Source organism: Thunnus thynnus, chromosome 16 (genome assembly GCF_963924715.1).
Source record: "Thunnus thynnus chromosome 16, fThuThy2.1, whole genome shotgun sequence".
NCBI lineage: Eukaryota > Metazoa > Chordata > Actinopteri > Scombriformes > Scombridae > Thunnus > Thunnus thynnus.
In genome coordinates, this window is record NC_089532.1 from 10,639,192 (window position 1) to 10,860,885 (window position 221,694).

The 221,694-nt window shown below is 40.3% G+C and overlaps 13 protein-coding genes and 1 gene segment (V, D, J or C); 6 read left to right on the forward strand and 8 right to left on the reverse strand.

The window, feature by feature from the left end:
• Positions 1 to 15,479: 15,479 nt before the first annotated feature.
• Positions 15,480 to 21,144, forward strand: nceh1a (neutral cholesterol ester hydrolase 1a). Its single transcript, XM_067614463.1, has 5 exons — positions 15,480 to 15,701; positions 18,160 to 18,415; positions 18,715 to 18,784; positions 18,891 to 19,062; positions 19,168 to 21,144. The coding sequence occupies exons 1-5, from the start codon at positions 15,561 to 15,563 to the stop codon at positions 19,786 to 19,788; spliced, it is 1,260 nt and encodes a 419-aa protein (XP_067470564.1). The 5' UTR covers positions 15,480 to 15,560; the 3' UTR covers positions 19,789 to 21,144.
• A 4,349-nt stretch (positions 21,145 to 25,493) lies between these two features.
• On the forward strand, positions 25,494 to 32,315 carry LOC137199458 (tumor necrosis factor ligand superfamily member 10-like). Its single transcript, XM_067613777.1, has 6 exons — positions 25,494 to 25,806; positions 26,959 to 27,102; positions 27,803 to 27,848; positions 27,962 to 28,078; positions 29,486 to 29,739; positions 30,771 to 32,315. The coding sequence occupies exons 1-6, from the start codon at positions 25,693 to 25,695 to the stop codon at positions 30,978 to 30,980; spliced, it is 885 nt and encodes a 294-aa protein (XP_067469878.1). The 5' UTR covers positions 25,494 to 25,692; the 3' UTR covers positions 30,981 to 32,315.
• Positions 32,316 to 32,339: 24 nt separating this feature from the next.
• msl2a (MSL complex subunit 2a) lies at positions 32,340 to 38,953 on the reverse strand. The gene is made up of 3 exons (XM_067613776.1): positions 37,916 to 38,953; positions 35,385 to 36,796; positions 32,340 to 34,402 (listed from the first exon to the last, which is right to left on the reverse strand). Exons 1-3 carry the CDS (start codon positions 38,055 to 38,057, stop codon positions 34,100 to 34,102), a joined length of 1,857 nt encoding a protein of 618 aa, XP_067469877.1. The 5' UTR covers positions 38,058 to 38,953; the 3' UTR covers positions 32,340 to 34,099.
• Positions 38,954 to 41,566: 2,613 nt separating this feature from the next.
• pccb (propionyl-CoA carboxylase subunit beta) lies at positions 41,567 to 48,354 on the forward strand. Its single transcript, XM_067615056.1, has 15 exons — positions 41,567 to 41,836; positions 43,369 to 43,488; positions 43,571 to 43,639; positions 43,726 to 43,782; positions 44,023 to 44,136; positions 44,399 to 44,509; positions 44,770 to 44,878; positions 45,216 to 45,336; positions 45,422 to 45,503; positions 45,601 to 45,724; positions 45,879 to 45,986; positions 46,471 to 46,571; positions 47,057 to 47,155; positions 47,248 to 47,347; positions 47,440 to 48,354. The coding sequence occupies exons 1-15, from the start codon at positions 41,600 to 41,602 to the stop codon at positions 47,559 to 47,561; spliced, it is 1,674 nt and encodes a 557-aa protein (XP_067471157.1). The 5' UTR covers positions 41,567 to 41,599; the 3' UTR covers positions 47,562 to 48,354.
• Positions 48,355 to 49,059: 705 nt separating this feature from the next.
• Positions 49,060 to 96,951, reverse strand: stag1a (STAG1 cohesin complex component a). Its single transcript, XM_067615055.1, has 32 exons — positions 96,773 to 96,951; positions 65,661 to 65,874; positions 65,156 to 65,276; positions 64,265 to 64,420; positions 63,981 to 64,077; positions 63,808 to 63,884; positions 62,291 to 62,495; positions 61,977 to 62,128; positions 61,739 to 61,812; positions 61,366 to 61,489; positions 61,058 to 61,156; positions 60,838 to 60,917; positions 60,316 to 60,423; positions 60,045 to 60,159; positions 59,455 to 59,572; positions 59,145 to 59,248; positions 58,663 to 58,755; positions 58,005 to 58,298; positions 57,234 to 57,304; positions 56,907 to 57,075; positions 55,805 to 55,897; positions 54,978 to 55,152; positions 54,709 to 54,848; positions 54,020 to 54,121; positions 53,726 to 53,874; positions 52,618 to 52,746; positions 52,291 to 52,493; positions 52,022 to 52,190; positions 51,762 to 51,878; positions 51,560 to 51,674; positions 51,357 to 51,437; positions 49,060 to 50,772 (listed from the first exon to the last, which is right to left on the reverse strand). The coding sequence occupies exons 2-32, from the start codon at positions 65,687 to 65,689 to the stop codon at positions 50,749 to 50,751; spliced, it is 3,783 nt and encodes a 1,260-aa protein (XP_067471156.1). The 5' UTR covers positions 65,690 to 65,874; positions 96,773 to 96,951; the 3' UTR covers positions 49,060 to 50,748.
• Positions 96,952 to 108,030: 11,079 nt separating this feature from the next.
• On the forward strand, positions 108,031 to 113,756 carry slc35g2a (solute carrier family 35 member G2a). Its single transcript, XM_067614839.1, has 2 exons — positions 108,031 to 108,615; positions 112,157 to 113,756. The coding sequence occupies exon 2, from the start codon at positions 112,183 to 112,185 to the stop codon at positions 113,542 to 113,544; it is 1,362 nt and encodes a 453-aa protein (XP_067470940.1). The 5' UTR covers positions 108,031 to 108,615; positions 112,157 to 112,182; the 3' UTR covers positions 113,545 to 113,756.
• Positions 113,757 to 115,354: 1,598 nt separating this feature from the next.
• LOC137199523 (pentraxin-related protein PTX3-like) lies at positions 115,355 to 117,304 on the reverse strand. Its single transcript, XM_067613863.1, has 2 exons — positions 116,948 to 117,304; positions 115,355 to 116,184 (listed from the first exon to the last, which is right to left on the reverse strand). Exons 1-2 carry the CDS (start codon positions 117,081 to 117,083, stop codon positions 115,538 to 115,540), a joined length of 783 nt encoding a protein of 260 aa, XP_067469964.1. The 5' UTR covers positions 117,084 to 117,304; the 3' UTR covers positions 115,355 to 115,537.
• Positions 117,305 to 122,603: 5,299 nt separating this feature from the next.
• Positions 122,604 to 129,982, reverse strand: LOC137199301 (endophilin-B1-like). Its single transcript, XM_067613499.1, has 10 exons — positions 129,063 to 129,982; positions 128,749 to 128,890; positions 127,621 to 127,749; positions 127,280 to 127,413; positions 127,057 to 127,149; positions 126,848 to 126,931; positions 126,725 to 126,748; positions 126,380 to 126,469; positions 125,959 to 126,059; positions 122,604 to 124,511 (listed from the first exon to the last, which is right to left on the reverse strand). Exons 1-10 carry the CDS (start codon positions 129,117 to 129,119, stop codon positions 123,860 to 123,862), a joined length of 1,506 nt encoding a protein of 501 aa, XP_067469600.1. The 5' UTR covers positions 129,120 to 129,982; the 3' UTR covers positions 122,604 to 123,859.
• A 498-nt stretch (positions 129,983 to 130,480) lies between these two features.
• atr (ATR serine/threonine kinase) lies at positions 130,481 to 150,822 on the reverse strand. The gene is made up of 48 exons (XM_067613498.1): positions 150,581 to 150,822; positions 150,354 to 150,445; positions 149,223 to 149,375; positions 148,175 to 149,076; positions 147,904 to 148,046; positions 147,577 to 147,753; positions 147,249 to 147,412; positions 146,899 to 147,048; positions 146,560 to 146,758; positions 146,131 to 146,387; positions 145,754 to 145,950; positions 145,450 to 145,550; positions 145,150 to 145,321; positions 144,507 to 144,662; positions 144,164 to 144,358; positions 143,672 to 143,767; positions 143,421 to 143,510; positions 142,973 to 143,068; positions 142,642 to 142,772; positions 142,295 to 142,438; positions 141,894 to 141,987; positions 141,638 to 141,763; positions 141,176 to 141,382; positions 140,788 to 140,901; positions 140,554 to 140,669; positions 140,259 to 140,379; positions 139,770 to 139,907; positions 139,521 to 139,692; positions 138,541 to 138,707; positions 138,042 to 138,206; positions 137,438 to 137,529; positions 136,999 to 137,090; positions 136,630 to 136,807; positions 136,344 to 136,529; positions 135,988 to 136,147; positions 135,520 to 135,699; positions 135,192 to 135,334; positions 134,964 to 135,061; positions 134,556 to 134,785; positions 133,996 to 134,130; positions 133,366 to 133,566; positions 132,992 to 133,135; positions 132,387 to 132,537; positions 132,144 to 132,297; positions 131,862 to 132,015; positions 131,538 to 131,689; positions 131,113 to 131,218; positions 130,481 to 130,909 (listed from the first exon to the last, which is right to left on the reverse strand). Exons 1-48 carry the CDS (start codon positions 150,631 to 150,633, stop codon positions 130,736 to 130,738), a joined length of 7,818 nt encoding a protein of 2,605 aa, XP_067469599.1. The 5' UTR covers positions 150,634 to 150,822; the 3' UTR covers positions 130,481 to 130,735.
• Positions 150,823 to 151,905: 1,083 nt separating this feature from the next.
• On the reverse strand, positions 151,906 to 162,618 carry LOC137199943 (plastin-1-like). Its single transcript, XM_067614590.1, has 16 exons — positions 162,443 to 162,618; positions 161,928 to 162,015; positions 160,432 to 160,592; positions 160,206 to 160,335; positions 158,925 to 159,057; positions 158,383 to 158,464; positions 156,776 to 156,941; positions 154,943 to 155,085; positions 154,746 to 154,835; positions 154,291 to 154,489; positions 153,863 to 153,941; positions 153,450 to 153,564; positions 153,215 to 153,348; positions 152,866 to 152,989; positions 152,638 to 152,771; positions 151,906 to 152,513 (listed from the first exon to the last, which is right to left on the reverse strand). Exons 1-16 carry the CDS (start codon positions 162,446 to 162,448, stop codon positions 152,369 to 152,371), a joined length of 1,929 nt encoding a protein of 642 aa, XP_067470691.1. The 5' UTR covers positions 162,449 to 162,618; the 3' UTR covers positions 151,906 to 152,368.
• A 4,285-nt stretch (positions 162,619 to 166,903) lies between these two features.
• On the forward strand, positions 166,904 to 179,418 carry LOC137200488 (glycogenin-1-like). Of its 2 annotated transcripts, XR_010931961.1 has the most exons (8): positions 166,904 to 167,064; positions 171,775 to 171,910; positions 172,040 to 172,214; positions 172,568 to 172,730; positions 174,099 to 174,225; positions 175,212 to 175,449; positions 176,859 to 178,095; positions 178,145 to 179,418. XR_010931961.1 is itself a non-coding variant. In XM_067615378.1 (7 exons), the coding sequence occupies exons 1-7, from the start codon at positions 166,935 to 166,937 to the stop codon at positions 177,030 to 177,032; spliced, it is 1,143 nt and encodes a 380-aa protein (XP_067471479.1). In that variant the 5' UTR covers positions 166,904 to 166,934; the 3' UTR covers positions 177,033 to 179,418. The 2 variants fall into 2 exon arrangements, 1 of the variants encoding a protein (XP_067471479.1); XM_067615378.1 differs by having other exon boundaries at positions 176,859 to 179,418.
• Positions 179,419 to 179,925: 507 nt separating this feature from the next.
• Positions 179,926 to 192,745, reverse strand: hltf (helicase-like transcription factor). 2 transcript variants are annotated; one of them, XM_067615377.1, is made up of 25 exons: positions 192,629 to 192,745; positions 190,514 to 190,716; positions 190,254 to 190,420; positions 189,934 to 190,076; positions 189,705 to 189,793; positions 189,356 to 189,427; positions 188,637 to 188,828; positions 188,355 to 188,429; positions 187,953 to 188,007; positions 187,788 to 187,836; positions 187,612 to 187,664; positions 187,423 to 187,470; positions 187,174 to 187,284; positions 186,967 to 187,058; positions 186,132 to 186,275; positions 185,763 to 185,895; positions 185,444 to 185,579; positions 184,708 to 184,887; positions 184,413 to 184,528; positions 183,268 to 183,449; positions 183,024 to 183,146; positions 182,812 to 182,924; positions 182,051 to 182,231; positions 180,847 to 180,927; positions 179,926 to 180,543 (listed from the first exon to the last, which is right to left on the reverse strand). In XM_067615377.1, exons 2-25 carry the CDS (start codon positions 190,709 to 190,711, stop codon positions 180,400 to 180,402), a joined length of 2,877 nt encoding a protein of 958 aa, XP_067471478.1. In that variant the 5' UTR covers positions 190,712 to 190,716; positions 192,629 to 192,745; the 3' UTR covers positions 179,926 to 180,399. The 2 variants fall into 2 exon arrangements, with proteins under 2 accessions (XP_067471478.1, XP_067471477.1); XM_067615376.1 differs by having other exon boundaries at positions 187,597 to 187,664.
• Positions 192,746 to 193,670: 925 nt separating this feature from the next.
• On the forward strand, positions 193,671 to 208,771 carry LOC137199446 (serine/threonine-protein kinase PAK 2-like). 4 transcript variants are annotated; one of them, XM_067613754.1, is made up of 15 exons: positions 193,671 to 193,815; positions 200,195 to 200,385; positions 200,506 to 200,612; positions 202,362 to 202,509; positions 202,608 to 202,624; positions 202,734 to 202,847; positions 203,149 to 203,272; positions 203,401 to 203,464; positions 203,678 to 203,726; positions 203,995 to 204,107; positions 204,220 to 204,337; positions 204,833 to 204,932; positions 205,089 to 205,285; positions 205,503 to 205,640; positions 206,653 to 208,771. In XM_067613754.1, the coding sequence occupies exons 2-15, from the start codon at positions 200,211 to 200,213 to the stop codon at positions 206,737 to 206,739; spliced, it is 1,551 nt and encodes a 516-aa protein (XP_067469855.1). In that variant the 5' UTR covers positions 193,671 to 193,815; positions 200,195 to 200,210; the 3' UTR covers positions 206,740 to 208,771. The 4 variants fall into 4 exon arrangements, with proteins under 4 accessions (XP_067469855.1, XP_067469854.1, XP_067469857.1 ...); XM_067613753.1 differs by having other exon boundaries at positions 193,699 to 193,981; XM_067613756.1 differs by lacking the exon at positions 193,671 to 193,815 and adding an exon at positions 197,866 to 198,065.
• A 4,408-nt stretch (positions 208,772 to 213,179) lies between these two features.
• On the reverse strand, positions 213,180 to 214,375 carry LOC137200130 (immunoglobulin lambda constant 6-like). The segment is given in 2 exon segments: positions 213,180 to 213,502; positions 214,348 to 214,375. Coding segments are annotated over 2 exon segments (351 nt in total).
• Between the last annotated feature and the right edge of the window lie 7,319 nt (positions 214,376 to 221,694).

Genomic DNA, 221,694 nt, shown 5'->3' on the forward strand with positions numbered 1-221,694 from the left:
AATGAAATGTCAGAGAATAGCAAAAAATGCCAAAGATGATGTTTTCAAATTGTTTGTTTAGTCTGATTAACAGTCCAACAGTCCAAACCCCAAAAATAATCAATTAACTATCAGACCAAGAAAGTCAGCAAATACTCACCTTTGAGATGCTGAAGGGATAATTTTGCTTTATAAATTACTTAAACATATCAAAATTGTTGCGCAATATGTTTTTGTCTTAATTGATCAACCGACTAATTGTTTCAGCTCTACTATAAATTAAATGGCACAACAGTAAGACTTGGTATTGTTTCAAAAGTTGCGATACTGGAGCTGATAACACCTGAATTTAGGTCATTTTTCATTATCCCATTTTAAACATATGAAAATATTTTTCCTTGAAACCTTTTATTTTTGCTATTTAAGTCAAACTTCCCAAATGCACCAGTGTATAGCAGCCTTACATGAACTTTGCCGGAATTAAATAAAATTAGAAAAAAATATTATTTAAATCAGAACTTATCAAAGAATCCATAAACAGGACACTTAAAATTAGAGCAACCATCTGACGCCAGTTGTCAGTGCTGGACGGTTTTCAACAGACCACGAGATGTGGCTGAAAAGTTGGGAAAATTTTGATTAAGAGGACCTTGTGCTAAGAATTTTAGCAGATGACCCATTTTTTTGTCAGACAATTAGGGTCATTTTAATTTTGGTAAGCTACTTAAGTACATATTTTGCTGATAATTAAGGAATTAAAACTTGTTTCAGCTCTACTATAAACTACAGAAAGGAGAGAATAATGTTGCACTTTTACATTGTGCATTTATTGCTCATCCAGAGCTCCTACAGTAGGCTAAACAACCACTGGCTGTGACCACAGATGTAGCTGCTCTGCCTGGCTGTTGGTTGAACCACGGTTGAAGCTGTGGCACGTGGACATGACTGTACCGTGGCTACTCTTTACTGCTTCTATTAACATTAGGCAGGAACAACTTCAGCTCGGGCAGCACAGCTCATCACTTCAGTACAAACACACAGTCCTTGCATGTAGTTATGTGGTTACACCCATTAAAAACAAATGTGTCACAGCCTTGCTCATCATTACAATCAATGCCACAGCCATGGCTACAGCCATAATCACAGCAACATCAGCGATCAAAGCTGTAACCACCCCATGGCTTTAGTCATAATCCCAGTTTTAGCCTGCCAAAATCACAGCTATGGCAGTAGCCGGTCATACTGTGTAACAATTACTAGAACTAGTTGTCTTAACATTAGTTACAGTGACACACACTTTCAGCTGAATCAGCCACAGCTGGGGGTGCGCCCACTCGCACTGCAGTCACAACCAGCAGCTGTAACTGATACATATACATAATTTATGTCATAATACAGCATCAGCCTTCCTCTTTGGATCAAAGGGAATGCAAAATGTATTGCGAGGAGGTAACACAAAACTTATAGTAAGAAAACTCAAAAGTAGTTCCGAAAAAATCCCAGAGAACTTTCAGGGACTCCATAGTATATTTCTTCCATTGTTTGCATTGTTAAACAGCACCTGCATAAGATAAGCTAATTATTCATGTGCAAGTAAAAAGGTTTTTTTTTTGGTGTTTGTTCACCAGGTGTCCCCAAATCCAAATGAACAAATTTAAAACACAGGAAGTGAACGGAACATTTCAAATATATTTTTGCCAAATCTAGTAGATACTGTAAAATATTTTTTATTCATTTTAATTTTTAAAATAAGATAAATTGTGGTTATATACGGCACTGAATAATGATGAACAATGAAAGCTGTATAGGACATACAGAACAAGTTGTTCTCTCAGTGGAGTGGGCTCCAGGGACCTTTATGGGGTCTTTTAGAGGGTGACTGTGACCTTTATGAAGTAAGGAGTATTTTATTTTACTATCTCTAGAAATGAGATATCGTGTAAGGATGACTACTTTATTCAGAGGTCTCAATATCACTTTCACATTGTTGTTGCACGGTGTGGACATTTATCTAGTTTTATCCTAAATCAACAACCAAACATTGTCTCAGTTTAAGGGCCTGAACTCTAATGTGTAGCTTTTAGGGTCCATGACATTAATAGTTTTGGTAAGCCATGGTTTTTCTTTCATCCCTGAAGGTTATAATAAGTGCACTGTTCCCATCAGGCAGCAGATAGAGTTTAAGCACACAACTAATTCTGCAGATCATTACACAGTTTGAGTTTATAAATGTAGAAAATAGGCATTTTTTTGTTGGACGCGTAGCTCCTGAAGTCATCACCCACACACTGACTTCAGGTAGCGAGCACTACCCACGGCCTCTTATATTTGTTGTTGAAAGTGATGGAAATCTGTTCAGTAGAGACATGACTGCTCCCCTGCTGCACATGTATGACCTCTGCTATTACATCCACATGGTTGGCAACTGAATGTCAAGCAAAATAAGAAATATTTTTTACTGGTTATATACTCCAGTTATCAGACAAAATCAGGCATACTTGCAAGTAATGCTAGCTATCAGCTTAGTCAACTAATTTTGACTAGCATAGGTAAGCTAATGGCAAGCGTTTAGTAGGTTCTGGGCATGTTGTAAAATGTTGAATGGTCAAATTTTATTCACCTCCATGTTATTGGATCTAGTGCCTGCAAAAAGACAGATATCTCAAAACCAAAATCTGTGTGGCTAGATAATACAGGGGCTTGTTGAGATTTTTTTTTCTGTAATCTGGATAAATCAACCTTTTAAGTCCTTTTTTTCTCACCAGACACGTGTTTCATCGAGAGAAAGTGCAAGACTTCTCTGCTCAAAATCTGTGTTTCTATGGAGACCAGGTAGTCGACTACAGCACGGCCTGCAGATCATGATACAGTTCGAGTTTATAAATGTAGACGATGGGAATTTTTTAGTTAGACAGGTGGCTGACAGTATCACCCACACAATGACTTCAGGTGGAGAGCACTACCCACAGCCTCCTTTTTTTGTCATTCCTCCATGTTATTGAAAGTGATGGAAATCTGTTCAGTAGAGACGTGATTGCTCCCCTGCTGCACATGTATGACCTCTGTTATTAGATCCACATGGTTAAAGGGGTTGATGGGACTCCTGTGCCCTCTATCAATGTTATAAGAGCCGGTGAGGACACCGGCGCCGTTTAATCGTGGACTTGAAACCGCAGTTTTAGCAGATGACCCAGGAGGGGGGAAAAACCAGCTAAAAGGGGATATGGTCTGTGGTCGCGTCGCTGGTGGTGTGAAGTTACCATGCCGATGAGTGAGAGTAAGACCTGCTGATGGACGATGTGTGGTGGATTCGATTTAAAGCACCCTGGCTTTTTGCGCGCGCACACACACACACACACACACACACACACTCCAAGATACACACACACACACACTCACACCTAAGGTCCCTCTCAAAATCCTGCTGGAATGTGTCTCCTATAACAACATCAACTATCACAAGGCGCACATCACATGACAAGAAGGGCCTGTTTGTGTGTGTGCGTGTCTGTGTGTATGTGTCTATATATCTCCGAGAGAGAGAGAGAGAAAGAGAGAGAGAGAGAGAGAGTGTGTGTGTGTGCTCATGCTGGACGGTACCTTGGCCTGCCCAGAAGGTAAAAATAACGCTCAATTAGGGGAGGAGTCAGTCCGGCGTTACAGGAAGGGGACCTGAGAGCAGCGAGGGAAAACAAGAAGTTGTCTAAACACTTTAGACCACTTACATAACGAGTCCCTGATGGCAGCAGAGTGCAGAATACAATTTTACCCTGCATCTAATTTTGTTTGCCATGCCTGGGAACTCTGCCGAGATATCTAACCACATATATTGCCCTCTGTATAGAGAACAGCAATAACAAGTCAGTTCACCCAAATCACAAAAAATACTTTTTTTTCCTCTTATCTCTGGAAGCATTTATCTATGTAAACAGATTGCTTTCAGTTGTGCAGTTTTGAAGATATCCATCTTTAAGATGCTGCCACTGCAGTAAAATGGATATTAATTGAATTATAGTTTGTTTGTGGTGCTCACAGTAGTATAGAGAAGAGAGACTACTACTATCTACCAAACACACAGGGAGGTCTGTCAGTGTCAGAGGATTTTAAAAATGCTGTTAGTGGTTCTAACCTCAATGTAATTTAACCACATCTTTTGATCTCAACAGTGACGCAAATAGTAACTTAGCTAACTTTTAACTTGGGAAATTGTGGCAAATTTTACTGGTTATATATTCCAGTTATCACAAACATACTTGCGAGTGATGCTAGCTTTTGGCTTAGTCAACTAATTTTGACTAGCATAGGTAAGCTTATGGCATGCATTTAGTAGGTTCAGGGCATGTTTAAAATGTTACCTGCTCAAATTTTACTTACCTCTATGATATTAGATTTAGTGGCGGCAAGAATCTCAGAGACAGATATCTCAAAAAAATACTGTAAAACCAAAATCTGTGTGGCTAGATACTATAGGGTCCTTTTTTTCTCACCAGATACTTGTTTCATTGAGAGAAAGATGTACCTTTTAACTTAACATAATAATCCAAAGACTTAAAAGTTTTAAATCGGTTGTTTTTCATAAAATGAATAGTTAACATTGCTCATTAAATCCAACATGCAGCTGGAAGCTAGCTTTTGTTTCCTAATGAGTACTGCTACTGTATCTCTGCTGACAAAGCCTTTGTGAGGGAAACCTGAGGAAAAGAGTAGCACCTTCATCCCAGAGAGAAACAAGCACCTTGACTAATATTCAAAGAGGACCATGCCAGCCTGAAATGGTGGGAGTTGCAACATAGAGGTGAAAAAGAGATGGAGGAGAAAAGGCTGGAGGGATAAAAAGAAAAAGAGATAAGGGTGCTGACACATACTGACAAAATGGAACAGGGAGTGTCACTCAGCACCTCACACACATAGGCTACACACACACACACACACATACATGCATGCATTGCATGAGAGGTGCTTGCCTTAAGGACAAGGCACCTGGATCTGGGCTTCTGCTGAAAGCAACAGATGCCAGAAATACAGCATCACATATAGAGCCAAGGACAACAAGGTCACACAATCACACACACACACACACACACACACACACACACACACACACACATACACACACACATAGTTCAACTATCTAGGACTGATTCCAGTAGACAGTGGTGAGCTTATTACTAAGTCAAAGTTAATAAAACCCCTGACTGCACATGCATTTTTATAAGGCCTGCACATGTGTGTGTGTGTGCTGACTTTCAGTAGACTTTTCAAACTGTGCGTCTTCGTGTGTCTTTGTGACTTTGGGTTTTGTCTCCACAGGGAAATGTTAGTAAAAGGGGAAGAGTTCTATTAGAGCGTTACATGATACCAGCTGTCTAAACCGGTTCCCTTCTCTAGACCAAGATGCTCTCTTCCTGTCTTCCAGCCTTGCTCTTCAGCTAGTGTGCAGATGCCGTTTCTCTGTTGCTGACAACATCTCAAGGTTCTCCGCTGCAGCTCCTTCCCTTCAGTTTCAGTCCAAATATCCTCATCCTTGCATCAATGAGGCACTCAAGCTACAAATTTGCTAAAAGAAATCCCACAAGCCACAACCACACAGGCATGGCTCACAAATTTATTATGTGGATGTGCATTCTGGAGGTGACCCTCACCATATGTCTGGGTATCTGCCTATTTATCTATGTATCCTCTCTGGTTGCTGCCTGCTGCATCACTCACACCCTCTCACCACCGCAACAGCTGCCTCTTGTCAACGTCGCTCTGCAGCAGCTGAGGACAAGGGGAGGAGTGCGAAACCGCGTTTAACAGCCTCGATTCTGGCCAAAGGCAACGCTGGGCGGGGGGTGGGGGTTTGGTTAACAGCACATCAGGATCCCATTTAGACCAGAGGGAGAGAGGCTCATGGGAGTGGGATGGGGCGTCGGCTGAGTTGGCCGGGGGAGGAAGTGAGAGGTCATGTGTGTGTGTGTGTGCATGTTCATCTGCATGTTTTCTAATACGTGTTTAATCATAGCTTCTATGTTAATCCCTGCTGTCTTATGTGCTCTGCTCTGTATTGTCTTTAATGTGGCTGTTTTATGTGCCTCTGTTTCTATTGAAGAGTTACTGCTGAGGTCGGCTGTGAGTGTGTAAGTGTGGTAAAAAGGCCGCATTCCTCCTCAGTAGAACAGTGCAGCACTGTCCCCATGTACCTCCAGGTTAAAGGTCAGGGTTTAGGCATGCGGCTGTGCACATCAGCCCCTATCTGACACTTGACCTTTGACCTTTATCTGCCCAGGCTGGCTGCCAGCCTGCTGCTTTTTCCAAACTGTGGGATGCCACAAACTGAGGAAACTGATGTGCTGTCTGCTATATTGGCTACAGTCAATGGACTGTACCACCCGTCCAGAATGCCCAGGAGACCAGTGGAAAACTTGAGTCTAACAGTAACTAGATATGATCTGGCTCTGAGTTGGTGGTGGAAAGATTTGGTGGGGAATGGAGGGGAGGAGTTGGAAATTGTCAAACTGGTGATGAAGAGCGTATGAAACCTTTTCCCACCTCTACAACATAATTAATTTGTTCTTATATCTTTCTGGCAGTAAAAAGATCAGTATTGAAGAGAATATATCAGACTATGTTGGTTTTATATCTCATCTACTCATTTACAGTAAAGCAAAACTTTAATTAATTCCTGAAGATACCGTTACTCAGAGCCAGCTTTTGCTACTGGCTATTTTGTGTGGGCATTCGATATAGTAAATGAGATTCAGAAAATCTCCCTAACACATTGTTGTTAGCTGACTGGTGCCCTGTGACTCACAATAGATTTCAGCAGAATAAACTTGAAATAAGACAGCTTTATTTCCTTATTTATGATTTATGAAGTATATCCAAAGTATGACACAAAAGTAAAAACAGAAGTAAGATGTACAGCATGTGTTCTGGATAAGAAAAAGTTTTCCGTGACAAATATAAATAGAAAAGAAACAGATAAAATCTCTCGATCCTTGCAATTGTCCTGCCAAAGAGATTGTTATTATCCACTAGGGTGTAGCTAAGTATCTTCTTCTTAAAAAATATCACAGTTCTCACTTGCTACATCCACAATAAAAAACACATTACACACATGTTAATACTTGTTAATAGCACAGAGGGTGGATTCAGCCAATGAAATGTTTGATTTCATCGTTATCGGTTCTGCTATTCCAAATCCTCACTTCCTTGCATGGGGAACAAAACCTCCTCTTGTGTTGAAAGACTGATTGCAACAGTTTTGGGGCCAGTTCAATTAAAGTGTTACGAATAATACACACGTCACAGAACAATCAGTATATCAGTTCGCAGACACTCTCATTTCTCTTTTTTTTATGTTGCATGCAACCAAATCCTCACTGAGCCTTCGGACGAATTACGATTATGTAAACCATCTATTCACAAGTGTTTAAACCATGTTGAAACATATTAACAACATCACACCATAGCGCTGTATTTAGCTGGAATCTTAGAGTACAGAAGATAAAGCCAAGTGTTGTGTAAGACCATAAAAAGAAAAGTGCAATAGAGAAGAAGAATTAGATTTGAAAGGATTCCACCCTGCTAAGATGATGACTGTTTCTTCAACAGCAGAGCATTGCCTTCAGCCAATTAAGAACATTGTGTACTTGAACGCCTCGCACCACCAACAGCATGCCATTCAGCACAAAACTGTGCCTGCTTCTGTTCTCGTTCTTTCAGACGTGACACCTTGCTTGCAGAGGGCAGAATAACAACAGGTTGTTGTCTGTCATTTCAGAAATAGAGTCTGTGTTGCAGCTGAAGCATACCAACTGGCCTGCTGTCCATGACATTCCTGAATACCACAATACATTATTGTCACTGTGTGTAAGTGTGTGTGTGTGTATATGTCTAGTCACACAATGCATGTGTCCTTATGTGGGATGTGTTAAAATCGTTTCAATGAATGATGAGAGTAAAAATTTAAATGAGGAAATTTCTTATTTAATTTATCACACCTGAAACACCAAATAAGAACTGGTTTAGTGTTTCCTGTCACATGGATTCTGCCCTCTGTCATGACTCAATAGACATTTCTGCTTTGCAATGCACAGAAAATTGCAACTATGTCCTCATTCAAGAAGGATGAGCCTTTTCAAGGGTTGCTTTCTATAAAAGAGCAGCAGCATTACTAACCTTCGACCACTTTTCTTCAAGTTATACAATGATAACATAGTGAAGCATGAGATGTTCCTGGTTCCTAACCTATGAATCATTGTCAGGATCTCCAATTTCAGTGATTCATATCAAAAAAATCCGAACAAAATCCAGATTATAAGGCTATAGATTATGTTCTGTACCATTGGCAGTTGTCATCACCAGTGCTGCTTCATGTTAATTGAGAATCAGAAATCTTCCCAGTTGTAGACTCCCCCCAAAATCAACCCCCCCCAACACTGGTGGCAGGATACCTAAATTCAGAACTTGCAGTACCATCAAAGTACAAGGAATCCTGCCTGGAAATTGTCCAATAGACCCTTTTTCACAGCATACGTTTTGACTTGTAATAAAGGGGAAAGCACAGGTGTTACTAATAACGATGACTGTTCTATTCAAGTGTCCCAGTAAGCCATGACAGTGTGACAATGAGCCAGCATTCCCAACGGAGACAGCTAAATGGAATTTAGCCATCATCAATTTAATCATTTACACCTGTACTTTTCCTGCTGTGACATGTCAAAATGTCTTCTGTCACAAAAAAGGCCTATTAGCTCATATATAGCTCCAAATTCAATATGAAAAGATGTCTAATTGGACAGAATAACTGAAAACAGATGTGTGGGTCTGCTGGACGTTTATTGAATGAAAATACTTGTATATAAAACTGAACTTAAGACATTTTACCTGGACCCAGTTGGGATAATGTTGAGGTGCATTCTTATCTTTCCACTGTGAATCTCTGATGTACACCAACAGAGACACGGGCCTAAGCCAATATGTGCTGGCATGCATTCATCCCTCAGTCGGCATAGTCATCCAGACCCCCATCAGTGTCTCTCCCTCTCAGACATATTCAGGAACAAACATTCCTGATTTTACATGCACATTAGCTACATCAAGATAATGTAAATTATCTTTGCAGAAGAGATTTAGTCTCTGTTCAGATTAATGGAGCTAACTGTGCTTGTGACTGACCCAAATGACAAAAATAGATCGTCAGTGCCACATAGCTCATATTTTTTGATTTCTCATTTGTTATTTCAACAGGTTGATGCAGAACATCTTCTGTATATTTTCAGCCTCATCCGTTTAAAGTGTTTAATCAGTTTAAAGTGCAGGACCTTGAAAATCAGAACTAAACACCGAGACAGGACTGCCTGAAATTGAAAACCTCCATTTCTGCCTCATGCGTTTAGTCATGTTAAATGGCCATAAGTGTAATTCCAGTCAGCAACACAAGAGAGGGCCTCTCTCTGCCCTCCATACCACAGACTGGAGGGAGACGCCAGACCAACATACAGGAGGAAGGGAGGCGGCGGGGGGGGGGGGGCACAGAAAGAGGGGATTTTAATGTATACTCACCACACACACACGTACGCAGATGACATATATCACATTAACGTTTACGTGTCGAGCATTCTGCTGACGCTGTCATTTGGAGGGATTTTTGGGAAGTGAGCGAGTATGGCATCTGACTGGTGTCTCGCTTAAAGTGATCTTTTGAGTGTGAAACACTTACCCCCTGTTGGATTTAGGATTTCAAGATGACTGAAAAAAGGGGGTTGTAGTTACATGAGTCATGAGAAACAGCAGCTGTGGTCAGACTGAAGTGTGTTGGTTGCAATGGTGACGAGTTTTCACAGTAGGAAATGTATTAAAACTTCTCAAACCACTTCTGCAGCATTATCCAACTATCTGCTGTTCATACTGACAGTCTTAAACAGTCATTGTTTCACCAAAATATGGCTAAATACACAGTACTTAAATCACATCATCTATACATTTTCATCCATTTTTATATGGTTACACTGTAAGGAACACCGCGGTAAAGATACAAAATATTTGGATTAATTTGGGTACCCAGTACTGAGTCAATATGGCACCGACCCAGTAACCAGACCCACTGGGTCACCAGTCACACCTAAATGTTAGTAGTAGTTTATACATTACATTACTGTAAGCTAATATTAGGATTATTTTGACCCAGTAACATTATCATCTTTACATTTCTGTTGGGTCATAAATCAAACTAAAAGAGATACTTTCACCCAGTGCAATATTATTATATATCTTTAAATCGGGTCATCAATTAGCCCACCAGAAGAGTGTTTTATTGACCCAGTGTTAATGGTGGTTTATACATTACTGTTGGGTTATTCGTCCATAATACTGAAGGGTTATTTTGACCCAGTAACATTAACATCTTTACATTTCTGTTGGGTCATAAATCAAACCAAAAAGGTGGTTATTTTTATTCAGTGTTACATTATATATGCTAAATATGCTAAAGCCACTGTGAATACATTTAACCCTGGTGTTCTGGACATATTGGCTTTAATTCCTCAGTGGTTTGATCTCCCACAGACCCCGCTGCTGTAGAAATATTAATTAATGATAATAATTGCAAAGTCTTGTCTTCTGACTTAATTAAAACCCAAAAGGCGTTAACCCTTCCCTTTGCAACAACTGCACTTGCAAATTTGATGAAGGTAGCAAAAATGATTTCAACAAATGAGGAAATATTTCATATTGTTTAGTGTATGGATGAACAAATATATATTGATTTTGTTTGCCAAGAAGTCATTCACAGACAAAGGAATGTGCAGTAGGTTATCCTAAATAGTGACATTACTCATGTTTGGGGTCAAGTAGACCTCTTATGAATTTATATGGGGGTAGTACTACATAAAAACACATCTGGACCAATCACACATATAGAGCATATGGTTGTATGCTCTTTTGTATTTTACAATGTTTTACAACCATAACAGAAGTAATATATCGTTTTTTGTAGCAGACCTCAAACATTACAAGTTCAAAACCATGTTTATGAGAAATCCTCTTAAAATCAGAAAAGGACATGAAGTATCAAGGTAATAAAAGTATGTTTTTGAGCCGTTTAAGAGGACCAGCGTTCAAACATCAGGGTTAAGCTCCGCTGAGGATTATGAGACAAGAATGTAGAAGGAAAATGCCAGAAAGAGATCAAACGCAGCAGACAAAATGAATGTTTTAAGCCTCGACATCCATCTGGAGTTTATGTGTGATGTCACCATCAACCACAGAAACAACATACAGTAAAATTTTCAGTCACCTTTTCTATTCTTTATTTCTTGGCAAGTTTTTGAATTAAATATTACTTATCTTATTTTCAAAAGACATCACTAAGACCTTCTGCATCCACCTTACCATGTCTTCTCCTGGCTAAGAAGCTATAATCTGACACGGTCTGGTGGGCTAGCTGCTGTGTTTTGGAAAACCAGTGCAGTCCAGTGCAGGGGTCAGATCCTCATCAGCTCTGATGTTTGTTTACATTCTTACACAGGGCCACCAGGGACAGACAGTGGCCATTTAAAAATCAAACCATGGGAAGAAACCAGGCAATAAATAGCATGGGGACAGCGAGACGGTGACACTGAGATTCTCTACCCTGCTGTCTACACTGTCGGTCATGGCACTGTTGACTGTCTTGTGCTTCTTCGTGTCTATCTTTGACTGTGACACAGATTTAGACCAAACATGAGAATCAGTCATCAAGCCAGATCATATCGAACACTGACAATTTTTCTGGATGCTTGAACCTCAAAAGAAAAGACTTATCTTTTATCTAGAAACCGATGGCAAGACAAGAAAGTAAAGAAAGTGGAGGAATCAATAACCTGTGAACAGTGATGAGTCTGATCTCTTGCCAGAAACTTGCACCGCTAATGCATTCCAGTGAGACTTTAGTCCAGTGTTGATGTCTGCACATGAAAAGGCATCAATACTGACTGAAAAAAAAAACACTTCTGACTTTACCAGAATGTACAGGGCCAAGACTTCTCCTCTGATCTGTTTTTCCATCTTGATCAAAGCTTTGAAACAAATGCAGCTAAAGGTGTTAAATACTTGGTTATATTGCATTGTTGTAATTGGCCTTTACAGCATTAACAGAAATGATGGATTTTTTTTTTTACTATTCAGATTTAACAACTGAATTGATAAGTTATTAATAGTGAAAAGCTAACACACTTTTATCACCCATTTACATTCACCTTTACATACTGTTCATATTCTATCCCCTAAATAGTCTCTATACGATACTTTTGAACCACAAATCTATTTTTCATTCATAAATACCTCATCAGTCATTAATAAATGGCTTAATCCTTAATGAAGCTTTCAGGGAGCAGAGTGAGTGTATTCTTTAGGTTTTATTCTATTTGTTTATGGAGAAAAAAACATTCACAGTCACACTATATTATGGTCTTATGTTACCTAAAACAGCCATGATGATTTCAATGAATGTTATTGAATGTGAAAATGGTGATTTTTTTTTTATTTTTGAATAAATACGAGTCAAATTTAGCCAAGAACACCATCAACGTACAAAAAGGTGTATCAGCTGCACAAAAATAAGTTAAAATATTTCCATTTTTGTATATTCTGGGTCACTTTATGAAAAAGTCACGACATTTTGGGTTGAAAGAACGATGTTCAGGGAGCTTTTACTGCTCTGACCTGAACAGTACGTATGGGTTAAGTTATTAGCTAACATGCTGTGTTTGTAAAGATTTAATCATTTCTGGCATGCATGTTAGGTGTATTATTACATTATTAGGAGCATATCATCATTGTCTTAATGCATTGTTGCATTAATAGGAAACTAACAGTTATGACAATTGCCTTGTTCAGAAGCTGCTGTTACAGAAAAAGTGGAATTCTCATTTTCTTTTTCCTACTGACACATCACAAGTTTCCTAATTAAAAAGTTACCACTAACCTATTTTCACCAGACTGACTTTTTTCTTCCTGTAATATTAAAACTATTCTCTGCCGTGCACTTCAAGAAGTTAAGCTTTTAGAGGCTGACATCATTTCCTTTGTTTCCTTCACCAGACTCTACTCTCATCATGGGAAGATGTACAACAAGCTCCGGGTGGAGCTGTAATCTTAGTTTAATTACATTTGATAATAGTTGAGGAGCTCTAAATGGGCCCTTTTTCACAGTAGACATGACAACTTGTCATAGCAGGAAAAGCACAGTTGTTATTAAAAATGCCTCCAGTCTGAGCAGCTGAATGAATTTCAACCATCATTAATTTTCATACTTACACCTGCGCTTTTCCCACAAACGAATATTACATCACGCAAGATAAATCGATGTAGGTGTACACATTTTCATGAAGGACAAAATAATAATAAAAGGAATTTGAATGACACTAAATAGTAATTTAAAACAGTACATGAATAAAATAAGTAATAAATAAGTGATAAATAAGTATATTTACTCCAGTACTGTACTTAAGTACTTACTTGTATTTCCATTTGATGCTACTTTATACTTCCACTCCACTACATTTCAGAGGGAAATATTTTACTTTCTACTCCACTATATTTATTTGACAGCTTTAGTTACTCTTCAGATGAAGATTTGACACAATAGATAATATAACAAACGTTTAACATACAACACATTGTTAAAGATTCAACCAGTTGTTTCCAACCTTTTTGGCTTTTGATATCTTAAGAGCAGCGTGTAGTCGGGGTCACACTTCAGATGTCTATGAGTTGTTAACAGCTCCACCAAATAGTGATTTTTCCCTCTAAACTTCTCACATGGTTTCATTTAAATAAATGTTAAAATGATCTGACATTTCACCAAAAATCAAAGATTAGAGAAAAAGTCCTAAAACTGAAAACAGATTTGTGTATCACAGCTTTGTTTTTTCTTCTTTCCTCTCCCATTAATCATCTCACGACCCCTCAGCTTTATCTGGTGACCCTTTGGAAGGGCCCAACCCCTAGGTTGGGAACCACTGGACCAAACTAGCTAACTGTATATTAAGTAGTTCAAACTAGCTCCACCTCCAGCAGCTACAACAGTAACATGCTGCTTATACACTGATGCTTCAGTATTACTAATCTAATGACATCATATATAATAATATATCAAGCTGCTAACACTTATGTATTTTTACTTAAGTAGGATTTACCATGCTTGACTTTTACTTATTATGAAGTATTTTTACATTGCTGTAAAGGTACTTTTACTTCAGTAAAGGATCTGAGTACTTCTTCCACCACTGACAATAATACACGTATAAAACAAAGATTTCATATGCGGGGGTCTGTCTGCAGTCTGCAGCTCTATTGCGCCTCTCCGTGGTCACATATATGTAGTACAACTTCATACCAATCTACAGCTTTCACCAAAAACTCAATTTCCCAGATGTCCATTTGTTGTTCACTTCCTACATCCCACCAGGAACCTTGCCTTCAAAACAAAAGTGAGTGTTTGTAAAGAAATAAAAATAAAATGTTGGGTTGAACAAGAGGAAGGTGAAACTCAAGCTTTAAAATACAACAAATCTTTAAAAAAAAAAGATAGCAGCCTACCAACAGCAATTTAAATAGTTATAAAAGAGCGATTTTAATGAGTAAACGTGTTGCCATATTTAATATTTCATGACTAATTTCAAAATTAAAAGTGGCAACTGACCTACTTATTGACTGCAAATAATAATAATGATAATACCTTTCTTCATGTGGCACTTTTCCAAACAAAGTTATAAAGTCCTTAACAGTAAAAAGTAAAAAGACATCATGAGTAAACATGTTTTTTTTCTTCTTAAAACTAACCTGAATTCATTTGGTCCAAAATATCCAAAGCTTTGGTCCTAACGAATCGAACAATTAATTAACCTCAATCCTACCCCAGAGGTATTATACTCTTTGTCATATCTCAGGTGCTTTATTCAATCGTTCCAGTTTTTTATCACTTTGTCAATCAATTTGTTCCCAATGACTTCATATCATTGTTTTCTGTTTCTGTTTCAATTAGTGCTTTTTAAAAATACCAATGTATTGGGGTCCCAGGGGCACTCTGTCAGACATTTTGAAGGCTTTGTGGAAAGATTGTACTTGGAAAAAACTGCAATTTGTATTAAATAAAAGTCTATATTTTTGTCACAATATGGTCACAATATGAAAATTAACTGTAACTTTCCTAAAATAATAATAATAATAATCTGTTTTTTCCCCCAGATGATATTAATTAATATTGTTTTGAGAAGAAATAAATTTAATAACATTTTGTTATGATGGTTGTTTCTTAAAGTAGTTTATTCTTGGGGTTGTATGTTAAATACGTTGGAGGGATGAGGGTCAAACAAACAATTAATTAATCAAACAACCTTTCCACATCACAGGCCCATAATAAAGGGTTTATTTTGAAGATTTTCAACGGAAGTTTTTAATTCTTATCGGTCCTATAAAGTAATTGTCTTGGGTGCTAACTCTGGAGCCTGATTGGCCCTCCCAGTGCCACTCAGTGACAAATCAGACAGTATCAGCTACTCGGTCATCTTTGTGTCAGCTGATCAGTCAGAGACACTGGAGCTGTCAGAGACAAGATGAGGCTGCTACCGGTTGTTGTTACAGTGTCACTAACGGTGGCGGTTGCCTATTACGTTTACATCCCGCTACCTGATGCCATCCAGGAGCCTTGGAAGTTGATGCTGCTGGATGGTGGATTCCGAGCAGCGATGCACCTGGTAAGAGCTGGTTTTTTAGTGCGTTATATCTAAAACATAAGCAGATGTGCGTGGGATGCCTGCAGCAGGTGTGCAGCTGCAGCTATGTGGATCTATGCTACATAAAATCTTTTTTAAGCATCTCTGTGTTCATTATTTGTTCCTTAAATAACGTCAAATATGATTATTAGCAGTTAATTACAATAGTTTTTTGTTTTTTTGTTGTTGTTTTTTGCACGCACTGCATGTTTGCATATCTGCACAGTTAAGAAAAACTGATAGTGGCATTGATAAAAGACACACCTCTGAGCCTTCAACACAATAACATACCCAGTGCAAATATGTACTTTGACCCTACATACAAAAGCCATGTGTTGAATTATGTTAACCCAGAAAAGCCACATTTTAATATACTAGTGTCTTTATTGATGAGGCTCAGTAGTAATTTTAGATCAGATTATATGAAATGCTGAGTTGTAAAATCAAAACTCTAAAGCACATCATGTCCTGAAATGATTGAACATCATGTACAGTTATGGATTTAAATGATGTGTAGTTCACAGTACTTCTCTTTACCAGATAAAAGGGTATCTTTTCATACTTGATTAGGGCTCATTAGTGATGGCAGGGTGAAATGTGTAAACGTTGTGAAAGAGTCATTCAACAGTCTGATTTTGAAACTGTCAGGCTGTGTGTCTCAGTACTAAACTGGTGCAACGTAGCCGTCGGGGAGAGCTTTTTATTCTGGGCCTGTGTAAGGACAATGAACTGTTCACCTTCACCTTCGTTCTACATTTTGAAAGTGGCACTGTAGGCCAACAGCCATGGTATCGGTTACTTATAAATGGGGTAATGGTGGTAGCTGTGGTAATGGTGTCTTCACACGTCTTAGCAAAAAAACATCTTAGGTCTTTGCAAATAGGTATTAGCAAATACTAATGGTGTCTTCACAGGTCGTAGCAAAAAATCAATCAGACAGCTGCAGCTAATCCAGAACGCTGCTGCCAGAGACCTCAATAACACCAAGAGAATAGAGCACATTACACCGGTCTTTTAATCACCGCACTTGCTCCCTGTGTGTCAAAGGATAGATTTTAAAATCTTATTACTAGTCTGTGAAGCACTAAATGGTCTCAGGCCCAAATACATTTCTGATTTACTTGTATGTTAAAAAGCATCCAGACACCTCGGGTCATCTAGGACAGGTCTACTCAGTGTTCCCAGGATCAAAACCACACAAGGTGAAGCAGCTTTAATGCTCCCCACCTGTGCAACAAGCTTCCTGAATACCCGAAGTCTGCTGAAACTGTCAACTCATTTAAATCAGGGCTTAAAACATTATTGTTTACTGCAGCTTTCCAATAAATTAAACTTCTTTGTAATCTTTAATTATTTATTTGCTTTTACATGCAATTTTAACATCTTTTTGTCTTCTTGTTTTAATGTCTTTTAAATTCAACCTTAATGTTTTGTTAATGTCTTATCTCCAGTGTATTTCTATGCCCTTTGAACACACTTTGAATTGCCTTGTGTCTGAATGGTGCTGTGTAAATAAACTTGCCTCGCCTTGTCTTATTGTCACACTGGCTGAGGGAGGTTTCTGATTTATGTGCTACTTAAGATAACATTGTTGATACACATCATTTAATTTTTCACTGTGTCTTACTTTCACAAAAGCAAGTGGAAAAATCCACTGAGAGGAGATCATTTCACTTGTTTATGAAGCAGATCATTCAGTCTGCCACCTTTCTTTAAATATTTGACTTAATTGCATTGTCTTCCAACATTTCAAACTGTTCGCAGCGTCTAGTTTTAGCGTGATGTAGGGGAAGATGCTGAAATGTTTTTAAACTACACTGAGATAAATTGTTTTTTTGCTGCTGACATTACGCACAAGAATGTGTTTACATATGATGAAGTACTTTTAAAATCCTACTAGTGTAAAATATATTTTTGATAATGGAATACAACTTTATTCTCCACCAGAGTGTAAAATAATTTTTCGTTCACTAAAAGACAGCACAGGTAGAAGATCGGTACTCAGTCGAGCAGATACCTTGAGTTGAGGTTGAGAATTGGTATCAGGAGAGAAAAAGTTGGATCGGTACATCCCTAAATGGAATTCAGAACTCATATAATCTTGCCGCAGTGGTACAATTAACTTAATGAAATGATAATAAAACCTTTTTAAAAATCTTTCTGAAGGCCATCATGTCTCGGTTTAGTAGTTGGCTGGTTTTTCAGCCCTGCTGTGCCAGCTGCGTCCTCCGGCCTTGGCTGAACCTTAGTGTTGGGACACTCTAAGATGTTTCTGGGGAGAAGGGCAGACACACTCAGACACATCAGTAAGATACAGTGCAGGAGGACAGAGGTGACTGGGTGAGACAGTATTTTCTGTGTCTCAAGTCACTGCCATTAGATAAATGCATTCTCTCTTTCACTCTTTGCTTTAAAAAGTCTTGTGTCTTATTGTCCTCAGGCCTCTCTGAAGCATTGGCTGGGCTTTGACCATTACATCACATCAATCAGACAATCCACAGAGGGCTTCGAGGGCGTCATGAAGAGGTTTCTCGGCTCTGAGTCCGGCGGAGGGGTTATGCCCGGAGTGAAAGTCAGCGACATCGATTTCGCTGGCATCCCAGTGCGTGTTTACGAGCCCCCGGCTGGAGGGGAGGGCCACCTGAGGAGAGGGTTGATGTTTTTCCACGGAGGGGGCTGGGCTCTCGGCAGTGCCAGTGAGTACAGGTGTTACTGCAGATTTAAGAAGATACACTGAAAGTCAGGAAAAAATGTGAAGTAAATGGTTTGAGACCATAAACATCTTTTTTTTTCACACACACAGTGTCAGTTGCACAATATTACTATCATTTCTCATCAGTTCCGTTGTTATTTTTACCCTTACCCTTGTATTCAGTCGGAAAAAGGCTAATTTGTGAGCTTTTGTCTCTTAAAAATACAACAACAGAACATTAAGATATTAAGTCTTCCAAAATCTGTAGATTTTTTGCTCATTTAACTTTTTCACACTCCTCAGAGAAGGGGTCATATGATGCCATCAACCGGATGGTGTCTGACGAGCTCAACACCGTTGTGGTCTCTGTTGAGTAAGTCTAATCTTGCAACACTCATTCTCTGTTTCAACAAGTAAACAAGAAATTATGCCACACACTGTGAAGATTTCTAAACATCAGTTGCAACCTGTCTGTGTAGGTATCGTCTATATCCTGAGGTGCACTTTCCGGTGCCGTATTTAGACTGCCTCGCGGCTGCCAAGCACTTCTTATCTCCAGAGGTTCTGGCCAGATATACCATCGACCCTGAGCGTGTGGCCGTGTCTGGGGACAGTGCAGGGGGAAACCTGGCTGCAGCAGTTGCTCAGGAGGTAAACACATAAGCTAGGGATGTGTGTAACAATGTAAATATAGTAAATATACTGCAAAGCAAGACATGAAGATACAAGGCTTCATGTGTGTCTTTATTTTCCCAGGTTTCCATTGATGACAGTATGAGCGTGAAATTCAGTGTCCAGGCTTTGATCTATCCAGTGCTCCAGGCTCTGGACTTCAACACACCTTCTTATATTCAGAACCAAAACATACCCATCCTCTACCGGCCCCTCATGGTCCGGTTCTGGCTGCAGTACCTCAATGCTGACCTGTCCCTGCAGTCCCAGTTGCTGGTGAACAACCACAGCTCTTTACACCATTCAATCATCACCCCAGAGCTTAGGGCACGGCTAGATTGGTCTGTCCTCCTGGCCCCGAAATACAAGAAGAACTACAAGCCTCTCGTCGTGGAAAAGGAGTCACAGGGGGTTGTGAAGGAGGTCCCGGGGTTGCTGGATGTACGGGCGGCACCGCTGCTGGCGGGGCTGGAGGTTTTGGCTAAAGGCCCGCGAGCATACATCCTGACATGCGAGTACGACGTGTTGAGGGATGATGGCCTGATGTATGCACGGCGCTTACAGGATGCAGGAGTGACGGTTACCAGCGACCACTACGAGGACGGGTTCCACGGATGTTTCAGCTTTATACAGTGGCCGCTGGAATTTGATGTGGGGAAGAGGGCGCTCAGGGGTTACCTCAACTGGCTGCAGAACAACTTATAGAAGTGTGTATGTGTTTGTGTAAGTGTCTTAATGGGTGCACGCATGTGTGCCACTGATGCACTATCTCTTGCTTTGTGAATCATAGACTCGCTAAGGGCTTGTACATCTGCTCTTTATATAAACATGTAAGATCTAAGCTCAGGGCCCTCATGTTTCTGTAGATAAACAAAGTCCATATGGGTACGTTTCAAGTTTACATGATTATTAGAAGAATCTTTTAGTTCTGCTAGCAGTTATCTTTCTGCTGGCAGTGGAGAAGGGCAAATACCGTATGTTAACATAGCTAACACTGTGATCTGCTAACAAAAATACTTGATGCAAGTTTAATACAAGCAGCTTCAGGAGGCACCAAATCCACCGATTCCTCCCCGCACCACAAACACACGAGTAGTATACTGTATGTCACAAGGATTGTAATTGGTTTTATACGTAACTTTTAGAATAAAAGTATTATAAGTTATAAACTCATGAACTCATTAAACAGTTTGCAGCACAGTGATTTATAGACCCAACTAGTCATGTTTTTCTATAATACTCCACAAATAAACAATGCCTTACCATTGTTGAAGTGCTTAATTTATTTAACTAAAACTTAAGTTAAGTAAATTAAGTTAAAATAAGTTGTGATGCAATCTAGCAGTTTTAAGAGTGTACAGTATTCAGTGTTATTGAAAGGAAGAAGAGTGTTCGTGCTATATTTTTCTTTTGTGTACTCAGGCTGGATGTGTGCGTGTGTGTTCGTCATGGATGCCAGAGAGTTAAACACAGGAGCACGGAACAAGCAATCAAAACTCAATTTTTGTTTAAAAAACAACGGAGGAAGCACTTCTTGAATCTGACAGTAACACAAAGCTGATGCTCCTGTTGGACATGCAGAATAAATATTATAAATACTCTAACCAAAAAAAGAATAAATTTCCAAAAGAAATCATGGCACACTGCTTTGTTAAGATACAAACAAATTGATTCCTTTTCTTGTGGACAGTATTCAACTGTTTTTGTGTTCATTCAACATCTTGTGCTCCCTGTATTTAAAAAAAACATGAAACATGTCTTCCCTCACAAATGACTCTGGCATCTGACAATCAGTAATAAGAAGCATTATTCCCTTAAGGTTCATAACATTTATTATATACATTGTTGGTACTTCTAATATATCTGATTATGCCCATCTGGTTTTCTCAGATACAGAAAGTATAATTAATCATCTGCAGAGGTACAAATGATTTCACCTTTAGTTCTTTTGAACATTTCACACGGGATATAAATTTCCTGTGAGTCTCTGTTCTGCCCGATGTTGTGATTTATGAAGGAACGAATGGATGTCAATAAAAAACATGATGTCAAACTCATAAAGTGCAATTTGTTTTTTATAAGTTGCTCAACACAAAGGTGGTCCACCCACAGAGACTTTTAGTGTTGTACATCATCAGCCTATTCAAGAGATTCAAGAGCTTTTATTGTCACATGCACAGCAACACAGGATTATTATTTTTTTTAAAAAGGCAAGAGAAGAGAAAGATAAGAGAGAGATTCATTAAAATATATACAAATATGTGATCTATGGTCTTTGAAAAGTGCTAATTCTTATTTTGTCCTCAGGTGTTTTTTATTTGTTGTAGTTTTCAGCATCAATCTGTCTCTTTAGTGAAGTTCCTGTTTCCCAGAATGCCTTGTAACAACCTTCATAACAAAGGTGTGAAAGTTGTACCTTTAACTAGAAGTTGTGTGACTGAAGTGACATTTCTCATTTCATATTGTATGTCAAATATTCCTAATCACACTTATCACAGCACAGATACATTCATCAATAAGGAGAAAAAAAAAAGCTTTTCATTCTCTAATAAAACAGATATCTGAATGTACCTGAAAGGCATGAATGAAGGCTCTCATATGCAACAGATTTCAATCATTTTAAAGATCAGACATGCTTTTGTTTTGCACCAGAGAGAGGGAATGCATATCTGGGTCAAGAAACTCCTGTTGCACTAATTATCAATGCAACACTCCCCTCTAGTGGTTTGAGACAAGCACAAAACTTCTACGGTCTAAATCTAACACACACACTTATAAATCATGTAATGCAATATTTGTTAAGACCATGTGTTCTTTCCTAATACCTAAACCTGACTTTAAACTCAAGTCTAACCCCCAAAAGTGCATGCCTAACCTTAATCCTGACTCTATTTGTAGTCTAACCCTAATTTTCACCTTAAAGTAGAATTAAAATGAGCTCAAAAAAGAAACAAGGCCAAAATAACAGATGATAGAATTGATAGGGATTTGTCAGATAAATGCTAACCTGTGTGTATTGCATCATCCTGTTTCAGCGCTCCCACATTCAGATACAGTAGTTTCCGATCAGGGAAAACACCCTTCCACTGACACACTTAAGTCATTGGCAACTGTCTGCATGAATTGTGCTGCCGTAGCACCAGTCTTTGTTTTATAAGTAAGACAATGAACAGCTGTAGTGCTCAGACGGGAATTTAGGGAGATTCCATGACTTTACCAGGAGGAACGTTGGGAGGAGAAGCCTCAGGGGAGGGAGAAGAGGGAGTGGAGGAGAGAGAAGAAGGGAGAGAGGAGGGGGTGCATGGAGCGTGATCTGTCCTTTAAATCCATTACATGTCTTCTGGGTATCATTCAAGCTCTGTGCTTCGGGGGAAAACGGCTTTCATTTCCAGAGAGGCAGCAGCTCTCTTAATGCTTTCCTGTTTCCAATTGTTTTTGTAACTGATTTCAGATTTGGGGTTTGGAAAATACTTTGTTCTGAGTCACTGTGTCTAATAGTTTCACAGCGTTCCTTACGGAGAGACATACGTTTTCAATGATTTCGGTGTTAGCCGAGGGATTTAAAGGGATGTTAGGGAAATATGCTTATTGGATTTCTTGATGAGAGTTAGCTGAGAAGATTAATAGCACTTCCATATCTAGAAGCCAGTTAGCTTAGCTTAGCATAAAGACTGGAGGCAAGGGGGAAACAGTTAAAAGCACCTCTAAAGTTAACTAATTAATTATTCGTGGGACTATTTTCCTTGCTGGGAGCAGTGACTTCCTGGTGTCTTGTCACAGTGAGGTTGTCAAGCAACCAACAGAGACTTCAGGAAATCACTACTCCCACCTAACAAATAGTCCAATATATAATCCACCATAAAACCACAACCTGTAGTTTTTACTCTTTGGCAAGCTAGGGGTTTCCCCCTGTTCCCAGGTGCACCGCTGCAGGCGGTAGCCCCAGATTCTTCATATATGTGATCAATCTATGTATAACTTTTGTCATCCTGTTTGTCTATGCTGTATTTCTGTAATTTTGCTACCTGGTCTATTCTGTACACACATCTATTGCACATCTGTCAGTCCTGGAGGAGGGACTCCACCTCTGCTGCTTTTCCTGTGGTTTCTTTCTCACAATTTCTTCATTAAAGCTTTCCTCTGAATTTAGGGTCTAAGGACATGAGACATTTTACTGGCATATTATGCAATACAATGAAATTTTGTGTGGAAACCCACAGAAAACAGCAGAAGGATAGAGGATATTACACTGCTATACAGACTGGAAAGCCCCCAGAAGCAAATTTGTGATTTGTAATGTTGGGCTATAGAAATAAAAAATTACTTGATTTGACTTTAAGCAACAAAGCTTAAAAGTTTATTTCCTAAATTGTCTGTTCCTTCAAGCTTTGAAACAGCGGAGGATTAAAGCAAGTCTGCTGCATGTAGACGTGTCCAACAGAGGTCAAAGGTCACCGGCATGAGTGGAAAAAGGCAGAAGAAAATGTTAAAACATTCTTTAGTTAGTTGTCACTGCATTTACACACACACACACACACACACACACACAATTCCACAAACACTCTCTCTCTGTTTGCCATGGGACTGTAGACAGGCATGTCTCTCAGGGTGTTATCTTCCCTGCCCGAGGCCAGACAGTCTTCAGATATCACTCACCTTCTCCCCTCCTTCTCTCTGACAAGCCTGGGAATTAAATCACTTAAAGGAGCACAGGAACAACTTATCACTTTGTCTTCCGCATGTTTGGATTTTAATCAGTGAAGGAAACAAATTAAATACATATCTTCCTTTGCCATTGTACGCATTTACACTTCCAACGACATTTTCAGATTTATTTGGCTCTACTTCCGTACTATGAAATTTATGGTGCATGTGCATAACTGTGTGAACATCATCGCTACATGTGCGCCGGTGTGAATGTGGTATACATGGAGGTCCTGATTGTTAGGAGAGCCATGTAGCTTCAGGAGCCGTGAACTCCTTCAGCTCCACTCTCTCTTCCTCGCACTGACAATGGGAGCGGCGGTTTGAGGTGAAGGAATGAAAGCGCAGGAACCACTCAAGGTTAAACTCTGCAGATTGAATAACTCCCCTGTGACAATACTACTCGGGGCTACACCAAAGCCCTAACAATGGCGGGTCATTTGGCACTAATCGGCTAGCATTCTCTCAGATCACTGCACAATAGCAGGAAAGAGAAGGAAAAAAAAGGCCTTTTCTCATCTTACTTTAAAATGCTGATGATCCGTAATCATCATTGCACTGATACCCAAACATTCATGCAGTGATGCTGTTCATCTGCTCCACTCAATTTAATTTTGTTGACTCATCGCACATTCTTTTGGTGTTATATGACAACACATTCAGAGGTACTTTGATCTGCAATCCATGAATCAAGAGGAGAAAATGCACCTCAGGCGTACAGTAAAGTATTACACAGTGTTAGTTGTACATTAATTAAATTGATCTGCAGCTGCTGTTCATTAACCAGCAAGAGAACAATTTATAAGTTTTACAAAAATTGGTAAAACTATCGTTTTGAACAGATAAACAGCATCTCCCTTTACCACTGATTGTTTCCATCCGGGGCCTCCATGTTCTCTCTAAAAGCCTCATCTAACAAACTAATAAAGTGAAAGTCATAAAAAACAATTTGTAATGCATTGAAGTGCTTTTGGCTGGAGATAAAAACTAAATGGACCCAGTAATAAATTATGGCTGATGTTTGAACACTGATGATTCAAGTGCAACAAAGCTAAGGTGAGCTGCATCAGGGAGTAAACAATTTCAAATAAAAAAGACTTCTACATCTGCTGCACACAATTACACCGTCGTACTTAAAAAGAAGTTATAAATAAATGTTCAAGAAAGTTCTCAGTTCAGTCCTACTTTAAAGGATGGGAAACTAAAAGTTTGCTCAACATGTGAACTAGCAATTGTTTCAGTGTTTCGTTTTTTTCTTTTCTTCTTCTTATTATTTATCATAATCGAGTTTTGTTATATATGTATATGACATTTTAAATGCAAGATGAAATCTTCTATTCTACAAGAAATGTGTATTTATATTCCATATGTCCAATTGGTCCACTTAAACATGTTATCCCTTGGGGTAAGCTATTTTATGTCTGTAATCCATAAATAAATCATCATATATGATACCCTAGCCTATCATGTCCTGTTAAAGTTTCACAAAATACGTCACATCATATTGGCATCACCTTTTCATGCATTGTTGTCATCTAATGTCATATCTCTGCAACCCATGGGGCCAACACAACTCTTCTATTGGTCACTTGGTTTGTCGCTCAGCTCGCAGTTTCCACATTTCCGACCGGATTTGAAGGCGGCCTGAAAATGCATGTGCAGCAAAGAGTGACATCTTGAGGCTGTTGTAACCCTCGAAACTGTGCTCCACCTACCTGCAAACTGTTGCTCTCTCTCAAACTGTTGCTCTCTCTCTCTCTCTCTCTCTCTCTCTCTCTCTCTCTCTCTCTCTCTCTCTCACTTCAGTAGAAATGCAGCAGAGCTTGATCTGACTTGTCCAGCCTGCCGCTGAAAGTACCTTCTTGCTCTCCGGGACTTATTTGGGTGCTTTTCACACACTGCGATATGGCAATTTCTATGTCTCTCCAGGGTCTGGGGCTCATCATACTCGCAGCAGTCCTCCTCCAGACCATCGCAGTTGCCGTCAGTTTTATGTATTTCAACAAAGTCCTGAACACGGTAAGATAAACTTTTGTTTTCCCCTTTAATCAAACAGATCTAACACATAGTGGGTGCATCAAATTAGCTGGGGGAAGAGGAGCTATGACTCATATTGTCATGTTTACTTTACTTATAGTTCAGAGCTTTCTAATGATCCACCATTAATTTCAGAGGGATACCACACCAGTGACACAATTTTAAGAGTCTCCATAGGATTATAGGCATGAGACATGACAAATAGTACCGTCCTGAACTGAGAAATTACAACCATAGATAATAAGTAATATTAATAATAGTAATAAAACCTTATTTATGTGACACATTTCATACAAAAAAGTGTACTGTATTGTATGTAACTGTTGGAAGAGTGAAGAAAGATCTAGTAGCGCCATTTATCAGATAAAATATATCATGAAATAGCCAAACTTGTACTGCAATATACTCTCTTTTTCAACAGAGGATCATTTCTGGAGACATATTTTGAAATACTAAATATTTAATGACATGTGGTGTAAAAGTCCCACTTCACCATGCAGGAATTTTCTGCCCCTCTCTGGACAATGAGAGAGGTGAAAGTTGGGAAAGTAGATAACAGAAAACAATCGGAGGAAATGAGGCTGGTCAGGAGTCAGGGGGTTGTGACACCCAAAAACAACATATTTCAGACTTGAGCAGATATTATGACAAGGCCAGAAAAAAAGTTGCTAATACCTCTTCACAACGCTGATGGAGCTGCTCCTGACCTCTGATTGGCTGATGGTCTCAATTAAACGCCCAGCTGCTCACCTGTGACCATTTTAACTGCATATAAATGTGTTTATTGGCTCAAACTCTATTACTATATTTTGCTTACTGTAATAACCAAGAGACTATATTGTTTTGATAATGAATGTTTTGTGTGTACTTTTCAAATTTGTCCTGATTAATATATGTATTGAACATTTTGGTTTTGTTTTCATTATAATGATGATACATGATATGATATTGTTCTTTACAGTGAATATTGGTCCCACTGCTGTACTAAAATCATTAAAAAGCATGACCTATTGTTTCTTACTGAGCATATGTGTTGATATATCCATCGATTAATCGAGAAAATAATTAGCAGGTTAATTAATAATGAAAACAATCTTTAGTGTCAGTAGTTTTAACTTCTTTTTATATTGACAGATGCAGGAGAGCTTCTCTCGGAGCAGCGTGTCCTGTCTGATGAACGCAAATATGCGCTTCGAGTACGAAGATTCAACAGCCGAGGACAAGAAGAGTGACCCCTGCTGGCAAGTCACGCAACAGCTCCACTACCACATTGAAAAGGTTTTTGTTTTTGTTTTTTTTTTAAATATAACTTCAATTTGTGTATATACTATTAGGCTTTTTTCACAGTAGACATTTTGACTTTGTCATAGTCGGAAAACCACAGGTGTAGTAAGCAATGACAATGAGTGTGACAGCGAGTCCGCATTCACAATACCAGGAACCTAAAACTGAAGCACCTAAATAGAATTCAGCCATCATTCATTTTATTATTTACACCTGTGACATATCAAAATATCTTCTGTGTGAAAAGGCCCTTTGCAAAAACAAAGCAGTCTGATATTTGTTCTGACCATATTTCAGAAACCACTGCCAATTTTCAAGTCATTTTTTTTTCCTACAGTGTTGCAATATTTTTAGAAAAATGTGCTCATTATATACTTATTATTTGTTTATACATTACATACATTTGTTCAGGAGCCACTGGGGAAAAATGATGCATCTCACCATTCCTCTCACCATCAACTCTAAATAAAACAGGCCCACACAAAGGGGAATAGTGCAGTTATGGGTCAACAGTGGACATATTTATAGTCCCAGAGTGAGGATGACATGATTCCCCAGTGACCTATTAATATTGTTAATTTAAGATTTAAGATTCTTATAATTCCCTAAAAGGCACAAAAACAGAAGTGGAGAAGACACATCCTCTCTTTTCCTTATCTCTGTTTCTCTCTCTCTCGGGTGTTTTTTCGTTCAGACGATGACAGACAGATTCCAGAAGGAGATATCCACTGCTATGAGAAGTAAGAACAAAGCCCGCATTGACTATCAATTACTACTAATGGGCATAAGTATGACTTTTTCCACTAAAAATGTCTTGCTTGTGTTTCTTATCCATCTTTCTGTGTTGCCACAGATAAGCTGACAGGAGTGCTGCCTATCCTAAACCCTGGGGTCCCAGGAGTCCCTCTTCCCAAAGTCGCAGCCCACGTGACCGGTGTCGTCTCCTCCACAGAGCCTCCAGTAGCAGAGGGTGAAGATATTTTAATGTAGTTTAGAAGTAAATGTGACCGCAGGACACACATGAAGTTGTTTTTGTAAGCATAATTGATAGCCGTAACATAAGAATTGTGATTCTCTTGACACCTCATCACAACACTCATATAAGTAAGCAGCCACCTTTCCAGGGCCAGAGGTGAGGAATGTGCTTCGAGGCGTCCCAGGCTGCTATTAGATTCAGAAATGTCTTCATACCTACCTTTCTGTTGGGACCTGCAGATATGCAGCTGCTCTTTATTCTTCTCACAACCTGGAGGGTCCCACAGTTTCTGCCTGTCAGTGTCTCAGTTATGCTTATTCAGCAAATAAGCAGAAAAATACATATAGACGTTTCAGGCGTATGGCAGTCCATATATAATACAGTTTTCATGCAATAAGATTATTTTAACAGAATTTTTATTTGACAGTAGACAGTACAGAGAAGCAGGGGAAAAGAGGGGAGAGAGGGGCACTGGAAGTGGAAGACATGACAGCTATATTGTATTCATAACAGACCATACAACAATCAGGACGCTCCTAGTCCTAGTTCTCATATATTTTACTTGAAAGTCTATTCTATCACCAAATTTAAAGAAAATACACATCTGTAACAGTGAGGAAAAGGCATCTCAGTTCATGAAGTATTCAAGTATCAAGCAGGAACGTTTGTTTTTACTATATAAACTTGCTCAATCATTTTATTTCATTAGTTTTTGATGTATTTTGCTATATAAAAGTTTCCAACCAGCCAATCGTTATTTGATTTTACTCTCCTTGAAGCTACTATGTGACTTTATTGCTCTAATAAGTTTTTTTTTGTGGAAAAGTTAGATTCAAATTTGTACAGTCTATTGTACGTTGATGAAGGGGCTGAACCATTTATCTGTGTGTTGGATCTGTGAGGAACAATGGGGTCACAGTGTCTTTTTTTATACTAACACTGGGGGCGCCAAAGTCAACAAAATTCTCACTCTACTCATACTGTAGTAGCTTTAAGGATTTTGTTGTCCACAAGGAACATATTTTTAAATATCATAAATCTGGAAGGTTGATAGTTTCTTTCCACACACACACACCACTCTGGGTGGCTGGATCTCATCTTCTGGTGCTTTTTAACATGTGGTTGTAGTAACTCAACTTAAAAAAAAACATGGTAGAAATTAAAAATAGAGATTTTTTCTCAGCACCAGCACATATTGGAGAGGAACTTGTTGGTCTGTGAGCACATCTGTAAGCATTATTTACAGACCGTACATTTCTTTAACATTTGTTTTTTATTTGACAAGCAGTGACAGTTTAAACACATCTCTAGTGATTTATATTACATCATGGTGAAAGGCCTCAACTCTTGTGTGTCTGTGCTTATACGAGTGTATACATATGTGCATATGTGCTGTTGCAGGCTCGCGGAGCAGCAGGGGCTACCTGGGGGAGCGCATCCGAGCGTGGGAAGGCCAGAGAGGTCTGTCCTTCTTAGAAAATATGGAGCTGAAGGGAGGAGAGCTGCTGGTTCCCAGAGCAGGCCTCTATTACATCTATGCACAGACTTACTTCAGACTCTCTTCCGTGGGAGAGACAGAGGTGGAGGCAAAGGGTGAGGCGGGGGACATGAAAGAGGAGGAAGGAGCGCAGCTTCTTCAGTATATCTACAAAAAGGTTAGTCTTTGTGCATCTTATTATAGGACAGTACCTGGAATTATAATGTGCTTGAGAGAGATTTCTTAGATTTTGTTTGTTTTAATTACAGTTATGAATGAGCAAGGACTGTTTTAAAACTGTGTTCAAGGACACTTTTGCATCCCAGAAAGGCTGCAACGATCCAAGAAGTGACCATGGTTTTATAGTCCTTTTCGCAATTCCACACATAGCTGTGTCCCAATTTAATACCACATACAAATAGTATATAGTATGTACTATATTAAGTTAATAGCAGTTCTGCAATATGTATACAAGAATTAAATGTACTTTCCAATTTAGTAGGAAAAGAAAAGTGGATACAAGATGTGTAATTTATTTGAATGTTTTGCAACTGTAAGCTCCTCCATTCAACTTGTGCATTGTATTGTGGTACAATAGTGTCCATCAACAGCACACTCAATAATCAAGCAGATTTAGTATGCAAACTGGCATTTTTAAGTATACTTAATTTTGTCACTTTTCCACTAAATTCTTAAAACCTGCTCAGAACTAGCATGTAGTATGGAATATAGCACAGAACATTGTTTGCATATTGTGACAGCTCAGCTCATTAATGCAAACAAACACTCAAATCTCAGAGCGTCCTTGAGTGCACCGATATTCAGAAATGAAGATATTCATTTCAGATATTATCAGAAAAATATAATCTTTATAACATAATGTTATATGCTAATACAACATTCACAGGGCCAGATTAATGCTTTAACTCTCATTGTGCATCGTGTACATCTTACTTAGTAATTAGTTTGTGGTAACTTTATTAAGCACAGATTTATATAGGAATATGCCCCATGTAAGGGCAATATGAACTTAAACAATGAAGGTCTTACAACTAGATTTTAACTAACTGCCACATAGAGAACTTCAGTCCCCCTGAGGGTCCTGAGGCCCCAGGGCAGGTGTAATCCAGGTTTTGGTAATGCATCATGCCGTGTAACCTTCTGTTCATACAAGTTTTGATCTTGTTGTTTTTGTGTTGTTGTCCACAGATGAGTTCCTATACAGTTCCCATCCTGCTGATGAAATCATCCCGGAGCGCCTGCTGGCCTCGGGGTCAGGAGCCCGGCCTCTTCTCTCTGCATCAGGCCGGTACCGCGTTTCTACAGCCTGCCGACCGCCTTTTCATCACCGTTAGCAATGCCAGCGCCATGGAGATGGACGGGAGAGCCAGCTACTTCGGGGCCTTCCTGGTGGGCTAAAGGGAGAGAAGCTCACATAGAGGTGTCCTAGACTGGGCTGATTTGAAAAAGACATCGACAGAGGTGGACCCGAATGTCAGGGGTTTGCTTGATAATATGTCTGAGGGTACGGGACAGCAGAAGAACGGACTGTGAGGAGTGCAAAGGAACTTCTTCAGGGCCATGAAGCTGCAGGGTTATGATCAAACTGAGCTGCAGTGGCAGACTCTCAATCACCCAAAATGGCAAGGAGGTAGAGCCATTTGGTGTGAATTTACTCCAGAAGTGACAAAATAATTGGTCATAGTTAAACCTGACCCAGGATATTAATTCTGTTTTTAAGGCTGGCAAACAGAATACAGAGTAAGACGGAGCAACCCCGGATTAAGTGGTGCTTTCAGAGCACAGCTGTTGTGCTCTCGTGTTTGAATGACTTCTATTGAGTTCCAGAGTTGTTTTGCCTGCAGGTCAAACAGTCAACAGTTGAGTTTGCAGGAAATGACAGTGGTGTTGGACACATGACACTTTTATGAAAAAAATATGTATAAAAAATGCCACGAGACAAGATTTAAGATGTTATTATGAATGAAGCGTCTTTTATGTTTACAGTACATGTGGTTTAATGTCTTGAATGTGTGGTGTGATACAGATCTTTGATGTCCTGTGGCCTTTAAGAGAGGCACTGATCTGGTATTAATGTGAGTTTTTAGTGTTTTCTGACACATTTACACTTCAGATATTTTCTGATACTTATGATGTCAAATTAGTTCACACAGGGGACATTTCTAACTGTTCCCAGGCCCCGTTTTGAACTAATTTCGGTTGGACTTCAGTGTGATGCACATTTATATAGTCACGTTTTTCAGGGCTTAACAATATTTGTACCTTAAGTTTCAAAAGTTTGCTCTTGTTGATCTGCAAACGCGCAAGTAGTAGTACTTCTCAGTAGCGTTTCTGGAGATTTCGATCATATTCCACGATCCTCCTCTGCAGTTGGAGCGTACCCAGTCGCCCTGTGGTGAAACTGTTTTTGTCAACTACTGTTTCCAAGGTCAAGAATAAACTTTCAAACTTCACTTTTGAGCCGATGCGGATGAAAAGTCACATATATTTCTCGGCCAACTCCCATCTGCTGAGGAAGATTGTGCGATATGATTGAAAACTCAAGAACAACTAAGTTGACCTTGTGGTGAGAAAGTTTTAATATTTGTACCATATTCTTAAGGAACATGTTGTCTGTAAATTACAACTACAAATCTCCATCTACTGCTTTGCTAAGTATGTTTGCACAGTTGTGGTAAAAATGCCAAATAAATTAAATGTGAAGATTTTAAAGCAAACTTGAGTCAGGTTCCCCCTCTACACAAAAAGACACAAAACTGAAAAAGTAAAAAACTATCATTTAATTCATGTTGTATTACATGTTTCCATATTATGGCAGTGAATGTTTCAGCAATAATAAGAGTCACTCCTCAAACAAGAGTTTTTACATAAAAAAAAACAATACCAAAAACTAATCAGGGTTCAAGTAATGCCCAAAAGAAATACATTTTTTGAAACACACGCAGGAAGATAGATCATATTGTAATCCACCTGCTACTTCCTGGCCTATGAGTGGAGAACCAAGGTGTTTGTTTGGTCAGCCTGAGTCCTCTCGCTCTCTCTTCTTCAGTCTCTTTTTTTGGTCACCATGACTGGACTGACAAACATGTTGTAGTTACAGCTGAGACAGTAAACACAAAACACAGACAATACACAGCCTCTTGAGTTATAGGAGGGCTTCAAGGTGCTTTAACCAAAACACAAATGTAAAAAAAAAAAAAAAAAAAAAAAAAACAACAAACAAAAAAAAAACAGACAGTGGTACCAAATCTGAAAACTTGGTATCAAAAATAGTCTCTGAGTTGGTCTCTAATCAGTCGGGACACTACAACTTGGGGAGGAGAAAAATGCACACTGACAACCTATGGCTTCAGTTTATCTAAACACACACACACATACAGTCATGTACAACCCCATAATCAAAACATAACGGTGTAATATTTTTGAAGACAAGTCAGTTATAGTCTATAAATGGCAATACTGTAAACAACTGCGTGTGTGCACGAGAGCTGGGAGGCTCCTTGTTGGTGCTCCTATTGCTATGGTAACCAAGAATGGTTTCAGTTGTAATTTGGCCAATCAATCAGACTAAGTGCTTACAACCCACCATCCGCCTGCCCACTGACATTACGACAAATCTCAGCGGGCGCATACACTCCCTCTCACTCACTCACAGACAGACAGAGACACACACACACACACACACACACACACACACACACACACTTACATTGAAACCGTGGATCCAGCCAAGTGCTTTGACATTATCTTGCTGCCTGTACAATGCCTGCATCAGTCAAGTTCATTAAGACAAATTCATTAACAGCCAACAGTACTTCGATTGAGCGAGTCGAGATAGAAAAAGGCATACAGTCTTGTGTGAGACACAACTTCTCCACAGATTAGTCACGAGATTCGTTCACAATTAAGGTGTGAGAACATACGGGGTTAAGGATTAGTAAGGGTCGTCCTGACACCGATTAAGCATTTCTAAAACATACATGGAGTAATACTCAAACATGGAAAATGCTGTAACAGGTGACTGCGATATGATGTTTTTGCTGTCGTTATGCACCAAATATAGTCCAGAAATCACACATACATACATACATACACACACATACACTTGAATCTATAATTGTGCGCACACACTACCAAACACAAAACCTGGTATGGGTTCCTATTGCCTCTTACAGTATGACTGTGGTCTATGAACAAAAAAGCACCTCTGAAATACAGAACAACCTTGGAACCGGGTATAGGTGTTTAACTACAGACAGGCAACAACACACACTGGCACACAGGCACAATACAGGAGGCTTTGGCACACCCATGCTAGTCTTACTACTCAGCATTTTCCAACACAGAAGAAGAGCAGATTATAGGACAGGACAGACCCATAGCTGCCTTTAGAATGCCTCCCCTGTGAGGGGAAAGGTACAGGTTTGTCTGACAGAAACAATGATCAGCCGTCACATTCAATCAGCACCGAGCTGTCTGTTTTTGTTTTTGTTTTGTTTTTTTGGAGTCCCAGCCTCTCATCCGATCAGCAGCTCCAGGCTGTCCTCGTAGTTGGGCTCTTGCGGAGGGCTGGGAGACAGGAAGGCCGTGGTTACAGGGGTTCCCGTTGCTGTGGCGACGTTGAGGAGGGTGTTCGCGCGGATGCTGGTGGTCGCCGGGTTGCGGAGCGCCGCGGCTGCCGTGATGCTGGTGAGGTTGATGCCGAGTGTGAGCCGCGTCTGCTCCAAGGCTTTCTCTGGCACGGCAAAGGCCTCTAGCTTCTTCTCACCGTTGGCCATGTAGGAGTTCTGGCAACCTCGGCAGATACAATCCAAGCATGCCTGAAAAAGATGACGCAGAACGGGTGAGGAACATAAGTCTATTTGCATCACAACAATGTCACATAAAACCTGTAAAATGATTTCTGATCTCACCACAAGTACCTTAATGTTCGTGAAGACGTTTGTTCTTAAAAATTTTGCCTTCAGTAAGGAATTCCATTTGAACTTGTAAATACAGTGACAGACAGTTTCTAGATACCGTGAATCAAAGGTGGGAGTTTTTTGTTTACGGATTCAGGTGGTCTGACACTGCCTCTTCCGAGATTTACTGATTCCATTGCTTGCCACAAGAAACTGGTACATGTTAAAACTAGAGCTGCAATGACTTGTTGATTAGTCGATGGACAGATAATAAATCACCAACTATTTTGATAATTGATTAATCGCTTTCAGTCATTTTTTTAAGAAAAAATGTCCAAATTCACTAATTCCAGCCTCTCAAATGTGAATATTTTCTGGGGTTATTTAGCCCTTTATAATAGTAAACTGAATATCTTTGGGTTGTGGACTGTTGGTTGGGGCAAAAGAAGACATTTGTCATCTTGGGCTTTGGGAAACGGTGATCGACATTTTTCACCATTTTTGGACATTTTATAGACCTAACGACTACTCGTTTAAATCGAGAAAATAATCCACAGATTCATTGACAATGAAAATCATAAGTTGCAGCCCAAATTAAAATAACCATGACAATGCAGAAATCCTAACAAAGACAATAACAATGTAACAATAATCTACAGCCAATCACATCACATGATGCCATTACACTTGAAGTGCTGATTAAACAAACTTTTGCTTTCTGTCATTATAATGTGAATATTTCACCTGTGCAACCACTGTGTCACATCTTAAGCCATTATCAGTACTTTTGTAAAGGGGAATCAATTCATCTAATAACACTTATTTTTCTGCAATTATGATTGTGGGGGGAAAAAAAAAGCTGAATCCAAAAATGTCATTCATGCAATGGTCATAGTCTCACCTTGCGGTTTGAGTAACAGGGACACCGTTGCCCCCTGCAGGTCAGCACTGAGGGATTCTGGGTGGCCCTGCCACACTTGCAGCCTTTCTTCTCCACTGGCTTCTTATATGGAGGCCTGACAGGTGCTGGAGGCACCAGACAGCCTGACATCAATCGCTGGTCTTTGCTCCGGTCCTTGTTCTTGGAGCCTCCACTGCTGCGGGCCTTCGCATGGGGCTTCTTAGGGCCCGGATCGACGTGCTTCCTCGCACCTTTACTGTGGTTTGGTGCAGGGCGACTGGGCTTGGGAGGTGCTCCATTGGGAAGGGATGAGTATGTGTGTGCTGGTACAGTTAAGGAGGGTGTGGGCGGTTGAGTGTGCAGTGTATGAGAGGGGTTTGGAGTGTGTACATGAGAGGAGGAGCCCTGCAGGATGGAGGCGATAGGAAGAGGTTTCACCTTTTCCCTGTCACTCTCTGAACGAGATCGCTTGCGGTTAAGGCGGACTGGTGGGGGCTTGGAGCTTGGAGGAGGATCGAATGAAGATGTGTGTATGTGAGCACCAAGGCTTGCCACTGTGTTAGTCCTGTCTGTTTGAATCTGTGTGTAGTTGTGAGCTGCGTCCAGCTGTATGTACATTTGAGCGTGTGCTCTGTCTGTGGCTATGTGTGTGTGAGTGTGCGTCCTTTCTGGGTGTGTATGAGGGGAATCTCTACCGGGCTGAAGGGGATCCAAAGTCTGTAATACCTCCTCCACACTAAGGAGCAACACCTCCCCCTCCTCCAGCTCCCTGCTGCTAGATTCCCCATCCCTGAGTGAGCACACAGTGCCTGGAGTTGGGGCTAAAGGTCCAGTGGACAGACTCAGCTCCAGACCACCACAACCAGTATCGGATACAGAGAGGCCTGCCTGTGGCTGCTCCTCTACCAGCTCACATACTTCCAGCTCTGGAGAAGATGGATCCAGGTCCTCCAGTACATCTCCATTGCATTCCTGCGGTCCATTGGAACAGGGAGGATCAGAGGAGGAGCTCTGGGGTACAGCTGAGAGCTCTGCAGGAACAGGTGGCGCCTCTGTGGGGGTCAGGGACTCTGGGTCAGAGGGATTCACATCTTCCTGTGCTAGGCTTGGGTCCTCTGTCTCTGTCTCCTCTTCATGTGACATAAGCACCTCCTCTAGCAAGGCCATAACCTCTGGAGACCCTCCTGCATGGCTGCTGATTGACTTCAGCAAAGGCGAATGAGTGACATATAGGCAGAGCTTCCTGTAGCACTGCACCAGCAAGGAGAGCTGTTTGTTCTCCTGGAAGCAGGAATAGTCCTTACATCTGCGGCACGATGTCCTTATCTGCATCTTCTGGCCTTTACAGCCCAAGCAGACATAATGCTGACACTCTGGATGTGTAGGGGAAATGGGATTCTGGAGCAGTTTACCTGAGACAAAAACAAGAGGCAGCTGTTAATCCACTTTGTACTTGTGCACAGCAACTAAAGCACAATCAACTGGCAGGACTCATTAACATCTTCCAGCTTGTGCCCAGCTGTAATTACTATTAACGCTGCAACTAACAATCATTTTCATTATGGATTAATCTGCGGATTATTTTCTTGATTAACTGTAAACAATTAAAAACTGCCAATCACAATTTCCCAGAGCTCAAGGTCTTGTTTTGCTCAACCAATAGTCCAACAAAGATGTTCAGTTTACGATGATATAAAGCAGAGAAAAGCAGCAAATCCCCCTATTGAAGAACTGAGTGACAGAGGTTTTTGCTTGAATTTCAATTAATCGATTATAAAAACAGTTGCCAAATAATTATCTGTCAAATAACTAATATAGCATAGACGGGAAATCAATACATTTTTTATCAATATCACAATTTATGACAATGATATCATCTGAGATTTTAATTGATGCTCAATTGAACAATACCTCAAATCTTGGCATTTTCCATACTTTCTCTATTTTATTGAAATAAACCAAAGAATACTCCAACCGGCTGAACCATCATGTTCACATCACTGATTTTTCCTGCTTACATCACCCAATCCACAGTTCTGGTTAATTACTGCATGAGAGCACAGACAACCACACCAAAAACACAACTGCATAATAGGCAGAGATCAGAAATATCGTGATATATCATCCTGTCACTGGTGCCAAGCTCTAGATGCAAGCTGTGCCAGTGTTGATATTCCACTGGCTAAGCTGAGTGAGTAAATAAACCATGAATAGGAAACACATGGCTCTGCAGCAGGCACAACAACAGAGGAGTCATCTGTCTTGACAAGAGGACAGATGACTGGGGCTCAGCCTCGGTTGCTAAGGAGACCACGGTGGTGAGCACGACAAACCGTGTCAATTGCTGCGAGCACACGCACGCCCACGGACACTTCAGTCAATATGAATAGTAAGGTTATGAAACACTCAGTAAAGTTAAACCGACTGGCGGTTCGGAAACCTATGATGGTCTTGCAATGAAGTGACACAAAACAACATGACAATGATAGATATGTGTTATAAAGGTATACGAATGTTTTCATGATGCTTACCACAGACGAGGCATGCGAGAGACTGTCGAAAGAAGGGTAGTAGTGTGTACATATCTGCGAAGGTGTGAGGCTGCCGCGGGTCACACTGCAGTACAGCCCGGCTGGCGGACACGTACAAGGTGGTTGCATTAACTGGGTTCATAGCGGTGTACTCCGCAGCCTCAGGGAAGCACGGCCCGGGGGAAAAAAAAATCCAGACTCCCGCTGCGACGGAGCTACAGCTAGCCAAGTCTCAGGGTGGATGGAGGAAATATAAACTGTCCCGGTGGAACAACAATCAGTCACCCGAGTGTGTCAGTGCAGACATATGAATTAATAATAGACACAATAATAGACAACGACCATAGTGAAGCGGTTATCTCTAAACGCGCACAACGCTAGCTCGACAGGTGGCTAGCTAAAGTTAGCATCAGCGGTTTGTAGTCGTTACTGTTCAACGAGATCTTTCGGGTCACGATTAAAGTTTCTTTTAATACGGACCACTTAGAGCATTGTTTATAATCACCCACATTATCTCTAACGCTGCCCAACAGCTAACAGTGCAGTCAAATGATCAAACGATCCATAATCAAAAGGTTAGCATTATGTAGCTAGCGTTAGCTCACGACATCAGCCAAACGCTTTACACGAGAGATGGTCGGTGTTGGCCATAGGACCCATTCAGTATCCAACACCGTCTCCTCGTCGATGCCGAAGTGAGTGATGAACTGCTAGTAATATCACAAATCTGTTTAGTTAGCAATTAGCTAACAGATCCCAGGCGCGCACTTGATGTAAACAAAGCTAACCAGCTAGCATTAGCATAGCTAGCCAAATTAGCTATCGAAAATTCAACCGTAACCTCCTTATACCCCACGCGAAGGAGGGAAATGCAAACTGTAAATTGAAATCCTGCGATTGTGATACGCTTTACTGTAATACTTGGCGAGCGGCGACCGAAACATAGCTAACTAGCCGTTTTACAAATGCATCAATCATTCGATTTTCCACTTTTCCTCGCATCAACCCCTCTCGACCAGGCATTATAATCACGCGAGACTTCCCCTAGTTACCCTGGTTACCGTAGTGTACGAAAGGTTCACATTCAAATTCGTTCACGGCGCCTTCATTGTGTCTTCAGATGCATACTTAAGTAAAGGTACTAATACAACTATGTAAAAAATATTCCATTATAAGTAAAAGTCCTCCATAAAAAATCCTACTTTAGGATAAATACATAAGTATTAGCAGCAAAATGTAATTAAAATACTAAAGTAAAAGTAATGGTTCCGTCTGATATATTATTATATATGACATCATTATATATTAATACTTAGGCATCAGTGTATAAGCAGCATGTTACTGTTGTAGCTGCTGGAGGTGGAGCTACTTTGAACTATTTTATATACAGTTAGCTAGCGTCAGGATCTCCTCTAAAGGGTCACCAGATAAAGCTGAGGGGTCGTGAGATGATTAATGGCAGAGGAAAGAAGAAAAAACAAAGTTCTGATACACAAATCTGTTCTTGGTTTTAGGAGTTTTTCTCTGATCTTTGATTTTTGGTGAAAGGGTGGATTATTTGAATATTCATTGAAATGAAACCATGTGGGAAGTTTAGAGGGAAAAATCACTATTTAGTGGAGCTGTTAACAACTCAAAGACATCTGAAATGTGAGCCTGACTACACGCTGCTTTTTGTAAGACATCAAAGCCAAAAAGGTTGGAAACCACTGGTTTAATCTTTAACAATGTGTTGTATTTTAAAAGCTTGTTATATTATCTATTGTGTCAAATCTTCATCTGAAGAGTAACTAAAGCTGTCAAATAAATATAGTGGAATAGAAAGTACATTTTTTCCCTCTGAAATGTAGTGGAGTGGAAGTATAAGGTAGCATAAGATCTAAATACTCATGTAAAGTACAAGTACCTCAAAATTGTACTTAAGTACACTACTTGAGTAAGTGTATTTTCCAACACTGCCTCATTCACTTTCTTTGTGTTTAGTGTCATAATAACAACTAGTAGCCTAATCAAATATTGCAAATTAAAAACGCAATTGGAAAAGTGTCAAGCTTGGATAAAAGAATAAAAAATGGAATCGAAGAGACATATAGTCAATTGTGGTGCAGCTTTCATTACAATTTGCATTTATACACAAATCCTGCAAAGGATATTAAGCACTGAATCTTACTTTGGACAAAACTTTCCCTAATGCCTGACACTTGCAGGATATTGCATATCTGTTTACATATATTTCTACATTTAACGTCCTCTACTGTGTGTAAAGTCAGTGGTTGGGAGTGCAATAAGTATTTATTCTAAAACAAAACTGAATTGGCCAAATGTGTTAAGTGATCCAAAATATGCTTAGGGTGCATATTTTAGGGTGGCTTGTGATAGTGGTTTTTGCACCTGTTGAGTTACAAATGTGATGACTTCACACTCTGAATAAAACTGCAATTAGACTTTAATACTCATGATTCCTTTGACTTGAGATTGTTGAATTGCTTGACATGACACCCTCTGCAAGGCCAAAATGACAAAAGAAAATTGGCACCAGTAACACATACTCAGAGGCCAGTGTTCAAAGCAAAAGTCAAAGTATAAGATCAGTAGCACATGTTTTGATGAATGGATAGGGTCAGAAAACATGAGGCAATAGGATTACAGTTGGTTGGGAGATTGCATTAATACTCTCTGTATGAAAATATGACTTATTTAATGAAAATAAATTCTATTACACCAGTGTTTACGTTTTATAATAGATAATCAGTTGAAAAAACATACAATAAGTGTGACAAAATAATCTCAACGTTTCTGAACAAAAAAGCAAGTGGATGGACCTTGAGTTAGAATAAGAGGTCAATAATATACTTTTGCCCTCATATAAAGTTTATAGGACTGCAAACTCTAAGTTTCGCAAAAGACTCAAAGACATTGCGACTTGCAAAACAACAACCTTCCTCCTCTGAATCTCTTTGTGTTCTCCAACACAGTATGAATGCAGCCTCTGTTGTTAAATTATATTTTGCTTTTTTTTTTAACTGTGAAACTCAGTATCTAAGTGGGTTCTGTGAACTCCAGGGGTCCTGAGGAAGTTGTTCCCCAGAAAAAAAATTCCTGCATTCCATTATTTCACTGGCCTGCAGTTTATACAGAGTTTAACTCATAATTAAGTAAACAACTCTTATACTGGGTTCTATGGACAGTATTACTCCAATTAAACAGGACCTGTTGCCTAAAAGTAAATGAATACTTGGCATGAAAATACAGAATTTGATATACATGCTCGGGACCTAGTATATTGTGGATTATGCCCTGGGTAACGCCTGTCAGGCAGCCTTTATCAGCAGGCGTCCAACTAGATCGACCAATCATATTTTTGTATTTTGGTGTATGCTTTTCAGGGAAATGGCCCTGGATTGAGATAAGAACTGTCAATCAGTAATAAAAACCCTAAACTGAGGGGAAAATCTACCTGATAGGCCAAACTCAGGGCCAGAAGTCTCATAGCAACATGACATTCAGATTAAAGCACGATGAACTACAAGAAAACTTGACCCCTGGTAGACCACGCCCATCCCCCCTTGTCTGCGAATTCCTTGATTCTGATTGGCTATGAGAGATCGCCCCCCATTCGCTATTGGCTCAAATCTCTGCCTTTCATTCCCCGCCCGCCGCTGTCATCCGAGCACTCTCACAGCCATGATGGCGGCCTTCGGTGTGGCCCGTAGCAGCTACGGACTCGTAAACGGGTTGAGGGTATCTTTCAGGAGTTTGGCGCAAGTGAAACATGGCGCCATCATGCCGCAGACGAACCTCCGACGAGACTGCCGTTGGTACTCGGTCAGCCACCTGTCCGTTAAGGAGAGGATAGAGCAGAAACGGAAGGCGGCGCTAGTCGGGGGAGGTCAGACGAGAATTGATGCACAACATAAAAGGGTAAAGTCAGCAAACATTGACTTTCTTTCATTTTAAGTCAACATGCATTTACCTGAGCCTGTGTGCACCTTTTCAGTCTTATCTGCTTCAATTTAAACTGGCACCTGGAGTGGTTGAGGGGTGAAATGCCTGGCTCAAGGGTTCCAAGTCGCAGCGCTTAAAGTTCTCAGGCACCATGTCTGATTTCAGACATAGAGCAGTTATAAATTCATGTAATACTTAATTCCACACATGGTGCACATTTCCTCCTGTACAACTTTGCAGGCTCACATATCTTTTCTTGCTTTAATCCCTGAAGTCAATGGTTGTAGCCGGAGGGGAGAGTGTTTATACCTACACATGCACCAGAGCCGAGATACTTTCAGCAATATCCTATCTTGATAAACTCTCATCTTGTTGACTCCCAGTGCCCTTGAGCAAAGCAATAACGCTCTACCAACTTCAGGTAGAAGTTGCACTTTGAGTTTAAACAACAAAGTATTCCCCAATTTGTTTATGAAATACATGTGAGTGCCATTTAAAAATGACAATTCCGGTGTCTAATGTGACAAACATTCAACCCACTTGACACGTGATTTACCTACTGAGATACTGATATATTTACAGTACTGTGCAAAAAGTTTTAGGCACTAAAAGTAAAGTGAGGATACTTTCAAAAATAATGCCATGAATAGTTTTTTATTTATCAAGTAACTTCATACAAAGTGCAGTAAACAGAGGAAACCTAAAATAAATCAGTATTTTCTGGTTGCATGCTTTGCTTTTAAAACAGCAGCAGTTCTTCTCGGTGCACCGGCATACAGTTTTTCAAGGTACTTGGCAGGTCGGTTGTTCCAAGCATGTTGGAGAGTCTGCCACAGTTCGGCTGTCTCAGTCGCTTCTTTCTCTTCATACAATCCCAGACTGACTCCACGATGTTAAAATCAGGGCTCTCCCTCATGATATTGCATGATGGATAAGAATCCAAATACCCAAAGTTTCTAAAACTTTTGCACAGTACTGTAGATATTATGTAATATATGTAGATATCCTCAGAAAGTCCTCTGGTTATCGTCATATTTTTCCTATAATACCTTATCTGTCATAAGTGGCATGAGTAGAGCAATAAATCAGTCAGACCAATATATGGGCCAATGTTGTGTTTTTGCAGATATATCTGAATGAATATATGTTTAACAAGACATTTCTATACAGAAATACCAAAGATATGTTTGGGGTCATGTAAAGACAGTGTCACCCTTGTGTAGTTTATCCACCGGAGAGCACTGACAAGTTTGTTAACTGTAAAAAGTCTCACTGGGTTGATTCATATCATGGTCACAATCCTTAAAAATACCCCAAAAATCCTCATCATAAATGTTGATATTTTGTAAATGGCTACAGGGATAAATTAGTGTAAATAATGATTGGATGTTGCTCTGATTTGCTCAGATGTATCTCAGCATACAGTCAGTTTACCTGCATACTACCAGATCAAGTAGTACAGTATTCTTTAAGGTAACTGTGTAGTAACTTGGTGTTATGTGTTGCAGGGTAAGCTGACAGCCAGGGAGCGAGTGGAGCTTCTGCTGGACCCTGAGTCCTTCGTGGAGACGGACATGTTCGTGGAGCATCGCTGCTCTGACTTCGGCATGGAGCAGGACAGAAACAAGGTAATCGGTCACAGGAGCGTCATGCTTCTCTCCCTCCTCTTGGGTTTTCTTGTCCTCATATCTTTTTCTCTCTCTGTCTTAGTTCCCGGGTGACAGCGTCGTGACAGGCCGGGGCAGGATCAATGGCCGTCTGGTTTATGTGTTCAGTCAGGTACATTGTGTATTTATATTGTAGCGATCCCTGTATTCTGGTAATACACCGCAGTTGTCTAACTTTAACTCCGCTGTTTCTCTCAGGACTTCACAGTGTTTGGTGGCAGTCTGTCTGGAGCTCATGCACAGAAGATCTGTAAGGTAAATAATACTGTGAGACTGAGGTGCACATGTACTGTATGTGTCTATGAACTATGCACTTTAGTGGGACAATGTACAAAAAAATGCCTCAACAGCGGCATTAAATCATCAGTAAATGCTCCCTGTCAATTATGAGAATATTAATTAGAATGTCTGCCTGTGTATTTGTATTTTGTCAATGATTCCTCCTGTTTCAAACACAATTATGAGTATATAACCCTTAAATGTTTCTGTGCTCAGATCATGGACCAGGCCATGACGGTTGGAGCCCCAGTCATCGGGTTGAACGACTCAGGAGGAGCTCGAATCCAGGAAGGAGTGGAGTCTCTGGCTGGATATGCAGATATATTCCTGGTATGTTTTGTAAATAGTTAAAGCACATGACTGCTCACTAACTGACATCATAAATCCCCAAATCATATGTTGTTGCAGTTAGTTGTAGCATTACTTTCTGACTGAGTGCACCAAAGACTGCTTACATTTTGGTGGTTTGACATCTCCAGAGTAAACCTTTTGAAATGCACACTGTTGCACATATCACAATGTGTTTTTACTGTCACACTACTATAGTTTTTGCGACCCTTGTAAAAAAAATAAAACGTTCCCCCTTTTCCAGAGGAATGTGCTGGCTTCAGGAGTCGTCCCTCAGATCTCTCTCATCATGGGTCCCTGTGCAGGAGGAGCCGTCTACTCTCCCGCCCTGACAGATTTTACCTTCATGGTTAAGGTATGGAACTGCACAAAGGCAATAAAAATACAAATCTACACTCTGATTATAATTAGCATTAGAGAATGAGTCACGAATAAATACAATATAAAATCTTCTTTTCATCTAATACTAAATTAAATTGGTTTTCAGCTGCAGCAAACATCCAAAATTAACATTATTCTTTGCCAGGCAGCCCTGTTTCAAAGATTATTTACTTATTCACAATACTCTGACAAGTTTGTGCATATATGTGTGTGTGTGTGTGTGTGTGTGTGTAGGATACATCATACCTGTTCATCACAGGACCTGATGTTGTGAAGTCTGTCACCAACGAAGATGTGACTCAAGAGGAGCTGGGCGGAGCCAAGACACACACCACTGTGTCTGGTTAGTTTATGTCACTCACTTTGCACAGGAACATGACCTTTATTAAACATTTTTGCTTAGCGAGTTGACTTTCATCTTTTCTTCAGAAATCAGTCTCATTGTGCTGTTATATAGATGTTCACTGGCTTTTTTTTTTTTAATTTGTTTTTTAAAATCAGAATCTTGTCCTTTGCTCTCTCTCACGATTACGTCCCTGTGGTTATATTTATAAAACATTGGAGTCTATCAACACTGATGCAGGATTACTGGTCAAATTGATATGTCAACTTTGAAGTAACTCACCATAAAACACCATCTTCAGTGTCTAAAGACTATTTATCTCATGTCTTCTTCTCAGGTGTGGCTCACCGTGCGTTTGAGAATGACGTCGAAGCCCTGCTCAACCTGCGAGAGTTCTTCAACTTCCTTCCGCTCAGCAATCAGGACCAGCCCCCCATCAGGGAGTGCCACGACCCCAGGTAATCAACCACATTACCCTTCACTTTTCACATCTCTTTTTATTTCCACTCATGTCTGATAAGTTGTCCCTTTTTTTTTTTTTAGTGACCGTCCTGTACTTTCATTGGACACCATTGTCCCGTTCGAGTCAACTAAAGCCTATGACATGTTAGACATCATTCATGCAGTATGTCACACACACACTCACACATTCATAACTGCAGCCACATTTCTTTTAATTTCTGCCACTTGTAAATGTTTCCTCTCTTCATGCATCTGTCCAGATTGTGGATGAAAGGGACTTTTTTGAGATCATGCCAAACTACGCCAAAAACATTGTGGTGGGATTTGCCCGCATGAATGGACGCACTGTTGGCATCGTGGGTAACCAGCCCAAAGTGGCTTCTGGTGAGTAAAGGAATTTAGTTTTCATCTTTTTTTTCTGTCTTTTTATTTTAACAAACCAGAGCATGACAGGAGAAAATTAGTGTGGAACAACAGTTGTTTACTGATTTAATAATCTTTGGTGTTTATTCCATCATCTCTCTGCCTCGATCTTCAGGTTGTTTGGACATAAACTCCTCTGTGAAGGGAGCCCGATTTGTACGCTTCTGTGATGCTTTCAACATTCCCATCATCACCTTTGTGGATGTGCCAGGCTTCCTGCCAGGTATTCCTAAAAAAAAATCTCAGGGCATATACACTGGCTACACCAAACTCCAGTTAAAACAGCAGAATGTTTTTGTGTACCTGTGGTGTGTTGTCTACAGGTGGAACAGTCCACCAGCAATAAAGTAGGAAAAAGTTTACTTGCTGGTTCAGAGAAACAAAATGAGAAGTTCATTAGTAACAGTAAATGTGATTTGCCTTTTTCTGTGAACATCAGGATTTATGGAAGAGTTAGCAAAGGTGGCAAAAAGCTAATGGAACAAGATGTTTATATTCTGTCAGTAACCAGTTTCATTATGAGGGTAAGCCAGACTGCTTAACTGGGATACTCATAAATATTGGATAAACTGGGTATATTATGACCAAGACACACTTGAGCCCAAAAAATGGGGTAATTGACACACTGACTAAAATCCTCTTTGCATGAAAACTTGACTTCTGTGCTCATTCAAACTAATTGTAATTGCTGTGGTGGCTCTTAACAGGTACCGCTCAGGAGTACGGAGGCATCATCAGACACGGAGCCAAACTGCTGTATGCCTTTGCAGAGGCCACTGTCCCAAAAATAACCATCATCACCAGAAAGGTGTGTATGAACAAAACAAGGAGAGACTAGAGATTAAGAAAATCCTATAAAGTGAAAAGATTGTAGGATTCAGGTTAGAGTTGGAATGAGGTTTAGGTTGGGGTTAAAAATGGAGATAGAATTTTTCCTGGTTCAGCATCAGGCTCAGGTGGTATGAAAGTGTGGTTTGTCCAAACTACCAATAACCTCCAGTAGCTCTTCACTTGAAGAGAGCAGATGGAAAACTGATGTGCCAACCAAAACATAACTAAATTTTTGATCAGTAGCTGCTACACTTACTTAAAACCTGATGTTAGAAGCTAAACAAGCTAAGTGACCTTCTGCAGCTGCTTTACCAATACAAAACTATTGGGAGACATCTACCGTGAAGTGTTTACTTGGGTTTAGGAAATAATGTCAAGTAATAAATATAAAAAGTATGGATTTTAGGTCAGGAAAAGAGTGAGTATTGTAATACATAGTAATTTTGTATCTGTGTGTCCCAGGCTTATGGAGGAGCCTATGACGTGATGAGCTCCAAACACCTGAGAGGAGATGTGAACTATGCCTGGCCCACGGCTGAGGTTGCTGTTATGGGTGCCAAGGTACAAACACCCTCATTCTTTCTGTTTCTGTCTCTCTCTCTATCCTTCTCTTTGAGTTGACAGGGTGTATGAACTGTTTCTTTCCCTCTCAGGGTGCTGTTCAGATCATCTTCAGAGGGAAGGAGAACCAGGCGGAGGCAGAAGCTGAATACGTGGACAAGTTTGCCAACCCGTTCCCAGCTGCTGTCAGAGGTAAATGAGTTAAAACTGTCTCCTAAATTCTCGTCTTTGTGCGTAAATACATTGAATACATCTCTCTCTGACCGACACTACGTCTGTTTAAGGTTTTGTGGACGACATCATCGAGCCGTCAACCACCCGCCAGAAGATTTGCAACGATCTGGAGGTGTTGGCCAGCAAGAAGCAAGTCAACCCCTGGAAGAAACACGCCAACATTCCTCTGTGAAACACACATCCCCGGTTTCAGCAATAACACTATCTAAAGGCACTCGCTGTGGGATTTTCCTTATACTGACTCTACATTCAAATGATCTGCAGTGGTACCCCCTTTTATGATGACTTTGGCAGCAGTTTGTTGTTGGTTTAAAACTGTCATTTACCACTCCACTGAAAGCAGCACATAAAGATAAGTTGTTGATTTTGTTAGCACCCAATAGCAGCTGCAAATCTGTTAATTTCCACCCAGCTTACTGCTGATGTTCTAAACTGTCAGCTGTGCTAAAGCATCCCAAGCTGTGAAGAAATCTGGGAGAAATAATGTTGCCCTGTAAACAAAATCTGGAGGTCTGTCTTTACACTGATATGCAAGATGTTATTGGGAAAATCCTGACACATTGTACCTGGATGGAATAATACATTAATAATACACATTTCAAGATGATTGTCACATCAGTAGTGGCCATATTGGTCATTATTACTGCAGTCCTACAAGGTACAAGTACAAGGTGGTATCTGAATGGACAGATCATGTATCGCCGGGAAAAAAAACACAAGTGGCTGTCAACAGGATAGTTTTAGCGGAAAATGCAAACTTACTGTAGTTTGTTTTGTTTCCAAAGTGGTTTATGTACTGTATTTAGTTTTTGAGGTGTCGTGTGCGTGTACAGTAGTTTGCGCTTTCTGACGCACTCGTGTTTAACATCCTCCGTTAAGGTCAAGAAAATTTCTCACAACCTGGAACTGTGCCTTTTCTCTCCAGCAGGCTCATCTGCTGTTTGTAAAATAAATCATGGACTCAATACCATGTGTGTTTTATTTATCAATGCATCAATATCCATCAGAGGCTAATTTACAGTGTTTATTGATTTTACAAATATTATTGATGTAACCCCCTAAAGAATTGGTTTCGAGAATAGTGCTTTATCCGGTGTTTGTTTGTGTGTGTGTGTCTGTAGACCAACTTTAAAAAGAGTTGAAATATTCTAATATAATTATTATAAATGAAAAATATTGCTAAAGTCAATTTGATAATACTTGTAGTTGTAAAAGTTAATCAGGTGTCTGCATGTGTAATAAAATTTTATTTGCTTCAATTCCTTCATATCAAAACAGAAACAACAGGGTACAGATTAGAACCAGTGTACACAGATTCAGGAGGCAAAACAATCACAAACTCAACATCCACATACTCGCTTGTTTCTGGGCTTTCAAACACATCGCATGATTGAATTTGCAGATTGAGCTTGATCACTTCAAGGAAACATGGATGGGAGGTCTGGAGGTGTTGTTCAAGAATAACGTAAAGCCGAAAACATCTACATTTCCACGGCGACTGTCATTCATTTGAAAGCTCCAGAACAAGCGAGTTAAGTGGGCCTTGAGTTGAGATTGTTTTGTCAACTTCTGTTTCCAAGGTCAAAAATGAACGGTCAAGCTTTACACAGTTAAAGTCTACTATGAAAACAGTACAAAAGTTGGAAAAAAAACAAAGGCACACACAAACATCGGTCCATAAATTGATTACAGATTTTATTTTATTAAAAAGAATTTAGGTTCACAGAAAAAAAAACAGGCTTTTAGAGCATTTTAGGGCAACTGATGTCTACTGCACTGCAGAAAAGATCCAATTGTCTCTGATATTTACACGAGGACTGCCGAGCCAGCCAATGGGAGAAGTTGTAAATGATTGATTAACCAACAGTGGGTGAATAAAAGATGTATGGCTGGACACATAACCACATTCAAACGAATCTGTCAGACATAAAGATCCATCACTGCACTGGATATGAAAGATGAGAACAACAAATCTTTTAACTTCTTGGATCAGTTAACACTGTTTGCGAGTGTAAAAACTTGATTTGAGCGGTAAAATGAACAAACCCAACAAAGAATCTGCTGAAATACTGAACCATGAAAACGATTACAATCAGACCATACAGCGCTTAAAAGCTTGTATCCCACAGCAACAATCTGAGCTTAGTAACCATTAGATATGAGATACAGGTTGGGTGGGGAGGGGAGGGAGGGGGCGGGGGGTCTGGAATATAAGTATGTAGGCCACAATTTGGCAACGAACAAGATACATATTCAAGAAAAACCTGTACAAACATCAGACAAAAACAAAAACACACTTGATTTAAAACTTTAGTACTAAAGCTACAGAATTCAAAATATGTTTATTGTCTTTTTTTAAAACTTTTTTTTTTACTTCAAAAAGCTGTTATTTGGGTGTGTGTGTGTGTGTGTGTGTGTGTGTGTGTGTGCAGAACTGGGATCTGAAAGGGGCGGGGCTTTTGTCCGAGGTCGGGGAGGGGTGCGGCTTCACCGTCAAATGACAACGCTCGCTTCGCTTTTGACAGCACACACACACACAAGACAGTTACATCCTCCAAAGTCGGCCTACAATTGTTGACCTCTTGTGTGCATGTGTGACTACTGCACCATCATCACCAAACACTTTACACACACACACACATCACACACCAGCAGCACCACCACATACAAGGACTCAGATGGCAAACAGAGAGAGGAGAGAGAGAGAGAGAGAGAGGGGGGAGGGGGGGTTGGTGGGTTGTAATAAGAGCAAAGATATAGAACATTTAGTGTTGAGATCCTCTCTATGTTGGATTTAACCAGACGGATCGAAGTGCGACACCAAAAGTAGGGTGTGGGGGGGTGGGGAGGGGGGGGCTGTACAGAGTGTTACGCTGCTCTGTGCTGCTGATAGGGAGCGGAACCAAACAACTGTACATCTGTGTAACAGGGAACCGTAAAAACTGCAGGAAACTCGTCGGCCGGGCTGCAGGATTACTTAGCCAGAGCGCCATCAGAGCTAAACCAACAGGCTGAGGAGGAGGAGGAGAAGGAGGAGGAGGAGGAGGAAGAAGAAGAGGAGGAGCAGGATGAAGCTCTTGAATAATCTGGACTAGACTCTGGATCCTCCGGCCCACCTGAAAGAACAGGAGCGGATCCTCACTCGACACTTCCGGCCGATGCGGGATCCGTCAGCGGATCCACTTGACAAACATCCTTCCATCATGTCTTATAGAAAGAGAAAAGTACTTCGACAATGTTTTTTTTCTTCTTCTTAAGAGTGTGATTGGCAGGTGATCTGGGTTAGACGGCCCAAAACCTCTCTTCTGTTTAACTCCTGATTTGGATCCTGATCTTAGGATCGTTTGCCTCTTCTCAGATCAGAACATGGGCATGCTGAATCCCTGGAACAGCGGAGAGAGGAAGTAATTGTTAATAAAATCTCACAAAAGTGACCTCAGCGGCTGCAGTGTCTTTTTTCATAAAACTACTAGAGGGCCCCGAAGTCAAGTTGTCCAAATTCTACTCATAGTGGCTTTAAACATTCATTAACATACTGTATATAATTTGATATTAATGATTTACATACAAGGCTGCAACTAATGTTTTAATACTAATTTTCAATATTATTTCCCTTGTTTATTTATATTTTAAACCTATAGCAAACTAAATAAATAGAAGAACAGACTGCAGATTATTTTCGCAATAAAACACTTCAACAAAATGTCAGAAAATAGTTCCCAGAGGTCAAGGTAGCGTCTTCATCTTTCTTGTTTTGTCCAACCAACGGTTCAAAACCTGAAGATATTCAAGATTGCTATCATAAAGGGCTAAAGAACAGCAAATATGACCATTTTAGAGGCTGGAAGCAGATACGTTTTGCTTAAAAATTACAATCTGTTAATCAGTTATCAAAAAAGTTGCCGATAATTTATCGTTTCAACTCTACTTCCATAAATCAACTAAATGACTCAAACGTTTTACTTACCGACTCGTCCTCAATCATCGCTGCAGAGTCAAAGAAGTCTGGTCTTAATTCTGCTCTTTCACGTCTGTTCCTTGATGGCGGCTAGTGTGGCAAAAACCCCAAAGTAAAGACATTTAATAAAGAAGAAGAAGAAACTCAGACAAAAGAAACGGGGTCTGGAATTTCACAACTAAAGTTCAACAAGAGAAAGTGATGTTACTGACCAGGTCGATCACCATAGTGTCTTCAAACTCCTCGTTCATGTCCTCCAGCTGGCCCCGCGATGACATCATCACGTCTTCGAAGATCGGCTCTGCGTCATCCTCCATCAGCCCGCGCCTGGAGGTGAAGACAGATTTCATGTAATAACTTCTAAAGACTGACATCAGGTGATTTGCCAGAATCGAAGCTCAAACACACACTTACACAGTCTGCCGGACGCCCTGATTGCTGCGTGACTTGATGTAGTTCAAGGCCGTCCGGTCCTTCCTGCTCACCTCGTCCATCTTCTGCTGGCCGAGCCATGACATCTGCATCTGAGGACTGAAGACAAACAGGGCGGTCAACACACTCCGCTTTTATATTAATTCTATGTTCTTCCCTTTACATAAAAGGCTGATGTCCTACAATCAGTTCAGTATGTAAACGTGTATGTAGAGTGCTGTACTGTATGTGCGTGCACTGACTTGTGTACGAAATCGTTCTCTGATCCGGGTTCTGAGTCGGGGTCTGGCAAGTGTTCAGCTGGTCTGTTCTCTCGGAGGACTGTTGAGGTGAGCTGAGGGGTCTGCAGCGCCCCCGGTGTCTGTAAGGTGTCATTCCGCATCAGCCATGAGCCCTCCACACTACTCTCCTCTGAAAATGAAGACACAAAGAAAGTTCACAATGTCATTTTTCCTGTAACAGAATTAGCGCAGCTAAGCAAACCCAGACAAAAATCTCAGTGCGTGCTCACCCTCGATGCGTTTCTTGTGTAGTGGCGGTCGTCCCTTCTTGCTGCGGACTGAGCCGGTCTTGCTACTGGAGCCCGATGTGACAGACATGTGGTCCTCGTCTCCTCCCGTCAGCAGGCTGTTTCTGTAGGAGATCAGCGGCAGCCACACGTCCTCTCGACGCTCCGACATCGACTCTGACATGAACTTCTCCAGGTACGAATGGCTGAGGAGACGTGCAGCATTTTAGGATTTAATTAGAATTCGTTTAGCGTGAAATTACAAGATAAAAGTTTGAGGTGACAGATTGAGTTTTGCAAAAGGAAAAAAAGATAGAAGGGAGTACTTACACTGTCTTTTTGTCTTGGCGGATTAGTTTGGAGGAGAATTCACTCAAGACCTCTAGGAAAGCCAGGTTGATCGGAGGAAACTCTGGACCTCGAGGATTCTGGTACTTAAATGCAAACTCTATTCCATCCCTGACAAGAGAGAGAGAGAGAGAGAGAGAGCAAGACAGAGAGAGAGCAAGACAGAGAGAGAGAGAGAGAGAGAGAGAGAGAGCAAGACAGAGAGAGAGAGAGAGAGTGAGGAAACATCAAAGACATAGTGAGAAAAAGGGGAATGAAAAAGAATGACAGAGTGAGTGACAAAGACATCAAAAGTGACATGAAAAGATTTTTTCTGACTTGCTAGCAGAACATTTTTTATACATTAAAGAAAAACTCCTGGTTTGGATGATTTTAAAAAAAGATGAGAGAAAAAGAAAGAGAGAGAGAGCTGAGACCAACAGCAAGCAAGAGAGAGAGAGAGCAACTGTGGTCAAGTGAGCTAGAGAGTGAATAAAGAGACGGAGTGGTGGTAGCGAGAAAGCCGGTGAATCAGATCAGTAAAATGTTATATATTGTTTCACAGCGGTTATGTTCTAGAGCACAAATAAACACGCCCACACCCCTCCGCACAACCCTGCGGCAGTGTGCCGCAACACCTGATTTAGTCTGGATACGGCCTTACTGAGCAGATTCACACATAGATATAGATCATCATGTTCATTTTAAAGGAACTCTTCAGTTTTAAAGATAGAACAGTAAAACGTTTATTTCCTATTTTAGTCTCGATCTTGAATAGCAATTAGTTTTTTTTTTGTGGTCAGACTTGGTGTTTATCTGCTCCTTTTGGTACCAGAGTACAAGATAAGATAACAAGTTAGCCAAATAATTTTAAGAAGTGTTAAAAGACATTATCCTCAACATGCATGACTCAGTCTAATTCCAAATCTTAAGTTTTGTTTTTCAATTTTAAGTAAGCATTACCAAGAAGTTACATATTTTTCACGTTTATCCTTTCTAATCCCACTTGAACTTAAACATCAGCTGTGGTTTTGTTGGTTTCCTCCCTGTCTGATTACATCTGTGAACCTGATCTAGTGTCCCCTTCAGGCTAGAGTGCTCATAATCGTACTTGTGCAGCGTGGCGACAGCCTCTCTGGTTTTGATCTGATCCAGGCCAAAGGTGAGGGCGAAGCGCCGGGCCAACTCCTTAATGCCGCTCACATGAGATGATGTTCGGTCCAGGTTGGGACCTTGATCCTGCAGCAGCTCGTTGAACAGCTGCAAGACAACACACACACACACACACACACACACACACACACACACACACACACACAAGCCCGTTGACAAAGAGTTTGTGGATGTGCACATAAAGAATTACTTTGTGTATGTATCTTGTATACAGTCTGTGTCACTGGCTCACCTGCTGCAGACTGAGGATGAGTGTCTTGGCGCAGAGAATCTTGTCCGTCTGTCTGGTTTTACTCAGAGTCTCTTTGATGATGTCGCCGTAATCATTATAGTACTGAAGAAAAAAACAAAACAGTCAGTTTGTTGAATTCCTGATGTTCGATCTCTGAAATTTTCAGCCGACAATTTCACACAAAACCTAAACAGATGTAAATAAACATTAAAAATCTCAACTTTGGTTGTCACTACTTTGTTTTTTAGAGCAAAATTGACTTTTTTCCTCTAAATCTCCTTGTTTATTTTGCCTGTATATCACTGTATTATAATCAGCGTGGCCTTATTAGTTCACTTTTATACCTTAACTCTAAACTGAATATTATTGCCAAGATAAGTCAGATTCACCCTGGAGAACACAGTCTCATTTTCACATTTATTTAGGAAATCAAAGATATTGTTAAGGATACTGAAACTGCTGCAAAACAAGATTGTGACTGTTGATTAACCCACTTAAAGTTATCTTGGGAGTTCTCTCTGTTTTTCATTTTGTCCATTTTAATGACTGTTCTTCCTCATGTTCTTGTTTTGAACCCATTACCTTCCTGACTGTGTTCCCCAGTATTTATGTCCTTTTCATATTGCCTTATTATTATTATTATATGTTGATCATATCAAGGTTTATGTCGAGTACAGATGAACAGCCACCTTCATGTAGTGTTTGAAGATGTCGGCAGCAGCGGGCATGTCTACGATGTCGTAGATGATGAGTTTGCAGAAAGCAGCGAGCAGGTTTCTCCTCTTGTGGAGAGCCTCGATCTTGTTGGCCTCGTCTTCCTCGTCTCCCTCTATGAGCAGACAGATAGAGAAATGGAAAAACAGAGGAAAATATTGAATGAAAAGGGGCACTTTTCATTTCTTCTTTTGTTAATTTTTATTAGAGTGCTCAGGGCTTGTAAAAAAAATATCTCTCTTACCCATGCTCTGGCTCTCATCGTCCTGGTCGATGAAGACGTGGTCCAGGACGAAGTTGAGCAGCTCGTTCTGCAGGGTGCTGTCCGGGTTGAAGACCAGCGGCTGGAGGCCCTCCCTGCCGCCGGAGACGAGCTGGTGACTGAAGATCATCAACAGGTCGCAGAGAAGCATGAACGCCTGAGGAAAGTAAACAAGTGAAGAGTTATGGTTTGATGGAAAATGTTACCAAAAAACATCCTTGTTTTGTTGAGGTAATGGGATGATTTTTTTTGTGGGGAAGGAAAAAAAAAAGGCCACCCATGATCATCAATAGTGTTTTGGATAATCTAAATAAACTGATCTAGATGAGGAAAAAAGGCTGCACTTTTAAAACCTCCTCTTAAAACATACTCGCATACACATTGCAACTTAGGTTTTGAAGATTCTTATATGAAACACAAGGTTCCCGCACAGTTAGTGTTTCAGAAATCCTCTAGTGCTTCCAGAAGTTGGCTTCTGTTACTGTAAATATTAAGGGTTCTTGATTGTGCCTGGGCCACACGAGCAGACCATAATCAGTCTTAGACTTTGAAGCTTATTCTTCTAAACAACAGAAATCACAACATGGAAAAATGACAGAAACCATTTTTCTTCCCGCATTTTTGGACAATAACAAAACTTTTCAAGTCCTGAAAATGTTTTTTTTCAATTCAATTTATTTTCTTCACTCTATATTTTCTATAATATATCAAACAAATACCTTCGATCGAGCCGTCATCAACATACAGTATCAGACATTGTGACGGTTATGACGATGTACACAATCAGCAGAAGACACTGTTTTTCTTACCTGCTCTTTGACTGGCGTGTTGACGTTGGACAGGCACTGCTGGCACACAGCCAGGAAAGACTTCACTACTCTCCTGAGAGCCACCAGGTCATCCTGTACATACAGACACACACACACACACACACACACACACACGCCATTAGCCATGTGTCACAAATAATGAGCACTTGAATAGAAATCGATATTAAATAGCAGTATCACTCAGGCTAAATGTCTTGCCCCGGATAATTGCACTAATGAAGTCATCAAACTTTAATGATTTTTATCTATCATCAACTAATGTAATTGAGGCAGAGGAATCAATATGTGTTGTGTTCCTGCAGGTCGAGTCTGTCAAAGGGCGCAGAGAGAGCACAGCGGGACATGGCAGACTGATCGACTAATGGTTACGTTTTGTTTATTTTTTTGATTCTTGATGCGCTGTCTGCCCAGGCCGCTGTAAACTACCAATTATGTAGCTTTAGTTTTTCTATTTTAGGGTGCGTTTTTAACATCTGGCCAGGCACAACAAATGAAAATGTTCGTTCTTTGCTAACTCAGGCTCATTTACAATCAATAAACATGGCTCCTATCGAATAAACAGATTGAAAAACAAAAAGATCCAGTACATAGTGTACATCCTGCAAAAGAAAGCAGCAGAGACTCACTCTTGTCTAGTTTAAATAAGGTCATGTATAACCATTAAGGTTAAAAGAGGTATCGATTGTATTCTAAACAAAATGTGGCTGCTTGTTTCAAATGTGTGACTATCACTCACTCTGTAGGACTATGAGTTAAACTTTAAAAGTCTGTGTTAACGGTGAAAAATAGAGTGACATATAATGGATGCTTGGGTCAGCCTCGGGGCCTGATGCCTGTGTGGTGTTTAAGTGTTAAATGAAGTAGATAGAGGGTAAGCCCTTGAATCGGGGATCAGCATCTTGTCCAGTAGTGAGATGGATTTTTACACTTAAGCCGCTCCACTCTGCAGAAATACAGATAAGCTCCTGTCCCTGTGGGCCGCAGAGGCTCAGACTTAACTCCGAGAACCCCTGACTGAGTATCAACATGGTTTCTGAGTGTGAGGTATTAAAGCTCTGTCGGTGGGGGGTGTGTCCTGCACCTTGCTGGGAGCCCCTTCTGTGATCTTAACCAGCTGCCAGAGGATGGAGTAGTGGGAGCACTGCAGGGCCTGGACGGCTATCTGCTCCGGCATGGAGCCCTGCTCGATGCCCGCCTTCAGCAGCCGGTAGCAGTTCCCGAACAAGTCCCACCGCGTCAAGTCGTGAGCGCTGAGGCAGGAGACGAGAGGAAAATAGACTTCACAGATGTGCTTTCATTCAAATTTACTGTAACTCATAAGCCGACTGGCGCTGCAGAGTTTGTTACTGTTTGATATATAATAGATGATATAATAAATGAAAGGTCAAAAGTAAAGAAAGTGTCTTACTTGTGGAAGGCTGTGAGTCTCTTGAGAGTAGATAAAACGTTGTAGATATCGTCATCATCAGCCTCCTCAGCCTGCAATACAACAAACACCTGTTAGTACATAAGGACTAGACTTGATATATTTTATTTCTCCTTACTCGAGCCCCCCCCCCTCCCAAAAAATACAAACTCAGAGCAGACATTTAAACCTTTGAAGCGTTTCCACTTCCACTGCAGCTGAACAGGAAAACCCTGTCCGTTGAGACTCAGAGAGGGAAGACTGTAACTGTGGAAAACATCCACTTTATTTGACTAGCTCAGACAGCTGCAGCCTCATATTATCATCAGATAAACTTTTTAAAAGTGTTTTGCTCAAAACGAGGACAGTGGATTTTGTCCCCCATTACTTACACTGTAAACGTGTTATGAAGGGATTTTCTAATGTCCAGTGTGAACAGGAGGAATGATCACAACAAGCAAAACCTGTTTCAATGCTCATTTGGACTCCTGACTATTGTTTTAAGACAGACTTGAAAAATAGTGAACCTATTCTTTAAGCTCAAAGGTGGGACAAAGTCCTACACAGTCATAGAGTCATAGAGTTCACACGATCAGTGACAGACGTGGTTGTGTGACGTTCAAACCTTGCCTACGTCTACTCGTCTGCACCCTTCCCCTGCAGCTCGAGGCTGAATTTCAAAGACAAGCCTCCCTCGAAAACACCACAGATCACAATTACACCCTTTTTCACCAATCCCTTCCAAACTTGCAACCGCCGCCTTATACGTCGTACCTCCTGCAGCAACTCTTCGACAGAGTGCGTGAAGCGGTCGCTCATCTCGTCGATGAGCTGCGAGCGAGCGATGTCCACGCGGTTCATGATGGTGTATTCTTCGGAGCAGAGGATGCTGTAGGTCTTACTGCAGGCCTCGAGCACGTCTATCTCGATGTGCTTCTCCACCACCAGCCGGATCTGCTTCAGCAAGGCGTCCAGGTGCTTCTCCATGCGCCCGGCGCTGTACACGTCCAGGTCGAAGAACTGGGGGATCTGGAGCAGGTTGGCTACCTTCTCTGAGTCTACCTGGTACTGTAGTAGCAAGAAGATGGAGAGACAGGAAATAGATAAAGAAGTCAGGAGATGTAGCGTCCAGAAAAAGGTCACAAGCTGAAAATAAAAGAACAGAGTGGGAAAACAACCTAACAAATCAGCTCATCAATCTGCACCTGACATTTGGCTTCTGCTCCTCAAATGGTCATTTACATTTTAAGTATTTAGCCAGCACACTTGTCCAGAGTGACACTCATTCAATAACACGTCTCAAGACTACATAAGTAACACCTCGATCGATCGTTTCGACAAACAGATCGATCACCCGGCCCATTTGTTAATCAGTGGCTCTCTGTCGCTGGCCCTGTGCGAGCTGCAGGCTACAGCTCGTCAAAGGTCTTACCTTGGACAACAACATGGGCAGAGCCATGATGAAGTGCTCTGTCAGTTTGTTCTTATCATCTATCTGCGTCTTCCTCTCCTTTGCTGTCAGCACCTGGACACACACACAGACACAAAACTTAGGGTCAAGTGAATTAGGGGTGTAAAAAATATGCAGGAAAGGTGTTAAAAATTAAACAAAATGGAAAGTTCTGTCCTCTCAACACGACCAGAAAGGGTTTAATGATGATATGATGTGTTATTCAGGTGTAGGAAAATTCTGCTTTTGCAATCTGTGTCCCCACTTTGCTTCTTGATCACACACAGATATGAGAAAACTTAAAAAAAAGCATGAAAAAGGAAACACGTTTTCAAATCTTGCTCAAGTCTTCTGTTTGCAGGTATTTTCACTTGGCATCTCATCTTACCCGTCTCACCTTCTACTAACCTCTTATGCAACTCAGACTGAACACTGAAAGAGCGGCCGAGGTGTATGTGACCTACCCGTTTGCCGGTGCCTCTGCCAACAGGTGGGTGTGCCTCTGCTGCCTGCCGGATGGTGCAAACCATCAACTCTATCAGCGCACTCTCCTGTCTGTCTGACAACACTGCAGACAGACAGACAGACAGATGAGGAGGAGCAAAGAAGACAGACACACAGAAGGGAGAGTCAGATTGTCAGTAAAGGTCAGGAAGAGATTGAAAGACTAAAAGAGACCAAGAGGGAGTTTCAAGGAATGAAATATCATTGCATCATCTCTTTTTCATTTCATAGACTTAAAGACAGAATGAGAACAGTGTGTGTGTGTCTTACACTCCTCTCCCTGTACAGGCTCCTCCAGCAGAAGTTCAGCCATACACTCCCAGTCTTTCAGCAGCTCCTGAGAACTTTCCCATAATGAGTCCACCAGATAGGCTGCATGCTCGTGGAGCTACACACACAAACACCACAGAACCAAACTTAGTACACGTGTGCAGGTTTTGGGGGAACTGTGTGAAAACTTGTGGCTAAAAATCACTTTTGCTGAATCAATATCCTCAAACTACAGCAAAGGTGTCTCATCTCATCGTGACATTTCACATCTAGGAGAGCGAAAGGTCACTAACCAATCGAGTAACTCAAATATTAGATATTATTAACTTTAATGTGCCAATATAACAGGATACTAATTCCTTTATTGGCACCAGGAGTGGGCGCCCTGATCATAAATCTCTCTCAGTAGCCACATAGAGAGTCCCTCCAATGATGTACAAGTGCCAATTTCAGGGTTTAACACACTCGATACACATACAAATAATGATATATTATTTAAAAACATCAAACAGTTCAACTTTAAATATTAAGTACCTTTACAATTTGTGTTGCTTGTGTGTAGTGTCAGTGATGATGTGTGTGAGTGTTACCTCGCTCTCCAGAAAGAAGAGCACCAGCATGCGGATGAGATTTCCGTTGGGACTGCTTCTCCCTCTGCGCTTAGCCAGCGCTTCTTCTGCCTGGGGGTCATGACGACTGAACAGTCTGACAGACAGAGAAGGAGAAATCAGGAGGGAAATCAGGGGAGCAAGTGAGAAGTGTACACACCATGATTAGATGGCAAATACGATACGACTGAAACATTATTTCAGGTCAAAATCATTTTAAGATCATTTAGAAAAGACCTCAGGATGGACTCACTTCCTGTGCAGGAATTCTCCAGCAGCAACAGCGACTGGCCGGTGGGCAGAGTAAACCAGGTGGTAAACGTTCTCACAGTCCTCGTTAGACAAAGCGTCTTCACTGCCCCTGCAGCAAACAGTCAGAACGGGTTACACTCAACACATAGATTTCAAAGTCGCCCTTATTGGCTCCACAGTAAAAATTAATAAGGAGTAAGAGGATCGAAACAACAGTGTAGCTTTAAGTTTAGCTTTAAACTGTGTGTAAACTGTGATTAAGGATGGAAACTGTTGCTTTTTAATGGTGACACCGAATCAAATGAAGTATGAGTTCATCTGAAAAACTTAAAGTGGTACTAAATGTATTAAGCATGAAAGGATTCCCCTGAAAGAGTGATCTGAGTGCTCAGTTTCACAAAGAACTACCTGTCCAGGATATTTGTGGGTCTTGTCACAATTTTGACAAATGTTTGTTTTTGATAACTTGACATTTCTGTGATAATGAACAGAATGAATATCAAAGAATATCAAAGCTACTCACTGCAGGATGAGCGTGACCAGTCTGATGGCCTCCACAGCCACATCGTACTCCTTATCCAGTGTCATTGATACAATACGATCCTGTCAAAACAGATAAGATTAGTACAGGGGAAAGAACTGGGATCAATAAGACAATTCTCTTTAGTAGTCACATCTTTTTTTTTTTTTTTTTTTAAATTTTAAGTGAGTCGTGATTCCGTTTTCTTTCTCGCTGGCGTTACCTTGAAGCGGTTGGTGAAAAGCTCTAGCTTGGGGAACAATTCACGGTTTGTGTACAGATTCTGCAGAGCCTTCAGACACTTCAGACGCACCTCTCCTTGCTGAAAAAAAAAAAAACGGAGAGACAGTTCAAGCTGAGCGAACATCGCAAAGAAAAGCAGTTCCTGGTGGGCTGGAGGCTGAAGGTTTGCGTAAATATCATCAGATCCTTTAAATTCATTCAGTAGTGGCGCGCTAATATATCAATAAAACAAGGCAGTATGAGGAAAAATGTAAGAATTTTCACCTAAAACAAGTGTGTTTGACTCACCCTATCATGTAGTGTCCAACCGACATATTTCAGGTAACTATCATTAAGGAAAGCATCGCTGTACATCTTCATCCACACTCCAATCTCCTCAATACAGATGGCTCTGATCTCAGCGATTGCGTCTCTGTGAATCAAAAGGGACGATCATCACTTTCATTTTTATGACCACAACGGCTCTGAGCTGCTGAGACAGGCAACAACTGAGAAACTCTAGTTGTATTTGACTGTTATTGACATATTTCTGGTCACTATTATCATTACAACTGACAGTAGGCTGCTGTTAAGTATCATTACAACCAGCTGAAGCAACATTATCTTTGAACAGATTTTAAATAATGATGGCAGCATAGACGTCGACAGGCGGGAATCGTACCTGTAGCGATGAACGAAAATGCCTTTGAAGATGGAGTTCATCATATTCTCGATCTCATCTTGGTTTTCCTGAAGCTGCACAGACAAAAAAAAACACAGATACAGACAAGACTGCAATTTCAAAAGACATTTGACAAACACTGTGTGATACAGCGCAGTATAGCTACAAGCTTTACAGTGATCACAGCCGTTATTCCTCGTTATTATATAGTTGCAAAGTCACATAAACACTAGCTAACCTCCTTCCTTTTCTGTAGCAGCAGTTCCAGCTTCTCGTTGGCTCTTTTTCCAGCTATCTTGTTCCTCTCGGCCTCGTACTGTCTCTGGGTGTTGTCCTGGTGAATGCTCAGGTTCAGCGCCACGTTCACCAGCGCTGTCATGAGCTTCATCGCTACGAGGAGGCAAACACATGCACGCATAAGGCTCAGGGATAAATACAAAAGCCTCAGACTGCAGCTCATGGGAAGTAAAGTTTTTGCAAAGTGCTGTACAAATACACATCTTGTTGTAAATTGTAATAATAAAACGGACTCATCAAATCGGTGCCGTTTACCTGCTAATGTGGACGTGTGTCTGAAGGCTCGGACTTGAGAGTCAGACAGCCCCGTGAGGAGGGAGATCACAGTGTCCATCATGTACTCGTCGTAGATGATGCTGTACTGACACTGGCGGATCAAAACGCTGATGAACTCGCAGAAGTTGTAGCGGAACTTTTTCCACATCGGCCCTGGCATGGTGAGAGGATAATCACCGCTGTCCTGTTGAGAAAAACATAGAAGCAGTGATCAGAGAGATGGACCTTCAAAGGACCTTGGTGCTGGCAAGCAAACCCTCCCACTGAAGTGTTTTTGCACAAGACATTTGATGAATATTTTCTTGCAGATGGTAAATGTAAGAGACTATCCCATTGTGCACTTCAGTGTCACAGTTAATTCAAAGAAATACTGGTTTTCTTCTGCTCAGCCAGCAGACAAATCCTACAGGGTCAGAAATGAGGTTCCACTGTGAGGTTCCAACCTGAGATGTTTTTAATATGTTTTGTTTGTTTATTTCTTTTAATTAATTCAAGAATAAAATTGATTTATAAAACAGTTTTAGGTCGTATCTGAGGGCAGATGTAATTATTAGTAGTAAATGAGGGCTATATATTATTATATATTATATTATATTATTATTATATATATTATATTAACATTCATTTGGCAAAAAATTACTCATAAACATGAACATACATGAGACTAGATATGTAATTGAAAGCTTGTCCACGTGCAATAAACAGTTTCCTGCTTCATCTATGGTTGAAACAATGAATTTTTGCTGTTTTTAAGATGTTATACGGTCATATTTATTGGAATTTACATGAGCATTATGTTTACATTGTTATCTACTATGGATTTATAGAAAGACATGTAAAAAAAGGGAAAACTTAGCTTAAGCTCAGCTTTTGTTGGCCAAATATTTTTGTTGGGGGACCAGATTTGGTCCATGGGCCACTATTTGCCTACCACTGTCATATCTCTTTCAAATCTGACCTTCGAGTTGACTGTTCATATTATAATTTTGACCATCATATCAGGTCTTCTTCTTCAGGTTGTTGCATTATTTGCTGTTATTAAACCAGCGGCTGTCATAGCAGTTACACAGATGTTTATATGCTTAGGGACATGATTTTTATTAACACGGACACTTTTGCTAATTCTGGCTGCTTGTTATGATTTTCTGGTCATATTTGTTACCAGTGAAGGAGACCAGTCCTTTCATCTGCTCAACCACTGCCATTTGTTTGTTATTCTCTCCTCTGCTTGTTGTGCTGTGTGATGTCAAAAATGTGTCCTGTGGTTAGAAGTTGGTAAATAAAAAAAAAAAGTAAAAGAACTGAAAACTCGTGTGAAATGTGTGATGTGCACCCTGTTCAAACTTGAAAAATATCCAACTTACATTGGATGTGAAAATAAACTAATCTGAGCCGCCTGTTTTGAGCACTGAAGCATTATTTCTGCTATAATCAAAACCTGAGAAGAGCACACACAGCTTCAACTGAAAGGCCATATATTTGCAGCGCACGGTTACCTCATCAAACTCCTCGGTCATCTTGCGGATGATCTCGGCGTTCTGCATGTTCCTGAACATCTCAATCCTCACAGTGCCTGGTGAGGATTAAATAACAGTCAGATTCCTTATTTCAGTTGTCTGACACAAGCACACAGATCACGATATTTCAGTAAAGTTGCAATAGTCCTTACCTTTGCACCCTGAGCACTGGATGAAAAAATTGATGAGGTCCAGCAGAGCCAAATCTCTGTCCTGTTTATACGACTCGATCCACTCATCCACCACAGACTATACACACACACAAACACACAAGCACAAGTTTTAAAATATGTCCAACACATGTAAACTTGAAATTCACATATTCTAACAAAACACCCACATGTTTGATTCAATCAGACTGCTGCTCATATTTATTTTAAAGCTCTAGTAATTTAGGTTTTCAGTATGACACTATCTTGTGCCTATGTGTACCCACCTGCATGGCGCTCTTGCCCAGTTTGACCACTTCAAACAGGGTGACGGGGTCTCCGCCGTCTCCATTATGTTGAGCCACACCGTTGGCTTTCCCTCGCCCTCTGGCTACGCCGACAGTCTTGTCTGTCGGCGACTTCCGAGGCTTCTTATTGGACGTCTGGAGGGAGGGAGATGTATTGATTAGACAGAGAAGAACCCAAACACTCATGCTCAAAAAGCAACTCTTACTCAAATAGACAAACAGGTACGCAAACGAACACATACAGTCACAAACAAAAACTCAGGCTACATTCAGACTGCAGGCAAAAGTAGCTCAAATCAGATTTTTTTGCTCATATGTGACTCAGATCTGTTTTTGTTTCCTCAGTCTGAACAGTCATATCGGAATTCATGTGACTTTTACGTCACTCGCCTGAACTTGTGGAGAGGCACTGACACGTACTTAAAAGTAGCCTGAAATTTGAATGAAATCTGTTTCTGTGAAGCCGTTCAACGCCATGATCCCACCACTCCAGGCTTCGACTCTACATCCACACACACACACCTCCGTACAGAAGTAGCAGCCGTTGCTCCACAAAAAGCCATAATCAAAAATTTGGCTCTTTTTCTCCTCGTCCTCCTTATCATTTGCTCTCAAATTCACTGGCTTCCACTGAACGTCAATTTATAAATGAAACCGTAAACACAGACTTCATTGGCCCCCTTGTTTACTTCTGTATGACAGTGTGCTGCATGTGACGTCTTTGTTGATGTTCTTTTGCACAAGTGGGTCAGCTCAGGACTTTGAGCTGTTCACATTCGAATCCGCATCGAGCACTAAGGATTGCAGTGCGAATGTAGCCTGATTCCCTCTTTCTGAACCTGCACACAACACACACGTTGAGACTCATACCGGGGCTTGTTTTCCAGGCCTCCCTCTCTTCTTCTTGCCTTTCGCTTCTGGATCTTCTATCTCACCGATGCTCATACTTAAACCCACTGCATCTGTTGCCCCTGACTCATTGGATGAGTCCCTGAGAAAGCAAAACACAAGTTGAGACACAAATTAATCAGATACTTTACTCAACAAGAGCCATAAATTTTAAACTAAAAAAAAAAAGACAGATAAAATGTATGAATTGGCAGTGAAGTTACTGTCTTCTTTTAGTGAAATATAAACATTGACATGTTGTGTTTAGAAATCTTGTCCAAGGATCATGTTTTGGACTTCTGCTCACACACTGCAAATGTGAGTCACTCAAAAACTGAAGCAAAGGTTTAGGAAAATGTTTCCAAAAAAAAGGCCACAGCCCCGTTATAATTTTAATAACATCCACTTCTGAAATAACTTCCATCTGATGTACAAAAGTATGAAGAACAGTTTGCAGTTTGTGTACATTCGTTAGTGTTTCACTCACTGTAGGACAGGGAGCTCCGAGGTGATCATCCTGGTAAGTTGGGGGTGGCGGCGAGGTGTTTAAATGTGTATATGTGTGTCTTCAAGACTGAGTGTGTTTTTAGGTCCGAAGGCAAAGGTACGAGACAGCAGCACGGATGGGGGAAAGGTCTGGAGGGGCAGGGAAGAAAGGCTCCAGGACTGACTGCACTCTGGCACTTAACTCTCTTCAGCTCCTGGAAAAAAAAACACAGAGAAAAGAAAGAGAAAATGATTATTAAACACATAAATTAGCCAGAAACAACTGTGATACTAATGATATGGGTGGTTTGTTGGAGCTATGCTGAAGTATGTGCAATAGTTAAGAAGGTGCACATACAGACAAATCTCACTTAGACACTTTAGAGAAGCTGTCAAGTTACTGTTAATGATATATTTTTTTAATCAAACTGTGATGCTCTAAATGGCTTCAACACTTCATACATCTGACAGTTTACATCACATCTCAAGGTTCAGTCCCAGAAGTGTCACGATTGTAAAATGTCACTGAAAGCAGAGATGGAGACGGTCCAATCTTTCACTCTTGTGGAACAAGGTGTGGAGGTGGAAACGGGGAGAGGAGGACACCAACTGGTCGCTTTGAGAACTACGCCGGCAAAATATTGTGGGGCGTGTGGGGAGGATTTGCTCACAGGAGTGTTTGTTGTCAAACAGTTTCAGTGACAAATATCAGATTTAAAACTTTTTTTTTTTTTTTTTTTTTTTTTTTTAAATAATCACAGTCTATAAATTTAGGAAACAATTACTGAATTAAGAGTAAGACCAGTTCATAACGTCAAAGTGCAACATCATTTTAAACTTTGTGAAAGTAAAATGCTATTAAAAAAAAAAAAAGCAGACATGCCTTGCTCTCTGGTTTAAAAAAAAAAGAATAAGAGTGAAACAGTCTTTGTTTGAGAAAGGCTGGAGATAAATATGATAACCAGCTAAATATGGTCTGAATTGTGAAAATTCCCAGGTGACTCAAATGTTGCAAAAAAAAAATCCACAATGCCTTGCAGCCAGAGCTGACAGTGAGTGTAAAATTCTGACCAAGAAGTTAATTATAACATATGTTGTCTACCTGTTTATATGCTAATGGGAGCAAAGAGCAGAGGTGGTGCAATACCACACCTAACCACAAGAGGCAGTATGATCCACAAAGTCCTCTGTCTCAAAGTCTATCTCCAAACTGCCTAATTGGGTTTTAACGGGGGGAAAGTGGGCTTAGAAAAATCACCAAACACTCATCTAACTCACAGCTCACTTCCAGTTTTGTTCTGCTCACTTTTAAAATGTTTTAAGAGTGTATTTTCCCCAGAGTGTGTATGAGTGTATGCATGTGTGTTTGAAAGTAGGTCTGGGCAACAGTAGGGGGCAGGCTAAGAGAGTGTGTATTTAAATACTGTCTTCCACACAGTGTTTGTACTGAGGAACAGCACAGGCGGGAGAATCCTCTGTTTCAACACACTGAATTACACTCACGCACACATGCACACACTCACTCACACACACACACACACACATAGAGTCATCTCCGTCTGGCTCAGTGTTCTCACGCAGCGAGGCCGTCATCTGAACGAACTACAACACTGTGAGAAAAGAGACTCCAGGTGAACAGAGGACTTGGATCAGTACAAGGACAGTCGTCTTTCACAGTCTATATAACCCTTTGCTGTTTTGTCACTTTTCAAGAATATTTAATAAAATCAGAAGTCGGTCTTCTCTAAACTTCCACAACTTCAAAAGGCAGCGCCTGCAGGGGCCGAAGGTTTTTTTTTAATGGCTGGGATCTGACCTGCTTGCAACCACATGAGCTTCGTATCGATTTTCACACTTGATATTCCTGCTGCATAGACGTCAGACCTACATTAGCCTGAGTCTGCTGACATGGCTGCACATATAAACGTTGAGGCAAATCATCCTGTCCGTCGTGGAACAGAATTCAAAAACATGGATGGAAAAGGCAGAAATGATCACAATGAAATAAAAAAAAAAAAAAAAAAATCCTTTTATCTACCCTGGAGATGTTTTTCTGCACACATAAGCTGTGTCAGCAACGGCATTGAAGGTATATTCAATAAAGTGGGAGTGAAAGTGTAACGTTCAAAACCTGACGTCTAGAAAAAGAAACTCTCGAGCACACAACAAAGGAAAAAAAACCCCAGGCTAACATCACCCAAACTCCCCTTATTTCTATCGCTACGTGATGTAAACCTCTCATTTTCAGCAAAACTCATTTAGATACTGGACTGTGACCTGGTAAAATAACAATTCATTAAATTATGGGAGAGAAATAACATAACTTAACAGAGGCAATTAACTCTTTGTCACACATAAGGTGCCAAAATTAAGCAACATAGACTTAAACAGATTTAAGACTTTTTAAGATAGTAGGAATGAAAAACATGGTTAAATTTATCAGAGAGAAAATATAAATGAGAGCAAGAATAAACGTTCCATAAGATACTTTAAATGGCACTTTAACATCAACTGCTATACTCAGGTAATATATATTCAAAGTACACACACACAGTATATTCTCCTTGCACTCATGCACATACAAAAAGTAATGCAATGCAACCCACAGTAAACATATAGTGTTGGTATCCTAAGAGGAACTGACTTCCTTATCCTGGCTGTGCTGTACGGGACAAAATCTAACCACTAAACTCAGCACCACAGATATATAGTGCAACATAAACTGGAGTTGTTGAACTGGGACAGAAAACAAAGTGACAGTGAACACAGGGACACACGGGGGAATCCCCTCATGGTTAGAAAACAGCTACGGGGGGGGGCGGGGGGGGGGGGACAACTCCTTAAGGCTACAACTTGTTGTGAAGAAATGGGAAGTAAATGACAGAGCAATAATGTGCTGGTGTTAATACTATCATCACCTCATTTAGTCTCATCTAATCATCTTGAGGGATGTTAATATGCAGATTAAATCCCACTAAAACACATATTCTTCACAGTGCCTGCAGTAGTTGAAACTAATCAAGATGTTGACGCGAGACACCGCAGGGAGACCACACTGATTTATAACGAGGCAAAGTCAAGCAGCGTCAAATGACTGACAGGTGGGACTGTGTTTATTATGTAATTTCACTACTGTCCCGTCCACTAATTCTCCCCTCCACTGCTGGAGATGCACACCCCCCCCCCCCCCCCCCCCCACCACCTCCTCCACCCCTCTACCCTCCTTCTGTACTTCACAGATTGTTATATCTAAGCTGCTCTTATTTTTACCCCAACATACTTCTCCGCCCCTTCCATCATGAGGATTATCTTTCTCCGAAGGAAAAGAAGCCAACTTTATTTGAAACAATTCTTTTGTTGTGTTTTTTCTTAGTCCTGAACTTCAGAGAGAGGAACCGGAAAAGGGTGTGTATGCATCTGTGTGTGTGTGAGAGAGAGAGACAGAGAGAGAGAGAGAGAGAGAAAGCTCGGAGTCTTCCTGACCTGTTATCAACCGATACTCAACACACATCGGCTTTCCTCATTTTCTCAACACACTGGCACTCTCTCGCTTTCTCTCTCTCTCTCTCACACACACACACACACACACACACACTGTAGTAACTGCAACAGGAGGCTATGAATAATTTGCAGTGAGTCGTCTCCTCAGCTGTTCTTCAGTTTTGGTTTGGATTAAAGCTGCCAACTGCATTCACATTACACCTCTCTTTCCCATCATCAAGTTCAATTCAATTTAACCTCATGGCACAAATGTCAACTAACTATCCTTATAAAGAAATAGATCATTGTTTAAAAAAAACCCCACAGAAACCTGTCATTTCTGAAGCAGAACAATGAATAATACATATTAAGCTCTTTCTCTGTTTGCTCAGTATTGTGCAGTTTAACTGCGATGTGATGAGCTGGGACGACATACTGTACATTTCCACTGTAGGGGAAAACAGCACTGACCTGTCCCGTGATCTTATGACCAAACTGTGAGCATCTCTGCTCTGAACTGAGCTGTGTCGGCACTGTAAACTGATCGACATGAGGTCACGCAGGCCATGAGAGACAAAAGCGCTAATTTGTTATGGCTAGTCTTTAGTACTTCTGCATCTCATGTGTGATATCATCTTTGCTCGGGGTTTACTTTTGTCTAAGAGGTGGCAGTTACTGCACATATTTTCTGATCCACTACAGTAGAGTACATTTTCAAGCATTTTTGGAGCTAATTAGATCAGAGATTAATTAAGAGAGCTGGATACAGCGCCATCAATCAGTGTTGTTGCCAATTTGCCCCAGTGGCCAACAGCGGTACTGCAACAAAAACCTTCCCTGTAGCCCATTTTGGCCCACATTATTCCCCTTTTGTATTATTAATTTATTAAACCATGAAAGTTTAACATTTGTAAAGCCTTCCTATAAAGGAAGAAAAGGCAATTTTGAGTGTGATGCATCCCAATGTCAAGTCTACGGCAAAAAGGGGGGGCGAGCAGGCCGGGCCAGAGAGAGAAAAACTAATGTAAACAAGTCTGAATTAAACCAAGAAGCAAGAAAAGGTCTTTGAATGGGCGCCATCTCAGTATTCAGTTCTTATTACACATACAAGGCGGGATCCTGGGATTCCCAGAAGCCACTTATAGCTTGGGAGTGCGGTATAGTTAACGGATTCGCAAGGTAACGTATGCCTACAGCTCAGTGAAACTAAAATTGGGACAGAAACGGAGAAGATTTGCCACCGTGAGCAGAAATCCAGGAGGAAACACAGGCTGCTCAGGACACAGTGACGAAAGATGACTACAGGAAATGTTTTCAGGAGTGGGAGAAGCGCTTGGGACAAGTGTATCGCATCTCGAGGAGAGTACCTTGAAGGGGATTAGAAAGGTACTACTGAAAGATTTATAATGAAAGTTTTTTTTTTTAAACTATTCTGTGAATTTTTGGGTTCCCCTCCTAGTACACGGGTTAGATGCGGGTGAAAAATGCATGTTGCAGTTACTGTGAATCATGCACCACATTACCAAAGAATGCCATTTACCAAAGCATCCTGTCATATGGAAAAAAAAAACCCACACATGCACTGCCCCTAAAGTCACACTTTGTGATCACAGCTGCTCAAATTTACAGCGCAGCACGGGTGTAGGAAAATGAGCAGAGTGAATTAAGAGAAGTTACATTAAATAGTTAACCGAAGAAAGGATTAATGTACTGAACAAAATGTTCTCTCTCTCTCTCTCTCTCTCTCTCAGTAACATTCACAACAGTCACTTACAAAACAATTACACACCCAGCCAGTAGAGGAGCTTAATTCTGGCGATAGGAATGCAGACAGTTGTACAGCTGGTAGCTGGTTGGAGGGCAGCTTCTCTACTTCAAGCGTTTCAAAACATTTGCCCTCACATTCCAGGTGGTGTGACAGCATGTGTGTGTGTGTGTGTGTGTGTGTGTGTGTGTGTCTGTGTGTGTGTGTGTCTGTGTGTGTGTGTGTGTGTGCGTTTCTTCTCAGAGGGTGTCAAACAGAAAATGTTCATGAACTTTTCCTGGGCTTAGACTTAACCTTAAATAAATAAACAATTGAAAAACTTGATGTAAGCACTTCAAACAGAAAGGCTGAGATTTGACTCAGTTTATGGGGGAACATTGGCAGCTAACCGCCCTAATAAATTTAATGTGGATTTTTTTTTTTGGATCGAATAATGTTGTGCAGGTTTGTTTTGTTTCACTAAAACATGGTTCAAAATCTGGACAGCAGGCAATAAAAATTCCTTATTGGAAACTTGTAGATTTAAGGTTGACTGGGTGGAGAAGCTGAAAACCAGTGTAGTGGGGAATGCAAAGCTGAACATTATTATCACAGAAAGAAAGGTGTGAACAGTAAAAAGCCTTATGCTCACTTCTTTGTTAGGCTATCTACATGTACATACACACGTCAAGAAGTAGAGTTTTCTTGTAATTATAGTCATAGAAACTTTATTTAGCACTTTACGTGTTTTTTTTTCATAAGAGAATTAAGATATTCAGCATGTAACTGTTCCCACTCACACCAGAGGTTAGGTGGAGCAGTTATGAGTGCTGCTTCAAAGACACTAAAACAACCCTCATGTTAACTATCTGTAGTCTGCCAAGTGACTTCATCCTGTGTGTGTGTGTGTGTGTGTGTGTCTACTTAAGAGAGAGCACAAGACAGAGAGACAACGAGTGAGCATCTGAGAACCACTTAACATGCATGACATGTTCTCTAGGAGGCAGGCCGACGTTGCTATAGCAACCGGTGTGGGTCATAAGCCCGGCGGTGACGGCATATTTGATTGGCTGAGTGGAGGCAGGAGGGACCAAACTGAAGCGGGGTGGGTGGTGGGTGGAGTGGGGTTGGGAGGGAGGGGGGGGGGGGGAGCAGAACAGAAACGGGACCAGTTACAGATCCAATCAGTGCTTCGTAAAAATCTGAGTCTTGCTGACTCTGGCAGGATTCTTTCAGTGTTGGTGAAAGTTATTTCAAGATCGGCTTCTTTCTCCTCGAGACATTTCTTTTGTGTTCAAAACACACTCATCACAGGAGCAGTTTAAATGAGACTCGTGTTTCATCATTCAGTCCCGTTCATGATAAACTTTACAACAAATCCTAACCTCAAAAAAAAGGTATAATACCATAATCCATGGAGGAGATTTATGGGTAAAAGTGTAAAATAGGTTGAATGCGACCGCTGCGTTGACGCATTAAGGATCAGTGTCATCCTGCAAAAGTTGAACCTGCCTCGATGACGTCATCTACCAAGATTGACCAAAGACTCCTGGTAGATTACTTTGTGGTTGCAGTGTTTTGGTTTCTGATGAGCCCTCAAACTCGTTAATCTATTACTCAAACTGCTATTTAACTGTCAGACGAGTACCTGAAACAACACGACCCCACCAGTGCAGACCCCTGCACTTTCTTTTAAAACACAGGCCTTGTTTCTGTCTGAAATAGAGCTGTAAAGATGACTCAATTAGTTGATTTTGACTATTTTGATAATCAAATAACCATTTTAGTCATTTTTAAGCAAAGATGCCAAACATTTGCTCAAATGTGACAATTTACTGCTTTTCTATCTCATACATGACGGTAAACTGAATCTCTTTGGGTTTTGGACTGTTAGTCGGATAAAACAAGACATCTGAAAACATCGCCTTTGACTCTGGGAAACTGTAACAAGACAAAACAATTAATTGAGCAAATAATCAGCAGATTAGATAATCACGTCATCGGTCTGAGCACCTATAAGGCATTCAGACAAACAACAGCAGCCCTCAAATTCATTTCAACAAGGCCTCGACACAGAGGACAAAAAAAAGTTGACCCTCACTTAACTTTTTCTACAATACAATACCGAATCCAGCAAAATATTTACCTCGCGATCAAGAGAAAAAGATTCAGTAATCCTTCCTCACAGTATACTCAAACCCCCCTTTGTACCTGAAACCACATGCCCCCCTCTAGATCAGCTTTTTGTGTTTTTTAATGCAACACAGTCTTTTGTCTGAACGCCCAGTAGATGCCTCATAGCTCTGCTGAAGGTACCGCCAGAAGTGAATTAACGATAGCGAAGGCGACACGGAGGAAGACGGAAACAAAAAACAACCCTTTGCTAACGCTGAAATAAAGACTGCTATTATTTTGTGATCTTGTGAAGCATTTCATCACTCTATATCAACAAGCTGGAGACAGAACAAAGAACAAAAACAGAATTACTTCAGATGTAACGAATGCAAGACACAACCCGATAAACGTATGACGCTTCCGTTTAGTGATGCGGCGGTGCCACGACGACAGGCGTGCGTGAATCCCTATTCAAAAGCAATTAATCAGTTTCAATGCCGGATGCTTCTGTGTTGAGACAACCTGAATGCTGAAAAGCATAAATTTGCTTTTACAAAAAAAAAAAACACCTTCCACTAAAGCCGCCGTCTTTCACGGTGACCTGAAGCCCTGTCAGCTGTGAAAGAGAGTTTTTTTTTTCTTTGGCTGAAAATAGTCACTTTAGAATAACATGGCTTTATTGCTTCAAGCCAGAAAAATAAAAACAGCAATCTCACAAAGCAAATTTAGAGAATAAACACCAGAGAGTCCTTTCATCTCAACAGCTCTATTGACAGAGAGTGCGTCTACATCATTATGTCATCAATAAAGACGGTATAATCGCACAACAGTGAACTGCATATGACTGTGTGTTATTTTAGTTAAGGGAATTTCTCTCCCCTCTTGCCCCCCCCCTCCTCCTTTTACAGGGTCAGTCACACTACAGTGTCACTGCAGCTGGTAATGATTCAACCACACTTGTCATAGTGACACTTCAAGGAAACGGATGCCAGCAGCCACGAGGGCTCAACGTTTTTATGACCTTCATATACATGTTTCAACACATGGCAAATATGACATAATGTGTATACGAACTGAAGCACTTTCTGTTTAATTGCTTTAATGTTTTAAGGGATCACAATGAGGATTTAATGGGTGATAACGGTGAGGTGATTATTGTTTTCACCTGCATTCTGCTCAGTGAAAGAGCTGCTGTTGCAAATATTTTCCTGACACACACACATTCACATTCACACACACACACACACACACACCTTACTGCTGTCGTGGTCCCCGCTGGCTGATTCTTCTGACAACTATAACCTGTGCTGGATCTGCTATAATTGGCCATTATCTCTACAGACAGAGTGTGGTAAGCCCATGTTTCCGACACTGAGGGGGTACACTTGTGCGCCGTTCAAGACAGAAAATAACACGACTGGATTTTTACCACTAATAACACCAGGAGGGAAAAAAAGGCATTAAGGAGAGGAAAAAGACTTTAAAATAAGGACGGTTGCTCAGATACTATCATATCCAATGTGCTGCCGTCAATAAAGCCGATGAAGACTTGTTTGCTATTTCTGTCTGTACAGTCAATAGTTCAGGATATGAGAAAGTGGTAAGTAGAGCTGAGTATTAACACTTCCCACTAAGGCCACGCATGAAAACAATATGTTAATGTTATTAAATGGGATGTGGACGGCGAAAAACAGAACAGGTGATGTGGACAAGAAATTCAACATAAATAGGAAAGATGAATGAACAGAATGGAAAATAACCCCGAAAGAAAATGTAATCCTTGTATAATTTGTAGCTAATATACATGGAAATGACTTTTAAGCCTGCTAGGGGTGTTAACACTTCATGTCCTGACTTTACTCGGTTCAGTAGGCTCCCTGACCCAAACAGTTACCGTCAAAATAGTTTAATAATCCACTTATTCCGACATGTGAGGCGATAATTCTACTACTTCTAGTGTTCATAGAGACTTAACTGTTGCTGCTCTAGAAACAATATAATCCTGTTCTGAATTTATTCTTTAGTAATGAAAAAGAACCAGTATATGTATAAACCAGACCAGTAAGAGTATAGATGAGATAAAATCCTAACGATACTCGTCCCTACAGCTGGTTAGTGGCATCACTCTGACTTTGGGAGGACGAGCGAATCGCTGTTCAAATCCCTTCACTGTAAGCCTCATTTTACTATTATTATGTTGTTTTGTGTTTATTATTTTTTATGGCGCACGATGCGATCACCCTCAAACATTTAAAGGTCAGGTCATAGCGCTTTACATATCCGTTTCACCTCTTCATGCTAATATCTGCGTGTACTGTGAAGCACTTTCTTTGACTAAAAGACTAAAAAAAAAAAAAATAGTGCAATGTTGTGTTTCATCATTAAAAATTCATTCATATTCATTTCATTCAATGAATGATTAAATTCTGAATACTTTCTTATTGAATTGTTGAAATTCTATTAATCCACGACATGATTAGACACTTTTCTGATGACAAAATGTGCTGAAATCCTAAAAACAGAAAAAATAAAACAGAAAACACTGAATCTAGTAACGGATTTCATAGGGACTGACATGAGTAGCGCACACAAAGCTCAAAGTGAGCTGCTGGTGAACGCATGAAGGAAACATCAAACAAACTCCTTAAGAGGACACTGTCAGGACCTCCTATCAAGATCAATACAAATGCAGGAAAATACACATGACTAGCAAAACAAGTGTAGGCCTAAACATCTATTCACATGAAGCAAAGACACACTGGACATTTCAGTAGGAGATTAAAACTAACAAAGTGCAGGTGTAATTTATGATTCAGTGTTATGGAAGGAAAAGACAATTATTTTCACATGCCGTTTTATTTCTGCATGTATGTACAGTATGTTACTTTGGAAAACAACGTCAACACAAAGCCTATGCTCGCATTAGAGTAAGCTGCAACTAACGATTATTTTCATTTTCTATTAAATCAAGTGTAAAACACCCGTCTCAGTTGATCATCTCCAAATTTACAATAATAGAAAACCAAGGAAACCAGTTTGAGAAGGCAGAATCAGTTGAGTTTTGGCACAAAAAGCTTTAAGAATGACTTAAAAGATTAATCATTCACCAAAGTAGTTGTTGATCTACTACTTGTTTCAAGCTGTGCAGTAGCGAAAAATTGGTTTTATTTGATTAAAATGGAAAATCCTTAAAAACAGATGGCTTACATCCCGGCTACAGGCACTTCTCAGGGTGAATTTCGAGCGCTCTCAGATGTGATGAACATATATTTCACCAGGAATGGACTTGATAGTTTCAAGAGCCAACAAGATGGCTAATAATTATGAGAAAATGACCATCTGTGGTTTCCACTAGCTTCTCTGTGAGTTCATGAGAGCTGGGAGCGGACGGACACAGCAAGCGGAGAGATCAAGTACCTTTTTCTTGATGGGTTTCCACATGACAGGAGTGTTATTACCTGTTTTAGTGAGCTGTCACAGAGATACACTACAGTTACTCTAACAGAAAGTGCTGACTATTTCCAGCCTTAAACTTACAGATGTAAAGATTTAGCACAAAGGGTGGGCAAGGAACAAAAAAAAAACAAACTTCACTTTATGCATTCACCCACAATACCCTGCATCATTACCTCCAATGCTCAACATACCTGTATAAAAACCTTTTACTCTTGAAAGCCTCTTTAAATAAAGTGCACAGTCACACACACACAACTGCATGTGACACTGCACAAACTCCTCAATATCTCCTCAACATTACAAATAGACAAAAAGCCACAAAAAAAAGCAGCCAAATGTACAGCTCTGCAGAGCTCTAACAGACTGGCAAAAGCTAAAGCTGCTTAACTCTTTCTCCTTTTACTCACTATAGCCTCTATAGCTGATGTTACATCAAGCTCACACTGAAGGGGATTAACTTTTACAACTCTCTTTCTGTCTGTGTGTGTGTGTGTGTGTGTGTGTGTGTGTGTGGTGATGACGGTGGTCCGCACACACAAACCTGACAGGCTCAATCATTAAAAAACTGATCGAACGCAACCCTTTGCGCAGCGCTTGTCTTTACAAGGTTGGTTTCTGTAGCAACATACTCGCTACAGACTTCAAAATTAAGTCATTTTTCTCCCTCAATAGCCATTTACTACTTTCATTATCTCCTCAAAAAAAACAAAAAAAAAACATTTATCTACACGCTTCCGGCGCTTTGGGAAATTTGACCCAAATCAGTCTCAGCCATTATTTGTAACTGTAAACCACACTGCATATCATCTGCTCTCTTCCCCGGCAGACTGTAGTCTCCTCCATATACATTTACCACCGCAATTTATGATAAGTGTTATGATGGTGTGAGGAGGGAGAGGCGGAGTGAGGAGTCAGGTTTGTCACTGAAGAATATCGGAGCGGTGTCAAGAGGTGAACGCCGGGCGGATTAGTTGATCCCCGATGGATTTAAATGGATTGTGTTAACTTGAATCTCGGTTGACCTGAGCGGCCTCTGGGATCATCCCACGACTTGAAAACGAGAGGGTCAATCCTACAAACGGCGGGTCACGGCGACACTGACTTTACAAATATCTCATACTTGTGGTTTGATTCTTTCTGATTACATGTATGTGTGGAAGTGTTGTTGAATTATTAAAAAAAAAACACAATTCTTAAGCAGAGCGTGCATTAAAGCAGATTGTTGCCGTCTGTCAGAACTGACTTCACACTGTTTCCTACGAATGCCAAAAGGGCGAGCCCTCGAAATATACAAGAATGTGTGTAATTGTCTAAACCACCTGGTTAGTTGCCATACAGCCCTCCAGACATCTACAGTATGTGTTGTAAAGTACATCAGTGCGGCTCAAAGTAAGATAAATAGCCTGTAATCAAGTCAGGCTGCTTCATGTGCAGTTTCTGAGCTGTGAGCAACTATCACTGCTTATCCTGTGGGTTACATCTCTGCTCTTTTATTACACTTTATGAACTCTTGCTTGCAACACCAATAAGGTTTAGCGCAGAGCTGAAATGATTTGTGGATTAATCGATTAGTGGATTGAGGAAATGTTTTCATTATCTATTCATTTGTGTTCGTCATTAATCAAACTATCTTTGGGTTTTGGGGCTGTTGGACAGACAAAACAAGCAATTTAAAAGACTTAGGCTTAAGGATATTGCAATACACATTTTGTTCTGACATTTAAACAGACCAAATGATTGATGAAGAAAATTATCACCATCGCATTAATTGACGATAAACATAACTGTTGATTGAAGCCGTAATTTACTGTAATTATATTATGACTCTTGTGACCGACCATCTGGTGTATCTAAATCCACACTGACACTTTGAGTACAAAATATGTTCTTCAACATAAATCTTCTGTTATATTTGAAGTAAATACGTCACATTTCTCAGATGCAATAGCTTTAGCAATATAATAACTTAGCTAAATGCTAACACGAGAATATGCTCACAACGACGCTGCCAACTTGCTGATGCAGGTTTATAATGGTCACCGTCTTATTTCAACATTTAATAATGAATATTTGCTCATAAAGTGCTGAACGAAAGTATTAGAAACATTACAGTTTGTGCACATGGAGCCACACAGTTAGCATAGTATAGTTAATAGACCTTTTAAACCGTTGAATACTCAGCTCTAGTTATGGGCGAGTAATTGTGCGAGTACAGTTAAATGGCTGACTGGCCGCTGTCCATTAATTACATCGAGCAGTCTAAGAAAGATGTGTCTGTGCCAGTGATTGGATTTTAATCAGTCAGGTTCATGTCCACAAAAATCCTGGCAATAAGACAGCAGTTATATCTTCTTCTATGTCTCCCACTAAATAAAAAAACTGGCAACCTCAAAAGAACATCTTTTTCTGACAGCTATACTCATTTATTAAAGGTTTCATTTAATAAATTGGCTGAGGTCATATTTAGTATGCCTGTAAAAAAAATCAGTGAGAAGCTGTTAGCTGCTATACAAATATAATGAAGGGAGAGGCACTCGCAAGAATGGCTTAGCAGTAAACTGACATATGATGCACATCTATAATTAAATATAATAGTATAGTGCCTGCAATCACAAACCACTGGAGGGAAACTAGTGAATGTGAGGATCTCCTCTCTTCCACAAAAACACTCTGGCGGGTGGCCAGCATCCAGTCAGTTTAACTCTAAATAAACTACTCAGTTTTAACATTCAGAGGCTGTAGGGCCGACGAGGGCCGTGCAATGGTATGATTAGTAAAACATGCCAACTTTAAATATTTCAGTCATCCCAGAAGTTTTTTTTTTACTCTTCATACACGGCACCGGCTATGTTTTTGCTAAAAGTGCATCTGCCAGGAGCCCTGCTGAATCAGATAGGGTAGTGCTTATTCTACAGGCTGGTATCTTATTGCAACAGACTGGCTGTTTCACAGTTCAGATCTGCAAAATACATCAGACGAGAGGGGGAAAAAGAAAATATCATAAAGAGGGATAGGTAGTGATGGAAAAGTGTGAACATCTTTCAGTTGTGTGCAGCATTATATTTTCACAAACCACTTTTTTTTTTATTACTTAAAAAGGTCAGTATTCACTTTTGAGATACTGCTATTCACTCGTTTAGAAAGTCGGGCAGTAAACACATCCTGCTATTGTGAATAACTATGTTGAGATAACACTGTAAAAACACCGTTAAAGCCTTTACAGTATGTGGTTCACAGCCAAAACCACTTCACCAACAGCCTGACTTGACAGGATTTATCTGTTTATGTGCAGAAAAGGTGCAGCGGTATACAGGAAACGTCTTAATCATACCACACAGTGTGACAAGAAACATTAGAGAACTGAGTATTATTTTTCCATGATGATGAATATATAAACTACCTTAACACAAATCCTGGTAGGTGCAAGACAGACGTGACCTTTGTGGTGCACAAATTCAAACCCCAGAGTGACATCAGACAATGCTCGAAATGAATCAAACGACTGAATAGAAACCTTGGTGTAATAATGGTGTTAGACTTACACCAAATGACTGATTTAAGTCATTTATGAAATTGGCGACGCTTTGTCAAATGTGTCACTTTGATTAATGACATTTCAGCAGTGTCTGTCACTCAAAAATGTGTTTTTCTTCTTCTTGCATGATATGTGACATCACAACTAGTTTAGAAGCCAAATTCTGGTCCGACGTTCAACTTCTATAAGTGTGATGTGTAAAACTTAAAGTCTCACGTACACTGAGAACGGACGTCTCGTTACCTCGTGAGGCGGATTCGCGAGATCACGATATTACGTGAGAATCCGTCTCGTCAAGCTTCAAGTTAAAGTAAGACAGTGATGGACAGATGGTTCATCCAATCACCTGCCAAGTATTTTATTTATTTATTTATTTATTTTTTAAAAAGTGCCTGCTCTTTTTCCAAACAGTTTCCAAGGACGACTTCTCAGATGGTTCTGTGTAACAAACCATCTGTCGCGTCAAGTTAGACATCTTGTGTCCAGCAGTTAAAACTTCTGAAAGGAAATAAATTTACATATTCACGAGGGAGAAAGAGTAGATGTAATTTTAAGAATTTTAACAAGATAATTGGATCTCTTTTGTGTAAAACCAGACACGTATCAGATACAAATTATTATTCAGAGTAGAGTACTTTATATACATCTTAAAACGGGTGTGGAGGGGGTCTTAAAAAATTCGCTCAGACTTTGTTCTGGTGGTATTTTTAATTAAGAAAGTGGACAAATTAAGTTTGAGTTTCTGTTGAGTCTCTCTCTCTCTCTTTCATGCTCACCCACAGCTGTGCGCTTTCTTTCTCACTCTTTGTTTCTCTAGATATATTTGAAACTAAAGTCACTAATTTTATGCAGGTTGCAAAATGCTTCTTTATGTGTGACGTGAGGAAATAAAGAGAAGCCAAAACATAAAGGTTTTTTAACAAGCATATGCACTTGTAAACAAACTGCAGCTATATGATGTCTTTAACCCCAGTGTACACATTGTTACGGTGCGAATCGACACGTCAGTAACTGGGTTACAGTTTGCTTTCCATAAGCTGATTTCTTACTTCATGTGAATGAGAAATCTGGTGTCTGTATAGGGGATTACATCATTTCCCCGGCTAGATTTCTCCTGAAGAATGCCAGTTTCTTGGCCATGTATACGCGTAACCGGGTTTCTAAGAGTTTTTTGTTTTTTTTTAAAGTGCGTGTGTGCAGCAGGACAAAGACTTCAGACGGAGAAAGCATCAGAGCAAGTGACTGAAAGCAGAGAGATAATTACGCGTAGCGATGTCTTCTCATATTTAAAACAATTATATCAAAGTTCTGACTAAACACAACTAACACAACTTAGCCTGTTGAGGCCCAAACGTGTCAAACATTTGACTATTTGTTAAATTAAGACACTTTCACATTGTCAGGAAGAGCTGTATTCTTGTCTTTTTGTCTGCTTGTCTTCTCACTGCACCATCAGTCTACTCCAGCACATACATACAATACAGTACACACACACACACACACACACACAACAAAAAAAGTCAAGACAGTAGTGTCTTCCATCACTAATACAGTGAAAATAAGATAAGAAGGCCGGGGGAAGGGGAGAAATCTGATTATTGACCTTTCTGCATGTATTACAGAAACAAGTTTACTGCTGTGCATGTGAACGTGTTCTCTGATCACCTGTATAACCTGTTCTCTTGAATAAATGTAAACACGCAGACTGTACAAACCGCATTTGAGAAACGCCTTCAGACAGTCTGTATCGGCATTAGAGAGCAGACTGAGGCAGCCGGGGGAATAAATATCAAGACAGATGCAAACAAAACAGACAGACACACCAAAAAAAAAAAAAAAAACCCCAAATAGGAACAGAAACAGAAAACTTCACATGCTGCACCAATAACCAACTAAAAACAGGAAGTTTGGACGTCAATGTGACTCAGCAGTCCAAAAACATGCATCACATACAAGTAGGGATGCAACAATTATAGATTTTAATCTGTATGATTATTATGATTATGACTACAGTCTGAGGGGAAAAAAAATATCATGGTTTCACAATTATTATGCATTAATTTATTTCACAATACTAGGAATGGATAAACAAACATGAGGTTGTTTGTTTTAAAGAGGGAGGATCAGACACACTTTGCCAAGGATTCTGCAACAGTGGGTTGAAGTGCAGCAGTATCAGAGGTAGTCTCAGGCTAACAGTGAATAAGAAAAATGAAAATAAATAATCCATGCCAAGATGAAATTCGACTGGACTCTGCAGTCTTTAGTTGAGTTCTAATATTTAAAAGATACTATTATTATTATTATTATTAATATAAGATGAACTTTATTGATCCTCAAGGGGAAATATTACTAATGTAGGTTTTTACACATCAATTGCCTATTTTTTAACTCATTTTTAATCATCTATTTTAATAATTAATCTAATTTTACATATGACCCGAGAAAATCCTGTCTATTATTGTTTTTTTTGTTGCAGTCCTAGTAAAAATGAAAGAAACTGAGAACATCTGTCTTCTTCAAGGGTTATTAATCGCTGAAATGCAATTCATTAGATCCCACGTATAGTGCTGCAAAGTCTACAAAATCCCACTGTTAAGTTAGTCTCTTACATCATATCATACCTAGTGTTTAGTCGACACAGATGGGAGGAAGCGACAGGATGTAAAACGTTGCACTGAAGCCCTTGAGAGGATAACATGCTGTTTTGGTGAGCGTTCATTTATAAACAGTGAAATGCTCCTTTTCCTGCTTTTGCTGCCGTTGGTTTACTCTGCACTGACTCACTGCTACTGTGTTGATTGTGAGTGACACTTATATATTTAATTCCCTACCAACTTTCATTAAGTAACTTGCCACTTCAGTCATGTTGTTTTTAGTGTATTACCTTCACTTGAGTCTGTATAGCTGGATGGTGATCTCAAAGATGTGGCATTAAGTTTAATCCTTAAGCATCGACTTTTCTTCTTAAAGTTTTACAAATTGCACATCCGTCTTCTTCAACAACCCCCTGGCTGCTCTTTATGTATCCAAAATACTCCCACGCTCATTATTTAAGGTGTTTTGGAGGATACAACGTTTCAATTTTGGGGTCCCTCGGCCATTACCAGAACATTTCTCATCTCCTTTAGCTAAAGTAGCCTCCATAAACATAAATAAGGTGATTTTCTCTTGTGAGTGTGTGTAACTTTATGTACCTGAACTTGTTGCAGCACGGCGTTTTAAGCTGGTGCACCAGCTTTGTTTCCGCCTGTAGTCTGTCTTTTTTTTGGCACAATTGTTCATAGCAAAATAACAGACCATTATGTCCCCTTTTTGAGAGTGACAACAGAAACGCTCGTTGTAGCTGAGCGTTTTAAAGCGCGGTTAAATATCGCTGCATCCCTACATATGAGCGATGCCTTCACTTGATTTGCACTTCTTAACCTGTGCTACATAACATCTCCTGTCCTCTCTCTCTCTCACACACACAGGGGCTCTTTGTGGTTACACTGTGTGGCATTTTTTAAAAAAGAAATGAAGTCTTATCAAGGCACAGAAAGAGTAGAGCAGAGCGGAGCGGCCCTCCAGTTCAGGTCCCGATGATGCATTCAATCTAACACCTGCCAGCTCGAATTAAAATGGAAATAAAGTGATGTAAGCGGCAGCGCAACCAAAGATGAAAAATAATTTAAATGAATGTCCTTCACTTCTGCCCGATTCAGACACGCCTAGTTAAAATTGATAAAAGGCAGAAATGGTGACGGGTGAATAATTATATTCGCTATTGCTTAATCTTCCATGCAGCTCAAAAAAAAAAAAAAAAAAAAAAAAAAGTGTTCAATAGCGCTTCGGTAAATTGGAGTCTCCACGTTTAAGACAGTATACTCTGCAAAAATACATCATCCTGCTGTCCCCGATTCATTTTCTCTCCTCATCGCCGGTGGATATGTAACACTGAATTTGTTAATGGCTAGAAAGGAAGTGGAGGATGTGTCATTACTGATCCTGAGGTGTTTAAGCAACTGAGAGGGGGAAAAAAAATAACGATGTACATGTTTGTTTGACCGCTAATAAACTTGTGGAGATATTTTTGGACCCACCCTAAGAAGACTTTAGGGAAAAAATGTTTCTGAAAGGGTACGTTCCTTTTTAAAGTAGTATTTGTTTACTCTGGACTGTGTGAGGACTAGAATTTAAGCGATCAGATGATAAATAGAAAATCACGTGGCAATTATTCTGATAACTGAACCCATTTTTGGAGCAGAAATGCAAAAAAAACTCATTGGTTCCAACTTCTTCAATGTGAATGTTTTCAGATATGTGTTTGTTTGTTTTATGATAGTAAATTGTTGCTCATTATAGCTATCAGTTAAACTGCTATTTGACCATCATCATCATCATCATCATCATGTCCGTTTGATCTCACATCACAAGTTGAAGTGTGAGAAAATGTTTCCGACCTGATTATTCTTTTTTTCCTTCTAACGAGTGTGAGATTTACATTTATATGTCCAAAGCAACATACAAATGAGGTACAATCCAAGCTAGAGTAGATCAAGGAGAAGCTTTCTAGAAAAGTGCCTCAGCGGTCGGATGCACCTGACAAGTGCCACGAGGCTTTCAGGTGCATGAAGTAATATATAAGTGCCTCGCTGAAGTTTTTCCTTTTTGAGAGAGAGAGAGAGGGCAAGAGAAGGACTGGGACTTCTGATCTCATTTGAAACAAATAGCAGCAATGTCAAAAAAACAACAAAACTACAACAAAGAAAGAGTCTTTAAATATCAGCAAGCTCTCAAACCTATCCGGACTGAAACCCAACCAGAGCCTGACTAGTGCGCTTGAACCACAATCGGTCCCTCTGGGGCCGTAGCTACGAGCTGAGCCACCAAGACAATAATTGCACTTTATCATGCTGCCAGCCTCCATACATATCGAGACCAAAGAGCTATGGCCTTATATGTAATGTGGAACAGCCTTGAGGCCAACTGTGGCCGTCTGGTTTAACCAGATTATGATTATGTCACACGGGAGATTACCCATCCAACACAGAAAGTCTCAGTCATGTTCCTGCACACACACACACACACACACATACACGCACACAGGCGCACGCACACACACACACGCATGCACAGCCATCTGTTACTGCCACAAACTACTGTACGCTTGTTCTCTGCAGCGCACAAAGCCTGATCTTAGCAAAGAGAGGAGAGGAGGGGAGTGGAAGGATGCTGTGTGAACTACACTAACTGATAAGATCTCTGCTGAAAAATAGATTTTTTTCCCCCCAATCTCTTGAGAGCCACCTCTGTGAATAAAGGATAAATAGTTCATGGAAGAAAAAAAAAGGGCAAGGCTATTGAACGGTAAAAAAAAAATAAGACAAGGCAATGTTTCTCCCCCTGTGTGTGTGTGTGTTTGTGTGTGTGTGTGCAATGGCTGCCTGCTTGGCTGCAGCTGACGCAAAATGGAGCCCCGAGAATGAGGAGAGGTGGGGGGGGGGGGGGGTTAGGGGGGGAGTGAGGGGGCAAATTTGGGGGTGGGGGGGTGGGGGGGTGGTGGTGACAGCAGCTCACAGGGGGAGAGCAGCAGGGGAGGGAGTGTGGAATAGAAAAAGAAAAGAGACTCATTTGTTCTTCTCTCATCTGTCTGGGCTCCGTCTCTCACCTTGGCCCAGATTTTCAGTCTGCCTCAGATTCACTTGTAATAAAGGGGGGAAGAGAGAGCGAAGACGGGGCAGGACACACACACACACACACACTCTCATAAACACACACACACACACACTGACACACTCGCCTTGCGGAGGCCATTATTTCTCACACCCATTATTACCTCCTAATGATCTAGCAGCACGTTGAAGATTTCACAGGAGCGGAAGAAGCCTGCTAATCTGAGCTGGCAGATGTCAAAGCAAAAAAAAAAAAAAAAGAAAAGAAAGAAAGAGAAAAAATACTGTTATGTAGCAATAATGTACGGGCCCAACTATGAGCTGTGGGTGAGGGAATCAGAAGAAGAGGCTGGTGAGCTTTGACTGAAGCAGATGGCCGATTTAAAACTCTGCTTCAAGGAGGTAGTGTATGCAAATCCCAGCCAGGTGTCTGACACAAACAGAAAAGACAAAGAAAAAGGAGAAAAAAAGAGATGCTGCATTCATAGTGAGTGGTATATTCAGTAATGTTTTGAGAGGATCCTATCCTGCAGAGGGATGCACAAAGGCTTTATCTACTAGGGGGCTAAATTACCATTTTAGACAACAAAGAGATTGCTACTACAGAGCGGTGAGACAAATTTAATCAAGCAATTAGGCAAATTAAACATGCGTATCTCGATGGGACATCGAACTATCAGATTAGAGCTGGAATGATTGGTCAATTAGTTGATCTCTAACTATTCTGATGAATAATCATTTTACTAATTTTTAAGTGAAAATGCCAAATATTTCTCCTTTGTCATACATGATAGTAAACTGAATGTCTTTGGATTTTGGACTGTTGGTCGGACAAAACAAAACATCTGAATACTCCACCACTCCATCATAGACAAAATGATTAAATCGTGAAAAAAAAGGAAATCAGCAGACTAATTGATAATGAATATAATCGTTTGTTGCAGCGCTATACCGATTAAAGGCCGAAGGTTTGTGAAAGTTACAAAGTCTTAGCATTCATGACTTTCTGCCAAACAAATAGCTGTAAATGTGAAAAGCTTGTCATTACTTTTGACAATCTCACAACGCGACATAATAGCGATAGAGAATGACGAGATAATGGAAATAATTGCTACTGCACAGTCGGGGGAATCTCTTGTCTCCCTATTAAAACAGTTTTCCTCATAGGATCGTTGGCAGTTTGTGGTGGTTTCTCGGCCGGGCTGGGCTACGAGTGCAGAGCCAGAATAGGGGCAAACGCTCTGTTAATTCAATTCAATGAATTCCAAGTGGCGAATTAACATTCATTGCAGGGGACGTGCAGGTAAATTCTGACTGTTGAACACGGCTGTGAATCGCAGGTGCTGTAAGTTACAATATGGTGCTATAATAATACAGAACATGTTGTATAGTGGTTGTATGACAATTAGCTGCACTGCATTACCCAACCTGCATAACTGGTGACCTTATAAGCAGATCAGCTATGAGCAATGATGTGACCGATCCAGTTTCTTTGTCAATGATGTTATAAGACTCAGTGTTTCCACTTTTACGTTATATAAAACTATTTTAACGACTATCACAAAATGAGGTGTACAGATTTGTGGAATCAGATCGGGAAAAAAAAGGCTGACGGAGCTAAAAGTTTCCACCTGTTGCTAGTTTTTGTATAAAGCTACCCTGATCTAAAAATGTCATTAGCTTAACGGAGCGTTTTAGTGTCTTTCAGCTCATGGTTTTGGTTTTTCAGCCCACGACTTCATCTGTGTTGTTTCCTATCACATCCCTGCATCCCTATCTGAAATGATCAAACATTTTTTAATGAATTAGTCTTTCTGTATTTACTCTCCATTACAAATGATTCTCCATCTCACATAAGTGCCTTTACAACTTACAGTAAGTGTGTGATGCAGCGCATAGACTCTCCGCCTCGATTTCGTACGTGCAAAAACATGCAGGCTACACGTACCATCAGTCCGATGTGAAATCACCATAAACTGCCTGGAATATTAAGAGTTTTCCACTCAAAATATTTGCAAATGTCCTTTCATTCCTTTCACATTATGGCTGGGTGCTGTTGGAGTCAGCCACTGTGAACAGTGTTCAAACAACGTTAGTTTTAAACCTCGAATACAACTGTCAACAGTTTGTGGGTTTTGTTTAATACAGTGTTTGACTGTGTGGTTTACAAGTGGATAATGCTGTTAAGATAATACGCAGCCAAGCAGGGAATAAGAAAGGAGGTTTACGGGGCAAAATAATCTGCTGGAGTCAGACACTGCGGCCAGAGAAGCCCCTTAATCCCCATCACACAGGACGAAACAGCAGATGGGGTCTGAGCAATACAAACACAAACTACTGTCGGTGAACAAAAAGCAAAAGCACCCCTGCATTTCTTATTAGGAAATCAAGCCTGTCACATCTCCACTTGTGGGAGATCTCAGTGGGATTCATCAAAAATTAATGGATAAAATTATTGTGTCCCAGCATCAAACTATCCAGCCATGAATCAAGTGCAGTTTCCTTAATATGTTCTAAAATACAATTCGAGACCTCGACTTTTTATCATCAATCTTGTTCGCGGAGACCGTTTTTGGAAGATATCGATTTCTTCTGTACACGGTAAAAACTTCTTCATGTTTGTTTCCATTGCCAATAAAAAATTTGGCAAATTTACAGTTTCCAGACCTGTCAGGAAATCTATCTAGTAGCTCGCTTTGCTGAAATTTCTGTCCCGTTTTGTGACCACTTCATCTCCACTCTGTACAGCCGGAGAATTAACTTGGAACAGGCCAGTGAATCAATATTAAGTAAGAGCGTGCACAAATAGCACTGACCGCTGAGACACACACACACACACACACACACACACACACACACACACACACACACACACACACACACACACACACACACACACACACACACACTGCCAAAGCCGATGCTGAAGAGGTGGTATTTGCTGTTGTTTTGAAGCTGGTAGTTAACCTTGCCCGTATAAATGACACCTGGAGGATTTGCGGGTCTGGTCTGGTGCCAAATTTAGATTAGGAGTCCGGTCCTTCCAAAGCTAGAGGCGAGAATATACTTATTTCCCCAAACACCAACCCTTGGGGACTCAATAAGCATGGATGTCAATTGCCTTTGAAACTGGAGGCAACAAAGTGATCAATAATGTATCATAAGCTCTTTCCCCCCCCCATTCATAAACTAGGGACTGCACTCCTGGAGGGGAAAGAGATATGATCCACATCTTTCAATCACCATGTATGCAAAACTAGAACTTTCACGACCGTACCGCTGGCCGATGCGCCAAAAAGAAATTCTTTCCACCGAAGAACAAGGAAACTGACAAATGTAAAATATGCAACTACAGATACAAAACAGTACCAGGATTTTTCTTTAACATGTGTAGGCCTTTTGGGGGAAAATATTTCTTGCATGTTGTCAGGTAACTATCTACCTTATAAAAAAACGTGAATGTACAGAGACCTGCATCTGCTACAGCACACAAAGACTCAGTATTCATACAACCTTAAACTCTCCTCTGCATTCAATGTGAGTGAAGTGCTGGTGGCAGTCTTTTCTTTGAGCCGTCTGTCTGAGGCTTTAATAAGGTGTTCCAGTCTACAAAGCTCCATTTTACAGCGCTGATGTAAAAATGAACTGCTGTCAGTCCAAACACAGGTGGGAGCAACGTTTCCTAATCGACGTGGCTCGTTTTGGAAATCGTTCTCATCTAATATATGAGCTGTTCAGTGTATCCACACCATCTGTATTCATGTTGAAAACTAACATTACATTCCTGATAATAGCAATGACTTAATTCCTTCATATCATCTGTACTGTGAAGCAGCATACCACTGCTTTGGCATGTCAACTCAATGTTTTTCCAAGTGATGAAAATAACAATACAGTAATTTTCACCCATAATGCTGCTGTGAGTGTCTATGGTTACACTTAAGAGTGAGCAAGGTGAAGACACAACAACAAATTAACACTTAAATGATGTTAACACAAGTCAGAATTAAGTGTGATTACCGCTCGCTTATTTTTGGGGTTTCCATGGATTTACATCTCATTGTTGAAGCTTGACTGTTACTGAATTCATAATGTGTGCTGAAATTAGATCATATCAAATGCCGACACAAACCGCTGTCTGGCTGAGATTTACGACTCACCATGGCAAGTGTGCACGGGGGGGGGGGGGGGGGGGGGGGGGGGGGGGAGTCCTTTTCTTTGGCAGACATAGCAACACTGTAACATAAACATACTACATTAAATGTTAATGGGGATTCACACCGGAGGCGAGACGTGAGCGGCTCGTAAGCACGTTCCGATCTGTTCAGTCTATTGAGAGACTCTGACCGATGGCCCGGCTAACCCGCCTTCACCAGGAGGCTGACTGACAGCAGAAATTTACTGAACCAAAATAGTTTTCATGTTGGCTGCATGGGAAGAAATCAACAGTGTTTGTATTTGTTGATTTATTTCCCCAGTGTAGCCAGTGAGGGGAATCTGCCTGTAGTGAAAGGCGAGCTCACAGACAGACTGGGATCCATCAATGTTAATAAGTTGTGAAACACGTATACAGCAGGATATTTGTGCTATTTAAACCAGTGGTTCTCAAAGTGGCAGGGTTCCTTGAGGAGGGTCCAGGGGGTCCCCGGCAAAAAGGGGAATAATTTATTTCCACTATAATTCCATCTATATGTAACACAATGACAGAATGTGTGACTATTTTGGTCATGGGTTGCATACACTCTCTGTAATAAAACATCTAAAAGCTGAAAATCTTATCAGATGAGGGACTGTGGAACAAAATCTTATCAAAGATCTGTGGTCTAATTTGTGTCAGTTCAGGGGTCGTTGATGTGAAAAAGTTTGAGAACCACTGATTTAAAACAGCTGTCTGTGCAGATTACACGTCATTAAATGTGACAGAAATAGACTCGGGCTTAAAAAACACAGGGGGTTTCTGTGAGACGCGTGTCACTCACACATGTCTCGGAGTCATTGTGGTATTAATACATTTAATAAAATAGAAGCGTATCTGATCTGTGAGATGCGCGAGTGACGGATGTCAAAAACACTTCTAAAAACACTTTCTATGTGAATTGGCTGTTAGATTCCAGCATTTAAAATGAACAGTAAACGCTGCAAAATATACATGGGTGTCAAAAATAAAATGTGATGCAGAGTTTAAATCATTTCTGTGTTAACTTGTCAGTGGTAATTTATTGTAGTAGCTGGTTTTAATGGGCCACATGCCACAGCTGGTTTAAACTCTTAATCGTATTGTATTAGCATTTGTTCCACATATAAAACCTTCACAATCGATCTAACTAGTAACTACAGCTGCCAAATAAATGGACTTGAGTAAAAACTCTAAATTGTCCTGTTGAAATGTAGTGAAGTGCACATTTTCACACAAGTGTAAATACTCAAATGCCAGAGCCTCAAAAATATTAAGCACTTCAGTGAATGTTCTTTGTTGCTATCCACCTCTGTTCAACATGATCAGTGTAAAGCTACCTAACTGCAGACCTTAAGGCCAGAAAAGTCAGATTAACTTCACTTGGAGGCTTTGTTTAAAAAAAAACGCAGGCTTGTGTTAAGTCTGTTTCAGTATATTCTGCATGTAGTGAAGCTCAGATCCAGTTAGGCTCTAAGTTATTCATAATACAGGTAGTGGGTTGAAAGAGAAAAGAGCCGTCTTGACTTTGGAAAGTAAAGCCTTGTATTGTTTTCCCACTCTCGACTCTTTAGAAAACTATATAACCACTGCCAGCCAGCAGACTTGGCTGCATCAGCAAGCACACTTGTGCGTCAGCTGCAGGTAAAGGCAGCTCGCTCAGCCTAGCAACCGCTGAGCCATGAAGGAATACCAGGGAGAGATCACAAAACCTGCAAAACACACATACACTCATGTGACATGACGCACCTCGTCTCATTACTGTTCAACCTGACAGCTGAGTAGTAATACTTTAACAAAGAAACTCAGCCTCTTTTATGACACTGAAGATCGAATCAGCTGTCATGACGTTATCTGACCTATCATTATATCGTCACTGTTATCTGACAATATGCAATTTTCCTTTCCAAATCAGCCTGGCGACTTAATCATTCTCAGCTTAGCCCGGGGCAAAAACTTAGCACCAGCCAACTGCTGGTAAAATATGCAAGTGGCTGGTAGATTTGCTTCACTCACCAGCCAAAAACACAATGGTAATCTATTGAGTGGCTGGTAAAATCTGAACGTTCACTAGCCATTTTGTTAGCCAGTGGACAAAACAGTTGATTTCGCACCCTGTCCTGGCCATGCTGATAATGGCTGTGAAGCAAAACTAGCATGTACTAGCACAAATTCCACACAAATCTGTGTTATTGATATGTTTGTAGATCTCCACAGGGAGAAATTTACAAGCCAGTACACAAGCTGTGGTCACCAGCTGCTTCTGTAACCTTGTTTTTCCTCTTTGCTTTCAGTTAAAAGGAAAAATCTATGTTTTCCAAATATTTCAAGGTTTGTTTTATATGCTTTCAGTCTAAACTTGAGCACAAAAAGCCTGACCTGAGCAGATAATTGATAATAACTTGTATATATTGTTTCATATGCAGCTCACTTGTAGCGTATGGGCTCTGATTTGTCTACAGCTCTGTGAATACTGAATTTACATTGAAACAATTTATGGTATTCTATTATAATATTTAAAACACTGACAACGGTGCTATATATCATTGCCCCCGAATGCACCCTTCTCATTGTTAATGCTATTAACTCCTTGGCCAGCAGCTCTTCACACTTTGGCATCTCGCCACAGTTGATCGTAATAAGCTGTGCAGGACATTTTTGAACGATCAATATTTAGCTTAATGGTGCCTGAGTTCTCTGTGTTAAGTGTCATGACACTAAATAGGTCAGAACCAATAAGTTACATCGCTCTAATGTCTGTGTAATGAGGCTGCAGCGACATAATGTTGTGCATGTGTGGCCAATGAATCTACATATTATACTGAGGAAATAACCCTGAAAACATGGATAAAACTCAGTAAAGTTGTCATTTTCAAGCATTTGTAGTTGTTTTTCTTACAAGTATCGGTCAGGATCCACTGGCTTAAAGGTATGAAAGTAGAAGAAAACGTTCAATTTCGACATGAACCTGTAATTAAGTCAACAAATTCAGTTTAGTTTTCTTCTTCCTGGCTTGGCTTGACCTGACCGGCCCAGTAAGCGACAGTCAACAGCAATGCAGCCAATTACTCAACAGGAAGCCACATCACAAGGATATCCTCGCAGCCATGGGTGACAAAAGTATTTTAGAAATCATAACAAAAGATCTGTTTGCATACTGACATGACCGAAATTCAGGGCTTTCTTTAAACAATGAAATAACAGCAGCGGCAATACATCATCCTACTCAACCGTACGTAAAAAAACAAACAAAACGATGAGTGCATGGTTCTTGTGTAATCGTAGCAGATTATATGCAGTAGATGTCGTTAGTAATACACTTTTTTCAAAGCTGACAGCACCATCATACCAAGTAATTTGGGGGAAACTACTAGGATAACTGGTATGTCGAATGCTGCCTTATTCTATTATTTTAATGAACGCAATTAAAGAGAAAACTGTCATTAGGGTTGATTAAATAGTGCTTAATTCTTAACACTGGGCTTCATTAAGTTAGTTTCATTGCTTAAAGATGTGTTATATGATTAATATATTATTAGACAGAGAGATAAATAGACTAATGAGGGCAGACGGCAGTAATATCAGGTTTCTATCTGATACCTCTTCCTCCAACGAAGGCTGGACAAATATGAGGAGCAGTTATTGTTCTTCTTATAGCCAACATCTTGAATCAAGGTCACCGTGCAATGAGCTCTGACAAATGTCAAAGCCATTACATAATCTCCTGAGCTGTGTCATTATAAGCATATGGCTCTAACAAAAAGCACACTGCCATCGAGCTGTGACTGCCTCTGGCTCGGAAACTATCAAGTGGCACAATTTATAAATCTGCTCGTTCCAATTTGATACTACGCCTAAAACAATATCCTCTTTAATACCTTTATGTTTAAAAGGCTCAATTACTAAGTAAAAGGAAATAAAAGATGTGCCGTTTGCTTTTTTTTTTTTTTTTTAAACAGTGTCAAACCAATTCTCCTGTAAACAAATACCCATATTTGCAACAAATTACATTATGTGTGTATACTACTAATAAGCTGCAATATGTGGTTCTCAGGCTTGTATTACTATGCTCACTAGGCTACTATTGGAAGAGCCAGGGCAAAGAGCCAAGCGACTCAAGGGATAGAGGAAGGAGGAGGGATCATTCACCATTTCTGTTAACCCTTAATGTTATCTAAAAGATTTAAAACAATGACATGAAACCTAAAGCTTGTCACTATATAAAAAATGTGCAAGAAATGCCACTTAATGGTTGGCTTTCATACTGTTTTATTCCCAAAACCCAAGGCAGGGACAGACTGGTACATAACCGGATATTCATCACAGTATTCCTCAAACAGAAATAAAAACTGTGTGGGAATTCAAAGACTCAGTGAGATAAAAAATCATTTAACAGTATTTCGTTCATAGAGGGTTTCTTTACTACAAGCCAAAAAACACAGCTGTTTCTGAAGCATTTCTGTTCTGTGGGGCATCAGAGCTACTGCATACTTCCCCTATTAACATGGATGTATCTGAACCAATTGATTTGAGAGCCCATTAAACTGTGTGTCTTAATGGTGGATGCCTGCAATACAACTGTAATTATGTTTTTAAAGTGAGTCCAAGCAACAGACAGCTGTCTATACGGGTTCCATGCTAAATAAGTAAACAACGTCTGCAATGCAACCCGACTACTATGAGCTCTAGCTTAAAAACATGAGGCTTTATGAGTCTTCACATGGAAGAGGAGCAAAGGTCACAGTATGTGTGTTTATATGTCTAGTGTGTGTAGATATTATCAGTTAATTATTGTTTACTACAGGTGGATAATCTGACGTTTCCAAAATGTTGTAAATCACAGCATCACGTTCATCATCTAATGTCTGATTAGATTAGGAACACATTTTTCTACACTGATCTTTATGAATACACTACTCCAGCAGGGTTTTTCAACAAATTCACACTTTAAACTGTGTTTTCACGCTGCATTTTGATAGGAATATGTAATATATACAAAAATACTAATGTTCTGACAACAGCTGAAAGTGTTGATATCAGCCGGCTCGAGCTTGGCATTTGATTAGTGATGAGTGTTTCACGGAAATTACATTATTTTTTTAATAGTTTCCTTATTGTAGTCTTTTCTGTACAATCTTATTAATAAAGTTTCATTTACAGTACATTTTAGGGAAAGGAAAGATCTTTTTGGACAAGCCATCCCAAATTAATTTAATGTACTGGGAAAACTGGTTCACATTTAGCATAGTGTACAACAGATCCATTGGCAATACAGCAGGGCCTGTTGAAATACTCAAGTCCAATAGCTGTTGCCCTGCTGGACTTGACTGACTGTAGCAGGAAGGGAAAAATATATAATTACACATCCACTTCCAGTTTATATCTGGACTGAAGCCACTTGAGTTAGCTGTAATCAGATGAGGTGTTTCAATATAAGAAATAGTTTATTAATCTCGAGGGAATATAGAGCATAATTTGTAAGTTTTTGCACCTCCTAAATAGACTTTTCCAAATGTCAAAACCAAACATAATATATTTTACAGGTCCTCTAAAGCAACTGTTCCCTCACATAGAGATGTGGACATGCTACACTATACACTTGCTTTTAGATTATGCTTATAAATTTAAAATATACTCAAAAAAATCCACCAAAACATTATTAACTTTAATATTTTAGGCATCCATTTATTCAAAAAATATGTCAACAGCAGGAAGAAAACCATTTCCAAACTATCTACATGTGGTTTTCAACGCCATATGCAAAACACAAGTCTGCCAAAATGTAATGTGTATTGATTAACTTGTTCTGCAGGATAAATTAAGTGTGATTTGTGCATTATGGGGTGGAAACACTTGAGTGATAAGACAAGTTTGGCAGGCAAGCGGGGCTGCAGATAGCAATCCAAGACAGCCTGGATGAAGCATCACATGGCTGACAGTAAACAAAGCAGTTATGCAACAATGTGAGGTTCATGCACACTGCCGGGAGCCACTCTGACCCACTATCAACAATCCCCAAACAGTGTGGAAAGGGGAGGGGACGGCCAGGACTGGAGCCCGTATGAACCTGTAGGGCTGGCTGGTGGAGCCCATCCCCCTTAATGTGACTCATGTTTCCCCGCTCAGTGTTGCCTGCTTCCCGCACAGAAGGGGGCGGGAAGGGGAGAGAAGCGCCATAATAACATTGTTAAACATGCACGAGTCCCAAAAGCAAACACTATATTGTTTTTTAAAAAAAAGAAAAAAAGCATTCACGTGCTGTCATTCATGAAACATGCAACCTGTTTATTGTCCGTGTAAAAAGTCAGCACCACTCTGAAAACTTGAAGGCACATAAGAGAGAGAGAGAGAGGGAGAGAGAGAGATGGGATGCTGGTGTTGACAGGAAAAAAGTAGCAACTCAGAACACATATTGAACATCTCTGAGAGTGCACAAAAGCAAAACTGCCGTGGGTTGATGGCAGAGAGGAGAAAAAAAATGTACAACAACGTGGCGTTTGCGTGGTTGACGAACCTAACCGCACAGAAAGCACCGTACGGCAGGAGGGCAATACTGTACAATCATAACACGGCTGTGCAAATGAGAGAAGGTGATGCTCTGATTCCTGCCTTGCAAAGAGCAAGAAAACACGTCACACCGCATGGCTCTTTATTTGTTGACAAGCCAAACTCCAGCGCCGGTTGGAAATTGGTGGCGAACAGGCCACCGCTGCGGCAACCACTTGCCCTTCTTGCAAGTTGTCTTGCCGAAATTTTGGGGGGCTAGCTCGCAAGCTAATGGCTCTGCTAGGCTATAATGTAACTGAGGAAGAGAGAGAAAGCACATTCACCTCCGTTAGCCGCTAGCGCCCATCCCCCAACCAACCAGTCTTCCCTGTCTGTGTCCACCATCTTTAATCTGTGCTCCGTCTCCCTTCCCACCGCACAAAACACGACAAAAACACAAGACACTCACCTTTCACGACCATCCCCGAATCGATTACCGCCTTCCGAAATAATAAATCGATTTTCGTTATAATATCGTGGGTATTTTAATATTGAAAATTGGCCGTGCGAGCGGAACCGCGCCTTGAGAGAAGAGCAGCAATCCTAAACCGCCATCTGGTGGTATTTTCCTCTCTGTGATGCAGCGGGAGCGGCGCAGCCTCAGACCGAGACACAGCTGCCCCCTGGCGGACACAGCGGGCCGCGGCGGACGCGCGCCTCAGGGGGTGCGAGCACGGGGAGGGGGAGGGACCCGCAAAAGACCCCGCCAGCACAACACTGGCGGGGACGCGCACACGAGCACAGAGACTCCCCCTATTTCTCTTTCAGGTCAATTAAAATTTAGATAAGACTGTCTGTTAAAAAAAAAATACGACGATTCAAAGCACTTTACAGGGTTCAAATATATAAAAACAACAAATAAATACGTACTGATTTCCTTTTGGAATATTATAAACACTACAGCAATACACTTAAGTATAATATTACATAAATGCAACTACTATGATTTAAAATAAATCTCAAAATCCTAAAATAATACCATAGTGGAATAAAATATACATATATATATAACATACATATATATATCACCTATATGGGCATGCAAATAATTATTTTCTTTATTGATCAATCATTTAGTCTGTGAAATGTCAAAACGTAATGCAAAATGCATGTCACATTCTCCCAGAGCACTAAGCAACGTCTCTAAATGTCATGTTTTGTCCAACCAACACTCCAACATCCAAAGAGATTTCATTTACTGTCATAAAAGACAAAGAATAGCAGCAAAACCACATGTTGGAGAAGCTGGAACCAGCAAATGTTGGGCATTTTTGCTTGAAAAATGACTAAAATAATGAATCAATTATAAAAAATAGTTGCAGATTAATGTTCTCTTGATTGCGTCCCTTAATTGATTGATGGACTAATTATTGCAGTTCCTATAAAGTCACTGAAGAGCACATTTCTGCAATCTGGATTTGAGTGAAGAATCAAAAAGTCAGGGTTACACTGCTCGTAAAATAGCCCATGAGTGCATTAACGACCTTTGACCTGGGGTTGTATTTGATCATTTCTCTCTCTCTCCTCTCTACCTGAGATGCAGAGAGAAAAAGAAAGAGTCAGCATGTGAATCTGGCCAAACTCCTATCCCATTTGTCTCCATGAGGGTCCTAGGGCTGGAATTGGACATACATAAATTCAATTACAGAGCCTGGATCTACTCGCATTACTCACTCCCGCTCACTATGGCCTGATAATACCAGGAGGAGAGAGATGGAGACTGACAGGGGAAGCAGTGGCTTCAGTTAATTATGTTAGTCCCACTTGAGAGTATTTAAGTAGATATCAAACACTTGCAATAGGTCGTGTGTGTTTCTGAGTGCATTCAATGCATCTCTGCTGCATGATCTTTGCAATAGATAATGCACGTGTGCACTCAAACCCACACACAAATGTACCGGGTGGTGTTTCATCTAATGGACACACTGTTGTTTGCCATAGCAACAGCACGTCTTTCCCATAAAAGCTGCAGCCAGATCCTCCCCCTGAGGTTATTTTATACAAACACACAGACACACTCACACATAAATATTCAGACGTTATTATCCCCTAATGTTTGGTGTAATGAGGCATTCCACAGGTGTGGATATTACACCAGCAACCTGGTCAGTTTGTCAAAAACTAATCATGGGAAAAACAGGGACAAAATTATGTGTAAGTACTGACAAACCAAATGGAAAAAAATGTACGTATCTTTTATATTTTTCTTAGATAACGCTACATATGCTTAAAGTAACATTGAAAGATCACAAGTATGTGAATAATATCATTATATAATGACTATCATCATTATTTTTGTGTAATTCCACACTTACAACTTTTCAGTTTTTGCTGATGTCTAAACACACACGTATTTCTGTATTATAATCCTCTGGAGTCATATGGTCAAGTGCCTTGCTAAAAGGCACCTCAGGGAAAGTCTTAGTAATTCACAGCCACCATCCAGCTGTCCTCAGTTGCTCTGGAGATCCAAATCAAGGGAATAATACACTTATCTGTTTTTTGAAGGTTCTCTGTTGATTTCCATAAAGACAAAACATTTTTTCTCTTCGATTTAACAGAGAGGTCAGAGGTCAGCTACAGAACAGCAACACTGGGATAAGCAAGGATTTGGTGTTTTCCTCCAGAGTTATTTAGCAGGTCAGAGACTTTCCAACACGGTGGCTTAAAGCTGCCTCTTCTGATCAGGGTATGATCTCAGTCCTGTGATGTCTTGTTACCTTTTTTGTTTACTTTAGTCAAAGCAATAATCAAATCAAATAAAGTTTAAATCACCTCTCTCAAGGTAGATGCCCCTGTTTAAATGATATCCTTCTCCAGAGCAAATTTTATTGTGTGCAATGGTAAAAAAAAAAAAAGTAAAGTACTCCATGCTCTGTTCTTAGATTACCAGCATTAGACAAAGATATAAGAACTAGGTCAGAAGAGCAGCATGAACACACCTGAGGTTACCAATATGCCCCAAAACTTGAATGACACCTGTATTAAAGATCTGATGCAGCAGAGCATCACTGATAGGATGGCAACATATTTTTCTTATTATTGTCTTTGTGTCATCTGTACTCTGCGGCAATCTTTTATGTTTTATTCACAAGATTTTATTTACAGCACATGCGGAAATTGTTTCTTGTCCCTGGTTCAAACTGAATAAGCAGTTTATTTCTGCAGGATAATGACACTCTGTTGTAGTTAAAAATATATACTTCCATAATAACATATCAGCTCTGAGCCCAGCAATAACATTACTGTATCCTCTGGCCGCTGACACATACAATGCAGTATTTTACATTTCAGGCCTTACCTCTTGAATAGCCCTGAAATAAAAAATTCAGCTCAAATTTTTAACATACTGTATGTTCTAAATGTTTGATTTCGGGGCTGTCAGTGCACTCGTTTAGACGTATTAATTAATAAACACTGATGAAGTATGAATGAACCTACTTTTATGAACTGCTAAATTAAATAAAGCTCCAAATATAAATTCATAACTTTGCATATTTAACCTCCAACTACAATCTCATCAGTTATATCTGAGAAATTACACAATCTAACTTTCAAATAGGTACAAATGAGCACACACACACACACATACATTACATACCACACTTGAAAATAAACTGGCTGATTATCCTCTTGTCTTGTTGAGTTTTTTGAACAAGGTTCAGACAAACTCAGACAAAGCAGGGCTGTCTGTGCAGAGTATTGCAATATATTGCAGTGTTTTGCTGTGAATTGCAAGCTTTTTTATCTTCCCTTTGGGCCAAAAAAAATCTCAAAAACCTCAATATAAACAGTTTTATCTTCTAAACATCATTTTGCAGACACCTGCCCAGGATAAAATCTCTAAAATCTACCTGGTATTTAAGCTTATGATGGTATTTTATTCAGACTACGCCTTACTTTTTCAGTATGCATGGTGCAATGTTGAGTTACATAACCAGTAGACTTCTATGGCATGTGAATCAAAATTTCTGGATCAACGTTCCTATTGTTTTAACACAGATTTTGCAGTACGCCAGACATTGACCTTAAGTGCGTACATATATACATATACACGCAAACACCGGCATAATTGGATGCAATCACAGCATCCAGCATGATCTAAAAACTTTTCCCGGGGCTGTAACCATGGCAACAGAGGCTGTAAGCAGAGCGAACCCTTTTAGACGGTCAATGTAATCACAGGTTATCACTCCAATAGTCGATAGTACAGACAAACATCTCAATTCTGTGGGAAAACACAGGCCTCGGGGGCTCAGAGGGTTCTTTGATGATGGCTCATTTCAAACCTTCTCCCTTTATTTTGGATGAAGCACAGTCGTTTGACGTTTGGAGAGTTATGTAATGAAGGTCTGTTTTATTCCTTTGCTCTGTCTCATCTCTGGGGCTGTTGACTAACTGAGAGGCAGTTCTACGCCTGTATGCCTGTTCTATTTTTAATTCCCTCTGACCTTGCCTGCAGTATTTTTTTTTTTTACTCCAGAGGCCTTTTCTTTTTCTCTACCTCTCTGGTACCCCTTTTCTGACTCTCTCCACATGCCTCTCTTGCCTCTCCCCCGTCTACCCTTGTTCTTACCCTCCCCACCTCCCCTCCTCTTTTCTTCCCTTCCACTGCTGTGGTAATGCAAAATGTATGAGAGATCAGAGTGCCGTATTAGCTGGAAAAAGCCATTACGGTCTATCCCAACCTCACTCCTGAATCAAGCATTCATCGTCCATCACATCCACCTCCCTCTTTCTCTCACTGGAACACACACCAGTAGTGATTGACAGAGCCAAGTTTTTTTGCTGCAGTGTATGTGTGTGTAACACTGTACATCATCAGTCCAGGCTCCCATTTCCACTGAAGATCATTATCTTATCCCCATGTGAATCTCAGTGGTGGTGTTTTTATCCCACTTTAGTTTTTTGACTCCCTTGCTTCTCCCCTCCACCACGGAGGCTTGTTGATGAATGTGTCCTGTCTGCGGTTGCGGTTCACTTATTTCTGCTCTCATCAGCTCTTCCTGTAATGAGAACAAGCGCTCAGACATCCAAGGACCCCAGCTTTGAATAATGACATCTTGTTTATAGTTCATTAACACCCAATGCCCCAAAACAGACCCATATAATCCCCTGAGACAGAGGAATATTGATTGATGCTGAAGATGAATCTGTATGAGCAAATATCAACTTTTTATTTATTATAGAAAAAACCAAACTGTTGATTAAACTGTTCAACATTTCAGTCTGATGTCCGTGAATGGTAATATCTGACAGACTGAGAATCATGATGCTCCAGTGTCAAACAAGTGTGAAACTGGCAGAAACACAATACCAACCTGCATGTGTGCCAGTGTGTGTGTGTGTGTGTGTGTGTGTGTGTGTGTGTGTGTGTGTGTGTGTGTGTGTGTGTGTGAGCATAAGTTAGAAACAGACAGACTGAAAATGTGTTTGAGGGGGAGTTTGAGAAAGAAAGATTCACACAGGAAAACACAGATGAGGTTGCAGCATGTACTCAAAGATTTAAGGAAAAACCCAAGTTTAGCACACTCAAAGTCAACCTTTCCCTTCCGGCTGCCGCTCCTCTCCTCCTCCCCACTCCATAATTCATTTAATCCTGACCAGAGATGGAACAAGAGGGGCGGACAGTAAAGAAAACATCTTGATTCTGGCTCTCCCATGTGTCCTTGAATTCATCAAAAACCTCCCTGCCTCTCCCATCCTCTCCATCCTTTCCATCTCCACTCGACTACACCGCTCTCATCACCCCCACTTGCCTCCCTCCGTCTCTACTTCCTCCCTGCTGTAAGCTCATCTCTACTTCCCTTAGCATATTCTTATCACAGCAAGTCACCAACTCCTCCCCGGAGGCTGTGCCTTCGAATCTGGATATGAACCTTTTCCCCAAAACCTGGCTAAGGAGTAGTCGATTGGATTTAAACAGTGCCCTAAATAGCTGGGGCCAATGTACTCTTATTCGACGTAACCATGGAAACAGTAGATATTCCTCCTCATCCTCAGAGAAACAGCCTAAAGCAAATGCATAGATGAAAGAAAGAAAGAAGGATCTGTAGATCTACATTGTCTCTCAGCCTGGTCACTATAGATATAGCCCAAGGGACAGACTTGTTACAAAACAATACACAAGTAAATTAACTTTTCCCATCAGTGCTCCATTTTTCCGTGTCGGACTCATTTTTAAACAGTCAATTTGGGAAGCATTTCCAAGGCAATTATGTGAAAACACCACCCCAGCTGTGTTTAATAAATAAACAGTACAAGTTCAGAGTCTGACATCCCTATTTTCCACTGTGCTGTTTGTGATTTTTAAGGGGAACAGGGCTCCTGAGAGTAAGCTTACATTTTGTCTCCTGAATTTTTGTCTTCTGAAGTCAAAGCAGGGTAGTTTTTGAGCTCTATGACAGTCAGTACTTAAAAGTAACATCCATAATCTCAGACATATCCCAGCATGCTCCAACTAGACACTAGATTTTGAAAGCACTGCTGCATGACAAAACATGGCTCAGATAATGGGCTTTAAATGGCTGGCTTCTTTTAATTAACATTAAAAAATAGAGCTGTCATAAACCTTATTCTTTGTTCATAAAAATCCAAGTGCAATGAGACTTGCATTTCCCAAGCACAAAGTACTAATTAACAATAGCATCTTTGAATACTTGAGTAACTTAAAGCTGCACCAATCAATATTTTTATATCAACAATGGATTAAATTACTATGTAAAAGGGCTCGCTCTTAGTGACAAGCCCACAGAGAATTATCACCTGACACCTGCTATTCCCCTCAGCTCTTTGGAGCATCTTAAGCATCAGTTCATTGTTTTAGTTTTCCGACTTGCAACTTGTCATCAACCTTGTTTCCAGTCACAGCAAACAACAGTTTTTGTTTTCTTTTAATCAGAAAAGCTCTGATAAACCCTCTGCATGCTATGTGTCCATCCCCAAACAACAGACAGACAAAGTTAGCAGTTAGCTGGTGAAGCATTTAGCAGCTAAAGAGCCAGATATCTCCTTCAGGAGCTGGTGGAGACCAAAACAGAGGTAAAACAAGAGTGAATATTGGACTCTTATTTGTTGGGTGGCCAGGTACCAAGTGGCAAAAAAAAAATCCATTAGTAGCTTACTGTTGTAAAGTCATGACAGATATTATGTCTGTTTTTTGGAAATCTGACAGATGCCTTTTTAGAAACTCGGGTTGTCAAGAGAATCAGACAATTTTAGAAAACTGGTCTACATACAACCAGATTTTAATGAATGTTCTGATTGGTTGACACCACACATAATTTGTCATACATCTTATCTAGGTTTGTCTGAACATTGTTCTGAAAAATCTACAAAACAAGAGAATGAGCCAGACCAGGTGTGTGTGTGTGTGTGTGTGTGTGTGTGTGTGTGTGTGTGTGTGTGTGTGTGTGTGTGTGTGCATTTCTGTCTATTTGAAGCTAGATTGTGTAACAGCTCAGATCGAAATTATGAGACAGCTGGCAAGCTTGCAAAACTATCCACAGCTTTGTTTTTCATGAGTGTTGTACCAGTAATGTGTTGTTTTTGTAGATGAAAACATTGGTATAGTTGGTGGCGTATTTACAAGGAAGAATTACACTCTCATTCTGTTGTGCAAGCTTGTGTCATCAAACCATTAAAAATTGAAATAAGCACACTGCTGATGTAAATAACTTAATTTCAATTATTTCTTGACTGAATGAAATCATTTTGCTGGATCCTTTAAATCTTTGAAGGTCAAAAGGTACCTGAATGTGAATGTAATCTGCCCTTTAAGCCACTTAAGTGGATTATTTTATGTAAACGGGACCACTAAATTCAATTTCTTAACAAATGACTTTGCTGAATTTCAAATAATTTAAAAGTTCCTCCTCTAACAAATCACTCTCAATTCATGTTTTTCTTCCTAGATGGCTCATCTATATAACTCAGATATATAACTACTGACACAAGAAACTAAATAATGCAAGGATGGAAAAATGATCTCTATGAGCTCAATTGTGCACATTGAGACAGTGAACTGACTAACGAGAATGACAGCAAAGCCTCAAGACTCCTTGTTAAAACATCAACATGCTATCTTGGCACTGTTAAATTTGATATCTAGCGTGGCACACTGTCATTACAGTCAGGAAGTTAAAAGTGAAATCACCAGGTGTAGTAATTGGTTGGCAAGGAAACCTACACACTCTCCAAGGCACTCATTTGATTACCACTGATATGAAAAAAAGCAAACCCTGTAATATGCAGACTGGTTAATTTTCTTTCATAGATTGTTGTTGATTTTTATGGGCTGCTTTATTCCCATGATCCTAATTTCTGGGGCAATTAGTGAACATTCTGATTATCATCATATGCTCATGCTTACATACTTTATTTGATCTTGCTGTTTACCACTGTGCGTCTCTCACAGTCCCAGCAGAGAAGTCATTCTCCTGTGCTAACAGTGTAGCAGCAGCCCGAGGCTTCTTATTAAACAGTAGGATGGTGAAACCTAACAACAGTCAACCCAGCTGCATCTGGCAAAGGTTAATACAGCTTGAAACGGAGCAGAGCACACAAGTGTTATAGCAGCAAAATGTCAAAGCAATTACTGTCAGGTTGATGAAAGTATGTGAGATTGTGCAGTGTTTGTGAGTGAAACAGTGGAAGACAGAGGGCAGAGAGAAACATACAGAGATCCTTTGAAATCTGCCTCCTTCTTATTTTTATCTTTCCTCACCATTCTTTCAATCATCATCATATTCAAATCTTGAACTTCTACCAAAAGTAACAGTAACAGGATTTTCTCCTGTTCAGCCACATAATCATTAATGAGGTCAGCAGGGTTGGGAGGGTTACTTTAAAATGTATTACAGTACAATTACTAATTACCTGTTAGAAAATGTAGTCAGTTACCTTATCCAAGTATCACACTATTATAGTAACATAACTTGACTTTCCCTTACTCTTGGATTACATCAATACCAAATATGCAAATAAAGACAAGAAAAAAGACAACAATATGACTTCTACTTAAGTGTATTCTGTAAGACAACAGAACAATGTAACCTTAGAATTAAGAAAATGGGGAAAGCAAGATTTTTAGCATCAAAAATGCATCCTCTGCTCGGTGTATTTTTAAAGAAAAACTTGCAAATTCAGGCAGTTGCCAATGCACAACACATGATGCTCATTACAGAGAACATTCTCAGGGAAAGCCTCTTACGAACCAACACTTGGCCCACTGGCTGTGTGAAGCTCTCACACAGGCAAACTGTGTGTAGCAGCGGGGGAAAACGACCGTCCCTGCCTGCCCTACCAACATAAGTTCACTGTGTGTGAAGTGTGTGTACGTGCGCCTGCTGTGCGCACCTGCGCGCGCTATGTGGCATCATTCTCTACTCACACCATCGTGGATCAGTGAGTTATTCAGCCCTCTCATTCCTGCAGTGCTTACTTTTGTCGTGCATGGCAGTACATTGTTCTTTAAAATTGTAATCCTGTTAATAATCCCCATTTTTCAAGGTACCTTTTTGGTATCCTTATTACGTAACGGTGCTCCATGTATTCTGTTACTCTCCATGCCTGGAGGTCAGGTACTGGTGTTGGTTGGTAAGGTTCACATTTGGCGTTCCAGTTCATCCCAAAGGTGCTGGAAAGAGTTGAGGTCCCGACTCCAGTTCATCCACACCAAACTGGGAAAACCATTTTTTTTATGGACCACACTTTCTGCCCAGGGGCATACTCATGTTGAACCAGGGAAGGGAAAACACACACAGTTGCCACAAAGTTGGAAACACATTACTGTCTAAACCAGTATTGTAGGTTGTAACTTCAAGACCCTTTATTGGAAATAAGGGGCTTAACCCAACCCATAAAAAAAACAGCCCAGACCAAACATGATTGGACATACAGTGTATCATTATTCATTTTCAATGACTTAATAGTGTGCATACATATTGTGTTTTTACTTAAAAAAATCTGAGTTATCATAACATACTATATACAAGACGGGTCACAAATTAAAGGAAAAACAACATAAAGTGTCTTAGTAAGGTTTTGGTCCACCATGTGCCACCAGAACAGCTTCAGTGCACCTTATTGATTCTACAAGTCGCTGAACTCTTCTGGAGGGATGAACACCATTCTTCCAAAAGATATTCCCTCGTTTGGTGTTTTGATGATGGTGGTGGAGAGTGCTGTCCAACACGTCAGTCCAAAATCTCCCATTAGTGTTAAATTGGGTTGAGATCTGGTGACTGCAAAGGTCTTAGCATATGATTAACATAATTTTCATACTCATCAAACCATTCAGTGACCCCTCGTGCCCTGTGAATTGGAGCACTGTCATCCTGGAAGAGACCACTCCCATCAGGATAGAAATATTGCGTCATAGGATAAAGGTGATCACTCAGAACCACTTTGTATTGATTTGCAGTGACCCTTCCCTCTAAGGGGATAAGTGGACCCAAACCATGCCAGCAAAATGCCCCCCACAGCATAACAGAGCCACCAGATCCCCTCACTGTAGGGGTCAAACATTCAGGCCTGTTTATACTTTAATTTGTCACCTGTCTGTATATTCATACTTACTTCTTAAAGATTCCCTCCAGTTACATTTTAAGACATAAAAAAATCCTCTGCTTGGAATAATAAACTGTGTCTCTGATATTGTTTTTCATCAAAAAATATCTTGTTTACATCTAGTCTTTCTCCTTCATTAAAAATTCCAGAGTCTATGAATATGCAAATATTGTTCATTACAAAAGTTTAACAGCTGGACACAAGATGTCTCCTATTTCTACTCCTACTGAAAAGTCCATTCTCAGTGTATGTGCACTGTATGTTCTATACTGCACCACGATTGGCTTTCAACCTAGTTGTGATGTCTCAAATCATTCTTGTATTTCAGCAGATAAATGTGAAAACAGCCTTCTAGTGTCAAACTCTGCACACACATCATTATGCACAGTGATGGCCAGACATCCAACTAAAGGAACAAGAAGAAAAACATATTTTTGACTGGAGGAGGTCTTCAAACACTGTAAATCCATACAACCCACTTTCCCAATACTGTACATATAAATTGGATTAAGGGTTGGATTAACCTCTTGTGTGGGCCGCAGGGAAAAAAATTAGCTGCAGGCACCTATTGACATCCGACACCACCAGCATCATGTGATGCTGTGCATTGTGTATGCATAAATTAATTCTACAGATTTATACAGTATAGGGATATGCACTATGAGAGCACAGAACAATCTTAGATAATGGTATTAAAAATGGCTTGTGACACAGACCTGAGTAAATCTGGGCCTCAAAATTAAGTATTGATGCAAATGCACCTGATTAAAGGCCCATATTTCAACATTGGTTGATATTCTTATTCAGTGGTAACAAATTTGCAATTAATCAAATTACCAGAAACAATCTATAGAGAGAATCTGGGACTTGTGGGGGTCGTGAAGGTCTATGGACCCCAACAGTTGCCCACTTTACCAGTTTTAAAGCCAATTTAAGTTTAAAAGAGAGTGAGAGACAGAGAAATCTGGTTACAAGAGATGCAATAGGAAGGTGATATTGGGACACACACACACACACACACACACACACACAAACAGGTTACAAGTAAGGGACATTTTTATGGTGCATTTGTCAGGTCATTATATACAGTCTGTAAAGCTCTTTTCATGCAAAACAAGGAAATTGAGTTGTCTTTTTGCTTTGTTTGATTATTTCCACTTTGCTCTCATTCATTCCCTCCCACTGTCTGTCTCTCTCGCACACACACACTTGAAAATACACTCTGGGATGACACGCAGTGATCAAAGGGGACAGTGCTGGTGGTTTAATGGATGTCACGCATGCTCAGACATCATGATTAGTTCCCCCCTCCTCTCTCATCCCCCCAAGTCTCTCTCTCTCTCTCTCTCTCTCTCTCTCTCTGGTGAAGCTGAGGAGGAGCATCTGTATCAGTGCTCAGAGAGTGATGAACGAGCCGCAGGTCGCCATAAAACACACGTTTTCCTCCCGCAGAGCCGAGTGAGGTGATCGCAGGTGTCGGGTCTGGCAGGGCGGAGGCGCGCCGCGGTGCCCTTGAGGAGACTGCCGCAGAAGAAAGAGGAGTGGAGCGGGTGGAAGAAGAATAAGCAGGGGAACAAATGGACAAGAAGAGGTGATGGAGCGTCGGGGATGCTCAGTAAATGACTGAGGCTGACCGAGAGTGAAGTTCAACCCGGCGGGATCCGCTGGTTTGCGGGAAAGCAGGTGAGCGGAGGGCGGAGGCGGCTTTTTCTGACGACTGTGGTAGACTATAAATTACCCACTTGGTGGTTTATTGATTAGAGCACATTGTACAATAACACGAAATTACACCACGTCACTAATTGGGGAACAGTCTGAAGACTCAGTCGGGGTTCATTGATTGAGCTGTTTTGTGCCAATCCGCGGGCGCATGCAGCGTCTGAGCGAGCGCGCGCTTGTCTCCATTCAAGAATTCGTCATGGGTCATGGGTCGGGCTATCAGTAGCCTATAAGATACAACATACATCCTACATGGGTTAGACACATGCAGTTTGGTGGACGCTGAACAAAACCTCACAGTGTGTCTGGAGCGGGAATCGAACCGTCATCTTTGCGTCTTGCGTGAGCCGCACAGTGATGGAACAAGCGAGGTTGGGATGTTTTATGATGTTAAATGAGTATTTTAATTGAATGTGAACGCGAACCACAGCCCTTCCGTTTTTTCCATGTGTGTCAGTGTGTGTGTGTGTGTGTGTGTGTTTGAGTGTGTGTTCAACCCTCTGGCGTCACAGGGGCGCATCACTGAGGAACCTAGATAACCTTGAGAATAACATCTCCCTCATCACATAGGCCACAGACACACACCCACTTACACAAACAGGGATACACAAACACACACACACACTCACACACACACACATTTCCACAATAACCACCAAGCAAACTCTTACACTGGCATGATTTTACCAGTTTTTTCCCAACTTCAAGATACAACAGGTACTGTGCACTGTGAAGCTCGCATCAGTCCTACTCTGAATATATAAAGAGAAGGAGTATCATTCATAAAAGTGACTGGTCTGTTACTCTCAATATTCCATATTAAAGATGGTATCGATTTTAAAAGGGATGTAAGACTTTCATCAATACAAATATAGCAGGTGATGCACATAAATGACATAACCAGGAAGACATTTCTTCTGCCAGATTTCATCAGAAGAGCATACTGTCCATGAGAGCGTCGTCTGCTGTCGTCTCCACATTGTGCAGGTCTGGTGTCGGCTCACTTTAAGGTTGTAAAGGTGTGAAATGGGCTTTTTAGAGCAGCGGTAACACCACCAGCAGCAGCAGCAGCAGCAGCAGCATTGCAGAGGCAAGCAGCATCATCCAGATGAGTAAATTTTACTGACTGAGAAGGGAAGAATCAGAGATGAACATCCTGATCTCTTCTTGCTCTTTGTGTGTTCATATAGAGCAGCAGATTGGGTTTCATCTAACCACCAGTGAGAGAGAATGACTCGATCTTCTCAAATGTCATCAGAGCGATCTCAAGCCTGTGGCTATTTTTATGCTTCATTCAGCGAGCTGTGAAGTTGTGAAATCATAAAGTCGTAGTTTGTCATTCAATTTCTGATCCCTGATTCAGCATTTTAATACAATTCTTAAAAAGTCAATGTGATTTTTAGAAGGGATGTCATTCAGGGTGTAGAATATCCCCCAAAACCTCTATATTCAGGTTTTCACATGTTATAATAATTTAGATCTTTTATGAGCACTTTACCATTAACCAGTGAGAAACACACAGCTGAGAAAAAGCACACACAGCACTGACCTCCCCAGGTGTTGTAATTTGTAACATGGCAATCCAGGCTGTTAGGTGGGAACAGTCCACATCTCCAGAGAGAACAAAGGCCACGTAGCCAGACACAAACCAAATTCATAACCTCACCCCGCTCCTACCAAATCAAAGGGACTGCACCATTTACGATGTGAAAAACAGCAGTGAGCTGCCAAAACGTCTGACTTTTACCTGCTGCAGTCACACACCATTCATCTAGACCTTTAAACTACTCGGTGAAATAGAACAAAACTGCAGCCATGTTTTTCATAATCTGACACATCTGGAGTGACATGTTGGGTAATGTGATGATATATACCATGAGATAACTGTAAGGTATATTTTAGGCAGTCAATGCACAGGACTGACTGACAATATTGGATTTTTCTATGATTTTTGCATCAATGTGATGGTGTACTATGATTTGTCAGGTGTTTAATTTGCTGGATTAGCTAAAAACATACCTCCCTGTCTGGTTATTTTATCCATAAATTGTTAGTTGATTTGAAATTTTATGACATCACGATATATATGAATATATATCACGATATATATTAATATCGTGATGTCATAACATTTCATTCGCATCTTAAATTTCTTTGATTGAAGATTTTATCCATATCATCTTCTCATAATATTTGTCATGTTTTTAAGTGTGTTTCCCTGTTCTTGTGTTTTTATTATCACACATTTTGTGATTTTAAGAGTAATTGTTTCTCAGCTTGACTATGAGATTGAGTGGTTACACTCACTTTTTGTTGTGTGACATCCAGTGTTAGGTAGTTTTCAGTTCATTGTAAACTTTAAAATGTGATTTTTTGATATATTTAAATGCACAAAATCCCATTTTGCCTTTGAGTGTTTTGTCTTGTCTTACGTTTTTTGCATGCTTGAATCTCACTCCGTATCTGTTCGTTCAAAATATGGATTTCTTCTGAAGTCAAGGAGGCAAAAAATGTTGAGCTGCTGACTGTTACTGTTGAGCAATTCCTCACAACTCCAGGGAAATAACTGAGCAGCATTCTCCCTCTGCCTTTTACCTGGATGAACATTATGTCACGTGAAAGTACTCCCCATTCGCTGAGAAACCAGTGGACTGCTTAGTGTTTTACAACCTGAGATGCAGCAGCGGCTGTGTCCCTTATAGCACCTGCACAGCCGTACTGTTCTGCTGCAGAGAGCCATTACTACTTTGGTTTCAAGTCAGTCATCCGTGGAGCAGGACCTTGAGGAGAAAAGTTAAAGAGATGAGTAAATCAGCTGAAATGAGAAAGGGAGCTGTTTGACAGGAATATTATGGAGGTATAAGAGGGGAGAGATGGTAGATTCTGGTACCTGTTATTTATGTAAAGGCTGACATATATCATATTTTGACAGACTGACAAATAACAGAACAGATGTACGGAACATTTATATTTATTCTTTTGACTGCTTGAATATTTAAAGTGAGGGAGGGGTTAAGAGGGAGACAGAGACGGAGGAAAGAAAAAAAATGTTCGAGACAGACAGAGATGAAAGACAAATGAGGCAGGAAGCACTTGCTTACGTAACTGTCATTGCCAACAATTTCCACCCCCCCCCTCCCATCAAGGTCATGTTATCCAAGGAGACTAAAAGGCGTGATAATAGTGTTGCTAATCTGCCATCATGGTTATATTTCTGCTAATGTGGATTTAATTTGAACTCTCACGACACAGAAATAACAATTAAACTGGTGACTGTTCAGACGGGCGAAGCTTACGTATAGGTACATTCCCTGCCAAACTCACGGGGCACATGGGGAGATGTGAGTCACTGCTATTATTATCTCGCATAGGCTATTAAAGATATATGAGATAAGAAGCGGCATCCTAGAGAGAGGGACAGCGTGAGGGAGAAAGAGGAAGAGAGAGCGTGTGTAAAATATATATTGTATGTGGCTCTAAAAGTGTCCTTTCTCTTCCCTTTCAGGTGTCTGTCTTCTTTGAACTTTTACAATGGAGTCCACTCACCTCCTGGGAGGCTCTAAGAAAAGAGTAAAGATCCACCCTCACACTGTCACAGCCAAATACGCCACGCACACCCCCTACTCCCCTCAACCTGGAGTGCACACACACTTCCCCCAACCCGGGGACGATGGCTACGATGATGCTCCGTCTTTCGAGGACTTTGGCTCCTTCCTGGAGGAGACGTCAGACAGGAAACAGCTGACGGAGAGCAAGAGGTGGCCTCTGACTCTGTTTGGCTCCAGAGACAAAGACAAGGACACGACCCACAAACCCCAGGCTGCCGGAGGAGGGGAGGGGAGCGAAGGGGGAGCTAAAGCAGCAAAGGGGTCTGGGAAAGGGGTGGGGGAACAGCTGGCCAGTTTCGGGGAGGCTTCTGTGTCTGCATCTCGGCTCACCTGGGTGGGGCTGCTCGGGGCGGCGCTGTCTCACGGCTGTTTGATCGTTCTGACACGTGTGGCTTCTGAGCGCTTCAGCCTCGGCCCCCTGTTTCTGCTCTTGGTTCGGTCCATCGTCCAGCTCTTATCTGTGGCTGTACCACTGCAGAAGGGGGAGAACCCTTTCGGACCAAAAGGCTATCGTCTACGTCTACTTGGTTATGGCATTGCCTACTCTCTCTCCCTCTGCTGCGCCTACTCATCCTTAACCTTCGTCTCCCCTGGAAATGCCACGACAACCTGGCGCCTGGCAACCACGGCGCTGTCGGCGACTCTGGCCTTCCTGCTCCTGGAGGAGAGGCTGGGATTGGCTGATGGCATCACCATAGCTGCAGGGCTGTGCGGTTTGGGGCTTGTGTTGCTTCCCACAGCAGATGAGAGCAATACAGGTTCATCAACTGACCCGGTTGCATTCTGGAGGGGTGCGTTCGGATGGTCTCTTTCAGCGCTGGCGGGGCTGTGGATGGCTCTGGCGCTGGTTGGATATCGCTCCCTGAAGGAGAGAGTTGGAGTTGGCACGGCTCTCTTCACAGTAAGCTGGACGGGCTGCCTGCTGGCCCCAGCCTCCTTGGCCCTGCTCCAGGAGGGCTGGTCCTGGCCTACGAGTACCACAGCCTGGGGTCTAGTCCTGGGCCTGGTTGCCTGCTCAATTGCAGCCTTCTTGGGGATGACGCATGCCCTCACCCGACTCCACCCGGCTCTGGTCTCCGCCTCTCAGAGCCTGGAGGTACCTGTTGCCCTGCTTCTGTATCTAACCGTGCTGCCATTGGCTCCCACTGCCCCTGAGGTTGTCGGAAATGTGATGGTCATACTGAGCGTCGGCTGGCTGGTGGCAATGAAGCTGCTGCCCTCTCGCGGGGTTGGGCGCCACCAAAGGGAGGAGTACGAGGAGATTCTGGACTCACCCATCAAATAGACACCTCCTCTCTCCTACTCACACTTCCCCTCTCTCTCACCCCACTCTCTCCTCTATGAGATTTGTTTCTGTTGTACATAAGAGACTGCTAAATGTTTATTGGAGCTTTATCTATTTTGTATTGTCCTCTTTGCTTTTGGGAAAGTGCCGATATTGTGTTGTCTGTTATCATGACTATGTGATGTGACATTAAAATCTGAGTGATGAACAAACTCCTGAAGTCAGTTGTAATCAAGTTCTCGCCTTCTTAAGAGAGTGTGCGTGTGTATATTGGCTACGCTTCACAAGAGTGTAATGTCAGTCACTTCGACCAGCCAGCTGAAGGTTGGCCAAGGATTGATGCCATCTATTCGGCTGCTGGCTGCTGGCGAGAGAGAGAAAAAACAGGAGATGGGAGGCAAGGGAGAGCAGAGAGAGCAGGACAGAGCGAGACACACAATCAGAGGAAGATAAATAGAGAGAGAGAGAGAGAGAGAAGATGATGGGGTTGGCATACAAATAACAAGCAGGGGGGAAAGGAGAGTGACGGCAGATGACGACAGCAGAGATGAAAGGGAAGGAGCGGAACGAAAAGAAGCCAGGGCAGAAAGGGAGGCTGGTTATTGAAATGTGTCTGGCCAGCTGGCTGATAAAACCCTGCTTTGTGTGCAGGAACAGTCATTATGTCTAATAAGCACCTGTCAGACACACAAGCACTGTCACTCTTCTTTTCTGTTATACTCATCATTAGCCTCCTGCTTCCCTTTTTTTCCCCGCCTTGTCTGTTTTCCTCTCTTGCAAGGCCTTATAAATCAATGAAGTGCCAACATGAGATGACACGACAAAGCTTCCAATCACTGAAATCCCCACACCCGCCGCACAGATGGAGATGTTCAATTGAAACAAGTGTCCCCGCATTGAATAGACCAGTGTGTGTATGTGTGTGGAGACTGTGGTGAAACAGGTGTAATGAGAAATCTATGAGATAGAACTACTGTTGTTCTTCGTGCTCTACACTCATCTGCAGCGTGTTAGTTGTGTCATTTACAGAAATACATGTAGACCTTAAAAAAAACCTTCAGATCTTGCCTGCAATTTTCCACCCAGCTGCGGATTTATAAAGAAAGGTGCATGCACACACACATACAAGGGCATGGGCACAAGCATGCATTCATGCCATGGTTATAAACCTTTCATTAGTGAATATGTTCATGTGATGTCAGTGCACTGGCCTAATTAAAATCACAAGACCATACCTTGTTTTCTATACTTCTCTCTGACAGTCTACTTTTTTTCTACACTCTTGTTTGCCCAATTTCTTCATCAGCTCTAATAAAAGTCTAAACAAAAGCATTAATATGTTAAAAATAAATGAAGAGGCGATCTGGGACAACAACATTACAACCCATCACAGTGAAACTATAACACATGAAAGTACCTCCAGCCAACACTGGCCATTCCATGTGGTTTATAACAATGAATGTGTGTGTGTGAGCGACGGGCAGCTGAGTAATAGGCCTGGCAGAGATTCATGAATCATAAACATTCAAAGTGTTGTAAGTCATGGCCTCTTTGCATACAGACACTCTTAAAGCAGCTAATGAGTGGGAGAGGCCTGCCCAGAATTAAATACAACCCAAAACCTCTGACACACTTTCCTGCGGTCGTCCACATTTGCAGAAATCACCACAGCTACACAAATATCAAGGTGGTGTAGACTGAAACACATAAAAATCACAAGACTGTAGGCATATACATGGACATAAGCATGCAGCACTGAAAATGAGTTGATTAGTGTGTGTGGGAAGAGGGAGGAAACCTTTCCATGAGGCTAATTTGGTTGTTTAATTAGTTTTTATTCATTACAGTAAACCCACAACTTTTATGGTACATTTAAAGTCATTGTCACCAGACAAAACCAACCTCACATATAAAAAACAACATCAAAAAATGAATATGTGCAAAAGCATTATCACTGGAGAGCTCCCAGTCAATCTTTCATTATTCTTTCCCCTCATGTGTCTCCTCTGTCCTTCCTCAGTGTTCCTGTCTGCTCTATCACATTGCTCAGCTGCAGGTGAACCTTCTGCAGCTCTGTTGCTATGGAGACCAGGGCCCTTCCCATTGTGGCCATGTCCAGTGGTGAAGTCACTTCCTGCTCCTTCAGGCCAGATGGCAACGGCTTCATGCCCAAGCCAGAAGCTGTCCCCAAACCTCCAGGTCTCGGTGTTGGCTCATGTCCCATCCCCGGAAAGATGTCCGCTGCTGCCGATGGCACCACTCTGTAAACGCTATCTTCCTCCAGCCGCGTCAGCCGGGCGTTCTCCTCGTGACTATTGTGCAGGAGCATCTGCAAGGTAGAGTTTAACCTCCTCTCTCTCTCTGCTCCCTCCTCCCTGAGCTCCTGCAAGCCTCGCTGCAGCCTGAGACTCGCCTGCTCTGTTTGCCTCTGGCATGCTGACTCCATGCTGGGTAGACACTGTTGGCATGTCCCTCTAACCAGTTTGTCCATCTGCGCCCTGAGAGAGACCATTCCTCCACAGCGCTGCTCGAGAGACTCTAGCAGCATGTTCTGCCTCATGTGGGAGTCCTCCAGAGCGATGAAAAGCTTGTCCCAGCGGGAGAAATCTGCAGTCTGGCATGGTGTAGTTGGAGACTCCCCTGCAGACAAAAACCAGAGGGATGCATCAACAGCACAATCCCATAGACAACTGAAAGATTATTAACATTGACATAAACCAAACATAACCAAAATATTAACATTTATTCGATTTAATCCTTTATTTGAACAGGTAGGCTCATTGAGATCAAGGTGTCTCTTTCACAAGACTAAACACACACAGTACTAGTGTAGACAAACAGAAATTTACATACACAATATGGTTTCACAGAATGGGGAAGATTTATAAGTATGTTTTAATCTTCAGAAGAAATGAGGATTTTTCTTTCGAAACACTTTCTAACTCATTCCATTTGTAAAAATAATTATAAACAGTTGTCCCTTTCTCTGTTTGAACATGCTGTATGAGTCAAAATATCCTATGTCCTGACATTATAATTACTATATTTTGATGTGCTTAGACAGCAGTTTCCCAAGAAGCGCTTTACAGATAGATAATTGACAGGAAAACTCTCCTCAGTTGGCTAAAGATTGTATCATCTGAATAAAAATGTGGATTGGCAGAGATGTGGATTGGAGGATATATAAAATGAATAGAAGTGGACCAAGAATAGAACCCTGTGGAACACCTTTCCTCACCTTACAAAACTAATAAACCAATTTGTGTGGAAGAAAAAAACACTTTATTTGGCAATGGTTTAATGAAATCTGCCATGGCAACTGAGGACAAATTCTACACAATGAGCCATCTGTTCTAACAAGCACGAACCAAAAGTGACAAAAGGATAAATAAGCAAAACATACCCTCCTGCTGATCCTGAGAGATCTCGTTGTCATAGTTGTCTTGGTAGTTCCCTTCATACTCAACCTGATTCACACACAAGGATGCACCCACGTAGCAGAGCACACACAGGACACGCCAGATCCTGAACACACACATGATGGAGCTCTGAAGTGTTGAAGTGTGTTGGTTCCTTAAGATGTTAGAGAGCTGCTCTCTCTTTCCTTATCCACCCCCTTCACTATATGTAAAGCTCTCCACACTGAGCCAACTGTTGCGGGTGCTCACTTATAAACTGTGCTAGAAGGAAGAAGGAGGGAGGAAGTTAGGGAGGGTGGGACAGAGGTGGGGGTGCTGTGGACGTTGGTTGAGTAATGCTTCAGTGGAGGTAATATGTCAAAAGTCAAACTGAGTGGGAAATAGGGGCATTATGGGGAGAGAAGGAGAGTTACAGGGGTAATGGGAAAGCTGGGGTGAAAAGAAAGCAATGAAGGCAGGGTGGAAAGCAGAAGAGAAGAGAAAGATGGAGAAATAAAGACATTCAGGGTGGAACAGTGAACCATTTAAATGTGTGTAGGTTTACAGATAGGAACACGTATACCAAACCACGTATACCAAAATTTTCCCTCTTCTTATCAACTCTCACATTGACTCACTGTCAAATTCACGTACTATACACTGGAATCATTCTGGGAATGTTTTCTCTGGCTGTGAGATTGCCAACTTGGTCACATAATCCCGATATGATTGAAAGCTCCAGAACAGCTACTAAATGGACCTTTAGGTGAGATTGTTTTGCTGTTTCTAAGGTCAATGAACTCTGAAGCTCAACTTTTAAGCCAACGTGAATGAAAAGTTCCAGTTTGAACATCTACAATTCGAGCCATTCTACAAACTGGGCAAACTCAATCTGCTGATGAAGGTCATGCGATATGCTCAAATGTTCTAGAACAGCTACTAAATGGACCTTGAGGTGAGATTGTTTTGTTTGTACTACATATCATTAAATAATTGAGTATTAAAATCGCCCACTGCCTGACTTGTACTTTCATTTTTAAGATAACACTGCATAATTTTTTTGAATTTGAAATTTGAATTTTCTCTTCTTGAAAAACATTTTTCGTTATCAGTGACCAGATGTTCAGTCCAAACTGATATTATTCCCTCATCGCAAGATGCATAATATTGTTGTGCCTCATTCCAGAGTCATTTACAGTCATACTCGCATCGCATTGTTTCCACAGGACATCTCAGTCCACACACACAGGTCTGTCTGCCTCTTTAACCTTTTTACTGATGAGTCAGTCACTCTGTGCTCTGTGTCAACACAAAATCCCCTAACCTAAAGAAGAAGTTGCAACATTTGAGAATCTGGATTATGTTTTAAGCTTACAATGAGTATTGAGGGAGAAAAACATATACTGTTGCTAAGGAAAGGTTTGTGCAAAACATTTTGTACCTGGAGATTCCACACTGTGTGCTGCACTCCTTTCTTTATCTTTTTTCTGTGGAAGGGAGGCCTCCACACAGCTGCACCTATGTGCCCCCTCTTTGTGCCCTTGGTGTCTTTGTACTTCATGTCTAATATGTACTTCCATCCTGTTTCCCTAAGTTTTTTGCTAACCATGTAACTGACCAAATAAAGGTAAGAAAGACATTATTTGAAATGCTATTGGTAACCTGAGGGGCGTAGAAATACTATATAATCTATATATACTATATACTATACCTTGCCAATCCTGTGTTGGTTGGAAATTTGCGACATATCTCTGATGGTGATACAATTTTCTGCAGGCCTGTGTTTACTGCCTCTGTTTCCTGCAAGATGCAGAAGGATGATGATCAAATTCACTGTTTTATCTATGAAGTATGTATTAACCAAATTTTGTTGCTAAGTAACACTGCAAAATTGGCTTTCTGGCTGTGTGATTATATTTTGTTGCCTGGTGACACTGTCGATTAAACATTCAGCGAGGATGAATTATACTCAGCAAGGCCAAATGACCTTATTCTTCCAGGCAGAGGGCTCTGGTCAACAGGTGTTGGGGTTAAGCAGCAGAAGTAGGACATGTCAAGGTCATAGGAAAAGCTGTGACCTCTCTGCTCCCAACAGACCTCCAGACTGAGCTCCCTCTGCAGACGTCAGCAAGTCTGCCAGTCAGCATGTCGGATTTTCTCAGGCTGTAATGGGACTATTTGTGGTGGGGGGGCTGGACGTGGGTGGTGGCAGGTTTATATCAGGAAAAGAGAGAACCTGCAGAGGAAGAGATGGACAGACAGAGAGGTGAGGGGGGTACGGAGGGTCAGGTGATATTTGTAGAATTTGTGTTTTCCTCACTGCAGCAAAAATGCCTCCCTGTGTGGCTTGTGTATGTGCATTTCTCTGGCCCAGTTCCATAAAATGCAAGTAATTAGGATCCCTCCAGCAAAGCAATACATTTGTATGTTTTTATGTTAGAACTTGCAGGTGGGGTGTAAAATTCTGTGTATGCATACAAGTTATAAACTTGTCTTCATTGGTGCCCATCTGATGCATTTCCTCCTCTCCTCTCTATATATCATCTTTCTATTTTGGTCATCATATGACTCCATAACAGGGGAGCGACATTTATCAGCAGCCGCCAGACGCTGTTTACCACCCCCACCTGCACACACCACACCTACAGTTTAGCTGTCACACAAATCACTTCCAGCTGGCAGTGAGGGGAGGAGTGGCGAGAGATGAAGGTAATAAGAAAACTCGACAAACATAAAAGGGAAGATGGAAAGGGAAAGACAGAGATAGAGATGATGAAAGTAACTTTAGTGTCTTAGCACTCATTTTATTCCAAAAGAGAGAAAGGAGCAGGGATTTTTGTGGGGCTGGTTGTGATAAAACCAGAGATGCAAGGGAAAATGGGATGATGGGTGTTGTCAGCAGAAAAAAAAAAATCAGGCTAAAAACAGTCAGTTTAAAACAGCAACAGGACTTTACTAATGAACAAACCGCATAAAAACAGTAACACAGTAAAGTCGGCCAACACAAGCCAGTTTATGAGAACTGTGTGGTGTTCTTGGGTGTTTCCCTTTTTTGTCCTGAATATGTAGAGAGGAGGGGAGAAGACCATTTGTTTTAAATACAGCATGCTGTCAAACAATAGAGCCATTGTACAAATATAGCAGACTTATAATTATATCTAATCACTTCAAAAGGAGTGTATTAGTTGATGATTATGGTATAGCTTAATGCCTTTCTAAGAACAGTGTAGTGAGAGGCACAGTTAAGATTCATAATAATTGATATCTCAGCAAAGCAAAGCCTTTAATACTGTGGATTATGCCCTGAGAAAGCAAAGGTTGCTTAATATGGGTTACATTATTTTATTATTGCTTAATCTAAGGATAAAGCCTGATCAGCCAGTAGGCCGATTTAAGTCAAGTCAACTTTATTTATATATAGCACATTTCATACGACAGGCGTGAACTCAATGTGCTTAAGAACAAAAGCAAAAAACCTCCAAAAGGGTAAAGTTCATACATGACAAAAATATTACATATATAAATCAAATAAAACATAAAATAAGGAGATGTTACATATATAAAAACAAATAAGACAACATATGAAATTAGACAGTTTAGTAATTATCTCTCAGGTAGAACTCAGTGTGTCAAAGAACATACTTCAGTATGATTATTAATGGAGTGCCTCAAGGTTCTGTGCTTGTCCCACTTTTATTTTCACTTTACGCAAATAATTTAGGTGTTATTACGCATTGAACTAATAGCATTCTTTATGCAGATGATACTGTTTCTCTTCTCTCCCAAACGTACTTCATAAACTACAGTCGACCTTTGATATTTTTCATTCTCCCTCACTTAATTCAAACTTGTACTGACTGCAGATAAAGTTGTTTTCTAATGCTAAGAAGAAGACATTAGGGTAGACAGCTCAGGGGAGGACAATAGAAGTTATCTGTTAGAAATATCAAGGTAATTGGCTTTCTTTTCCATAAATCACATGTTGAAACCTTGTGATGAAACTGAGACCGAAGTTAGAATTTTAGTCCTGTTTCTCTTGTGAAGCTGGGAGAAAGCTGGTGGCAGCCACCTTTTTACTGGTTCTTCAATGTAGTGATTTGCTGTATATAAATGAATCAGCACAGTGTCCCCACATGCTGGACTATGCTTATCTTAAAAACCCTCATAAATCATTGTGCCTTATATTCCAGAGTTGGCTGGCCATGTCTGTTGATTGAGTCAATAGTGTATTTTTTCATTTATAAAGTCAGTCTGGTCTTTACATTAACATCATATCTCTGCAAATGTAATTCACAGTTCATCTTCCAATCAGTATCTCAGATCACAAGACATACAGTATATCTGCTGTCTGTCTCTAATGTACAGATGGCAAAGAAAGCCTTCATGATTTCTGCTCCAGCCACTTAGAATAGTCTGCAAGGAAGAAATTTCAATTGATAAATCTGATGTTTCTGGCAGAATTCAAGACTCCAACACTATTAAATGCCACAATTCTTAACTGTCAATTTGTATCTTACTATAAGCCATATTTTAGTATTATTATCTGTTTTAGTACTGTTATCTGATTTTGTATGGTTTTGTCTGAAACATTTTATGTCACTGTCCTGGCCAGATCTCTCTTGCAAAATAGGTTTCCAATCTCATAAATACTTACCTGGTTATATATAAGTTAAATAAACAGCAAATAAAATAATGCATTGCACCTAAATATAGAAGTATTATCTGTCTGTGCCCCATCAGGAAAAAAGCAGTGCCAAATATAATTAGAAACATCTCAATTCCCTTGATATGCCTCTATAACTCACTCATCTCAATGAGACATGCAAAACATCATTTCAGCTTTCCCTTCCTTCCTGTATAACACAGGAGCCTCATGTGAAGTGACTAGTGAGAGAGCTGCTGCAGACAGAGTACACACCGAAAACGATAAAAAAAATAAATTGGAAAGGTAGCAGGGATTTTGCTGTTTCCCTAAACAGTGTGGTGGAAGGGCTAACATGAGCAGTCAGGGACAGATTGAGGAGAATCTATTCTTGTTTGGCTGAGTCATAGGAAAAATGGCAGCAATGTATCACTATTTAATTTGTCTTTAAGCACTAACTGCACCTCCTGTGAGGCCCCCTAAAATGTAGAGCTGATACAGTGGTGTGATATAAGCGTTAATGATGTTATTTAACCACGGGCCTCCTGACTGTACTCAGATCGATATCACACAACCTCCGCTTAATCGATCTGATCTATTTGAACAGCTCCAGGCAGGAAGGAATGACAAAGCGGGAATAATATGCAGGAGAAACACAATTTTCATCAGTGTTTCAACATGTGTGCATGTGCTGAGGAGTTGTGTTAAGTGTCATACACCACCAGACTTCATTATCTTGTTATGTGGTTAGTATAATTAGTAGTACTGCAATCAGTGAGGCAAACAAAGCTTAACAACAAGTTGCAGCGTGTCAAGATGGTTGTATTGAGAGGAGAACTATTACTTGGCCTGGAAAGCCCGATCAAGACCTCAACCTGGATATCCTTGTGTGTCTGTGTGTGAGCAAATCTAGGTCAGGAGGTCCGGTTGGTGAATGAGTGAATGACGAGCAACAGATCCTCATGAGTAAATAACAGAAAACACCTCAACTGGAGGACAAAGATAGAATCCACACTCGATTTGGAAGTTACGTCACCGTTTGCATATTTATTTCCACATTTTCAGATGAATCACGTGAAACCGCCAACCTCACACTGACTCATGTGACTGGATTACGTCTGCATGTACGTGCAGTTTATAACGGGCAGTGGAGCGAATGTGAACACTATCCAAACACACACACATCTTTACATATTGGGACAAAAGCTTGGGCTGGTGGACGATTACATCAGTAGGCCAATGCTAAATTAATGTGTGTGTGTTTCCATACAGGGTCCCAAGAGTGGACTCACACCACAGTAGATCTGGGCTGCCTTTACAAAGAAAATGAACAACATCTGGACGTGGAAACTTCTACCCATTTCACCCAGTGGGGGCTTTAAGGGGGTAAAAGTGAGTATGTGATTTGAGTGGGTGTGTTTAAGGGTGCTAGATATATAAAGGGAAACACCCAGAGTGTGTATGAGGAAGCATATGGTCATATGCAACATCAAGCATAAAGGTCCTGTTCAGTCTCAGGTGTGCTGTCACTTCTCTGGGCCCCCCAACACCAAAACACACACTTTCATGACACTGTGTTTTTAATATGGAAAATGACCTCAACTTGTAGAAACACGAGTCAAGAGGTGGCGGAGTCACATACATATACACACACACACACACTTCTCCTTATAGGTGTCACAGGTTTGGGTGAAGACAGACATATAGCCCATACGTGGACACAAACATCCATGAACACACACAGACATTTATGTGTTTACACCAACAAATACACACACGTGGACTTGGCACAAAGCTTGATTAGTTCTCTAAATGTAAAAATAAAGATTTAGTTTCATAGATACCAACTGAAAACAACTCTGCACAGTCATTTGCAGCAGATATAACAGTCAGACAGGCCTCATCTTACAGCCTGAGGCCGACAAATATTATATCTACTGCAACAAGAGGGGACAGTCATTATTTCCATACAATATGAATAAAATATGTTAATGGCTAGAGGCTAAAATGATTGTGGCACTATATCACGTTTAGAAAAATAACCACTTTTACGACAACTTCACATCATCTTCCCTATGGGATCAATTAAATCTTTTTTTTTTAACCATACCACATGTATTAATAATTGTGTATCTGTACCTTTCTGTTACAGTCTGTAATCTCGGATCTACGACGTCACAATTACCACTGGTCTAAAACAGCTGAAGCTCCATTCATAGTATATTGCAGCTGACGTGTTTGGCCTGGTGTCACATCATCCACCGGACGTTAGATTCTACTGCACCACATCCTGACTGCCTGTTGATGACTCCTGAGTGTCTTCTCCGTTAATGGAGGGCAGCTCGCTCTGGATTTCATTAGCCGTTTGGGGCTCAGAAGCGACGTCATTGGTTGTCACGATCTCGGGAGCTACTGCATTTGCTGTCTGAGACTCGCTTCCGCTGAGTTGTGAAGGTGGGGGAGTCGTTGCTGTTGTCACACTACCTGCGCCGTTGGTTATTGCAGCTGTCTCACTGAGTGTCAGTGTCTGGCTTGAAGCAGGAGGCTCAGTGGCCACTGTGGTGGTCCTGCTGGGTGCTGAGAGCTGAATTGTTGAGTGACTGTCTGAATCTGATGTACAGACATGATCGAATGCTTGGTTGGTTTGGCTGTCAGCGGGGAAGGTGTTGTTGTTATTGTTGTTATTTGTCTGGTCAGATGGCCGTGTGGTCACGGAGGAATCTGTTGTTGCTTTCACAGTTCCGGGTGGTGGATTTGCTGTCCATGAGTCTTGGTCGAAGTCTGGAAGTTGGTGGACGAGTATGGGAATTGGAGTGACCTGATTTAACCCCACAGGCTCATCGGCTACATGGTTGCTTGTTGATGGCTGATTGACTGCATTAGTAATTGCTGACTGCCAGTTATTGGAGCAGAGGACAGCTGGAATGCTGCAAGGGGAAACAAAATCATGAGTATGTCATTGAGACCAGATGTCCTGAGTTTTTCCTACAAATTAGGGTCCGACATAACCGATGTTGGACCCTCTCCTTTTCATTCATTCATTACAGTTCAATTCCACGTCGGACAGGTGGCTCGTAGAAGCAGACAGAAGGAGCTTGGAGTGAACACGTGCACACAAACAAATGCCAATATGTTCTTTCTCTCACTGTTCTATCTTGACAAGTACATTTCTGCAGATCTCTCAGCATTGTCTCAGTTCTTGCTGTACTCAGTACTTGCAGAGTGTGTTTACATCAATGTGAGTAACCCCGTTTTGAGTCTTATCCTGGTTTTGACCATATTCTGGACATGGCTTTTACATGGAACATAAGAAACCGGGTTTTTAATGTCCCTGTTTATATGACTCTAACAGTATCCAGGTTTCTGATGATCTGTGTCCAGTTGTGTCTTTATTCCTCAACATCTCAGCTGCTCATTTCTCTACCAATAAAGAATATTCAGTAACCTGGATAAGGGGTTTATATGCAACAGTATTGTTTGTATTGGAGTACTCCAGGTAGCATATCAAGGTTTCTCAAACCAGGACAAGGGCTAATCCAGGTTTCTGCAATGCAAAATCGGGATACTCCAAAAGCCTGATCATAACCAGGATACTCATGTGCATGTAAAAACACTCATAAATTCTGCTCTCTTCTCCCTATGTATTCCATACTCTTTAGCTTTACAGAAAATATGGAGAAACCTACATCTATACACCATATACCTAATTTTATATTTTGAAAATTTGTGTAATATATCAACATTACGTATCCATAAATAAAGGAAAACAACCAAATCTAAACTTTACTGTTGTACGTATTATGTATACAATAAATAAATCACCCAGATTATGGGGGGGGGGGGGAAAGTTATTTTTATTTTATGGCTGCTGGTGAAAATATACAAGGGGCCAGTAAAACTCTGATCGACTGGCCAAGTGGGCCAGTGGGGAAAAAATGCTACATTGGACACGGCAAGTTCATCTCTTGTGGTTAAGTTGGGCATCTTCTTACTAACAGAGATCTTTTGCCATTTGGGTTATAGATTCAAATAAAAAACATAGTGGATTGGAATACATTTTTAACTGGTTTTTGGCTTCTGGATTTACAAGAGACCTTTCTGTTTAAAACAGTTTTTAAATAATTTTTCCTCTTTCCTGAGCAAACAAGTAAAAACCCTGTGACCTTGATGAAAGCTCATTAAAAGTGCATTTGGTAGTGCTGCCTGAAAAAGTTAAAACATCCATTTTCAATTAGATCAAAAAACTGAAGGCATAAAAAATTTAAACCCAGACCCATTACCAAATAGCATAAAGAAGCAACGGGAGACTTCCATGTTTTATTTTAGCTCTATAAAGATTTTGTCTTTTGATGTTATAAAGCAGACTATACAGACCTGGCCAGCTGTTTCTGAAGCTCCTGTGCATGTTGGTTGCACTGGGCAAAGTAACAGGCCTGAGCCTCCACAAAGTCAGTCAGGCTCCGCATGTGGTTGGTCTGATAAAAAAATAAATCACACAGAGTTTTGGCCCTAAATATTGAGCATTATAAAAAGCAGTAATAGCTACTCTAACAAAACATCAGAGACCAAAAAATAAAAACACATAAATTATTGTTTTTAGCAGACTGATTGACAAACGACGGTATATAATTAATTGTGTTCATTTTCCAAACATTATCAAGTTTTGCTTTGAGTGTGTGTATACAGCTCATGTTACAATAATTATAAAAAGAAAATGTTCCAGTACAATAATACACACACTGTGAACAATATAACATAATCTTTTTACTATCCAACTGTGTGTGTTTATACATACGTGAGTGTTGCTAATTCCTTCCAGAAGACGTCTTGTAATTTCTGACTGCCTATCGAACAAAGACTGGCAGATCCTCAGCTCTATCTCTGCCTACACACACACACACACACACACACACAAACAAGCAAACGGTCATCTTTATGGTATTTTCTGAAAATGTTCCATTAGCAGAAACAAAATCCCGTTCCAAATCCCTGGAGTGCTTATCTAAATGAACCAAACAATCAAAACAAAGCTATTGTCTACACTAACAACAGAGTCATACTAAGTTTTATAACTTCTGACACTGTTAAAATAGACTCCATGGGTGACCTTATGAGGAATAAAACATAAACATGAACTCACCTGAGAGATTTCCTGAGCCCACATCTGATAGGAAGAAAGAGACAGAAGAGACTGACTTAGTGATAAACAAGAAGTGTTGAATTATGTCTGTCATTGTTCACAGCCCATCAGACAACCACTGACCTTTAACCATTTAACACGCAGGAAGCTGAACATGTAGGAGACATGAGCTATGTAGTCGTCTTCCAGCGGGTTTGCATTCAAGGACTGACAAAAAGACAGAAAAGAGCAGAAAAGTATGATGAGTAGATGAATATAGAAAAAAAGGATTTTGGTGTGTTTTAGCTTTGATCCAGGTCTGATTAATACTAAACACCGTCATTGTAACTCACTCTGGACTCTCGCTCGGCCTCGTGAGCTTTCCTCAGCCGTGTCTTGGCTATGTCCAAATCCAAACGCTTATTCAGCAACATCCTGCGCTCATCCTATGAGCAAAGACACACATATTTGAAGAAAAAAAAGGCTTAAGTATACAACTAATTTACTAACGAAAAATGTGAATAAATGACAGAATTAAAATACACAAATCCAAAAAATAATGTGTGTGTGTGTTACCTGCATGGCTTTGTATTCCCCCTCACTGAAACTCCGCAGAGGTGTGAGAAAGTGGATGTTAGCGCTTTGGACAAACTTTCTCTTTGCCTCGCCCACCTGCTTCTGAGCCTCTCCACACCTGAGCAGTGCAGTTCCTGAACACAAAACAAACTTCAGTTTAAAAACAAGACACACTGACAATATTTCAGCATGTCCATGTTAAAGACAAATAGCTTACAAGACAGGAATGTGCGGATATTTCCCCCTTATTTTAGTGTGTATATTTGTTATCTTTGAAGTTTTTATGGATGTGCGTGTAAAGTGAACTTAGACCAACATTATCCATATCAATGTACACTCACCATAAGGTGTGTTGGACCCTATCTCCAATCCAGCCTGATTCATTTGCTCTCCCAGCATCTCATGGTCATGAGGCCGAGGTGGGACACTCCAATCCAGGTATTCATACAGCCGGTCCTCTAACCGTGCTCCTACTCATCAGGGGCGAAAGAGCTTAATTTAGCTTCAAAAGGTTATCATTCATAAAACCAGGACAATACCACACAGTTTAACCTTGAGATGGTAGTTTGGAGTCAAAGCACGCCATTAACATTTTACTATACAAGGCTACTTAACCTTCTTCATATCTGTAATATCCTACTAGGACATGTATGAAAACTAACATTCAATAAAATTAAAAAAGCCCTCGAATGTAAGAAGTCATAATCTTTAAAAACATCCTTGATGCTGAATATCCCTAACTGTAAGAGGTTATTATTTCTGGCAGCAGAATGGCCCCCCTTATATGATAGATTACAGACCACATCCACTCATGATTCCATTAGCTGAGGTAATTGGATTCAAACAGGCAAAATAATGACCGTTCCTTTTCATCCAACCAGACCAATTACAGTCAAAGCAAACTGAAGAAGAGACAAGGGATGTATTTATTGTGGTAGGACAAATGAGGGCTGCAATATCGGGTCCCATAGGTAAAGACTGATAGCTATTATTCAGCGGTAATAATGATTATGGCTATTGGGATATTGCTGAGAACAGGCTCTGGTTTGACGTAAATGTGAAGAATAAAAGGTACTCATGGAAACATTATCTACCAACCAAATATTTATCTACCAACAGTGTGCAAGACTACATGTGCATGTATCATATGTAGGAAATGATAATCATATATATAAATACTGGTTGTTGACCTCTCTCCGAGGTCAAGTATGGCAGATAAGTATCCAAAATAGACCTTTTCCCAATGTCTAGTGACAGGGGTGTATTAAAGTATGTAGGTCAGTGTAAGCATCAAACTGTATTTCTTCTGAATTTGTTGCACAATACATCAACTAATTCTGACAAACACAGAATCAACATTTGTCTATGTTGAAATGAGACATTCAAAAGGAAGATATTTTAATGACAAGTCTCTTTTCAGGACGTATATAGACAACCGGTGAGTGAATAAACAATTAACAGTCTCTCACCTGGGTTGGGCTGCAGGAAAACTTCAGTCTGAGAGATTATCTGGTCCGTCCAGGTCTTGGTTGCGTCTACCCGGCTGACGAGCTCCTCAAGAGTGGGTTCCAACTCTGTCCTGTCCGCCTGTCCAAGACTCTCCCCCGTGTACTGGAGCGAAGATATAGGATGATATTAAAAGCTACAGCCACTTAAAAAACTAGTGATGTCATTAGGGTGTACATTCGCTAACCCACATTTCAGTGCTAAGCAGTTAACAGAGAATCCGACATTAGCTAACACCCAGTAAAAGCATTTATTTTTCGGATGGGTTTTCTTTTACCTGAACAGCCCGGTTGATGAACTGACCAGCATCCACAGCCAACCGCGTCAAATCCATGACAACGTCCCCAAGGTCGCGCGCTGTCTTCGGCGGCCGTCTAACGGTCGGTTAACGGTCCAGCAGAACTGCGCTTGATGACCAACAACAGCACGCTGACCTCTCCATAGCCTCTCAACCGCTAACCGCCACTCTGTTGTTTTAGCCAGCAGATTACGGTTACTGACCGACTGAGCCCATGAAGACGGCGCAAGTGCACGCACCCTGTGTTGCTTGTTTATCCTTCAGCCATGCCGAGCTCTCCTTAGGTCAATTTGGTTACTTCGGAGTCCGTGTCACCGATAAATTAATCTCGGCTCGGCCATAGCGACCTTAACGGACGGTCGCCAAGGGAATGGTCACTTGTCGTTAGCAAGCGCTATATGGTTACCGTTATCCTATTTATCCTGTATGAGCGTCTATATAACTTCAAATACCGGGCATTTCGACAGTTAACTAGCTTCAATAGCTGAATATGAATTTTGATAGCTGCCTTAAACTGTGTGTAAAGAAGCAGGCTATATAAAGTTTATGGTACAGATAAACATAAATCTAGCTGATGACGTCAGATACAAAATGAGACAGGTTGTCCAAGACTTCCGGTCGCAGGGGAAAAAAAAGCAAACTCTGCAAATACACACCACTCAATGACTCAAACATAAGCAGGAACAAATAATTAACCTGCAAAAATCACGAAATGTTCTGTCTTCAGAAATATGACTGGAGCTCCTTACCCAAGCAAAAGAAAAAAAGGAAAAAAAAAAGATGACATTTAGATAATGTGTGGAGCAGTTCACAGGTTATTGCACAGTCTGGTACAGTAGGTTTTGTAATGTTATTCCAGAGAGAGAAGCTCCACACCGATGGGAGGAGGATCCTGCTATGCTGCAGAATTTAAGAAGACAAAAGTCTCTTATGGACATCCTCAAAAATGTTCAGTATCCAGCCAGTATCGGATAGGAAAGCGCCTTCCTTTCCTATTTGAACAAAGTAATAAGGCCCTTGGTTCTATCCGGAAGCAAGCTGCAATAGCAGCCATGCATTTACAAAAATGAGAAAAGTAATGATAAAAAATACAGTGATTTTCTGACTCTCTGAACTCATGACTGGGCAAGAATCTTGTTCACATAAAGAAACTCCACGCCACTTTGCTTAATACTGGTAACTCGCACAGTCTTCTTCAGCCTCTTAGGGCTTCCACAAGCAAACACTTGGCTCTTATTGGTGCTTATGTGAAAAAGGTGAGCTGATTGGGCCACTGGGTGTGTGCAGAAACAGAGAGAGGGGATTAAACCAACCAGGTGACTGCTACAGTGACTCTAAGGAGGGTTAAGAGATTAGAGGACACACTTCTCACAAACACATTTACCTACAAATACAAATTTGCAAAACACACCCTTTATTACAAGAGAATGAACAGCAACAACAAAAATATCATGTTTCCAGAAAACAGGAAACTTTAAACAATGATGCAAATGGCAGAAGAGAAGCTTTTAAAGAGCTTAAACAAGGAGCTTTTCAACAAACTCATAGGTGTAGGGAATGTTTTTGTGTTTTTACAAATTGTAAGTGCAAATATTTCTGACTTCTAAATGCTTGCCTTTCCTTTCCTTTCACTGTGTAAACTGAGGTATGTTTTACAGGTAGGGCCCCCAGCCCAGATACATCTGACAGAGCATTTTGTCATCTGTTGCTTCCTGTATGAGATAATGGACGTGTCCCTCTATAGACAAAGGCAGACCCAGCACTTTATTCCTGCTCTTTATCACTCCCTGCAGACGCTGCTCGATGTCACACACATGGGTTTTGGCCTAACAGAGAGAGATGGGGGTGGGGAGAGGAGTGGAGAGGAGACAAAGAAAAGACAATATAAAAAATACTATTGATGAAACTGTAACATTTATAGGATATACTAGACAAGCACGCTGCTGTAAATTCACATAAACATACTTTCAGAGGCAAAATACAAACAATACATCAAAAATTCCCCAAAAATGTTTACACATATACATACCTTTTCATTAACTATCTCTCCTGTCTCATTGGCCTGAGCTTTGGAAAGTCCTTTGGCTTGTTTACTCCACTCCACCAGCGGGTCATGAAGGAAGGTCTTCAAAACACTAAGAGGGGGGAAAAAAAATAAAAATTTGAATTTAGAAACATTTCTAAAGAGACAAAAAAACTTACATTTAATGTGCTAGTGAGCCTGGAGTTATCATCAAATGTATAATTGTTTATTAAGAGTCAAGCATGTGTCAAGTATATTAGAAATACATTGATTTCTATATGGACTTTCATTTAAATTTAGTTAATTAATTTACTCTTTGCTTAGTAAATAGATTTTGTGTTATTTGTGTGTAGTTATATACATATGCTCAGATTATGAAAAAGGGCTGTACAGAATTATTTGACGATCAAACAGTATGCATGTGTTTGTACCTCATCAGTGGCTCTCTCTGGTCCCTCATCAGTCTCAGTGTGACCTCACAGGCCTGCCTAAAGAGGCCCTCGGTGCCCATAGGTCCCATGGCATGGACCATGTTTTGGGTCAAACGGAAAGGAACCACCTCAGGCACATCAAACGTCTCCCCCTAGTGGAGAAGAAGGGAAGGAACATGAGCGAGATGAAGGGAAAAAGTGAGAAAAGACATACAAAACAAGAACGATAATATGGAAAAGAAGTGAATTTCATATTTTTCATGTTTTTTTAATCAACAAGGTGTAATTTAAATTATCAATTTATATTTTGAGACAAATACAAACCTTGTTGAAGAGGCAGTTGAAGTCAACGTGAACACATTCCCCCGTGAAGGAGTCAAAGAGGATATTTTCTCCATGGCGATCGCCCAGCCCCAGGATGTAGCCCACCATGGACATCACAGCAGTGGACCGACAGTATGCAGAGCGACTACTGTACCTGTAAACATTTGGTATTAATCAACTTAAATGTAACGGACACACAAATACACAAAACATTTGATTACAGACATGGCTTGTGGAAACAGTGATTCTTGTGACTGTAGGAGAATTGTGCACGGGTCGTACCATGACGTGGGGTCAGCGAAGGTCCGGAGGAACCACTCGTAGAAGACAGGGGGGTGTCGAGCACACAGCATCTCGTGGTTTCGTAGTTTCTCCTCAAAAGGAGCTGTCTTAGGAAGAATAAGCTTCCTCAGCTCTTTACCAGATAGGTAGATACCTGGAACACACGCAAAATATGATACAATAAAATCATTTCATCACATTTATTTTGCTGTTTATAGGCTTTACATATATATATGAATGTACCTCTCTCCTTATAGAGCTTGGTGAGAATGTGCCGTAGTCCGGTGGTGTTGTTGACCCATTCGATGATGCCGCACTCCTCATTGAGGGGGATCACGGCGTAGGTACGGATGTGTAGCTCCCTCCGTCTTGACTCAGCGTCTTTGCGTAGGCACTACACACGCAAAAATACACACAGAGACCATGTACACATACTATACAAACTACTTTTGAAAAAGACAGTAGAAAGGTTTTATTCTTCCTTTACTTTCCTTTTTTCTTAAACTTAGTTGTTCATATAATCATAATATAAATGTATTCATTTACTGTAATGTATTATTCCTATTTGCTTCGCCTTCTTCCTTTTTGGGTTGTTCAGATGGTCACTGTACAGATTGTGAACTTTCACTGTACTATGAGTTAATGACTATGGCTGTATGCATTGCTAAAAATTCTGTTGAGGCAGAAAAAAATGAATTATTATATAATGAGGATGGTGAGGCTGAGAAGGACAGATTTTAACTCTCAATATACAAGCAATACCATCCAAAATAACTGATTAAAACAATTGCACAGGCATTCTTGGTACAACAATAATTTAGGGTACTTTATTTCAGTCACACACACACCTTGTTAATGAGGCAGTTGAACTCCATGAGTCTGCAGTCTTTCCTCAGGTCATCTTTAGGTTTACACATCATAGTGTAACTCCGCCCATCTGACCCCTTCAGACTTATCTTCTTAGGCTTCTGTAAGGAGGCCAATATCTCCACCTGCACAAACACGCTAGAGTTAAATGGTGTTGATCATCTCTACTCTAGATGATTTTTGTGATCAAAAGGTCAAATTTTCTAAAAGCTTGTTGCTGTATCATCACTTTCTGCCTGAGTTGGTGAGAGAAAACCTGTATACAGTGCAAATTATTCTCCTTTTTACCATCAAGCAAGGTAAAATACCAAAAAATATGTATGACAACACTCATCATTCACTCCCTATCTCTTACAATGTCTTCAAAGCCATCCAAGTAGGCCCAGTGTCCAGGAAAAGCATCATGCTCTGTGTTTGCCCCGCCAGTAGAGGGCAGCGTAGGAATGAGGACCGACTGAAGGGGAATCAGGATCTGGCTGAAGGTTGGCTCCTCCACCATACGTTTTAGTTGCTTGAAGTGAACGCTCATACTGAGGGTGGTGCTGTTACCATCCACCTGGAAGACACATTCAAAAATATTTCTCCTCCTATCCACTCCTGCAAAAACCCATTTAACTTAAGGTGATCAATGAACTTTTGATCTAACCTTATCCACCAATAAAATACGTTTGCTATTTTATAGTGAGCTTATGAAGAGTGTGTACAGCTTTATCTTTATAGTTCCATACTCCATTGACACTGATTACAAAATAACATGCTTTTATGAAATGAATAGTACCTTAAAATAGAGTATGTGTTGCACAACAGGAAAATGAACACATGCTTTTTTAATTTTATGACAGACTTAGGCTCACTGCAATCATTTACACATTCTGACAAGTGTGAAGGAAGAATGGCTGCCTTCACACATTTAAATTCAAATTAAAATGTAAATTGAATTCAGATATTTAAATTGTAAACTCTCTGTTTAAGTGTGTGTATATACCGGCTTGTTGCAGAGCTCCAGCAGCTTGTCAGTCAGCTTGTTTGCATCTCCGATGAATTTCTCCAGAGACTGTTTGAGGCTGATGGCTTTCTTAAGGATCTGATTACAGCGGTTCATACGCATAGGGTAGGATGACTGAAAAAAATGAAATAAACACAGTCAGGAGTGCATGTAATGCATTTTACAAGAGCAGTTTAGTGGTGCGGTAATTGCAGGTGTTTAAACATCTGGCCTTTCAATAAATCACACAAAATATAGTATATTGGTTGTGTAATGTTTTAAAAAGAAACTGACCTTAATTAAAATAGTCAAGAGAAAAAGAGTAAACGCATTCACATTCACGCAAAAGTCAGTGTTCACACACAGATGCATGCATACACTTATATTTGTGTAGTAGATGTGAAAATATGTATGCATTCAAACAAACAGGCATTATTTAATCACAAATATAGGAGTGTGCGGCCATGTCTTGAAGAATTAAACTGTAAACGTCCAGTACACAAAGCCCTCATTGTTATCAAGGGAAACAAACACACACATACACACACACACACACCTACCTTTGATACAGCAGTCATTAGCCACATGGCCTGTTGGGGGTACGCCAGGAAGACTTTGGCCACGATGGTCATGAGGACGGTGAAAACCTCGTCGCTGGAGTGACACACTCTGGAGATGAGCTGTGAGAAGGCGGTCAGGAACTGGTACGGCGCCAAGTTGGCACAGTGCTCACTCACCGCCGTGTTGATTTTACCCAACTCCTGTCGCATCTGTCTGTCTGTTCGCCCAGCTGCAGCGGAGGGATATGGAGATAGTAAGTGTTTACATGTGTTGGGTTTCTGTGTCTATTTTCAACAGTCCATACAAGGTAAAAGTTAATATGGGAAGTATATATGTATGGGACTACTGGTGAATTGGCCTGTGTGCATCTTCTTTGTACACTTACACAGTCCATATTAGCCACCCACCTTTCTCACACTCACACACTTTAGCTCCAAAATCTAGCCAGAGAGACAGCATGCGAGGCATAGCCTGGTAGATGTACTGGTTTCCAAACTGCAAGGCTCTGAGAGGGAAAGAACTCAAATTAGATGGTTGATAAAGAAACTGATGAGTCTCAGCTTAAGAGAAGATTCTTAAGCCTAGATTTAAAAGCTAGGTATCAGCAGTAAACACTGCAGTAACTCTGTTCTTACTTTCCAAAGAACGTGACGATGTATCGGATGAGGTTCCCCTGTTTCTCCAGCTTGTTATCAGTCACCATAGGCATCACTTTGTCGTAGTACTTGGCTAGGTAGAAGTTTCCGTCCTCCCACTCAGGCAGAAGGTTGGTCACATCCTAAAAAAAAAAAAACACACAACACATACTGTGAAAGCAGTGATGAAGAAAGCCACGTTTTTGTTGTCTCAACAAGTGCTACTCTGTACTACTCTCTGACTGACATAATCGAATCCTTTTCTATAAAAATCAAACAAAAAAGTAAGGTTCACACATTTTTTTTCCTGCACAGCGGTTCAGTGTACCTTGTATGCCTTCATGATGGCGTTGGACTCAAAGTTGGCCGTCTCCTCCATGAAGCGTCCTACCAGCAGCATGGCCTTGCCTTTGGTCTGCAGACTGCGAGGGTCCATCAGGGGCTGATCATCGGGGAAGCACTGGGCCACTCCCTTCTGCAGGACGATCAGAGCCTGGTGTACGTCGCCCTGGTGACAGACCGACAGGTTGTGTGAAAATCTAATTCCTATTGCAGAACAAGTGAATTGTGAGTAGGAAAGCACACATGTTTGAGGCCAATATCTGATATTTTATGACATGTATCTGGTACTTCAGACCAGAAGATCCAAACTGTGTTAAATATTTTAAGCCATATTACTGTAGATAATGTGGCTGACTAATGGCTTAGTGCTATAGATCCAAAATATAGCAGTGCAGGTTTGTGTAGAAATCCTGCATGCTATATTGGCTGTATTTAAATGTTGATAGTGTTATACCTTGGACCAAAGCCACTTGGCCTTCTCAGTGACCAGCTCTGCCAGGTGTGTGTTCTCTGCGTTAAGAAGTGCGTTGAATGCTGTCTGGTGGTGTCCTGCCTTTCTGGCCACGCGAGCACTCTGCAGCCAGCACTCTCCTACCAGCTCCTTGCTCATAGGCCTGTAAAGTAAACACAAGTAAACATGGATTTGTGATGTGGCCTAAGCTTGGGTAACAGGTTAACGCGAATTTGACTAAGAAATAAATACTGAGGAGTTTAAGGTACAGAGACACAAATAAAATACTTTAAGGTGTCACCATCACACAGCTGTGACAACTTGCGTCTGTGTGCCTGCAGATGTTTCTACATCCTTACTTGGATCCCAAGCTGAGCAGGGCACGACGGAGGGCCAGGACTGGCTCCTTGGCCCTAAAGGAATTCTGGGTCATCTCCAGTCGATCCGACCAGTGAGGAGGCAGCTGATTGAGGCTAGTTGTAGGGCCTTTCCTCCATTTCTGCAGCTCAGTAAAAGTATGCTCCAACTCGCTGAGCATGTGGAGCCTAAACACACAAACACACAGATTTTGGATTCATCAGTTATTGATACTGGTCATCAGAAATGAAAACAAAAGACAAATAAAACACAAAACAGCTGACAGACCTGACAATGTACTCGTATCCTCTCTGGTAGGTTCCACACTCGTAGCTGGCGGCAGACAGAGGGACAACCTGTTCCTTCCTAACCAGCTTCAGCTTCTCATAGAACGTCTCACCATCTTGCTTCTTAGCTGCCAGCAGCAACTGGCCTAGCCGCACACCCCAGGTACTGGACTGATGGTCTGGAGAGAAAATTGGTGCCAATAAATGGTCTGGTTAACTACTGATTACTAGTTTCCAGACAGGATAGCAAACATGAGTACATGCAGTGCAGGGTAATAAAGTGTCAGTCTTTTCAAGTGCATATAGTATAAGGCGATCAATGGCTCAAGATGCTGCTGCATTTAAGGCTCATCCGTGACAGTTTCATTACCTGAACTCAAGTAATCCTCCAGCAGGTCCCATTTGCCGAGCTTCCAGGCTGCCTCCACTCTGTAGGTGTTCAGCTCCGACTTCCACTGGTGCCTAAATGTGTACATACAGTACCAGTCAAAAGTTTGGACACACTTTCATTCAGGTGAATGGGAAGGCATGTCCAAACTTTTGACTGGTATTGTATGTAGTTCAGTTCAGGGGAACTGAACTGACTTACTGTATATCATAATTAATTTAAAGGCACAATAAATGTCCAGAAATGTGTGTATTTCATGTGCTTTTTAACATTATCCAAGTATAAAATATAATGATAAGAGGTCAGGGAATAAGATTAACACCACATTCAAAGTGAGTTTCTTTTTAATTAAAAAATCCTTTGTTATGATGAGATGAGTCTAAATTCATTATTTATGCAAGCATAAGTGTGTGTGTCTCACTTGTTGGCCAGTACTCCATTAACTTGGGTGATGACCGTGGACAGCTGTCCAAGGCCGAGCATAGAAGTCATCACTCCATGATAGTGACCGATCTATACAGAAAGGGACAATGAAAATTATGAAAAAGGGAAAAAAATATATGAAGATGCAACTGAAAAAAGTGCTTCCTGAACTAGACAGCACTGTTATCTTTCATCTTGACAGAGGTAATAACATACAACATAGGTGGGTTAACGGAAAAAGTTACATCTCATGTGGCCCCTTCTCTCCTTTTATTTACTTCATGAATTTCTTACGCAGTATTTTCACTGTCAACTGCAGTGCTTTCAACTCTACATTTACATTACTCTACATTTTAAAGTACATCTTGGAGGACCATGAGATCAATTCAAGTTAAGTGTATTTATCATGCAGCTTTTCATCATAATCATGTCTCTGCAACTTAAAGCTGGAGTGCAGGATTTTTGTCTCCCCCTTCTGGCAGTGAAAATAATTACAAAAACACAGTTGACACATGCTGATGTCATAGGAAGTAAGAAAAAATAGTGATGCCAAATAAGTCTTCACAGTGCTCTCTATTGTAGTTCCTTGGGTGTGTGCGTACCTGGTCTGACTCCAGCTGTATGGCCCTGTCGTAGCAGGCGGTTGCGTCTCTGAGCAGGCCGATGCTCTCGTGCTCTAAAATCTGTTCCCGTAGCGACGGCTCCTCCCTCCTCAGGGCATTGACCCCCCTCACACCATCAGGCTCATGCATCGCAGCGTACAGCGTCTGCAACAGCAAATCATTAAACAAACTTTACTTCCCGTCATCTACAACTTTGCCAAATTGAACACTTGCACTGTAGGACTTTATGGAGCAATCAAAATAACTTTTATGATACACACAATGTCCAACGCAAATTTGTTATTTAATAACCACACACAGTGTCACTGCACATACAATCAAATGTGCAACAAACCAAACATTGAAATGTATTTAACCATTTTAAAAATTATTTTTGCCATCACATGACAACAAAACACTAATTACTATGAGGCCAAAAGGCATTAGAAAATGTTGGTAACATGCTTGGAAGTAAATGACTGTTAACTTGCTGTCTGACCTGCAGCAAGGTGAGGTGGTCCTGGATGTCTTCTTTGTTTTCTAAGATGTATGCTTCAAAGTGCATGAGGGCACGAGTATACGCTTTGGAGCGCAGAGATGCCTTGGCCAGAACGTCCTGTGGAATACCCTTCAGGAAGGCCACCACACGCTGATACTCCCCACTCTCTGCAACAACACATCCATTTTTTTAAATTCAAACATTACTTAATCATTCGGGGTAGTTGACATCAAGGATTCATGCATTTATATACTGTTCATTTAAAATGATTTAAAACTTTTAGCCAGTTGATGAAGATTTTACATGTCCAAAACAGTCTGGTAGATCTATAAAAGACTCAGACCTCATGGATTGATACTCAAGATTTGTAACAAAACAAAACAGTATGTCCAACTCAAATATGAGTTGAAATTCACATTAAGTTGCAGCTGATTTTCCAAATACAAATCTATGTTTTTTTTGGACAAATGTGGTCAATTGTTCAGTAAATTATTGTCCATTACACTGAGTGATGTGTTTCAGCACAGCAGTGAAAGACAGATTCAAGAGATGAATGTAGCATTCATATGATGTCAGAATAATTGGAAAAGTGAGTTCCCGACTAGGAAAATTCACGTACACACCCCCTCAAGTCAGAACGACAACTTGGAGAGTCGGCAAAAATTTTGGTACACGACTTGCCAAACGTTGACATCATATTTGTAGAAACATGGCGGACGAAAGTAAATGTTTGTATGATGGCAAGAAATGTTTGTATGATGGCAACAAGTCAAGTAAAGCAATATTTTAGTGGTTTTAGGGAATGTACTGGTGCAGCAACAAGTCTCGGACAAAATACAACACATCTTTGCAGCATCCATGTTGTTTCCACAGTACGACTTAAAAATTCATGAATACACCGAAGTCGGAAGAACGGAAATGGGACCATCCAGGGAGCATGTGAATGCAGCATGAGTGCACTGGCTGAATGTGACACTTACCGTTGTTTTTGGGTTTGGAGTACAGGATGTGTCGGCTCCACTGCGTGAGGTGAGACAACATGCTGAACACAGTCTGAGTGCTGAGCTGTGACAGACTGGAGGCCGCCTCCTGGACTCGCCCTGCTCCTCGTCCATCACGCTCCGTCAGCACAGCCAGTATCTCCTCTGTTACCTGGAGGAAGGTATGTTATTATTTTAACTTCCTGTCCTTGACTTCATGTATACGTAGGGGCGTTTATGTATCCGTACCTCCTGTTGCTCTGCAGGTGTGCAGCCCAGCAGCATGTAGAGCAGAATATGAGGCAGCAGGTAGATTGTCACCTTGTAGTCATGTTTGATGATGAAACTACAGCAGGTGAACACTTTGCTGGCCAGCTCATGTCTCACCTGAAACACATAAAAGCCATGAGCCTTGATGCAAAGGACAAGTTGATTCACTCATAGAGAAATTTCTAGCTTCATGTGAAATTGATATTAAAAAAAAAAAAATGCTTTCCTTTAATGTAATTTGTTTTTCCCTTAATCTTCATTGTAATAATATCTTGCATTGAATATGTATTATCTTTGTTATTTGTCCATCTCGGTTTGATGTCCACTTATGAAACTTTTTACGGAATTATCTGGCATCATGTGACATGTGATTGGTCAAAATTTTATTAGTTACACATGTTTGACAAATAAAAATGTCCACTGTGAACAAAAAGTCTATAAAAAAAGTACAAGGTGAGTTCGGCTAACCTTGCTTATGAGGTATCCGGCCCATGTGGCTGACCAATCAGAGAACTTGCTGCCTCTGTTGCTTAGGTACACCGGCTTCTTCAGTTTAGACCAGTTCACCTCCTTCTGACTGCTTTTATACCTGCAGATAGAGAAGGAGGTGATTGAGAGGAGGGGTTGAAGAGGAAAGGAAGGAGAGGGAGAAATGATGAATGGATTGTAAATAGAGGAGGATACAGAGTTAAAGAGGGTGGGAGGAAAGGATGAAAAACATTAACTTGCTGGATTTGGCCTCTGGAATTCTGTGTATGAATACCTGCTGTTGAGGTGAGGTTCCAGTATTTCTTGGATCTGCTCCGGGAGTCTCCTCCACAGACGGCGACCTGATGAGTCGGTTCGACCCTCACGACACTCAAGAATGGAGAGCAGCTCCTAGAGCGCACATGAATGCACATAATACAGACAAAAGTGGAAAAAAGAGAAAAGCTCACATACTAATTAAAACAGCCGGATTTGTTAAGTGTGTATATATTCACATGTGTGTGTTTACCTGAATTGCATAAGCAGCTGAGTCCTGTGCTCTCACATCATCAGCGTAAGCCAGAAATGTTCTGGTCAGTTCAATCAGCAGGTCATAGGCGAAGTTAGGGTCATCGACCCCACTCTGTCCCACAGAAAGATAAACAAGTGTTCTAATGTCCCTGCATGTCCAGTATCAAACAAACCTAATTATGTTTCTGTATATGTATATATATATATATATATATATATATATATGTTTCACTATATTTCAGTAAGTCAAGACACTAATAAATGCCTAAAAATGTGAATGTATCATTTGATTGTATACACCATCCTGTGTTTATATTATATTGTTATTATAGCTAAATTCTGTCTGTATATTTTATAATGCCAAGCTTCGGCCTATCCTAGCTTACCACAAAAGTGTTGCGGTCGCCATGGGTGTGTGTGTGCGACAGGTCCAGACGTCCAGGATCCACGGCACCCAGCTCCCCCAGACACTCCCCACACAGGAGCCTGGCCTCTGGGGACGAGTCCTGGCAGCCCTTCAGCAGCACCGACACTAAGTTGGAGATGACCGGCTCCACCGCCTCACTTGCGCAAACCTGTCGCAGCAGCCACTCCTGCCGTCCGAAAACAGGTAGACCGCCAAAGACAATAGTAGAAGGAGAAGTAGTTAGTGTAGTAAGTAAACAGTGAGTAAGATGTATTATATTATTATATTAACACTGCAAAATCACCCAAAGTATATAATCAACTATTTTATTTTATTGGGTATATTATTGATTCCCATAAGTTAATTGTAACTTGCAAACAGGGGACTTGAACCCTGAGCTGTTACCTCATCTTACCGTGTGTGTGTGTGTGTGTGTGTGTACCTGTTTACTGTGCATCATGTCCCTGAGGCTGGTCAGTGCATGAATCCTGACGTCAACATTCTCATGTTGAACGGCCCTCATAGAGAGCTGCAGCGCTGCGGCCCGGTCGCTGCTGCTGGCTGTCAGCTGGGAGGAGAGGGGGGAAAAAAAAAAAAAACTTTGCCATTTGATGTACATCTCCATCTTTAATACCATCACTGTCAACAAATAACCTTTGTCACCATATGCATTTTACTTTTTTCTATCCATAACAGACCTTCTTGTAGTTCTGCAGAACAGTGTGGATGTCTTTCAGCTCAGGGTGATCTGGCAGGAAGTAAATCTCATGGAGGTAGTCGTTGACTTCTTCCCTGTGGGCAATCATGTGAAAATGAGTGCTTATTTTATATCAATCCTACTAGAACATTATCATTTGCATGTGTTGTAATGTAAAAATACAGTTTTGTTGCGCACTCGTCAAGTTTTGATGTTTAAAGGATAAGACTGACGATTTTTAAAATTTTTCTTGTCAACAAATCTCATCTGAATGTAAGTAAGATGAATTCACTGTTGGTTTGGTTCTGCACATGAGATTTGTTGACAATAAGCCTTGTACTTTAAACTTTCTGTGAGGGTCCTGTTTGGTGATTTTTTAATTTGTCTGTGTGTGTGTGTTACCTGTTGTCGAGTATCAGGAAGCGAATAATAGCAGCAGTTTCTTTGGGCTGCAGGGGAATCAGCGGGAGGAGTGCAACAATCACATGACTCAGTAGAGGGCCCAGGTGTGCAGGCTCCACGCTCCTCACAAAACAATCCCATGTCCTGTCCACACAGGAAGCAGGAATTATTACACAGAATGCATGTAGTCAAATTGTTAGAAATGCTTCTGTCTATTAAAGAAGGGCGTAATGAGGTTAATAAGTTAATGTGTCAATTTTGACAGTTACAGAAGCAATATACCACTGATATGCAGTTTCCATGTGACCTTAAAGTGTTTGTATGTGTGTGTGTGTGTTTTTACTAACTGGCAGCAGAGCAGAGGAAAGTCCTCTCGGTATCGGAGGCCAGTGCGGAGTGTTGTCATCATCTTCACCCTGACAGAGCTGATGTGTTTGGAGCCCATCAGTTTCATTAGAGCCATCACACTGGTCAAAGCCTGCACAGAAAAGAGAAATCTCCTTTTCAAACTATACAAACTAGGCAGAATTGTTGTTATTTAAAAAAATATTTGTGTAATTCTCACTGTCAACTAAAAAATATTGATTGCAATTAGTGCCATGTAAACTTTCAGACTAATTCAATACATTTTCAAATAAGGAGGGGTTAAATTGGTTCTCTTAGTACTGGATCACTCACCAACTTCTTGCGGTCTTTCTCTCCTGCGCTGGAGCTGAGCAGCTGCATGTTGAAGAAGGCAAGAATTCCCAGAAGCTTTGGCTGCAGGTAGTCCGCCTGCCGCACAATGAATGATTGAAGACAAGTCAGAACAAAGCAGGTTTATGTTTAAAAGAGAGAACTGTTGATTTGTTCTTCTTTATTATTATTAAAGATTATTTTCTCGATTGATCATTTTGTTAATAAAATGTCCAACAGTCCAAAACCCAAAGACATTCAATTTACTATCATATATGACAAAGAAAAACATGAAATCCTCACATTTAAAAAGCTTTCAACAATCAGTATCTGGCATTTCAATCAATTATCAAAATAGTTTTTCTGTCAATTGACTCATCGAATAATTGTTGCAGCTCTAAAAATGTTCAAAATAAAGACAGCAATATGAAAAAGTGACTCTGATATGTACCATGTGGTCTGGGATGGTGATGTCTCTTGGACCCTGGTAAGGGTCATCACTGGACGCAAAGGAGGCCAAGATTGCAAGGCCATTGAATACCTACGAAGCAATGTGAAACACACATGTGAACCACATACAGTAAGTGAACCCATCACAGATTTGTAGGCGCTCACTGAGCAACAAGAATACATACTGAAAAAGACTTGATTTGTAGGGGAACAAGTGTTTAAACAATATATATATATATAAACAGTATAGACCTGTTGGTAGTGCTCTCCCAGGCGCAGCAGCAGCTCGTTGTGAAGACCCTGGAAGTCTAATCGTAGCAGAGAGCCCAGTTCAATCTCTGTCTCGCTCTGGGACATGGTAAAAGGTTTAGATAGATTAAAAAATATATATCAGTGTGGTAATCTTATTATTTATTATGGAGGACAACAATTTCAGGACAATTGCTTTATTTATCAGCCACATCTCACAGCTGGGACTTTTCAGCCAACTGCACAACACCAATATTAATTTCTGTCAAAGGTTTCTTTTACCCCAGTGGTTGGACTCCAGTGCATTAAATCATACAGGATATTTGCTTCTTAGGCTTAATTTGGGAGACATGTGTCATTGAAATTCTGTTGACAACGCCAACGATATCTAACTTTATATCTAATACCTTCACACTATGTTATCTTTGCTGTAGTTTGAACATACAGACAGTTGTGGATTGCGATTTTAGATTAGAGGCAAGGAAATATGAATACCTGTAGGTAGTGGAAGGCCTTCTCCAGCTCCTCCTTAGTGCAGGAACAGACCAGATGGCTGAAGATGTACTTGAAGTTGTTGATCAGGATCTCTCGCCTGTTTGCCTTCAGCTCATTGGCCAGGGTACGGATGAGGGCGGAGCCTGTAGAGCTAGCCTTGGCTGCCAGGTAGGGCAGGAGCACCTGGAGGGTCCGCTGAATATACAAGTATCCATTAAATCTTCAATACCCAAACATACCTGAATATACATATTACAGTCTCAATGTGCTTTCATATCTAACATACTGTAAACTGTATACCTATGTACTGTGTATTATTGTGTAGTAGGATATGTGTGCATACAGTGAGGAAGCGGTGAAGGTCTGGAAAGTCAAAAGCGTGTGCGATCTGAGCCAGGATGTCCAGGGCCAGCTCTCTCTGATTGGCTGATTCGCTTCCCTGATCTGGTGTGCTCCGCAGGGCCGATGCATGACGCGAGTGCAGCGACTCCACCAGGAACTAAACTCATACAGAAGAAAGAGCTGATTAAATAATGCATTTCAATAAAGAGAATTGAAGATACATTGACAAAAGACATTGTTACATTGTGCACACTATGCTGGGGACATTTGGTGAATATGTTGCATTATATGCATGTAATGTACACATTTTTGTTTGAATCTGACATTTTTCTCACATCACCATCTTTAAAAATACACACAATTATACAAAAATATCATGCCTGAACTATATTCATAATAAATAACCAAACACACCCTAACCCTATCAAATATGGGAAAAGTCATTGTTTTCATTCATCATTTTACACCAGTTTTGAAATATAAAGTGTGTGTTTTCTATTGTCCACATGTAGTTAATTATGTTGTCCACATGCAGATAATCATAAACTGGCATCGCCCCCAAAATTAATCAGACTTGCATGTGCAAATCTTCTAAAACAATAGGCATAGAGCTGTCAGCTTTTGAATAAAAAACAATTTCACACCTGGCAAATAGGGTTCTTGTACTGACTGAAGAGTGTTTGCAGTTTAAGGCCTTTGGCTTTGGCCAAGGCTCTGATCTGAGTGTAAGCAGCGACAGACACCGGGGATGACTTGGACAGCAGACAGTGGAGCAGCCGCAGCAGGGAGAACGACACCAAACTACCCTGGGAGGCTCTGACAGAAGAGCAGAGACGGATGGAAAAGAACGTGTAAGTGCGCAAATTAAACCAGAACAGTCTTTTACAAAGCATTTTACAAAACTGTGGTGTGCGTTTGTACGTGGAAAAAAAGGGCATCTATACCTGCCGATCTCTCCAGTGGTGAGGATGAGAGTGTTACGCAGGTTATCATCTCTGTTGTGTTTAGCGTTGTTGAATGCCTCTTTAAGACGTGAAACCAGGAGCTGGGATGGCAAGAAGGAGCACAAACATCATCAAGAAGCTCAAAACAGCTGTAGAAGGTATCATTATTTTAAGGAAAAATATAAATCTGACTTTTATATGTATATATTATTGCAAAACATTTGTCTTACAATAATATACTGTACGTATAATAAAACATATATGTACAATAAAAGAGTATAAAGCACAGACTTCTGTGTCTCACCTCACTCAGAGAGCCCTGCTCGGAGTTTCGGGTGGGATCTGTTAGCAGAAAACGCACTGATCGACTGAAGCACGTTCTAACCGCTGGATCTGAGTCCTCCATCAGATCAATCAGAGCACAGAGAACAGCCCGGGAGTCGCTGTCTCCACCGAGCAGATTCACATGTTGGCAGAGGTGAGGGAGGGCTTCTAGGAAAGCTAGGATAGTGAAATAAATACGCAAATAAGTTCATTGCTTTCTCAAAAAACCTAGATGACATAATGCTGAATTTGAAAATAATCCATAGTAGTTGACCTATCCTGAATAGAGCAACGGAAGAATAGCCTTAGCCACATAGTGTCGTAATACATAGAGGGTCACATAACATAACTAAATACCTTGTTTAACAGTGCTCGGAGCTTGTTGTGTGAGCAGAGGAAGGAAGGGTTTGACAGCAGACGCCCTGAGGGACGGCACTGCGTTCCCAGCGTGTTCTGTTGCAAGGCTGACGCGGCGGCAGAGGATCTCAGGTGGATGAGTAGCCTCTATGTGGGTGTCACTGAGCTTGGAGAGCTCTGATTGGATACAGCTCAGCTGACCAACGATCCTGGCGAGCTCCTTCTTCACCTGCTCCGAACTGTCCTCCAGCGTGGGACTGCAAATGTCCAATGTACCCCGTGAATATAATAATACATGCTTATTTTTTTTAAAATAAGCACAATAAAATCAAAAAAGATAAATGAAACAAAGAATGAAGCGAAGTAAGAGGCAACACTGTCATGTTTGTGGAAGTGTGTTACTGTATATATACATATATATGTACGTACAGCAGAGTAGTGCTGATGAGGTTATGGTGTGTATTTCCCAGGTGGTGAAGAAGAAGAGGGAAGGCCCTGACTGCCGCCGCTCTCACAATCTCATCTTCACTCTTCAGCGCCTTGGAAAACAAACACACACGCCACGTCTCACACACACCACGACGAAGGAGGGCCAGCAGCCACACACAGTCTGCCTGGACATCAGGTGCTGGAAAGAAACGCACGTTTGACGTTAATCCCAGAACATCATCTGAAGGTTCTTGGTGTTATGTTTGGACAGCTTTTTAACAAAACTGCGACATCAAAGATTCAAATGTTTTTGAGTTGTCATGCGACAGGAATACTCACAGAAACAGAAGCTGACTCTCTGAGCCAAGGCAGGCACCCATGAGGGGATTCCTGAACCCTTATAGACTGAGGCAGACTTCTCACACACCCAGGGAAGAGATAACAGAGCACACACACGCCGCTGGAGCCCGTCTTCACTCTGACTGCTCACTGAATACAAACATACAGACAGTGAAGAAAATAGATCATTATGATGCATTCAAAAGGATGTGCTTTCATGTTGATTTTTAGAGTAAAGATGTTTTTTAACGTCAGTAACATAAAACAGGCCGATAAATAACACAGCAAACATATGAAAACCATCTGGGCTACATGTGTAATGAGTATTTTGTGAGTGTTCGTATATTTACTTGACAGGTAGAGGATGGAATCGAGGACCCTGACGGCGGTCTGGACAGCAGACTGATAGTAGCTCTGGTTTGAGAGTGGATCAGCACCTCCTTCTAATACTGACTGACAGCTCTTCAAGGCCCTGCCCAGAGTCTCAGTCGACAGCCAGAGGAGAGGAGACAGACTGACAGGTTTAAAGAGAGAGAAAGAGAAAAAGAAAGATGTAGAATATCTATTATTACAGTCTGTTGATAAAGAATAAAACATATGGGTCAGTTGGTATTTCTGTGTGCAAGACAGACATAAACTGTGAAAGAGTGACAGCGTGTGTGTATGTTTGTGTATTACCTGGTGGGAGAAGAGCAGAGGGCTGCCAGATGGAGGATGAGTGCCAGACCCTCCAGAGCAGAGAGAGTCTGCGTGATCTCAGGTTCATCAGCGTCAGAGTTCAAAAAGGTGAGCAGCTCCTCTAATCGACTGTTCACCACAGCCCAAACCTCACTGCGAACACGCATGTCCACCTCACTTAGGAAACAAAGGAACGCACAGGATTTGTACATCAATAACACAAGATGCCACAATTTGAGAGAGTGAATGTTGCACTACTTGAAAAACTCGGTTGTTACAACTCTTTTTTTCCCCAACAGACTGAGTTGTGAATGTTCATGAACTCACGCTGACAATGTTTTTGTTATCTTGCTGACTGAATTGGTGGCAGATTTGCGGGATTTCTTGGCAACCGTCTCTCCGTCTCCTAACTCCTGCATCACGATAGCAGTTTCAGCCTTCAGAGCAGCTTGGAGAAACCCCTCCGCACACTGCAAAACAAAAAAAAGCACCACAGATATGTTAAAAAGGGAGAGAGATTTAAAAAATAAAAAGTGTGTCAGTGGTGGACAGACAAAGTCACAGTCACAGAAAAACTCAATTAAAAAAAAAAAAGTACTTCAGCTTGATTTTCTGTTCCAACGGTGCTTGCCAGCATCCGGCAGACTTCTGTAACTCGCTGCCTCCTTAACAACGCGGCACTCTCGTAACCCGGGGCAACGGACAGCAAGAAGTTGAACAGCAGACACAGTGATTCAGTAACTTCTGCCTCCAACTTGACACCCGCCCCTCCGAGAGAACAAACACACTCGAACAACTGCGAGAGACAGATGGGCTCGAAGTGTGTGTGAGAGACACCGGATGAGTGAAACACACAGTGAGTCAAGTTTAGCAGCTCTCCTTCATACGGCTGTTGCTTATCCAAGTTTGAGTTTGATGTGCATGTGTAAGAGTGTGTTTCCAGCAAGTGAAAGTAGGCCGTGAAGAACATGTGGCCCTGACTCTCAGGAAACCCTCCCAGCTCCACCAGTTCCCTCAACATCACCAAGGAGATCTTCCTCAGCCTGACGTTGCCATTGGCCAGGATGGAGCAAGCTGTCTCCCAGGCCACACTCAGGTCACGACGGGAGACAACGCCCCTCAGGGCATCGGTAATGACACCAATCGTCACGGCGCTCAGCGACTCCAAGGCAGCCGGTGAGGAGAGTACGAGAGGAGACGGGGTGAGGTAAGAGGAGGCACACGCGGGGGAGATACCGAAGCGCTCGAGTGTTACAGGCCATCGGCTCTGCCTGTGGTGTCCCTGTCCTGCCAGTGTGGAAATATGATTGTACAGGATGTTGCTCAGGTCCTGGGCCAAAAGAATAAGCTCTTGTGTGAGGCAGCTGAAGATGAATGGTGCCCTGACCCTCAGAGTGTGCAGTAAAGTGCACAGCACAGCAGAAACCCGCTTGTGGATGACGTCACAGTCTGGAGCTGCCGCCACACGCAGCAAACGCACTGCCACCCACTTACTGAAGTCTGAATCGAGGGAGAGATGAGGAGAGACCAGAGGTAAAAGGAAAGAGAGAAGCACAAATGATCAAAATTATCTTATTCATTTTATACATTTCAAATCTCATAAATCTTTATCTTAATATTGCAGCTTTTTCAAAAGCATCTCCTACCAGTACAGCTCTGTGTGGCGTCTGGATACTCAGCAGGCTGGCAGGCAGGGTTGGCGAACATAAGAGACGATGATTTGATTATATGCTGCACAAAGTCCAGCAGCATCACACAGGCTGGCTCTGAACTGGACTTCTTATTCAGGCCCAGAGCAACTGGAGGAGCACAGACAATAGATTAGATTAACCCAGCGGTTTGGGTGTCTGGAACATCGGTCATTCAAAAGCTAAAGGTGAAGGTTCACAAGCTAATGAACAATGTAAGGAAGAAAATTAAACCAATTGAGAGGCCAAAAATAAATTCACAAGTCAAATAGGTTGGGAAGCACTGGATTAACCTTTACAACAATACAGAGCCTTTGACAGGTCAATCAATATAAACACACAATGTGCAGACAAGCTTTTTTTTTTCTCAAAGCACTTTTTTAAACTACAGTCATAAGATTGTGGCGACCTAAAACAGAGGTAGTTGATCTATCTGTTGAAGTTGGTCTGAGATAGTAATATACTGTGCAACCAAATGTAGAATACAGTATGAGGAGCCTGACTGTCTATTCTTTTTTGTTTAATTGTCAAATATGAAAGTGTTAGTTAAACTTGAGGGAGATCCCAGACCAAAATAACAAACCAACCAGCCCTGTCTACAAATAAAACCAACAATACTGAATCAACAACCCAACAAATTCAAGTTAAAGTTACTAAATCTAAGTCCAAAACTTCCCAACAAATAGGAGAAGTAGAGGGAAGCAACTTGTCAGCTCTCTTATACAGAGCTCCTAGGCAAGAGGTTAAGGTAGGAATAAAGATACAAAACAACAACTTAAATATAATTAGCAAATAAATATATTGAACAGCATAACCACCACTAGCTTTCTGACATTTTATCCCCTTAAGTATTGACTCAAATAGTTCACAATACAAAGATTTGGTTGGAAAAAAAACAGTAACTTAGCTATTAGTGAACCACCTTTTTTCTTATATAATTGTAAGACATTTAACAGCAGAACATAGATTAATCGAATATGACCAAAATTGAGCACTATAGCTTTTACTGCTTTACCAGACTGGCATTTTCTCTCATTGTGTCCACCTCCTGTGTGTTAACTTAATATTTTAAGTTACTGACGGACTCACCGACATCCACATCAGTCAGTATCCTGTCAATGAACTGACAGAGGATCTGTCGAGGTTTCTGAACCGCCTGGTTGTATTCACCCGCACTGGCACTGCAAATACCAAAATAATGAAACATTATTTGTAAAAATGTTAACTACTTGGTGTAAACGGAAAGCGCAGTTTAAATCACTTTTATTTATGAGTCTGACATCATGTTAGCAGCTTAGCTTAGCTCGGTTAGTCACCTTGCTAGCTCCTGAAGAGCCGGTATCATCGCAGACATCTCCAGCCCTTCCATTTTTATAACAACAAATGTCGTGTCGCTTTATAAATAACTTGTTCAAAACACCATATCAAGGAAGATTTAACCAGCACACTTCTAGCCTGGGCACCAGCTGCCTGGCGATGTCAGGCTAGGAAACTTCTACATCTCCTGTCAAAACTTTCGCTCCAAAATTACGTTTTTTGTTTTCATACGGCATCCACCGAGGGACATTAAACTGAAACAAACTCGAACTGCAAACCGCTCCCCCTGGCGAAATGTTTGTAAATGGCACACACTAAAAGTCTGTTGTTGGTTTTTTTTGCCAAAGCAAGAATTATTTTTGCATAACCCAGTTTTCATAAACAATATCTGAGTGGGCTCTGCAGGCTGTTTGACGTCCAACCAACAAGAGAAAGCTTGTCTGCTTTTGCGCATGTGCAGTTATTTGTATGTTAAGGTGAACGTGTGCTTCAATAATGTACTTTAAAGTCACATTAGGGTACGTTGCACACACTGAACAAGAATGGGAGCATTTGTTGAAGACACTCTGTCATCCAAGAAGTGAAAAACTGTTTCTTTGTTTGTGCGCTTTCATGATAATAATGACGATAATAATAATAATGAATTTGATTTCAGGCACCTTTCGTTTAACCGAATACACCTAACATACGGAAAACACGTAAAAACTACGTTAATGAAACAGCTTGGCTAAAAAGATGGGTCTTAAACTCTGTTGTCAGAGGATTTAAAAGCACTAAAGATCACATCAAATGCTTCTAAAAAGTAGCTCAGTTTTTTTTTTTTTTATTGATATTAGTATTTTTTTTCTCCTTTAGGTAAAAGTCTCATTATTGAAGTTAAAATCTGATTAACAAGAGAGACATAGCCAAAAGCATAAGAACACTGTTACAATAAATGCAATACAGACAACATTTTAAGGCTAAGAAAACTGTCACACAAGAGTATAAATCATATTTAGTTAAGATGTATATTCAGGTATGACTTTCCAAAAATATCTAAATTAAAGTAAGCAATGTTTTTTACTCAAGTAGATTTCTGATTTACTTATAATCAGTCAAAAATTGGTAATGTACAAATATTTAATGGAGTAGGAAGTTTTCTTGTAACTTTCTTTTCATTAGTCTTTCTCCTTTTGAGGTTATTTTCTCCTGAGGCTTGCAGGGACACTATGTCTTTTAATAAATACCCTTGGCACAGTAATACTTCTGTTTTTTACTCACAACATCACTGACACATGACCTCAACAGGATTTATGGACTAACATATAAATAACCTGGTTTAAACTTCTGACAGTTGTGAAAGATTTTTTATTGAGAGACAACAACACACATATACAAGGCTCTTCAGTACATTTAATAGATTCTTTTTAATAATTAAATAGCAATATTCAATGCACAACATTTACAGAAATATCGTTGCCAAATGAAGAGATGTGTGTGTAATTTTGCTTTTCTCTTTTTTGCTCATCTCCTCTTAAATATCATACAACAAAGAACAATTAAGAGATTGTTCTATGAAATCACACATAAACAAATGCATCAGTTTTGCTGATGAGACATAATTTCTAACTTTAGGTCCGTGTATTGTTTTCATGGATAGAATAACAGAGAATGAGAGATGTTCTTGCTGTGAATGCCACTAGCAAGATTGAAGGTCAAAGAAAAGAAATCACAATGATGTCAAAAATGTGCAAAAGTAGCATGTAGAAACAAAATGCAGAAATGTAGATAGTACTCAAGAGGTTTGTTCATTTCTGGTTCAGTGGTTTGGTCTTTTTCATGCCCATCAGGCAGGCAAACACCGTCAGCACCATCTTGGGATTCACCTCCACCAAATCATCAGGCAGCGCGTAGACACGAGCGCCAATCTTGCGGGCCAGTGAGATTGCATACCTGGAAGAGGAAAAGGAAGAGTAAAAAATACAAAGAGGCGGGAAGTCGAACAAAGGCAGTGAAATTGTTTCTAAGCCGCAGGAAGTTAATGATTAAATGTGACTCAACCAGTCGGGACTCTTACTTGGCATTGCTGAGTTTATCTTCATCGTTCAGCATTCCTTTCTCTCCTCTCTTCACCATGTCCCACTTGACAGAACCAGGAGCGATGGCATCGATCAGGTCAATCACTGGCAGACTGGTGCTGATCAGTTTGTCCTGTGACAGTCAAACAGAGTGTGCATGCAGCCATGTGTTTACACAAATACAATATGCACATACTGTACATACTCACACACACACACACACATACCTTGAAGCTGCTGATCTGTGTGTCCTTGCGCTTCTGGCTCAGGGTGGTGTTCACCCAGTTGAGGATGATCTGATCTCCAACCTTCTCTCCGTCGCCCAGATCTGACAAAACCAGCACTGTATACCTGAAGGAGCAAGCAGGAGAGATAAAGGAACATGTTTTAAGCTTGTGCCACCGCTAAATTGGACTTTCAGCTCAGCAAAGTGCAAATTCGGACACTATTGATCAAAAATCAAATACAGTAAAACATGACAAGAATTTCAAATTCACTGAAAATAGACAATCTGTCTTTCGCAAACAATATACTACGACCAGTAAAATGTCCCACAGCCCTGGACGGTGTGTGTACCTCCTCATCAGCTGCCAGACCAGCGCCAGGGTGTGCATACGACTGCCCTCGTTCAAGTTTTCTCCTCCAATGCCGACCAGAGAGAAGTGAGCTACGTCTCTGCCCAGTTCCACAGCGTAGTTACAGTTCTCCAGCTGCGATATGTGAAGAAAAGCAATGATACATTCCTTTCATTTTTCCACCAAAAAATGTTTTTTGTGCTCCTCAGGGTTGCATTTCTGTTGTATGTTTGTACCTTCTTCATGTTGGCCCCCAGGACAGGATAAGGCGGGTTGTTGACTTTCTTCCAGTTGACAGGTACATTAACCTTCTCATAAAGCTGCATAATCACCAAACCATCACACAGGTCCCTGTAGAGAACAAACACATAGACAAACTGAAAAAAAAATCTACACATAATCTATATCCAGAAAGTTAGATTACAAGTATTTGAGATAACAACAAGGGCACATTTCTGAGAATTTGAAATTTTAGCAACCCAGGGATAGTTTACAAGGAAGGTTTCCACATTGCCCAGATACTAAGTGCCCTTCTACCCTCTCTTTACTACCCTAAATACTGATTAAACTGGGCAGCCCCCGGGTATAAAAAGGTGCCCGTATAATCCCTGATAAGGTTAGTCACATTGATGTTTGACTAATGACATACCAGTACAGGTGGTTGACATATGGAGAGACGCCAAGAGAGTTGATCCAGTTGCGAAATGTTTTCTCCTCTCTGGACTCACCTGTAAAGACATCATGATACGACAGACAAAATCACGTTTTCTCCCAGCTGTTCCCATGCTGTCAGCTGATAGGAGTGTTTGAAGTTCAGCTATTAGCCTACGTACATTAAATAAAAATTTATGGCTGCCATAGCTTGTCACACCCTGAAACATGTATTTTCTTGGACTTTTTATTGGAATGCGACGTGTATATATTGCGATCACATGAAGTGTGTGTGTACATGTCAGCATTTTTAAATGAGTTTTGGTTTTGTGTTGATGGAGAAGCACTGAAACAGCCTCAAGGGCGTGCAATGAATACAGCTAAAAAGCAAACAAAAGCTTTTGTTCAATGACAAGTGTGTCTCACCCTCTATCTGTGCAGCGTCTATGCTGTTTCCGTTCATCTGAGCCCTCACAGCAGGGTACATGTTGTACAGGTTGGCCACAAACGCCAAGTTGAGTTTGATGTTTCCAGATGTGACATCGTGAGCAGAAACAAACTGTCTGCCATCCAGCCGGGCCGCCTGTTGCAGCATCAGCTCAGCCCTTTGATCCAAATCAGGCTCCTTCACATACACAACAACAGAAATAGTAAAGACACATAGTCATGCCAGAATTCAAAAGGAAGGTCATTAATCAGAAGATCAGCAAATAACATTTTAAAGTTGAAACAAAAATATATGACACCGTCTACTGCATTATATGCATCATCTAATCACATTTTTCAGCAACTTTCACTCACTTTTAACATTTTCATTAATTTATTAGCTTCTCATTCTCATTGCTGTAATTTGAAAACTTTACAGAAACAAACTGACTCACATGCAGGCCTCTCATGTCGATTTTGCCGCCCATTTCATACTCTTCTTGGCTAGCTATCTGGTACAACAGGTGGAAATATGCCCGCGAGTCCTACAGTGGTGCAGTAGAAGAAGGGGAGAATGAGGGGGGGGGGGTTACAAACTGGATGTGACTGTTTGCTTGGGTATGTGTGTTTGTGTGTGTGTTCCTCAGGGCACCATGATGTCTTCACTGAAGTTGCCGATCGTCTCTGTTCCAGCGTTGTGTAGATGATGGTTGACCCAGCGGAGCAGCAACTCCTCAGGAGAGCGAGACATTAGATGATCCAGCTGTTCTCCATCTGTCATAAGGCCAATTAGACCTATATACATACAGAATGTATAGTGTTAGTTTTGAATAGAAATTCATCAGAGACAGTTTTTAGACTTTGCCACAGTAAAACTCTCCATTAAGGGTAAAGGGCTGGATATCTAACATTTGGAGGTTCCCAACCTATATCACCACCATACATTTGATTGTGTTGGTATCTTGTGTATCTTTTCTGCTTTGTAAATGCATTTATTACTACAAAAATAGGATATAAGAGAAATGTTGTTGTAACTTGGTTTCTAGCCTGCTTTCAGACCTCTGAATTGCTGAGAACACCTCTGATTTGTAGAGCAAGTTAACAGAATAAATAATATAAATAAAACAAAATAGCAATAGAGTCTGATTACTAGGCTTTGTAAATAACTTTTTCTCATATCGTGTCAAAAATCCAGCACTAAATTACACAAATTGAGCCAAAATGACATAAAAGTAGACACAAGCAAGGCTGTGTCTGATTTATCCTGTTTATACACCCCACACACAAACACATCCTTGCGCTCTGTCTACTGTGAGCACTAATCTGACCATTTCTTCCCCCAATGTCCTCGTCGTATTTCACCCCTGCATTTAAAAGTGTCTCTATTCACCTGAAAAGTTATGCAAGTGAGGAAAGGAGAGGAAACGATCTCTGAAACTGATGCAATAAAATTTGTGAATGTCTATACTCCCTGGTGAAAGTGACAATAAAATAAACATTGCATTACAGCTTGTATTACTATTATATAACAAGTTCACGCTGGAACACAGACGCTAATTAATGAGATGTCATTACATTAAACAACTCTTTTGTAGAGCTCGAGAGTTCACTCTTGACCTTGAAAACAGCAACGTCTACTAAAAATGCACTACGTCAAAACGCCCAGAAGTGCTTAGTTTGATGGAAAGTTTTAACATTTTCAGTTTCCTGAGATCTGAGCAAGGATGATCTGCTGATGAAGATTGTGTTATGATCAAAGGCTTCTCATCAATCAAAGCACAGTACAGTAAGTGAACCTTGAGTACAGGATGTTTTGTCACCGACTCCTATGTTGATTCAGCTTCAACCTTAAAACTTGGGTAGGCAACTTATTTTAGAAGCATTTTTTTTTGTTATATTTTTTAAAACTCTCTTTACATTCCGACAACAATAAATAAATCAAATTCTCTGACTATAAAAAGAAAAAAATCTGATATCTGTGGCTGTCGCAGGCGTGTAATAAGTACGTCCGATCATTTCATTCGGCGCCCGCATGAAATGATTGGAAGCGAATTCAAGCAGATAGATGTGACACTTATTACTTTTGTGGGGGACTTCGAACAGGTGAGAGGTGATCCTGTTTACCGTTTACTGTTTACAAAAGGTGGTTGTGCCTTGAGAGGAAGTCGTGTGTGTGAGTCAGTGCAGTGACTGTTGTGTTGCATGTGCATATGAAGCGTGTTTGTCTGGTGGGAGAGGCTCAGGACAGAGAGGGGAGGGAGGAAGAGCTGCAGGAGGAGGGCTGTATTTTCAAATTCTGGTGGGTTTTTTTGTCTTTTCCAGATAACTGTCTACCCCAGCTTTAATATTTAGAACATGAACTGCATTTCAACTGCATTACTAGATTAGAAACTCTGTGTGTGTATGTGTGTGTGTGTGTGTGTGTGTGTGTGTGTGTGTGTGAGAGAGACTGTGTGTGTGTGTGTGTGTGTGTGTGTGTGCTGACCTTCGTTCCTGCTGATTTCTATATCAGCAAAGAGGCCAACCTTGATAATCTGCCAGAAAAGTCCCAGGACCAGATGGGGTTTTCCAGCCATCAGATCATGGGCGTCAATGCTCACCACCGTACAGCCAATTGCTGAGGCTGAGTTCAGGGCGAGGACCAGATTCTCCTATAAACACAAACAAATTGTGTATCAGTGCGTTCATTTTTGCTCAAAGTAAAACTCACTGGGTAAAACTTAATTTTCTTTGTTTGACAAGCTCAGCAAAAACAAAGACTGGGGCCTGAGTCCTCCACATAATGGCTGACTTATTAGCAATAAAATGCTTCACTCAAAACCAGTCAGAAACAAATGGAAAGACTGGAACACCATACTTATATTTTCTTAATTCCTCCAATGAGGGAGCAATTAGCTACAGAATCACACAGAGATAAAAGAGATATGGGAAAAGTGTGCAGTAAAAAGTTAATCTATGACAGTTTCTTTTTTCACAGTCCAGAATTATTGAGCAACCTTACAACTCTTTTGTCTTAGAGATTTACACTTATAACTGTTAATATTCATACAGAGAATACTTAGCATTTCATAGCATAGGAATTGTATGTGTAACTGCCAAATAAAACAAAATACATTATGTTTCTAAGTCATATCATTTCCTCTTAACTAGTCTGAGTATACTTGAGTTATACTATAATTGAGTTTCTAGTTCTCTATGACTTCTTATTGAAAGGAATAGTTCGACATATTTACTTTCTTGCAGAGAGTTAGACAAGACGACTATGGATATATAAGGCTACCAGCAGCAGCTGGTTAGCTTAGCTTAGCATAAAGACTGGAGAGAGGGGGAAACAGTTAGTCTGGCACCGTCCAAAGGTAAAAAGAGTGCCTACCAGCAGCTCTACAGCTCACTAGTTAATATGTTAATAAATTGTTTGTTTGATCCATACAAAAACAGGAGTGTAAAATCAAATTCCTGGGGTTTTCGTTGGTTGCCTGGCAACATAACATTGACAACAAGACTCCAGCAACTCACAGCTCCCGTCCAAGAAATAGTTCGGCATATAACACCCCATGTAAAACCACAAATTGTTGTTTTTATACTTTTGTACAGATTAAACAAACAAGATGTTAACAAGTGTTAACTGGTGAGCCTTAGAGGTGCTGAAAGGTGGATTGCGTTACCTTCAGACAGAGCCAGGCTAGCTGTGTCCTCCTGCTTCCTGTCTTTATGCTAAGCTAAGCAAATCAGCTGCCATGAGAGAGGAATTTAACTCAAAACTATACCTTTAATTGATGATACAACTATTACAAATGAAAACAATACATACAAAATACAAATAATACAAAATTAATTCTCCCCTCATTATGCACATCAGTGTCACAGTGCATTTAATGTGTGTATTTACTAAACTAAAAATGCTACCTACTGTCTGAGAAGGGAAATGTTGTTCATTTTAAGTACATATTGCCATGTGAAATAATGGCATTTTAATTTTGCACAAACCCTAACAGCGTGCTTTGGATCATTTTGAAGGACACTTGCACTTTACATTTTTGATTGAGACCATTCCTCCTAATGCAATGACTCCTTTATCCTCACGTTACTCACTGTCATTTTGAAGGTGGTAAGTTTCTTAGTGTTGATGACTCTTTCGTCAATCGTGTCAGGTTGAGACATGTTGATCATTTTGCTGAAAGAGAACAAGAATGTCGAGCTGGTGAAACACTGAGTTAGCTTGTGAGCTATTCGCTAAATTTCATGTTCAGAAGTGCGTAATCTCTGACATCACACCATCACTACTTTAATCTTTGTTGCCATGTAAAAGACTATAATGGTCTTTGTCTTTCCAACCATATTCCAACAATGAAATATGTTAAGAAGAGTAAACATGAAAATAATTTACATTTACAGATAGGATAACTGTAATCAGTAAAATGGCAGATAAAGGATTTTTAAGGGAACACCCAGATTAGACCTGCTTATCAACCTGCTTATTGAACTTATCAACAAACATATAAAACACACTGTATGGATGTGCATGTGGTTATATATGCATTTACTGTAGGCTTGTTTATATGTGTGTGTGTGTGCGTGAGTACAAGTGTGTGTGTGTGTGTGTGTGTGTGTGTGTGTGTGTGTGTGTGTGTTACCATAACAGGATGCCATCGCGGGCAGAATTGAAGAGGCTTTCGTCGTCAGGGTTCATGGGAAGAAAATGTTGGCAGTCTGGATCTTTTGCCAAGGATTTGTTGATCCAGTTGACAAATGCCACTTTCTCCTCATCTACACACACACACACACACACATTAGTATGTATTAGAGCTGAAACACTTTGCTTAGTTGATTAGTAGATTGACAGAAAATTAACTGGCAATACTCTCTGATTCCAGCTTCTCTACTGTAAAGGATTTGATGCTTTTCTTTGTCTTACAGTACCAGTCAAAGGTTATATGACAGTAAATTGAAGATCTGTGGCTGGTCGTCGAACAAAACAAGTAATTTGAAGACTTCATTGTAGGCTCTGGGAGATTGTTTTACTATTTCTGAGGCTTAATAAGCAAAACAATCAATCCATTAATCAAAAAACAAATCTGCAAATTAATTGTTAGTTGCAGCCCAACAATGTATGGTTGAAAACAAAGGAAATCATGCCAGGCCCTACATGTGAAAGTTTGATGTCATTCATATTCATATGTAAAGTAAACAAAATTGATATTGATAGTATATCATTCAATAAACTAAACATCCAATTTTCCGAAATTGACCTTTGAAAAACCCAGAAAGTTGTTTGCTCTGGAGGTGTTTCCAGAATAATCAAAGACTCCTCTAACCATCAGGATGAAAAAAAACAGCGTCCACGGCTTGATAAACAAAGATTTTTTAACCTTTTTTACAAGTTGCAACTATTTCCCACCCAGGTAACTGGAAATGACATACAGTACGTTACTGTCGGATTTTTACAACAGAAGAAAAATATAAACGTTGTTTTGTAGGAAAACGTTAAATAATACAATGTGACATCAGTGTAGTCAAATATAACTGATAATAAAACTTTTAAACTTTGTTTCATGTTGTTCAAATTGAGCGAGGAGATATGTCATTTCCAGCTTCCATCTTTGTTCGGATTAGGAAGGTGCACCTTGGGAAACGGCTTAAAAATCTTGTTTATTGTGCAACAGACAGAATATTTTTTCATCCAGAGGGTTAGAAGATGATTTGGTTAGAAGAAGATGGTTTTTAAAGATCACTATTTTCTTTTCAGATCCTTAACTTTATGACTGGAATGTAATAGTAATTCATGAGAGGCACAACCTGGAGCTAATTATGACTATTATTATATATGAACACGTTAGTTTCAGTCATGGATGCAATAATTATGAAACAATTTTTTAGCAAACACAAACACACAAAATGCATCTACTCCCCCGCACCAGAGTAGGAGTGCTGCGTTCCCTCGCTGGAGATTCCTGACATTCCTCCAAAGGAGCGGATCCCATCTCTCCTTGTGATGGATTTTCTAAACGTCTCACTGAGCTCCTTACTCTTCAGCTCTTGATAGATCTGAATATGGACAGGCAGTGTTACTCTATACACTACTGGAGAGAAAGAGGCAATCACACATGCATATATCTTTTCACAATCTGTACTAGAACTTACAGAAACAAATTCCTCAAAGCTGATCTTCTCGTCCTTGTTGGTGTCTCCAGCGACGAAGGTCTCTATGATCTCTCGCACCTTGTACCCTGGCAGGGAGAAATTCGCCTCTCTGAACAGCTCCTGAAGCTCAAAGTCACTCACATAGCCGCTGTTATCAATATCTGATATCAAACAGACACACAGAGAAATGCACACACAGATACAGTCAGTCAATTTACTTCACAAATATATTTATATCATTAAATAATGAAACTTATGAGCCGAATATTTATTGGTAAACATAATCTACAGATGATAAAAGCAAGGACAAAAAAAGTCTGGTAATGCTTTATTAACAGGTCTGTAATCTTCTAACAATTCCCTAATAGTTTCCATGTAATTTGGTACTTAATGTAGGGAAAATAAGGACAAGATGATCTGAATGATGATCTGAGACAAATGAAAGAACTGCTCAATTTAAACCCATAATAAATCTTCCATTGTTCATTATTTATTATTGGAAGCTTATTACAAGATCCACATCTTGAAATAACTTGTGCAGACAAGACAAAAAATTCAATCATTTCCCTGGACTTTAGGAACACTGTACAAGCCAGACAAATGTAAGCAGACAAATTTTTACATTTTTGCATGTGCGCACTAACTGGCCACCTCCACAATTCCCGGACTCTTTGGCTTGCAACATCCTAAAATGAAGCAACGTCTATTTATGACCCCTCATCACATGTTATTGCCTCAGTGTGGACAAGAGTCGTGAGTCTCGTTTGAATGATTTTACAGGCCTCAAGAGGACAAAGTATCCAGTTTTTACACATGAAGTAGGCTGAAATTAGAGAAAAGTTAGAAAATTTGTTCACCATATCTTTTCTTTCTCATCCCTTCAATAATCCTGTCACATTTGTCTTCGGACACCTTGGGGAGGACGCCTACTCCCAGGTCGCTGCTCTAGGTTATGTTAGCAATTAATTGGAATTAACTTGATTGGAAATGTACCAATTAAACACTGTCTCTATTTCCCCTATGAGCGGTATCAAATTACATAGTCCTTGCCAGGATCCTTCTCATAAATTTACAGTTACATATCTTTGTTTCTTTGTAGGAAACTATAGGACGAATAAAATAAAGTTTCCAAAGGTATTTTTACACTGGACAAAATCTCTGTCTCACCTCCCTCTGCCTATTAAACCCACATACAAGGTATTTGTCTATCATAGAGTAATGGGAGGATGATACACTGCATTTACTATGTATTGCTCATTATTATCAGCATCTTTTTTAATTATATAGACAATTACCTGATAAAATCTGGCAATCTGGGGATAGCGCACACTCTAATTACATAAACTTCATAATCCCAGCAATAAAAATCACTTATATAAGAGTTGTATTTTATGGTTAGCTGTAAAACACTAACTTTGGTCAGAATTCCCATCAATACAATTTTTTCGTTAAGTTAGTTGTGTGTTAGAGAGTGTGCACGGGGTTGTGAAACTGACCGATTTTGTTAAAAGCTTCTCTGAGCTCTTCCAGGCCTTCTCGGGAAATCTGTGTGAAATGATCCATTGTCACTTCTGCTGTGTGCACCTGAAACACACACACACACACACATACACAAACACACACAGACATACCGCTCTGTGTCACAATAGGCACAAAGTAGAAACTGATTTTGTAAGAGAAACAATATATCATCTACATTTGAGATGTAGAGACTTAAAATCATTAAAAGCTCTGAAACCTTGCTCACTAAAGTTTGACAAGCTAGATGTTATAAAGTCAGTGTCAGGTTATTTATTGGAACTTGTCCAGGTAACCTTGTGAGTGTTCACACCAGCAGTGAGCTGAGCACTTACATTTCTCAGCTTTGCGCGAACTATTTACACATATAGGCACATTCACACAACATAGATTTCTCATAAATACTCTGAGATCTTAGCGTTTTCCAGTAAAGTATATTTTGGTTGCTTAAGGTGAACCAAACTGAGACAACAAAGGAAAGGCAGATAGATACCTTCATAAGAGCCTGTGTGTTTCCAGTTAGTCTTGTCCGCTGCCTCTCAGTGCAGATCCCACCGGCCTGGGTACAGCACTGTGGTCTTCCAGAGCTCTGCAATGCTTCAGACCAGTTCAGAGAGGAAGCTGGATCCCTGAGAGGCTAGAGCACTGGTTATCTCGTCTAGGAGGAGTCACTCAGGAGAGGAACAGAATGGACCTTTGGCCTGCCTGGCCCCTGAGACAGGCGTAGTCTGATGGTTAACATTTAACACCTCAGCTGTGTCATCATTTTATTTTCTATAAACTGTCACACCAAACTATCAACCTCTCCCTTTAAACTGGGTGTTTCACCTGCCCTCAAGATCGCAGTCATCCATCCCCCTCCTCAAGAAACCCACCCTGGACCCAGAAGTTCTTGCCAGCTACAGACCTATCTCCAACCTCCCTTCCCTGTTCAAAGTGCTGGAGAAGGTGGTTGCCTCTGAGCCTCAGGAGCACCTTAAACACAACAACCTATTTGAAATATTTCAGTCAGGTTTTCAGCACACAGCACTGAAACAACCTGCTGATGCAGGGTCCCCTTCTCTCCTGATCCTCCTTGATCTGAGCAGTGTATTTGACACTGTGGACCACACTGTCCTCTTAGAGCACCTCCTCACCACCCTTGGACCGTTGGACTACACTTAAGTGGTTTCACTCAGAGGATGCAGGTCTAGATGTCACCTGTGGTGTTCCACAAGCATCGCTTCTCGGCCCCATCCTGTTTACCCTCTACATGCTCCCCATTGACTACTGCAATGTGCTCTTCACTGGAATACCTGACAGGAGTATCCAGAAGCTCCAGTACATTCACAACAGTGCTGCCAGGATCCTGATGAGGAAACACTAATATTTAACATCAATTCTGTTTTCATCGCACTGCCTCCCTGTCTTTTTCAGGATTGACTACCAAGTCCTGCTACTCACACACACATCGAATCAACTGAATTCGAACCACCGATGTTGCAGATGTTGCAAGGATGCTCCTTAGGCAGATTTGGTAACCATTCGAACAGAGCCAGCCTCACTGTTTCTTCCTGTTTCCAGTTTTTATGCTAAGCTAAGCTAAAGCTGTTCTGGCTGTAGCTTCTTATTTAGCTGACAGATATGAGAGTGGTATCAACATTCAATAAATGTATTTCCCAAAATGCTGAACTATTCCTTTATAGCATTTACTTGGTAGAGTGTTATAGCACCTGTACTCAGACTATGAGGGCTGCCTATGAGGATCAGTTCAGGGCGGAAATTTCCAACAGTCATCAGTTGAAGAGGGCATTTCAGTTGATAAATATACAATATATAAGTAAATATGAAACAATAAATCCTAACTTACACTGTTGTCCACCTTGCTGCACATATAGCATTTGAGAAGGAGCACTTCTACTGTCTGTCATGACGTCTTCTGTCACAGGTTTTTAAACAGACCATGGTCACATTTTGCATTTCTGTCGCACATGTTTAAAACATGAGGCCTGTGTTTGCTTGCACAGCTTGCCTCACTGCAACACAATGCCCTGTAACCTGAGGCACGGAGCCAAATGCATCACTTAAATGAAACTGCCCCACTTCACAACAACAGCGCCGCTCTACTGCAGCACTCAATACACAGCAGTGCTTTACAACAGTAGCAGACTATGCTCTTTTCGTGTTTTTCAGACTGTTTCCATTTACTTTTAGTTTAATTCATGATGCTTGTTCTAAAATCAGTGTCACCTGTCTGTTTAGGTCAGAAAATATAGAGGCAACATCTTTCCATTGCCAATTGTGCAGCAAACTTCACCTGTGTTTGAGAGTTGTGAAATTGTAAGAAAAGAGAGAGTAAGGAGCTTACATTTAGTTCCAGGAAAGCTGAAGGGTTTATAGTCCAGAATACTGCTGAGGAGTCACAAGGGCTGGTCCAAAGTAGAAAAGAAGCTTGCTGAGGGCTACTTCTGGGCCCCTTTCTTCCTTATTCTCCTTTTCACTTCTTTCCTTTTTTATCAACCCTTTTCTCTCTCTTACCTCCCCTTCTCTTATCTTTTTTTACCTGTCAACCTCTCTTTTCACCTCTGCCACTCCTCATAAAGTCCCATAATCGCTCTAAAACAAGACACAGACCTGCATGAAATGTTTCCCTCTTTGCTCCAAGACAAACATACTGAAGACATTTTCATACCTGATCACTACGCAGTCATATCTGAGTTTTTCCTGTGAATCCACAAGGCCCGAGGCTTCCATCTTTCTGTCTCCAGTTCAGGTCTTTTCTTCCTCAGACACCTGATCAGCCCAGTTTCACTCTGTGAAAGGTGCGCTCCGGTTACTCTCTCCTCCTAGCCGCCGGTCTCAGGCAAGCGTTTCACCTCCGGCTGTCGATGTACCAGCCATAGCTTTGGTTTCGGCCCCTGAGCCAGGATCAGTCGTTGGTGTAAAAGCGTAACGGCCAAAGACTTTCTCATAAGCCTCCTGCATTATTCACCGGCACCTAAGAGCTCATGCGCAGGAAGGTGAATAGAGTGAAAACCATACAGACATACAGAATTACAGAGACTATAGAGAACATAAAATTGTCTAAATTCACATGTAGAGTTTTACTAGTGCACGTATATTTACTCTCAATTTTCAATAACCACAAATAGGAAATCTAGATGTTCACTGACCAAATGTGAAAAATATGGGATGAAACACACGAGGAAGAGACCCTAAGAGTAAAACATAACCTTCTTTTAAAACTCTCGTTCTCTATTCTTGATCCATTTGTCATCATTTCATCTTCAAAAGTTAAAAGTTAGGTTTAGTTTTTTTTAAGCCTGTCTTAAAACAACGTATGAAAGACGTACACAAAACATTTACTTCATTATACTCTATGTCTTCCGTTTGTATTATAGATTTTTACTGTCATAGTAGCTGGAACTGAAATGAAGAATACTCCACCCCTACACCAGCCTGCATGTCCATGTTTGGTTGAGCCTGTGATGATTCGCTCATGTGTAATGTGAAGTCATGTCCACTCAGAGGCAGTGCTGGCTTGATCTGACATCTGAGGCTGAGCTGCTCAGCTGCTGGAGTACAGAGGATCTTCCTGTTTTTGTTAGAAAAGTGGACCAGTATAGTGAAGGTCATCCTGCTGCTGACATGTCGCAGCTTAAACTGCAGCAGAGAGGACATGTGTTTTATATACTTAGATGACATTTCTGAAAATAAATAAACATCAGGCTCTGCAAATCCTGTAGTATATGTGTTGCATTGTAAACCTGATCAGACCAGAGGGAAACAATCACTACCTTGTATCCAGTGGTGGAGGAAGTATTCAAATCCTTTATGCATTATCACTCGAGTAACAATACCACGTTCTAAAAATATCCTGTAACAAGTAAAAGCCAGACACACAGGGTGAGGCAGTTAGTTTGTGGTATGATTAATTTCAAATTTATTGATTAAAAGTATTAATACTTGCCACTAAAGCACATTATGAAGGGAAATGATACAGGCCTTACACCTGCATCACACTATTGAGGACTACAGAGAGGCCCTGAATTGAAATTTAGCTTGAAGACCTTTATTAATTTATATATAATGCCACTAACCACTAATTACTAATACATCCACAAAGCACTGAATGTCCTAGTTTGTTGCCATTTTCCTGTTTCATTATTAAAGTCAAGTAGCTAAGTTACATTTTGTGCTTACATGTTAGACATTCCTGAAGTAATTAGTATTTAATCAGCAAACCGTAAAGCCAGATTACAACAGTTTATTGCACAGACAGTGAGAGGCATAGATGTCCAGGAAATAGACCTCCAGCCCCTCTTGTGACACTTTTTTTTTTTCAAAATTCAAGGCAATTCTGCAGGTATAGTTAAATATAGGCCTCGTAGGTTTTCAGCTTTTGCGTTTTCATACACTAAGCAGGAGTCAGCAATTAGGTTCTACCATGGGCCAGTTTTTTTTTTTTTTTCATTGGGTACCATTAAGTAGGAACACAGGCCTATGTGTTTTGTTTATTTTTTTTCTTTTAATTCATTTAAAAATAAATATATTTTCTGAAAAGTGTAATTTAAAGAGTACCATTATTGTTAATTATCAATTCTAGATTAGTCTCCTACCAGGTGTTATTGTTGTTCTTATTGATTTTTGTGATTTTGCCCATCACAATAATCACTGAAAAGAGAAAGGGAGAGAAGATGTAACGGATGTTTAAATGGTAACCCTATTTACGAAGGTCTCGCGAGATTTGTAGACGTTTATTCATTGTGCGCATAATTCGTCATTGTACAAAACAATTATGTTTTTATGATGTGACAACGCTGAGGTAAAGGTCTCGTTGGGTTTGGGCACAAAAAACACTTGGTTAGGGTTAGGGAATGTGATGATTCAGATTAAAATGATAAATCTCGCGAGAGTGTCGCACATTGAGGGTTATCATCCAGACACAACTGAGTGCTACGCAGAGAGGGGGCGTGTCAGCTGTCATTGACCACCTGACCCGGAAAATGTGGGACTTAATTCCTGTGTTAGACTGCTCTCAGCTGCTGAGCCTCTGCGCTTCGCAGTGCAAACCCTCCATCTGCCCCATCACGACCCCCGACCCACGGGCGGACCCTCCTCAGCGCATCATGTCGGGTAAGACACCGGTTCTCCGCCGTCACTCGCATCCGCCGCAGTGCACTGTCACCGGACACCGCGACCCCGGACCGGACCGGAGCTGCGCGAACTGATCCTCCCAGAATATCGCGAATTTATTAAACGCTGCGGAAAACATAAACTACAACGCTCAGTGCTCTTCTCACACGGACAGAGAAGAGGCGTTGAGATTAAATATTCGGTGTAGTCAATGTTGTGGATATTTTATGGGTCGATGTGTTTGATTTGATGACTTGCTGCAGCGGTTTGGACCACAGTGAAGCTGCTGATCATCAACAGCAGCACTTCCGCCCACAGTTTTCAAAGTCAAACCGTTTTGAATGCAACTAGTGCAGTTGAGCAACACAAAATGTAAAAAAAAAGGGTCCTATTGAGAAAAAAATACATAAATTTTCTTTAAAATGCCATATTTTGAATAGATTTTTGTCACATCATTTAATCCTAGATTGTCACTGACATTTTAATGTTGGTTTTGGTCCAATGTTTGTGGGTTGGGTAAAAAAATCTGATGTGATATATGACAACACAGACAGGATCACTCAAATTTGCTTATAATGACCAAGATATATATACTTGGTGAGGCCTTTTTCTAGGGCTGCAACTTCCAATTATTTTCATTATCGACTCATCAGTTCATCGTTTTGTCTATAAACTGTCAGAGAATAATGAAAAATGCCCTTTCTAATTTCTTAAAGCCCAAACTGATGTCTTCAAATGTCTTGTTTTGTCGGCTAAACAGTCCAAAACTCAAATATATTTAGTATTCTATCATGTGTGACTCATAAAAGCTTCAAATCTTCACATTTCAGAAGCTGCAACCAGCAAATTCTTGGCATTTTTACTTAATAATTGACTAAAACAATTATTTGATTATTAAAAAATACTTGCAGATTTATTTCTGTTGATTGACTAATTGATTAAAAGATTAATTGTTCATGCTCTACATTTTACAGTTTAAAAATAACGTTATCAGTGCTATTACTCTCAATTTCATGTAAGTTATAGGCCGGCACATAGCCAGACACTGGTACCAATATATCTAATCTGATACTGGTTGATACTGTGGCCCAGTGGATTTATTGGTGTAGTTCTGAGATCTAATATGTAGAGTGAAGTCAAAGTGGAATTGTGGATTGTGACACTGGATGACACAAAGTGGGTAAGTGGAAATTGCTCACATTGCATCACCAACATTGCCGATTTCTCCATTTTGAATTGCAGACGGTTGTCTTAGCTTAGACTAAAAAACCAGTTGTCGGCATGGCTATTGCTTCATATTTACCATACGCAAGCAAGAAAGCAAATAAGCGTCTTTCTCTTCAGGAAATGAATCTGCAACAATTTTGATGATTTGTCATTTTTACTGTAAAAGATCATTTCAACAATTAATCAAACATTCACTGGTTTCAGCTCCTAAAATATGAATATTTAATGGTTTTCTTTAATTCCTATGATGGTAAATTAAATACTTTTGGGTTTTGGACTGTTACACACACACACACACAAAATAAATAAAACAACTTGATGTCAGCTTGTGCTTTAGTGCAAGAAAATGTGATTTTTCTTTTTCACTACAGACCAAACGGTTAATCGAGAAAATAATTGTCAGATAAATCAACAATGAAAATAATTGTTTGCTGCAGCTTTACTTATACAAAAATGCACAGACAGTGGGAGAAACGGCGGGAAATATTCCAGCCCTGCGTCATAAAACCTGATGGCTCTTTTTCATTTTAACTGGTTAACACACAATTTTATGCACACTTGTTGAAAAGATAAAATTCTGGCAGAATAATGCGCGTAGGTGCAAAGGCTATCAGTAAACACCATCAATGATAAACAGGTAATGCCTGCACAATTCCTCTAAGCCACAAAACTCTAATAACAACAATGTTTCAATCTTACTTAGATCTTCGTCAGGTCAGAATGTTTAAAAGATGGAAACCACACTCATATTTATACATCATGCACACTAATAGGCTGACAAGCTCTATGATGGCAGGTGTGGTTAACCATCCAAACTGCCTAGGGTGATAAACATCCAAAAACAATGAACAATTCAATAAAGTACATAGAAAAAAGCAGTAATACAAAAGCCATACTTCAAAATATCAAACATACATCTTATATATAAACATTATTTATCATCCCATATATCTAAATCACCTACGTTGAAAAATATATTGTATTAAGTCAGAAGAAAGAAAGAAGAAACCTTTAGCCTAATTCTTGTGCAGAAATTGGGTCTGAACACCCTTTGATAAAAAGTTCATTATAAAGTAAGAATTATAAAGTGCTCCTCTACAATCATCGAGTTCTCTTTTACTTCTAAAGAAGGTGTTGTTGACTTCCTGGTTCAATGTCGTTGTCAAGGATTTGACACAGCTGTTTCTCAGTGCGGACGTGCGCTTCAGTGTGTGGCCTCGAAGTTTTTTTTTCCCTAATACTATAAAAGGCCGTAATCGTCAGACCTCATATGTTGTATTACTGCTAATGTGGTCAGTAGACAGAAAATGATAAGCACTAATAAAAAGTTACTGTGCGATAAAGGAATGCCAACAGTAATGATATACAAAAATATAGTATACTGTAGCCTATATTTTCAAACATATATAGTAAAATACACTTAAGTATTCAATGTAGATTGGAAAAAGGCACTTTATGTGTGTTCTCTATGCATTTTACTTACTTATTTAATATGTAAATGTATCCCATTATAGATTATTAATGAATTTACTCCATTCTATGCACTCTAAGATAAATTACAGCCACATAGCGACACTTAAAACTGAATGTGTTACTACTGAATATCATTTTATGAACTGTTTATCGGACCCAGATGTGAGTTGTAGATTCTGTGGAAACACAGCACATGCTTCCTGTATGGCCTCGAGGGTGTAACAGGCGTTACACTGTTCTGATAGTTGGGTTATAGTTCCTTGAATCAGACCCTAGCAACCGTGCAGCACTCACACACTCATCGATCAGGTTTCCCAGAACTCCCCCCCCCCCCGAAAACACACTCAATCAACTTGATGAATTCTATCTTGCTGGCTCTGGGCCCACTTTCATTCAAGCAGCAACACAGTGTGTCCCCCCCGTTGTTGTTAATGTGTTCATGGGGCACTCATCAGACGGGCATTTCCACCAAATTTATACACTTTATACACAGTAGGCCCGCAGCTGAATGGGACATACTGCTAACAGGCTGCAGTGAGCTGTACAGTACATACAGGAAGCATTTAGACAGTGAAAAAGTGGAAAAAATATGTATTAACTTTTAGTTAGGTAGTAGTTACTTTAGTTTAATGTCAAATATAAAGTTTGATTGATTGTTGACTGCTTTCTTACAATTTGTAATTTCACTTTAATAGCAAATATAAATGTACGATGAAAGCTGAAACAGTCATATGTCAGCTGCATGTTTATTTGAAGTGATGAACGCAGAAAAATGATATATTTACATAACTGGTGCAAACTTGTTTATCTTAATCTCCAGCATGATTAATAGGTCATCCATTACTTTAATATAGCAAAGACACAGACACATTACATATTATAGCACAGAAGATAAGCCTGACAACATGAGTATCCGGGAGAGTTGGGGAAACACCTGTCAGTCGCTGCTGGCTGTTCATGTGATTCTTGCAAATGAACTTATTCATATAAATATCCCTGTTCCTTATGAGCAAAATTAGCTATAATGTGTGGTGGTTACCCCTTCTTGTGTGTTGCTATAGCGATTCAAGTAGCATGTGTGCATCAAGGTCTGCTTGTATATCATTCTCCTTAATGGCAGGGGGGGAAGCTGTGAAGTGCTTGTTAAATAGTTGCCTGTGTAATTTATTGCATATGATGGTTTTATAAACTATTCTCAGTCTAGGTGTTCACTCTTGTCCCCTGTGAAGTCAGAGAAGTCATGGTTCGGAGTAAAACCTGAGGAAAAGTTACATTGAGTAAATGTTTGTTGTTGCACTTTATCAATTTTTATAAGGCTGTTGTTAGTTGCTGTCAGTTTTACCAAAAAACAGTTAATTGGCTCACTGTTCTGTAATGAACAATCATAATTAGGACTGAACCTAATGATTATTTTCATTATCGAGTGATCTGCCAATTATTTAATCGATTAATCGTTTGTTTCAATGAAATACTAAAAAGCTGTGAAAAATAGCATTCACAGTTTCTCAGAGTTCATTGTGAAGCCTTCAATTTTCTTACTTTGTCCGATTAATGGTGAAAAAACTTTATGATTTTTTAATTTATTGTCATATATGAGAAAGAAAAACAGCAAATCGTTACATTTGAGAGGCTGGAACCAACAAACATTTGGCATTTTTGCTTGAAAGATGTGATAAAGAAATGATTTATCGATAATCAAAGTAGTTGCAGATTCATTTTCTTTCCATCAGATAATTGTTGCAGCTCTAATCATAACTGTCACCTACAGAATACAGTTTGTAGCGTAGTTTATATATATACAATTTATCATGAATGCAGTTACTCTCATCAAATAATTCTTCATTGTCAATCAGCCCTGGTTATTCTGATAAGACAATGTGCAATGCAGCTTCATTGAAAACCATAAGAAAAGACTGAAAAGAGGAAATAGTGATAACACCAATATGATAACAATCATTATCATGGCTGATCATTTTGTGTGTGTGTGTGTGTGTGTTTTTCTCCAAGCAGACCAAGCTTTTGTGACGCTGGCCACCAACGACAGCTACGCCAAAGGAGCGATGGTTCTTGGCCAGTCATTACGAAACTTTCACACAACAAAGAAACTTGTCGTCCTTGTAGGACCTCATGTTGCAGAACCTAGCAGGTAACACTTATCAGCTCTTCAGCTATTACTCTGTCTCTTCCGCTGTCTCTCTCTCTCTCTCTCTCTCTCAAAACACAAACGATATAGTCAACAGACACACTGACGTAAATCATACTCCGTGTGTTGCAGAGATGCGCTGCGCTCCATTTTCGATGAGGTGTGTGTGGTAGACGTTATGGACTCCGGTGATACGGCTCATCTGTCCATGATGAAGCGTCCGGACCTGGGAGTGACCTTCACAAAACTGCACTGCTGGACACTCACACAGTACAGCAAGTGTGTGTTCATGGACGCAGACACACTGGTGAGAAACGAACAATGAAAAATCACAGTGTAGTTTAGAAGGTTTGAATGTTTTCCGTCAGATTTTCTTTCCTTTTATTCCTATTCTTCATTTTTTTGTTTGTGCTCTTACAATTCTTTGTCCTTCAATAACATAAAACACGTTTCATTATTATTTTTATGCATTTATTGACTTCTGAGTGAAAAATTAGAAGAGGAAATGCACTGTTATTGGAATAATTGTGAGGTAATTGTAACTAAATACTGAATAAGTTCAGGAACTTTTGTCTGATTTCTTCTTGGTAAAATGGAAATACTGATGAATAAAACTCAATATATTTGTGTAAATAAGTAATTTTATTTAAATGTATTCAGGTGCTGTCAAATATAGATGAACTCTTTGAGAGGGAGGAATTATCTGCAGCGCCGGATCCTGGTTGGCCAGACTGTTTCAACTCCGGGGTGTTCGTTTTCAGACCGGCCAATGAAACACACGAGAAGCTACTCACGTTCTGTGCTGAAAACGGCAGCTTCGACGGTGAGACCAGAATTTCTCTCTCTCTCTTTTTTTATTCTCTTCTTTTCATCTCTTTCCTTTCTTGACCCATTGAAATAAATCAGAACATAATCTCACTTCTAATCAAATCAGAGGGATTTACACCGAAACGCTAAGTTTCATGTGTATAAGGAGACAGATGCTGATATCTGAAAGTCAATGGGTATTAAGAAAACTAAAATCATAGGTACAGTCTGTGTGACCTAAACCACAGGTTTCTGAAGGGACATTTTACACTTCTGAATCATGGAGGTTTTGGTTTACTACACCAGCCCCTAACCACTTATTTGAGGCATGAAAATCCACATTCTGCGTATAACCAACTTTGCATAAACAAGCGGCAACCGCCCCGATCGAGTGTCGAAGCCTGTCTACTGATGCAACTATACCCTCAAACGTACCCTTTAATTTCCTCTTCTTACTGGAAAATTATTTTGGAAAATCTCCGCCAAAAACACACACACACACAAAAAATGAAGTTGGCCATTATGACTCATTCTTGCAGAAAAAAATATTGATGTTTTGAGAGAAAACTTGTAAAACCGTGTGGGAGTTTTCATTGTTTGAACAATAGAACAATAAAAAAGACACATTCATAATGCTTCAGTAAAGTTGCAGGGACTAGGACTGAATTCAGTTGAAGTTACAGTATATATGATTATATGCCACTTTTGTTTGTCTGTACAGTCACTACATCATTAGACTGATACCCAGAGGTTCCTGCAGCTGCCCTGTCCACACACACACACATACACACACACTCACACACTGTAAATGTCCTAATCTTAACCCTGACTCGGTCTAACCTTGTCCTCGCTCTGCCTGCCAGCTCACCCCTGCCCTTTGCCTGCCATTAACACTCTGTCACATAGACTGCCATCAGTTTGTGAGTGAGCGCATTGATTTCGCCATACGTTGTCATTCACTCTATGCAGCATCCTCTCACAGCATTGTCAACACCCTTTTTTTCAATTTCTATTTATACACGTGATAAAGGACACAGTCTGTGGGAATGTACGGTACAGTATGCGTGTGTCAGATAAGGTCAGTGTTACTGAATGAGAATGTATAAAGTCTTTCAGATAATCTAAAGCTGATCAAAATAAAAATTCGATGAATAAAAGCTTGTTCAGCTTGTTTTCTTGTCTTTGAAGTTCCTTTTACTCGAAGCAGAACGCCAAGTCATTCTCACATGACCGTTGCTCTCCTGGTTGTGGGTCTGTTTATTTTTACATGCCATATCAGAGCTCCTAGCTTTCTCTCATCTTGTCCTGCTTTTGCCAGAAGTTAGTTTTATGTCTAAATACTTTTTGTGTTTGTTTTTTTTTTTTTGTCTTTCCACGTCTGCAGGTGGAGATCAGGGGGTTCTCAACAGTTTCTTTAACACTTGGGCGACGGCAGACATATCCAAACACCTCCCCTTCATCTACAACCTCAGCAGTATCGCCATCTACTCCTATCTGCCAGCTTTCAAACAGTCAGTACACACACACACACATGCACACACATGTCCAAGTCCATGTTTAGCTCAGCTTATTGCCCTCATTCTGTAGTTTTCTCTGTGTGTTTGTGTGTTAGGAGGTATAAAGCTTATTCAAGGTCGTTGTGTATTTGTGTGTGTGTGTGTGAGTGTGTGTGTGAGTGTGTGGGTGTTGAATTACAAGAAGCCGCAAGCACCACACACATTTTTCCAGAACCAGCTACAAAATAGAGGGGCGAGCTACACTTCTGTGTACGTGTCCTTCTGTTTAGATGTTTAGTTCAGTGCAAGGAATCATACTGTATTTTCCCAATAATATTAATATATTAATGGTGCAATCCAGACATGTCAACTTGGGTCTTATGTTTTAGTCATAAGTTCTATCAATAATAATAACATAATAACTGCCAAGACTTGGAAATATGGCAACATCGCTACAAAAAAGTCAAATCACAGATTTTAAACAAACCTCCTGGTTAACCAAACCAATTTGGAAAATAAACAAAGGCAAACTGTTAAATTATTGCAAAAAGTTTGTTGTTGTAAACATCCCAGTTTACAAAAAGACTTTCTGGTTTAACTTTGATTTACTATACTTCCAATACCGGTGCACACACAGTTTTCTGGTGTAATGAGGGATCATTACTGACATTTCAGCTGTAGGCACTTTTGGTTTTACCTAAAATCATTATAAAGTGGTTTTGATCATCTGGATAAACTGTTGAACTAAAGCACTTGTGTTTTTCCCCCATCTGACTCTTGCTGTGTCCCCAGATCGCAGCTTTTACACCAGTTTGTAAAGTTTTATCGTGACTAATGTGATAGAAATGACTACAAAACTAAGACTCAAGTTTTAATAAACCAGAATCATCCTGTGATACAATTAGAGGGGAAATTACATTATTATTTGCTGTTAAACTTTCCTGAAATTAAAGAATTTTTCCTTCCTGCCATCCCATGTTTTCAATGCTGTATTTTCACAGGTACGGCCATGAGGCCAAAGTGGTGCACTTCCTTGGCAAGGCAAAGCCGTGGAGCTACTCCTACGACGCTCAGAAGGGTGAAGTCAAAGGTCACTCCATGTCCCCTGACCAGTGCCATCTGCACCCGGACTACCTGCTCATGTGGTGGCAGTTGTACACCAAATCTGTGCTGCCTCTGCTGCAGCAGACCTACGGGGACACTCCCTTCGTCAGCGGCTTTGTGGAGGCGAATGAAGAAGTATGTCACCGGTTGTGGTGTGTGTGTGTGTGTGTGTGTATATGAAAGCAGGGTGTTTGATTTAAGGTGTGGCTGTTGTGAGTGTGCATGTGTAAAGGCACATAGTGGGATGGTTGTGAATGTGTGTGCTCGTGTGTTTATCTGATGCAGCAGGTTGCGTAATCGCCATGCACCGAGTGTGTTGAAACCTTTAATTGTTAGGTGAACTCTTGCTTCTCTTGCACATATTTTAAAATGTGTCAGTCTATCGCGGTTTGCAATTACCAAGTGGTTAGAGAGCTACATATCGAAGCTTCCTCTTCAGCTCCAAATAAAAAGCTGGCCAGTTTTAGTTGTCATAGTAACAAGTAAAAGTTGATTGGTTCCACATTCCTCGGCCTCCCATCTGTTGCCAAAAGTCGTGTTTGTGGCCCGGTGGTATAGCCAGTCTCCTCAGTAGCGTCAAGACATTATGAAAAGCTTTCTGTCGTCAATGAAAGATGCAGGGGCGAACGTGCTGCCGGGCCTCCAACGACTGTTCAGCACTTCGCAGAATGGCAGGAAGTTGCCCTGATGTCTGTTGTAATAGTGCAGCAGTGAAATAGTTGTGAATTAGTCAAAACAAATGATAGATGAGCAGGTGGTACAAGAAATCCTGGCAAACCTGCTGCTTTGCCCAATTACTCAAAGCTGTGTCATCTTGTGTCACAAGTTGATGCAGGCAAACATCCCGGCTACTGTGGGAAAGTTTTCCACTGGCTCAGGGTAAGGTTTTTTTCCTGTAGACCAAAGTAAGCTAGAGATTAAGGACAATTTAAAAAAAAAAAAAAAAAAAAAAAAAAAGGTATTGATCAAATGCTGTACATTTAGACTTGGTTCTTTGTGATTTTTTTTGATTTTTTTGTGTGATTTGAAGAGTTTTTAACAAGGTCATTGAACTTTTTTTGTGGAATAAAAAACATATCAGACACAAATTATGACTCAAAGCACTTAAGAGCATTTTTTTTTATGTCTGAAAGGATGTCTGGAGGTGGTCCTTAATTTTTTATTCTGAATCTTGCACTCTGTGTTCTCTACTCACTGCAGCCATTATTAATTTAATTGGTATTGACTTGAATGTACATCTACTGTAAGAAACTGAGCTTATCTTTTTTTAAATAATTTTACCATAAACTGCTTATATTATCTAAGAAACTCAACTCTTATCTGCCGCAAGTGTGTTGCAAAATCTGTTGTACTCTTGTTGTACTCTGACTCCTCTGAGGAAACGCCTGCAAGCACTGTATGTGCAAAATTCCTCCATTGTGAGGTAATTCCAGCTGAGTTAGTGCTGAGCATGGCTGAACTTGGGGAAAGCAGACCATATAAAGTATTTCTCTACAACCGTTTTAATGATTCATTCATTCTTTCTCTGTCTGTGTGTCATGCAGGTTAAGCTTCACGAGGAAGTGAGAGAGCATTCGGCGCCCTCCGCTCCTCCTCCTCCTCGTCCTCAGGTCTCGTCAGAGGAGAGGAAGAAGCGCTGGGAAGCGGGCCAGATCGACTACTTGGGTGACGACTCCTTCGTCAACATCGAGCGCAAACTTGACTCCTTCTTAAAGTAGCGGGGGAGGCGGGCGAGGGAGTGCGACAGACAGAGAGAGCGCCAGTTGAAGCTCTGTGTGGGTCGGGAATTAACCACCGCGCAGCCAATCACAGGGGCTTGATTAGCAGGTGACTGAATGAATGCCTCTGTGCAACTTTGAGCCTCACTCTCTGCATCTTGTCAGTGTGTGTATGAATTACAGAGAGTATACTGTTCACTTTTCTCTTTAAAGGACCAGTGTGTGAGATTTAAGGGGATCTATTGGCAGAAACAGAATATAATATTCATAAGTATGTTGTCATTAGTGTATAATCACCTGCAAATAAGATTCGTTAGCTTAGAATGAGTCTTTTATATATACATAGGGAGCGGGTCTTCTTCCACAGAGATGCCATGTTAGTTTTTTTCCGACCCGCACACTATCCCTAACCCCCTAACCCTAACCCCTACTCTGCTTCTGATTGGCTCTGACCCAGATATTTTTACCCCAACCATCTCACTCCTCGTGCCTAAACCTAACCAACCTAACCAACGAAGGCAACGAGTACTAGCCAATCAGAGGCAGAGAAGGGCAGGTCTTTGCGGAAGGTGGGTGGGGAAAAAAAGGGTAAATGCTAGATTGGATCAATTAGGTTAGACATGCCTGCCTACTTTAGCTTTCAAAGTAGAGGCAGGTTTTTTTGGCGGGGGGGATAGATAGTAAATAAATAACCAGATTAATTTATTTGTATTTATGTTTATGTTATGACAAAACATCAACATCAAGTTATCACATTTCCATCATTTGCAAGTGTATTTGGGTTTTTTTTTAAGGTGGAACATTGTCATGCAATGATATTTTGACAACAGCTAAGTTAGCTGGATGGCCTACCTGCGCAGACAGCAGCTGCACATACGCCTCTTGAATCAGGTTGTGGGTTGCCAGGTTGCAGTGACAGAAGAGTTGAAATGATTTGTAGTGTGTGGATTGTGTTTCATAGATGATCTGGGGAGTTTCCCGGAAGAAACAACAAAACGGTAGGGCACTGGGAGATGGCCTTGAAATACGGGAGAAACCCTGGTTAATACAGGAGTGTTGGCAGGTCTGGGGTTTAGGGTTAAGGTCGGGGTTACGCTAAGGCGAATTTCAAGGCCACCGTAGGTTCTCTTACACACTTGAAAGGGAGTGGTGAGGTGTATTCAGTTAGCTGCAATCTGCAACCTCACTGCTAGATGCCTCTAAATCCTACACACTGGTCTTTCAAAGGAAAAGTTTGACATTTTTGGAAATATGCTTATTTGCTTTTTTTTTTTGCCAAGAGTCAGATGAGAGGATTGAAACCACTCATTTAAGAGCGATATCAATCTTCTTATCTAATCTTAGCAAGAAAGCGAATAAGCTCATTAATGTCAAAAACAGTCAGCTACTCCTTTAAGTGTTCTTGTGGATCTGATGGAAATGGATTCATAGTCCTGAGTCTTCCTTGCCTGTGGAAACATTCAGCAACAATGCAAACTTTTGGAAGGAAAGGGAATTTAATAAGTTTAGCTGTTGTTCCTGGATTTAACCACAGTTCCTATCCTGCAATAAGTCTTTCCAAACCACTTCGAAGCAGATATGCAGCCAGTGGCTCACGTCCCTTTTGCAGTCTCTTTGCTCTCCGTTTTAACCAGTTATAACCGACAATCCTGCTTTATTTAATCTGACAGTGTTCACCTCGGAGTACATAGATGAACGTCCTTATCTGTGCCTCTGACACTCACCAGCTCCTCGTGACTTCTGCTTTGTAATGTCTGACACTGTATTAGGGCTAGGCCTGTTGTGTTCTATTTGCATGGCACAGAGTTGAAACGTGGGTCAGTAATGAAGTATTTTGAACCACATCATAAAGTGATGTTGATAGTCAGTTTTGTGTTATGTTTTTGTGTGGGATTAAACACTAGTGCGCTCCCCGAACATCTGTCAACTGTATTCGTGACTGCATGTATGTCCTTTCCAGACCCACATCAGTAAATCTTTGTGCCATGACCTGAGTTTCATCACTTTCTGTCTGTAGTGTAACCAGCTGCCTTATTGCCGTTCACTGTTTACAAAACCTCACTTACTGTAACTGCTGCTAGTAGCATAACAGATTTTTTTTTTTTGAGTCCGTCCTCTCCTGTTGCCAATACCTCCTTTAATTCACTCCAGCTGTGTGCCCTTAAAATAAATGTAGCTTCTTATAATAATAAAACTTTCCTCACTCCATGAAACTGACAAGATTGAGAGCAATGATATGAGTTTCTAATCTTGTCAGTTTGCTAAACCCAAATATGCATGAGTGTGAAAGTGGAACAACATAGTGCTGTTAAATTAATGCAGATCTGTCCTGTTGCCCAGCTGTTAACTGTACATCCATGTTGCTAATAAAGAAAGGTGAAAAACATCTTTTATCCACCCTCTTGTCATGAATTTCATGTTTATCAAATGCTATAAATTTTAATCATCTGCAACTACCAATTCATTTTGTTTTCTTTTAAATGTCAAAATTGTGAAAAATGACCTTTGCATGTCCTGAGAGCCCAAAGTGACTTCTTTAAATTTCTGTTTTTTCTCCGAACCAAAAGTCCAAAACTTATATTACAGACAAATGAAGACAAAAAGTAGCAAATCTTCACACCCGAGAAGCTGGAACCAGGAAACATTTGCCATTTTTGTTTGACTAAATGTGTTAAATGATTAATCAATTATCAAAATTGATTAACTGGAATAATAATGCACACTATTGTGTAGTAAACATATTTTTCCCTTTAATGTACATAGTTAGAAAAGCAATGAGTGCTCTGAAAGCTGCTCTATTTTTGGTTAAATACACTGAAAGCAAATGTATAAAATCAGTAGTCTGCAAATCCAACAAACCAAACATCTGAATCTTCACAACTATTAAAATGAAGTTTTCCTCAATAAAAAAGTTGCTAGACCAGATGTGTTTTTCTCTCTGCTCTTTATCCCAGAATGTTACAGTTTTTGACAAAATCCTCATCAGCTCACCTCCATGCATAGAAACGATGTGATGTTTTCATGAACAAATTGTAAATAAGACCACGAAGCATCACAAACTGAACAAAAATGAAAGCTTGACTAGTGGTGCATCTTGTAAATGAATCAGAAATCATTAAATTAAAAAACTTTTACAAAAAAGTAGAAATAAAACAGAATTTTGCACATTAATGATCAGGTATAAAAGAAACTGAAATATGAATAGAATGACGACAACAGTGTGGAAAAGTTCACTGAGACTCTCCAGATGTGAACGGTCTGCCCCCCCCAAAAAAGGAACAGTCAACACTGTTGGTACAGTTTAAACACAACTCAACACTTGTGTTGTTTCCATGACAAAACGTGAGATTGGTCCATTGTCGGATATCTACAGCTCCATCAGGGCTTTGATGTCATCAATCCGAGATGTTTTCCTGTCGGTGTTCGTGGAGCCAAAAGCCTTCTCCACCAGGTCCTGCTTCTGCCTCTGGATCTTCACCATGTTCTCCTCCACTGAGTCCTTCACTATGAACTACAGCAACACACACACACACACACACACACAACTCTTGACTGATACTGTAGGTTGAAGCATAATATTCCACAACCTTTCTCATGATTGTATGTCTAGTATGAGTAGTATCTAGCCTCTAAAAATGCTGTTAGTCTGAAATTTAAAACAATAAATCAGAAGGCAATACAACACACACAATTGGTCTTCACAGTACAAAACATGTTAGTGAAAGTGTGCCTTGCCACTAAAAAGATGTGCTCTAAGCCCTCGGTGCAGACCATAATAATACAGTAAACACATACTGAGTCCCAGTTTTCTGACCTTAGTGACGAAGACTTTTCTCTTCTGACCCAGACGGTGGCAGCGGTCAATACACTGCTCCTCAGTAGCCGGGTTCCATGCCTGAAACACAATCACACACACACACACACACACACACACACACAGGTTTACTTAAGTCACTTCTGGGATATTTACACAGACTTACATTAATTTCCTGGGTACTTACCCTAACCATCACCACTAATTGCCTAAACCTAACCCTTACCCTAACCTTAACCTCTGACCAAAAAAAATTCAGCGTTTTACCAACTGGGGACATGGCTTTTGTCCACAATTGCACAAGCCGTCTGCAATCAACTGGTCTTAAATCTGGCATGTGTCCTTGAAATTGACTTAAGTCACACACACACATAAACACACTCTCTGTTAAGTACAAGTGATTATGCAATGCACAGTTCATTTTCACCTGAAAACATTTTATGACACCCCCAAAACACTTATCAGATATATTGATAATATATTTTTTGTATGAAATAGCACTCCCATGCTTCTCCCCTACTCTTTTCCCTCCTTTTGATGTGTCATTTAATGCTCTGACAAAGGTCCATGTGACCAAAAATCAACTGGATATTTGCACAGCAGACATTGTGACATACCAATGCAGGAAAAGTACAGGTGCAGTTATTAACATAAATGATAAATAAATAGGTTTTCCAAAGTCATGCATCTGGTATAGTGCATGATGGTTCACCACTATGGCTTCCTTGGACACATGAACCATCATTGATGTTATCAGTTCCACTTGTGCTTTTCCTGCTAGGACAAGTCAAAATATCTGCTGTGAAAAAGGTCTATGAAGATAAACATCAGGATGTTTTGCTCTTCTTTCATTTCATATTTTACTCCATAAAACTATTAATTTTTTATGAGGTGGTCCCCATGTGCTGCAAACACTGCTGGAAACCTTGATGTGTAAAGAAAAGCAGAGTATTTCCAATAATGAAACCAGGAGTTGGGAGCGTTAATTCATAGTTGCATTGATGATACTTTTATTTGAGGTTTTATGTGGTAACAAAATTCATAAAAATCATTTTAGAACAGGCTGCCCTGGTGGCCCAAAGGGCAGCGTAAGAAGCATACAGTACCGTACTCATGCACACTCACTTCAACATGCACAATGTGAGACATAAAATGTGTTGTAAGTACAGTTGTGTGTCTGAATGCGTTTGGTTCCAGTACTTACAGGATCCATGAGGAAAACATGAGAGGCGGCAGTCAAGTTAAGCCCCACCCCTCCGGCTTTGAGTGACAGGAGCATGATGGAAGGGCTGTCGGCCGCAGAGCTCTGAAACTCCTGGATGACCTGGGCCCGCTTCTTCTGGCTCATGGTGCCGTCCAAACGTACAAAACTGAAACCGTGCTCTCTGGTGAAGAGGACGGAGGACAACAATACCGAGAGACAAGTCAAAATCAAGTGATGGAAGAAGTTTAAGTGTAAGGACTGGATGACACTGAAGTGTCAAAGTGTAGGAGCTGGGTGAAGTTAAAGTATCAGTTGAAGTGAAAGTGGTGAAAGGAGCGGAAATGTTAGTCCAAGTGTAGATGATACATTTAGCTGAAGAGGAAGTGCTGAAAGAAATCGTTGCCAGTTTATGTATGAACTTAAAGACAATATCTGCTGGTGCACTACTAATGTTTTTTACAATCTTCCTAGGGTATAAATAGAAGTCGTGTAAGATAGAAACATATAAGTCACCTAAAAGTCACAAATCTAACTGTTAATACGCCACGATTTCTGATGAAAGTGTGAAATCCAATAAATGTATGAATTAATAACATTAAGCAAGAGAGCTGAAGGCACTGAGAGCTTTATACAGTAACGATGACATACATGCATTGCTAATGAATACCAACACAAGGCCAGTGCTTATTTCTAAAAAAACAAACCAATAGCATAGGCTTTCTAAAAAAGCCAAACCTCTACTGTGAGTGTGTGTGTGTTACCTGAGTGGAGTCGCCAGTATGTTGAGGAAGCGCGTAAACTGAGAGACGACCAAACACTTAACGCTGCTGTCTTCAGATCGCAGCCTGAACAGGTTTCCCATCAGCGCCTGCACCTGCGGAGACAAAGTATTAAAGACATAGTTGTGCATTTTTTGTAGTCTACAGTGTTTAATCACCTGGTTAATTTTGCAGCCTCGATATGTGCGTTCTACCTTTGAGCTGGTCCTCCACTTCACAGAGTTTGCGCTGTTCTCTTCTTCGATTTCCTCCTGTGGAAACTCCACCAGTTCACTGGCCTTTATCTCGCCTCGACAGAGAGGACAGCGGGCCGTCTCCTATGCATGCACACACACACATGCACAAATCATAGGAAAAAAGATGTTAATAATTAGCTGCTAAATACTAATCGGCTGCTAATTACAAACCCCTGCTGTCTGCAGAGGGCAGCACATGTACCTGCTCACTGCTGATGACCTGTGCGATGCAGGGCCGGCAGAAGACGTGGGCGCAGTGCGTGATGACGGGCAGACGGATCGAGTCCAGACACACGGAGCACTCCTCGTCAGAGCCGCTGGCCAACACCAGCCGCAGCTTCTCTATCAGATGCTCCCGCAGCTCTGCGGGAGTGGCTGCAACACCTGCAAAAATATTTGAGAAATTTACATGAGGAAATAAACACAGAGGAAAAGAAATCTTTATGAACATGTTTTGAGGCCAGGGCTGCAGCTACCATTGAGGACACAGAGGTTATGTCCTCTGTTATATTTACACATGTTGGGTTTTCTTAAAAATTCTGATTCAATACTTTTAGAGCAAATTTCACTCGTCTTTAGGCAAATGACTAAATGAAAATAAAATGAATTTAATATTTATAATAATAATAATAATTTATACTCCACCAAAATGCCTGCCACCTGACAATTATCTATGGAGATGAGATTTACAAAAAAATGCAACAGTTGAAATGAATAAATCCTACTTAAATACTCAATTTTACTAAATTTTAGTGGGGTAACTGTCCGTATATGTATAATGATAGAACTATCTAAATAGAAAAGACTGTTGAAGTCAAAAACTATTGTGAAAGAAAATTGAATAGTAGGTTATCATTTTATAAATCTTTTGTATATATGTTACAAATGTTTTCAAACTAAGGAGTCCATGTTTGTTATCAACTGAATGTGATGTAATGTCATTGTCATTTTGGGGATACATGTTGGTGAAGAAATCCTACTCCTAGGCTAGTTGACCTCTTGAACCTGTTTCTATCTGAGGATTCCTTGCTGACCTCTGGGGTTAGCTAGAGATATCTTTGTCTTACTGTTTTAGAGACCATACTTGTTTGTAAGAAGGTGTAACGGTTTGTGGAGGTGTCCATTTAGGGACCAGACTGTTTTTAGCTTTGCTTCTGCAGAGGTATAAAGCGGTCTAGTTTGAGTTCACAATCTTTAGAGAAAGGGCCAGCTGAACAACATGCTTTCTCTCCAAAAATACAAGATGATTGTATTTTACAGAAAGATCCTGATTCATGATTTCTTTCTAAATACACGGTATATCAAGCAAATGAATAAATCGTTATCATATCAAACTGCAGGTTTTACCTAAATCTGAGGATGTCTTTGCCAGCAGATCGGGATGGCAGCAGTGCTGTCTGAGCCTCATCAGGACGGCCAAGACATCAGCATAATTCCTCAAAACCGTCCCTTCAGCCACGTATCTACACACACAGTTAAAACAATTTTAAAAAAATACAGTCATATGGAAAAGTTCACTGTAAAACACCTAATGTGTATCTACCAACAATCACATGACCTGTCAAAATGTCCTTATCTACTAACTCTCTGCAAGCTGCTGATTGGTCTTTTGATTTTTGAACGTAAACAAACTTCAACACACTTGCGGATGGTGTTTCTTCCTTCGTTGCGTGCCAGCTCGTACTCCTCCCTCTCCGGTTGACTCAGCTCCACTTGCTCCACACACACAGTCTTCTCGGGCAGGCACACCAGAGGGCGCCCATTCACCTCACTGCTCTTAGTCCGTCGCAGGGTGATGCACTTCACCAGGGTCTGAAGGTTCCTGCACACAGTTATCACTCGCCTGAGTTTACCGATATCTTGAATGTCTGAATATGAATACTGGAATATAACAGTTGTCTGCATAAGTAACAAACTTTCGTTCCGACATTTAGCTAGGTTACTAACACTGAGGAGTTGCTAGAGCTGAAATGATTCATTGATTAGCTGATCGTCAGACAGTTAATCGGCAACTATTTCTGATTTTAATCGAAAAATTGTTTCAGTCATTTTTCCAGAAAAAATGCCAAAATGTAATGCTTTTATTTGTCATATATGAAAATAAACTGAATATTTTAGTTTGGGACTTCTGGTCAAATAAAACAGCACTTTTGAATATGTTAACTTAATAGACAAGGCCAACATGTAAGACACTAGAAATAAAACTATGAGTGGAAACAGTGAAGAAAGCTTTAATCAATTTAATCTAAAGTGACTAAACAGACTTTCCCAAACTCTAGATGAACAAAAACTTGTAGAGGTGCCCAAATGATATCAAGTTTGTGCTGCTACATTGCAGCAGTGTAATATAATGTATGTATGTATGTATGGCCACTCACTGCAGGCCCTCCCTGTCTCCTTGTGTAACGGGTCTCTGGATCACTCTGTTCCACCACTCCCTCACATCGAACGGCTTTAGACGCAGGAAGGCCAGCAGCATCCACAGGTCCTTCACACTGTTCTGGATCGGGGTCCCTGGATTGGTGAAAGGACAAACACACCCGCGATTGACTGTATGTGTGTGTGCTTTATCATGTGACAGTGAACTATGATTATATTAGAACAAAACAAACAGTAATGTCAAATGATCACGTAGCCATGTTTGTGTATTGATATGTTGGATTATGTGTGTGTGTGTGTCTTTAGGTAAATGTATACCAGACAGAATCCAGCGCCGCTGAGCTTTGAGGTCAAGCACAGCCTTACTCATCTGAGCGTTGGGGTTTCTTATGATGTGTCCTTCATCTAGCACAACTCTCAGCCAACTGATCCCATGGAGGGGACTCTTATTCTGCAAGGGAAACACACACACACACACACACACACACACACACACACACTTTGTTATAAAAATGTATAATCTCAACTGAACTGAAATGTACAGTCTTTGTTCAGAGTGACGTTCCTTTGTGACAATCAGATGTTTATCAGAATAATGGATGCATAATCTGTACCAACGTATTGACTGTGTGAACACGTTGGCTCACCTCAAAGCTCCTGACGTACGTGTGACTTGTGTTCACTCACCCCAAAGTCAGCAGAGAGGACGTTGTAAGTGGTGATCACCACATCCTGGGAGGACAGGAACTTCTTGCTTCTGTTGCGTTCTGAGCCGTAATACAGATACACGTTTAGCTTCACGTTAGCCCTCACATGCTGCTCAAACTGGTCCTGAGCGCGTGCACACGCACACACACACACACACACACACACACACACACACACAGGACAGAGGAAGAAAACATTACACATGCAGATTTTAGGGATGGAAAGGTGGCATTGAATCTGGCATCTCTGTTTTTAAAAGTTTTATGAAATGACTAATAAATGCCTAATCTACTATTTTATATGGCAAAAAACTCCCAAAAACATAGAGACAACTTTTTCTTTACAATGCTGGCCATCTGTTCATCTTTCACCTGCTTTACAATATGGCGAGCAGGTTACAAGCTATCCTTTCTCTTTATCTTGTCTACAATATTAATAACAGGACTGTCACTGCATTAGGGTTACAACTAACTATTGCTAATCTACTGATAATTATCTTGGTGTATTGTTTTGTCTATAAATGCCAAAAAAGTAGTGTAAAATGCCCATTATGATTTGCCAAAGTGATGTATTTGAATTGCTTGTTTTATTTAACCATCAGTCAAAAACTGAAATTTCTTATCATATATGACAAAGAAAAACAGAAAATCCTCATATTTGAGAAGCTGCGACAAGCAAATGTTTGGCTGAAACTAAATAGTTGTAGATTAGTTTTCTTTCAAACAAATACTTAATCAATGGACTAATGGTTTCATCTCCAAATTGCATGTAGATGGAATTAATTGACAGAATGTGTCTTTGTGTGTATTCCTACCAGCCAGTTGCTGAGCACAGAGAGAGGGCAGATGATGAGAGTCGTTCTGGCTGATAAGTCATCTGCAATTTCAGTGAAGGAGGATTCCACACCTGCAACAACAAAGATGCACAAACATCTCCAGTATCACTACATACTATGACTTTTATCATTAAATTAACATGTCAAACAAACAACACCGGGCAGAAATACGCTGCTAGAACTCACTCGGCGAGGGAGCGGCCTTCTTGTCAGTTTTCTTCTTCTTTGAGCTTGTATCTGATGTTGAGCCACCCAGCGCTGCAGCGAAGTCCAGATCCTCCAGCAATACTGGGCCCTCTGCACAGTAAGCATTATACTACACTTTATACAAGCCAAATAAACAAAAGCATTAAGTTATGCGACCTCAACAAAATTAAAATAAAACACTGATTCACTGATCTTTTTTTAGTGCGCAAATACAAAGATTTACTGCACCTTTACTGGGCTTTCGCTTGGTGGCTTTCATCTTTCCTTTGTCTGTACCTGTAAGTGGAAACGTCAGGTGAAAATGTACGTTCGCCACATAATAAATAAAAAAGCACAAACTGCATAACCACATGTTTAAAAGTGACGAGGTGTGACGAAAAAGACGACACTTTTTGTTCTTACTTTTCTCTGACTTGCCTGCTTTCTCCGCGACATCCGGTGTATCAACACAGATCACCTCCGCCTGTGGACTGACCCACACAGAAACACGTTATGTTAGAGGAAACCTTTGAAGAAATCTGTTCATTAGAAAAGAACAGAAACAACATATGAACATAATTTCAGCACGCTATAATCAATAAAATCACACTTACGGGTCTGTGCGCAGAGAGCCAGCCGCTGTATCACCTGCACTGCTGCTTCCTGAAACAAAGACGCCGTCACACAGAGAGACAGATGTAGACTGGATATCAGACAGGTTAAAAAAAATCTGAGATTATTAAATCTGCTACAGGAAATGTATTGAAAGTTTTGGGTACCTTCCGGTTTGGAGGCCATCTGTGATTTCGCTTTTCTAGGTGAAGACTGCTCCTCCTGCACACACAGAGACGATAAATAATTTATAATCCCCGACGCTCCTTAACAGGCACACTTATACATCATTAAAGCCTCTTAAGTCAGAATAAAAGAAAGAGGAAGTACAGAAAAAGGACGAGAACACATACTTTTTTCCCATTTTATCCTAAATTTGTAATGCTTTGAGGGTTTATTAAGACCATCTATGATCGTGACTGCTGTGGTAGTGATTAAATATGCTGCCCATTACTATTATTATTATTATTATTATTATTATTATTATTATTATTAATATTAATATTATTATTATTATTATTATTAATTCTCTGTGATTAGGATTGTGCTAACTCCTGGGTCGCACTTACACATTTCTCCACAGGCAGGGGCTTTCCTTTGTGGAAGTTGGTGAGGATCAGAGCGATGGTTGTCAGAGTTTTTCCCTGAAAAAAATCCCCAAAACAAACAAACAAACAAACAAACAAACAGGGTTTTAGTGTTGATTCATATCTGCTTAAATAGCTGCAGTGTGATAATTGTTATCACAGTAAATGCAGGTCTTTTCATGGAAGGAAACATCACGTAATCCTGTATGTCTGAATCTGGAACCATACATAAAACCTTTTTGTGGGTTTATGTTTGCCACTCACAAGCCCCATGTCATCTGCCAGTATCCCCCCACGAACCCTCTCTGGTATTTCTTTGGCAGAGAAACACGTGAGGCTGTTATAATACAGCTCGCCTCTCTTCTCCCAGAAGGGTGGAAGTGCACATTTGTTTTCTCGGGCGCACATCCAAGATAGTGCCTGCTTCTGGTGGAGCAGGAGGGGAGTACCCACGGACTGCAGAGAACGAGAGAAGGAAAAAAATACAGTCTTTATAGGATGAGTAACTGTTTGAGGGTGCAAGGAGCTGACAGCTCGAGAGATGAGAAGTGGTTTCTCCACCGGAGAAAGCAGAAAGGAAGAAGAACAAATTCAGGTCCGAGACATTTATGGTTTGCTGATATCATGTCAAATTATTTCTGGGAAATCAACCCTTTAAACGTTTTAAAACAGTTATAGACTGCAACCACAAGGGTTTGCCAAAGTGCATTGTTACCTTTGTTGACATTCAGCAAAGTAACTTGTGATATAAATATTGCTAATTAAAAGATACATTTAGCTAATGTTTTTTTATCCACAGTGACATACAATGTGTCCAATATTACAATAAAATAAAATTAAATTAAATAAAAACATCATGCAATTATTAGGAAATGACAAAGTTGTTGTTTGAATATTGAAAACACAGATTAATATAATAATAATAATAATAATAATAATAATAATAATAATAATAATAATAATAATAATAATAATATACATACCTTGGCTGCTTCTTTCTCTCCATCTTTACTTTCCATCAAGCCTTCAAACAGATTGTCAAATGCATTCTTTAGCTGAGAGAAAAGAATACATGCAAACAAAGGTGTGACAAGTTTAATCCAAGTCTGTTACACCCAGTTAGCCCAACATCAATTTATCATAACAAGTATTCAGCACTTTGATGTAAAAAAAACAATGACTTCTCTTGGCACTTAAAAAAAATTCTGACAATAATCTTAGAGAGGTGGATGATAAACCAGAATATTAACAGGAAAGGATGTTGCTCTGCAGTTTTCTTTATAAATGCACTTGGGATCATTCTATAGCATTAACTACATTGAAGTGGTTTACCTCGTCTGCAGTTAGTGGGATGGTTAAACCTTTTTTAGACGCCATTGCCCCCCGAGCACCTGAACTGTTGTATGATTTCTGATTTACACCTGAAATTAAACACATGCAGACACACACAGACATGTTTGATGATATGTGTGATACATGGACACATACATCAGAAAAAAAAGAAAGATTAGATGGTTGAGTGTGTGTGTGTGTGTGTGTGTGTGTGTGTGTGTGTGTGTACCTGCTGGTTTAATTCCACCTGTGTTGAGTTTATATCCACGACGTGCCATAACTTCATTCACAGCATTTTTGTTCTCTTCCTTCCCCCAGAAGGACAGCATCACCGGCATGTTGAATGAGTTATTTGTCCCCGAGTGCACCACCCTGACGAAGCAATGAGGCATGTAACAATACACACACACAAACACGCAGATGTTTATAGATAATCATGGAGTGAATAACTGGATGGGTGTAAGTGCGGGATTTCTAGGCTGACATTCCTGATAGATGCTGACCTGCTACGTGTCAGCGGTGGACGACACTGATAGTTCAATAACTCACCCCTCAACTTTAGCCAACTTGTTGTCCATGACGTGGGCCATAGCTGCTGCCAGCTCCCGCTTGATGTGCCCCACCTGGCTGCCGTAAACGTTGGTCACCTTCACTGCGTTGCGGTCGTACGGATTCTGCGGCTCTCGCACTAAACCGACCATCTCCCCCTGGTTCACCTGTCCAAGAAATTAAAACACATGATTTTAAGATCGGGTCAATGTGTGGCAATTCTTTCTTTTGTCTCCTTTATGAAACGCTAGAGGACTCACCACCCCTGTGTAATATCTGAGGCCGACCACAGTGCCCTTCAGCTGGCCGAACAGCACGCTGCCGTCTGCGTCCGGCTCCTCAGACGCCGCAGCTCTGATGGCCTGAGAGAGAGACTCTGCGTTGGCGTCATAGCGGTCTGTGAAGAGGTCCACCTCCGTGAACCTGTCCCAACTGAACCGCCACCTGCTGGGAAACATAATGCCTGGAACACAAACAGACAAAAAAGAAGGATGTAAGTTTAGACAGAGAACAGACTGTAGACAAGCAACTTCAACTGACACAATGACCCATCAGCTCCTGACATTTGGGTGCACAGAGCTGGAGCTGCAGGTTGTAACTCCAGTAAATGTAGAGATGTGCTGGTATACTGCTTTTATTACCGTGACGAAACATTCTGATGGTTACAATACCGCTAACCATTTCCATTAGTGTCATGATCACTGTTTTCTGAGGGCACTGTGAACACAGCACAGCTCTCTTGTCCTTTTTACTAGTCAAACAGAGACACAGCCAGACTGGGCCACTTTTTGGGTTATTTTATTACACTATTAAAACCCAAAATAAATCAGAACATGCAGAAAATCTAAGAGAAAGAAACACTCATCTGGATTTAAAGTCATTTCCAGTCAACTGATTTAAACTTTAAACAACCAGACTGCTTTTGTTTGGGGTGTTTTTAGTGTTTTTGACACAAGTTAATTTGCAGGGTGTAGAAAAATACAGTTCATTCTTCAGTTTGTTTGGTTCAGCTAAATCCAGTTCAGCCATGGTATGAAGTAATTTTACTATACAGTAGTGTTTCAGAAAAGTTTAATGATTATCATGATAATACTGTTTACCGTGATATTTTTGGCCACAATAATCGTAGCATGAAAGTTTGATACCTGCACATCCCTTCCAGGTACCTACTTAAAAATCAGGACACATTGCTTAAAGTGCAGGACACTAACATCAAAATGTTCCGAAATGTTACATGTTGATAAATAGTAAAGCCAGCTAGCAAAGAGAAACCCATGTCTCCCAACAGACTGATGAGCTGTTTAACTAACACTAGATTGTCTTAACTATGGTACACTTGTTGTTTATTGGGCATAACATAACCGTTAAAATAACATAGTGGTAATCTAATGTCAGCTAATTCAATAAAGTAAAAGAGAACAAGGCTTTCTTGTAAGAGGCAGCAATCAGGTCAAATCATTATCAGCATCTTGTGTAGGATTTGGTGATATGAACAAAATCAAATATCACAATACTTGTGACCAAATATTTCAATATTGATATTACAACAACATTGTAGGGATTAAGATTTGTTCTTTGACAAAATATTTACACAATGAGATTTTTGATAAATAATCATCAGTAATGTGGATATAATGACTAAGTGGGTGAAGGCAAATAATTGAACAGCTAGAACAGTCTGTTAAGTTCAGAAAACTACATCACTTGACTGTAATGCAGCCTTTAAAACCAGGAAAAGACAACATTTATGCCATATCACGATATTACTATATCCAATAACTAAGATAATATCTAGTCTCATCTTGCTCTAATCTTGTGGTGTTTGTTTCCCTGCTGCTTGCTGACCAGCAGGTGGTAATGATTTGACGTGATTTCTGCCTCCATAAGTTCTCCTTTACATTTGCCTAAGGAGGAGCTTACAGATCAAAACATTGCCTCAAAAAAGAGAATAAAAGTGTTTGTTGGGAGCTTAAGAGTGTGAAGATACGGTGCAAAATTCACTTTTTTGTCCACCGGTCAAATGGCTAGTGAATGTTCAGATTTTACCAGCCACTCAACAGATTGTTATTGTTTTTTTTTGGCTGGTGAGTGAAGCACATCTACCAGCCACTTGCATATTTTACAAGTATTTGGCTGGTGGCTGGTGTTAATTTTATGCCCTGTGTGCAGACTTCACTCCTTTGTACCCTGCAATGAAAATGTTTTTTGTCTTGAACCTGAATAATTTGCCTGGATGTGCAGCTAGTTAATCTCAACGTTAGCTGATTTGAGTAATTAGGTTGTTAACGCTAGCTAGTTCGACGCTGTCTCGTCCACATTTCTGTAAAAAGTTATACACAAAGTGCGTTGTTTATCTGTAATTAACAGTTTCATACCTTTTTTTTAAATTCCCCTTTTCAGGCAGATTTATTGTTTGCGCAGCTTGTTTTGGTGCTGCTTTCTGTTGCTTTGGCGATCCGGAAATGTCAAGTTAGCTGCAGTCAGTATAGAACTTCCGGTCGTTAGCTTAAAAATAAATCGTTATGTTTTATTAGTAGAATAAATTTGTTTTAAACATTTATTTGTATTTCTATCATTATCAAATATGTATTCGCTGCTGTCATGTAGCAGTCAAATTAATAACCACATTGGCATGTGATGATGCTGTGATGCAGGTCATGGTATAGCTTCTACAAGTGACTGAAACAGATTAAAAAGCCGGAATTGGTGAAGCTTAAAATGTGTCTTAAAACCTGCTTTATGACTAAAGTAACCAAATGACTTGACTTTTTTTGTTCTTAATGTAAAAAGACAGCTTATATTGCAGTTTTACTCACTGATACTTATAACTCTGTGGAACCCTGTGTGTGTCAACATCAATATTTTGTGAAAGAAATAAGTTAAAATGCTTAACTCCATATTAATATTATAATATTATTCCTCTTGGTATTTTGATACTCAATATTGTTCTGTAGAGCTGCAATGATTAGTTGATTAATCTATTAAATTCATCACCGATTATTTTGATAATCAATTAATCATTTTGAGTTGTTTTAAGAATAAAAGTCAAGTTCCATAATCTTTAGTTGCAGCTCTACTGTTCTGGACATTGTAATATTTCAATTCTTTGTGTCATATTTTTTGCACTGAGTTATATTTTAATTCCACTGTGATACTTTTTATGGAACTTGAGATTTTAAAAAATATATATCGTACTAATTGAATTTTATTAACTGTTAAAAAAAATCTTTCTTTATATTCTACATGGATAAAACAAATGTATAAGTGGTCTTTTATTCTGAAAATCTAAATCACGTTGTTTCTGGTGTTGTGTCCGTTAACTTTAACAGCCCGACGCTGCGTAAACACGTAGCAACTGCACTCTCTTTTTGCCAGCTGCGTATTACGCGCCCTTTACGCTTTGCCCAATGAGCACTACGGAAGCCGACAGGTTCCGATTCCTCGGTTTGTTCTACGACGTTCCGCTTCCTCTCAGCCGGGTTCCTCCCCGGGACAAGCGAAGAGCCAAGCCGAGACCACTCCGGGGGGAGAGAGAGAGAGAGGGAGAGAGAGAGAGAGAAAAGTGAGTGTGGTAAAAGGCGATTTAGTTTTTCACACCTCGGGCAGCGTTAGTGAAATCTCTGCGGCAAATCTGGGCTATTTAAACGGCGTGAAAGTCAGCAGCAGCTGGGCGGAGTTTCGGGAGTTTGGCCGGAGTGCGGTTGAGTTTTTGCGGTTGACAGCAACCGGTGAGTTTAGATTTGGTCATTCAACACAGACAGTCCGACTTTTGTCTCATGTACACGTTACTAATTTAGTCATACGTTGTTTAAAAAGACTTTCTTTGACACTGGAAGGTTTCAGACTGGAAAGGAGACACTTTTCCTGTCTGACGGGATAAAAATAAAGCACAGCAGGCAGGAGATCCAGATGTTAGTGGGATTTGTGGTTTGCTTTCTTTTTAATTCAAACCGAAGTAATGACAGTCTACCGGAGAGCACTGTAGTATTGAAATAACGTGAGGTTAATACAAAACATCTGCGATAATAGACAATGGGGTCAGCTGGTCTAAAGCGGCCTGTACATGTCTGATAAGTTGATAAGCTGGATCAATAAAATGTGTTTTTATGAAGCAGAAGGCGCGGTTACTTTAAGTTATAGTGTATTCTGTACAAAAATACAGTTTAATGTATGTGCACAGTGACTTTTTATGCTTTCAGTGTGGTTTAATGGAGATTTTTCAGCTCTGGGTTTGGAAATGATCTCTTTTGTGACTTCAGCCAGCTGGAATCTAAATCAATTTCAAGGTGAAGTCTGAACATACTGGACATATTTGTTATTCAGAGTCTTAAAAGAAGGAGCAAGCTGTCTCAGTACAGATTGAAGCATGTAGAAGTACTCGTAAATGTATTGTAAATCTACAATTTTACCTAAGTTTAGTTTGCTTGCCTCCTCTGCTACCTCCTAAATGTTTAAAGATCCACTCCAGACATCCTTTAAAATGCTTTGAGCGCTAATTTGTCTGATGTGTCTGATCCACATCATACTGGACCACCACGATTGGCTTCCTGTTGTGATGTCACAAAATCATGCTCATTCACGCTGTATGTACATATCCTAAACTCTGATTTAAGGTGAGCACGGACAAACTTCCCCCCTTCGGCTGATGAATGTGACAAACTTTGCACATATATCGTTCTGCAAAGTGAAGCTCAGACATCATATTAAGGTAAAAAAAAAAAGCAAAACACATTTTCAGTGAAGGGGGACTTTAATACCTGCAAATAGGGGTTTTAAAGGACAAGTTCACAAATTTTCAAGTTTGTCTTAAAACAATTGTCAGGTGCTCAAATGAACATTGAAATTGTTTTTTTTGTTGTTGTAATCATTCCTCCTGTTCATACTGACCATTAGAAGATCCCTTCATAATGCACTTACAATTAGCCTAAGTGATGAGGGGCCGAAATCCACAGTCCTCCTTCTGTGCAAAAATATATTTAAAAGTTTATCTACAGCAAAATTATGAACCTATCCTTTTACTATAACTGAGGACACCGAGATTACATCCGTGACTTATTTTTCTGCTTGATGGAAACAGTCCATGCCGGTAATCCTGCAGGTATATCGTGCCAGTCATTCATGCACTAGACCATGAAACTAACATACGACTTTGAGTCCTGAGGCTAGTTTTTTGTTGTACCTGGTCCGGTTTCAAATCATAAATTCAAGTTATGACAGTGTTGGTGATTTGATTTGTCAAAATGTTGACACAGGGCTGAGGCCAGCTGTTTCAATAACAGGATAAGCTGTTGAGTGTGGGCGTGCGGCGGCTGGGCAGTGTGTTTACACTCCTGTTCGCAGGCCAGAGCCATAATCAGTGAAGTGCCTGTAGAAGGTGGTGAGCTCAAACAGTGTGTGTGTATGTATGTTTGTGTCTGTCTGTGGTGATTTGTACAGTATGTTTCCGTGTCAGTGAATGAAAGGGAGCAGCGTTTGTGTGCGAGTGTGTGATTGAATGTGTGTTTCAGTGTGTGTGTAGGCTTCATCACTCCTTCCAGGAAGTGCTCTGTAGAATTTCCTTTTATAGAAGCCGAATACAAAAGACTTGCTGTCCACTTCCTGTAAACAGCTAAGCGGCTGTGTTTGCTACGCTCTGGTTGGACGAACCTGGTCCTGTGACCCACGGGGGCTCGGGGGAGTTCCAGGATGAGGAAGTGGGCTTCCCTTGACGGTGGCCAGCTATAGGGAATAGAAAGTGCTCGGATGCGGCGAGAGAGAGAGAGCAGAGACTGAGGAGTAGAAATGATAAAGGACAGACAGACGTGACAGGCTCCGTGGCACAGCGATGATGAGAAGAGAGTCTGTGAATCTAACGGGAGATTCAGTGTGATGTAAAATAGATGCAGTGTGCTGTCTGGATGTAAGATAGCCTGTTTGGTAGCCAAGTAGGCAGAGTTTGAGGAGATAAATTTGGAAATATAAAGGCCCAGAGGCAGGACTGTGAAGAAAGACTGAAGCCTGCAATTTTAAAGGGAACATATCCACATCAGTGAGGGATAGACAGCTGGCCAGTAATAGTTTTAATTATAGCAATGAAACCAATATTTTGTTCTATAACATGTCAAAAATAATGATAAACGCAGGTCAAAAGTTTGGGTTGAAACAACTAGTTGGTTGATTGATTTCTCAAATGACAGAAAAATAACAAACTACAATTTTGATCATTTGAATCATTGTAAATCACTATATTTTGGTCGGACGAAACAACCAATTTAAACACGATGCTGTTGGCGTTTTTGACTATTTTTAAAACTTGATAGACTAAATAATGAATCCATTAATCTTAAAGATGATCACCAGTTCCCTACACAAGTTGGCAAAACGCAAAATAGAGTCTTATGATTGGTTAACGCCACCCATCCATGTGTTGAAAGGGTAAAACTATCCAGAGAAAAGTCATAAAAAGTAAACATAATTTTGTGTAAAAAGGAATATGTTTTAGATTCTCTCCTATCCTCTTAATCGTCTCATGACCCCTCAGATTTATCTTGCGACCACTTTGGGGTGTCCCCACCTCCAGCTTGGGAACCACTGGTTCTTATGGTATAATGATATGAAATGCAGAAAAGCTGTTCACATGTCTGAAGCCGGCAAATCTTTGGCCTTCGTGCTTGATAAACGACTTAAAGGAATAGTTTTGGGGAAATAAGCGTATTTTCTTTCTTTTCGAGAGTTAGACGAAAAGATCGACACCACTCTCACACCTGTCTGTTTAAATATGAAGCCAAAGCCAGCAGCTTGTTAACGTAGCTTAGCGTAAAAGACTGGAAACAGCTTGCCTGCTTCTGTCCAAAACTTTACTTGAGCATTTTACTTTTGTGCCAGACTATTTTGTTGCAAAGACCAGCAATTTCCTGGAGTCTTTGTAACCGGTCCCGGTCAAGAAATATTCTGGCACATAACCCCCTGAAAACAGAGAATTGATATATTTACACTCAAGTTTTGGTGCATATTAAATAAATCGTATAACGTCTTATTTGTTGAACTTTAGAGGTGTTTGCAGGCGGATTTTTATTACCTTTGCACGGAGCCAGGCTAGTTGTTTTCTCCTGTTTCCGGTATTTGTGCAAAATGTTGAACTATTCCTTTTAGATGATTATTTAATTTCATCATTTCAGCAGCAATAAGCAGTTATACAAACACTGTAGCCTTCAGTGCTGATGTTTGCACCTGCCTGCTCCCCTCAAAGTTGTCCTGCTGCTGCTGCTGCTCAGTAAGCTTAGCTCCGAGCTACACTTCATAAAAGACTTACATGTGCTCACAATGGAGCCCCTTGTTGGCAAGGGGAGTGTGTGTTTTTTAGGGCAGGGAATGTGTGTGAGATGAGGCTTGTATGAGGAGGAGTTTTGTGTGTGTGAGTGTGTGTGTGAGTGTGTGTGAGATGAAGAGGAGTACACGCCCAAACCCCAGCAGCCCCGAAGCTATGGAATTCCTACTGAGAGACAACTTGTCGCGGCCTGGCCAGCCAGCACCCAACATTCAGTCCAACACACACACACACACACAGACTTTGAAAATGCACATTAAGGCTGGACTGGGTCTAATTTTATCCTGCCTGGGCAAGAATACACTTGTCCCATCCAAAATCGCTGAGGAATGAGGCAGCCTGCTAGGACCTGCCCTGAGAAGGGTGAAAAGACAGATAGAGGGAACCAGCGAGAGCTAAGTAGATAAATGAGCAGTAGAGAAAGAGGTACACACACTCGCTGGGAATACAACTATTTTTTATTGTTTACGTGGTCTTCTGTAAGACGCAGAAGAGGCGACAAACTGGTGAGTACTTAGCAACTTAATGCAGGAGAAGGAAAGGCATTGAAAAAGATATTTGGGGTGTAAAGAGAGCGAGGGGAGTGTCTCATTTTTTCCATTTGGACTAGCTCACTGGATTGTGTCTTTATAATAGTTTGACTGTCTTGCCACGCTGGGAAATGTAAGTTTAAGATCAGTTTACATGATTAAAAGTGGAAAAAACCATCACAGCCAACCAGGAAAATTGAAAATCATTGCACAGTAGGGCGCTCAGTAATGTTAGACATGCAGTACTGCGAATGTTTCAGAAATGATGCAGGGTTGTGAATATTCTAGCCTCGAGTGAGGAGGATAGTGCAGATGTGTTTCAGCTCGTGGCCCGAAGGCTCGGTTATTACACAGCACAAAACATTTTGTGTGAGTTGACTCTTTCAATAACCTCAAAGGCCTAATATGGTGTATTTTGGTGACCGTGTACCTGACTTCTTTTATTTTGTGGTGTTTTGAATGAGAGGTAAATGAGGTCAGCACAGGCGGCTGCTGCAGGTGGAGGGTTTATGTGTGAAGACGAGGTCATAGGCAATACAAACCTTAGCCACGTTTACTATCCGGGTTCCTTACGAGCTGTGTCATTGGTGGTCAGACACAGGAAGTGAGGAAACCTTTGTTTGTTTCCTGTTTCCTGTCTGTGATGTCACCAAGAATGCAGACTGCAGCTCCGAGTGGATCAAATTGCTTGCTCTGCAAGGTGCTCTTGTGGTTGGTTGTGTTTGTGTGTGTGTGCGTGCATGTCCGTGTGACTGTGCGTGTGCATGTGTCTCTACAATCTCAGTTTTCACCATATTAGGCTAATGGGTGAAACTCAACTCTTTACAAGCAGTAGTGTAAAATGTATTCAAAGCCTTTACCAAAGTAAAAGTGCCAAAAAATCAAGTAAAACACTTTAAAATCATTAAGTGAAAATACAGAAGTATTGTCAGCAAAATGCAGTTCAAGCATCAAAAAGCTAAGCACTCATTCTGCAGAAAATTGGCCCCTATGACTAATATATGATTCATAATATGACATTATTAGATTGTCAATACTGATGCATTAATAAGTATAATTTTAATGTTGAAGCTGGTTGAGGTGGAGCTACTTTCAACTACTGTATGTAAAGTTAAGAGGTTTAGTCCAGTGGCCTCCAAAAACAGAGGGGTCAGGCCTCCTCCAAAGGGGTCTCAAGATAGGGTCTTTTTTTTTATCAGATCTGTGCTTTTCTGTGAAATATTGGATCATTTTACTTCTCTGAGACTTGAAACAGAAGTTAAAAGTGGAAATGTCTCTTTGGTGGAACTGCCAACAGCTGAAAATGGGGCCCCAAGACACAATGCTTTTTTTTTTTTTCAGAAGGCCACAAGCCAAAAAGTAGTGGAACTACTGGTCAAAATGGGGAACAATGCATTGTATTTTATAAGGTTATTATACGTTGTATAACTGCAATATTTCCCTATGAAATGTAGTGGAGTAGAACTATTAGGTAGGATGAAATGAGAATACTTCAAAATTGTACTTAAGCATATTACTACTAGTTGATATATTCAGTTATTTTCTACCACTGGTGTCTATATCATGTTTCTGATGTCTGACACCACACAGCCCAGTTCTTCTTCTTCACACGGTGCCGTTCTTCATTCCTCTCCCTTTAAATCCTTTGTTATACCATTCTCAGTCACCCACTCTCTCGTCGACACTCTTGTTTCTCTCTCTGTTTCTCTGCCTCCTTTCCTTCCTCATTCATTGCTAAATGTGAGCGAGACTCAACACGTCATTTCGCCCATTCAGCGTTGCTTCCTGTTCACACTCTCTGTTCCCTTCGCTCCAACACTCACTGCTGATCCACAGATTGTGGTATGGATGGATCACTTAGGTCTGTGTGTTTTTCTGACTTTGTTGTTTAGTTGTTTCTACTCTGTGTAATGTAGGCTAAGCTTTTCTTGATTTGTCAAAGGGAAACGAGCGTCTCTCAGTAGCATTTTGGGCTAGCATGTACTGCTTTGACTAGCATTGTGAAAGGTTAAAAAAAAAAAAACAGGAAGAAGTGAGCCAGTGATTGAGCGTGCAACAGGCTTAATGTATTTCATGTGTACGTTTGCATTTGTGCGACTCCGCAGGTGTACGTGTGTGTAGATGTGTGACAGCGGAGTGTGTGAGGACAAGCCCCCCGCCCCCCCTGTCAGGATGAGCAGCCAAGGAGGAGCCAAGGACCCCCAGTCAGCCAATCACAGCTCTCGGCCGCTGCCGTCTGTACCGGAGGAGAGAAAGTCGAGAAACAAGATCATATCCATGTTTGCCTCTGAGAAAGGTGAGAGACATGATGAATACACACACATATATGTAGACGTACATACTGTAAAGCAAAAAAAAAAAAACACATGCATGGCGGTGGATGACCAACACATTGACCCTTGACCTTTACCTGCAGGAGGCAGGAAGAAAGATCGGGATAAGGACAGGCCTGAGATCTCCTCCCCTTCGGACTTTGAACACACCATCCATGTGGGCTTTGATGCTGTCACTGGAGAGTTCACTGTAAGTACCTAACCTTAAAGGGCTACTCTAGAGATTTAGTATAGCAAGTGACACATTTTTAAAAGATTGGTCAAAAACAGATGCAAGAGAGGCAGAGATATCCTGAGTTTTAAGCTTTATCTATACTTCTGCTTTAATGGGATACTCTATGCTTTTGGCAGCAAGATGCATAGGCTCTGAAGCTTTAGGCTACAACATAGCCTGCATGCAGCTCCTTTTAAAAACGTTGCTACACGTCAGGGTTACAATGGCTACTGATATATCACACAGGGACCACAAGAACTGTGATCAGCTGCTTGTGTTTCTCATATAAATTGAAACACAGGTAGTTAGTAATAGTTGATAGTGAAGACAACAATAAGGAAGTTGACGAAAGGCTTGGCAGTCTTCTCCTTTTCAGTTACACACACCTTGCAAAGCCTTCTCTACTCTAAACCTTCCTCCCACTGTGGTCATTGCTCTTTATAACAGTGAATGAATGGATGCAAATTCTGTGACTGCACGGCAGTTGTCTTCTATTTAGTAATGAAAACAAGGTGAAATGGAAATTACGTGGATGTAACGCTAATTATATAATTCTGTGCATGGCCCATTGTCACGCTGTCTCTCTCTCTCTGTTCTAAAACTCCCATAATGCAACTAAAAAGCACCTTTTTATTAGACCTTTAGATCTCCAGATTGTAACGCAGGCTTTCTGTTAAAAATTTGAGCTGAGATGCAAGATAACATCATCTGGGTTATTAACACAGAGCCACAGAAGACGTTACACAACTGCTTCTACAGGTTCAGTTGTACTGTGTTGAGTAAACATATCTTCACATGTAGAATGGGCAGAGTGCCCCTTTAAAACTGTACAAAATGCTTTATTATAGACCAAATGAGTGATTGACTCATTGGAAATAAATAACTCTAGTTTTGCCGTTAGATTATTGCAGAACTCAGCCAGGGTAATTTAACATGTTTCAGTTCATGTTCTTGTTTCAGACTTGCTGCCTCACTCGAAATCCATACAGCTACATAGACATTTAGCTGGCAGGATAAAACAAAAAACAAGCTAATGGGATTTTCTGTGTTGTGGTTATAAACCTTGAGCCAGTCTTCCAGAGTCAAGTAAAAACACAATGAAATTCAAAGGAATTTTCTTTTTTTTTTTTTTTTTGCTGTAATTTCTGTCAGACATGCAAAATGCTTATGTACAGTGAGCGTATGTTATTCTCTAACTCCTGAAAACTGAAAGTTAATTACGTTAATGGACTTTAAAGGCATATCTATAGCTCAGCCTCTTGTGATACCAAGGCTTATATAGTTCTTTTTTTCTCTAATGGTTGTATGTATTGTTGCTGTGATGCTTTAGCTACAGACTTGTAACCCTCAAATGGTACTTTTAGTAGTCTATGCTTACCTGTATGTGTAAGCACAGCACATATGCATACATAATGTACTCTTGGGAGCTACTAACAGACGTATGTATATTTAAGTCCATAACATATGTGTTTATGTTTGTTGATTAACCTTTTCTGTATATGTTCGAAAGTGATATGATATTTAATTTGCAAAAAAAGCCCCTAAAAGTTAGAAATGTGGTGAAGTACTTAATATCAGGAAATTGGATGGACTCACTCCAATACAGGAACTGCTCCTCCTGTTTCTTACACTTGTTTTCTTTGTTTTCCGGTTAGATCTATGTAAAACGTTTTCACTGTGCGTCTGTCTGTCTGTGTGTGTGTGTGTGTGTGTGTGTTTGTCCAGGGCATGCCAGAGCAGTGGGCCCGTCTCCTTCAAACCTCTAACATCAGTAAATCAGAGCAGAAACAGAATCCTCAGGCCGTCCTCGACATTCTCAAGTTCTACGATTCCACCAGTGGAAAACAGAAATACCTCAGTGTTTCCGCCTCGGGTCAGTTTTCTTTTGCTCAACAAATTATTAAAAGTCAAAATATTTGCAAGCCTCACCATGTTCTCACACTTTCTCTTCTGTAATTTTGTCTCTTTCAGATAAAGACTCGCAGTCGGTGAGTGGTTTCACTCATTACTTACATTCTCATTCCTAACGTTACATTACATGCGTTCAGTATATTCTAACTGTTTTTGTGTTATATCTGGGTGTGTTCGCTGTTGCAGCCAGGCAAGCAGGGTACCACAACCTCCCCGTCAGGCGGCAAGGATGGCGACGATGATGACGATGACGATACACCACCCCCAGTTGTGGCACCGCGGCCAGAACACACAAAATCAGTGAGTCATGATAAAAAGATTGTGATGTTTTTTTGTTTTGTTTTTTTTATAACATGAAAGTACAAGAAAGCAACACAGAAGTACATGTTGTCATTTTGAACTATGAACAATGAAATTGGGAAGTGTAAAACCAGTTGATACTGTTTCCCATAATGAGCTTTAGTGAGAATTACAGCTTATAATCCAATTACCAAAAAATACAAGCAGCCAAAAATAAGATGGGTAAGGTCAGCCAAGGTTCAGTGTTCCTTGGGAAATGATTAGAACAAAAGGAAAAGGAATTTTTCCTTTGCTGTGTCAGGTGTACACGAGGTCGGTGATAGACCCACTTCCAGCTCCAGAGGGAGACGCAGCCTCCAAGGCAGCTGACAAACAGAAGAAGAAGGGGGGCAAGATGACCGATGAGGAAATCATGGAGAAGCTCAGTATGTAAAACACACACACACACACACACAAACACAGATAGACACAGGATATGACACATCACAGGCAGAGCCACATCTATTTTTGGCTCCAGAGCTGACTAAACAATTTTTTTTTCTGTGATTCTTAGGAACGATTGTCAGTATTGGAGATCCTAAGAAGAAATATACTCGCTATGAGAAGATCGGCCAGGGGTGAGTCAGAATTCAAAATCATGTAAACATTGAAAACGGGCAGGAATTTAACGGAGGTTATCAAGCAGGTCGCTCATCCAAACTGGTTTCTTGACCAAAGGAGAAGGGAAACCAACTCTGAATTGTGTATGGACACTGAAAAAATAGTTACAAGAGTGGAAAGAAATAAGGAAAAGACTTTTATATCATGTCCCACTGTTTTTTTATTTTCAGGGCATCTGGAACAGTTTACACAGCTATAGATGTTGCGACAGGACAAGAGGTAAGGGGTCCTCATATTTACAAAAGTCACCTGTCAGGTTCCCCTCAAAGTCATGAAGAGGTGGGACTGAACTGTGAAAAAAATAGTTTTAAAACCTAACCTATCCATGTATGTTGTCTTGGCAGTTTTACATTGTCCAAATTTGACTTTGAGCAAATTTCAGGGATTTAAATGACTTAACTAAAACTATTCCTTAAACAGTGTAGACTGTTAGCATTACAAGCTAATTAGTTGTACCGTTCAATTTACCCGATATTGTGTTCTGCAGGTGGCCATCAAACAGATCAACTTGCAGAAGCAGCCAAAGAAAGAGCTAATCATCAACGAGATCCTGGTCATGAAGGAGCTGAAGAACCCCAACATTGTCAATTTCGTAGACAGGTAACACTGACCTAACACAAACTGTACAGACAGACATACAGTACATGCACAGCAACAACTGTGAGTCGACTGCTTTAGGAATGTGCATGCGGTTTTTTTTGTTTTTTTTTAGTTTCCTTGTAGGAGATGAGCTTTTTGTGGTGATGGAGTATTTGGCTGGTGGTTCCCTAACTGATGTTGTGACGGAGACGTGCATGGACGAAGCTCAGATCGCCGCCGTGTGCAGAGAGGTGGGATTCTTCTCAGACAGCTTAGCTTATGAAAGTGGTTAACGAAATCTTTTTGAAACATCAGTGAAAACCTGTCAAAGCACTTGTGTTGCACAGCATGTCAGCAGAGCAGCAGCAGCAGCAGCAACAGCGTCAGTCCTCAGTCTGTGTGTGCACAGGATGTGTTCGAGAACACTATTTGAGCGCAGGGCCCCAAACATGCTCCACACTAGATCGATTTCAGTAAGCTACGACGCAGCCTGTGCAGACAGCTGTATTGCTTAAAGTAGAAGCATATCTGTTCCATCAGATGCGTATGAGATGAAAGGCTTTATTTTACTGTAATGAACAAATCCAATAATAGTATATGAGGCTCTCACCTCTTTGTATCTGTAGCACCGAAACACACAAAGACACACACAAAGCTGTGCGCATTTCTCTACTTTCATTTATTTGTTAGTGATACTTGTGTGTTAACTTTTGGGGATCCTAACCTTCCTCCCTCTCTGTGTCCAGGTCCTCCAGGCTCTGGAGTTTCTTCATGCCAACCAAGTCATCCATAGAGACATCAAGAGTGACAATGTACTGCTGGGGATGGACGGATCAGTCAAACTCAGTGAGGGAGCACACACGCAAACACGCACAGACTCCCAAACACATACTTTACATATCTGATTGAATAGCACATGAATGTGTGCTTTTAACTGTAGTAAGAATCGTGGATTTTTGGATCTTAAACTGTGGTTTTTTTTTTTTTTTTCTCTCTTTGCAGCTGACTTTGGCTTCTGTGCCCAGATCACACCAGAGCAGAGTAAACGCAGCACCATGGTGGGGACTCCGTACTGGATGGCTCCCGAGGTGGTGACCAGGAAAGCCTACGGACCCAAAGTGGACATTTGGTCTCTGGGGATTATGGCCATAGAGATGGTGGAGGGAGAGCCTCCATATCTCAACGAAAACCCTCTCAGGGTGAGTGTGAACCTAATCTTTTGAATATTTTTTGATTAATCTTTTAGTTTATAAAATGTCAGAAGATTGTGAAAAATGCCGTCGCTATTTCCCAGAACCCAAAGTGACGTCTTCAAATTGCTTGTTTTGCCTCACCAACGGTTTAAACCCCAAAGATATGTAATTTAAAATAATATGAAACAGCTTTTCTTACCATGCTATATTGTTTTGGTCGTAGGCTTTGTATTTAATTGCCACCAATGGGACTCCTGAGCTGCAGAGTCCAGAGAAGCTGTCTCCTGTCTTCAGATCCTTCCTGTCCCGCTGTCTGGAGATGGACGTGGAGAAACGAGGATCGGGCCGAGAACTGCTGCAGGTAAAGGGGGCCTACACACTCACACACTGCCTCAACATGCGAGTATCTGTCTCTCAAAAAACTTACTGTGCATTCGCGCTGTAACAACAACTTATATGCTGATCATTCTCTTGATTGATCGTTTGATCATTTTGTCTAAGAAATGTTAGAAAATAGTGGGGATGTCCCATATCTAGACTGGGCATATTTTAATGGACAACCTCAGCCTGCAGTTGGAGCATTTCACTGCATATGTGAGTGAAAATTGTTAATGAGAAAAATGACTTGGGAGCAGTGAGTGACAGTGTTTGGATTAATTAGCTCATGAAAAGTAAGGCGTGCTAAATATCGGCTACACCTGTGCTATATACATATTTAATCAACACAGCATATCTTCTACTGCTGTGTAGATAATAGAATTCTTTTTATTATGTATACTGAGCATCTTTGGCACAAAAAATACCTGTATTTCTGGATGAAGTAAGTTTTATATTATCTCATTTTCAGATTACAGCTTGAGTGTGCACTGGAGAACAGTGTGTTATATGTTTATATATGTCTTATATGTTTGGAAGATCAGAATTAGGGTTGAAAAAAAATAGATTGGAACATCTCTAAAAAACAGTGAATCACAATTACCTAGAGCCCAAGGTGACATATTCAAAATGCTTTGTTCAAACTGGTAGTTTGGGGTATACTAATTTATAAAACAAAGAAAGCAGCATACTCTTAAATTTAAGAAGGTTGAAATCAAAAGATGATTCCTAAAATCCAAGATGATATCTTCAAATTGTTTGGGTTTTTTTTCAGCCAATAGCCCAAAACCTTAAGATAACTACTAAAAAAGCTGGAACTAGAGAATGTTTGGCATTTGTGTTTGAAAAATGACACATCTAGAGTCATAAAGTTAGTTTTCTTGCACTTAATGTGGGTAACTGCACATATTCGCCAGAGTTAATCCTGAAAATAAAGTTAACTTCCTCAACAGTTATATTTCATGTGTTCACTCCTTTTTGTTTGTGTGTGTCCGTAGCATCCTTTCCTGAAGCTGGCCAAGCCTCTGTCCAGTCTTACCCCCCTCATCCTGGCAGCCAAGGAGGCCATGAGGAGCAACCGCTAAATCCCAGTCTCTAAAGACTATGAGAGCTTTCGCCAGTGACAGCCAAACCAACCAGCATCTCCTACTGGTCTACGTATGACGGTCGTCAGCAACCTGCTAGTGTTTTTTTTTTTTTTTTTTTTCAAAGAGTCATAAAATGCCTCTCGACTCTTCCCAGTGTTTCTGTACTGATGCCAGATTAATCGCACCCTCTGTGCCTTTTTCTAAAACTGCAGGCAGCCATAATGTCTGTCGCAGCCATAGCATGTGTATGTTGTTGATGTTGACACTGGTTACTATGCATATCAGCAACACAGGATCACTGTTGTTAAGGTTCAAGACTCTTTGCACACCAAGGAACATTCACAAAGGTTTTTTTTTCTTTATCTTAAGACCTCTTCACAAAGCTGCTGAAAGCAATTATTCCTGAGAAGCTGAGAAACATGGACAACGTTACACGTAACTGTGTCCTGAATCCATACTACATGGTAGTTCAAAGCAGGTTTTAAGGAATGTGGGCAGGCCTCAGTTGGAAAAGGGTGATGTTACTCATTTCCCTGCACCAAGAGGGATTTTGCAACATGAATTTGTCCAGATTTCTTTTTTTTTTTTGAGGGTGTCTGCCCTCTGGTGGCAGTTTAGGGTGTTACCAAGACTTAAAACACACCATCAGTTCAAGCTGGTATCTAATTTTTGCCTTAGAATATTTTACAAATAAGGAAATCTTAAAATATTAAACATTCTTTGAATCAAATTAAAGAGTTTTTTGACATAATCAGACGTGCTCATCATGAGGATAACGATAGTGAGGATTCTTGGTGTATGGAGATACTTGGACCTTTGCAACTGGTTTTCTGTGGTTGTTGCTATGGTTACACATGTGCATTACGACAGGGTCCAATAGGTTAGAAAGTGTACTGTGGCCCTGCCTGGGACAATGCAGTCTTTGTGCAGTGGAAAAAGCCATTCAAGTGTCCTTGTTTGACCTTGGATCTCACTGGAAATTAACCCATTCCAGTAAAGGGATGGGATTTAGTTTTTCTTCAGTCTGCTTTTATACATGAAACTCATTTATTTTATAATAGTAGATTAAAAATGTCCAGATTTCATTTGTTAAGGGTGTCAGGAGTTTAGGGTGTCACCAGGAACCAAAACACACAATATCATTAATCCAACTTCATACACCTCTGTTATCAAACTATGCAAATCCATCTGATCACTCAGATGTTTACCGTCTGAAACATTTCCTTAAACCTTGAACTCTCAAGATTACTGTACCTGAAAACCACATTTCTATCACCATGATGTTTCGTCTAGATGTTCTGTTTGTCTTTAGTTGTGCCTTTTTCCAATAGACGCCTTACTATTGGTGTGTTGGTGTCAGTACAACACAAATACTGTGTGAAGTTGTCTGTCTGAATGTGTTGAACTGGAGAAAGACTTTGCATTTTTTTTTTTTGTATATTATGTATTGGTGATGTCCTGTATTTTTAGCAGCTTTTTAAAAGTATGTATATCATTGTTTTATATTTGTAACTAACACAACAGAGGACAATTTTTTTTTTCAACTTGTTTATATGTACCAATTTATCTTTAGTTCCCTGATCTGCACAATTATGGACCCCAAACCATTAAATGTATTGATAAGCCTGAGACACTCTAGCCAGACCTGAGTAGAGCAGTATTTGGAAATAATTGTTTGTTTTAACCTGTATTGGGGTGCCGAATGAGTTTCAAAATGGGACAATACCTCATTTTCCAGCATGTTTAGACAATCCCTATAAAGCATTTAAAACGTCTCATTGAATTTGTTTTTAACGGATGCATGATTCAATAAAACACACTCCTATGGATCTCAACAGGTTCACACAAATAAAGAGTGCTTCCAAATACTATTGGCAGAATGAAATACACCATTATGTGACCAGAGCACACATTCCAGTTAGATGCATAACATGAATGATTGAAGAGTTTAAAATGAATGTGCTGTTGTTCATCATGAAACCAAATCCATATAGTATGTAAATTATTATTAAAAATTGACTTAAATTGGCTCGTGTTTCAATGTGAATGATTCAAATTTATTTATGATCTCCTATTTTGACACAAGAGGGCGGTATTTAAGCATTTATGGCAGAAACAACTCACTGATGTCCACAGATGTTATAATTTGAATATCTGTTCTGCCTCCCTGCTTATCAGCTGCTTTAAAGGCGCCAAGTTTTATGTATCATAAAATTTTGCTCTTTTCCTCACACACATTCATCCATAACGGAGATGTTACTGGTTTTCTTTATGATACTAACAGTCCAAATGCAGATGCTGATTTGACTCAAATATACGAACCAATCTTTACAGTTAGTTAAGTTTTCACATTGGATTATTCTTCATGTAATATGTTAGATACAGTGGTAATGTTTTATTGTTTTGCAGGATCGACAGGCAATCCAACTGTGACTCAGTCTCCTGCATCAAAGTCAGTCAGTCTGGGGGAGACAGTCTCTCTGAGTACATGAGTCGATGATGATCTCAGCTTGTACCTACAGAAACCTGGACAGCCTCCCAAACAGCTGTTTTACAAAATAAGTTGTCATCAATCTGATACTCTGAGTCATATCAGCAGCAGTGGATCCCAACCTGAATTCACTCTGACTATCAGGGGAGTCCAGCTTGAAGATGCAGAAGATTACTACTCATTATGTGATATGGAGTCATAAAAAAACCTCCCTTAGTTAAGCTGCATACAGATCAATGTGTTGCAGCTGTGACCTGTTGCAGGAGATACGGATATGCACGACTGCTCACCCGAATAGTTTCCCAAAGACAAAACCACAACTTACAGAAACTTCTTGATAGTTCATCTCCAGTTAAAGAGGAAGTGAAACTGATTTTCATCAGCCTGACATTCAGACTTTGTTACCTTTTATAGCAGTCGTCCTCGCTAAGAAAAAAAAATGTGGCACGGATCATGAATGAATGCGGAATATACTTATTTCTCCTGTATCAACATAGAATCTGTGTACTGTTTTGTACATTTTTGAGCAATAAAGGAATAGAGAATGCATTGTATGTAGTTTTGAAGAAATATTAAACTAATATCATTGGCCTACCTCAGATAGAGTTTACCATAACAGATGTAAACAGATGCAATATGAATGAATATTGATCTCTATAAAGGTTCGTATCAGTGTGAGATCAGCCCTGTTTGATGAATAACAAAAATAACAACATGCAAACACTGAACTCACAGTTTTATGCACAATTTGGTATAAGATATATACACTATAAATCATACAAAATAGAAATCTGTGCTACTTTATGAGTTTGGTTCCTCCACCAAATGTCCACCACAGTGATACAAACTCATTAAGTGATTAAAATATCTCTTCTCTTTTAATAACACACCAGAATTAATATTATATTGAATTGACAATATTCTTCAGTCTGTTGAGAGCAGAGAAATCATTTCCATAGAGAGGAGGCTTTGCATCGTCAGCTGATCCTCCAGTGAACTGAGAGGGTTTATAGTCCTGTGAGTTCAACACTGCAGGACTCAGATCTGTCAGTCAACACAGCAGAAAGCACAACCACCATGACTCTCATCACCATCCTCATCTGGACGCTGGCCTGCTGCTGTTTTACAGGTTCATTCACTCAGCAACATTTCAAACATGATGTGTTTCCTTTTCTGTCATTTATTTCTGCTGATAAATGAAAGATTTGTTTCTGTCTGCAGGATGCAGCGGTCAGGTGACTGTGACTCAACCTCCAGTAGTGACATCTACTCCAGGATCCACTGTCACTCTGACCTGTAAAACGAGCCAGGCCGTTCATAGATATAATAATAGAGATTTTATTTTCTGGTATCAACAGAAATCTGGACAGACTCCAAAACTCCTGATAAAATTTGCAATCACACGTGAATCAGGAATACCAGCTCGGTTTAGTGGCAGTGGAAGCAGGTCTGACTTCTCTTTGACCATCAGTGGAGTTCAGATTGAAGATGCAGCAGTTTACTACTGTCAGAGTTACCATAGTGGGCAAGTGTTCACACAGTGATTTGTAGTCGTACAAAAACCTCCCTCAGTCAGACTGCAGAGACACTGAGCTGTTACAGCAGGAACCGACTGCAGCTGCTGAAGAGGAAGAGACTCTGACACAGACCACTGAACACAGAGCTGACAGTAACCTCACCAAGCACAAACTGTGCCAATCACAAACAACATGTACACATGAATATATTGGCATATTTTATATTTTTAAATATCTTCCTTTTATTCCATGTCAAAAAGTGTGAAACTGACATTGAAACTAACCACCATGATGTTCATTTTCCACATACAGTGATATCAGAAGTTGTGGGAAAAAAAACGGAACATTTTCCACAATCTAGAAACTTAGACACACATCAACATGTTGTTTGTCACTTGAAAACATTATTCACTGGACATTCTCAGATATTTGCTGATTCACTGTCTTGTTGACTGATACAAACTCTCATAAAGCAAGAGCCAGTAGCCAGTTAGCTTAGCTTAGCATAACAACTGGAATCAGAGGGAAACAGCTAGCAACTTATTACTCAACTTTTCAGAGAAATCAAATACCAAATATACAATATAACATACTTTAATTAGAGTGGACACCTGTTAAGTGTGAAGGGAAAGAGTTGGTCACCTAAAACGCTGAGCAGGCCCTAAAGTGAGATAAAATGGGTTTAAATTCCTGCCTTTGTGCTAACAACAACAAGAATAAAAATGTTTGTGGAAAAACTGAGTTACTGAGATAAATGTTCATCCAATATTCCAGCAGGTGGCACCATACAAGCTAAACAACATAATAAAGAGGATAAAGTCAATGTTTTCTGGATGAACTTTGAATTAGAATGATCCTCTGTAGAGGTTGATCTCTCACTCCTCCTCACCTCTGCTCTTTCTGTTTCACAACAACAGGTGTGTGTTTGCCTTCTTAAATGTATTTTGCATGACTTTCATGCATCACTGCTCCTCAGAGTTTAAGTTCTTGTGTCGCAGAGAGTCTGAACTGTTTTCATGCACTCACACTGAAAACTGCATCAGGATGATGTCGCCAATAACTCTGCTGGTCATGTTGGGTTTTCTGAGTCAGGGTGAGAAATTCTGAAAATGTTTGGTGTAAATCCAGTCTGTGTTCTCCCTTTTACTTTTGCTTAAATGTCTTTTCTATTTTTCTCTCCGATCACAACCTGAACTGCTTCTCCATTGGCTATTGGCTATAATATTTACTCTTTAAGATTTTTCATTTCCCATTTCAGAGTCTTCTGCCAACAAATTTCTGACTCAGACTGACAAATTCAAGTCTGTTAGTCTTGGAGGGACGGTGACCATCAGCGCCACAGGGAGTTCAGATATTGGTGCTGATCTTAGTTGGTACCTTCAGAAACCAGGACAAGCTACCAAGCTTCTTATATACAAAGCCTCAACTCTAAACTCAGGAACTCCATCTCGATTCAGTGGCAGTAGATCTGGTTCTGGTTACACTCTGACCATCAGTGATGTTCAGGCTGAAGATGTTGGAGATTACTACTGTCTTGGCGTACATAGTTATGACGCGTTCACACAGTGATTTAGAGTCGTACAAAAACCTCCTTCAGTTTGACTGAAGTGAAAACGGCCTGCTGCAGCTGCAGAGGGTTGATGAAGAGACTGTGATGAGGATAACTGGTGGAGTGAACACAACACTGTGACTCTGACACACAAGAGTCATCAAGCAGAACCACAATGAACCCAAATAAAACTGACACATACTGAAAGACCCTCTTACATTTACAGTTAAAACTTCAGTTCTTGTCAGTTTATTCAATATCTTTATGAGTAAGCTGGAAACATTTAGCTCTTGTTAGAGTATAGCCACCAATAGAAACAAATATTTGACAGATTTTCCACTAATGCAGAACAAAATAATACAACTACAGCCCAAAAAGAAATAAAGCTTTCCAATTTATTATTCCACATTTTAAAATTCCAAATGATTTCATACTCAAAATTAATGTCACTAGTTAATAAAAAAGCAACCATCTCTTGTATTATTAGATATACAGTATTATAACATCAGGAACGATGATATTTGGATGATCAAGAAGCTATTTTTCATAACGAATTGATTTTAAAAGAAATACAAACACACTGACTCATTATAATCAACAGTTTTATTGAATAATGGTTCAATGTTCATTTCACACTTTACATGTATGAATAATTTCTCTTGAAGTGAAACTCAGAATATTAAGTTTCATTTGAAAAGTAATGAACATAAAGCAGAATATAAGGAAGATCAATATTAGAAAGCAACATGCACATTAAAACACTGAGGAGAGAGATGTGAAACTTGCAGAAACAGCTGAACAGAGAAGATCTGTAGCTTCATCAAGATCTCTAGCAAAGAAAAAGAAGCATCATTTCCAGACAGGAAGTGTTGCTGAAGCTCTACTCTGAGCAGCGGTCAGGGTCCAGGGTTTGAGTGACGGGGGTCTGTCCACTCAGACTGGCCTCACAGCTCACTGAGCCCACCTTCCTCCACTGGTCTGCAGAGAGGCTCAGGGTGCTGCTCCGGCTGTAGTGGCCGTCCCTCCCCAGGACCTCCGCGCCGTGTGACACCCCTGAGGAGCTGCTGCTGCCCCCCACCTTCCAGTCCAGCCTCCAGGCTGAGGGGAAGCCCCCGCTGGACAGACACACCAGTGTGGCACTGCCCTGCTGCAGCTGCTCTCTGGAGGGGGGGAGGACGGTCAGGGTGGGCCGCACCACACCCACTGGAGGAGAGAGAGGGGGAGGAGAGGGGGGAGAAAAGACAAAGACGGAAAACTTTAGAGCTTGTGCTGCTGTTGCACTCATACACTAAGAATCAGACCATCAGACACATGAGTTCAATGCAATGAAAAAGGTTCATTGATAATAATTATTGATGACATCTTCATATCTGTTTCATAATGTGAGACAGTGAATAATTCCTTTTCTTGTGTTTAAACTGACAGAAGTGAAACACTCATGTGAATACAGTTAAAACTTTGTCATCTGTCTCTTTCACTTCCTTTTCACTACATGTGAAATAAATGAACCGTGAACACAAAGCTGAGCTGCATTAACTGATAAAATCATATTAGCGGTAAACAACAATAGATGTTAAAAACAGTTTGGATGATCAAAATAAGTAAATTAAAAAAAAAACAAAAAAAAACTACTGATGTTTTGTAGATAAATCTTTGCTTTTTTCCCCCCAAATATTGTTGTCAAACATTTGAATGCAGATAATATTTAAAAGTTAAATAAAAGTTAAAAGTCATCATAAAAATAATATATTAGAAAATGTATGTTTATCTTTTTTATCCAAAAATGTATTATCTTAAATACTGAGTGAATTTTGATCTCTGCAAAGTTTCTTCTCAGATTGTGAGATCAGCCTTGTTTGATTAATAACAAAAAACAGAAAATCATGCAAACACTGAACTTAATCACAGTGTCATGAAATATTTGATAAATGGTATAAATTCTATATATTGTAAAAAGTAATAAATCTCTGGTACTTACAGTCAACGATGAGTTTGGTTCCTCCACCAAAAGTCCACCACAGTGATACAAACTCATTAAGTGGCCGTACAAAAACCTCCTGCACTGCGAACAAGCATCTATCCACTGAAAAAAACTCTGTTTTTTAAAATAACAAAGAAAAAATGATACTTTATTGAATCTACAACACTTTTTTAATAATATAGATTGAAATTATTGTATGAAACAAGATTATTTCTTAAATAATTCTTTATTTTTCTACATCTGACAGAAAAAGGATTATAGTCTACTTGTTACAATCATCACAATTCATATTCGTTAACAGTTATACATTGTTTAAATTAACATAATGCTTTTTAATAATATAAATTTACAATCTCATATTAATCAGAAGTGAAATATATTATTTATCTACAATAAACCTTGTAAGTCGATTAAACGTAAACAAAGAGAAATATCAAACCAATCACAGTCGACACAAACTTTTCCATAAATCCTCAACTGCACTTCTATAAATATAATTTTCCATTAAGATCATAGATGGTGTAAATCCAAACAGTATTTCTCCTGATTTTGTGTCCCACGTTGCCTTCAGTCTGTTGAGAGCAGAGAAATCATTTCCATAGAGAGGAGGCTTTGCATCGTCAGCTGATCCTCCAGTGAACTGAGAGGGTTTATAGTCCTGTGAGTTCAACACTGCAGGACTCAGATCTGTCAGTCAACACAGCAGAAAGCACAACCACCATGACTCTCATCACCATCCTCATCTGGACGCTGGCCTGCTGCTGTTTTACAGGTTCATTCACTCAGCAACATTTCAAACATGATGTGTTGCCTTTTCTGTCATTTATTTCTGCTGATAAATGAAAGATTTGTTTCTGTCTGCAGGATGCAGCGGTCAGGTGACTGTGACTCAACCTCCAGTAGTGACATCTACTCCAGGATCCACTGTCACTCTGACCTGTAAAACCAGCCAGGCTGTTTTAAGAGCTAGTAGTAGAGATTATATGTTCTGGTATCAACAGAAATCTGGACAGGCTCCAAAACTCCTAATAAAATTTGCAAGCCAACGTCATTCAGGAACACCAGCTAGGTTTAGTGGCAGTGGAAGCAGGTCTGACTTCTCTTTGACCATCAGTGGAGTTCAGACTGAAGATGCAGCAGTTTACTACTGTCAGAGTTACCACGTTATAAACAATGCTCCGGTGTTCACACAGTGATTTGTAGTCGTACAAAAACCTCCCTCAGTCAGACTGCAGAGACACTGAGCTGTTACAGCAGGAACCGACTGCAGCTGCTGAAGAGGAAGAGACTCTGACACAGACCACTGAACACAGAGCTGACAGTAACCTCACCAAGCACAAACTGTACCAATCACAAACAACATGTACACATGAATATATTGGCATATTTTATATTTTTAAATATCTTCCTTTTATTCCATGTCAAAAAGTGTGAAACTGACATTGAAACTAACCATCATGATGTTCATTGTCCACATACAGTGATATCAGAAGTTGTGAAAAAAAAACAACAAAACGGAACATTTTCCACAATCTAGAAACTTAGACACACATCAACATGTTGTTTGTCACTTGAAAACATTATTCACTGGACATTCTCAGATATTTGCTGATTCACTGTCTTGTTGACTGATACAAACTCTCATATCTGTCAGTTAAAGACAAAGCAAGAGCCAGTAGCCAGTTAGCTTAGCTTAGCATAACAACTGGAAACAGAGGGAAACAGCTAGCAACTTATTACTCAACTTTTCAGATAAATCAAATACCAAATATACAATATAACATACTTTAATTAGAGTAGACACCTGTTAAGTGTGAAGGGAAAGAGCTGGTCAGCTAAAACTCTGAGCAGGCCCTAAAGTGAGATTTACAGTTAAAACTTCAGTTCTTGTCAGTTTATTCAATATCTTTATGAGTAAGCTGGAAACATTTAGCTCTTGTTAGAGTATAGCCACCAATAGAAACAAATATTTGACAGATTTTCCACTAATGCAGAACAAAATAATACAACTACAGCCCAAAAGGAAATAAAGCTTTCCAATTTATTATTCGACATTTTAAAATTCCAAATGATTTCATACTCAAAATTAATGTCACTAGTTAATAAAAAAGCAACCATCTCTTGTATTATTAGATATACAGTATTATAACATCAGGAATGATGATATTTGGATGATCAAGAAGCTATTTTTCAGAACGAATTGATTTGAAAAGAAATACAAACACACTGACTCATTATAATCAACAGTTTTATTGAATAATGGTTCAATGTTCATTTCACACTTTACATGAATGAATAATTTCTCTTGGAGTGAAACTCAGAATATTAAGTTTCATTTGAAAAGTAATGAACATAAAGCAGAATATAAGGAAGATCAATATTAGAAAGCAACATGCACATTAAAACACTGAGTAGAGAGACGTGAAAGTTGCAGAAACAGCTGAACAGAGAAGATCTGTAGCTTCATCAAGATCTCTAGCAAAGAAAAAGAAGCATCATTTCCAGACAGGAAGTGTTGCTGAAGCTCTACTCTGAGCAGCGGTCAGGGTCCAGGGTTTGAGTGACAGGGGCCTGTCCACTCAGACTGGCCTCACAGCTCACTGAGCCCACCTTCCTCCACTGGTCTGCAGAGAGGCTCAGGGTGCTGCTCCGGCTGTAGTGGCCGTCCCTCCCCAGGACCTCCGTGCCGTGTGACACCCCTGAGGAGCTGCTGCTGCCCCCCACCTTCCAGTCCAGCCTCCAGGCTGAGGGGAAGCCCCCGCTGTACAGACACACCAGTGTGGCACTGCCCTGCTGCAGCTGCTCTCTGGAGGGGGGGAGGACGGTCAGGGTGGGCCGCACCACACCCACTGGAGGAGAGAGAGGGGGGAGGAGAGGGGGGAGAAAAGACAAAGACGGAAAACTTTAGAGCTTGTGCTGCTGTTGCACTCATACACTAAGAATCAGACCATCAGACACATGAGTTCAATGTAGTGAAAAAGGTTCATTGATAATAATTATTGATGACATCTTCATATCTGTTTCATAATGTGAGACAGTGAATAATTCATTTTCTTGTGTTTAAACTGACAGAAGTGAAACACTCATGTGAATACAGTTAAAACTTTGTCATCTGTCTCTTTCACTTCCTTTTCACTACTAATGTGAAATAAATGAACCGTGAACACAAAGCTGAGCTGCATTAACTGATAAAATCATATTAGCGGTAAACAACAATAGATTTTAAAAACAGTTTGGATGATCAAAATAAGTAAATTTAAAAAAAAACAAAAAAAACTACTGATGTTTCGTAGATAAATCGTTGCTTTTTTCCCCCCAAATATTGTTGTCAAACATTTGAATGCAGATAATATTTAAAAGTTAGATAAAAGTTAAAAGTCATCGTAAAAATAATATATTAGAAAATGTATGTTTATCTTTTTTATCCAAAAATGTATTATCTTAAATACTGAGTGAATTTTGATCTCTGCAAAGTTTCTTCTCAGATTGTGAGATCAGCCTTGTTTGATTAATAACAAAAAACAGAAAATCATGCAAACACTGAACTTAATCACAGTGTCATGAAATATTTGATAAATGGTATAAATTCTATATATTGTGAAAAGTAATAAATCTCTGGTACTTACAGTCAACGATGAGTTTGGTTCCTCCACCAAAAGTGTTCCACAGTGATACAAACTCATTAAGTGGCCGTACAAAAACCTCCTGCACTGTGAACAAGCATCTATCCACTGAAAAGTCACTTTATTTTCTGCTCAAACTGGATAATTAACATTTTATCAAATGTATAAAATGTTTTCATTGATTTAGTTTTAAATTTCCTCATGAATCAAAATATTTTACATCATTTTTATGAAATTTTGTACAAGTGACAACAAAACAGGTTGATTTGCCCTGTAACAAATTCAGATTGTAAACATGTTACATATTTGAGACAATGTTAAATAAACACAACATTTCTAAATAATCATAAATATAATTAATCATAAATTACAGAATGAGTATATAGTGTATTTGTGAAACCTTGTTTGTAAAACAAATTAAATAAGTAGATACCAACCACTCCCATTGAAACAAATGCTGTAAATCCTCAAATTTATTTCCAAAAGAAGTTATTTTATTCCATTAAGATCATAGATGGTGTAAATCCAAACAGTATTTCTCCTGATTTTGTGTCCCACGTTGCCTTCAGTCTGTTGAGAGCAGAGAAATCATTTCCATAGAGAGGAGGCTTTGCATCGTCAGCTGATCCTCCAGTGAACTGAGAAGGTTTATAGTCCTGTGAGTTCAACACTGCAGGACTCAGATCTGTCAGTCAACACAGCAGAAAGCACAACCACCATGACTCTCATCACCATCCTCATCTGGACGCTGGCCTGCTGCTGTTTTACAGGTTCATTCACTCAGCAACATTTCAAACATGATGTGTTTCCTTTTCTGTCATTAATTTCTGCTGATAAATGAAAGATTTGTTTCTGTCTGCAGGATGCAGCGGTCAGGTGACTGTGACTCAACCTCCAGTAGTGACATCTACTCCAGGATCCACTGTCACTCTGACCTGTAAAACCAGCCAAGCTGTTTATAGAGATAGTTATGGAGATGATATTATGTCCTGGTATCAACAGAAATCTGGACAGACTCCAAAACTCCTAATATATGAAGCAAGCAAACGTGTATCAGGAACACCAGCTCGGTTTAGTGGCAGTGGAAGCAGGTCTGACTTCTCTTTGACCATCAGTGGAGTTCAGACTGAAGATGCAGCAGTTTACTACTGTCAGAGTTACCACAGTGGTGGAGTGTTCACACAGTGATTTGTAGTCGTACAAAAACCTCCCTCAGTCAGACTGCAGAGACACTGAGCTGTTACAGCAGGAACCGACTGCAGCTGCTGAAGAGGAAGAGACTCTGACACAGACCACTGAACACAGAGCTGACAGTAACCTCACCAAGCACAAACTGTACCAATCACAAACAACATGTACACATGAATATATTGGCATATTTTATATTTTAAATATCTTCCTTTTATTCCATGTCAAAAAGTGTGAAACTGACATTGAAACTAACCATCATGATGTTCATTTTCCACATACAGTGATATCAGAAGTTGTGAAAAAAAAAAAAAAAAAAAACGGAACATTTTCCACAATCTAGAAACTTAGACACACATCAACATGTTGTTTGTCACTTGAAAACATTATTCACTGGACATTCTCATATATTTGCTGATTCACTGTCTTGCTGACTGATACAAACTCTCATATCTGTCAGTTAAAGACAAAGCAAGAGCCAGTAGCCAGTTAGCTTAGCGTAGCATAACAACTGGAAACAGAGGGAAACAGCTAGCAACTTATTACTCAACTTTTCAGATAAATCAAATACCAAATATACAATATAACATACTTTAATTAGAGTAGACACCTGTTAAGTGTGAAGGGAAAGAGCTGGTCACCTAAAACTCTGAGCAGGCCCTAAAGTGAGATTTACAGTTAAAACTTCAGTTCTCGTCAGTTTATTCAATATCTTTATGAGTAAGCTGGAAACATTTAGCTCTTGTTAGAGTATAGCCACCAATAGAAACAAATATTTGACAGATTTTCCACTAATGCAGAACAAAATAATACAACTACAGCCCAAAAGGAAATAAAGCTTTCCAATTTATTATTCCACATTTTAAAATTCCAAATGATTTCATACTCAAAATTAATGTCACTAGTTAATAAAAAAGCAACCATCTCTTGTACTATTAGATATACAGTATTATAACATCAGGAATGATGATATTTGGATGATCAAGAAGCTATTTTTCATAACGAATTGATTTTAAAAGAAATACAAACACACTGACTCATTATAATCAACAGTTTTATTGAATAATGGTTCAATGTTCATTTCACACTTTACATGTATGAATAATTTCTCTTGAAGTGAAACTAAGAATATTAAGTCTCATTTGAAAAGTAATGAACATAAAGCAGAATATAAGGAAGATCAGTATTAGAAAGCAACATGCACATTAAAACACTGAGTAGAGAGATGTGAAACTTGCAGAAACAGCTGAACAGAGAAGATCTGTAGCTTCATCAAGATCTCTAGCAAAGAAAAAGAAGCATCATTTCCAGACAGGAAGTGTTGCTGAAGCTCTACTCTGAGCAGCGGTCAGGGTCCAGGGTTTGAGTGACAGGGGTCTGTCCACTCAGACTGGCCTCACAGCTCACTGAGCCCACCTTCCTCCACTGGTCTGCAGAGAGGCTCAGGGTGCTGCTCCGGCTGTAGTGGCCGTCCCTCCCCAGGACCTCCGAGCCGTGTGACACCCCTGAGGAGCTGCTGCTGCCCCCCACCTTCCAGTCCAGCCTCCAGGCTGAGGGGAAGCCCCCGCTGGACAGACACACCAGTGTGGCACTGCCCTGCTGCAGCTGCTCTCTGGAGGGGGGGAGGACGGTCAGGGTGGGCCGCACCACACCCACTGGAGGAGAGAGAGGGGGAGGAGAGGGGGGAGAAAAGACAAAGACGGAAAACTTTAGAGCTTGTGCTGCTGTTGCACTCATACACTAAGAATCAGACCATCAGACACATGAGTTCAATGCGGTGAAAAAGGTTCATTGATAATAATTATTGATGACATCTTCATATCTGTTTCATAATGTGAGACAGTGAATAATTCATTTTCTTGTGTTTAAACTGACAGAAGTGAAACACTCATGTGAATACAGTTAAAACTTTGTCATCTGTCTCTTTCACTTCCTTTTCACTACTAATGTGAAATAAATGAACCGTGAACACAAAGCTGAGCTGCATTAACTGATAAAATCATATTAATGGTAAACAACAATAGATTTTAAAAACAGTTTGGATGATCAAAATAAGTGAATTTAAAAAAACAACAAAAAAAAACTACTGATGTTTTGTAGATAAATCTTTGCTTTTTTCCCCCCAAATATTGTTGTCAAACATTTGAATGCAGATAATATTTAAAAGTTAGATAAAAGATAAAAGTCATCGTAAAAATAATATATTAGAAAATGTATGTTTATCTTTTTTATCCAAAAATGTATTATCTTAAATACTGAGTGAATTTTGATCTCTGCAAAGTTTCTTCTCAGATTGTGAGATCAGCCTTGTTTGATTAATAACAAAAAACAGAAAATCATGCAAACACTGAACTTGATCACAGTGTCATGAAATATTTGATAAATGGTATAAATTCTATATATTGTGAAAAGTAATAAATCTCTGGTACTTACAGTCAACGATGAGTTTGGTTCCTCCACCAAAAGTCCACCACAGTGATACAAACTCATTAAGTGGCCGTACAAAAACCTCCTGCACTGTGAACAAGCATCTATCCACTGAAAAAACTCTGCTTTTTAAAACAACAAAGAAAAAATGATACTTTGTTGAATCTACAATACTT

Bases quoted from the DNA above. Each gene is read 5' to 3' on its own strand.
- nceh1a (XM_067614463.1), top strand. From the start codon at position 15,561: ATGAGGCTGCTACCGGTTGTTGTTACAGTGTCACTAACGGTGGCGGTT. The intron at 15,702-18,159 runs GTAAGAGCTGGT...TATTGTCCTCAG, and splicing joins TCCGAGCAGCGATGCACCTG to GCCTCTCTGAAGCATTGGCT. The intron at 19,063-19,167 runs GTAAACACATAA...TTATTTTCCCAG, and splicing joins CTGCAGCAGTTGCTCAGGAG to GTTTCCATTGATGACAGTAT.
- LOC137199458 (XM_067613777.1), top strand. From the start codon at position 25,693: ATGGCAATTTCTATGTCTCTCCAGGGTCTGGGGCTCATCATACTCGCA. The intron at 27,849-27,961 runs GTAAGAACAAAG...GTGTTGCCACAG, and splicing joins GATATCCACTGCTATGAGAA to ATAAGCTGACAGGAGTGCTG. The intron at 28,079-29,485 runs GTGAAGATATTT...GTGCTGTTGCAG, and splicing joins AGAGCCTCCAGTAGCAGAGG to GCTCGCGGAGCAGCAGGGGC.
- msl2a (XM_067613776.1), bottom strand. From the start codon at position 38,057: ATGAACCCAGTTAATGCAACCACCTTGTACGTGTCCGCCAGCCGGGCT. The intron at 36,797-37,915 runs GTAAGCATCATG...TTTTTGTCTCAG, and splicing joins TCTCGCATGCCTCGTCTGTG to GTAAACTGCTCCAGAATCCC. The intron at 34,403-35,384 runs GTGAGACTATGA...CATCTTTTTCAG, and splicing joins CCTGTTACTCAAACCGCAAG to GCATGCTTGGATTGTATCTG.
- pccb (XM_067615056.1), top strand. From the start codon at position 41,600: ATGATGGCGGCCTTCGGTGTGGCCCGTAGCAGCTACGGACTCGTAAAC. The intron at 41,837-43,368 runs GTAAAGTCAGCA...TATGTGTTGCAG, and splicing joins TTGATGCACAACATAAAAGG to GGTAAGCTGACAGCCAGGGA. The intron at 43,640-43,725 runs GTACATTGTGTA...TGTTTCTCTCAG, and splicing joins TGGTTTATGTGTTCAGTCAG to GACTTCACAGTGTTTGGTGG.
- stag1a (XM_067615055.1), bottom strand. From the start codon at position 65,689: ATGATCACCTCGGAGCTCCCTGTCCTACA. The intron at 63,885-63,980 runs GTAAGGACTATT...AATCCTCACCAG, and splicing joins CCAGTGCTCAGGGTGCAAAG to GCACTGTGAGGATTGAGATG. The intron at 57,076-57,233 runs GTAAGACACTTT...CTCCTGCCTCAG, and splicing joins AGACTCACAGCCTTCCACAA to CGCTCACGACTTGACGCGGT.
- slc35g2a (XM_067614839.1), top strand. From the start codon at position 112,183: ATGGAGTCCACTCACCTCCTGGGAGGCTCTAAGAAAAGAGTAAAGATC.
- LOC137199523 (XM_067613863.1), bottom strand. From the start codon at position 117,083: ATGTGTGTGTTCAGGATCTGGCGTGTCCTGTGTGTGCTCTGCTACGTG. The intron at 116,185-116,947 runs GTATGTTTTGCT...TTTTGTCTGCAG, and splicing joins CTCTCAGGATCAGCAGGAGG to GGGAGTCTCCAACTACACCA.
- LOC137199301 (XM_067613499.1), bottom strand. From the start codon at position 129,119: ATGGATTTGACGCGGTTGGCTGTGGATGCTGGTCAGTTCATCAACCGG. The intron at 127,750-128,748 runs GTGAGAGACTGT...CCTGATGAGTAG, and splicing joins TTTCCTGCAGCCCAACCCAG to GAGCACGGTTAGAGGACCGG. The intron at 124,512-125,958 runs GTCTGTATAGTC...TTCCCCTTGCAG, and splicing joins CTTCAGAAACAGCTGGCCAG to CATTCCAGCTGTCCTCTGCT.
- atr (XM_067613498.1), bottom strand. From the start codon at position 150,633: ATGGAAGGGCTGGAGATGTCTGCGATGATACCGGCTCTTCAGGAGCTA. The intron at 149,077-149,222 runs GTAGGAGATGCT...CCCTCGATTCAG, and splicing joins CGCCACACAGAGCTGTACTG to ACTTCAGTAAGTGGGTGGCA. The intron at 137,530-138,041 runs GTACGCACACAC...CTTTCTGTATAG, and splicing joins TACAGCTGGAGTCAGACCAG to ATCGGTCACTATCATGGAGT.
- LOC137199943 (XM_067614590.1), bottom strand. The intron at 159,058-160,205 runs GTGCGGGGGAGT...GTGTGTGTGTAG, and splicing joins AACGCAGCACTCCTACTCTG to ATGAGGAGAAAGTGGCATTT. The intron at 156,942-158,382 runs GTGAGTAACGTG...TTGTGTTTATAG, and splicing joins TTACCACCTTCAAAATGACA to GAGAATCTGGTCCTCGCCCT.
- LOC137200488 (XM_067615378.1), top strand. From the start codon at position 166,935: ATGTGGGACTTAATTCCTGTGTTAGACTGCTCTCAGCTGCTGAGCCTC. The intron at 171,911-172,039 runs GTAACACTTATC...CGTGTGTTGCAG, and splicing joins CATGTTGCAGAACCTAGCAG to AGATGCGCTGCGCTCCATTT. The intron at 175,450-176,858 runs GTATGTCACCGG...TGTGTCATGCAG, and splicing joins TTGTGGAGGCGAATGAAGAA to GTTAAGCTTCACGAGGAAGT.
- hltf (XM_067615376.1), bottom strand. From the start codon at position 190,711: ATGTTTCCCAGCAGGTGGCGGTTCAGTTGGGACAGGTTCACGGAGGTG. The intron at 190,421-190,513 runs GTGAGTCCTCTA...TTTCTTGGACAG, and splicing joins TCAGATATTACACAGGGGTG to GTGAACCAGGGGGAGATGGT. The intron at 187,665-187,787 runs GTAAGTGTGATT...TGTGTGGGTCAG, and splicing joins GGCTCTCTGCGCACAGACCC to TCCACAGGCGGAGGTGATCT.
- LOC137199446 (XM_067613754.1), top strand. From the start codon at position 200,211: ATGTGTGACAGCGGAGTGTGTGAGGACAAGCCCCCCGCCCCCCCTGTC. The intron at 204,338-204,832 runs GTGGGATTCTTC...CTCTGTGTCCAG, and splicing joins TCGCCGCCGTGTGCAGAGAG to GTCCTCCAGGCTCTGGAGTT. The intron at 205,641-206,652 runs GTAAAGGGGGCC...GTGTGTCCGTAG, and splicing joins CGGGCCGAGAACTGCTGCAG to CATCCTTTCCTGAAGCTGGC.